Source organism: Ranitomeya variabilis, chromosome 1 (genome assembly GCF_051348905.1).
Source record: "Ranitomeya variabilis isolate aRanVar5 chromosome 1, aRanVar5.hap1, whole genome shotgun sequence".
NCBI lineage: Eukaryota > Metazoa > Chordata > Amphibia > Anura > Dendrobatidae > Ranitomeya > Ranitomeya variabilis.
This window is the reverse complement of record NC_135232.1, coordinates 863,498,784-863,725,601: the sequence shown is the minus strand read 5'-3', so window position 1 is coordinate 863,725,601 and position 226,818 is coordinate 863,498,784. Positions and strand designations below refer to the sequence as shown.

The 226,818-nt window shown below is 43.8% G+C and overlaps 2 protein-coding genes and 3 long non-coding RNA genes across 6 annotated transcripts; 3 read left to right on the top strand and 2 right to left on the bottom strand.

Moving 5' to 3' along the window:
- Positions 1-6,371: 6,371 nt before the first annotated feature.
- Positions 6,372-172,699, bottom strand: SMARCAD1 (SNF2 related chromatin remodeling ATPase with DExD box 1). 2 transcript variants are annotated; one of them, XM_077277264.1, is made up of 24 exons: positions 172,522-172,699; positions 129,648-129,806; positions 125,279-125,441; positions 106,203-106,362; positions 103,846-103,906; positions 90,816-90,910; positions 89,572-89,670; positions 62,745-62,829; positions 50,874-51,232; positions 40,435-40,637; positions 38,651-38,741; positions 38,196-38,295; positions 37,544-37,603; positions 37,375-37,450; positions 36,446-36,581; positions 33,350-33,487; positions 30,395-30,490; positions 28,805-28,922; positions 28,586-28,707; positions 25,796-25,984; positions 22,616-22,734; positions 11,955-12,137; positions 7,549-7,658; positions 6,372-6,878 (listed from the first exon to the last, which is right to left on the bottom strand). In XM_077277264.1, exons 2-24 carry the CDS (start codon positions 129,766-129,768, stop codon positions 6,817-6,819), a joined length of 2,946 nt encoding a protein of 981 aa, XP_077133379.1. In that variant the 5' UTR covers positions 129,769-129,806; positions 172,522-172,699; the 3' UTR covers positions 6,372-6,816. The 2 variants fall into 2 exon arrangements, with proteins under 2 accessions (XP_077133379.1, XP_077133389.1); XM_077277274.1 differs by lacking the exons at positions 50,874-51,232; positions 62,745-62,829; positions 89,572-89,670; ... (4 more) ...; positions 129,648-129,806; positions 172,522-172,699 and adding an exon at positions 50,259-50,598.
- On the top strand, positions 145,527-159,112 carry LOC143787990 (uncharacterized). Its single transcript, XR_013218522.1, has 3 exons — positions 145,527-145,586; positions 147,038-147,124; positions 158,923-159,112. It is a non-coding gene; the product is annotated as an uncharacterized LOC143787990 (long non-coding RNA).
- LOC143774993 (uncharacterized) lies at positions 147,195-149,048 on the top strand. Its single transcript, XR_013215576.1, has 3 exons — positions 147,195-147,418; positions 147,506-147,647; positions 147,762-149,048. It is a non-coding gene; the product is annotated as an uncharacterized LOC143774993 (long non-coding RNA).
- On the bottom strand, positions 159,907-168,497 carry LOC143799323 (uncharacterized). Its single transcript, XM_077281148.1, has 5 exons — positions 168,330-168,497; positions 167,268-168,246; positions 166,404-167,173; positions 165,792-165,938; positions 159,907-159,930 (listed from the first exon to the last, which is right to left on the bottom strand). The coding sequence occupies exons 1-5, from the start codon at positions 168,495-168,497 to the stop codon at positions 159,907-159,909; spliced, it is 2,088 nt and encodes a 695-aa protein (XP_077137263.1).
- A 49-nt stretch (positions 172,700-172,748) lies between the features above and the next one.
- LOC143787992 (uncharacterized) lies at positions 172,749-219,222 on the top strand. The gene is made up of 4 exons (XR_013218525.1): positions 172,749-172,820; positions 199,708-199,881; positions 218,824-219,006; positions 219,098-219,222. It is a non-coding gene; the product is annotated as an uncharacterized LOC143787992 (long non-coding RNA).
- The last annotated feature ends 7,596 nt before the right edge of the window (positions 219,223-226,818 follow it).

Sequence of the window (226,818 nt, the reverse complement as noted above, 5' to 3'; positions counted from 1 at the left end):
TGGACCCATTGGATCCACCTCTCCACTTAGTTCCTCACTATACTGTGATATACAATCACCAGCGTTCTCTGGATAACACAGACCAAGCCACTCCCCGCCAGTGGAACACAAATCACTTCCGCCCTGTGGACAGCATGTGTCCCCTCCTGCCTTCCGTCCCAGGCTGCAGCTCACAGCATGCTGGGCTGCACTCTGCTTTCTATAGATAGCCACCAGCTGTTTTCCCCTCACACCTCTGTGTCTTGTGGTGGACACCCTGACATATGATACTCTGATACTCCGCACATATCTAGTTTGGTCAAGGCTACTTTCACACTAGTCCGTCGGTACGGGCCGTCGCAAACCGTCGGCCCAACAGACAGTGTGTCACTGTAGCACAACGTGGGCAGCGGATGCAGTTTTACAACGCATCCGCTGCCCATTGTGAGTTCCGGGGAGTAGGGGGCGGAGTTTCGGCCGCGCATATGCGGTCGAAAATGGCGGACACGACGCACAAAAAAAAGGTTACATGGAACTTTTTTTGTGCCGTCGCACGACGGATGCGACGTGTGGCAATCCGTTGCTAATGAAAGTCTATGGAGAAAAAACGCATCCTGCTGGCAACTTTTTCAGGATGGGTTTTTTCTCCAAAACGACGCATTGCGACGGACAGCAAACAACGCTAGTGTAAGTAACCTTCGTTAACTCTTCACTGGCTTTGCTGCTCTGCTCTAAGAGCTATCACAGTACTAATTATAACCTATTGTTTAGGTCACAGTATACCTGATTTCAGGTCACTGACCACCCATGCTCTCGGCTACATCGTTAAGCTGGTATGTCACAATAAACTTTGGCTCTTTCATAGTATTATCATGGCCCTGTAATTTACCTCCTCCTCTCTACCCTAGATCTTTGGCTACTGTTTGTGTTCTACTCACAATAGCATCTAAAAATTAACCCTAGGTAGGTGTGCTCTGGCTCCCTTTTATTGATTTTGATCCCTAGGATGTTCTCAAGCATATTGGATTGTTCTCCCTTATGGTTATCTTCATAGATTGCTGCATTTATTTGACCTGTGAATATGTATATACTTTTTTTTATTTTTGTTTATTATTGCACTTTTTCTTGTGTAGTACACTGATGAAGGTCCATCACGACCGAAACGTTTGTAACTAGTGGCTACTGTATGTATTAAATTTTGATCTTTTGGAGTAATGACTTCTTCCTGGCAGAGTGACCTTTCAGGCCATGTAGATACAGTACTCGTTTCACTGTGGATGACACAAGCTTACCAGCTTCCGCCATCATCTTCACAAGGTCTTTTGCTTTTGTCCTTTGGGCTGGTATGCACAGGTCAGACCAAAGTACGTTCGCCTCTGGGACACACAACCCATCTCCCTCCTGAGCGGCCTGATGGCTGGACATTCCCATCTCGCTTGTACTTGCGTATAAATGTTTGTACAGATAAACAAGGCACCTTTAGGTATCTTGAAATTGTACTCAAGGATGAGCCAGACTTGTGCAAATCCACAGTTCTCTTACTGATATCTTGGCTGATTTCTTGACACTTTGCCATGATGTTACACAAAGAAGTAATGTATTTCAGGTGTGCATTAGAATCAGAAGCTTCCAAACACATGACATCATATGGGCAGTCCAGAATGGTTTAAAGGAATTGATATTAGTGTATGTAAACTCTTGACTTTGCAATAATAAAAATGCCTTAAAACTTTCTCTCATTCTGGCATTTGACAAATAATAAGCATGGTAATCCCAATTGACCCAAGATGAGAACGTTTTATTATGATTTCATGTCCGATATTGAGAAAAACATGCATATGTGTCTTTTTATATAGTGTATGTAACCTTCTAGTTTCAAGTGTGTTATATGCGTATTAGAAGCCCCCTTCTCCATCATGTGGTCTCAATTGCCTTAAGAAAAAGAAAGGTCCAGCCAGGTGAACATGTCTAATCAGGATTGGGGGGGGGAATGAACCTTAGCCAGTGGACAGTAAATTGATGACATTATCCCCCACACCTGGGAATGGACACACCTCTTTTCGGCTGAACATAAATCCCAAGATGTATGCTGCTCTGGCTTTCTTTCTCCTGGGACTCCATGATGTGCACTTTGGCTATATATCTGTAACCCCTTATTTACTAGGCCTTAGGGATAGGAAGTGATAGGAGGGTTGGCTGATATTGCATGCATGTTAGGGTAATTTGGGTTTTGTAGGATAATTGTGGGTTTTGACTATTATTATTGTGATATTACTGTATTATTGTAATATCAGTATGTGTATATATTTATAGTCGCCAGCTTGGGTATAAATATATGTATGTTATAGACTGTAGACTTGTGTATGTAATAAGTATCCTTTATTGATATACTATATGCTAACTGAGAAAAACAGTGTACGGAACAGATAACATTAAGGCATTACTTAAGTAGATAATTATTAGCAGTAGAGTTCGACGATAATAGTGAATATCAGACCTCAATAGAGGTGCAGGGAGAGTTCCTCCTTTAATAATTACGGTGCAATATGACTAACTAGATCAGTGTTTCTCAACTCCAGTCCTCTCAAGACCCCACAACAGGTCATGTTTTCAGGATTTCCTTAGTATTGCATTGGCGATGGAATTAATGCTTGAGAAGGTGATGAAATTATCACCTGTACAATACTAAGGAAATCTGAAAACATGACCTGATGTGGGGTCTTGAGGACTGGAGTTGAGAAACACTGAACTAGATTAATCACTGACATGTGGTAATATAACTTATACCAAAAACAAACAATTCACCAATTGGTGCAGTAGAGTCTAAGCAAACCAACACTCTGCATTCATGAGCTGCATGTTTTTTGAGTCTGTGTATTAGAATTGAAAGGTGGTGTGTTCAATATAATAGCAGTGTGGAGTTCCATTAGCAAGGTCAATCATTCTGTGAAGAAACAAGGGCCACCTGATTCACACCTATTTATTGGTGAAGCCAGGACATGTTGTACATGCATTTCTCCTTGAAAGCCTGAGAATGTAAGTCCGCAAGAATAGGGTCCTCTCCCCTCTGTACAGTCTGTCACTGTAAACTTGTTTACTGAAACGATATCTATAACTCTGTATGTAACCCCTTTCTCATGTACAGCACCATGGAATTAATGGTGCTATATAAATAAATAAATAATAATAATAAAATATGGGTCGTTCAAGACATTGTTCAGAATAACAGCATACTTTGAATAAAAAGTTGATTGGAGAGAGTTAAACTTATAAAGAAGTGCAGACCATGATAGGCCATTTAGCTAAAATGATCTATAATGCTTTAAAATATAAAGCCAAACCAGAGAGACGCGGAAGAAAACGGAAGACTACCATTCGAATGGATGGAAGAATTACCAGAATGGCAAAGGCTCAGCTTCAGAATGATCAAAGAAAGTCTCAAGTTACCTGTGAGAAGTTAAGGCTGAGTCACACAACGATATCGTTAACAATATCGTTGCAACGTCACGCTTTTGGTGACGTAGCAACGATCCCGCTAACGATCTCGTTATGTGTGACAGAGACCAACGATCAGGCCCCTGCTGGGAGATCATTGGTCGATGGGAATGATCAGGACCTTTTTTTGGTCACTGATCACCCGCTGTCATTGCTGGATCGGCGTGTGTGATGCCGATCCAGCGATGTGTTCACTTGTAACCAGGGTAAATATCGGGTAACCCTGGTTACCATTGTAAAAGTAAAAAACAAAAAAAAAACCAGTACATACTCACATTCTGATGTCTGTCACGTCCCCCGGCGTCCATAGGGTTAAAACTGCTTTCAGCAGGAGCGCTGCTAAGGCTACGTTCACATTTGCGGTGTGCGCCGCAGCGTCGCCGCCGCAACGCACAGCGCAAATGTGAACACATGCACAACGCTGCTTTTTGCGCCGCATGCGTCCTTTTTTCCATTGATTTTGGACGCAGCAAAAATGCAACTTGCTGCGTCCTCTGCGCCCCGACGCGGGCGCCGCAGGGACGCATGCGGCGCAAAAAGCAAGTGCACCGCATGTCCATGCGCCCCCATGTTAAATATAGGGGCGCATGATGCATGCGGCGCCGCTGCGGTGCCCGACGCTGCGGCGCTAGCCGCGAATGTGAACGTAGCCTTATATGCACGCGCTGCTGCCGAGAGCTTCCCTGTACTGACTGTGTCAGCGCCGGTCGTAAAGCAGAGCACAGCGGTGACGTCACCGCTGTTACTGCCGGCCCTGACACATTCAGTGCAGGGAAGCTCTCGGCAGCAGCGCATGCATATTAGCAGCGCTCTTGCCGAAAGCAATTTTAACCCTGTGGACGCCGGCGGGGGACGTGACAGACATCAGAATGTGAGTATGTAGTGTGTTTTTTTTTTTTTTTTTTTTTTACTTTTACAATGGTAACCAGGGTAAATATCGGGTTACTAAGCGCGGCCCTGCACTTAGTAACCTGATGTTTACCCTGTTTACCCGGGTGCTGCAAGGGGACTTCGGCATCGTTGAAGACAGTGTCAACGATGCCGAAGTCGTTCCCCTGATCGTTGGTCGCTGGAGAGAGCTGTCTGTGTGACAGCTCCCCAGCGACCACACAACGACTTACCAACGATCACGGCCAGGTCGTATCGCTGGTCGTGATCGTTGGTAAGTCGTTTAGTGTAATGGTACCTTTACAGTTAGAAGACACCTTTGTGAAGATAATCTCAGCTTGTGGGGTGACATTAAGGCTGTGTGCACACGTTGCTGATTTTTCGCGATAAAAACGCTATAAAACCACAAAAAAACAGCATACAATATGCATCCCATCATTTAGAATGAATTCCGCATGTTTTGTGCACATGATGCGTTTTTTTTCTGCAAAAAAAAAAATGCATCGCGGTAAAAAAAACGCAGCATGTTCATTAATTTTGCGGGTTTTTTTTGCAGATTTCCCACTATAAAACGCATTGGGAAATGTCCGGAAAAAACTCATCAAAAACGCATCAAAAACGTGGCAAAACACGCATGCAGATTTCTTGCAGAAAATTTCAGGTTTTTCTCAGGAATTTTCTGCAAGAATTCCTGAACGTGTGCACATAGCCTAAATATGCTGTTTCTGAGGGAAAGCTAACAAATGCCAAAAAATTGTGAGGGTTAGTCCAAGCATCCTGGGCTGGAATAACAGTTAACAGGTGCCAGAAATTGGTTGAATCTATACAACACAGATGTGAGGCAGTTCTAACAAACTGTGGGTATTCAATTAAGTTAGTGATTCACAGGAATGCCACAAAAAAGTACATATTGTGAGTTTGTGTAGACAAATGCAGACACGTACATAATTTTTTTACTTAAAAAAAAACAAAACAAAAAACCAGTATTTTTTTGGATTATAAGACGCACTTTTTTCCCCCAAAGTTTTTGGGGAAAATGGGTGTGTGTCTTATAATGCAAATATACCTTATCGGCCGCAGGCTGGGATGAGGGTGTGTTCGGATGTGCGGTGCTGCAGGGGCTCTGCCGACATCTTGTGAAAGCCCAGAGCCCCCGCAGTGACAAGATTTCCTATGCGGTGGACTGGACTCTGGGAAAATGGCTGCCAGCCCTCATCCCAGCCTGCGACCTGCAGCAACGCTCCACTCTTGCCTCCTCCAGCAGCGACCCTGGGACCCCGCTTCACCGCAGCCACCATACCCGGTAAGCAATAAGATGCATGGATTATAAGAAGCACCACCATTTTATGAAAAGTTTTTTTCTCCTCAAAATTTGGGGTGCGTCTTACAGTCCACAAAATACAGTAGCAATTTATTTTTATGTTTTGAATACGAAAACCGTGTGCAATGTTCAACATGCATGGAATAACTAGTATCAAGATTTTGTGATTGACTCATGTTTTAGAACACTTATTTTGAACACTACTGTAAAAATGCCAACTTTATGCATATATAACACCCTTACAAAAATATACATGCATGACAAATTCAGCATAAAAAAAACAGTAGGAATCTCAATGATATGAAAAAAAAAAAATATATAAAACTCAGTAAGATGGGAAAAATCTCAGTATGTTATATCAGTGCTTCAGTCGACTATAAACAAATCTAGGAAGTGATCTAGTTAACTCCCCATGATAGAAACCAAATTGGTAAGTAGGAAAATGTAACAATATGACCAACATATTAAAGTGGGCGTCTTCGTAGTAAGGGAGAGGTCACAAACTGGTGTAAATTATAGTCAAAATCTATGCTAACTCACAGCAGGTATAGATTGGCTTTTCTGGCACAGACAGACAAAGATGCATCACTCATTGCATTTTTTTCTTAAGAAAATGTTGTTCGTAGGAGTTTTCCACAAATATTCTTAGAATTAAACTACAAAAATAAATATACATACAAAAACCTCCTTAAGTAATGCAGAGGACTCTGGAAATATTTTATTTTTTGCAGAGTAAAAAAAAACAAAAAAACATCAAAATTCTGTAAGTAGCATAGAAATTAACTGAAGAAACATGTAACAACGCAACGTAAAACAAAATATACTTATACATTAGAAGACAGCATTAAAGAGGTAGGGAAATTATATTATACAAAAATACTGACATCTAAGGAACCAATGAACTTATTGTTACAAACATCAAATTCATATTAATGTTTTTGTTTTTACTTTTCAATCCTGTTTATCCAACTGCTACAGGTATGACAGTCAATGCGAATTGTATGACAAAATTGAAGCAGCTGCTCTTGTATGAAATTGAGAAAATCTGTACAGGTGTTCAAAGTCCTAAAGACCGTATAAAACCAGTAACTGGAAACTGCATTTTCAGAATTAAGCGCAGAGTACAGATCTGGTTAAAGACCTAATGATGTTTTTAGAAGTGTCGCCATGTCTAGGGGTATGTTTCCTTCATCTCCTAAGGGAAAGAAAAAAAATATATCAGTCATATTTTTTTTAAAATATATATATTTTTTTAAAAAATATATATTTTTTTGCTTTTAAGTGCTTAAATTCTCTCTGGTACCAGATGGTCCAATAATCCAAATAATCATCCAGTGAAAATTTGTGTTTGATTATGTCAAATCCCTGATAAACCTACACTGGGTCAAGTGACTTCTGATGACGCCAATTACTCAGTATATAGGCCATCATAGTCTTTGCTGAAACAGCTTACTATTATTTTTGGCAAGCCTCACGGCTTTGCCAAATCTTTGCGATGTGAAATGTACACAAAGTTAGGATTAGGCTTCGCTTGCCGGTTCCAACAACATCAATACAGTGATGCCCTGGTGACAATAAAACAGTCAAGCGGAGCTGAATCTTAGTGTATATATTTCACACTGCTAGGATTCAGAAAGTTGTAATGCCTACCTTTTAATTCAACTAATGTATGCATCCATAGACTACATGCTAGCATCCAAATCACAAATACACACAGTGGGTTGAGTTGGAGGACAAGTTTATATACATACACACCAACACACACCTCCATCTCTATCTTTATACATACACACAAAAACTGGGGCTATAAACTTGGGGGTACTGCAGGTGTAATAATTCATTTTAGACTGAAGTTTGAGGTATACCTGTATCCGTGGTTGTCATATCTTGTTCCAGTCTCAACTTCTGCTGACTAATTTTTAACATCGACTCCTCAATAGTTCCTTTGCCGATCAGTCGGATAACAGTAACTTCCCTTACAGAGAAAAACAAACAAAACAAAACACAACAACTAAGCATTGTTCTGTCTGGCCATACATATGCTTACTCTACTTCCCCACATAAAATTCTGTACTATAGGCGTATAAGGGCTTGTTTTTTTCAAGAACAAGTTGTAGTTTTGAATGGCACTACTCATTTAAGCAGTCAATACATAGGAAACAGAGTGAAATATAATTCCAGGTCCAAGAAAATTGTAGAAAAAATAATGCAATTCTGCCATTGTTTTTGCGCACTCATTCTGCGGTAAAAAGGATTCTGAATTATGATTCTCTAAGTCAGTACTATTAAGCTGTGTGCACACGTCACTTTTTAGCGGTTTTTCGCTATAAAACCGCGAAAAAAACGCTCACATTAAGCATTCTATTTAATAATTTAATAGAAAGCAATCCGCATTTTTTGTGCACATTCTAAAGCATTTTAAAATGCGCGCTTCTCCAGCCTCCCGGCTTGTGATTGGTTGACCGTGATGCAACCAATCACAAGCCGGGACGTCACGGGAGGCTGGACAAGCGCGCATTTTAAAATGCGCGCGTGTCCAGCCTCCCGGCTTGTGATTGGTTGACCGCGATGCAACCAATCACAAGCCGGGACGTCACGGGAGGCTGGACAAGCGCGCATTTTAAAATGCGCGCGTGTCCAGCCTCCCGTGACGTCACGGCTTGTGATTGGTTGCGTCGCTCATGTGACTGCGACGCAACCAATCACAAAGCCGGGACGTAATTTTAAAATCCTTAAGGGCCTGAAATTACGTCACGGCTTGCTGTGATTGGTTGCGTCGCCCATGTGACTGCGACGCAACCAATCACAAAGCCGGGACGTAATTTTAAAATCCTTAAGGACCTGAAATTACGTCACGGCTTGCGGTGATTGGTTGCGTCGCCCATGTGACTGCGACGCAACCAATCACAAGCCGGGACTTCACGTAAAGGAAAGAAAAGCGCGAATTTTAAACAAAGAACGCTGCCGCTTCCCTCGGTAAGGTGCAGGCTGCGTCGGAGAGGTGAGTATAGCAATATTTTTTATTTTAATTCTCTCTTTTACACATTTTTACATTAATGTTGTTTCGATACCGATACCCGATACCACAAAAGTATCGGATCTCGGTATCGGAATTCCGATACCCGCAAGTATCGGCCGATACCCGATACTTGCGGTATCGGAATGCTCAACACTAATTTTAGCCCATTCCTCACTGCAAAACTTCTACAACTCCGCTATGTTGGCGGGTTTTTGCCCATGAACTGCTTGCTTCAAGTCCGTCCATAAAATTTCTATAGATTAACGTCAGGACATTGATTTAGTCTTTACAAAATTGAAACTTTATTCTTCTTTACCTCATGCAGCATAAGTGATTAGATGACTTTATTCTTCGGGTGGGTGCGATAACAGAGATACCAAATTTACATTGGGTTTTTAGGTTTGGCTACGATATCACACTAAAAAACCCTTTTTATTGCAAAAAGCATCGCCATATTTTGAGAGCTATAATTTCCATTTCTCTGTGAACAGTCATGTGAGACTTTTTTTTGTGGAACGAGAGGACGTATTTACTGGTATCATTTTCGGGCTCATAACATTGTTTGATCGCTTTCTATTCAGATTTTTGGGAGGCAGATTGAACAAAAACCAGCAATTCAGGAATAGTTTTTAATGCAGTTCCGCGTGTGGTCTAATTGATAGACTGATTCATTCCTCAGGTCAGTACGATTACAGAGATACCACATTTATTTTTTATGTTTTGGTGTTTTTATGCGAGAACAATTTCATAGAAAAAAAAGTAATTTTGTGTATCCCTTTATTCAGAGAGCTATAACCTATTTTGCAACTAATGGAGCTGTATGGCAGCTTGTTCTTTTGCGAGACAAGATAACATTTTCTGCTATACTATTTTATTTACATTTGTCTTTTTGATTGCATCTTATTCCACTTTTTTTCTCAGTGGTACAATGAAAAAACAGATTTACGCCGTTCACTGAAAGGGTTAACTAGTTGGACAGTTTTATAGGTCGGGTCGTACTGGACGTCGCGATATCAAATATGTACTTTTTTTTGCTTATTTTTACATAAAAATGTGTATTTATTAGTATAATTATTACTTTTTTTTTTTTTAAAGATTAGGTTATTTTTTACTTTATCCCTCTATGGGACTTTCACTTCACTTTGATCGCTGGTATAAGGCATTGCAACGGGCCCCAGTGAGGACGTGCCGGTCTGAAGGTAGCCCCCTTCCATCTCTCTTCCTCCTAAATGTTGCGATCGCAGCATTTAGGGAGTTAAACAGCCAGGGGCAGTGCTGGCACTATCCCTGGCTGTTACTGCAGGAGCTCAGCCAGTAGCAGTGCTGAGCTCCTGCTGTGATCAATCAGTTAGATTAACTGACCGATCACAGCGCCCTGAGTGCAGGGTCCCATGGCATGGGTCGCCGCACCTCTTCCCATGCCGCTCAGACGTCAGTAACAGCTGTCGACGTGGAACAGTCACTGCGCATTTACACTTAGTGACAGTTTAAATACGGGAACTGATGCCCACTTATGACAGGCCATGTCTGTCATTCATTGTGAAAAGGTTAAATAAAATCTGTCACCATTTGCCATCTAAACGGAGAGCTGCATAATATAGAGACAAAGACTAACTCAAGCAATGTGTGACACAGTGCTGCTTGCTGTAGTTATATATCACTGTTTTATCAGCAGGAAATCACTAGAGGACTAGTAAGCTTACAGCTATGTTATTATTATTATTATACAGTAGCTATGTGGTCTTCCATATTCATGAGTTACGGTATGTATAATCACATCCCCACCACTGAATGGCAGCTTTCTGCCTAAGCAATGTACACAGAATGCTACTAATGAGTGGTATGGGTGGTCTTATACAAAGCTGTGCATTCTGAGAACTGATAGATCTGCAGCAAATAAAATAGTGATTTTAATTAAAACTACAGCAAATAGCCCAGTAAGTGATACACTGCTAGAATTCGGGTTTCTGCCCCTACTTCATGTTACTCTCAGATGGGGAAGTAAAAACACGGTGACTGATTTCCTTTAATTATTCCTTTGTAGAATGACTTGTGATTTGGGATCCATATCTTGATGCACCATCCACATTCTTTTGAGATTGAGCTCATGGACAGACTTCCTGTTATTTTCCTTTAGAATTTGCTGATATATTTCAAAATTCATTGTTCAATAAATGGTGGCAAGCCGTCCTGGCCCAGATGCAGCAAAAAATGCCAAATCAGGATAATAACAAGACTGTTTCACAGATGGTATAAGGTTTTATGTGGTAATGTAGTTTTTTCCTCATTTACGTTACATTGTTCCCATAGCCTTCTGGATTGTCCTTGTGATCTTTAGCAAACTGAAGATGAGCAGTAATGTTCTTCTTGGAGAACAGTGAACAACAATGATGTGCATGACAAGATTGCAAGTAGAAAGACAGTGTACAGCAGATGGAGGACTCATGAACATTAATATAAGCCCAGAGAGGCCTTTAATTGCTTAGAGGTCACATTGGGTTCCTTCGTGATCGGACAGCCTATTATATGCCATACTCTTGGTGTGGTCTTTGTTGGTCAAACACACCCGGAGAAGGTAATAATCTTTAATTTCCTCCATTTGTACACAATCCGTTTGCCTGTGGTTTGTTGGAGCCGAAACTCTTTTGAAAGTTTGTAACCTTTTCAAGCCTGATGAGCATCAGCAACTCTTCTTCCGAGTACCTCAGAAATCTCTTTTGTTTGATATTGATAGAATCCTGTTCTATGACAACCTTTTGTCATCCCAATAATTGACAACACTAGAAAGATTTAATCTTCAGCTCATCTACTAATCCTAACGGTTCACAAAATTATGTCACTCACTGAATTTTGATACTGGATTTTTTTTTTTTTGTTAAAATTCTAAAAAAATTTGACATTGAATATTTTTGGCAGCACAATAAAAACACAACCACCGTGCTATGGAAGACCAAAAAATTGATTACTGCTCAAGCATAATCCAAAAGGTTGCGGCAAACTACTGGCAAAAAGAGTAGAAAAAAAGTGAATCCAATTGTCAAAATAATTGGGACCGCACTCAATAATACTTCAGCAGTAATCAATTTGGTCACCCATAGTGCAGTGGTCCAGTGTTTTATTGTGTTGCCTACTATTTCCAGTACACTACTGACAGGGGTGTAGTCTCCATCTGCTGCTTTTTTCCTGTGACCATAACTTTACAATAATGCATTAAACATTAGACTTGACAGATGACATAAAATAAGTCCTTACTTTGTCTGCCCAACTCTGTGGCACCGATCTTCTGCCTGCTTGTCATTGTAAGGATTGCAGTCAATGTCATGAAGGATAACCATGTTTGCTGAAGTAAGATTAATTCCAAGTCCACCCGCTTTAGTAGATAGAAGGAATATGAATATATCCATGTCACTATTGTACTGATCTATCAGATGTATCCTGTGATGAAAGATAGTCCTTGCGTAAATGTTAATTAAGCACTCCAGTTCAACGAAGTAAAAAAACACTTACCGTAAGGGATTTATACATGCGGCAAAGTGAATATGTCCATACACAGACTACAGTTACTCAAAGTGGAGGATTTCATCCATACTGAACTATGGTTGGGTGAAATTTATTGCCAAACTATAAATATATATATATATATATATATATATATATATATATATATATATATATATACATATATACACACACACACATACTGTATATATCTATATATATCTATTTATTACTTAACTCTACTAAGATGGGTGATGTTGCAACAGCATAATAACGGATGTTCAACCATTAACCTATTCTATGCAATGTGTATGACATGACCACCTTTAGTCGTATGGTACGGCGACTGCACAATCGGGTATATGCGGATTCTAGCTCTTCACCAACCGATAACTGATAAATCCATTATGAACTGGTGCTCGTTCCTGCATTAGGATTACGGCATTTGTTATAAAGACCTTGTAAATCGCCCAAAGTCCCCATGAGATCATGGCAAAAGCACGGCTGCAATACACATGGTGCAAGCAACAGAGAGAGTGTATTAAAAAACAAAACACACCTAGTGAGTAACTGCAGGACCCCTTGGGTTCCACACTTGTGGGATTCTTATACGATATACGAGCAGCATGATGGCTCAGTGGGTAGCACTGCAGCCTTGCAGCGCTGGGGTCCTGGACCAAGGACAACATCTGCAAGGAGTTTGTATGTTCTTCCCGTGTTTGCGTAGGTTTCATCCCCTCTCTAAAGACACACTGATTTTGAACCCCAGTGGGGATAGCAATGATGATGTAAAGCGCTGTACTTGTACTCTAATATCCCACACCAGGATGGATTAAATGTCTGCAAATTCTTCATGGAATACACAGGGACTGATGGGGATTCTGTGGTGAAACTTATAAAATTCATCCTCACCCGCAATTACTTTGAATTTGACAACAAGATCTATCTACAGGAGACTGGCACAGCAATGGGAAGTAAAGTGGCCCCCACAGTATGCAAATCTTTTCATGGCCAAGCTTGAAAGCGACTTTTTGTCCTCACGTCCCATCAGGCCACTGGCCTACTACTGCTACATTGATGATATTTTAATCATCTGGACGGAGTCTGAGCCACAGCTAAAGATGTTCCATGAACAGTTTAATCAATTTCATCCCACCATCAACTTAACACTCACCTACTCATCACTAAAATTAACTTTTTGAACACCATTAACCCCTTCCCGACCTGTGACAGCGTATGCGTCATGAAAGTCGGTGCCAATCTGACCTGTGACGCATATGCTGTGTCACAGAATGATCGCGTTCCTGCAGGCCGGGTGAAAGGGTTAACTCCAATTTCACCCGACCTACAGGAACAGAGGGAGTGGTACTTCAGCCCAGGCAGGGTGGCTTTGCCCCCCTGTGGCTACGATCGCTCTGATTGGCTGTTGAAAGTGAAACAGCCAGAGCAATTTGTAATCTTTCACCAATGAAACTTGGTGAAATATTACAATCCAGCCATGGCCAATACTGCAATATCATCGGCCACGGCTGGAGACCCCGATCTGACCCTGCCACCGACTGACAGCGGCCGCTGTCAGTCTTTCCTACCCCTCCGTTATGTCCTCCGCGCCATCCTCTCCCCTCCAGACCCCCCCCCGCGTCCTTTCCAGCGTCCCCCCCGTACCTCCGTAGTCCCTCCCGGTGTCCGCCCGGCTTGTAGCATGGGCGCCGCCATCTTCCAAAATGGCGGGCACATGCACAGTGCGCCCGCCGAATCATGATGAAGAGACCTGAGTAGTCTTGAAAGCTTGCAATTTGTTACCATCTTTTCAGTTAGCCATTAAAAGGCATCAACCACTGAGGACTCACAATTCTAAATATTTTTCTATCTACTGGCTAAATATTGGAACAGTTAATAGATAAGGAATGTTTTATTGTCCTCTGATTGGGGTCTGGTTCTGTTATGATGCCCCCACATGGTCTGAGGAGCAAATTCCTTAGTAGATGTAAAAAGACATAAATCCATGCAACACATTAATTCCTGCACTGAGTGTGTCAAAGGTCATCATCAGCTTATATTCCCATACTCTTCTGTCTCTCTAGCATTATGGACAAAATTAAATCTCAAGAGAGACAGAAGAGTATGGGAATACAAGCTGATGATGACCTTTGACACACTCAGTGCAGGAATGAATGTGTCGCATGGATTTATGTCTTTTTACATCAACTAAGGAATTTGCTCCTCAGACCATGTGGGGTCATCATAACAGAACCAGACCTGTTGTGAACTCTGTTTTCAGGCTCCCTCTTGTGGTCACTGGTGGTATGGTGTGACTTTTGCTTTGGGCTCCCCCTGGTGGCTTGGTTTGTTATCCTGCTGGTCTCTGGCTATCAGCTGGTTCGTTATCCTCTGGGAGGTTCCTATATAGCTCTGTTTTACTTCCACTTGTTGCCGGCTGTCGATGTAATCAGTGCTACTCAGATTCCTTCTGACTACCTTGCTCCCAGTCCATCCAGGACAAGCTAAGTTTTGTTTGCTCTTTTTTTGATCAGCAGTGTTTATCATGTTTTCTTGTCCAGCTTGCTAAAATGTGATTCCCTCGCTTGCTGGATGCTCTAGTGGACTGAGTTTCTCCCCACACACCATTAGTTGGTGCGTGGGTTCTTGAAATCTCAGGATGGATATTTTGTAAGGGTTTTTTATTGATCGCATAGACCCCTGCTCTATTTTCTGCTTTCTAGTACTAGTGGGCCTCTTTTGCTGAATCTGATTTCATCCCTACGTATGTGCCTTCTTACTTCACCGTTAATATTTGTTGTGGGCTTCCATATGTTTGGGGATTATTTCTCTGGAGGCAAGCGAGGTCTTTCTTTCTCTTTAGGGGTAGCTAGTTCCTCAGGCTGGCTCGAGACGTCTAGGAATTTTTTAGGCACGTTCACTGGTTACCTCTAGTTGTGTTGGATAGGTTCAGATTTGCGATCAGTCCAGTTACCATCTCCCTAGAGCTTGTCCTTAGTTTATTCACTTGCTGGTCTATTCGTGATCCTCAGCCACTAAGGATCATAACACAGACCCCAATCAGAGGACAATAAAACATTCCTTATTTATGAACTGTTCCAATATTTATGGACATAACTGTTTATCATTCAAATAATGGTAATTCTGCTTCATGTCACCTGTCTGTGTCATTTATCTGTACTGTGTTGTGCATAAATATGTGATTCTTCAGAATTTCTATTAGTCTACGCCTGATGAGACCTGAGTAGTCTCGAAAGCTTGTAATTTGTTACCATCTTTTCAGTTAGCTATTAAAAGGTATCAACCACTGAGGACTCTCAATTCTAATTATTTCACAGACTGACAGAGGCATTTATAACAGCTGTGAGCAGAGCTTAGCTCCATCTGCGGATGTTACAGGCAGATGATGGCTGAATATTTCAGCCATTATCTGCCAGGACAGAGGAGGCCTCTGCTTGCGAGCCAGAATCAAAGGCAGGGAGACTACTTATGACACGTCATGTCATAAGTCGTTAAAGGAGGTTTTTAGTTTTCACAAACTCCTCCAGCTACCACTTGATTTACAACAAAAACAAACTGAGGCTTTCTCAACCACCCCGGATCCCTCGCCGAGTCTATGCCGCAGCTCATGGTAACTTATTGTCAACAATGCTGCAGCCAATAATTACGCTCAGCGGCTATGAGCCATTAACTTTGCTACAGCTGCTGAGCTGAGATTTTGGTTGCAGCGCTGCAGTCAGTACCAGATACCATGAACAGTTAGAAACTCAGCGAGTGGCCGGGCAGGGCAAGAAAAGCAGTCCGAAACCAGAATATCACTTTAAACTCACAAGTAGCAGACTTTTTCCTAAAATTTTTGAACAACAACTTATTATTCCATGGTTGTATCTTCCTGGAAGTCTGGAGGCCACATTTAGATGAATTGGATAGTTGCCTAAGTGTCTGCAACGTATCATTTTTCCACCCAAGTCAATGAGCAGATTTCAGACAATCTCAGACTTTTGGATCAAAAAAATGTTAACCAAGTTCTTAATTTTTTTTTTTTTGAGGTGTATAGCAATAGTGTGATTCATGCATTCATTAATCGCACTGTACTGACTTACTGTATTTATTAACCTTGAGTTTGTAAAAGGTGTTTTCCCAAGAGCAAAGTATATTTTAGTCAATAGATCATGGAATAAAAATAACGTCCACAATTGAATGTGTTAAATAAAAATGTTCCTGTGCTGCGAATCTTATAAATGTGCCCCTGCTATGTATTATCAGTGTTCCCCAACTTCGGTCCTCAAGAGCCACCAACAAGTCATGTTTTCAGGATTTCCTTAGTATTGCACAGGTGATCATTGCATCACCTGGACAGGCAAGCATTCAATCACCTGTGCAATACTAAGGAAATTCTGAAAACATGACCTGTTGGTGGCTCTTGAGGACCGGAGTTGGGTAACACTGTATTATATAATGGCTGTGTCTGACTGTACAGCAGGGCTGGGGAATCTTTTTCTGGCAAGGGCCATTTGGATATTTATACCATCCATCGGGGGCCGTACAAACTTCACCCACAAAGTACATCCTGTCTCTGGCACTGGTGTTAGGACGTAATCTTTCATTGCATGCCCTCCAATGTTCAGTAGTGAACACTGCATGTGTGCTAACAGAGCAAGAAGAAATTAATGAGCTGGTGGCAATCAAAATACAGCTCCTTGCCCAAGAATGTGGTCCCTGAGAATCTGCCCGGGGGCCTGATAAAAGGTCTTCGAGTGCCGTAAATGGCCCTGGGGCCTGAAGTTTCCCACCCCTGCCGTACAGGAACATGGTGTGATCATACCACAGCTACTGGGCAGGTGGGAAGCAAAAGAGTAAACAGACATTATAGCAGGGGGGTCATGGCTGATTTTTTTTTGTGAGATAAAACACTTCACTGCCTGTTTTTCAACAATGTTTTACCTCGGAGAGTCAGCCTAGGAGCTGCGGTATGATCAGACCCTGTTCCTGTATGATCAGACACACCCACTGCACAGTACACAGCATTTATAAGATTATCTCAGCACAAGATCTATTGATCAAAATGGACTTTGCTAGTGAGACAACCTCTTTATATAGGATATAAAACAGGACCTTCGGCATTCCACCCTTGCAGAGTCTACATTTCAGTTTATGTAGCTCTTATATGAGAATACTTTTTTTTATTGTGATTTATTAGAAATGTTTTTCGTACTGTAATTGATCGAATAGCTTTGGATAAGTGCTTATTCAAATAGCAGCCTCGGTAACCTGTATGCCTAGAGCGCTCCCGATAATCAGCTGTTCGGTGCCGCAGTCACAACACATGCATGGAGAGCCTGTGTGTTGTGACTGTCACACAGCCGTGACACATGCAGCTGCGGCATCGGACAGCTGATTATCGGAAGCTCTCCAGGTATACAGGTTACTGATGCAACTATTCGCATATCCGAAGCCGCTCAATCAACCCTAGAAATTATACGTTATGTAGTGCCTTCCTATGAAGCCTGTAGTACTTGCAATAGAAGATGACAAACATACAGAGCTGTGGATTAAAGCATAGGTGAATGCTAAACTCTCTTAACCCCTTCACCCCCAAGGGTAGTTTGCACGTTAATGACCAGGCCAATTTTTACAATTCTGACCACTATCCCTTTATGAGGTTATAACTCTGGAACGCTTCAACGGATCTTGGCGATTCTGACACTGTTTTCTCGTGACATATTGTACTTCATGACAGTGGTAAAATTTCTTCGATATAACTTGCGTTTATTTGTGAAAAAAACGAATATTTGGCGATAATTTTGAAAATTTCGCAATTTTCCAACTTTGAATTTTTATGCCCTTAAATCACAGACATATGTCACGCAAAATACTTAATAAGTAACATTTCCCACATGTCTACTTTACATCAGCACAATTTTGGAACCAAAATTTTTTTTTTGTGACGGAGTTATAAGGGTTAAAAGTTGACCAGCAATTTCTCATTTTTACAACACCATTTTTTTTTAGGGACCACATCTCATTTGAAGTCATTTTGAGGGGTCTATATGATAGAAAATACCCAAGTGTGACACCATTCTAAAAACTGCACCCCTCAAGGTACTCAAAACCACTTTCAAGAAGTTTATTAACCCTTCAGGTGTCTCACAGGAATTTTTGGAATGTTTAAATAAAAATAAACATTTAACTTTTTTTCACACAAAATTTATTTCAGCTCCAATTTGTTTTATTTTACCAAGGGTAACAGGAGAAAATAGACCTCAAAATTTGTTGTACAGTTTGTCCTGAGTATGCTGATACCCCATATGTGGGGGTAAACCACTGTTTGGGCGCATGGCAGAGCTCGGAAGGAAAGGAGCGCCATTTGACTTTTCAATGCAAAATTGACTGGAATTAAGATGGGACGCCATGTTGCATTTGGAGAGCCCCTGATGTGCCTAAACATTGAAACCCCCCACAAGTGACACCATTTTGGAAAGTAGACCCCCTAAGGAACTTATCTAGATGTGTGGTGAGCACTTTGACCCAACAAGTGCTTCACAGAAGTTTATAATGCAGAGCCGTAAAAATAAAAAATCATATTTTTTCACAAAAATGATCTTTTCGCCCCCAATTTTTTATTTTCCCAAGGGTAAGAGAAGAAATTGGACCCCAAAAATTGTTGTGCAATTTGTCCTGAGTACGCTGATACCCCACATGTAGGTGTAAACCATTGTTTGGGCGCAGGGCAGAGCTCGGAAGGGAAGGAGCGCCATTTGACTTTTCAATGCAAAATTGACTGGAATTGAGATGGGACGCCATGTTGCGTTTGGAGAGCCCCTGATGTGCCTAAACATTGAAACCCCCCACAAGTGACACCATTTTGGAAAGTAGACCCCTTAAGGAACTTATCTAGATGTGTGTTGAGCACTTTGACCCAACAAGTGCGTCACAGAAGTTTATAATGCAGAGCCGTAAAAATAAAAATCATATTTTTTCACAAAAATGATCTTTTCGCCCCCATTTTTTTATTTCCCCAAGGGTAAGAGAAGAAATTAGACCACAAAAGTTGTTGTGCAATTTGTCCTGAGTACGACGATACCCCATATGTGGGGGTAAACCACTGTTTGGGTGCATAGCAGAGCTCGGAAGGGAAGGAGCGCTATACTTTTTACTTTTCAATGCAAAATTGACTGGAATTAAGATGGGATGCCATGTTGCGTTTGGAGAGCCCTTGATGTGCCTAAACATTAAAAACCCCCACAAGTGACACCATTTTGGAAAGTAGACCCCCTAAGGAACTTATCTAGATGTGTTTTGAGAGCTTTTAACCCCCAAGTGTTTCACTACAGTTTATAACGCAGAGCCGTGAAAATAAAAATTCTTTTTTTTTTTTTTCACAAAAATGATTTTTTAGCCCCCAGTTTTGTATTTTCACAAGGGTATCAGGATAAATTGGACCCCAAAAGTTGTTGTCCAATTTGTCCTGAGTACGCTGATACCCCATATGTTGGGGTAAACCCCTGTTTGGGCACACGGGAGAGCTCTGAAGGGAAGGAGCACTGTTTTTCTTTTTCAACGCAGAATTGGCTGGAATTCAGATCGGATGCCATGTCCCGTTTGGAGAGCCCCTGATGTGCCTAAACAGTGGAAACCCCCCAATTATAACTGAAACCCTAATCCAAACACACCCCTTACCCTAATCCCAACAGTAACCCTAACCACTCCTCTAACCCAGACACACCCAACCCTATTCCCAACCGTAAATGTAATCCAAACCCTAACCCTATCTTTAGCCCCAACCCTAGCCCCAACCCTAGCCTTAACCCTAGCAATAACCCTAGCCCTATCACTAGCCCTAACACTAGCCGTAACCCTAGCCCCAACCCTAGCCCCAACCCTAGCCCCAACCCTAGCCCTAACCCTAGCCCCAACCCTAGCCCCAACCCTAGCCCCAACCCTAGCCCCAACCCTAGCCCCAACCCTAGCCCCAACCCTAGCCCCAACCCTAGCCCTAACCCTAGCCCTAACCCTAGCCCTAACCCTAGCCCTAACCCTAGCCCTAACCCCTGCCCTCACCCTAACCCTAGCCCTAGCCCCAACCCTAGCCCCAACCCTAGCCCTAACCCTAGCCCTAACCCTAGCCCTAACCCTAACCCTAGCCCCTGCCCTCACCCTAACCCTAACCCTAGCCCTAGCCCTAACCCTAGCCCTAACTCTAGTCTTAACTCTAGCCCTAACCCCAACGGGAAAATGGAAATAAATACATTTTTTATTTTTTTTATTTTTCCCTAACTAAGGGGGTGATGAAGGGGGGTTTGATTTACTTTTATAGCGGTTTTTTTAGCGGATTTTTATGATTGGCAGCCGTCACACACTGAAAGACGCTTTTCATTGCAAAAAATATTTTTGGCGTTACCACATTTTGAGAGCTATAATTTTTCCATATTTGAGTCCACAGAGTCATGTGAGATCTTGTTTTTTGCGGGACGAGTTGACGTTTTTATTGGTAACATTTTCGGACACGTGACATTTTTTGATCGCTTTTTATTCCGATTTTTGTGAGGCAGAGTGATCAAAAACCAGCTATTCATGAATTTCTTTTGGGGGAGGCGTTTATACCGTTCCGCATTTGGTAAAATTGATAAAGCAGTTTTATTCGTCGGGTCAGTACGATTACAGCGATATCTCATTTATATCATTTTTTTTATTTTTTGGCGCTTTATACGATAAAAACTATTTTATAGAAAAAATAATTATTTTGGTATGGCTTTATTCTCAGGACTATAACTTTTTTATTTTTTTGCTGATGATGCTGTATGGTTGCTCGTTTTTTACGGGACAAGATGACGTTTTCAGCGGTACCATGGTTATTTATATCAGTCTTTTTGATCGCGTGTTATTCCACTTTTTGTTCGGCGGTATGATAATAAAGCGTTTTTTGCCTCTTTTTTTTTCTTACGGTGTTTACTGAAGGGGTTAACTAGTGGGGCAGTTTTATAGGTTGGGTCGTTACGGACGCGACGATACTAAATATGTGTACTTTTATTGTTTTTTTTTTTTATTTAGCTAAAGAAATGTATTTATGGGAATAATAAATATTTTTTTTTTATTATTGATTTAGGATTTTTTTTTTTTTTTTTACACACGTGAATTTTTTTTAAACTTTTTTACTTTGTCCCAGGGGGGGACATTACAGATCGGTGATCTGACAGTGTGCACAGCACTCTGTCAGATCTGCGATCTGCTGTGCAGGGCTGCAGGCTTTCCAGCGCCTGCTCTGAGCAGGCACTCGGTAAGCCACCTCCCTCCCTGCAGGACCCGGATGCCGCGGCCATCTTGGATCCGGGACCTGCGGCGAGGAGGGAGGTAGGAGACCCTCGGAGCTCCGGGGGTCTCAGGGAAGCCCGCAGGGAGCCCCCTCCCTGCGCGATGCTTCCCTATACCGCCGGTACACCGCGATCATGTTTGATCGCGGTGTGCCGGGGGTTAATGTGCCGGGGGCGGTCCGTGACCGCTCCTGGCACATAGTGCCGGATGTCAGCTGCGATATGCAGCTGACACCCGGCCGCGATCGGCCGCGCTCCCCCCGTGAGCGCGGCCGATCGCGTATGACGTACTATCCCGTCGGTGGTCATACGGGCCCACCCCACCTCGACGGGATAGTACGTCTAATGTCAGAAAGGGGTTAAAGGAGTTTTCTGAATTGTGAAACCCCTGTTCCCCCAGCTGGTTAGCTTTACCAAGGGCTTTGCCGCCAGCTTGAGCAGGGCTACTGATTTCAGTTACTGGCTGCAGCATGTCGACATGACGGCAGCGCTGCAAACACCAACGGAGCAGCGGCAGAGACTCAGCGCTGAACCCAGGGAGGGGGAGCAAAGCACAATTTTTATTTTATTTTTTTAATAAATAACTGTAGCCTCGAGACACTGATTATCTGAAAGCCACACGTACCCTTTAAGGGTAAACAAGTAGCAGACTTGTTACTGAAATTTTAACATGAGGTGGTTTCTGCAGCATGTACATGGCAGTCAGGAGGCCTCGGAGATGAATTGAACAGCTGCAAAAGTTTCTGCAGCATATCTGGGCCGTGTGATTTCATACACGTCCGTGGATGTCAAACAACCTTAGACCGCCTGTAGGCACTGTGGCAGAGCTGCAGACAGATCATAGCTGTGCTGAAATGTAGTGGGGAAAAAAAAAGACAGAGGCAAATACAGAGGGAAAACTACCGTATGTAATCCCTGAACAACGGTACACTCACCACTACATAAGAGTTCCTTCACATGATGAGATCAGTTACACGACATCTATATACAGTGAAGTGACAAAATGCATTACACCCAGACTGTCAGTGTTCAAAATTCTTCCTATTGCATTGTATTTAATAAGGACAAAAGTATAAAATACTAAAATAATACATTTCCTGGTACCTCTCAGAGATTGGGGTTTTTCCATCTAGCCGAATATATCTATGCTGGTGGTGCTTCAGGAAAACTTCTAGGATATCCAGCATCATGGTGAACTGGCTGAACAGTACCACTCTGTCACCCTGCAACAAATAACAGGCACATTAAGCACACATGCTCCGCTGCCTCCAACGGTGCGACCACTGCAGCCAATTAGTCAAGCACTTACCACCATTAGGAGTCTAGGGCATGATTGGTAAAGCCTCAGACTGCGGCATACGGTCATGCACTAGACTCAAGACTGGATGCTGAATCAGATGGTGGGTTTTTGGCATTTTAGAGCACTTGCTGCTCCCATTTTCTTTCCAAAAAACATCCATTCACGCAACATTCAGCTCCACAACAACTGCCCATTTAAATACCACCTGGATGACTAGAAAGACTACTCTATAGAGAACTTGACCAAACTGTACATTGTATTTGTCAAAATAGATCCTCAACCAATCCCTTTGGAGAATATAGCTAATCTTCAGAGGAAGCTTTGGGGTAATACTGGCATCTGGACCTGAGGTTGGCTTATTTTATTAGGTGAATATTCTCCATAGTTTTTATGATTGGGCATCATCTGCTATTTATTCAGGTTTATAAAAAAAACAAAAACACACACAGCTAAGCCCCTTTACCATAGCTTTATTATTTTAAACTGGGTGTCTATAGCACCAGACAAATGACTTCCAGATAACCTTGTTCCTTGGGCGGCTTTTAAATGCTTGTTACAGTGTATATTCTTAATGTAATTAAAATATAATACTGATACATGCTATGTACACAGTGGTCATTTCTTATCCTGCGCAAGAGTAAGGAGATAATGTTTAGCATTTAATGATCAAGGTTTAGTAGCTAGCCAAGTAGTGGTTTGTACACATTAGAGCCAAATGCTTCACACTTGTCCTCACTGAGGTCCCATCTATAGATAAAGAGGTTGTCATTCAATCTACATTTATTAAGAATTTTGTCATTAATATTTATAAAAAATATTTGAAAAAATGGCATGCAGTCTCTTTTTCAGCACATTTCTCCTCGGCACAAATGAGATCATTGGGACATTACAAGGTTAATTAGAAACCAGAAACAGAAGGTGCTCCAGCTCCAATAAAAGAGATTCTTTATTATTATGTATTACAGCAAGGATTTATTATGTCACTGGATTTTAACCATTAATAAAGAATCTCTTTTATTGGAGCTGGAGCACCTTCTGTTTCTACTTTGTAATTATCCCTCGTCTGGATCCGAGACGAAGCTCTGTGCGCCTGCAAGGATCGGTGAGCTGGCCATGGCTTTTTAGCCATCATCTTATTTTGTTTTTGTATATTAATTAGAAACCCCCTATTTTATGTTGGCCACATTTACTAATTAGATGGCTGTTCCATTACACTTGGCACGTACAGCCAAGATTGGGATAGTAGGAAGAGGCAAACATGCACAGCTGACACCATGCTCGAGCTCCATGTAGCCTCCAGCAGAGGTGTGTGGCATTCTGGAGGTTTGCTGAACTTGCAGGAAAATGTAGCCAGAGCGCAGCGGTGTGGCAAGAGCTTGCTGCTGGCGGGAGATGTGTGTTGGGATAAGAAGGGAGCGTTACCACCAGTCGGAAGAAGTGCCTATACTGAAAGGGGGAAATCAGGACAAGCCCATAAATGTCATTACACCAAGGGGGATAATGGATGCGACCATACTAAGGAGGGCGGCACCTGATGGGACTTTATATGTGATTATACAGGGGAGGAGGGGGTTTATACTGAGGGGGCTATATGTTTGACTAATGGATGGGCTATTATACTGAGCAGGCTATGAACGGGACTATGCTGGGTGCAGATGCGGACTATGAACGTGACTATGCTGGGTACGGATGGGGACTATGAACGTGACTGCTGGGTGTGGCTGCGGTCTATGAACGCGCCTATGCTGGGTGTGGATGCGGACTATGAAAATGCCTATGCTGGGTGTGGATGTAGACTATGATCGTGACTATGCTGGGTGCGGATGGGGACTATGAACGTGACTATGCTGGGTGCGGATGCGGACTATGAACGTGACTATGCTGGGTGCGGATGCGGACTATGAACGTGACTATGAACGTGACTATGCTGGGTGCGAATGCGGACTATGAACGTGCCTATGCTGGGTGCGGATGCGGACTATGAACGTGCCTATGCTGGGTGTGGATGCGGACTATGAACGTGCCTATGCTGGGTGCGGATGAAAAATATTTGTATGTTGTGCCAAGCGCTCCACTTTCTATTTGGGCAGGACAGCAGGCAAACATTTTTGCACAATGGGCACATAGGCATCACAGCCAAGTCACAGTAAGGGTACCGTCACACATTGAAATTTTCATCGCTGCGACGGCACGATTCGTGACGTCGCAGCGTCGTATAATCATCGCTCCAGCGTCGTAGACTGCGGTCACACGTTGCAATCACGGCGCTGGAGCGATGCCGAAGTCCCCGGGTAACCAGGGCAAACATTGGGTAACTAAGCGCAGGGCCGCGCTTAGTAACCCGATGTTTACCCTGGTTACCAGCGTAAACGTAAAAAAACAAACAGTACATACTCACCCGTCGATGTCCTTCAGGTCCCTTGCCGTCTGCTTCCTGCTCTGAGTGCAGCCGTACAGTGAGAGCAGAGCGCAGCACCGCTGTGATCTGCTCTCACTTTCCGGCCGGCACTCAGAGCAGGAAACAGACGGCAAGGGACCTGAAGGACACCGACGGGTGAGTATGTACGGTTTGTTTTTTTACGTTTACGCTTGTAACCAGGGTAAACATCGGGTTACTAAGCGCGGCCCTGCGCTTAGTTACCCGATGTTTACCCTGGTTACAAGCGAAGACATCGCTGGATCGCTGTCACACACAACGATCCAGCGATGTCAGCGGGTGATCAAGCGACGAAAGAAAGTTCCAAACGATCTGCTACGACGTACGATTCTCAGCAGGGTGTCTGATCGCAGTAGCGTGTCAGACACAGCGATATCGTAACGATATCGCTAGAACGTCACGAATCGTAACGTCGTAGCGATGGAAATTTCAATGTGTGACGGTACCCTAACAGATCAAGCATTTTGGGTCAATTGATGGAACTTTTTGTCAGTAGGGGTTACTTGGCTTGGAAAAGGGTAAAAAACATTGATAATATTACAAATACCTTTTTCTTGCTGTCAGACAACAGTTTGTGAAGAACCACAAATTTCCCAGAATCCAACATCATTTCCTTTTCAAGCTTATATTCAGAAAGGCTTGAAAATTCAGAGCAAAGTCTGTGCAGTTCAAAGTCTGTCATAACTTCCATGTCCTCAAAGATAAGATCAGCATTGGCTTCACAATGTGTTGGCTCCTATATGAAGAAAATAAAAAAGGAATATAAACCTAGAACAATAAGTAATAAGTTAAGAAAATTGGCCTGGGTGTTTTTTTCTGGGTTGCTTGAAATAATATATGTTCTGCTATAGGGAATCCCATTCTAATAACTCCACACAGTATATGGAAAGGGTTAATTAAAGCAGACAAAGTCAGACTAATGCAATAATTGACTGTAAACCAAGTCGTACCAATCACATCCTTAAAATGAATGTTCCCCCAACAAATGCGGTCTATCCATACAGGAAAATAAAGCATGGGAGATGTTTAAAATTGTTTATCGTGTTTCTTCTCCCTGTCTGTCGCTTTCATCTAAGCAGCCATGCTGTGTGCTATAGCAGAGGACCTTTGCACTCACCTCAATGAATCTCACCAGTGCAGTACAAGGGACAAACAAATTTGAAATATATGGTATATGCATATTTTTTTTTTTTAACTACAGGATGCACCTTGCTATAAACACACACTACAGATTTTGACAGCAGAAAATAGGAAATACATTTCTTACTAATTAAAATTTCCCTGGAGGTGTAGAGACGTGGAGAGGGCAATAGCGCCAATATTAATGCACTAAGGTAGAATAAAGAGAACAGATCTATGGTTCATGTTACTTTGCAAGAGGTTCAACACGCTCTGCAGTCAGCCGCATCCCCAGCACACGCACCGCCGCATCCTCAGTGCACGCTCCGCGCTCTGCCGCATACCCAGCGCACGCTCTGCATCAATACACTATACTGCACACAGTATAGACTTTACCACTTTCTGACGTACCTTCCAGACATATGACTGACCACATAGTCTGAGAGGTCCTTTAGCTAGTCTGGTGGAAGAGCCTTAGCTAGTAAGGACATAGAGCGACCAGCACCTGCATGGATGCTACATGCTGCCCTGCCCCATCTAGACTGATCAGTGTTGAGCGGTAGGAGAGCAGTTCTCTCAGTGATCAGAAAGTATGGGTCTCTCCTCGATCACAGGAAGCTGCCTCCGGACTTTAAGAGATGCACACTTTTTTAGAAACTTTTTTTTTCTGGCTAAAAAGTGTATCTTATAGGCCATAAAAAATACAGTATGTCCAGCCACTGAGCTGCTTGTACTGCACTGGTGGGATTTATTGGAGGTGAACCTAAAGGTCCTTTGCTATAGCACATATGATCCCTACTGAAAGGAACAGGTATGGAGGAGTAATGTCATAGGCATGGAAGAGCCTTTGCCAGATGCATCACTGGAGAATATTCACTTCTCCTCCTCCCTCCTTACTTCTGTGGGATAAATGAAAGCACGTGCTGCCGACCAGCAGCTAACGCACCTCTACAACAGGGGCAACAATATAATTTAATCTCTGCACAGAAACGTTTTATTTTTAAACACATCCATTTGAAAATGTTTAATTTTCCATTATCCGTTGATTCAACAACACTTTTGACGCGAGTGAAGACAAGTTGTCCCATGAACAAAAGTTCAAAAGTTACATTGAAAATACTGCTGGCTCAGTGTGCTCTAAGGCCGCAGGGTCTCTCCTTACAGCCCTCTGCTGGTGGAATGCATGCACAGATCACACACTGCTGCAATGTCCATCAATGTATAATAATGGCTAAAGGGAATCTGTCAGCAGGTTTTTGTTATGTAATCTGAAGACAGCATGCTGTAGGGGTTAACAGATTTCAGCGATGCCTCTTATCAAGTTCTATGCTATTTGCTTGCAATGACTGTTTTAGCACCAATAGCTGATCATTGCTGGACTAAAGTAGCAGCTGCCTGGGAGTCTGACTCTGCCCCCTCCTGTGATAGGCAGCTCACTGTCTACAGACTTTCTACGCTACCCCAGCTTCATCAACTTCAGGACCCTGATTAAAATATAAATAATTTATACTTCCATTCCGGGAAAGCCGATGCCGGTGTTACCGGAGAGTGACTTCTTAGGTCATGTGCCTAATGCAGCCAATGAGCAACCACTCATCAGCTGCAGCGTTTACTATTCGCCAGAGCAAACCCGATGCAATATTGATGAGCGGTTGCTGATTGGCTGCAGCCGGCATGCAACAACAAACCAAGTTATTCTCCAAGAACAGCGGCTCTGGCATCACTGGAACCCCACCACTGCGGGAGGAGAGTACAGATAGTTTCTACTATAATTAGGGTCTTGAACGGATTAATCTGGGGTTGTCCAGTGGTGGATAATCATGTTATCTCAGGTTCAATAGCATTACTTGGTTTTCAGCTCAGTTCCATTAAGACAAAGCTGTGACTAAACTTTGGCTACAGTGCCTATAGGAGTCTAATGTAGTCGGCGAAACGCCCCATATCTCATGATTGGTACAGACAGGCTGTATCTATACTCACCGCTGAGGTCTATGAGGCTCACCAGGAAGCCTGTGCATGAAGAGTATATGTCCCTTTTAGTAAGGGCTGTATGAATAAGTATAGACAAGGTGTATTCACAAGCAGCAATATTGCTGCAGAAATATCATCCACGTGTGTACATACCATTCACTACCACAAGGAGACGTATAAGTCCCATGACCCAGATCTGCTGATCCAATAGTGATCACATCTCACACTTGGCCAGGGATATAGTTACCTTGAGCATCAGCTTGGACATGGAACGTAATTTTTCTGCTGTATAATGCTGTCTGTGTAACAAGGGGTGATTGGCCATTTTTCTTAAGTGCATCATTACATTGCAAAGCTCGGAATTTTTTCCTATAAAGAAAAAAAATATATACTTAAGTCCACAGCTGTTCTTAGTAAAATTGGACACATTTCTTCATAATCATTGGGAAAGGTTTTTTTTTTTTACCTGATCCTTCAATAGACCTCTTCAGTTTAATCATTAACTCATCATATAGTTGCTGCTGATTTTTGGACATTTGGCAAAACTCAACATGATCTTGTTTAGGAGGCAACTGCTTGAGGACCTGACAAGACAGAAATCACAATATGTGGAGCAAATACTCAAAATTCTAAAATCTTCGTGTAGTGCCCCCCAGTAGAAAAAAAAATGTTAAGTGTGTGGAACATAGATCCTTTCAGAGATTACCATCAAGGTTACGTTGGAACTAGTTCACAGGGCTCAAGTCAATCTGGACGCCAGACAAGAACATTGTGAATCTTCTACTACCTGTGGCATTCTGTGTCTCTTCTGATTTGTAGGCCCCTGTGATATCTGTTATAGTTGGAACTTTATATCTGTTATAGTTGGAACTTTATACTATAACAAAGCGAAATAAAATATCACAGACTGTCCGTAGCAATTAGAAGTCTCGTCCTAAAGGTCCTCTTAGAGCCTCCAATTAAAGCGCCACATGCAATCCGAAGTTTGAGGCTAAAGGATGGAAAATATAAAACCGTAAGACTGAGCCCTGCGTACATTGCTTATCATGGAAGGGGATGGGTCTTAGGCTATGTTCACAAGTTCAGTATTTCACATCAGTATATTTGTAAGTCAAAATCAGGAGTTTTGCATTTTTCACCCACTCCTGGTTTTGGCTTACAAATACTGAAGTGTGATTGCAGCCTTGATCAAACTATTCAGTCGGGGTGAGTCTATATTTTAGAGTAAAAATTACACAGCTTTAATATCGCAGCCAGTCTTGGATTGAAGTAGCAGCGTAGTACAGCCAGGATAAATCGCCTGTCAGGTTCCCATTAGTTATTAGGTCAATAAGATAGCAAACATTTTTTGTTTTTATTTTGACTGGTTAATTCTTTTGCTTGGTCAACTAGTCATAGCAAACAGGTGAACATTGCTTTGCAGAATTGCATTTAAGGGTACTGGGCAGCAAGTTTAGCACTAGGGGCAGCAGCAGGATGACATTGTTGGTGAACCAGGATGGGGAGGTTTTATTTTATTTTTTTTTTTTTAGAGAAGGTAGAAGGTTGTGATGCTAGAAAAGTAAAGAGTCAAAGATGTCTAGGCAACAAACTACAGAAATGAGTTGTTACGGAAAAAGCATTCACAGTGGTTTGGGCCAAATGGAAAAAAGGAGGAAAGAACATTTATTATCACACATAATGTCATGGTTTGGTATTTTGCCTGCAACTGTGTATGTTTTGTAGCTAAGAATTTAATTTCGATAGTATTTTTTATTATATATTTTTATATAGCACTAACATGATCATCGCTGTCCCCAATGGGGCTCACAATCTAGAATCCCTATCAGTATGTTTTGGAATGTGGGAGGAAACCCACGCAAACACGGGGGGAACATACAAACTCCTTGCAGATGTTGTCCGTGGTGGGATTTGAACCCAAGACTACAAGGCTGCAGTCCTAACCACTGAGCCACCGTGCTGCTCCCAGATAAGAGTTTTTCCTAAAATTACAAGTTATGTTCAATTTAAATATATCACATTGCAAATATATCACAATCCATCATGCGTCTCTTACCTCACTTTTTACTCTTTTGAGAATAAATGGCTTCATGATTAGTTTTGCATGGGCAATTCTCTCCTTTTCAAAAGTGCTTTGCTCATCAGTAGATTTCTAGATGAAAAGATCATTAGACAAGCAAATACATACTATTAGCAACCACACTGCCAACTTCTGAAAATATGCAGCTGCGCTATCAAATCTGCTTGTTAAAAAAAAACAAAAAAAAAAACGCACGCTACAACTTTTGTCATTTGTCAAATCTAATGAACATTTTCAGTTTTGTGACCAGTATAAAAGCAAAGTGTTTTTATTATGTCATAATTCTATTTGAACACTAAAATTTACAGTAGTAGGTGGAGTTATTGGTGTGAAAAATAAATACGACAGGGAAAAGAAGTTCCAAAAAGCCTATGATTCTAGGGAGCAACAAGAAAACTGAAGTGACCATGTGTGTTATGTTGAGAAACATACAGCTGACTGCACAGTTACAACAGAATTGTATGAGGACACAAGTGCTTTGTAAACTGCTTATTGTAAAGATACATCTCTACCACAAGATGGCAATCATGTCGGTACGTGGAATGTACAACAGGATACTGTGGTATTAAAGGGGTTGTCCACTGCTAGGACAATCCCTTCTTGATCAAAATGTTTGGCCCCTATAAAATAATGAAGCCCATGCTCACCTCCCGTGCTGTCACCGTTCCTGCAGTGTCGGCACTCACGGTCACAAGGCTCCTGTGCGGTTGTTGTGGCATGTGAGGCCGGCGCCAAATCAGCGCTGGCATCAGTGTCTCTGCCTTCAGACAAATCGAACATGAAGAATAAGTCCAGAGCTGCAGCTGCTCTCGGACATCCTCTTCCTGTTCAATTCGACAGGAGGCGGTGACGGTGACCAAGCGCTGATTGTGCACTGGCGTCACAGTAATCGCACAGGAGCCCCAGGGAGAGTGAGTGCCAACACCGCGGAAATGGCGCCAGCTTGGGAGGAGAGTATATACTTTGTTATTTTATGGGGGCGAAGCGAGGGATATGAGATGTCGTCCAAGTAGTGAACAACTTTTTCCAAGGGAACCGGACACAGCTGACACATGCTACCCAGTCCATGGACACCATGTATCAGACACTGGTGGTCAATGCTAGTTTTAAAGCAGCCATTACCGATCCACACGTAAGACTAGTCTGACAGGAGTGACAGGTTTCTCAGGAGCAGGCAGCCATGATTTGTGGTATGTGCAGACCATGTTCTTGTACAGTCAGACACAGCCATTAAACAGTACACAGAAGGGGCACATTTAGAAGATTATCTCAGTACAGCAACTTTTTTTTTTTTTTTTTTCTTAACACAACCAATTATAGAAAGTATTACTATTCCAAGATCCATTGATTAAAAAAGCACTGGAGCTAGGGGATCGCAACTTTACCCTGGAGAGCAGGAGGCAAAAACTGATGAAAACGACGGAAGGGAAGCATCAGACAGGGAGAGAGGACTTGGATTTAAAGCGCCACTCCAGCGTTGCAATAATGAAAAAAATGTTGGTGTTTTGATATTTTGCAATCTAATTATATGGCACTGTGTACTTACAATTGCTCATTTTGCCCTTCTACCAAGTTAAATCTTCTGTTTTCCATTAGGTCTATGACATCACTATTAAAAACTCACTAGCTGAATCCTTCTAAGCTCTGTACAAACAGGAAGTCTTTTCCCTGCATGAGTCATCACTGCAAAAGTCCCTGGCAGGGGGGAGGAACAGAGCAGCTGGGTCAGGAGTTGACAAGGGGAATGATTTTTGCATGGTAAAGAGACTTCCTATTTCTACATAGAGCAAAGAAAACAGAAGAATTAACAAGGTGGAAAAGCAAAATTAGCAATTTTAGGTACAAGTGCTATATAATATAATATGAGGACTGCAATATATTAACAGGATGTAAACTTTGATTGGAGTGCTTCTTTAAAATGTAATTTGTGGGAAAATCTTAACAGTTTATTAACATCCTATCTGGCAACATGTAGTAGGGCAGGGTTATTCAATTGTTTATCTCCCCGAGGTATCTGCCATTATGATCCTACGTTGGTTGAATTTGTCACAGCCCACTTAAAATAAAGAGTTATGCTGCATGTAGACAAGTAGATAATTGCTGAGAGTGTTAGCAGGTATGTTTGTTCCCAATTAACAGAGCAATTATGCCAGTGATCAATTAACAAGCGTGTTTTGATCATATAACAGAAACACATCAACCCAACCTGCGTAAACAGGACATGTGCTGCCAATAAAGATACTATACAGGAACAGATCGATCATATGAGCCATCAATCTGTCGCCATTATTGTTAGTTAGCTAGTATAATCAGGCTGGTAAATGAACGCTGAGCAACTCGTGCATAGTCAATCAGTGCTCGTTAATGGTGCTTGAAAGGCCAAAAAAGGCTTTTCTAAATGCACCATGTTATTATATGTTTTCAGATGAGAGGGGAGAGTAGTAGGAAGTACTGCCATTTTCATTGATTTATTTCAAATCAAAAATCTTTAAAAATAAATATCTTTAATCACATCTTAAATCAGACTTGTAAGCTTGGGAAACTATTCCAGTAACTAGGATGACATCCTCAGCAGCGAGGTATTTATTACCATTAGGGCTCATTCACACGTCAGTTTTTCTAGTACCAGTGCTATCTGTTTTTTATTGTACCCAAGATATTCTATGATGATGTTCACAGGTCTGATTCCCCCAGCCCAACCCTATGTGGTCTGCGGGAAAATATCAGACCGGTCCGGCTTTCATCATAGCATCAGCAATGCAAGTATATGGGTCCATAAAAAAAAAAAAATCAGACCGCACTAGGATGCCATCATGGAAAAAATGCTATACAGGAAAGAAAGGAAATGGTGATGAAGGGAGGGGTGCGGGTGCAGTTGTGTTCAGATGGAGATACTAAATGTTAAGCGTTGTACAGAATTCATCCAATTACCGCTTTGGAGGAGAACATTCTCTTCAGCTCACTGGTACTGCTGCTGAACATGTGTGGCATCACAAAATTCAGGAGAGACATGAGTTCCAGTAGATTATTTTGGACGGGCGTTCCCGTTAGCAGCAAACGATTCTTGGCCTGTTAAGACAATAGGAGGACAAGTTGAGAGCTATATATGGCACCACACAGCCAATGTGACAATGGTGTCCAAGACACACAAAAGCAGTCATAATTGGTTTGTAGCTTCTTTTGTTCCATGGCCATGTATTAGGCTCAGCTGTGCTTCCAAAGAAACTGACCACCACCGAGCACACAATGGTGGAGATCAAGACTGGTATTCTTTATTAATTTGGTGCAATTTGAGATTATCCTAAAGTCAGAAGATTAAATCTAATCCTATATGAATCCCAAAGAACATTCACTGGCTTTTTGAAAACGATGAAGTTTAGTTCTGTGGTTGCTAGGGACATTTGCCATCATTTTTGGTCAACTTAATTATTAGGTACCATCGCCTCATTAAGGCTATGTGCACACTTTGCGGCGTCCTCTGCGGGTTCTCCCGCAGCGGATTTGATAAATTTGCAGGGCAAAACCGCTGCGGTTATCCCTGCAGATTTTATCACGGTTTGTTCCGCAGTTTCCCCTGCGGGTTTACTCCTATACTATTGATGCTGCATATGCAGCAATATGCAGCATCAATAGTAATGGTAAAAATAATAAAACAAGGTTATACTCACCCTCTGATGTCTGGATCTCCTCGGCGCTGCACGCGGCGGTCCGGTTCCAAAGATGCTGTGCCGAGAAGGACCTTCGTGACGTCACGGTCATGTGACCGCGACGTCACGGTCATGTGACCGCGACGTCATCTCAGGCCCTGCTCGCACAGCAACCCAGACCGGACGGCCGCGTGCAGCGCTGAGAGGCGAGTATATCATTATTTTTTATTTTAATTCTTTTTTTTTTTTTACACACAAATATGGTTCCCAGGGCCTGGAGGAGAGTCTCCTCTCCTCCACCCCGGGTACCACCCGCACATTATCCGCTTACTTCCCGCATCGTGGGCACAGCCCCATGTGGGAAGTTAGCGGATCAATGCATTCCTATGTGTGCAGAATCGCAGCGATTCTGCACAAAGAAGTGACATGCTGCGGGTTGTAAACTGCTGCATTTCTGCGCGGTTTTTCCCGTAGCATGTGCACAGCGGTTTGCGGTTTCCATAGGGTTTACATGCAAACGCAATGTAAACTGCTGCGGACCCGCAGCATCAAAATCGCCGCGGCTCCGCGGTAAAACCCGTAAAGTGTGAACATGGCCTAATTGTTTTTTTTTTTTACTTCAAAACCTTGTGTGCTTAAATGTGCCACACAAAAAGTGAGCAAGGACACAATCTATCATAGCCACTCTCAAAACAGGGGACCTTATGGTGGTTCTCAGAGATGTACTCAAAGATGGCAGTCATCACCTTTTTCAGGCTGCAACCCTTCCTAGGCTTCATCTTGAAAAAAACATTTTCCGAGACAGGTGTCCCTCAGCTTCTCTATAGGAGGGCAATTTCCTGACAGGCAGACAAGAAGCATCCTGAACAGTACAGATTGCAAAGTAGACTTTTTCCCCCCTCTCCTGTTACTTTATATCTTCCCTACATGATGGCAATACATCTGATGAAGGTCTGAACTTTAAGACTGAAACGTTACGTTATTTCTGGGATTGCAGAAGAAAGCATTAGTTTCATTTAATACGCCTGTCGTGATGAATTCCCTTTCTTTGCATTTTTTTTTCTACATTGTGTGCACCCTGTTGAAAACCAGTCAAGACGATACATTCATTTAATATGCTGCTCCTTATAATGCGAGTAGCAGCTTGTCAGTCTAAGTGCCTAAGACAGGATGCAGCCTGAAGAAGGTGAAGGCAGCCATCTTGCAGAACCCCTTTCAATGTTCCCCAAGAATATGCAATAAAATGGAATAATGGATCTCTTTAGCCAAGTTTCAGGAGCCATTTCTGTAAACATTTCCAAGCACTTTAAATGTTGATGGTCCCCAGAAAAGGAACCACGAATCCCGGCTTCCTGGATCGCGCTGGCCGATGAGCTGATCGGCACCGCAGCTGCATGTGTCGCGGCTGTGACCGGCACGACACATGCATGGAGAGCTCAACAAACAGGGTCTCCATGCACGTATTGTGACTATCACACAGCCGCGACACATGCAGCTGCAGCGCAGATCAACTGATCGGCCGGCGCGATCCAGGAAGCCGGGTTCCCTCTCTGCAGTTTTTTCGGCAAGCTATTAAAGAGGAATACCCCTAATCCCGAAAATCACCAGTACAGACAGGCATAAGAGCACTACCACCCAATATGTGCAAACACTAAACAGATGCCATACGATGATGGGCTGGATCTCATTCACACTTTTTGGAGACTGTTCCTTCTATGGAGCCATTATATATCGAGGCAAGGAAATGCTGCTTCCACACACATTGCCGTCTCTTCTATAGCTCCAACACACCAGCCAGTGACATAGGCAGCTTTTATCTTGCCTTAATCTTTATGTGCTTTGTAATTCAGGTTTAATTGCTCTTTAATAACCATCATTTTAAATTTCTAAGTAAAATTACCTTCAGCAACTTGAAAATGATCCATTACTTACAAATGGGAGCCAAGAAATGTTAATAAGCAGCCAATGGCATTTTCCAACAGCAGCATGAACATGCAAGTAGATAGGCGCTCTCATATTTCACGGTCTCTTGTAAAAGCCATTACCCCCCCTATCGGAGCCGAGCTAGATTCCAGTGTAAATATGATAATGTTCGCTAATCTTTACAGATTAATGTGTGTAAAACGCTTGCAAGTGTTTCAAGTTTAGGCAGCTTCTTTCCCTGACATTGATGTATTATAGGACAGAATGTGAACCACAGACTGAAAACCACACTTGTCCAAGCAGTGTAATTTATGGCAGACGTGAACACTTAATATGCATTCAAGTTCAGATTTGCTCCTCTGAAGAATGGAAATAAATCAACAGAATGGCCGAACATGTGTAATGGCGAGACTTCGGAGGCTACAAGAGTACTGCACGAACTCTCCTTGACACTTACATTTAGAGTCATGAGGTGCTGATAGCGAACAGAACTCATGTTTTTCAGCATGTGCCCTTCGTCAAACACCGCATAATTGATCTTCAAGCGACGAAACAAACTGCGATCCTCAGCACCGCTGATTGCGCAATTGTACCTGCAAACAAGCATTTTATGGCCTTATAAATGAGAGGCACGGCTTAGTATAAAGTGATTACAGGCATATGCCAAATCTATCGACAGCGTCTAAGCAGCTACTAAACATTTGTACTTTGCACAGAGAGTCACTCTCTGCTCCTAGCATAAAGAAAACCTTTATATAAAAGGAAAATTAGCAGCTATTAAGAATGGTCACATTTACATCTAATTCCTAAGCTCTGAGATTTAAAGCACCAGTCCAGCAGCTGGAGTGGCGACACTAATGTAAGTTCCCTGCCCCTAGCCTTATACTCGCCAGCTGCATCTATGACTGCCGCCGCTCTGGTCCGTCTCCACCAGGTTGTGAACGGACAGATCGCTCCAGTGTTTGTCGGATGATCCGGAAGTCACAACTCAACGTAAGTCTATGAGAAACAGAACAAGGCTGTCATAGGCTTCCATTTAGAGCTTGTGACCGTTACCTTTGACTTCCGGTCAGTCAGTAACTGGGGTCACAAGATGGCGGCACGGGACCGGAGCAGCGCCAGGAAGAGGTGAAGATGGCAGCTGGTAAGTAATATTAGGGGCAGGGACCTTGCATTAATGACACCACTCTAGTGATGAAATAAAAAACAAAACACTGGACTGATGCTGTCATGGTCTCTTGTAGTGCATGTTACATTCTTACAATATACAAATCCATATAATATACAAGTTTACTTCATGCAAGAACAAAGCAATGTGGCATGTTCACCACAAGAGGTCCCCCTATAGCTAGTAATTCCAATTACACAATGTACGGTAAAACTTACGTTGTGACGATAACATTAAATTCTACAACTTTACTCAAGATGTCATATCGTAGGTGCTTTCTTTCTTCCTGAGAACCTACACAAAATAGAGGATGGGAATCAGCACTTAAAATACACACTTATGTTTGTAACCTATTCTGTATGAAAAGGAAAAATAAACTCTATATACCATAATATAGTAAGATATTCAGATTGGGACACCAGTGATTGAACTCTCGGACCCAGTTATCTAGGAAATAAAAACAGAGAAAGTTGAGCACTTTATGGGGATTATAATTGGAATATTGTATAATAGATTACCATTTAGACTACTTGCCGTGGACAAACCACATTCCCCTCTCCCCACACCCAAAACAGAAATATAGTTATATTCAGACTGAATTCGCTTATTTATACTTTGTGAAATCTGCAGCTATAATTCTGTATGCCTCATTCACACATCCGTTTTTTGCATCCGGGAAAACAGACTAAGCTGGATCTGAGTTTCTTCCATTTTTGATCCTTATGTCCGATTTGCCATCAGTTTTTTCCCTTATGGCCCAAAAATAAATAAAAAATTTAAAGATTCTCCTGTTGTGGCCTATTTTGATCCAAGTAACAAGAGATCAGAATAGGACATGCTCTGAGTCTCATGGATCCATGAATTTCACGGATGTAAGAATAGATCCATCAACCGTTTGGGTCAGAGTGAAACGGTCAAATCATGGACATTTCAAAGCGGATGTGTGAATGCAGAGTCAATAATGGCTGTAAGGGCGAGTTAATTCTGCACGTTATAAGGATCAGTGCCAGGAGATTTTCCAGAGGAATTCTCTACTCACCTAATGTGGAAGCTGGAACAACCACAAGATGTGGGCCAGGGTCTCTGTTCATGTTAAGATGTGCAAGGAATGCTATGGCTTGAACGGTTTTTCCCAAACCCTGCAAAGTAATAGACAACAAAATTGTAAATGATCGAGCCAACATTCACCCACAGAAGAACGACAGCTCCTCTACCAGTCGTGGGCTCAGCACTTGTACCCTAATCAGCACTTGTCCTTTGGCACCTTACGGACCTTCACGAAGCTGCGGCCAACTGAAGACATCATAAATAGCTCATAACTGTCTGCAGCTGACCCCTCGTGATGGAGGACAGGTGGGAAATAGCATAAGTGCCAAATGGGAGCCCTTAGCCTAGCGTTTAAGTGCTTTCTTCTAGCAAACCAAAGTTAGAAGATAACGGAAATGACAGTGACCCTGTAATATAGCAATGGACAACAATGAAATAATTACTAACCATCTCATCAGCCAAAATCCCATTCACATTGTGTGTGTGCAGGAGAGCTAGCCAATTCAAACCAATCTTCTGGTAAGGTTTGAGCACCAGGCTGTAAAAAAAAGCCATAAAATGTCAGTAAGTATTGTTAAAAACAAGAAAAAGAAGCGCACATAGAGTAATACCTTCAGGTATCGCAATCACGTGGACCCCCACAAAACAGACTCACCTGGTCTGGTTGTGACAGGTCACAACTCCCTTGGATAAGCACGTATGGTCGCAGCAGGCTCCCGGCAAACAGTATGGATCCACATGGAGAAAAAAGAAGAACCGGAGGATAAAAGCCGCGCAGACCACAATGAAGATAACAGAGTTACACACACACTCTGTTTATTAGCCTACGCGTTTCGTGGCAGACAAGCCACTTCATCACTTGATGCCCTGATGAAGTGGCTTGTCTGCCACGAAACGCGTAGGCTAATAAACAGAGTGTGTGTGTAACTCTGTTATCTTCATTGTGGTCTGCGCGGCTTTTATCCTCCGGTTCTTCTTTTTTCTCCATGTGGATCAGTAAGTATTGTTGGGCTTCTTAGACCATGTTCATACACAGAGGATGCTGTCAGAATGGAGACCATGACGAGCCTGCACATGGCTTGGTGGTTAGCATCAGGACTGTGGAGTCGGTAAGCCAAACCAGCAACTCTGACATTTCACGGACTTCTAACTCTGACCCCACAGCACTGGTCACTACTGAGCATGTACATAAAGTGCAGCACAGATTCAGCCTAAGGACCTCGGTCAGGAACACAACATTTATAGGACATTTTAGAATTATACCAAATTCTTATGAAAACATTTACAGCACATCCTGCATTGTATACTGTACCCAATGTATTATATATTTTAGGAGTCAGTCCATCTCATACCAACTCCACAACCCTGGTTAGCATGATTGCCTTGCAGTAACGGGGTGCAGAAACCAAAGCCAACATCTCACTGTGTTTAGGAGGGTCCAAGTGTAAAATAAAAATCTCAGCTATTCACTGGCAACACCGGCGCCATTCAAGCAATGAAAGCGGAAAATCTCCATGACACTGTCATGCCATTTGAGAACTGCAGCCAATCAACTTGCATTAATCAGCTGCAGCGCTTACATTTCCCTAGGACAAAACGCAGATGTCTGGGGAAGGTGCAAGAAGGGCAGTTCTTATGCAGTCGCTAATTGTCCCACAAGAGCGCTGTAGCCAACGTCACGTGAGCGCCAACATTACGGAAATGGTGCTGTGTGGGAGGTATGAGAAATTTTTTTATTTTACATTGTGGAATACAGTATTTAACAAATAATTGACAGAGTATGAGCGTGAGTGAGAGAACGTGCATAAGCAGGTGTTTGAGTGAAAACAGGTAAAAAGTAGATTGTGAGCGCCAGAATCGCTGTACAGCACTACAAACTATCGTGGTGCTGTATAAAGGACTTTGACAATCTGCAAACATTCTAGCGTTAATACAATTGAATTGAATATTTTAAGCTCCATGTTAAAAAAAAAAAAAAACACCCTAAATTCTGTGCAGAGTGATGGCCATGCCGGGGCAGGTGATGCTCTCCATATAAATAAAAACTGGACTGATCAATCTGCAGCAGAAATGTGTTTCATCCGAGGATTTCTGCTGTGGATTATGTACACCGTGAATTAGCCTAAGCATATCTGCAGCCTTATGATAGTGATTTAGAAGTTAGAAAGATGAGCGAATACATGGCAGCACAGCACGGCTAGTATTCTCCCAGCTCTGATCGGCAAACATACCTCTCTGAGAGAATAGATGGCGGCTGTACGCTCCATCCACTCTCCCCATCCTCAGTGATGTGAGTGACTTGCTTCATCAACTTCTTTGAAATGTCTTCACATTTGTTCATAAGCTTCAGAACCACCTCTCGCTCTTTGATCAATATTTTGCAGTCCCAAATCAAGTCTATTGAAAGTGTATTCACCGCGTTCACTTTATTAAGCTGCAGGGAAAACAACCTTTTATTTATTATCGATTCACATGTTACGGTCCATTTCTTTTATACCACGCCTAACCAGCAGGTGTCACTCTTACACCTAATACCACAAGTTGGAATTCGAGGATCGGGAGCGTATTTTCTATTTCTTACAGAAAAATTAGAAAGAGAAGCCATCATGTCTGTGTGCATTCACGCTTCCATGTTTAGTCTCAACATTTCTATTACCATTATGTAAAAAAACAAACAAAAGGGTTGGTTGACTTGTTAGTATGTACTGTATATAATTATACTTTACATGATGGTTGAGTGGGGTCGTTGTTCTACAATGGCTACCGCAATGACATTACAGTCAGACAAGATAATTTGCATTTAAAAGATATGAAGAAAGTGGCATATGGTTAGAAGCCTCTATCCTACATACTTCATTAGCCTACACCCTTCTTCCCCAGTGATTGTGTATGACGTGTGGGCTGCGCGAGCGGTCATGCTGCCGACAGTGATGGGGAGACCAACGTGCAACCTGGCAGTCTGGATCTGGCTGTCCTGTACATGGACAACGGCACCGTTATCAACAACTTCCTCCCCAGACACAGTAAATGCTCCCTCTGTAGCTACAGGCACCACTACTTTCATTTTCTTCAATCATGCTTTAAAAACAAAAAAACATTTGAAATGATAGGTCACATTGCACAGTTTTCTCAGAAGTGTTACAAGTAGGATGGGCTTTTTAACTACATAATATCAAGTATATAGAAGGCAACGTGCAATCAATGTACAGGGCTGATGTGTTCATGCTCATATCCGGAAACCACCAGTGCAGGTAACAGCTGATTATTGGTCATCAATACGTGGAATTTGCCACTTTCAATATGTATTTGAAGATAGTACACACACACACACACACACACACACACACACACACACAATGTATGCAGGTTCAGCAATCAGAAATTTGATCAAACTGAGTGGGTGAAGAGACTCACATCATCATATTATTATGGAAGGTCAAAGGCCCCTTTAAAGGATGTAAATGGATAAAGATATAATAGGCTGCTAGTGCACAATCCATACTTGCAACTGAATTGTTAAAAGCAGGCTAAATGAGCAAGAGTAAATGGAGTGATGGGCTGGTGCTGGCGATTAGAGGCCAAGCAGCTATAAGCAGAAAACCCTTATAATGGTTACAAGTACTTGTATTAGAGGCCCAGTGTAAAAGTGCCAATCAATCAAGAGAAATGCCAACCGGCTCTTTTCTTCTGCATTGCATTTTGGGAAATAAATGGTGGCAATGTATACAATGGAAGGCGAATTCATCAGATCTGCAGATATATACATAGGAGCTTCCGGAAATCTCTCAGCTTAGAGGTGTTAATAAGCTCTTTAGAGTGATACTATTATTTACTGGTAATTAGGAGGCTCCAACAGTAGCTAGATGTATCTGTAAGCAGCACTATCGTCTACACCTTACGTAGTAGTCATGGCATGCTGGAGTGACAGGACACTTCAGGGCTTAGATCTATATCCAAGGTGTGGAGATAGAGAATCAGTTTGAAGTTCTTAGCTGGAAGGTGTAATTTTCTAGTTTATCCCTTAGGTAATCAGTAGTGGGAGAAAAATCATGTAGCTAATGCCTGAAAAGATTTAACATAAATCCAAATGTTCACAGATCTATGGCTTCTGTATTATTCCTGGGCATCAAGACTAAAATCCAAAGAATTGCAAACCAAAAGTGTGATAAACACAGACACAAACACAAGAACTGAGTAATGATTGACAGCGGTCATTGACCTAATTGCACGAGTGTTAGATCACAATCACTGTCCATGTGAGAGCACATCTGATTACACCCATACGTGGAGACCAGCCTGAGCACGACCACTATGATCCGGAGCCACAGCGTGAATACATGAAGAGGACGTCATTGTAAGAAGATGGGAGGCCCCGGACCGCGATGCCCATCGTACCGGACCACCCCTGGGTGAGTATAATCTAACCTCTTTTTCTCATCTTTCAGGTTACATCGGGGGTTTATCTACTGCATTACAGAATGCTGCAGATAAGCCCCTGATGCTAGTGGGCTTAGCTCATCTTCCATTTTGGGGGTGAGAGATTCCCTTTAATGCTGGGGTCTTAGTAGGTTGTCCCATCTGGGATAGATGCGAGTACCACTGCTTGTCAGTAATGGAGGGGCGCTGCCTGTACAAGTCTACTTTGCGCCAATCATTTCCATAGGAGCTCTAAAAACATTCAGAGACGCTCAGGTACGGACTGGGGCTGAAATTCAGCCCTGGCATTTGAAAACACACAGGCCCGTGCCATTCCCGTCCCTAAGCACCAGATGGGATATATTACTAATATTACCCTGGATGGAGGAAAGCAAGATTTACTGCACGACCAATGTTTCTAATGATACCCGTGGCCTGCTGGGGTAAGTGACGGAGTCAGTGACTTTGTGCTCCGTCACAACACTTAACAGTATAGATGTCTTGAGAACACCGATTCTTTTAACAACATAGCAGACAAGGCAGCCCATGACCAGACAGGCCCTTCTGGCATTTGCCAGAATTGCCAGATGGCCAGTCCGGCCCTGGAGACGCTACAGTACATCAGTAGATGTTAATAATGCAAAAAGAAAGACAAATTGGGTATGTTCACAAGAGACAGACTTCAGTCACCAATCCTTGGATCCAAGTGAGCAAAGAAATCCCAGCACATGCTGGAAAAACTAACCCAGTCAGATGAAGGAAATGGATTTTTCAATTGCAAAAATTTCTGCCATGTGGGAACATAGCCTTTACTGCTCAGTGGCTTTACCCAGTACATTAAAATGAATGGTATACACTTTGTAAACCACCAAAGATGGATTAAAGAGGTCTAATTCTCATCATGCTATCAGCTTTTTTATGGGGCTGGAATGCAACATCTTTTACATTATTTCCCAGGCACAGGTCTATCGTTGTAGTACTGGCTGAGTGGGATTACAATTCACTGCTGCTCCATTTCATTCCTGTGCATGGGACACTAATACCGTGGGAAGCAGAGTAATGAATAGAGAAGCTGTGGTACCAAATGTCCATACAAGCAGTCAGACCACCATCGATTCGATATTGATGGCTTTAAACCCCTTTAAAGTGTTAAATACAAAACTGGTTCAGCTTTCTGTTGTCTTTCTCCTCAAGAGTAATCATGTTCTAAACGTGTAAATGTACGCAATTCACACATAAGTGGATGGCAAACAACCTTAACTTTAATGACTCTTGGACAGGAAAAGATCTGCCCTGTTTCAGCCAGTCTTATGTAACAATGCCGAGACACTGCTCTTATTGTACAATGGGCACACACAATATATGATAGATAACAGAAATGGAGGCAGATCAGAGATGTAGAAGGGTCAACACACTTGTTGAGGTGGGGGTAGTCCTTCCGCTTGCCCACATGGCTCTTGCTGCAGAATAAGCGTCTGTTTTGAAGTACGCGTTAACTAATACTGCTGTACTGACTAGATTTGATACAGTGTAAAAACGGAGACTTTTTGAGGATGATGGTTGCCTTTGTCATGTACTAGGAGTTCTCATACACCGTATTGCAATATACTTGCTCAAAAAATACACCAATGAGAAAAAAAACGGTAAGTGGGTCTGGCCAACATTGCCAGACACAGCCCGTGGGAACGAGAGAAGAAACCTTCCAGAAAAGAAGCAGGAGCTTTTATTCTAAATCTTTAAGGCTTTACAGAGAATCCACCACACGCAGCCACACCATGGCAAACATGACACCCTCACTTAGCGGCATGGCACCTGGGTGCTAGAAGGAAGTGCAGCCTTATGGGGCTTGTTTTAGAATGGTGTTCTCACAAACTTACAGCACCCGCTGAGGCTAAAGCAACATGTGATCAGTGTTTTACAGGTCTATAGCAAAGGGGCTTGTCTGGTAAGAAGTGGTCTTCCAGATCTCACCTGTCTTATATAGACTTAATATATTGCATCAAAATTCTGCCAGACGACATACAAATGATGCATGGTTGCAACTAAGTGGCCACATCTATGCTCCTGCTAGATGTCACTGGTTTCCAAAAAACACATTGGTGTGAAAAATTAGGCTGAAAGCCTGAGAGAAAAAAGGCAACCTGCTGCATGCTCAAGTGCAGTGGTCTTCCACGTGGGGGGGGAAGGAAAGGTCACTCTTTGAATAGCTTTGGTTTTACCCATCACCATCCATCCGATGTACCTGTGACTTCCACTTGAATGAAAAGAGAAAGTTGCACTTCTTCAGAGTCATTAAGCCCCAATCCAATTCTAGACCATTTACTTTAAAGCAGATGTACAACGTTTTATAGCCGGAGGCAAGATTGTCAGAATTATCCAACCATAAAGGTCCATTGACACCAAATTATTGAGATTGAGCGTTCCTGGGAAGTCTCGCTTTTCAATAATGGTGCAGTCTAAACAGGCTGCTGAATACACAAAATTACGTTTTAGTTTGCAAAAAAATTAATATTTTTCAGCAGCACATTGTCTTTTGTAAACAGTATCTGTGCTGCCGAGGAGAATGGCAGGCTACTCTAGTTTACTGCACAGCTGCCTTATTCAGAGGTCAATTTTTCACATATGTGTTCTATCCGTGATATTCAATTCTAGAACATGTCAAACTTATGGTAAAAACTGACGCACTGATGAAACTGGAACCGTAACAGTAAATAGTTCTCAAATCGACAGAAATGTAATAACTGCACCTTGAGCTGCAAAACTTATCGGATGTCCTACCCTCAGATATTGATTGCAGTTCAAGGACCCCAGAATTGGCAGAGAGTGGCACAGACTGGCACTGCAACTACGACTGTCTAGAGCAGTGATTTTCAACCAGTGTTCCGCGGCACACTAGTGTGCCGCGACACATGGTCGGGTGTGCCGCGGGGAAAGTTCCCCAAACTATGGTGCCCCCTCCTTTCTGCCCCGATCTCCTGTCCGCTCCCCTCCTCCCTCCTGTCCGCTCCCCCGATTCCCCCCCCCCCCCCGTGTTCCGATCCCACCCCCCCATACTTACCTAGCTCCGATGTCCCTCCCGGTGTCCGGCCGTCTTCTCCATGGGCGCCGCCATCTTGGAAAATGGCGGGCGCATGCGCAGTGCGCCCGCCGAATCGGCCGGCCGGCAGATTCGTTCCTATATATTTTGGTCGCTGTGATAAGTTCTATCACAGCGATCAAAATTAAAAAAAATAGTAAATAAACCCCCCCTTTATCACCCCCATAGGTAGGGACAATAATAAAATACAGAAAATATAATTATTTTTGTTTTTCCATTAGGGTTAGGGGTAGGGGTAGGGTTAGGGTTGCACTTAGGGTTGCACTTAGGGCTAGGATTGCACTTAGGGCTAGGGTTAGAATTAGGGTTAGGGTTAGAATTAGGGTTGCAATTAGGGTTAGGGTTGGAATTAGGGTTAGAATTAGGCTATGTACACACGGTGCGGATTTGGCTGCGGATCCGCAGCGGATTGGTCGCTGCGGATTCGTATCCGTTTTCCATCACGTTTACAGTACCACGTAAATCTATGGAAAACCAAATCTGCTGTGAACATGGTGCGGAAAATACAGCGCGGAAACGCTGTATATTCACACTGAGTGAGTATAAATACATTTAGAATCTATATTATTAACGATATGTAGAATATGTACTGTTTTAGTGTCATTTTGTGCCATTTTGGTTGGTGGTGTGCCCCGGGATTTTTTAAGTATAAAAAGTGTGCCACGGCTCAAAAAAGGTTGAAAATCACTGGTCTAGAGAACAGAAACAGCACAATCCGTGACACCGAACAATAGGACTCAAAACTGTAGAATAACCATTATGTATTGAAATAAACAAAACAATACGCACCCAAACTACAATTCCCTGTAATGCTACGCACCCTTTGAAATGGACTTTGAGTGACTATATTGGTACTGAATATGGTTTCTGTCCTTTGTCTGTAAATACACGCATTATCTTTCAGAATTCAATCTACAAAAAACAGCATGGGAAACAAAAGTGCCATTTATGAAAGCCTTCTAGGTATCATTCCAAAAGATGAAAAAGAATTAGTATAAGCCCAATGCAAAAAGAAGCCCAGGAAGACTTTATCCATGAGCTTAAACTATGAGACATTAGAAGATTGTGTAGGTAATAATATGGTGACGTCCTAGCGCCTTCCTTCTGCATTATATGGGACACCTGGTAACATTACACAGCTGCGCCAAGCTCCTGGATGACAATGGGATAAGTTCATGGATTTGAAGGTGTCACCACATTACTCGGTTGTAAGATAGCTCCGAGAGTCTTAGGAATATAATATCTGAAAACACCTGGCAGAGAAGCTGTGCTGCACACCTTAACGTGTGCAAATAGAACAATATACTGCTGAATAGACTGATGTTAAGAGACCAGAAATATAGATTATATATAGAGATATATATGTGTATGTATATGTTATATATATATAGAGAGATATATATGTGTATGTATATGTTATATATATAGAGATATATATGTGTATGTATATGTTATATATATATATATATATATATATATATATATATATATATATATATATATATATATATATATATATATATATATATATATATATATATATATATATATATATATAAAAAAGACATCACATAGAGTAAGCGATTACTTAAAGGGCATGACAGACTATATAAGCAGAAGGGAGCACAAACCTACTTTGCATCCCTTACATATCACAATCCTGTAAGGTAAAGTTTATTTACACCTCATCCATGATCGAAGGACATAAACTAATCACCATGTACATACCCCAGGCATGGCTGTGTCAACATAATGCCAACATTCTCCACTCACGATAATACAGATATCCTGCCTACTAAACCTCTGAACCAATTTGTTGTGTAAGGCCGGGATCACACTTGCGAGTTCAATGCGAGAAACTCGCATTAAGTCCCGGCACTGCCGCCGGCACTCGGGATCAGAGTTTGCGGGTGCATGTATTTCTATGCAGCCGCACACTCCAGTCCTTGCTGCCGGGTATTGACGCCAGTTTCTCGCATTGAACTTGCAAGTGTGACTCCAACCTTACACAGAAGCTCTAAAACTATAGAATTTAAAAACTAATTAAGTTCTACCCCCAATCTGCCCATAGCCAGGTTCAGGGACCGGAAATATTAAGCCTTACACGTGTCCTCACACTATATGAGGCCGCTAGGGCCCAGAATGGTTAACAATATAGTTCTAACACAAAGGTACGCCAATAACCTCACAGTGGTGTGGTAGAGGTTGAAAGCAGCACTGTGTGGGTACTAGCCTGTCACTGTAATCGTTAATCGGTCTGGACCTCATCAATCCTAGCAGCCTCAGTTAGTGTGTGGAAACATTATGGGTATGTGCACACGACCAGTAATCGCTGCGGGTTTGATGCTGCGTACTTACACAGCGTCAAACCCACAGTGGTCAGATGTTTCAGCATAGTGGATGGGATGTCAAGAAATCTGATGTCCACAGATCCCTGTGGCTCACCTGCGGAGACTGACATGCGCATCTTTCCAGACTGCAACCTGTCAATTTCTCTTCCGGAGACTCGAGCCTCCGCAAGAAAATTTCACCAATAGAATGTATTGGACACGGTTTAGTCAACACATGCGGATTCTTCTTCTTCAATAGACGGCAGAGCTGTAACATGCACTGCGTCCAAAGTGCTGCCGCTTCTGGATCGTGTGCACCCGGCCTAAAGGACCAATACAATGGCAGGCCAGTATCCAAACAGTGGTGTGGAGAGGTTGAAAGCATTGTCTGGTGCAGCCACAGTCACCACTGTGAGGTTATTAGCCTGCCACTGTACAGGAACTTCAAGACTTCATCACACTTTATGAGGTTGGTAGGATTCATCAGGGGCCCAGAAGGATTTATAATGGAGGTCCAATACAAGGCCAGGCTAGGATCCACAGAGTGGTGTGCACCAGACAATGCTTTCAACCTCTACCACACCATTGTGAGAGATTATTGGTCTCCCTTTGTATTGGACCTTCAAGGTTTCCTCACACTATAGGAGTCTGCTAGGATTCACCAGGGGCCTAGGATTTACAATGGAGGTACAATGCCAGGCTAGTAAATGCACAGTGGTGTGGTAAAGGTTGTAAGCAATGTCTGCCAGAGTCACGTCACACCACACCAAATGCCATTGTATAGGACGTTTGTTAATCCTTCTGACGATTTACAGAAGCCTCAGAGACAGGAAACACATGGGACCATATATTCCAGGAGTCTGGGGCTAACTGGGGACAGAAAGAATCAACCTAGGTCCATTTTGAGATTCTGCACTTTCAGGGCTTCTGCGTTTTACTATTCACCATCATTAGGTACAGGTATTGAATTACATGAGGACTGAGATGTAATGTGCGGCAGCATCTGAGATATAGGGGGCTGCTTCCAAGTCTTGTCCCTACTTCTATGCATTAGACTAGAAATGGGGGGGAAAAAAATAATGTAACTTGTCTAGTCACTAGAACCATTATAGCTTATTAATAAACATAAAAGTACGGTATTACAATTCATATTCCAATAAATCATAGATTAAACAAAAATTCTCCAAAACAAAACCAACAACTAAAGCAATCAGTTACTGGTCTTTTTGATGCTACAGATACAAGCTTCAGATAAAGATGGCAGCTATATATTACATCTGTATAATACAGTGTCCACCCAGACTCTCAGAACTGAACACATGGAATAGAAAGAGTAAAACTTGCCAAAATGTATTTCTAGAGACCCAATAAAAATCTATCCTGTTAATGTATATCTTTGCCATGTTTCATTAACTCCACTAGTATATGCTCATGTCTTGGCAGCCTAACATCTGCTGAAGTCTCATTCTTCTCTGATCTGGGGCATGTCGTTACAGCTACCAAAGAATATTTGGGTGTAGATGCTAAGCGACAAGTTTAATCAAATAAAAAGGGGAGAAAAAAAAAAATCTACAATTCACTGCAGGTCAACACGTCATTATCTATTCGCCAAAGGGGAGAAAGTGAATGAAGACAGACATCTGCGGGAATGGCAGCCCTTCAGCAAATACTTTTACAAAGAATTAGTGAAGGCGAAGCCCAACAAGTTCAGCGGTGAGCTGTCTAATAGACAGATGTTGTCAGAGCAGCCAAAGGCTTCAGGCAAAACGATTCCCGTGTGTGCAGAGAGCAGCGTGTGGCTCCGTGCTGCAGTTTTAGCAATTACTTCTCCCGTGTACCCTCTTTTCTGTCCCCATTTCTAAAACCTAAAAAAAAATGCTCCGATGTTTCAGTGACGGGACTGTAAAATTGGCTTTGTTACCCAGAATGCCTAGTGAGAATGCCCACTTCACTGCTCCATACATACACTGTGTCTCTCCACATACAAGAATACTATATTGAAGGACTATTTCATCAGGTCTGAATGCATTCTACATATACAGCACAACATGTATACAGCAAGGCCCTCACCGCTACAAATTACTAATGGCATTTCATGTAAAGCCAGAGAAGAAAATCCACATAAGCATTTAGGAAAAAAACTAATATTCTCTACAGTCAAAAAAAGGTGAGATTTGGAAAATCATAGGATTTCTAACATGCATGTACTTACCACGTTCATGTAAGATCCATGCCAGAAAAATCAGTTTTCAATGCTCAATGGGGTAAGCAAAAGTCTGACAACAACTGAGAAAATGGCAGCAATGTGTAACCAGAGGAAACGTCAAAAAAAGTCACAGATCACAGCTGAGAAGCAAGCAGTGAAAATGGGGAAAACAACAATTCTTGCTGGCATCTGGAAGCATGGAGCTGCCCTTGCAGCTGCTCCTCCAAGCAGTCACAGTGGAGGCAGAAATCCTGCCACATTCTTGCCTCCTGCTTGACTTTTCTGCTAAAATAGCTCAGGACAGACTGGCAAAGTTCTCCTTCTCATAGGAAAGCTCTAATGTCTGCTTCAGCAGAGCTCTGAACCAAGTTTCTAGGTTGCTGAATGAGTGACAGCATTGCCAGCCAATCAGCTTGGATTTTTCAGGAAAATCACCCCTTAATTTATTCAAAATTAGGTCATATGACACTATATCATCTGCTATTGGCTTAGCATGAATAGTGTTAGCCTGCTGAGGAAAAGGCCACCCATCTATGCCTCCTTACATTGTAGACACCTCTTGCCTATAAGCATAAAAAGAAGTATTAAAAAAAAAAAAGGCAGAGTACAGTGAAAACTTACCAGAGAATCCCAAGAATGGAAGGGCCGGAGCTCAGTGATCCTCTGAGCTTTCTTGAGAGAGCACTGAGGGATGAGAGCGAGCTCATCCAGGGAGGCATCTTGGAGGAAGCTGACTATTTTAGCTTTGTATTCCTCCTCCATTGTTTCATCTCCACTGCTGTAGTCCTCATCCAGCACGCTGCCTGCATCTGAGCCTGACTCCTCGCTTTCTGAGTCTCTTTTAAAGTTGCTCAGGTTATATTTGTCTTTTGATTTTTTCTTTACACCGTTTTGCGCCGGTTCTTGGCTCGGTTTCTTGTTGGGCTTCTCTTTGGCGCTGTTTTTAGCTCCTCTGCCATTAGATGCATTCTCCAAGTCATCTGTTCATGTAACATAAATACAGTTTTTAATACAATGTACACATGCAGCTTCCTGAATTGTGTCACAACTAATAAGTGCGCTTGGGAAAAACGCACTCGGCAGCACAATATTACAATTCATGTAGTGAGCAGCTGTTCTTTCCTGGCCTCTACTGGTATTTACATGGTAAATGAAGATCTAACACTAGGTCTTCAAGAACAATATGGCTGGTCACAAGTGAATACATTATTCCCTCTCTTTTCTGACACAGTGGGTGGAACTATTAAGGATGCTCTAACCTTAGCCCAATCACTGTGGGAGATCACTCCTGTCCTACTGGTCTGTATAGCTGAACCGAGAAATCTGCACCTGAAGATCTGCCATACACATGCCGGAAGGAGGGTGGGATAGCCACGGTTTATTTCTATGCAAAGCTATTTTAACACTTGATTTGCTGAACACATGTAAAATCAGCAGTTTAATTTCAGAAGGCAGAACATTACGGTTAATAAAAGACAATGCAGGCAGAAAATACTGCACTGTGCTTATGTCAATATGAACATATCCATAAAAACTACATACGCTTTAACCAGTAATAAACGTTCAAGTTGCAAAGCATAAAATCGATTCAGGCGACGGAAGGTTCTGCTTTTTGCACAAAATAGCCGTAGAGCAGTATGATAAGGATGTAATCGTCAAATGAAGGGTTAATGATTCATGTAAATGAATTGCAATGACTGGAGAATTAGGCACAGAGAAGAATAGCAGTATTGTATTCGGCGTCAGTAACATGTGCAGAATGAAGTGGTGTGCGCTAGTCCGTATTTAGGGGGCCAGATCCTGGTGCCTGGTTCGTGTGTTTCACCTGGAAGGTGGGTTTTTATTAATAGGTATGATATGTCAATCAGCATGAAGCATTAGGCATCAAAATTGAAATTAACAATTCGGATGTTTCTGCCGTTAAGATACCACTCTTACAATACTTTGGTGTAAAAAAATAAAATAAAATAAGTATCATAGCATCATGTCACCATACAATGAAATTCTCTGAACTTATCTAATACACATGGTCTTTCCACTCCTCACAACTGTCAAGATTTTGGATAAGGTGTTAGCAAACATCTAATGGCTGACACAGAGCCAATACTTTCCACAGCTCAGCATTTGCTTCAACTGTGTCCAGTCTAGGCAATCCTCTAATGGGCCTCTTCTCGGTTTTGCGCACTTCTGCATGTGATGGTGAACAGTGAAGTCACATCTGCAAATACCAACCGGGCTGCATGAGCAGATGTGTCAAACTGCATTCCTCGAGGGCCGCCAACAGGTCATGTTTTCAGGATTTCCTTAGCATTCCACAAGGTGCTGGAATCATTCTGTGCAGGTGATTAAATTATCACCTGTGCAATACAAGGAAATCCTGAAAACATGACCTGTTGGCGGCCCTCGAGGAATGCAGTTTGACACCTCTGTGCATGAGCAAGCAGCGGGTATCGTGCACCCGTCATACTCATGACTAGTTCTACATTCTGTAAAATAGAGAGCAGATTGCGCTATGGAAGAACACCCAATAAAGAGGAGAAGGACTAATTACGTTAAGAAAATGTTATCAGTCTTTTTCCACTAGTGGTAATATTCACATTTACTTGCAATCTGCACTACTGTATATGCCAAGATGCATCATATGGGTCCTACATACAAGCTCACACTGAATACCTGCATGAGGGTGTAATCTATACTGGGAGAACCTGCACTGCACTATGCCCAATAACATTCCATATGCACAAATAAAATGTGCCTGCATGAATCCTATAATTGTCACCTGTTTCTTGTGTCTTTAGAAATACATTAGTACCAAAACCTGACTCCTGCATAAATACCCACAAAGTTAATAAATAACGTGGCTGGAAATATGCAGTTAGTAAAAATCAATTACCACATAGCGGGATAGAGATAGTAAGGCGATTCGGCAGAAAGTGTGACACACCAACTATAGATGCGATTATGCCGGCCAATACAGTCCCGCTACCCCAGCGGCTCAATTGAATAACTGCTCTGAATAGTCAAGGATAGACTGCTAAGTTGAGGAAGAAGTCCAAGAACTCCAAAGTCTACCGTGGACTATTGAGAGCAGGTATTCAATTCAAGACTTGTTTTAACACAAGAAACAGGTGAAAATTATAGGGTCCATGCAGGCACATTTTATGTTATTTCTGCATATGGAATATTATTGGGATACAGGTTCTCATAGTATTGATTACACCCTCATGCTGGTAGTAAGTGTGAGCAATACGTTGGACCCATATGATGCAATCTGCACTACTATACAGTGCCTACAAGTAGTATTCAACCCCCTGCAGATTTAGCAGGTTTAATAAGATGCAAATAAGTTAGAGCCTTCAAACTTCAAACAAGAGCAGGATTTATTAACAGATGCATAAATCTTACAAACCAAAAAGTTTTGTTGCTCAGTTAAATTTTTATAAATTTTAAACATAAAAGTGTGGGTCAATTATTATTCAACCCCTAGGTTTAATATTTTGTGGAATAACCTTTGTTTGCAATTACAGCTAATAATCGTCTTTTATAAGACCTGATCAGGCCGGCACAGGTCTCTGGAGTTATCTTGGCCCACTCCTCCATGCAGATCTTCTCCAAGTTATCTAGGTTCTTTGGGTGTCTCATGTGGACTTTAATCTTGAGCTCCTTCCACAAGTTTTCAATTGGGTTAAGGTCAGGAGACTGACTAGGCCACTGCAACACCTTGATTTTTTGCCTCTTGAACCAGGCCTTGGTTTTCTTGGCTGTGTGCTTTGGGTCGTTGTCTTGTTGGAAGATGAAATGACGACCCATCTTAAGATCCTTGATGGAGGAGCGGAGGGTCTTGGCCAAAATCTCCAGGTAGGCCGTGCTATCCATCTTCCCATGGATGCGGACCAGATGGCCAGGCCCCTTGGCTGAGAAACAGCCCCACAGCATGATGCTGCCACCACCATGCTTGACTGTAGGGATGGTATTCTTGGGGTCAAATGCAGTGCCATCCAGTCTCTAAACGTCACGTGTGTGGTTGGCACCAAAGATCTCGATCTTGGTCTCATCAGACAAGAGAACCTTGAACCAGTCAGTCTCAGAGTCCTCCAAGTGATCATGAGCAAACTGTAGACGAGCCTTGACATGACGCTTTGAAAGTAAAGGTACCTTACGGGCTCGTCTGGAACGGAGACCATTGCGGTGGAGTACGTTACTTATGGTATTGACTGAAACCAATGTCCCCACTGCCATGAGATCTTCCCGGAGCTCCTTCCTTGTTGTCCTTGGGTTAGCCTTGACTCTTCGGACAAGCCTGGCCTCGGCACGGGAGGAAACTTTCAAAGGCTGTCCAGGCCGTGGAAGGCTAACAGTAGTTCCATAAGCCTTCCACTTCCGGATGATGCTCCCAACAGTGGAGACAGGTAGGCCCAACTCCTTGGAAAGGGTTTTGTACCCCTTGCCAGCCTTGTGACCCTCCACGATCTTGTCTCTGATGGCCTTGGAATGCTCCTTTGTCTTTCCCATGTTGACCATGTTTGAGTGCTGTTCCCAAGTTTGGGGAGGGTCTTAAATAGTCAGAAAAGGTTGGAAAAAAGAGATAATTAATCCAAACATGTGAAGCTCATTGTTCTTTGTGCCTGAACTACTTCTTAATACTTTAGGGGAACCAAACAGAATTCTGGTGGGTTGAGGGGTTGAATAATAAATGACCCTATGAAAAAACTTTTCCCAATTTTACAAAAAAATAAACAAAGAAATAACATTCTTTTTTGCTGCAGTGCATTTCACACTTCCAGGCTGATCTGCAGTCCAAATGTCACAATGCCTAGTTAATTCCAAATTTGTAAACCTGCTAAATCTGCAGGGGGTTGAATACTACTTGTAGGCACTGTATATGCCAAGATGTAAGTAAATTCAATGTGAATATTACCACTAGTCAAAAAAGATGTGTACAATTTCCTTAAAGTAATTAGTCCTTCTCATCTTAACTGTGTTGTTCCTACAGCGAATTTGGTCTATATTTTATTAACAACATTATTTTTAGCAAATTGTGGAGTTTGCTTTCCAAACTTGCTGCTGGGGATAGAAATGAATACTTAGCGCCAGTGCATAGTTTAAATTACCATTACGTTCTACATTTTGCCATCCCTGTAATCTATAAACATACAACTGGGTGTTGCCATTCTGTTTGTCAAAGGGGAGTGTCCTCCCACAGTCCGATATTAGCAGCACTGATTGGATAGAATCAAACTGTAGGTAATTCAGTGGTCGATTTATTCATACATATTAAGGAGGAATAATGGAGGAACAACAGTATATAGTTCTAAAGAAAACAAGATGATAAACTTTTTCCTGGGACATAAACTGAGAAATGCGTCAGGAGATAACAACAAGTCCAATTCTGACACAAGGCTTTACATGGATCAAAGTAGTCAACCTTTGTGTAACCGGAGCTGCACCTCATCATAAGATAAATCACTTTACACCTAAACAACAAAAAAAAATAAATATCACCATGTTCAATCTTTGTTAAACATAATATAGAACTTTTCCCACGCATCCACATAAATATGGATTATACTCAAACCCCACTGCATTAGATCACATCCAGGACAATCAGTTCCCTTTGGCACATGGGTGTTAAATACAAGGTCACCCAAGATTCATGCTTTCATTGCCACAGGCAGCACGGACTGAATTCCCCATTACAGAGAACTATGGACCGGGATTCCGAAATTAATGAAAATATAAAAAGGTTTTCTCCTTTCCTCATTAATAAATACAACTGTTTTTCCCAAAAGCTGCAGCAGTTCAGATCAAGGGACTCATTCCGATGTCTGTTTTTCATAATGTGGACAACTGACCACTCTTCATTTAGTGTTTTGTCTCGTCAGTTTTTACCATCAGTGTTTCATCAGCCTTTTCTTAAACAAACAAAAAAAAATCCCTGATGGAGGCTTCAAGCTTCTCTTAGGCTACGTTCACATTTGCGTTGTGCGCCGCAGCGTTGGCGCCGCAACGCACAACGCAAACAAAAACGCAGCAAAACGCATGCACAACGCTGCGTTTTGCGCCGCATGCGTCCTTTTTTTCATTGATTTTTGACGCAGCAAAAATGCAACTTGCTGCGTCCTCTGCGCCCAGACGCGGGCGCCGCAGGGACGCATGCGGCGCAAAACGCAAGTGCGACGCATGTCCATGCGCCCCCATGTTAAATATAGGGGCGCATGACGCGTGCGGCGACGCTGCGGCGCCCGACGCTGCGGCGCACACCGCAAATGTGAACGTAGCCCAAACAGTGGGTGAAAATGGACAGCACCCTGATGCCATCCAATTTTGTATTTAACAGATCTAAAGCCATGCATTGGCAAGTTTGGTCTGTCAGACTGATTTGTGAACAGCCTCGTAGACTATAGTGGGTACGAGTTATTTCCGTGAAAAACATGAATAGAATCCATGCAACATGCAAAATACAGGAGTCTGAATGAGGCCTAAAGCGCATTCTGTTGGCGCTCCTCAACCACAGGCGGCATGAATACAGGTTCTCTTTAAACCCATACCATGTAAAGTTATCAGTCTTTATTATTCTTTGTACAGGCCAAACTTGTTGTCAGTGCAAACGTAGATTCTGCAATAAATTTCAACTCTGCAGGTAGAAGCCGAAGAGGAGAGGCATAAACTGCATGGAAACGTTCATATTAATACATGCAAACTTTGGCAATATAACACAAAGATTCAAATTAATTACTTCACTACTTTGCATCCTCTCCTGATTTTACTGATGAAATGCTGATTAAATCTGTAATTTCTGATTACCTAGGTCTCATTCACACGTCCGTGTTTAAAACACTAAAGGTGAAAAAAAAGCTACTGGTGTCATTAGTGTTTCGGATCAGTGCGTCATCAGTGTTTGGGTCCATGTGTCCAGTGGTTTCATGGATGGATAAATTACAAAGCTTCTGCTATACTCTGCAATGACAAATATGGACAGCACTCGGATGGTACACTGATGCCATCCATGTGCCGAACATGTTCTTCATGGACCTATAGACTTGTATTGGCCCTTTTTGTCAATAATACCTGTAAAAATGTCTATATCTCCCTATGAGTTTTGCATGACCACAAGGTCCGTGAAAAACATGTATCAAGAGCGCCAAAGATTATAATGTGTAGGAGTTGTATCCATGAGAACAACGGATACAATATGTACATGCAACACAGATGTTAGAATGAAGCCTTAAATAAGTAGTCCATTATTTGGACAACTTCTTCTCATACCCCACGCTTGGCACGGATAAAGAGGGAAAAAAAAAAAAAAAAAAAAAAAAAAAGCTTATACTCCCCTCCTGTGCTGGCACCATTCCCTACGGTGTCTACACTCGCTCTCCCTGAGGCTCCCGTGCTGCTGTTGTGACATGTGACCCCGGAGCCCATTCAGCCATGGCGTCACTATCCCCGTTTCCTGTTGAATTGAACATGAAGAGGAAAAGAGCAGCTGCAGCTCGGATTTCCTCTTCGTGTTCGATTTGTTAGAAGGCAGGGACAGCAGCACCAGGGTCACCCGTCACAACTGCACAAGAGCCTCGTGACCACTAGTGCGAAGAGAGTACAAAAGTTTCTTATTTTATGGGGCCACACATTTAGATCAAGAAGGGGTTGTGCAAGTAGTGGACAACCCGTTTAGAGGAGTCTTGCCGTATTTTTCGCTTTGTAAGACGCACTTTTTTTCCCCCAAACTTGGGGGGGAAATGGGGGTGCGTCTTAGAAAGCGAACATGCCTTACCAATACCGTGGGGGTAGGGCGCAGGCTGTGATGAGGGGGTGTCCGGGTGCCCAGCGGTTGCTGGCCGGTGCTGCAGGGGTGTCCGGCGCTGCCAGACATTTTGCGACAGGCCAGAGCCCCGGCACTTCCACGGTTCTATGTGCGGTGGTATCCGGGAATATGGCCGGCGCATGCGCAGATGGCAACCTCGGGACCAAGATTTAGAGAAATGAGATTACCATCTGCGCATGCGCCGACCATATTCCCGCAGACCACCGCACATGGAACCGTGGAAGTGCCGGGGCTCTGGCCTGTCGCAAAATGTTGGCAGAGCCCCGGGTAGCGCCGGACACCCACGCAGCTCTGCTGGCACCGCTGGGCACCGGAGACACCCGCAGCACCGGCCAGCAACCACCGGGCACCCAGATACACCCGGCAGTAACACATCGGAGACTCCCTCATCCCTGCCTGCGGCATCACCCCACTCCTGCCTCCCCCAGCAGCAACCCTGGGACCCCGCTTCGCCTCAGCCACCACCCCCTGGTAAGCAATAAGATGCAAGGATTATAAGTACCACCACCAATTAATTTTTTTTTTTTTTTTCTTATTTTTCTCCTGAAAATTTGGGTGCGTCTTATAATCCGGAGTGTCTTATAATCTGAAAATTACGGTAATTGGCTTCAGCAAAAGAAAAACTAATAAAATGCTATCTATAATGCTGAAGTAACAAAAGGTCCACATACATCCCTGAATAAGTCCCTCAATGCTTCACAGATTGCCACGGTAGGTCAGGCTGAAGCCAGTGAATGGTCGTATCACATGATCAGCCTACCTGGTTTATAAACAGATGAAGATTATTTCAGTACTTCGGGTAAATGTAAAATAGTTTATTTCTCCCAGAAAACTCCTTCACACACAGGCCCTGATTCATCAAACCGTTTAACATCCCTAAAGTGACAACGCTCTGAATAATTGGAGCTGTGCAAAATGTTGCACCTTTTGGCATTTCCATGCCAGTTTTCCCAACTATATCAAAATGGGTGTAGAATGGGAAGGCGCGAGGACACATTTCCTCTAACTGATCACAAGCTGTGGCATTCCCTATGCCAGAAATCTCACTCCAGTCCCAGACTAGAGTAAGATTTCTGGTGTGGTGCACGAAGGCGCACGCCACTTGTCAAACACTTCAGATTCATGAAGGGGTGTGCGCCTGATAGTGAATGAGAAACATCTGACTCCATCACACCTCCTCATCAACCCTGACGAGAAAGTCGCTGGCCTTGATAAATAGGGGCCCTATGTGTTTTTGGTAGCATTTCAGTCAGTGCTGTTTTCTCAATACACAGCAAATTCTGTGACATGGCTTTCTTTGAGAGCTCCCCCCCAACAAGCTTGTCAATAGGACTTAGAAAGTGACAGAAACATGTATGAAGAAAATCAAGCTTTAAAAAAAAAATGAAAAAAATTTGGTTTAGACTATTACTTATAGGAGACACTTGTGTCTGGTTATACAAATCCCTTCAAGTATGAATGCACAACACAGGTTCACTAAAATCAGAGTATGCCCCACGTCATCCATTTTTAACTGGGGCTTCGATTCTGAACTGCAAGACAGATCAAAATGTAAAAAGCATAAAAATTACTGAAAAGAACACATGGATCTGTTTTATATATTTATAATAATGGACATGTGAAAGTTCCATGTTTCTTAAATTTCCATAACAAACCTGCCATATTTGACTAGTGTCTAAAGCTTTTCAGGTACAAAACATGGATACATGCCAAACTTTTAGAAGCTAACAATGATCAGGAAAACTTGCATGTGTCCAAGCTATTCCATTTATATTTGGAATGAACAGTGTGTGTCTGTGCAAAGCCATAGGCTCACTTCATCGGTCAGATGACTCCTGCAAATAACAGGCAGGTGCCTCATGATGCCAGCAAGTGAGATGCGCTACATGGCACTAAACCCAATCCAATAGCATCGCAATCTCTGGTCAAAATCACTGTTAAGCAAGCCGAAGATGAAATGACCTCTACAAGGCCTAAAGTTAAAGACAACAATTCCTTTGTATTTTACATTAAAAAAATAAAAAAGTGTGTGCCATTTTTTACATTTTAAAAATTACAAATAGGAAAATGGGCTCATGCTAAAGTTTTGTGGACATTTGTGTGCTCAGATAACTTGGTTTCAGCCCTTAATTAGCCTGTTAGGGTTACATTAAAGAAGCACTAAACCCATCAACATTTTTATCCTCTTAATATATTGCAATCATTATATTATATGGCTGTGTACTTACAATTGCTCATTTTGAACTTCTATCCAGTTAATTCTTCACTTTTCCATTAGGTCTATGACATCACGTGATTAAAAACTGACTAGCTGAATCCTTCTATGCTCTGTGTAAAAACAGGAGGTCAATTTTCTCTGCACGAGTCATCAGTCACGGCAAAAGTCTATGAGGGGCAAAGCAGCTGGGTCTGGAGATGAAGAGGGGGATGATATATGCAGGAAAATAAACCTCCTATTTCTACATAGAGGAGAGAAAAGAGGGATTTTTGGTACTCACCGTATAATCTATTTATCTCTTCATTGGGGGACACAGGTAACCACGGGTGTATGCTGCTGTCGCTAGGAGGCTGACACTATGCAAAAAAGGAAACTAGCTCTTCCTCTGCAGTATACACCCACTGACGGGCACAAAGTACCTCAGTTTCAGCTTAGTGTCTATAGGATGCAGACCTGGATCTGATCCCAGATCATCTTTTCCTTTTCAGGTCACCTGTTGTTTTTATTAATCTTTTTCCTTCGTCTTTCAGGTTTCTTCATCTTCTGGGTAACAAGATGTAATTTCTCACCCTGTTTTCCCACACTTATGCGACCGAGAGAGCAGTGTGGTGTCACCCGCATCGCCCACTCTTGGACCCGCAGGCAGGACTTTATCCCCGGTCACCCTTACGGGTGTTTCGGGGAGTCAGTCCTTGCCTTTTCCCCTCCTCACCCCTTTCCTCGGAGAGGGCTGAGAGGAAGACTGTGGTCACCAGTGGTGGCCCCCCCCCTTCTTGTAAGGGGTTGATGTCTTCTGCGCCGTCCGGAAAGGAGGACCCTTTTCTACCAGTGACCCTCATCCATCCGAGGGCTCCTGATTATGTCCTCGACAGTGAAAAGGGTTTCGTGACTCACCTTTACAGGTATGTCCTTTTCTCTGTCCCCGGCAGCTACCTGCCTGCCTCACTGTTTACCCGCGACAGAACGCCGCACAGAATATGGTCCCACTGAACGGCTGCGGCCATTTTTTCTTCATCCCGGCTAGTGCTTCGTTAACTCCCCTTTCCTGTAGCATGCGCTACTGTGCCCAATCAGAGGGCCGGTTCCCTCTCCTTCTGTGCTGCCCAGAGCCACGCCCCCCATTTTAAGAGAACGTATTCATCACATGCTTTTCCACCTATCACGGGGCCATCTCTCCCTGCCTGCTGCACACCTCCAATGGCATAGCCAATAGGAGGGGTCCCTGCTCCCTGACACGGCCAGCACAATTCAGCCAACTAAGCTTTCCAATGTACAGAAGCGGCCAATTTTCATGCCCTAACTAGGCCCTTCGTTAATGCCATTTGCCGGTCCTGTCACTGCGGGTACCAAGGCGTCACAGCCAATTCCAGGTCCTCTGATAATTTTAGTCCCTGTCTTTGGGCCTTCTCCCGGACTCTGTGTAGCCACGGCCCCTTACTGGGCAACTGGCCAATCAGAGGTTGCCTTCCGCTTAGCCACGCCCCTTACTGGAACCTCGGCCAATCAGTGCATGCAGAGTAGGTGGAGCTTAAGGGAGGATGAAGGGAGGAAGTACACAGCCATCCGCAGCCCAGCTGAACGCTAATGTGAAACCAGCCTAAGAGAGGATTGGCATTAGGTCCTGGCATAGAGAAACGCTTAGCGTGGCTGCCAGGTACACATGAATTGTCCAATTTATGTGCTAAGCTTTCTCAATTTTTTCATATTTCTAGTGCAGTAATGCAATTTAATTTTCACATTTCAAGTTTACATGTTATAGCACTACAGAGTGCTGCCTTATTTGTTTGACTGTCAGTTGGCTCCCTGCTGCATAAATGCGGGGAGACACCTGTCAATCAACATGACATCAGCAGTTATGCTCCGTAGCCCAGAAATGGAAGAGCTTCAGAATCGCCAGCAGGAGTGATCTGTGATCGCTCAGAGCTGGCGCAGGCAGAACAAACAGGTAATATTTAACTTTTATTCATATGAGCGTTGTGATTCATTTGTCAAGCCCAACACCAGATATTACTGGTATCCAATGGATGTCAATCTATAACCGTTACGGTCACTGTTTCTATTTTTTATTTTTTTTGCATGATTTTCATCACATCTGTGTGAGTGTGAACAGACATTTGTTTGAGTAGTGTCAAGTGTTAGCGTCGGTGCCCAAGAGCTCTTCAGACCCACCTGCTTTCTCTGGACACGACTGAAAGGATTCCTCAGGTAGGTGAAACATATTGCCACAAGATCACAGTAAGTGGCAAGAATGATGAGGCTATATGAGAGGGGAAGATGGGATGTAGTGTGATGATTTGATTGTGTGGGTAACACGTCTTAAAAAACAAGGATTTGTGAATCATCCTCATGATCAGATGGCTCTCGCTTTCCTTGCAGCGAGACCTTGATTACTGACTTCCCCAGTGCCAAAGACTGAAAACTAATAACTCCAGCTTTCTATGACACTTGTTACCTTGTTCATCTTCTGCAAACAACTTTAGTGCCTCAAGTGCTTCATGAAAAGACCAGTCATGCTCCTGAAGTACTTCTCTAAGCTCCTGTCAAAATAAAAGAAACAATGCATCATCATATAAAGCACTTATCCAATTAATTACAGGCCTGGAAAAGACAATTCTCTGTAAGCCCATCAGCTCGCTCATTAAAGGGAATCTGTCAGCAACATCAACACACATTGGTATGCAGGTCTTTGATATGTAAATCCAATGACACCTTTATATGTTTTTTTAACAGTTCCTGCATTCTTGAGGAAAGTGTTTTAATTGATATGCAAATGAGGTGTAAAGTGCCCTGGGCAAGAAATAGCACTTAAGGACTCCTTGTCTCCAGAGCTTGGTTCCCCAACCAGCACCAGTGTCTTTAGCTTGATTTATAGCCCTGTCTGATTTCCTTGCCTGATGTCACACAGACAGTAAGCTGGCCACCAACCTCAGGAGCCAGTTGCTTGTTAAGTGCTGTGATGCCCAGAGCACTTAACACCTCATTTGCATATTAACCAACACTATTTACTAGGGAATGCAGCAACAGATTGCACCACAAAGCCTTCATCTTTTCTAAGCCCTTCATGCCCATATGTGTGGAGCAGGATGGTGGTGAAGGGCTGTTTGATCTTGCTGAAAGATTCCCTTTAATAGACAAGTTTACAGATAGTGAAGTTTTGCCAAGATAGAGGATGATGTAAATGTTTGCTGTTATAGTAGTTTGTCATTTTCAGATACATTGGATTGACAGGCTGACAATTTAATCTTCAGCAAGTGTGGATAGGCTTAATATCCCAGCCATATGGAGGGATTTATATGCAATTCTCATGGCATGCAGTAGAATGGATATCCATTATGTTAACAAATTGCAGCAGATTGTTTATGTGAAATCCACAGCAAAATTGTCCAGTAACAGTTTAGCAGAGGATTATTTGCAGATTTGTAGAAATATTCATAACTTGAACTATCACCTTTGAGCTGGCGGCTTGGTCCAAACAGAATGTTTTTCATTTATTTACATTCGCCAATTTCAGATTTAAAAGTGAAGCAATGAAAAAAAAAATGGCCTACTGTTTCAAATCAGGTTTGTGTGTTAAATGAATTTAAAGAAAAAAAAATTAAACAAATTGGTTATTCCTTTTCCATATCACAATTTGCATTAAAGAGTAACCATCACTTTAATTTTCATTTTTGGTAAATCAGTAGTCCCCATGAAAATGGGCAACCTTATAATATATCTGAACCAAAGAAATGAGCTTCTGATGCACTGCTGAGTCAGCGGTCAGTGCTGGCGCGTGGTTACAGGCGCCGATCACTATGTACTCAGCAGTGACTGACGCTGCGTACCGCTCAATGACTGCCGGGTGGCATAAAGTTCATTTTCTCCCAGTAGCCAGGCTTTCAGTGCAATGGCTGAGAAGCTTTGGAAGGCAATTAACCTGCAGATTAACCCTATATATGCAGATTAATAGCATTTTGGGACAAGTTCCCTTTAAAAATTAAAATCTTGCAATTTTCACTCTGGCCACTAGGGCTTTTTTATAGACTAATTTCCTGTTCTGGAAATGCACATGAACACAACAAGGGTCAGATCCTGACCCTATCTTTTGTACTGAAGCATCTAATGAGTGTTTGCAAAGGCTGGTAGGGAGGGGCAGCTGTCACATGGTCCATTGTGGATGACTTGTCAGTGCTATCAGCTGTGTACAGGGGTGCAAACTCATTGTAATCCTGCCTCTGTAAACTCCCACAATGAGCTTTGTGAGTTTTGGACTTCCCAAATTCTCTGCAGCATTTCTGTGCACATTATGTTAATAAGGCAACTTGTGGTTATTTTTCATTGCATCTCAGTGCGTTTTTTCCATGCATTTTTTTTTATAGTGCTTTGACAATTTTCTTTTTGTCTCTTGTTGGTATGTCATAAACAAAGCTAGGTTGCTGATATTACCTTGTCTTTAGCTTTGACAAAAGTTTACTGACGTAGTCATGTGCAGATTAACATGGTCTTTTTTATCCTCCTCCACCACGTGATGTCTATGGCTTACATTCATTGGCAGATGTATTTTATTTAATGCTATATATACACATATACCTGTGTGTGGTCTCCTGGACGTTCCCTGCATGCCAATGGTTTCCAGCAACCTGACTGCTTGCCTATATATACACACACACACACAATATTATATATACATATACACACACACACACACACACACACACACACACACACACACACACACACACACACCTGTAGAAAGACATACACAGACATATGTAGTGCAAGATCCCTCTATATTATATATGTATACAGTTAGTCCTCGGTTTACGACGGTCTCGGGTTACGTCGTTTCGTGTTTACGACGCTTTATACGACGCCTCATTCCGACTTACGACGTTTTGCGTCGTAAGTCGAACTACGTGCAGGGGCGGAACTAGAGTGTCCAGTACTGTACACTGTACCCGGTTACAGAGGAAACTGAGCCTCCTGCACGCCATAACACGCTTCATTATGGCTCCCAAACGCAAGGTAGACTCATCTGACACCAGCAGTGCATCAAAGAAGAGGAAGGCCATCACCATGGAGGTGAAAGTGGATATCCTAAGGCGATCTGATAAGGGGGAAACACCAACAGAAATTGGCAGGTCATTAGGACTTAAGGCCCCGTCACACATAGCGAGATCGCTAGGGAGATCGCTGCTGAGTCACAAGTTTTGTGACGCAACAGCGACCTCAGTAGCGATCTCGCTATGTGTGACACGTACCAGCGATCAGGCCCCTGCTGTGAGATCGCTGGTCGTGTCGGAATGGCCTGGACCTTTTTTTGGTCGTTGAGGTCCCGCTGACATCGCTGAATCGGTGTGTGTAACACCGATCCAGCAATGTCTTCACTGGTAACCAGGGTAAACATCGGGTTACTAAGTGCAGGGCCGCGCTTAGTAACCCGATGTTTACCCTGGTTACCAGCGTAAATGTAAAAAAAACCAAACAGTACATACTCACCATCTGATGTCCGTCAGGTCCCTTGCCGTCTGCTTCCTGCTCTGACTGAGTGCCGCCGTACAGTGAGAGCACAGCACAGCAGTGACGTCACCGCTGCGCTCTGCTCTCACTGTACGGCGGCACTCAGTCAGAGCAGGAAGCAGACGGCAAGGGACCTGACGGACATCAGATGGTGAGTATGTACTGTTTGTTTTTTTGGTAACCAGGGTAAACATCGGGTTACTAAGCGCGGCCCTGCGCTTAGTAACCCGATGTTTACCCTGGTTACCCGGGTGCTGCAGGGGGACTTCGGCATCGTTGGAAGACAGTTTCAACGATGCCAAAGTCGTTCCCCTGATCGTTGGTCGCTGGAGAGAGCTGTCTGTGTGACAGCTCCCCAGCAACCACACAGCGACTTACCAACGATCACGGCCAGGTCGTATCGCTGGTCGTGATCGTTGGTAAATCGCTATGTGTGACGGGGCCTCAAGTCGTTCGACTGTCGCTACGATTATCAAGGATAAAGATCGTATCCTTGAACATGTGAAAGGATCTGCTCCTATGAAAGCGACAGTGATAAAGCAGCGGAGTGGGCTTATTATTGAGATGGAAAGATTACTGGTGCTTTGGTTGGAAGACCAAAATCAACGCTGTATCCCTGTGAGCCTTATGGTTATTCAGGAGAAGGCTAGGCGACTGTTTGAGGCGTTGAAAACAGATAAGGGGGAAGGAAGTGAAAGTGAAGAATTTGTGGCGAGTAGGGGTTGGTTTATGAGGTTTAAGGATCGTGCCAATTTCCATAACATTAAAGTGCAAGGTGAAGCTGCTAGTGCTGATGAGAAAGCAGCAACTGAGTTTCCTAAAGCATTGGCTGAGATAATTGAGGAGGGTGGTTACTGTGCTCAACAAGTGTTCAACGTGGATGAGACAGGCTTGTTTTGGAAACGTTTGCCTAACCGTACGTACATCGCCAAGGAGGAGAAGTCAGCACCAGGTCATAAAGTCGGCAAGGAGAGACTGACTTTGCTTCTTGGGGGCAATGCTGCTGGCGACTACAAACTGAAGCCCATGCTGGTGTATCAGGCTGAGAATCCAAGGGCACTCAAGGGCATTTCAAAGAGTCAACTACCAGTCATCTGGAAGTCTAATAGGAAGGCATGGGTGACACTTGCAGTGTTTGATGACTGGTTCACCAACCATTTTGTGCCAGGCGTGGAGCGGTATTGTACCTCCAAGGATATCCCCTTTAAGGTGTTGCTAATTCTGGACAATGCCCCTGGACACCCTGCTCGTCTGGATGACTTTAACCATAATGTCAAGGTGGTTTACCTTCCACCTAATACCACTGCCCTAATACAGCCTATGGACCAAGGAGCCATTGCTACATTCAAGGCCTACTACCTCCAAAGGGTCATTGGTAATGCTTTAGCAGCAACTGAAAAGAATAAGGACTTGACTCTAAAGGCCTTTTGGAAAACATACAACATCCTTGATGCTGTGAATAACATTGCTGATTCCTGGGATGAGGTTAAGCAGACCAGTATGAATGGTGTGTGGAAAAAACTGTGTCCCCAGTTTGTGAATGATGTCACAGAGGTCCAAGAGTCAGTGACTAGTGTCATAAAGAACGTTGTTGATATGAGTGAGACAATGAATCTGGAGGTGGAGGAGGATGATGTCACAGAGCTACTGGCATCTCATGGAGAGGAGTTATCTGCTGAGGACCTTATTCAACTGGAGAAGCAGATGATAGAGGAAGAGGAAGACATACCAACCCCAGAACGTAAGAGATTTACAAGGCAGGGCTTGGCAGGAGGTTTTGCCCTGATACAGGAAGGATTGTCAAGGTTTGAGGCTGAGGATCCCAACATGGAAAGGTACACTAGGGTTGCCAGAGGAGTCATGGATTCCCTTAGGTGTTACAAGGAGATCTTGGAGGAGAAGAAGATGGTCTCCTTCCAAACTAACCTGCAGCAGTACTTCAAGAAGGTAGAGAGGCCTGCAACAGATCCTGCAACAGATCCTGTACCTGTACCCTCTACCTCTCCTGCCCCTCTTGACTCACCTGCCCCTCTTGACTCCCCTGCCCCAGTATCTCCAGCACCTTCTGCTGATTCCTCCCAATAAGCCTGTTCTGTCTTTGGAATTGTTATCTTTGTTTATTACAGTACTGTACAGTACTGAACACTGTTTATTACCTGTTATAGCACTTACAGTACAGTAGTACTGTACTTCATTATTAAACGTACTGTACAATATTTTACTGTACCTATCTTTATTGATAATTATGTAGGGTACTGTGTTAGGATAGGTGTTTGGATAGGCTAAGTGTTTGCAGTACTGTACTGTTATTATGGTACAGTACTGTATGAACGTATGGTTCGACTTACGTCGAAATTCGGTTTACGACAACGCGTAAGAACGGATCAACGTCGTAAGTCGAGGACTACCTGTACTGAAATATTTATACTGTGAAATTTCAGAAAGAGGAAAAGATTAGAAGACTTTATCCCTATGGTTGTGCAGTGCTTGAGACCTCTCCCCAGCAGTAGTTGGTGCTTGCACTGTCACAATGAGAAGTAGCAGATTGAAGATAAAGGAAGGAGGGCAGGGAGGCGTTTGGGTGGGGTTTCGAGTGGGTGTGATAGGTGCTGGCTTACAGGCCACTGCAATGAATTATGGAACTTGTAGTAATAGAACACGAAGTCAAGAGAGCGGAAATTGCAGATTAACCCCGTCAGAGCTGGAGCCAACAACAATGTAACTGAAATGAAATGCCCTGTTCTGACAATTGGGGTAAGACCAGCAGTGGAACTCCCACTGATCTGTAAGTGACCACCTATCCTATATATAGGTGATAACTTTTCGTTACTGGAGAATCCCTTTAAGGAGGGGGGCCTGTAAGGATGTTATGCAGTAACCTTACTCACCCACCTGCCTGCAGTTTTCAGTATAGATACCTTGTTGTCTGCAATTTCCACTATCACAACCTGCCTGCAGTTTTGTCTTCCAGGCTGCCTGCAGCTTCCAAGGTATTCAGAATTTCTGGTTTCTCCGGAGTTCTGTCTGCTACATGTCTCCAGTCTTCAACATGTCCACCTGCAATTTTCCAAACATATTCCTGGCTGTGCGGAGCTTCCATGGTCTTAGAATTTAGAGTTACTATGGACTGCTACCTGTGTGTGGTCTCCTGGACGTTCCCTGCATGCCAATGGTTTCCAGCAACCTGGCTGCTTGCCTGTGGTCTTCTGGATGTCTCCTGCCTGCCAGTGGTTTCCAGTATCTCACCTGCTTGTCTGTGGTTTCCAGGACTTTATTAAAACTTTTACTTTGCCTCTACCTGTGGCTTCTAGTGACTCTGCTTTCTGCTTTCCCAATTGCCTGTGATAGAAATATATATATCGTGTAGATCTCACTTGTATGTATACTCCTCTATAATCATATGTACTCATATATCCACAGCTAATATATTACTCAGCTAGTTTATAATCAATGGTTTAAAATGGCTGACATAAACTGATATAAGCCAGACAGATTGTATGGGGTTTTCCATGCAAAAGCGGAACAACGCCAGATGTACTAAGTGCTGATCAGATGTCTCAACTCTGTCCTAGATGCAGAAAGATGCAGAGAGCTCAATTTTAGTTGCTTAATCAGCATTCATATGTGCATTAATCACAATATTCCATATATGTTTAGATAACCAATGACAGAGGAGCTAGACAATATGGTAATTAACTAACAACCCCTAACCACTCCTTTCTATATGCAATTATAAAACTATGTATGTACAATAAAGTATCAGTATTGATGGAATGTTACTGACACAACAATGGTGTGCAGTCTCATTCCTTGAGCGCTCAAAATACTCAGTCTTATTGGGAACAGCCGCAGCACACACACAGGGATAAATTTATCCAAACCCAAATTTCCATATCAGCCCACCCAGACTTTTGGCTTACAAGATTCATCGCACGATGTGAGCCCACTATAAGTAGCATGGGTTGTCAGATGAAAATAAGTTCACTGTATTCCTTCTTCGAACATTGACACACAGTTTTCCCTCAGAAATAGTGAGATTTAACATTTTCCCCGAGAGGCTGGGACTGTTGTAGAGGGACAAACAAATGACCAAAATTCATTTTGCTCAAAGTTAATGTTAACATTATTTGATAGTAATTGGATCACTTAATACTGAGCAGAATTAATTCCACTGACTCTCTGCTACATGTTTCAATAGAGCTTATCAAAGCCCTATAGTTTTCTTCTTTTCATTAAGTGCATAAATCATATGCTCCAGTTATTCAGCCATTGTACCTTGATAAACAGCTCCCCCTATACAGTATGAGGTCCTCACCGCTCCTCAAAATAATTTGATGACCCCAACACATAGTAAGATGGCCCCATAGTCCCCCCCCAAAAAAAAAAAATATATGATGGATCTCTCAGCCCTCACACATGACTTGATGGAAATCACAGCCCACCACAAGGTGTGATGGTCCCCATATCCCCCTACAGACAGAAAAATGATAATTACTTACGGGTAATTTGATTTTCCAGAACCATAACAGCACCGCACATGAGAGATGGCATCCGCCCCCAGGAACAGGAAACCTGCAGCAGAGATAAAAGAATGCGGCAGCCACTCTCTCCTCAGTTTGTTTCAGAGTATGGAAGATGACCGCTTTGTTAGTACACATTCATGTATCATATTTACATTGTATAGCTGTATATTAGCTCTTATCTATATGTTCAAAAGTGTATATATATATATATATATATATATATATATATATATATATATATATATATATATATATATATATATATATATATATATGTATATATATTTTTTTTTTATCTATTCATATACATTATTTATTTCTTATTATTTTTTTTTTTTTTGTGAATCATACAACCATCACCAAGATAGGGCGGGAATTAATGCGGTGCTGTCATGGTTCTGGAAAATCAAATTACCCGTAAGTAATTATCATTTTTTCCCTTCACCATGACAGCACCGCACATGAGAGGAGAAAATAGAAGACTCCTTAGGGTGGGACAACGGCAGATAACACCTTTCTCCCGAAAGACAAGTTTGATAGACCTAAGTCTAGCCTATAATGTCGGAAGAAGGTAGAGGGTGAGGACCATACTGCCGCCCTACAAATCTGTTCCACCGAGGCGTTTGCCCTTTCCGCCCAGGATGCGGCAATAGCACGCGTGGAGTGGGCCGTAACACCCTGTGGGGGGATTTGGCCAGAAGAGGAAAACGAAAGTGAAATAGCCGTACGCAACCACCGTGCAATAGTTGCCTTTGAGGCCTTTTTTCCCCTGTTTGTCCCCTGGAAGGTGACAAAAAGGGCTGATGACTGACGCCAAGATTTTGTGGCTTCTATGTATTGAAGCAGGCAGCGTCTGACATCAAGACAATGGAAGGTTTGCTCTCCCCGGGATTTTGGTTGAGGACAAAATGAGGGTAAGATAATTTCCTGGTCCCTATGAAATTTAGAATTGACCTTTGGTAGGAAGGCCGGGTCAGTTTTGATAATTACCCTGTCATCCTGGAAAGTAGTGTAAGGGGGGTTTACTGAAATAGCCTGCAGCTCGCAAGTACGGCGGGCTGAGGTTAGAGCAACCAGGAGGACAGTTTTGAGTGTCAATGATTTTATTGAAATAGAATCAAGAGGCTCAAAGGGGGAAACAGTTAGAGCATTTAAAACTAAATTTAGATCCCAGGGAGTCACCTTGGGAGATAATTTTGAGGGTCTAGATGTAAAGGAGGCTCGGATGAACCTATAGACCCAAGGGTGGTCAGCAAGTTTGTGATCAAACAGCGCACCCAGGGCGGAGACATGCACCTTCAGGGTGCTAGTAGATAGCCCTCTCTCCAACCCTTTTTGGAGAAATTCTAAAATTTCTTTTACTGGGACTTCTTGGCTTGTCTGGGACAACTGTCGCCCCGAGAATTCCAAGAATTTTTGCCAAATTTTTTGATATTTTTCTGAGGTGACTTTTTTCCTGCTAGCGAGCAATGTGGTCACTAAAGGGTTCGAGAATCCTTTTGCCAGTAGAAGTCCCCTCTCAAGTTCCAGGCGGTGAGATGTAACCTGTGTACTTCAGGGTGTTGAACTGGTCCCTGGTGTAGGGATGTATCTGGAAGGATCCACGGGTCCGAGATAGACATGCGTCTGAGCCATGTGAACCATGCCCTTCTCGGCCAAAAGGGAGCTATGAGTATTACTCGTGCCTTGTCTTCCCGAATTTTCCTGAGGACTGTCGGGATTAACGGTATTGGGGGAAATGCGTATGCTAGATGGAAGTTCCACTGGTATAGAAACGCGTCCACCCCTTCCGGTTGTTCTCTTGGGTTTAGAGAATAGAACTTCTTCACTTTCCGATTTTGTTTTGTGGCGAATAAGTCTATTTCTGGAACGCCCCAGTTGGCACATATTTCCCCAAAGACTTCCTGGCTCAGGGCCCATTCCCCTTGATGTAACGGATGACGGCTTAGGAAGTCGGCAACCTGATTCTCTGATCCTCTTAAGTATGTTCCGGTTAGAGAGAGAAGGTTGCTTTCGGCCCACAAGAAAAGTTCTTTGGCTTCTGCCATCAGGGATGGTGATCTTGTACCCCCTTGGCGATTTATATAAGCTATTGTTGTGTTGTTGTCGGATAACACCACCACATGCCTTCCTTGTATTCTTTCTCCCATTTGAAGAAACGCTTGTCTCACCGCTGACAGTTCTTTTAGATTGGAAGACGCTGTTGTCATTGAGGGCTCCCATTGACCTTGTAGGACCTGATCCTCCACATGAACTCCCCATCCCCATGGGCTCGCATCGGCGATGAGGACTACTGGATTTTGTAATGACCATGGTACCGCTTTGCTCAGATTTTCTGGTTTTAACCACCATTTTAGTGAGTCTTGGACCCTTGGAGACAGGAGAATCTTCCGATTCAGATTGCAAGGATTTCTTGCTTACTCGGCTAGTACCTGCCATTGCAACTCTCTCGTGTGGCTTTGGGCCCACCGTGTTGCTGGAATGGTCGCCGTTAGAACTCCCAGGAGCGACATTGCATTCCGTAGAAAGATAGACCGTTGCTGCTGAAAAAGTTGTACTTTCTGTTGGATAGACTGTATTTTCCTCTGTGGGAGGATACACTCCTGTTTGATGGAATCTAGTAGGATCCCGAGGAATTCTTGAGACTGTGTTGGGACAAGTCTTGATTTCTTCAGATTTATCATCCACCCTAATTTCGTTAACACGTCTAGAACTGTTGTGACTGCTTTCTCGCAATCTTCTTTGCTGTTTGCTATCACCAAGAAATCGTCCAAATAAGGCACCAGTAATATGTCTTCTTTTCTGATGAAGGACGCCACTTCGGAAATAATTTTGGTAAATACACGGGGTGCTATGGCTACCCCAAATGGAAGACATTGATACTGTAGGTGGGTAGGAGTTTTTCCGAGGTTTACTAGCAGTCTGAGATATTGCTGATGTTGGATTGCGATTGGCACATGGTAGTAAGCGTCTGTAAGATCGATTACTGCCATATAACAGTTTGGGCTGAGCACTTTTATCGCCGTCCTTAAAGTCTCCATCTTGAATTTCTCTATTTGAATGCAACGATTTAAGGCCCTCAAGTTGAATATCACTCTCAACGAGCAGTCTGGTTTTGGCGTTAGGAACAGGGTGCTGTAGAACCCCTTCCCTATTTCCTGATGAGGAACCTTTACTAATACCTCTTTTTGTATGAGGAGATGAACTTCTCTTTCCAGCGTGGCCTGATTTTTTTCCGCCACTTGGGTCATCGTCACACGATTTGGTGGGAGGTTGGAGAATTTGAGTTTCAGACCTTCTGATAATAGGTTGGTTATCCACTGGGAAGCTGGCAGTGCCGCCCAGTGGTGGACAAACCATCGGAGTCTTCCCCCCACCGGAATTCTGGCATCATTGGTGTTTGGGATCAGACTTAGGGGGAGGCTTGTTGAAAAGGAATCCCTTTTCTTTTCGATCTCTCCAAGGTCTGCCCCGGCCAGACCTGTCATCTGAACGGCCGCGGGTCCCCCTGTATCCAGATCCCCAAAAGGACGAACGGGAAGTCTCCCATCTGAGTCTAGGAAAGGAAGGAGGTGGAAATCGTTTCTTTTTGTCAGACGCTTTTTCAAGAATCTCGTCCAGAGCTTTACCGAAAAGATATTGCCCTTCACAGGGTACTCCACAGAGTTTGACTTTTGACTGGAAGTCAGCCGCCCAATTCTTCAGCCATAATGCTCTACGCCCAGAGTTGGATAAAGCACAAGCACGTGCGGCCCCTCTGACAGAATCAATTGATGCATCTGCCAGGAATTTTGCGGCACCTTGCAGGGAGTGCAATGCCTCCAGTAGTCTTTCTTGTGGGCACTTATTTTTGATTTGGTCACTTAATTCATCCAGCCACTTGACCATAGCACGTGCCGTGCAAGTGGCCGCAACCCCGGGTTTAAATGACCATGTTGATGCCTCCCAAGCTGATTTTAGAAAGGCATCTGCCTTCTTGTCAAGGGGGTCTTTTAGGGCACCCATATCCTCAAAAGGCAATGCTACCCCTTTAGAGGTGCTGGCTATGGCGGCGTCTAATTTAGGAGCCTTTTCCCATTTTTCACATACCGCTTCATCAAAGGGGTACTTGCGTTTTAAGGCTTGAGGAATGGAGATCTTCTTATTGGGATTTTTCCATTCTTTCTTAATTAGATTAAGTATATTATCATGGAAGGGAAAGACCTTTCGCTTATTCCCCTCCAAGTTACAGAACATGCCATCCTGAACTGACCGCGGCTCCTTTGGGGTTTCCACCCCCATAGTTGCTCTGACTAGTTTGAGCAATTTTCCAATATCCTCTGACTGGAAATACGGGTGGCCATACTCCTCATCCGAGGAGTCTAAGTCTGAGGCATCAGAGGGAGTTAACACTCCCGGCTCATCCCCTGAATCTATGTCCGACCTCTGTTCACTTGCTGGGGGAGGGGGGTTTTCTTTAGCCGCCTGATGTTTCAGCTGCTCTTTGACTGTGGGTTTAACCTCTTCCTGTATTATTGTCCTAATGTTCTGTAATAAGGAAGGTGAGTCTTTTGCCACTGTTTTATCTATACAGGCCCGGCAGATTCTTTTGGTATATAGTTTAGGGAGTGTCACCTTACATAGTGGACAAGCCCTATTCTTTTGTTTGGAGGTGGCTTTCCTTCCCTAAAAAGACACAGTATATAGTGTATCAGTGTGTGTGATCTTGCCTTACAAAGGCACTCACCCCTCCAGGACCCCGGATACCGCGGTAGCTTGCGCCTCCTCAGACATTCTGGGTGCAGGCATCTCCGGATCCATCGCTGGTTCGGTCATTGTAGCAGGCAAACTGCGTGCTGTAGAGGACCAGCCAGTATTTTGAAGGAGCGGTGTGCGCGCCTCTGGAGCAGCTTCCGCCCGGAAGTGTCCAGCACACCGGCTCCTTCGGCGTGTGACGTCACTTCCGGCGCGACCGGAAGTCGTCATCCTTCACTTCGGCGGCCGGCGGCAGTGAAGGACACGCCCCATGCCCCGGACCTGCCTCCTGCCCAGAGCGGTCGCCGGAGAGTCCAGCGAGGGGAAAAAGGCGCGGTACAGCAGCTCCTTCACCCGGACAGCACCGCACGCAGTGCCGCCGAGCATGGCTGGTCCCCCCCGCGGACCTCGGCCTCCGGACCGGAATCATCAGAGGGTATCCCTCCGGAGGTATGAGCTCTGCCACAGGCGTCCACCTGCAGGAACAGGAAACCAAACTGAGGAGAGAGTGGCCGCCCCATTCTTTTATCTCTGCTGCAGGTTTCCTGTTCCTGGGGGCGGATGCCATCTCTCATGTGCGGTGCTGTCATGGTGAAGGGAAAATGATGGTCCTAAAAGCCATCCCCACACATGGTATAAAAGGTTCTCAGGCCCCCTACACACAGTATGATAGTTACCACAGCCCCTTATATGCAGTACAAGCTCATACACCCTTCTATACAGCATGAAGCCCCACACATTCATACATTTAAAAAACAAAAACACCAAAAAAAAAAAAAAACGGACCTCGCACCCATTCCCCTTGCGCTCTGCTCTTGCATCTGCTGTGTGCACATCAGACATGATGTATTGACTTCATCGAGTGTTGTCAGAATCACTCACATTGAATGGTGGCAGAAGGAGACAGCGGTTCACTCCTCCTCCACTATATTCTCTTTTATCTGTATCCTGATGATGCAGATAGCAGTGATATGATGCTTGCAGGGTTGCCAAATTGACTTCTTTTCCTGGACTGCTTATCAAAAACATCACTGACAGGCAAACATTTATAGGGTATGTGCACACGTTGCAGATTTTGCCTGAGGAATTTTCTGCGCAGATTCTGCATCTCTTGGCAGAAACGCAGGTAAAAATCCGCGCAGATTTGATACGTTTTTGACACGGATTTTCATGAGTTTTTTTTTTCATGCGGATTTGTATGCATTTTTGAAGGCTAAATAAAGATATATTATTGAACAAAAAAAAAAAATTGTGAGGTCATTTCTTGTCCAACCTCTTCATTTACATACTCCATTGAAGAATGTTTGCACACACAGAAAGATAGATAGATCTATCGATCTATCTATCGAGCGATTCTATCTATCTATCTATCTATCGACAGATAATACGAAGCCCGATGTTTAGTAATAAACATAAAATGGTACATAAAGAGTTAGGCCGGGGTCACACTTGTTAGAAACTCGCACGAGTCTCGCACCTCAATACCCGGCACGGACGCCGGCACTCGGGACCGAAGCGTCGGCTGCATGTATTTCTATGCAGCTGAACGCTCCAGCCCCGAATGCCAGTGCCGGGTATTGAGGTGCGAGACGCGAGCGAGTTTCTGACAAGTGTGACCTCGGCCTTAAAACGCAATATCTGTTTAATTTATTTAAAAAAAAATGACGTGGGGTCCCCCTATAATTAATAGCCAGAAAAGGCTATGCAGACAGCTGCGGGCTGATATTCATTGCCTAGGAAGGGACCATGGATATTGCCCTCCCCACCCCCACAGCTACAAACACCAGCACCCAGCCGCCTCAGATATGGCGCATCTGTAAGATGCGCCAACTCTGGTACTTCGCCTCTTCCCACTGCCATGTAGGGGTGGCATATGGGTAATAGGGGGTCAATGTCACCTTTGAATTGTAAGGTGACATCAAGCCGACTTAGTAGTGGAGAGGCGTCAATAAGACACCTATCCATTACTAATCCTATAATTGTTAATGGGTTAGATAAACACACACACACACACACGCGTAGAATAAAGTATCTTAATGACAAAACACCACACAGTTTTGCCATCTTTATTGTTCTGCCAATCCATGCAAAGCCATCGATCTCCTGGAAAAAAAGAAAAAATAATAAACCAACACAAATATTCCCTGGTCTGACGCAGTCCATGTAATAAGTGTCCCACGACGATCTCCCCTAAAGAGCTGTCACATCAGGAGATGTGACCACTCTCTACAGGGTCTCCTGTGACACACTGACAGGAGCCAATGGCTCCCACAGTGTTATCACTAAGGGTTCAATGGCCTCTCACTTTACGGCACAGCTGTGTGAGAATTTTCCCACACAGCGGTGCCGCAAGTGACAGTATGAACTGTACTGTACTCACAGCGGAAGAGGGATACAGTGCGGAAGGATACCTTCCCTCACTGTATCCTTGGAGCCCCTGGAGAGCGGTCGCATCTGCCAATGTGACAGCTCTCCACGGGAGATCGTTGTGGGACACTCGTTAATAAATGAATTACATCGAATCAGGGAGTATACCGTTTTTTTTTTTTGTTTTTTGTTTTTTTTTTACACAGGTTATCGAGGGCTTTAGGTGATTGGTGAGTATGTACTGTATGTTGCATGTACTGTATGACTATATGTGACTTTATTTTTTTTACAATTGAACACCGTAGTCGGATGATAGGACTACTACTGTCCTATCATCCGGCTAGCTGTCACTGTAGCAACCAGAGCTGGATGAGACTAGTAGTCCCTTCGGACGATGCTTGCCTACACACAAACACAGCCCCGCAGACACGCACACACAGACACAAACAGCCCCGCACACACACACAGACACGCACAACTTCTCTGCACACACACACAGTCTCCGCTCACACACTCTTTCTCCTCCCGATCTGCAGCGTTTCTAGCAGGTACATCTGCAGCAAAACCGCAGATCTCTTTTTAAACCTGTGGCTTTGCTGCGGATTGGCCTGACGCAATGGAAGTCAATGGGTGCAGAAACGCTGCAGATCTGCAAAAAGAACTGACATGCTGTGGAAAATAAAACGCTGCAAATCCGCACGTTTTTTTCAGCAGCATGTGCACAAAAATTCTCAATTTCCCATTGACCAACATTGCTTGCGCACTACAATGCGGATTTGATGCAATTGGGCGCATCCAAAAACACTGCGGATCCACAGCTAAATCCGCAACCTGTGTACATAGCCTTAAGGAGAAATTAGAAAACCACAATAACTCTTTTTGGTTATAAATGATACAGGTCTACAGCCCATAATACGGATATGAACACATCAGCTGAATTAAATGTTAACTAAGTTAACTGTAAAATGATGATAATTCCAGAAGGAAATTTTATAAGTTTCTTCAGCAAAAAAAAAAAAAAAAAAAAATCAGACTCTTCAAAATTTTCTTATGACCACGCAAGAAAAGGGTAATTATGGACTGTTCTGCAATTTCTAGACAGTTGGTAAGCTTTGACACTGGGCGGGGGGAGGGCCGCCACATTGCGCAGCCCTTGGGCCACTGCTTTCAGTCCGCAGAGGAGTAGCCAGAGAGACGTGGTCCGTTGGCCAAACTTTGCCCAGGTCTGTTGGATGTATGTATGCATGCATGCATACCCATCTATGTACTATAGATTTGAGTTACTGCAAATTATGAACTCATCCTTAGCTAAAAGTACACCTTAAAATTGCTAAGAGGAGTATTTTTACCCCTCTGGCATGGTCACCTCTGGCAGAGCCTGTGCTATGGAAGAGTTGTGGCATCCGCAGTCAAAACGCTAATAACTTATGTCCCTTTATAAAAAAAAAACAAAAAAAAAAACTATCGCCCCATATGACCTATATTTATACAGCAACAAGTAAGGGTACATTTCCACAGTCTGTATCGGCAGCGCTTTGGACACAGCTCCGTCCAAAGAGCTGCCGGCTTTTGTACGCACGGTGATTGCGCATGCACCAGGAAAGGTCAGAGAGGCCCGGACCCGGCACAATGCAGTACTTTGCTCTGCCCTCAACAGGGAAGAGAAGTACGCTTGCGCAGGAGCAATGAAGCAAGCAGGAGGGTGGCATCGCACGAAGATGGGAGGCGCCAGACCAGGACCTGCGACACCCATCGGACCGGACCGCCACTAAAAATACAACTTTCCAGGAAAGGAGAGTCAAGGAAAAATCTTGAAGAGGCTCAAAAGGAGCTTCCTGTAAAAGCCCTTAAGACTAGGGTTGAGTGAAACGGGTCGTGCATTTCCATAAGTCGCCGACTTTTGGCAAAGTCGGCATCTCATGAAACCCGACCCGATCCCTGTGCGTGGTCGGCCATGCGGTACGCGATCTTGGCGCTAAAGTCGCGTTTCGCATGACGCGTTCAGCGCCATTTTTTCAGCCAATGAATGAGCGTGGGCAGAGTGATGACATAGGGGTTAGGGGAGTGAACGCCTATAGTCATGTTATCGCTTGTTCGCAGTAGGGATTTGGAATGTGCAATACGAAATTTTCTTGGGGGGGGGGGGGGGGGGAGAGAGAGAGAGAGAGAGAGAAATAAATAAATAAAAAATAAATAAATTCCTTCATTGGGTTTCGTGTTTCGGCCGAAACCCGACTTTTCACGGTGGTCGGCCGCTTTCACTCGACTTTTAAGACAGTCGGGTTTCACAAAACCCGACTCGACCCAAAAAAACTAAAGGTCGCTTAACCCCACTTAAGACCAAATTAAGGTCCCACGCTTCCAAAGGAGTCTTCTAAGAAGGGACCTTATGAGTGACTCCCTGAAAAAAAGTCCTGACCTGTCGGTTAGTAGCAATCCTGCGCTGAAAAAGGCCCGACAAGGCTGAAATCTGTCTTTTAAGAGTACTTGGAGCAAGCCCTGAATCCAGGCCTACCTGGAGGAAAGCTAGAATATTTGGGATGGAAAAACGAAGAGGAGGCAGCCCGCGCCCTCTACACCAAGAAAGAAAAACTTTCCAAGTGTGATAGTAAATTCTGTCCGAAACGGTTTTACGTGCACTGATCATGGTATCTGCAAACTCTTGGGAGAACCATGCCTGAGTTAAAACCCAAGATTCAACGGCCAGGCCATCAAACGTAGGACCCCTAAGTTCTGGTGGCAAATCGGCCCTTGAGATAGAAGATCCGGACTATCGGGGAGTCGCCATGGAACTCCGGCGAGAAGCTGTACTAGGTCCGCACACCAGGTCTGCCTTGGCCAATCTGGGGCGATCAGAATAGCAGGCACTCTTTCTGACTTCAGCTTCTTGATTACCCTCGGGAGCAGTGCCAGAGGAGGGAACAGATAAAAGAGATGAAACTGGTTCCAAGTTAGCACTAGCGCATCCACGGCGATTGCCTGTGGATCTCGGTACCGGGCGACAAATCTGGGTACCTTGGCATTCCTCCTGGACGCCATTAGATCCACGTCCGGAGTCCCCCATAGATGGCATATTTGCTGAAATACTTCGGGATGGAGAGACCATTCCCCAGACGCTAGACCCTGACGGCTGAGGAAATCTGCCGCCCAGTTCTCTTCGCCAGGAATGTGGACCGCTGAAATCACCGAGTGATTCCTCTTGGCCCAGAACAGTATTTGTTTTACCTCCTGTATGGCTGCCTTGCTGCGGGTGCCCCCCTGATGATTTATGTAGGCCACGGCTGTGGCATTCTCCGATTGAATCCGGACAGGACGACCCGCTAGAAGATGGTGGAAATACTGCAAAGCTAGTCGCACTGCCCGAATCTCTAAGAGATTGATAGGGAGATCTGATTCCCGAGGAGACAAGCGCCCCTGAGCTGTGTGGTGAAAGAACACCGCTCCCCAACCCAGGAGACTGGCATCTGTTGTTACCACCAGCCAATTGGTTAGGGGAAAGGGTTTCCCCTCCAGTAGGGACAAACTGTTTAACCACCATGAAAGAGCCTGCCTGACCTGGGGAGGCAACCGACATCTGCGGTTGAGGGAGAGTGGATTCCTGTTCCATACTGCTAAGATTGCCTGTTGGAGAGGTCGGAGGTGAAGCTGTGCAAATGGTACTGCCTCTATAGTTGCAACCATCCTTCCTAAAACCCTCATGCAGGACCGGATCGTATGAGGGTACGGTTGCTGAAGATTCCTTACTTCCTACCGCAGGGCTAAGACCTTGTCTTGGGGAAGGATTGATAGGGCTTGAGAGGAGTCGAAGATCATGCCTACAAATGAGATCCTCCGAGATGGTTGTAGGGATGACTTCCTTAAATTTACTAGCCACCCTAGACGAGAAAGGGTGTCCAGAGTGATGCCGACATTCTCCCTGCAAGATTGAAAGGTTGGTCCCTTGATCAGCAGATCGTCTAGGTATGGCAAGAAAACTATGCCCCGGGAGTGCAGAATGGCCACCACAGTTGACATGACTTTTGTGAACACCCTGGGAGCGGAGGCCAGCCCGAAGGGTAAAGCCGTGAACTGGAAATGCAGATTGTTTAAGGCAAACCGGAGAAATCTTTGATGAGGCGGAAAAATGGGAATATGTAAGTAGGCGTCCTGAATGTCTATTGAAGCTAAGAACTCTCCCTTTTCCAGTGAGGCGATGACTGACAGGAGTAATTCCATCCGAAAATGACGAACACAGACAAACCCGTTTAAGAGTTTTAGATCTAAAACTGTACCGTCCTTTTTGGGTACTACAAAAAGATTGGAATAAAATCCCTGAAACCTTTCCTCCCTTGGAACAGGAGAAATGACTCCGCTGAGACGAAGAGACTATGGAATTGTAGAGGTCTTGTCGGCGGGACTTGGACCTGGGAAGACGGGATGGAAAGAACCGGGGAGGAGGCTGACAGACCAGCTCTATCTTGTAACCTGAAGATACGAGCTCTCCTACCCACCGGTCATGGATTACTTGAAGCCAGACCTGGTGAAACAAAAGTAGACGTCCGCCTACTCTGCTGGATGAACTTCGAGGAGGCCTCCAGTCACTTGGCTGAAAACCTCTGAGTCCTAGATCCTCTGGATCTAGTTGACTGGGAACGCATTCTTCCCCCTGGTTAGCCGTATAGGAGCTCCGATTGTCTCGGTCCTGATTGGGTCGACCCTGCGCAGCAGAGCCTGGTGCTGGAGCCCATCTAGCATTAAGAAAGGGCCTGAAGCAGGCCTGGAATTGACGATGAAAAGGCTGTCTAATCCTCTGCTGAGGAATAAACTTACTCTTTCTTCCTGGGGAGTCTGAAATAAGCTGATCTAGCTTCTCTCCGAATAAGCGACCCCCCTGATACGGTAGAGTTGTAAGAGATTTTTTAGAGGTAGAGTCTGCCCGCCATGTTCTTAACCAGAGTGCCCTTCTAATGGCAATTGCATTTGCCGCAGCAGAAGAGGCACAGTCTGCAGCATCTAAGGATGCATTGATCAGATAGCTTCCAGCAAGCGCTATCTGAGTTGACATTTCTCCCAGCTCTGCTGGCAAATCCCTTTCTTGAAGAGCCTTTGTTAAAGACTCTGACCAAGACATCACAGCTTTAGAAAACCAAGTTGCCGCAAAAGAGGGAAAAAGAGCTGAACTCGAAGCCTCAAAAACTGAACGAGTCAAGCTCTCTATAAGACGATCCGTGTGATCCTTAATAGACGAGCCATTAGGAAGGGATAACAACGTGTTAGAAGCTAAACGAGACACCGGAGGATCTACTGAAGGATTTTCTGCCCATTTACTACATAGCTCAGTAGAAAAGGGATACCTAGCCTTTAAGGCTTTTGCCCCTAAAAAAGTTTGTCCGGGTGCTCCCTGTTACGCCGAATCAGGTCCTCAAACTCGGGGTGAGAGGAAAAAAACCTTGTGGGCCCGTTTGGCCCGCTTAAATGAAACCTTGTGATCTGAGGATGAGGCGAGTTCATTTTCTATCCCCAGGGACTGATTGACAGCCGCAATCAGGCTATCTACAGACTCCTGAAACCCAGGAGTCTCCAAATTAAGGGACCCTTCTGACTCAGTCTGTCTCAACTTCCCCGCTCTCTGCTGGGGAAGGAGAGCGTGATACGGAGCTCCAGGATGCCGAAGCACCTGGGGGCCCAGGTGACGCTGTGCGGATTCGCTTTCCATGCGTCTGTCTAGTTTGAGCGCGGCCCCTGCATGCCGAAGGCTCCTGAGACCCAGAGTCCCTCTCCGAGACAGATGGACTGCTGGCCCTGGCCGCCAGGGTCTGAAGGGACTTGATTGCTTCAGTTAGGGACACCATGGATTGCGACAAGGACATGACCCATTCCGGTGGAACCGCCCCAGCATCCGCTTGAGGGGCGGGGGAAATTGCCGAAGAGATTGCTGGGGAGCTCGCAGCGGGGCTCCTGGGTGCGTTCAGAATCGCAGGCCTCACAGAGACGATTGCTCTGAGCATGCAGGAATGCAGCACGACAAGCTACACAAACGGTATATAGGACCGTGTGAGATTTGACCCTTCTAGACATAGTGATCCGTAAATGCTATACCCAGGGCCTTAGACTGGGGATGCTGTCAGGCTGGAGGGAGAAGCACTTACCCCAGTCCTGTGTCCCCACAAGTACAGTGTGGACCGAACACCAGACGTTGGTCAAATGCGCTACCTTTATCCCCATCAGTCCTCAGGGGGAGGAACCGCCATGATGGTGATGCGGCCTGTAGTAGGCCGAAGCCGGGGCCTCGATTTTCCCTAGGAGAGGAAAGGAGGGGGCGGATCCGGAAGACGCGCCGGAGGGGGCGGGGCCTAACCGCGCGGTTTGCTGGGCGGAAACCAGGCCAGATCGACCCGGAAATGCATGCTGGAAGCTAGGCAGGAGCCTGAAGCCTCCGGAAAAACTGCGGTGCCGGCCGCACTGTACTGCCGCGGCGCCGACCAGCGCCGGAGAAATAGCAGCGCCGACGGAGCTCTGGACTGCGGCGTCGCTCATTACCCGACGCCAGATAGTTGCAGACGCCCGGAGTGCCTTCAAGGTAAACTGCGCCTGTGTCAGGAGCCCCCATTCCTGCCCTTCCCCCTTTCTTTGCAAACTGAACCCTACTGAAAGAAAAAGGGTCAGCGTGGAGTAAAACATCCAGCTGGGGGAAGCAGAGTAAAAGACGGTGCAGGAACCCTAGCTTCATTTCCTGCACTGGATAAGGAGAGGAACCGTCCACCACCCCATCTATCACCGCAGCAGAACAGCGGTGTAGAAATAAGGGGGGACACACAGACATCTAAGGGCAGCTGTACAGCCTGTGGTCTAAATACCTCAGGGTGGTCAGTGCCAAGTCCGGTGAGAAATCCCACGTCGCGGGAAAGGATACGTGGAGAATACTAGCACGTGCTTGCCCGTTGTTGGTTTGGGGAGATCGGACCCTCAAAAGGATCAGTCGCCCCCTCAATCCATATAATGTAGAGATGAAAAAAAAAAAGGGTCCAAAGGATCCAGGACCCACAGGTGTGCCTCCTTCAGACACTAAGCAAGAACTGGATTCTCTGGTAGCCGGTGTCAGGGTGTATACGGCGGAGGAGGAGCTAAATGTTTTTTTGTTTACTTAGTGTCAGCCTCCTGGTGGCAGAAGAATACACCCCACAGTCCTGTGTCCCCCAATGAGGCGAAGGAGAAAAAAACCCTTGAGGAGATGATGCTAAGGGGATGAGGGAGAGTGAAGAACACATACAACAAGGTTGCGGTCGCAAGGTTCCACCAGATGGCTGTAAGGTGGGGCACAATAAGTCCCTTTGGGGGAAGGTTTTTAATTTGTTTACAAAAAGTGAGCGTATGCTGAAAGAAGGAAAGGACCGGCTGAGAACTGCTTTCAAACTGGACAGAGAAAAGGAAAGTCTTTGGAATTGAGAAAAATCAATCATGGCAAGTAAATCCCTCTGTTCGCAACAGCAAAAGTAGACCAATCAAGCATGGTGAAAAACTATGGCAGATTTAGGCTTGAGATCCTTCAGCTTGGTCTGGACAATAGTCAGCAAGGATCGTGGATTTGAGAACCTTGGCTTCTGAAAGACTCTCTCAAATAAAGCCGTTTAAAGTGGGGTGAAACAGACCTTATGAAAGAAAATTGTGGTAAGAAGGAAGAGGCCAAGGAGTGTCTGCTACTGACTGGATAACGTCACAGTACCATGCCAAGCAAGGCCACTCTGCAGCTATCAGGGTCACCTTGTGCCTTGACCCTGCTTGATTACACAGTAGAGAATGAAGGGAGAGTGCAAGGAGCGACTAGTCTTCTGCAAACCCACTCTGATCTCTTGACCTGACAAAATAAATTAGGACCTGGTGATTGAGATGGAATGTTAAGATTTCTACATTGAAGTGTCTGCACCAGTATTGTGTGCCTCAAAAAGTGCAGGAAAGTGATGCTCCACCCATTTGGGAAACCTGCTGGTTTCAAGCCATGGTCAAGGGGCTTCCGCTGCTTCCCTGATGGTTCAGATTACCTACTGCAGTCGAGTAGTCTATTGGCACTTAAATTGGGTGGCCCTTAGGAAGAGAAAGACAGTGGAAAAGATCCAGAAAAATGTCAGTTCGAGAAGGTTTATTTGGAAGCCAGATTTCAACAGAGACCATAAGTAATGTGTTGGTAGAACACCACTCATCAAAGAGGCTAGCAAAGGTCTACCATTCAACAGGAAGGAAAGATGCTACTGCAAATGAGACACGACCACTTGAACGCAGACCAGACCCACCCAGGTGTTGGCATATTATAAATGACTTCGGTCAGTTAATGATTCAACTGTAATAGTCCAAGAAATTTAAGGCAATTTAGAGTGGACAAGTTATCTTCCATGGATGGAGTCGCTCACCAAAAAAATTATCCAGATCAGGGACTTTTGCCACTCTTTGGCATAAAGGAGTGCAAGAACCTTTGTGAAAACCGGGAAGCGATCAGAAAGTGAAGTTTAAGGTGATTGTTGGTGGGACATGGCGATGGGGATGTGAAGATAAGAATTTTGTTGTTTTTCCATCAAAGAAAAATATTTTCCTGGCTCAATTGAAGCGATCATATATCACAGGGATTCCATACAAAATCTCCAGACTCACACAAATTATCAAATGTCTTAAAAGTTCAGAAAAGGCAGACCAAGCTGTCCATTACAGGACTTTTAAGCAGGAAGGTGTAGTATCCCTGTAATTTTTCCGTTTCTGGAATGAGAACTATGACTTCATGGAGGTAAAGGTAGCATAATAGAGTCTTCTGATGAGACAAAGGAAAAACACCTGTTTGAGGGTTGGGAGAAGAATTTGTTTTAAAAACAAATATACAACCATCTAAATCTCTGTGAAGGCGTAAAGTCCCTCCAGAGACTATGAAATGAGTGGGTTGTGGGGGAAAACCTTCAATCCTGTGGATAGACTCCTCAATCAACATTGGGGACTGACAATTCTGATTAAGCAAGGGCTGGGACTATAGGAGACGCTGACCAGGTTACTTATGAAATGGTTAAAAGAATATTACAGCTAAAACTAATGAAATAGGCAACCGATGAGACGAAGAGCTACCTGGGGATTTATTCCAGAAAAGTGCATGAGATGTACCATTTGGCGAGTCAATTAGCACATCTCACTAAGTAGCAGCATCAGAAGCATTGAGGGCCAAAATGCTTCTCATACATCCCTTTAACAAGACTTATTTGCATCCACTGCATTTTCTGTTTTGTGGTGTGGGGGGCAGAAGGCTAACCCAGCTTTTAGACAAGCATTGCTGGTATTGAGGGCAAAAAAAGACTTTTCAAGATAGTTGGGATTCAAGGACATTCTTCTCTCTGGAACAATGTTGGAATCCCAGAACTGCTGTCCCTCTCATGACCCGAGATGGGAGAAACAACTAAAAATAGGAGAAAAAAAAATAAAAAAAAATTGGCCCATAAGGGCACATGATCTGTAAGTGGCAGCGTTTTAGACACAGCGCATGTTCACTGCATCCAAAGTGCTGCCGTCTATTTAATGCAAGTGAATCCGCATGTGTTCACTGAACCAAGTGGAATCAAGGCGTCCAATACCTTCTATTGGTGAAATTTTGATTGCGGAGTCTAGCGTCTTCACAAGAAAAATGGACATGCTGTGGTCTGGAGAAACACATAGTGGGCGCATGGACGCATAGTGGGCATGGGATTTCTTAGAATCCAATCCACTATGCTGCGACTTCAGTGTACATAACTATTCAAGCCCCTAAAGTCAGTGCTTTGTAGAGTCTCCATTTGCAGCAATGACAGCTGCATGTCACTTTGGATAAGTCTCTATGAGCTTCGAACATCTTGCCAATGAGATCTCTATGGAGAGTACGGCTTATTGTGGTCATATGGACAGATGCGCCAGTCTCAGCTTGGGAACTATGCAGCTTCTTCAGGGTTACCTGTGGTCTCTCTGCTGTCTCTCTGATTAATGCCCTCCCTTCCTGAGCTGAGAGCTTTGGTGGTCAGCCCTCTGTTGCCAGGTTTGTTGTTGCACCATGTTCTTCCCATTTGAGGATAATGGATTTGATGGGGCAGATTTTTTGTTTGGTTTGTGGAGCCTCTTGCTTAATGGTGTTGTAGCCTCTGTGACCTTTCTGAAAAGGTGTGTATATACTGACATACCATGTGACACTTAGTGAAGGGAAATCCACCTTGTGCAATCTAAGCATGTGACTTATGAAGACAATTGCTTGCACCAGAAATGGTTAGGGGCTTCATAGCAAAAGGAGTGAATGCATATGTGAATGCCAGTTTTTAGTTATTTCATAAATTTTTGCCTATATTTTTTTCCTCACTTCACCAACTTTTAGTGTTGATGCACCACACACACGCACCACACACACACACACACACACACACAATTCGGATTACAATAATTTTTTTCAACCTAGTGTCAGGCCTCCTAATGGCAGGGTGTATATTCATGGGTACTGTGTCCCACATTACTATTAACAAGAAATCAGCTGTCTTATGTACAGTGTTTTCAATTGGAGGAGGAGGATGATGATGAGGACGATGGACAGGTCGGATCACATGCTCCTTCATCAGCAACCATCCTGACACAAGACGTTCACAGCAGTCTGTGAGGAAGGCAGATGGATTCCGTTTCACAACAGTGCGGTCATTAGCCGGCAAAGGTCTGCTGCATATGGTCGCACAATAAACTTCAGATGCAAGTTTCAATGTAGGATAATGGCATTTCATGTCCAGAAAGCAGTCTACCTGCTTACACATTTGAGAATTGATAGCTCAGTACTTCCCTTAATACAAACCATTATACTGAATCCAATGCCATATTTTAAAGTTCTGTTACAGAGCAGCAGAAGTGGAGCAGGTAAATGTACAGTTAAATAGGTGTGTGCATACCGAAAAAGTTTTCAATCCCATATAGAGCCCCTCACTGGAACAAGCCTGAGGTGAGCAGTGATAATATATAAACAAAAATAAAATCTTAAATGAAAAACAAAAACAAAAAAAAACAAACACATTTTATTGGATGGTTATATCCATGTTATAAAGAATTGGCATATTTGTAAAAAAAAAAAAAAAAATTGAGATCATTTTATTGATAGCCCATTTAAAAATAGCCATAGCAGAACAGCGATACATGTTGACAGGTTTTGACTTAATCACTTGGCTATGGTTAAGACTAAAGGTACCGTCACATTAAGCGACGCTGCAGCGATATTGACAACGATGCCGATCGCTGCAGCGTCCCTGTGTGGTCGCTGGAGAGCTGTCACACAGACAGCTCTCCAGCGACCAACGATGCCGAAGTCCCCGGGTAACCAGGGTAAACATCGGGTTACTAAGCGCAGGACCGCGCTTAGTAACCCGATGTTTACCCTGGTTACCATTGTAAAACATTGCTGGCATCGTTGCTTTTGCTGTCAAACACGACGATACACGCCGATCTGACGACCAAATAAAGTTCTGGACTTTCAGCAACGACCAGCGATATCACAGCAGAATCCAGATCGCTGCTGCGTATCAAACAACGAGATCGCTATCCAGGACGCTGCAACGTCACGGATCGCTATCGTTATCGTTGTAAAGTCGCTTAGTGTGAAGGTACCTTAAGTTGTAACACGTCAACATGTAACTCTGTCCTGCTATGATGATTTTTATATGGATTAATAAAATTATCTAAAAAAATTTAAGGGAGATATTTTTTTTTTTTTGTATTCTTGAAGTATATTTGCCTGCACTGGCAGTAACTTTGCAAGCGGTGGTGGAGACATCTACCTGGTGAATTATAATCTTTTGAATTATATATTTGTGATCAATCAGTAGGTGTCCGACTACCGGTATCTCTGCCAATCTTGAAAACGAAGCGGGTGCAATGCCGATTCAGCATTTCGTTCACAGTATAGTATCGCTTGCAGCCAACAGCTGGGCAAACAACTGCAGCTGGCCACATGCTCCTAAGTGGGGCCAAGCTGCATTTTCCTGCACAATGTGTGACAAGAGCAGACAATGTTTTAAAGCAAATGGAAAAGAAACAAAAACAAACAAAAAAAAAAACTACTTGTATTTTCTGGAGTCCAAAAAGAAAAGCATAACAAAATGAAAAAAAAAAACAAAAAAACAAAAGTCACAAACATTGTGCAGTTACACTCACCTCCTTATCCAAATCTGGAAAATGTTTCTGCAGCTTTTTTACACTGGATTCTTGTTTTTCAAATTCATCATCAGAATCAGAACTGTCATCTACAGCAAACTGCAAGGATAAAGGGAAGAGAAGTCATTTCTATATCCCAAGGAAGCACAAACCCTGAACTCCAGAGTCATCTCAATCATTTGTCATGGTGAATGGCACAGATGAAGATAGCTAAAAGATTACCGAGAGTAGAAATAAATGGCAATATTAACATCACTTTCCAGAATATGTTATACAGCAGTACACAAAATGGTTGTTACATGAATTAATTAGTTCTATATTATAAGTTATATTACTAAATACTTTATTACTGTCTACATTTTGACACTTTACACTATTCAAGATTGGAGTTCTGAAGAAAAACTGGAATTTGTTATTTATCAGATAAGCACAATTTGTATCCCATCAAGAGGTGGGCCGTATACTATGATGCTATAGTGCAGAGGTCCCCAACATTTGTGACCTTGAGAGCCACATCCAGCCTTGAGAAAAGGTCGCGAGCCACATTCAGCTCCCACCCCCTCACAGCAGTGGCAACTAAAGCCCCCATTACAGGCATAATGGTAACCAAAGCTTTTCCACAAATATCAATCACCTTAAAGCAGTATACAAAGATCCAGGGGTTCCTACAATACCTCCCATTCAGTATTCTCCTATAAAGCTCTCCCAAGACACTGTCGCATCCAGCTTCAAACATCTCCTCTGACAGGTGCTGTCATCTTGTCTCCAGCATACTATACTTAAATCATCTCAAAACCCCTAAGATCTGCTCTTCTGTGCAGGGCTGCTCACATTCACCATTTTCAGATTTGCTCTTCATACCTGTTTGCTAGAACTGGAGCTAATGCACCAAGCTGCCAGACAGCCACGAGCCACAATTCATGGGACCGCGAGACACATGTGGCTCCCGAGCTACAGGTTGGGGACCCCTGCTATAGTGCAACAATACAAAATACTGGAACTTTCCAAAGCCGCAGCATATTCTAGTGGGTTGTTGCAGACTGGTCACAAATTTTGACTGCGGTTTTCACCCCCTTGAATGGAAAGTATAGGGGTGACGTGGACTTCGTCCAAGGTGCCAACACAGTGCTGTTACTGTGGAGGACACAATGATTGTTGTCTGTTTTATTTTATTTTTACTTATAATTACGCTACACATGTCTATCATTAGTCTGAACAAGGTCATGTCACTGACCACTGCTTACCGAATCAGATTTTTTTTTCTTTGCTACTTGTCTTTCACTGTTATCGTGCTCATTAGCCATTCCTTTGGGACTATCTTCTAGTTTCCTTTTGCGAGCTTAAACAATAACAATGTTAGTAGCAATAATAACAATAACAGCTACACCTTAGGTCTTTAAAAATGATATAACACGGATATACATTAACCCCTTAATGACTGAGCCAATTTTGACATTAATGCCCAGGAAAAAAAAATTAAATTCAGACCACAGTCCCTTGATGAGGTTATAACTCTGAAACTCTTCAACAGATCCCACTGATTCTGAGAATGTTTTGTCGCGACATATTGTACTTCATGACAGTCCTAAAATGTCTTCGATATGACTTGCGCTTGTGAAAAAAATGTAAATTTGGCTAAAATGTTGAAAATTTCACAATTTTAAAGCTTAATTCATATGCCCTTAAAATTAGAGAGTCATGTCACACAAAATACTTCATAAATAACATTTCCCCCATGTCTACTTTATATCAGCACAATTTTTGATTATTTTTTGTTAGGAAGTTAGAAGGGTTAAAAGTTGACCAGCGACTTCTCATTTTTCCAACAAAATTTACAAGAATGTTCTCTTTTTTTTTCTTTTTTTTTTAAAGGAACCACATCACATTTGAAGTGACTTCGAAGGGTCTATATGACAAAGTACCTCAAAGTGTCACCATTCTAAAAACTGCACCCCTCAGGGTGCTCAAAACCACAATCAAGAAGTTTATTAACCCTTCAGGTGCTTCACAGGAACTGAAGCAATGTGGATGAAAAAAAAGTAACATTTAAATTATTTTTCACAAGCACAGTTTATTTCAGACCCAAAATGTTTTTATTTTCACAAGGGTCACAGTAGAAAATGGACCCCAAAATTTGTTGTGCAATTTCTCCTGAGTACGCCACTACCCCATATGTGGGGAAAATCTACTGTTACGGTGCATGGCAGAGCTTGGAAGGGAAAGAGTGCCATTTGACTTTTTGAATGTAAAATTTGATGGAATAATTAGCGGACGTCATGTTGAGTTTGGAGAGTCCCTGATGTGCCTAAACAGTGGAAACACCCACTAACAACTGACCCCATTTTGGAAACCACACCCCGGAAGGATTCTATCTAGGGGTACATGAGCATTTTGAACCCACAGGTACGACACCGAATTTGATTACATTAGGTCGCCATATTGAATATGTCATAGTCATGTAGTGTTGAGCACAAGCGCTCGCTACTCTACTTTGCATCGGGTGCGCACAGAATATCTCAGGTGCTCGAGTGACATGCTTGACAACCTGCCTTACATGTTTTGTGGCTGTTAGACACCCAAAAAAACCAGAAACAACATGCAGGGAATACATGATACTCTGTGCATATCCGAACACCCAATGCAAATTTCAAGTAGCGAGCACTTGCGCTCACACTAACCATCATATCGGGTTTTTTTTTGGTTTTTTTTACTTTTGAATTAAAAAACAATTCCAACCCTAACTGCAATGAATGGGGATTTTTTTTTTCTTCATTTTTATAAAGGGGGATTTGATTTACTCTCTTTTCTTTAATCACGGTGAAAGACCCAAAGAAACCAATAAGAAAAATTCCCTATTGTTGCAGGGTAGCGGCCAGCAGATCTCGGCAGGCGCACTGCGCATGTGATGCGCCCACCAATTTATTTTTCCGAGGAAGAGTAAAAAGGATGGATGGAACAGGAGGGTCCGGGGTGGCGGAGGTAACGGGCAGCCTCGGGGCATCATGTCGCTCTCCTCTGACATGTTTTTTATGTCAAAAGAGAGAGAAATCATTGAAACAGTGAGCACAATTTTTTTTTTTTGGGATCGCATTCGCTGAATATCGGAAAATCCAGCCATGGTCATGTTCTCAGATTTTCAGATTCATTTTCAGCGATGAGGGAATAAGTACCCTTAGCGGCCACCATTTTAATGCATATTGAAGGTCGCGAAGGAGTTAAAGGAAATCTATCAGCAGGCTTTTGCTTTGTAATCTGAGTGACCATAATGCAAGATCAGAGACCCCGTTTCCAGAAATATATCACTTACTAGGCTGTTTTGCCATTTCAATACAACCAGTGTTTCTTTACTGCTGAGAAATCACTACCGGACAACTGGCCTGGTGCATCCTAGTCCAACCCCTCCTCCAGCACTGATTAGCAGCTCGGTCACTATACAATGCACGCAGAAAGCTGCGGTGTTGGCGGACTCAACAACGGAGCTCTGCTAGATCAGTAGCAGAGAAAATGAACCATCGTAACTGCTGCATCCAGTAAACTAAGTGATACATCGCTGAAATCAAGGTCTCTGTCTACTTCATGGTGCTGTCAGATTCCCTTTAATTCGACTACAATATATATTCACATCTAAAGACCATTCCTAGAGTAAATCATCTACATTAACCACCTATGGCTTGCAGTGAGGCATTTTAGCAATCCAGGGAATGGCTGGTCTTTAATCCGTGACACCAGCGCTAACCTGAAGTGCTTATACTCGACTACTTGAAAAACTACCACCTATTAGTAAACAGCAGTCACAAAAGGCGGTATTAAAAAAAGAAAAAAAAACACATTTTTTTCACTGTCCACTGACTTGGCAACTTGACCCGATTAGCTGTTATAGGAAAATTACAAGTCACAGACAGAATTAGTAGCAATTAGTAATTTACTTTAATAGAGCAGACAATGCCATGTGGCTCTATATCAGGGCATTCATATCTTATTCAAGAAATCAACACATAGGAAAAGGATAAAAAAAGCCATTTGAGGGGATAGTCCCCAGAGGTACTTTTGCTGCATACATTTGTGACTATCACATTCATATATAAAGCATTTGCCAAAATGCATGTGCTTGCTACCCAGTCAGTCTGGCTGTACCACAATACCATGCACTGAACATCTACAGCTGATGCTGAAATGGCTCCTAGGACCATGTAAATAAGGAACCAGGTATATTGTTCCCATCAAACAGGTTATGTGAGGAATGAAAACACCACAAGGGACTGGACAAATATCAAACCACAAGTCAGTGCTTCTCCAAGAAAAAGGATTCCACAACAGACCTACTATAAGCCAAACCTGGAGTCCAAAATTGTTACGGATTATCTTGGCAGCATTTTCATAGGAAAATGTCGCAGAGCTGTAGGAGAGATCAGCGCATCCAAGGAGTATGGCAGGCGATAAAATCAAATTTACACTCACCTTGTATGAGTATCTATAAAGCATGTAATAAAGCACATCAGCTGGAACAGATCCACGGGTCAGTCAATGACCAAACCATATCCAGGTAAGAAAGGAGAGGTTTGTGGATGATTTCCGCTCTTGCTGATCAATGATAAGACGTATATCCCAGACTGTCACAGTACAAAAGACTTCTTCATCAGGAAAGACTACAAGTATCATCGGAAAATGTGGCATTAATGGCCTGTTTCTCCACAAGTATATGTCTAGATTTCCAAATCTGCCCCTATGTTGGAAGGATATGATGTAGATGTATTAAAAGGGAATCTGTCAGCAGTTTTTGCTACCTCATCTGAGAGCAGAATGATGTAGGGGCAGATACTGTATTTCGATTCCAGTGATGTATCACTTATTAGGCTGCTCGCTGCATTTTTGCTAAAAATCACATTTTTATCTGCTGCAGCTCTACCAGTTCCCTGAATATTGAGCTCTGTATAACCCTGGCCACACCATTAATTGGTAACGTTCTGTGTACACTGGGCAGAAATCAGGAGTGGGCAGAATTATATAGAGCTCATGATTATGAAGCCCTTAAGTAATAACCCTCTGCAGATAAAAGCAATTTTTATAAAACTACAGCTAGTAATAGAGTAAAGGTACCGTCACATTAAGCGACGCTGCAGCGATATCGACAACGATGCCGATCGCTGCAGCGTCGCTGTGTGGTCGCTGGAGAGCTGTCACACAGACAGCTCTCCAGCGACCAAAGATGCCGAAGTCCCCGGGTAACCAGGGTAAACATCGGGTTACTAAGCGCAGGGTCACGCTTAGTAACCCGATGTTTACCCTGGTTACCATTGTAAATGTAAAAAAAAAAACAAACACTACATACTCACCTTCTGATGTCCGTCAGGTCCCTGGCCGTCTGCTTCCCGCACTGACTGTGAGCGCCGGCCGTAAAGTAAAAGCAGAGCACAGCGGTGACATCACCGCTGTGCTGTGCTTTACGGCCGGCCGGCGCTCACAGTCAGTGCGGGAAGCAGACGGCCAGGGACCTGACGGACATCAGAAGGTGAGTATGTACTGTTTGTTTTTTTTTACATTTACAATGGTAACCAGGGTAAACATCGGGTTACTAAGCGCGGCCCTGCGCTTAGTAACCCGATATTTACCCTGGTTACCATTGGAAAACATTGCTGGCATCGTTGCTTTTGCTGTCAAACACGACGATACACGCCGATCTGACGACCAAATAAAGTTCTGGACTTTCAGCAACGACCAGCGATATCACAGCGGGATCCAGATCGCTGCTGCGTGTCAAACACAACGATATCACTATCCAGGACGCTGCAAAGTCACGGATCGCTATCGTTATCGTTGCAAAGTCGTTTAGTGTGAAGGTACCTTAAGTGACATTGCTGTTCTCAAGGTCTCTGCCCCTACATTATGTGTCAAAATCCGTGTGATTGGTTTGTTTTTTTGTTTGTTTCTTTAAATCTATGAAAGCCAAAAAGGCTTGCTACGCTCTCTTAGGGCTCTTTCACAAGTCAGTGTTTTCAGTACGTGGCGACAGTTTTTACACACACACTTACACACGTAGACCCATTCAAGTGAAGGTGTCTAGTTTCTATGGACCATGTGCAAGATACGCTGACATATCCGGTTTTTTTGTTGTTTTTTTTTTTTTTTAACAGCAGCACGGGACGCAAATTTGTTTCGCACATGTGCACTCTGATGACATCCGTATGTCATCTGTGTGACACACAGCGGCAAATGGAAATCAGCGGTACTGTTCGCGCTGTTCCCGGGCGCCAAGTGCCGAAGACGGCTCACATCACTGTCCTCTGCTCGTGCTGTAATCAGCGCTAGCAGGGGAAAATGTTGGGAGTTGTATTCAACTGTTAACAGCGAAAGAAGGCGGCGGCTGATAGGAGTATTCATCAGACGCCACCTGCGTTGTAAATGAATAAAATTATTAAGAAAAAACATGACGTGGGGTTCCCCTGTATTTTTGATAACCAGGCAGGCAAAAAATGCAGAAGTTATACCAAAGAAATCAGACACAGCAGACCATGAACGTAAGACATGTCAAATCAACTCCCGTCCGAGGGATTTTTCATGTGACAAGATAATGATGCAGATTGGAGAAAATGCTGAGCTATATTTTACGATCTGAAGGGTAAATTCCTCAATTGCTTTGATCATCAACTGAACTTTAGGACATACCTGGGGCACAATAGTGCAAGAGCTAACAAACACAAAATTGTTTTTGCATATTCGTTTGCTGAGGTCTAACCACTGTATGGCAGACAGAAGAAAATATTGATCAAGAAAGAAAATTAAAAAATGAAAAAGGTGGCCATGTGAGCAACCTTCTGCTAGTTTCAGCACATTAGTGATACATTAGTGTTCATTTTTTATGTTTTATCCCACCAAGACGGCTGTAATAAAGTATAGTGTTTATGATGCAAATGATCTAATAACAGATGTTAAATAAGGTCTCTTGCCTTTCAGAACTGAAGTGCCTGAAGTGAAATCCCTCGCTATTACACGTGAACATGCCTTCTCCTGTCTAACATCTTTTAAATGTGGGCAACAGCTGTGAGATGGAATGGCAGAGAGCCCCACAGGTTTGTGTGGAGACTCGCTCTCTGGCATAAAGCACTGGGAGTAACATTTATAGAAATCAGGTACAGATCAAGTATCTGGAGTCAATATTTGGTATATCAGTGTCATCGGGAAGTTAAAGGATTAAGTGTTTATTCACATAGAAATCTACATCATTATCACCACTCAAAAACAAGTGTAAACACTTTTTTACACGCAGCCTTGAAGTGCAAACATTCTTGTCTAAGGGGAATCTGAACCACAAAACTCAGACTGGCATCCAAAAGGCAAGCGGCATAAATGTAAAGTGTCCTAAAAACACCATTCCAGCTTTTAGTTACAGTTTGTGAATGGGATTTCATAAATGCATTAAGGTACCTTCACACACACGAAACGACTTTGTAACGATATCGCTAGCGATCCGTGACGTTGCAGCGTCCTCGCTAGCGATATCGTTTAGTTTGACACGCAGCAGCGATCAGGATCCTGCTGTGATGTCGCTGGTCGCTGAATAAAGTCCAGAACTTTATTTGGTCGTCCGATCGCCGTGTATCGTTGTGTTTGAAAGCAAAAGCAACGATACCAGCGATGTTTTACACTGGTAACCAGGGTAAACATCGGGTTACCAAGCGCAGGGCCGCGCTTAGTAACCCGATGTTTACCCTGGTTACCAGCGTAAAAGTAAAAAAAACAAACAGTACATACTCACCTGCGCGTCCCCTGCCGTCTGCTTCCTGACACTTACAGAGCGCCGGCCCTAAAGTGAAAGTGAAAGCACAGCGGTGACGTCACCGCTGTGCTGTTAGGGCCGGAGCTCAGTCAGTGTCAGGAAGCAGACGCTGGGGGACGCGCAGGTGAGTATGTACTGTTTGTTTTTTTTACTTTTACGCTGGTAACCAGGGTAAACATCGGGTTACTAAGCGCGGCCCTGCGCTTAGCAACCCGATGTTTACCCTGGTTACCCGGGGACCTCGGCATCGTTGGTCGCTGGAGAGCTGTCTGTGTGACAGCTCTCCAGCGACCAAACAGCGACGCTGCAGCGATCGGCATCGTTGTCGCTATCGCTGTAGCGTCGCTTCGTGTGAAGGTACCTTTAGGCTCCAACATTTGTCGGGTGCCATGTGTGAATAGAGCCCTAAGAATATTACTGAAAATTCTCCCAACCGAATATATATTATATATTTGTATATAGAAAAAAGAAAGCACAGCAGCACTATGTATAAGTTTAGACCTCTAGGTGGCCGTAATCAGCTCTACTTGCCCATAAATTGTAGGCTAAACCCAGGAGCAAACACGAGTGTCCAAAATTGTAAGTTGATAGTCCAAGAGAATGCATGTACCGTATAACAGGGACCCATCAGAGGGAGGACATGGTTGATGGGCATACATGAATTGGCCAATTTATGCGCTAAGAACCTTCATTGTCATTCATTTCTGTAAGTTTGAAAAAAAAAATTCTTTTGAGTAGTAAAATCTAGATTACCTTTTGTTTCGCTTTATAAGATGCACCTGATTATAAGACGCACCCCCAAATTTAGTGGAGAAAAAGAGAATTTTTTTTTTTTTTATTTTAAATGGGGGTCTGTCTTATAATGCCAGTGTCCGTCTTACAAATTAAATGTCCCTCATCCTGGTATCTATATAACACCCATCCTTGTGCCGGCACATGCCCCCCTGTGCTGCTGTCAGGCACATGCCCCCCGGTCACTATATGCCCCCCTGTGCTACTAGCAGACATGCCCCCCTGGTCACTATATGCCCCCGTGCTGCTGGCAGACACATGCCCCCCTGGGTCACTATATTCCCCCCTGTGCTGCTGGCAGGCACATGCCCCCCTGGGTCATTATATGCCCCCTGTGCTGCTGGCAGACACATGCCCCCCCTGGTCACAATATGCGCCCCTGTGCTGGCAGGGACATGCCCCCTGTGCTGCTCGCAGGCACCTGCCCCCCTGGTCACAATATGCCCCCCTGTGCTGCTGACAGGTACAGCCACCCCGGTCACTATATGCCCCCTGTGCTGCTGGCAGACACATGCCCCCCCCCCGTGCTGCTGGCAGACACATGCCCCTCCCGTAAGTGCTGGCAGACACATGCCCCCCCCTGTACTGCTGGCACGCACATGCCCCTCCCATACTGCTGGCAGACACATGCCCCCCCTGTGCTGCTGGCACGCACATGCCCCTCCTGTACTGCTGGCAGACAAATGCCTCCCCCTGTGCTGCTGGCAGGCACATGATAAAATAACAAACACTTAACTCACCTTCTGATGATGGCTCCATGCTCCCAGCTCCTCGGTTGTGCTTCCTGTTTCCCAGGCATCGGATCATGTGACCTGGGCACACAGTGATGTCATCACTGTGCTGTGCCGATCACATGATCGGATGTTAGCACAGACACAGGAAGCACAACCGAGGAGCTGTGAGCACGGAGCCATCATCAGAAGGTGAGTTAAGTGTTTGTTATTTCATCATGTGTCTGCCAGCAGCACAGGGGGGGGCATGTGTCTGCCAGCAGTACGGGAGGGGCATATAAGAGTGACGGGGGGCCATATCTATGATGGGAGGGGGGGGGGGGGTGGGAGAGATGCAGGCACATGTTAATATTCGCTGCTGTCCTGTCAATCAACTCTTGCAGTTTCAGCACCGAGGTGATGGACAGCAGGTGCGGGGAATATTACATGAGGCTAATGAGCGGGAGCACAGGACCTCCTTCTGTCTCTGCAGCCCACCCCAGTCCCCTGACACCACTTCAGAGCTGCTCCCCCTCCTCTACAGCACAGCACAGATTCGGATTATAAGACGCACCCCCCACTTTCCCCCAAAATTTGGGGGGACAAAAGTGCGTCTTATAATCCGAAAAATACGTTATATTAATATTTTTAAATGTTTTTCTGTGTTTTCACAAGGCCTAAACTTATACATAGTGCTGCCGTGCTTTCTTTTATCTATATAATGCAGTCTGGCAGCTTGCACATGTTCACATTTAGGGTATGTGCACACGATGCGGATGTTGCTGCGGATCCGCATCGTTTCTGCAGCTGCGGGTCCGCAGCAGTTTCCCATGAGTTTACAGTTCAATGTAAACCTATGGGAAACCAAAAACGCTGTGCACATGCTGAGGAAAAAAAACGCGTGGTTTATATTCCGCAGCATGTCACTTCTTTCTGCAGATTCCACAGCGGTTTTACAGCTGCCCCTATGGAAAACCGCAGAAAAAACGCGGTAAATCCGCGATAAATCAGCAGCAAACACGCAGCGTTTTTGCCCTGCAGATTTATCAAATCTGCTGCAGATTTACCAAATCTGCTGCAGATTTATCAAATCTGCTGCAGAAAAATCCACAGTGGCCAAGAATACGTGAGCTCATACCCTAAGGAGGTGCTGAATATATATATAAATAAATATATATGTATATATCTCAATGAAAAACACTCCCCAAGAAGGTCTGACTTACTACGGTAAGGCTAGTGTGTCTACCCAAGTTCTACACATGTGCAGGACGAGCGCAGAGCTGTGTGTCATTACATACAGTACACTGCTCTATATTCATATATTCAGAACTAGAGTGGTGTATGTGACAATGCAGTGCTAAAAGTGTGCAGGGAAATGCAGAGTTGTGTCACTACATTCACCGCTCTGCGGTATTACCCTATGCCTGGCATAAATGCAGAGCTTCATACAAAATGACAAATTCTGCCCTCCTCTTGCACTCATAATTAAATCACAGAAGGTGCCAGCAGTGAGGTGTGTTTTCTGGGCCGACAAGTCAATCTTACTACATCGCACAGTGAAAGCCGCTTTGGACCTTCGTTGGGGTTTTTCTTACCCCCTGCATGATGCTGTCTGCTCGTGATCAGGTACCATTATGCAGGAGAAAAAGTAAAATGCTCTCAGAGAAGGATCTTTGCCCATGCTCCCATGGCTGTAGTGGAAAATAACATATTAGGTGCCATTAACTTTACTAGCCAATATCTCCGGAAAGAAAAACCAAAACACTCAATTCAGATGAATGGAACAAATTTTTGACTTGTATAAATCTCTGTGTCATCTAAATAGGCAAACGCTCTAAAAAGGATCTTCCTCCGCCAATATTGCAGTATGAAGGCTTGTTTTTTGTGGAATTAGTTGTATTTTTGAATAACCATGTGAGATGTGTCAGCTCACCAGGGCGGTACAATTGAAGATGAATGTAATTCTACTCACTCCTGAATAATAGGTGTACTTATTGTCAATAGATTGGCTCACAGATTGTAAACTTGTGAGCAGGGCCCTCACTCCTCTTGGTGTCTGTTGATTTATGTGATTATTGTTATGCTGTAATGTCTTTTATTGTCTGTACAAGTCCCCTCTAAAATGTAAAGTGCTGTGGAATGTTGGCAGTATAGAAATAAAATTATTATTATTGTTTCTTTATAATTAATGGTGTTTTGTGCTACTAGATGGCAGCGGGTTGCAGATTCATACAACTGTCACCTGTATGTCAGTTGGCACACAGGGATAAAAACCAATTTGAGCCGCCCCCAGTGTCAGTTGGAAATCTGACGTGCGACAGTTGCAGGCGGCCATCTTGAGCAGGGTCTGCAAGAATAAGGAGTGGATAACGTTGTGCTAGAGAGGGATGTGGTGAAATTCCCTCGTGACAGCACGCGTCTGAGGAAAGAGCAGCGGCAGATTGAGGCTGAAGCGGTATCTGAACCGGTCCAGATGCGAGGGCATTCCTGCGGGAAAAGCTGCTAAAGAACAGAAAGGACCCGCGACCTGTGAAATGAAAGGTACTGCATTGAGCAAGAGTCTTCTCGGTGTTGCTCACCGGCTGGAAGAGCTCTGCGTGTCCTGTGTGTCGTTCAGAATAGACCCGGAGGTAAGAAACGCTAAAAGCCCACTGCGACGCCGCAGTAAGTAAACGTGCACACAACACAATATATTTTGGCGCCAAGAGACACAGAGCCGCAACTAAGTCTTTAGTTAGTTAGGTATATTGACTCTACGGACGACATTTTCCTGCCAGAATCAATGGTCAGAAACCCTAAATTCTCACTACGTTTTCGCGCTGTTCAGTAACTAAGGATGCTATGCTACATATAGGTGCTGACAGCACACAGTGAACTCCAGGAAGGACTTGTGTTTTCCTCTCTGTTCTTCTGGAAGAGGAGGCTGTGGGACATTGTAAGATGCAGCAGTGATTCAGCTCCAATGGACTTTGTCCACAGCATATTTGTCTAAGGGTCACTTCCGTCTGTCTGTCACGAAAATCCCGGGTCGCCGCGACCAATCAGCGACGGGCACAGTCCGGCCGCGAATTGGCCCCCAACTACTCCCCTCCAGTCAGCGGCCACATAGGGTTTTAGCAGTACGTTACACGGACTGCTAAACACCGCGGCATAACGCGGTGTAACGCAGTCCGTTAACGCTGCTATTAACCCTGTGTGACCAACTTTTTACTATTGATGCTGCCTATGTTTTTGGTTTTGTCGTTATTTTTTGAGGCATAACGATCTCATTTTCAATAATTTACATAATGACACACATGGGCGTCTTCAGCAAACCACCCAGTACCTCCCGCTATACCCCGGTCCCTCCTGTTCCACCCCTCGGCCTGGCATCTTCTTCCTGGGGGAAAAAAATGGCAGGCAAACTGCGCATCCCGGCAACAATAGGAAATGTTTCCTATTGGTTTCTTTTGCGCACTGTGATGGGGTCTATCACAGTGATCAAAATAATAAAAACAAATAGTAAATCAAACCCCCCTTTGGCACCACCTTGGTTAGATAAGAATCATAAAACATTTATTTTATTTTTTCAATTCCTTTGCAGTTGAGGTTGGTGTGTGTTAGGGTTAAAATTGGTTTTTTTTCAAAAGTAGAGAAAAAAAGAACTAAAAACGATATGATGGCTAGTGTTTAGCACAAGTGCTCGCTACTTGAGTTTTCATTGGGTGATTAGGTATGCACAGAGTATTGCAAATCTCCACTAACAGCTGTGAAACATGTGGGCCAGGGACTCGGGAATGTCACGTGAACACTTGCGATACTCTGTGTATACCCGAGCACCCGATGCAAACTGGAGTAGCGAGCTTTTGCGCTCAACATTAATGATGACATATTCAATATGACAACCTAATGTAAATCAAATTCTGTGTCATATCTGTGGGCTCAAAATGCTCACTATACCTCTAGGTAAAATCCTTGAGGGGTGTGGTTTTGAAAATGGGGGTTCCACGGTTTAGGCACATCAGTGGTTTTCCAAATGCGACATGGCAGTAGTTAATTGTTCCATCAAATTTTGCATTCAAATAGTCACATGGCGCTCTTCCCTTCTGCTATGCGCTCAAACTGTCATTTTCCCCCCACATATGGGGTATTGGCATGCTCAGGAGAAATTGTGCAACACATTTTGGGTTCGATTACCCTTGTGAAAATAAAAAAAAATTACATTTTTTTGTGAAAAAAAAAAGTTAAATGTTCATTTTTTTCCCACATTCCAAAAATTCCTGTGGAGCACCTGAAGGGTTAATAAACTTCTTGAATGTGGTTTTGAGCATCTTGAGGGGTGGTTTTTAGAATTGTTACTTTTGGGAATTTTCTGTTATATAGACCCCACAAAGTCATTTCAAATGAGAGATGGACACACACAAAAAAAAAAAGGTTTTGTAAAGAATAAGAAATCGTTGGTCAACTTTTAACCCTTATAACAACTTCCTAACAAAAAAAGTTTGTTTCAAAAATTGTGCTGATTTAAAGTAGACATGTGGGAAATGTTAACTATTTTGTGTGACAAGACTCTCTGACTTAAGGGCATGAGAGTTAAAAGTTTGAAAATTGCAAAAAAAATTTAAATATTTCGCCAAATTTCTGTTGCCGTCACAAAGAAAACGCAAGTCATATCGAAGAAATTTTACCACTCATGAAAAAAAAAAAATCAGTGGGATACATTGAAACTTTGCAGAGTTATAACCTCATAAAGTGACACTGGTAGGAATTGAAAAATTTGGCTTGGTCATGAAGGGGTTACACCAGCACAGCTACAAATGGCTGTGCCTGGCACCATAGCTCAAATACAATCCATGTGAATATAAGTTGCAGCCACATTTCTATGGTCAGCCCATGAATGTTTAATTGCCAGGTAATGCCCTTTACATTCCATCATAAGGATTGTAGAATGTGACTTTTCCAAAGGACTTTCAGGGGTTCTCATAATAGAAATGGTCTCAAATTTATACTAAAACTAACCTTTATCTTCAACTTGACCTGCACCAGCTCCATCTCTCAATGCATCAGTGGAATCAATAAGCTAAAAAAGGTAGAAAAAATAAATTAGTTTATAGAATGAGCACCGTAGCACAAAGGTAACAATTGTACCACACAAAAAGCAATCAAGTTACAGCAGAGTTACTGACAGTTGTGAAAGACAAGCGACACCCATTGGACCGGACCGCCCCGCAGTGAGTATAATAAGTTATTTTTCTTCTCTCCCAGGTCGGGGACTTATATACAGCATTATAGAATGCTATACATAAGCCCTGAAAGGTGACGGCCGTATCTCTTATCGGCCAAACCTGGTGACAGGTTCCCTTAAATTTGCTTTTTTTTGTTCTTTCATCTGTGGCGATTTAGTAAAACTATCCAAAGTAGACAGTACATTTCTGTGTGACTCAAGACTCTTAAAGGGAACCTATCACCCCGTTTTTTAAAAATTAGATAAAAATAGTGTGAAATAGGGGCAGAGCTGGGCTTTACATTACTGCCTTTTTGGTGCCTTTACACCCCCGTTAGGCTGCCGAAATACCTTTGTGAAGTGGCCGTTTTCTGCTGTCACTCAAGTTGGTCAGGTCGGATGGGCGTGGTCACAGCGCTGTTTCTCCCCCAGATCAGGCTCATCATTACGTTGGTGGCGTAGTGGTGTGCGCATGTCAAAAGAGAAGATCCACTGCCCAGGAGATTCAAAACAGCGCGGTCTTCGCTATTCGCCGTTTACCGGTGGGCGCGGCCATCTTTCCTGTGGCCGCGCGTGCGCAGATGGAGCGCTCTGCTGCCCGGGGCTTCAGGAAAATGGCCGCCGCGATCTCCATCTGCGCACGCGCGGAATCCCGCGGCCATTTTCCTGAAGCCCCGGGTAGCAGAGCGCTCCATCTGCGCACGCGCGGCCACAGGAAAGATGGCCGCGCCCACCGGTAAACGGCGAATAGCGAAGACCGCGCTGTTTTGAATCTCCTGGGCAGTGGATCTTCTCTTTTGACATGCGCACACCACTACGCCACCAACGTAATGATGAGCCTGATCTGGGGGAGAAACAGCGCTGTGACCACGCCCATCCGACCTGACCAACTTGAGTGACAGCAGAAAACGGCCACTTCACAAAGGTATTTCGGCAGCCTAACGGGGGTGTAAAGGCACCAAAAAGGCAGTAATGTAAAGCCCAGCTCTGCCCCTATTTCACACTATTTTTATCTAATCTTTAAAAAACGGGGTGATAGGTTCCCTTTAATCACAAACTTTTATGCATTTTGACTCAGGCAAAATTGCATGAACAAGCCTATATCTATCAAGAGACAACAGGGGTTCAGCATTAATTTTGTAATTCTTATTTTATTTGTACATGTAGAAAAAAAAAAAGTCCTGCGTACAGAATGCGCAAAATTTTTCAAAATACCTGATAGTGAAAGGGTTGGAGACATCCTACGCTTTCCTCCTGTTGGGGTCTGATGTGAGGATTAGGTTAGGAGAACATTAGCATACTGTAAGTTTCTGAGACTGAAAATCAGCTCCGTACATATTGGGGCTTTTCTGTGACATGTGCAAGAATTTTTTCAAACCCAATTCAGGTTAAAAGGGACAATATCTGAAAAGCTCTATAGACATAGCCTAATGGTGCTGTAGCTATTTAAATGCATAAAAAAGGGTTCACACGATTTGTACCTGCTCTGAGAACTGAGGAAACATTATGACTGTAAAAACATAAGACCGATTGTTGTATTTCTTGCCTAGATTTGGGTCTTTTAGCCTGTTTTTTTATTAGTTAAACTCTCTTTTTAAATTTGTGCATTTTTTAAGTCCATTTTATGTGTTCTCCTGTTTTTTCTTCTTCTTATTATGTTTGTTTATGTTTCTTATGTTTGTTATTTTGGGTGGGGTTAGGGGTCTCTACATGTTTTAAAAAGGCATTTTTTGGGAGAACAAATATACTCTTATCTCCCTAGAGTGATTATGCGAGCCTAGATTTTTATAATGCAAATTTTAATGTTTTGGTGGAACGTGACTTTTCGAACAAAAAAAAAAAAACATATTGAAAAGAATAAAAATAATTTCTCTCAAAATTCATGAACCATGTATGATATTTTGAAGAAAAATAAGAAAAAAAAAAGAAAAAAAAAAATTGACAAAAAAAAATGCAAATAATGAATTGGGCCCATGGTCTGTATCCTTCCGGAAACTGAACTCATTGGTGCATTGTTCTTTGTGGTTTTACAGCTCAGCGCCATTCACTTCAATGCCGAAGCTCTTATAACCACACAGCCTAAGGACAACTGGTTCTGGAAGAAAACAGCCACCGTGTATTTAGGCCAATTATGCATGTGGATACTCATTACTTGTAATGACTCTTCATTGGTCCTTGGAGGGAAGGTTTCTTGAAGCCTTTGCATTTTTTCATCTTTGGTTTCACTCTTATGAGGTACATTTATTGCGGTGGTCTTCACTGTAGGGGATTCGTCTGCACAGCTGTCATTGGGAGATTCAGAAAAACCATTTCTATAAAGAGAAAGCAGCAGTTCAGACAGATTGAACAAACAGTTTTGTAAGAATTATGGAGTAAAACGTTGTGAATTGTCGTATTGTTTTTGCACAGCCTCCTAGCTGTGCAAAAATTTAGGAACCTTTGATGGTTGTACATCAGTTTCAGGCCAGCGACATCATATTTTTTGCATTTTTTTATTTAAGTGGGCAAAGCTTAGCCAGAAGATAGCACAGCCAATTGTGGCCGTCAAATTATGTGTACATTATTAAAAGTGGCACACAACCCTTCGGGAATTTGGTATGTCTTACTCTAGCACACTCCCCATCTACACTGGCCACAAACCATCAGTCTTGATTAAAAGGGGTCTTTTTACACTACTTGTTTTCACAGTATCTACAGTTTCATTTACACCAGTGCTTTCTAAACTGTGAGGGTGGTCTCACCGGTGAGCCGTCTCCTGGTTGTTGGTGAGGCTCTGCTGAATCTACACAGTCCTGTTTCTAGCTGCAATAAACTCTAGTTTGGAAACAGAACGGACTTGCTCTGTCATTATTTTAAAAGGAATCTGTCAGCAGGATTTAATCTCCCAAATTATTCATAAGACCAAAGCTTTTCCAAACACAAGTCCAGCAATACCTTTACATGATTAGTTAGCTCCTTCACTACAGAGAGATCTTCATTTGAATATCCAAATGAAGCTGTAGATCTGAAGCCTGTTACTCCAGCTTTAGGGCTCATACTCACACATATGAGGAACTCTAATGAGTCTCGCACGTCAATACCCGGCACTCAGATCGGAGCGTGCGGCCCCATAGCAATACATGCAGCCGAACGCTCCGCTCCTGAGTGCCGGGTGCAGTGCAGGGTATTGACGTGCGAGACTCATCAGAGTTTCTCGCATGCGAGTATGAGCCCTTACTCCCAGTGCCCAGCACCGTCACCCTCTGCCAAACTGATGGACCTCTATGCTGTGCGATTTCAGGCAAAGGCTTCATATCAACCAGCTTATTTGGACATTAACCCCTTGGTGACAGCCAATTTGGTACTTCATAACCAAGCCAATTTTTACAATTCGACCACTGCCACTTAATGAGGTTATAGCTCTAGAACGCTTCAACAAATCCCACTGATTCTAAGACAGTCTTTTGTGACATATTGTACTTCATGTCAGTGGTAACATGACTTCAATATGACTTGCGTTTATTTATGAAAAACACATATTTGGCAAAAATTTTACAATTTTCAAACTTTTAATTTTTGCACCCTTAGATCAGAGAGTGGTGTCACAAAATAGTTAATAAATAACATATCCCACATGTCAACTTTACATCTGCACAATTTGGGCAAAATTTTTTCGTTAGGACGTTATAAGGGTTAAAAGTTGACCAGCGATTTCTCTTTTAGCAAACTATTTATTTTATTTTTTTTTTTTTATTTTTTTTTTTTTGGGGGGGGGGGGGGGGGGGGGGAGGAAGGAGAGAAGAGTTCAATATAACAGACAGTACCCAAAAGTTACACCACTCTAAAAACTGCACCCCTCAAGGTGCGCAGTACCATATTCAAGAAGTTTATTAATCCTTCAGGTGCTTCACGAGAACTGAACCAATGTGGAAGGAAAAAATGAACATTTTACTTTTTTCACAAAAAATTACTTTGGAACCAATTCTTTTTTTTATTTTCACAAGGCTATCAGGAGAAAATTTGTTGTGCAAGTTCTCCTGAGTACGCCAATAACCCGTATGTGGGGGAAAGCGACTGTTTGGGCGCATGGTAGGACTTTTTGAACGCAAAATTGGCTGGAATCAATGGTGGCGCCATATCGCGTTTGGACACCCCCTGATGTACCTAAACAGTGAACCCCCGAATTCCAACTCCAACCCTAACCCCAACACATCTTTAACGGTAATCCCAACCCTAACCCCAAACACCCCTAACAGTAATCCCAACCCTAACTTTAGCCCAACCCTAACGGAAAGAAGGAAATAAATAAAAAAAATTTTTACATTATTATTTTTACCCAAGGGGTTTGATTTTTTGATACACCCTATTGTTGCCGGGTGCCGGCTGGCCGATCTCGGCGGGCAGACCGTGCATGTGCCCGCCATTTTCTTTCCAGAAGAAGACGCCGGCAGCAAGGGGACTTCATGGGGAAATGCAGGCGAATGCAACACTGGGGTCGATAAAAAGCAACCCGAATCATGTTCTCTGGGGTCTCAGCTACCCCCTGGTAACAGAGACCCCGGAAAAATGCCGTTAAAAAGCATAGCTGAGGCATAAGTACCCTTAATTGCTGCCATTAAAAGGCGTAGCGGCAGTCGTTAAGGGGTTAAAGAGGTTGTCCACTACTTTTAAATTGATGACCTATCTATCTGTGTAATAGGTCATCAAGGTCTGATCAGTGGGGGTGAACCCACTCTAGGTACCCCTGCTCTAGGTGCGGGCAGAGTCTGGAACTGCTCAGTCTCCGGATAGTGGCTGCAGCCGTGTTCTGCACATCCGCCCCTTATTAATTTGAACAGAGGGCAGATGTGCAGTACCTGGCCACAGCCACTATCAGGAGATGCAACAGCTCTGTAATTGAGCCGCTGCTTGCACTTATAACTGCTGATCAGCTGGGATGCAGGGTGACGCACATTAAAGGGAACCTGCCACCCACTGGCATCAGGGGCTTATCTACAGCATTCTGTGATGCTGTAGATAAGCCCCCGATGTATCCTGAAAGATGAGAAAAAGAGGTTAGATTATACTCACCCGGGGCGGTCCCGCTGCGGTTCTGGTCCGATGGGCGTCGCGGTCCGGGGCCTCCCATCTTCTTATGAGGACGTCCTCTTCTTGTCTTCACGCTGCGGCACCGGCGCACTTTGCCTGCCCTGTTGAGCAAAGTATTGCAGTGCGCATGCGTCGGGCCTCTCTGACCTTTCCTGGCGCCCAGTATTGGTAAAAAGGTATGGACTTTAGGCAGCCAATTCATCCCCTAAACTCTTCTGTGAAACTATGAGGTGGTGATAGATGCTGTATATGGTCTTTGCAGAAATAGGCAAGATCTGTCCTGAAATAGTTAGGAATAAATTTTCTAAAAACTTTATATAATGCTCAGCATTGATAGATGTGCAAGTTCTATGCCTTAACCCCTTAACGACCTTTGACGCAGCGTATGCGTCATGAAAACCTGTGCCAATCCGACCTGTGACGCAGCATATGCGTCATGGTCGGATCGCGCTCCTGCAGGCCGGGTGAAAGGGTTAACTGTAATTTCACCTGACTTGCAGGGACAGGGGGAGTGGTACTTGAGCCCATGGGGGGAGGCTTCCCCCCCCGTGGCTACGATCGCTCTGATTGGCTGTTGAAAGTGATGTTTCACTTTCAATCAGAGCGATAATATTTCACCAATGAAAATTGGGGAAATATTACAATCCAGACATGGCCGATGCTGCAATAGCATCATGCATGTAGAAAAGCCGCGGAGACACCATCACGTGTTTCTCAACGCAAGCAATGAATAGCCAGGTCTTTCACCAGGAAGGAACAACCACGGGAAGGGCAGCATCCAATAAAGGAAAACCACCTATGCCAAAACATGGTATCCATCAACAGACAGCGGTTTCGGGGTATTTGCCCCTCATCAGTGTGGAGTAGGAAACTGGCTATTAGGAGCAGTGCCTAGTGAAAAGGCTATAAACATAAGGATGAATGACCTCGGGGAGATCAAAACATCCAACACTGCGGAGACACCATCACGTGTTTCTCATCTCTGTGGATGGATACCATGTTTTGGCATAGGTGGTTTTCCTTTATTGGATGCTGCCCTTCCCGTGGTTGTTCCTTCCCGGTGAAAGACCTGGCTATTCATTGCTTGCGTTGAGAAACACGTGATGGTGTCTCCGTGGCTTTTCTACATGCATTTGCATATTTCCCATAAGGGATGGGAGCAGTGTTCTGGATCACTGCGTTGAGAAACACGTGATGGTGTCTCCGCGGTGTTGGATGTTTTGATCTCCCCGAGGTCATTCATCCTTATGTTTAGCATCAGCCATGGCTGGAGATTACGATCTGCCCCCCGCCACCAATCTCCTACCCACCGTCCTGTCATCTGCTGTCCTCCACTCCCCCCGCAGTCCGGGATCCCCCTCATACTTACCGACCTCCGGTGTCCCTCCCGGTGTCCGTCAGTCTGCTCCATGGGCGCCCGCCGGCAGATTCGTTCCAGGTACATTTTGATCGCTGTGATAGGTTCTATCACAGCGATCAAAATAAAAAAAATAATAAATAGACCCCCCTTTATCACCCCCATATGTAGGGACAATAATAAAATAAAGAAAAAATATTTACTTTTATTTTTCCACTAGGGTTAGGGTTAGAACTAGGGTTAGGGCTAGGGTTAGCGCTAGGGTTAGGGCTAGGGTTAGGGCTAGGGTTAGAATTAGGCTATGTGCACACTGTGTGGATTTGGCTGCGGATCCGCAGCGGATTGGCCGCTGCGGATTCGTAGCAGTTTTCCATCACATTTACAGTACCATGTAAACCTATGGAAAACCAAATCCGCTGTGCCCATGGTGCGGAAAAATATAGTTCTTACCGATAACGGTATTTCTGAGCCCACGACGGCACCACGGAGAGAGGGGATCCGCCCACCAAGGACAGGAAACCTACAGATAAAGGCGGTACCTCTCTCCTGCATCAGTTGTTTACTAGAGAACGATGGGAGACTATGAACAGAGACTTGCTTTTAACATTACCTAAATACTTAACATGAGATACCGCGTGACTATTATACCATTAGCATAAGGCACTATATTCATGTGCACACCCAGGAAGTGAAGGGAGGGAATGTACGGGTGCCGTCGTGGGCTCAGACAAATACCGTTATCTGTAAGAACTGTATTTTTCTCTGACGCCCACGACGGCACCACGGAGAGATTTGCAGAGATTTGTACATTAGGGAGGGACCACTGCTTCCAGAACCCTTTTACCGAAGGTAAGGTCTGAAGAGGAGGTAAGGTCCAATCTATAGTGCCTATAGAAAGTGGACGGTGAAGACCAGGTAGCAGCTTTACATATCCGCTCAATAGAAGCTCCGGCCTTCTCCGCCCAAGAGGTTGCCACTGCTCTTGTTGAGTGTGCCTTGATATTTCCCGGAACGGGTACGCCACTCGCCGAGTATGACAGGCTGATGGCTTCTGTAATCCATCTTGCCAGGGTGCCTTTAGATGCTTTCTTCCCCTTCCGGGGACCCTGGAAACACACAAAGAGAGAGGAATCCTCCCTACTCTCCCTAGTGGCTTCTATGTAATGTATCAGGCATCTCCTTACATCTAATGCATGTAACGCCTCTTCCTCTTTGTTTTTGGGATTAGGACAGAAGGAGGGCAGAGATATTTCTTGTGTCCTATGAAAACGGGATGCCACCTTTGGGAGATACGCAGGGTCAGTTTTTAGGATGACCCTATCATCCAGGATTTGCGTGAAAGGGGGGTTGGCGGATAGGGCCTGGATATCACTGACCCTACGTGCGGAAGTGAGTGCGACTAGCAGGGAAGTTTTTAGGGATAAGATTTTGACTGAAGCATCCGTTAAGGGTTCGAAGGGAGGTTTAGATAATGCTCTAAGAACTAAATTTAAATCCCACTGAGGGGTAGATTTCACGGGTAGAGGCCTTGATCTACCGGCTGCTTTGATGAATCTAGATATCCATCTATTTCCTGCTAAATCATAGTTGAACAGAGCTCCTAGAGCCGCTACATGAACCTTCAAGGTGTTTGTGGCCAGACCCAACTCTAACCCATTCTGCAGAAACTCCAGAATGGCATTAAGAGGGACGCCCTCCCCCATTTTGAAGCCTGAAGATGAAAGGAATTTTTTCCATACTTTCCCATATTGTCTGGTTGTAACGGGTTTTCTACTTTGCAACAGTGTAGATACTAGCCCTGGAGAAAACCCCCTGCTTTCTAGTAGCTCCCTTTCAAATGCCAAGCTGTCAAGTGCAAACTTGCCACCTGTGGATGATGAACTGGGCCTTGGGAGAGAAGGTTCGGGAGATCCGGAAGTACCCATGGATCGGAGATGGACATTCTCATCATCCAGGAAAACCAAGGCCTTTTCGGCCAGAATGGGGCGATCAAGATTATGTGAGCCCTGTCCTCCCGAATCTTCCTCAGCACCGCTGGAATGAGAGCAATAAGGGGAAACGCATATGCTAGTTGATGGTTCCAGGGTATCAGGAACGCATCTAGGGAAACAGGGTTCCCCCCCCCGGTGTTATTGAGCAAAAGGTGTTCACTTTTTTGTTTAGATGGTTTGCGAAGAGGTCTATGTTTGGTGTGCCCCATTTTACCGAGATTTGACTGAACACCGACTGATTCAGCTCCCATTCCCCCTGCTTCAAGCGAGAGCGACTTAGGTAGTCTGCTCTGAAATTGTCTACCCCCTTTATATGCAGGCCCGATAGGGATTGAAGGTTGGATTCGGCTATGTGGAAGATTGAGCTGGTTATCTCCATCAGACTCCGAGAACGGGTACCCCCTTGGTGATTCAGATATGCTATCACCACTTTGTTGTCTGACATGATTCTGACATGGTGAGACCGAAGGGGCCCCAGGAACTCTAATAGTGCAAATTTGACTGCCAATAGTTCTTTCATATTGGAGGACGCTATTTTCAGATATGGAGGCCAATTCCCCTGAGCTAACAGGTCGTTCAGGTGAGCCCCCCACCCGCTGGGACTCGCGTCTGTTGTTACTACCTGGGATACTGGAGTCACCCACGGGATTCCTTGAGAAAGATTGCCTAGCGATGTCCACCAGCCTAGAGACTGAATTGTGTTTGGAGATAAAATGAGCTGACCTTCTAAATTCCCTTTTAGAGAGACTTCTTCTGACAAGATTTGCCAATGAAGTTCCCTTGAGTGTAATTGAGCCCATTGGACTGCCGGGATGCAGGCCGTCATGGATCCCAGGAGGGACATCACTTGGCGCAGTGTTATGGAGGGGGTGTCTCGCCTTCTGGATACCAGATTTATGATGTTTTGGATGTTTTCCCCTGGAAGGCGACATTCTTGTTTTATAGAGTCCAGAGTGAGACCCAGGTACTCCTGGATCTGGCATGGTAATCTGGATTTCTTTAAGTTCACTAGCCAGCCCAGTTTTTCCAGAGAATGTCTGATTGTTTTCAGCTGTTCCTCGCAGTGTTGTGGAGAGGAACCTATTATCAAAAAATCGTCGAGGTATGGTACTATCAGGGTATCTTGCTCCCTCAGGTGAGCCATTACCTCCGCAACTATTTTCGTGAAGACCCGCGGGGCTATAGCCAGCCCGAAAGGTAGGGCCAAGAATTGAAAATGGTATACCACCCCCCTTATATAGACTGCTATTCTTAGGAATTTTTGGTGATCTTTGTGGATAGGGACGTGATAGTAGGCGTCCCTTAGATCCAGGACTACCATGAAACACAGTGGAAACAGCATTTTTATTGAGGTTTTTATTGTTTCCATCTTGAACGGCTGGATTTCTAGGAATTTGTTTAACTCTTTCAGATTTATGATAGTCCTGAATGAACCGTCCGGCTTCTTTCTCAGGAACAGAGGGGAGTAACACCCTTGACCTCTTTCTTGAAGGGGAACTTCCATGAGAACCCCTTTGTTTACCAGTCCCATGACTTCTTTCTCTAATGCTAGCTGCTCTTCCTCCAAAGATCTTAGTGAAGTCGTCCTGAACGAGGGGTGAGGGGGTTTTTGAAATTTCAATTTCAGTCCGGATCTTATTATGTTCAATACCCAAGGACTGTTGGTAATATTCTCCCAGGCTGAGAGGAAAAGGGCCAGTCTTCCCCCCACCTGGGGCAAGCATTCATTGTGCGGGTTTTTTGTTATCGTTAGGGTTTTTGTTGAAGATGAAACCCTTGTTTTTGTTTCGCTTGTCCTCCCATCTATCCTAGTTTTTTCCGGGCTTCCTTCGGAAGAACCTCTTGCTCCGAAAGGGCCTTCTGTATGAAGGGAAACCCAGGGAGGGAAAAGATTTCTTTTTATCCCCCGCTTTCTCTAGTATATCATCTAGAGTGGGCCCGAATAGGAACTCTCCTTCACAGGGGATGGTGCATAATTTAGACTTGGTCTCGAGGTCTCCTGGCCAACATTTTAGCCAGAGGGCCCGTCTTGTGGCATTAGAAAACACTGCTGACCTAGCGGATAATTTGATTGAGTCCGCCGAGGCATCTGCCATGAAGGCGGCAGCTCCACGCATAACGGGCAACATATTTAAAATTGAGTCTCGGGATGCCCTGTTTTTGAGCTGGCTTTCCAATTGGTCTAGCCATACCATCAGGGAGCGGGATGTACATGCGGCAGCGACTGCTGGTTTAAGGCCTCCACCAGCCGCTTCCCATGAACCTCTGAGGAAGCCATCTGCTTTCTTGTCCATTGGGTCTTTTAAGACCCCCATATCCTCAAATGGAAGGGCATATTTTTTGGATGCCTTAGCAATTGCCACATCCAGTTTAGGTGCCTTATCCCAGAAGGAACAGGATTGGTCATCGAACGGGTACTTCTTTTTCGGAGTCAGTAGCGACTTTCTTATAGACTTTTTCCACTCTTTTTTAATCAAAGACTGAATTTTTTCATTAAGGGGAAAGGCCCTTCTCTTTTTCTGGTCAAGCCCCCCGAACATTATGTCTTGAACGGATATTTTGGGGTGAGGATCTGCCAGCCCCATAGTGTTTCTAACGGCCTTAACTAGACTATCAGTTTCTTCTATAGGAAAGCAACTACGGACTCCCGAGGAAGATGAAGATGAAGATGATGATGAGGAGGAAGAATTAGATGAGTCTGAATCCATATCTTCCCCCGAATCACCCGATTCAGGAGATGGAGATCTGTGCTCAGTCTTCCTTCTCTTTTTTCCTCCTTTGAGGGATTTAAAGGTTTCCTCTACCTGGACTTTAATCAGGTTTTTGAGATCTGCTGCAAACCCGGGAAGGCCTTCTGACACGGTCTGCTGAATACAAATACTGCAAAGTCTTTTGTCCCATGAAGATGGAAGATCTTCTTTACATAGGGCACATATGTTATGTTTAGTTTTACTTGCGCTTTTCTTCCCCTACGGTAAAAGACACAAAGTTAGACTCTCACTATCGCTAACATTCACGAAGATCACTCACCACCTTATGGTCCCATAAATACCGGTTGGGCACGATTCATGTTCGCTTTATCCCTTGAGCCGGACGCTATGCTGGACTCTTTGCTGCGCAGAGATCCAGAACGCCCTCCGGTAGAGTCCTGGTGTCCTTTCTAGTTTCGTCGCTTCTGCTGCGGCGTCGGTTGTGGAGATGCCCTGGGCAGGGGAGATACCTGCTCCACATCGCTCACAGGTGAGCACTGGCCGGTCTCCATCTTGGAAGCGTTTTTGCCCCTAGATGCACCTGCTAAAATAGCGGTGGAAGGCGCCATTTTTAATTTTTTTTATTTTTTTTGCGCATGCGCAGTTCGCCTTGCGCCTGGAATCCCGCGCCTGCGCAGATCGGGCCCGAGCACAAAATCCCGCGCCTGCGCAGTTCTCCAACGGCCGCGAAGGCGCACTAGGCGAGGATCGCAGCGCTCGTGCGCGCAAGCCCCTGCCGCTTGAAATCTCGTCTCCTCCCGCCCGTGCGCAGACGGGGCAACATGGCGCAGCGCACTTACTGCACGCTGACTCCACTGAACTCCCGGGAGCTCAGGCTGCAGACTGACGCCAGGGAGCCACATCGCTCCTATCCATAGATAAATCTTGGACACGGCTGCTGCTGGTGAGTCTTCCTAGAGAGGTGGCCTGGTCCTGCCACCTCTCTCCGCACACCCTAAAAAGGCCTACCAGCCCCTAGCGGTGGCGCTTCGGGTCACCACATCTAGCCGAGGCAGGGGGACCCCCGCTGCCTGGATTGGCTGATTGGCCCCGGAATTCCCACGGAGAATCTTTCCTTCTGACGGAGGTGGATCTGTAGGTCTCCCATCAAGGACAGGAAACCAACTGATGCAGGAGAGAGGTACCGCCTTTTTTATCTGTAGGTTTCCTGTCCTTGGTGGGCGGATCCCCTCTCTCCGTGGTGCCGTCGTGGGCGTCAGAGAAAATACCACGCAGAAATGCTGTGTTATATTTTCTGCACTCAATTCTTTGTGCGGATTCCGCAGCGTTTTACACCTGTTCCTCAATAGGAATCCGCAGGTGAAATCCGCACAAAAAACACTGGAAATCCGTGGTAAATCTGCAGGTAAAACTCAGTGCGCTTTACCTGCAGATTTTTCAAAAACTGTGCGGAAAAATCCTCACATGAATCCACAACGTGGGCACATAGCCTTAGGATTAGGGTTGGAATTAGAGTTAGGGTAGGAATTAGGGTTAGGGTTGGAATTAGGGTTAGGGTTGGAATTAGGGTTCGGAGTGTGTTGGGGTTAGGGTTATGGTTAGGGGTATGTTGGGGCTAGTGTTCGAGTTAGAATTGAGGGGTTTCCACTGTTTAGGCACATCAGGGGTCTCCAAACGCGACATGGTGCCACCACTGATTTTCAGCCAATCTTGCGTTCAAAAAGTCAAATGGCGCTCCCTCCCTTCCGAGCCCCAACGTGCGCCCAAACAGTGGTTTACCCAAACATATGGGTTATCGCCGTACTCAGGAAAAATTGCACAACAACTTTGGGGGTCTAATTTCTCCTGTTACCCTTGGTAAAAAAAAAAAAATAGGGGGCTAAATACTTATTTTTGTGGAAAAAAAAAGTTTATTTTCACGGCTCTGCTTTATAATCTTCTGTGAAGCACTTGGGGGATCAAAGTGCTCACCACACATCTAGATAAGTTCCTTGGGGGGGGGGTCTAGTTTCCAAAATGGGGTCACTTGTGGGGGGTTTCTACAATTTAGGCACATCAGGGGCTCTGCAAACGCAACGTGACGCCCGCAGACCATTCCATCAAAGTCTGCATTTCAAAACGTCACTACTCCCCTTCCGAGCCCTGACGTGTGCCCAAACAGTGGTTACCCCCCACATATGGGGTATCAGCGTACTCAGAACAAACTGGACAACAACTTTTGGGGTCCAATTTCTCCTGTTACCCTTGTGAAAATATAAAAATTCTTGCTAAAACATAATTTTTGAGGAAAGAAAAATGATTTTTTATTTGCACGGCTCTGCTTTATAAACTTCTGTGAAGCACTTGGGGGTTCAAAGTGCTCACCACACATCAAGATTAGTTCCATGGGAGGTATAGTTTCAAAAATGGGGTCACTTGTGGGGGAGCTCCAATGTTTAGGCACACAGGGGCTGTCCAAACGCGACATGGTGTCCGCTAATGATTGGAGCTAATTTTTCATTCAAAAAGTCAAATGGAGCTCCTTCCCTTCCGAGCCCTGCCGTGTGCACAAACAGTGGTTTGTGACCACATATGATGTATCGGTGTACTCAGAAGAAATTGCTCACAGTGCTCACTATGCATCTAGATAAGCTCCTTGGGGGGTTTAGTTTCCAACATGGGGTCACTTGTGGGGGTGCTCCAATGTTTAGGCACACGGGGGTTCTCCAAACGCGACATAGTGTCCCCTAAAGATTAGAGCAAATTTTTAATTGAAAAATTCAAATGGCGCTCCTTCCCTTCCGAGACCTGTCGTGCGCCCAAACAGTGGTTCCCCCCCACATATGGGGTATCGGCGTACTCAGGACAAATTGTACAATAACTTTTGGGGTCCAGTTTCTCCTTTTACCCTTGGGAAAATAAAAAAAATTGTTGCTAAAAGATCATTTTTGTGACTAAAAAGTTAAATGTTCATTTTTTCCTTCCATGTTGCTTCTGCTGCTGTGAAGCACGTGAAGAGTTAATTAACTTCTTGAATGTGGTTTTGAGCACCTTGAGGGGTGCAGTTTTTAGAATGGTGTCACTTTTGGGTATTTTCAGCCATATAGACCCCTCAAACTGACTTCAAATGTGAGGTGGTCCCTAAAAAAAATGGTTTTGTAAATTTCGTTGTAATGAGAAATCGCTGGTCAAATTTTAACCCTTATAACTTCCTAGCAAAAATAAATTTTGTTTCCAAAATTGTGCTGATGTAAAGTAAACATGTGGTAAATGTTAATTATTAACTATTTTGTGTCACATAACACTCTCGTTTAACAGAATAAAAATTCAAAATTTGAAAATTGCGAAATTTTAAAAATTTTCGCCAAAATTTCCATTTTTTTCACAAACGCAAAAATTATTGACCTAAATTTACCACTAACATGAAGCCCAATATGTCACGAAAAAACTATCTCAGAACCGCTAGGATCCGTTGAAGAGTTCCTGAGTTATTACCTCATAAAGGGACACTGGTCAGAATTGCAAAAAACGGCCAGGTCATTAAGGTCAAAATAGGCTGGGTCATGAAGGGGTTAATGCATCCCCAACAGTGAGCTGATGGCATGCTGGATGGTCCCTCTCCTTGAGTCAGTAGGACATGGCTACCAAGGATTTCAGGATTGTGTAGATATAGACTTATTTGCGGGAAAGAATTTTAACTTGCATTTGTTTATTGCACGACGAACTGTTCTCACAGACTAAGATTTGTGGAAGTGTTCCTGAGGCCAAAGAGTGATTAGCACAATATGAATCTTTCAATATTACGTATTGTACATGAGGAGATATTCAAAGTCTTTGAAATTTTACATTGGGGAAATATTTTCAGTTGTTCCTAGATTGGTCACCAATTTTGCTTCTGAGAGAATCTGCTTCTCCAACATGCTTTTTTTATACAGTCATGTAACTTATTTGAAAATTGATCCCACAGCTGCTTTTCCTTAGAACCAAATTATTTTTGGTCCTTTTGTTAACCCAATGGCAACTTTTGAGATGTGCTTCTGCCATCATTTTCTAAAGGAGCTAATTTTTTTTCACACACAATGGAAAAATGTCTAATGTTCAGCTTCTGACATGTGTTCTATGTTCTGTTGTGGATAAAATATGGCTATAACATCAAAACATTGCATTTTCATTTTCTTTACATGTTACACAGTATACCAGTTTTACTGTAACGGGCTGTAAATAATTAAAAAATTATAAAATGAATGCCGTTAATTAGCACGGGGCAGCACGGTGGCTCAGTGGATAGCACTGCAGCCTTGCAGTGCTGAAGTCCTGGGTTCAAATCCCACGAAGAACAACATCTGCAAGGAGTTTTCATGTTCTCTCCGTGTTTGCGTGGGTTTCCTCCGGGTTCTCCGATTTCCTCCCACACACCAAAGACATACTGATAGGGAATTTAGAATGTGGGCCCCAATGGGAACAGGGATGATAATGTGTACAAATTGTAAAGCGCTGCAGAATATGTTGGCGCTATATAAGAATAAAGATTATTATTAGCAAATCACAATAATTTTTTCACTATAGAATTAAAATGTGAAGGCGCACTTCTCTCTGCCTTGTCGATGGAAGAGCAAAGTAATATATAAACACACACATATGCGGGGAAAGGCCAAACCACACCAGCATGCGCACTAATACTTTGCTTTACCCTTGACAGGGCAAAAAAAGTGCGCCTGCGCAGGAGCTCAATGCCAAGGACACTGAGGATGACCTAGAACGCATCACCCACACAAATCTAAAAAAGAGTAGACAGCGGATTAAGACCAGCGACACCCGTAATTAAGTGTACAAAAACCCTTTTTTTGTTTTATGGAGAGCACATTGGAGACAGAGACAACATTCCAGATGCTGTCACATAGGGCCTTACAGGTGCTGGTCCTACTTTATATGGGAAAAACCTGGTGGCTTTGCAGACATCAGCATGGCTGTCCCCATGAAGGCTCACAATCTAAATTTCCTATCAGTATGCCTTTGGAGTGTGGGAGGAAACCAGAGTACAAAGGGAAACCCTCGCAAACATGGGGAGAACAAACTCCATGCAAATGTGTTTGAGAGATTTGATCCCAGGACCGCAGTCCTACAAAGCAACAGTGCTAACCACTGAGCCACCATGGTGACAACAGAAGTGCTTTCTACTGCTCATGCTCACAAGCACCTGTCCCACTAACATACTAGAACAGGATTCTGCGAATTTGAAAAGGAGGCAGACATTTGTATCCTAGAACGATTACCTCCCTAGACAAAATGTGATTATGAATTTATGTAATTTCCTCATATTCCCAGAGAACACCCCCTTAAGTCCTGAAAAAAGGGGACTGTTAGAAGAAATGTTTACATTGTTGTCAAGCTTCCTTTCTAAAATGAGAGATATATATATATATATATATATATATATATATATATATATATATATATATATATATATATATATATATATATATATATATACACACACACACACACATATATATATATACATACTCGAGTATAAGCCGACCCCTCTAATTTTGCAACAAAAAGCTGGAAGAACTTGTTGACTCGAGTATAAGCCTAGGGTGGAAAATGCAGCAGCTACCGGTAAATGTCAAAAATAAAAATAGATACCAATGAAAGTAAAATTAATTGAGACATCAGTAGGTTAAGTGTTTTTGAACATCCATATTGAATCAGGAGCCCCATATAATGCTCCATAAAATTTATGATGGGGCCCCCCCATAAGATGCTCCATATTAAAATATGCCCCATATAATGCTGCACAAATGCGGATTATGGCCTCATAAGATGCTCCATACAGATATTTGGCCCATATAATGCTGCACAAATGCCAATTATGGCTCCATAAGATGCTCAATATAACAATGTGCCACATGTAATGCTCCATACAGTTCATTATGGCCCCATAAGATGATCCATATAACAATGTGCCACATATAATGCTCCATACAGTTCATTATGGCCCCATAAGATGCTCCATATAATAATGTGCCACATGTAATGCTCCATACAGTTCATTATGGCCCCATAAGATGCTCCATATAACAATGTGCCACATATAATGCTCCATACAGTTCATTATGGCCCCATAAGATGCTCCATATAATAATGTGCCACATGTAATGCTCCATACAGTTCATTATGGCCCCATAAGATGCTCCATATAATAATGTGCCACATGTAATGCTCCATACAGTTCATTATGGCCCCATAAGATGCTCCATATAACAATGTGCCACATATAATGCTCCATACAGTTCATTATGGCCCCATAAGATGCTCCATATAACAATGTGCCACATATAATGCTGCTGCAATTAAAAAAAAAAATAAAATATGACATACTCACCTCTCGTTGCTGGCCGCTGCTCCTCAGCGTCCAGTCTCTCCGCAGTGACTGTTCAGGCAGAAGGCCGCGCGCACACTAACACGTCATCGTGCCCTCTGACCTGAACAGTCACTGCAGAGGACGCGGAACAGGGGAAGAAGCTGCCGGCGCCGGAGACCGTGGAACATGCAGGGACAGCGTCAGGAGCAGGTGAGTATGTGACAGTCGTCGCTCCCCCTCACCCGCCGACCATGACTCTAGTATAAGCCAAGAGGGGCACTTTTAGCCCATTTTTTGGGGCTGAAAATCTCGGCTTATACTAGAGTATATTATATATTTAACCCCTTTCTGTCATTAGACGTACTATTCCGTCCATGTGGGGTGGGCCCTACTTCCCAAGGACGGAATAGTACGTCCAGCACGATCGGCCGCGCTCACGGGGGAAGCGCGGCCGATCGCGGCCGGGTGTCAGCTGACTATCGCAGCTGACATCCGGCACTATGTGCCAGGAGCGGTCACGGACCGCTCCCGGCACATTAACCCCCGGCACACCGCGATCAAACATGATCGCGATGTGCCGGCGGTGCAGGGAAGAATTGCGCAGGGAGGGGGCTCCCTGCGGGCTTCCCTGAGCCCCCCGCAGCAACGCGATGTGATCGCGTTGCTGCGAGGGTCTTACCTCCCTCCCTGCCTGCTCCAGACCCGGATCCAAGATGGCCGCGGATCCGGGTCCTGCAGGGAGGGAGGTGGCTTCACAGAAGCCTGCTCAGAGCAGGCACTGTGAAGCAGCCTGCACTTCTCTCAGATCGGTGATCTGTCAGAGTGCTATGCAAACTGGCAGATCACCGATCTGTATTGTCCCCCCCTGGGGCAAAGTAAAAAAGTAAAAAAAAAATTTTCCAAATGTGTAAAAAAAAAAATAAAAAAAAATATTCCAAAATAATGAAAAAAAAATATATATATATTATTCCCATAAATTATTTCTTTATCTAAATAATAAAAAAAAACAATAAAAGTACACATATTTAGTATCGCCGCGTCCGTAACGACCCGACCTATAAAACTGGCCCACTAGTTAACCCCTTCAGTAAACACCGTAAGAAAAAAAAAAAACACGAGGCAAAAAACAACGCTTTATTATCATACCGCCGAACAAAAAGTGGAATAACACGCGATCAAAAAGACAGATATAAATAACCATGGTACCGCTGAAAGCGTCATCTTGTCCCGCAAATAACGAGCCACCATACAGCATGATCAGCAAAAAAATAAAAAAGTTATAGTCCTGAGAATAAAGCGATGCAAAAATAATTATTTTTTCCATAAAATAGTTTTTATCGTATAAAAGCGCCAAAACATTAAAAAATAATATAAATGAGGTATCGCTGTAATCGTACTGACCCGAAGAATAAAACTGCTTTATCAATTTTACCAAACGCGGAACGGTATAAACGCCTCCCCCAAAAGAAATTTATGAATAGCTGTTTTTTGGTCATTCTGCCTCACAAAAATCGGAATAAAAAGCGATCAAAAAATGTGACGTGCCCAAAAATGTTACCAATAAAAACGTCAACTCGTCCCGCAAAAAACAAGACCTCACATGACTCGGTGGACCAAAATATGGAAAATTTATAGCTCTCAAAATGTGGTAACGCAAAAAATATTTTTTGCAATAAAAAGCGTCTTTCAGTGTGTGACGGCTGGCAATCATAAAAATCCGCTAAAAAACTCGCTATAAAAGTAAATCAAACCCCCCTTCATCACCCCCTTAGTTAGGGAAAAATAAAAAAAATGTATTTATTTCCATTTTCCCATTAGGGCTAGGGTTAGGGCAAGGGTTGGGGCTAGGGTTAAGGCTACAGTTAGGGTTGGGGCTAAAGTTAGGGTTTAGATTACATTTACGGTTGGGAATAGGGTTGGGATTAGGGTTAGGGGTGTGTCAAGGTTAGAGGTGTGGTTAAGGTTACTGTTGGGATTAGGGTTAGGGGTGTGTTTGGATTAGGGTTTCAGTTATAATTGGGGGTTTTCCACTGTTTCGGCACATCAGGGGCTCTCCAAACGCGACATGGCGTGCGATCTCAATTCCAGCCAATTCTGCGTTGAAAAAGTAAAACAGTGCTCCTTCCCTTCCGAGCTCTCCCGTGTGCCCAAACAGGGGTTTACCCCAACATATGGGGTATCAGCGTACTCAGGACAAATAGGACAACAACCTTTGTGGTCCAATTTCTCCTGTTACCCCTGGAAAAATACAAAACGGGGCTAAAAAATAATTTTTGTGGGGGAAAAAAAAAAGATTTTTTATTTTCACGGCTCTGCGTTATAAACTGTAGTGAAACACTTGGGGGTTCAAAGCTCTTACAACACATCTAGATAAGTTCCTTGGGGGGTCTAGTTTCCAAAATGGGGTCACTTGTGCGGGGCTTCTACTGTTTAGGTACATTAGGGGCTCTGCAAACGCAATGTGACGCCTGCAGACCATTCCATCTAAGTCTGCATTCCAAACGGCGCTCCTTCCCTTCCGAGCCCTTCCATGCGTCCAAACGGTGGTTCCCCCCCACAGATGGGGTATCAGCGCACTCAGGACAAATTGGACAACAACTTTTGGGGTCCAATTTCTCCTGTTACCCTCGGGAAAATACAAAACTGGGGGCTAAAAAATAATTTTTGTGGGAAAAAATTTTTGTTTTATTTTTACGGCTCTGCATTATAAACTTCTGTGAAGCCCTTGGTGGGTCAAAGCGCTCACCACACATATAGATAAGTTCCTTAGGGGGTCTACTTTCCAAAATGGTGTCACTTGTGGGGGGTTTCAATGTTTAGGCACATCAGTGGCTCTCCAAACGCAACATGGCGTCCCATCTCAATTCCTGTCAATTTTGCATTGAAAAGTCAAACGGCGCTCCTTCCCTTCCGAGGTCTCCCATGCGCCCAAACAGTGGTTTACCCCCACATATGGGGTATCAGCGTACTCAGGACAAATTGTACAACAACTTTTGGGGTCCAATTTCTTCTCTTACCCTTGGGAAAATAAAACAAATTGGAGCTGAAGTAAATTTTTTGTGAAAAAAAGTTAAATGTTCATTTTTATTTAAACATTCCAAAAATTCCTGTGAAGCACCAGAAGGGTTAATAAACTTCTTGAATGTGGTTTTGAGCACCTTGAGGGGTGCAGTTTTTAGAATGGTGTCACACTTGGGTATTTTCTATCATATAGACCCCTCAAAATGACTTCAAATGAGATGTGGTCCCTAAAAAAAAAATGGTGTTGTAAAAATGAGAAATTGCTGGTCAACTTTTAACCCTTATAACTCCCTAACAAAAAAAAAATTTTGGTTCCAAAATTGTGCTGATGTAAAGTAGACATGTGGGAAATGTTACTTATTAAGTATTTTGTGTGACATATCTCTGTGATTTAATTGCATAAAAATTCAAAGTTGGAAAATTGCGAAATTTTCAAAATTTTCGCCAAATTTCTGTTTTTTTCACAAATAAACGCAGGTACTATCACAGAATTTTTACCACTATCATGAAGTACAATATGTCACGAGAAAACAATGTCAGAATCACCAGGATCCGTTGAAGCGTTCCAGAGTTATAACCTCATAAAGGGACAGTGGTCAGAATTGTAAAAATTGGCCCGGTCCATAACATGCAAACCACCCTTGGGGGTGAAGGGGTTAAAAAGTTGAAAATGTCATTGTTTCCTTAAAAGTTGAATTTCATAAAAAAGCAAGGATTAAGCAGCCAGTGGTTACTCACTCTTGTCGTGGGTGGTCTTTTCTGTGCGTTAAACTGAAACCTGGCTTATTTTTACAGTCTTCAGCTTCAGAATCTGACTCAAGAAAGTTAACACCTTTATCCTTCTTAAACAAGGACACATTGTTTAGTCGCTTATATTCGGGTGTCTCGGGAATGCTGGTAACTGTGGAAAAATAAATACGTTACCGTTCTCAAAATAACAAAACAAGAAATGGCTACATACACATTCATTTTATGCAACTAAATTCTTAAAATATATACTGTAAAAATAAAAAAAAAGTGAGGGGCTGCAGCCACTTGCTTATATTCATGTAACACCTTTAAAGGGAAGGTACCATGCAGGGCTGTGGAGTCGGAGTTAGTTTTGGTTGGAGTCGGAGTCAGTAGAAATGTACCGACTCCAGCTTTAAAAAAAATGTATTAATATTTAATAATTGAACTTTCATATGAATTTTATAAATGTTACTCAAATATATATGTTCTATCAAACTATGAACAACAGTGATAAGCAGTTCTGCTGGAGATAGAGACATTTCTTACTTCATGTGTGTCACTGTTCTCCATTGCCCTTATCTAATCTTATACTTGGTTAACCTCATGGTGCCCCTACTTACAATGTATGAAACTGAAAGTCAAAATGTGTTGCAAATTCTTAGTAGTAAAGCTCCTCCTCTAGACTAGATGTTTACTAGGTGTGCGTCTTCCAAGCATCTCACAGCTGCTACTCAGAAGAGGAAGACTGTAAGAAGTATTATCCTTTCAATAAACTTTGCATCAGTTAACTGTGCGTACATGAGGAATAACAGTATTACTGACCAATCTATCAGTTGTACGACCTGGCAATAATTTTGTACAATTGTTTTTAGGAAAAACAATTGTCATTTGGATTGTGAATGCAGAATTAAAAACCTGAGAATGTCAAAGAAGCGTCACATTAAATCAGCTGTATTTGAACATTTCACCATCACTCAAGATAGAAAACATTATGTCTGTCAATGTATGACAAATGATCCAGAAGAAAACAAATGCTGTGAAGCCAAGATCAGTGCATATTCAGGCAAAGATAAAAATGCTCCTACCAGAGCTTCTAATCTAAAGAGACATTTACAGCGCTTTCATCCAGAAGTACTGAAAGCAGTGGATGAGAAAGACTGCATCCAAACCAATGAACCAGTGCCCAGCTCTTCCAGCCAAACTAAGGAGCAGAGAACTTTGCAGCCATCAGTTGCAAGATATTTTGTCAGTGACAAAGTTACTGTGACAATGACAGTAGATTCATTTAAAAAACAGATCATAGAGCTTGTTGTAGCTTTTATGTGTATGAATGGGGAAATGGCCCGCAAGCTTGGTGTTTCTCTGGAGAGAGAGAGTATTAGAAAATTAGTAATCGAAGAAGCTTTTAAACAAAAGGAAGAACTTAAAAAAACTCTCAAGGGACGCTTTCTATGTCTTAAAATGGATGCCTGCACACGTCACAGAATGAACTATTTTGCCATCAATGTCCGATTTGTTTGTGACAAAAATGAAAGTTACCAAGACATTGGCAGTAAAAGACACCAAAGCTCATCACACCAGTGAGTTTCTCCAGGTCTTGGTGGAAAAGGTTCTGCAAGACTATGAACTTAAAAAAGAGCAAGTTCTTTCTGTCGTAACTGACAATGCTTCAAATATGCTAAGTACTATTAAGCTAATGAATGAGAGTAATGATGGTGACCAGCAGCTAGAAGAACATTCTGGGTCCACAGACACAGAAATGTTTGAAATAGAGGAACACAGTATTGTAACTGAGGAGCAAACTGAAGTTGTTTCAGATGAACAGCAACATGATAGTTTAGATGATCTTGTTGAAACTGTGTCAATACGTTCTTTCATTCATCACATGCGCTGTGTTGTGCATACGCTACAGCTGGCTATAAGAGACAGTCTGCAAGAAGGACATGCTGCTGCACTGATTGGCAAGGTGAGAAAATTGGCTACTGTTGCCAGAACCCCTAAAGTTGACTCAATTTTGAAGAGACGTGCTGGAAAAGGGGCAATTATTGATCAAGCCACACGATGGGGCAGTACTTAATGATTCAGCGCTTGGTTGAACTGAAAACCTTTCTTGTAGACATGACTAAACCCTCAACTGACGCTAAATGAAAGTCAGTGGAATCAGGTGACTGAGCTGGAAAAATTGCTTGAGCACCCATTTACAGTGACTAAAAAATTACAAGCAGAGGACTTAACTCCAGGTATTTTCTTAAAGGAGTGGAAGAACCTGATGTTTCGCCTGTCCCAAAGAGGAGGCTTAATTGCAAGTGGCATTGCTACATCAATGAAACGGAGAGAGGAGCTACTATTACAAAATAACATTCTTTTGGCAGCTGTTTATGTAGACCCAATGCATCGGATTCTTCTAGATGATCAACAGCTTAAAGGAAAACAAGCTCTGTTTGAAATAGCAGTAAGGATGAAAGGGTTGCAGAACAGTCAGGAGGAACAAGAAGAATTTGGTCGTCCTGCCACATCTTCACCCTCATCAACTGATGAAGAATTTAATTTCGAAAAATATTTGGATCACAAGGACCGTGCAAAGCGTTCCCGCACAGAAGAAGAGTCATCCCCATCAAAGAACACAGCCAGTACATTTCAGCAGAATTTTTCATGTGCACTAAAAGAAATTGAGAAATTTGACCGTTCATCAAAAATAACAGTGCAACAAGCCATTCCTCTGTATCCTGACATTGTCAGAGATGTTGCCCGAGTGGTTACTGCTTTGCCACCAACCCAAGTTAGTGTAGAGAGGTTGTTCTCTGCTCTCAAAATAATTAGATCAGATTTGAGGGCATCCATGAAGGAGGATCTGACAGAGGCAATACTTTTTCTGAGGACAAATTTATAGATTTCTTCTTATTAACTGCATAAGTGTTTATTGCATATTTACTTACAAGAGTTTAGAAAAGTTTATAAAAGTTATTTGCTATATTCTAATTGTATTCTAATAAATATTGTTTTTGCTCTAAGTGGTCTGATTACTTATATGATGGTGAGAAACTGAATAAGCACAATGTTAATATTTTACAACAGTAAATTTATTGTTACGAATTGGCCATTTATGAAGGAGTCGGAGTCGGAACCTGATAAAATCCAAGAGTCGGAGTCGCAACTGTGGCTTACCGACTCCACAGCCCTGGTACCACCACGTTTGTAGATCATTAATAAATCAATGTAATGTAGCACAAGATGCTGTTATAACCAAGATTTGATTGCATTTGAAAGATATTTTGTGTGTTATAGGCGTTTAAGGGTATGTGCACACGTCAGGATTTTGTCAGGATTTTGTCAGGCTTTTTCCTCAGGTTTTGGAGCCAAAACCAGGAGTGGGTGATAAATGCAGAAGTGGTGCATATGTTTCTATTATACTTTTCCTCTAATTGTTCCACTCCTGGTTTTGGCTACAAAACCTGAGGAAAAAGCCTGACAAAATCCTGACAAAATCCTGACGTGTGCACATAGCCTAAAGGCGGCACTGGGGGATGACATCTTGCTTTCACAGCAGCAGCAGGACACTATCAGTGTCATAGTATGGCACCCCATGGTCATAGGGAGATAAACACCACTGACCCCATCTATTGTAATGGAGCAGTCACTGCTGTGAACTGGGCACTCCTCTGTGGGCTGCACAACTCACAGTAGTGGGAGTGTTCTTCTGCCATTTTCATGGTGCCCTCGGCTGTCATTAGGATATGCTAACAGAAGCAGTACTGCTTCAGAACAGATACTAGATTGAGAGGAGTAAAATGTGGGAGAAAAGCTGGGGCAGAGTATCAGAGACTGCAAAGACATCAAGGAGGAACAGTGTATGATCAGCATTATCCCGGCAGGAGCTGTGACTCATCCCTCAGATAGGATAAGGAGCTGAGGGTCTGCAGTGAACTTGTGGAGGGGGGTGAGATACATGTAGTCTGGGCGAGAGAGACATGTGAAGACTGATGGGAGAGAGACAGTAACTGCTGGTGAAAGCAGATCACAGGGCTGACACCCACAAAATGGCGCTGCCCTGTGATGCTACTCTTCATTCTGCCCCAGGGATACTAGACCACCCAAAAGGGGAGGGAAATGATGATGTCAGCAGTTACTGCCCCAATTTTCCAGCTAACATTATTGCTGGTAAGTCTTACTATAGCTGCTTGAGGTCTAAAACGGAAAATGCTCCCCCTAGTGGTAATTAAATATACTTGTAAGAAAATATATACGGTAATATTTTTTATAAAGGAATGTTTGCAAACATTGCATTAATACAATTTAATTTCTATTTTAAGCTTAATTTCACAAAAAAGCAAACTACAAGAAAACTGGTGGCATCTTCCCTTTAAGAACATCTTACCTGCTTTGCCATCTAATGCCGATATTGGAGTGCTAGGTCGGCTTGAGCCTTCATTTTCAGTTGAGAATTGGTCACTTTTTTTATTATCAAAACGGAAGCGGTCAAGGTTAAAGGAGCTCATAGCTTCACAGTAGACACAAATGGGCAATCTAGAAGAAACTGAAATGTAAAGAGATATTTGGAGTCAACATAAAGCACTTTTTTTGGAATGCATTTAAAGGGAACCGGTCAAGTGAAAAAAACTAAATTAACCTGAACATGCCTGGTGCCCACATTTTAAGCCCCGCTGCCAGGAGGAAACTAGCTTTATGCCTCCTGGTAGCATTCAGTGTGCGGTCATGGAGGTAGCGCCGGCAAAGGTTCACTCACTACTGTGTATAGAGAGCGGCGGATGTTAGACTACATGCACACGTCCGGAATTGCAGCGGAAAATTCTGTGGCAATTCCGCAACTCCCTGCGTATTCCCGCTAAACACTAGCTTCGCTCTTCTTATCTGCATCTCAAAAACATTTCCAGAATTCGCCCTTTTCTTACTTTCGACTCTGCAAAAACTCTTACTGTCTCACTTATTCATTCTCGTCTGGACTATTGTAACTCTCTACTAATTGGCCTACCTTTTACCAGACTCTCCCCGCTCCAATCTGTCCTGAATGCTGCTGCCAGGATCATATTCCTCGCCAACCGTTACACCGATGCCTCTACCTTGTGCCAGTCATTACACTGGCTACCCATCCAATCCAGAATCCAGTACAAAACTACTACCCTCATCCACAAAGCACTCCATGGCTCAGCACCACCCTACATCTCCTCTCTGGTCTCAGTCTACCAACCTACCCGTGCCCTCCGCTCTGCTAATGACCTCAGGTTAGCATCCTCAATAATCAGAACCTCCCACTCCCGTCTCCAAGACTTTACACGTGCGGCGCCGATTCTTTGGAATGCACTACCTAGGTTAATACGATTAATCCCCAATCCCCACAGTTTTAAGCGTGCACTAAAAACTCATTTGTTCAGATTGGCCTACCGCCTCAACGCATTAACCTAATTATCCCTGTGTGGCCTATTAATAAAAAAACAACAACATAATCACGTTCCTTCATCATGTTCTCATACACTTTATGCAGTTAATAGCCCTCTGTGTCTGTACTGTTACATACTTAGGCAGTTAACTGGTTCATGCAGCTTTACATGAACACCCGAGCCTTACACTATGGCTGGTCCAAATAACTAAAGCAATTGTTACCATCCACCTCTTGTGTCTCCCCTTTTCCTCATAGATTGTAAGCTTGCGAGCAGCAGGGCCCTCATTCCTCCTGGTATCTGTTTTGAACTGTGATTTCTGTTATGCTGTAATGTCTGTTGTCTGTATAAGTCCCCTCTATAAGTTGTAAAGCGCTGCGGAATATGTTGGCGCTATATAAATAAAATTATTATTATTATTATTATTATAGCTTGCAAAATGCTAGTGTTTTCCAAGCGATCTGTAGCATCGCTTGGAAAACTGATTGACAGGTTGGTTACACTTGTCAAACATAGGTGTTTGACAAGTGTGACCAATTTTTTTTACCATTAATGCTGCCTATGCAGCATCAATAGTTAAAAAGATCTAATGCTAAAAATAAAAAAAATTGTCATATTTTCACCTTCCGACAGCCCCCGCAGCCTTCCCGCTCCTCGCGATGCTCCCGGCAGCTCCCGTTCCCAGTAATGCCTAGCGACAATGACCTCAGATGACGTAGCATCACGCGAGACCGCTACGTCATCACAGGTCATTGCCACAAGGCATTACTGGGAACAGGAGCAACGCGAGGAGCAAGAAGGCTGCGGGGGCTGCCGGAAGGTGAGAATATCACGATATTTTAATTTATTTTTTTTAATTTTTTTACAGGTATATGGTTTCCAGGGCCTGAAGGAGAGTTTCCCTTCCTCCACACCCAGGTACCATCCGCACACGATCCGCTAACTTCCCGCATGGTGGTCATAGCCCCATGCGGGAAGTAAGCAGATCAATGCATTCCTATGTGTGCGGAATTCCTCACAAGGAATGAACATGCTGCGTTTTTTTTTCCAGAATGCAATTCTGCCACGGAAAAAAATGCAGAATGTGCACAAAATATGCGGAATGCATTAAAAATGATGGGATGCTTATGTAAGCGTTTTTTTTTTTTCCGGCGGAAAACGGCCAAAAAAAAAAACCGCTAAAAATCCTGAACGTGTGCACATAGCCTTACAGTGTCCACCCCGCAATGACTTGACAGCATGATCAGCATTATGGTCGGCTGTCAGTCATTGTCGCTTGCTATACAGAGAATGATGACAAACCTGAATGGTGAAGGGGAAAATCATTTCCTCCTGGAAGCAGTGCTCAAAGTGCTGGCACCGGGCAGGTTCAGAGCTCTATTAACCTGCAGATTAACCCCATATCTGCAGGTTAATAGCGTTTGGTTCACTTGACAGGTTCCCTTTAAAGAGGATTGCAAAAGGTATAACTAAAGTATATGTATGACCTTTTAAAAGGGTTGTCAACAAAAAAAGTATTTGAGAAACAAACAGTTCCCATTTGTCTAGTATACCCTCATTTTTTTTCCGAATATAAGACCGGGAGGTGACAAGAACCCAGCTTCCCTATGGCACCCTATAGCCTTTAGTCACCAGGTCTGTTGGAAGCCGTGACACACGAATTTGATTTTTTTCTTTTCAAAATTCCATACCACAAAACTTTTTCCCCCCAATATGTTAAATTTAAGGGAACTTGACACTTTGTACATGCAGTTCAATGTGAGGCCAGCATACTACAGAGGAGAAGCTTAGCAGAATGATATATATAGGTTTGTCAGAAAAATTCAGTGTAAGTTGTATTTATACAGGGAAATCCCTGGTGTGTATACGCATGCAAGTCCAGTGGGTGTTCTACTCTGTAACAGCTCTCTGCATAGGGCTGTCCAATGGACTCATACTACAAATACCAGTGAATAAAATACAAGTTATACAAAAATTTTCCACAAAAAGAAATCTGCTCATCTCCTTTTGCTCTCTAACAAGGGTGGGGAACCTCAGGCCCCAGGCCTCGATGACCTTTTATCAGGCCCTCGAGCAGATTCTCAGGGACCACATTCTTGGGCAGGGAGGTGTATTTTGATTGTCACAAGCTCATTAATTTCTTCATGCAGTGTTCACTACTGAACACTGTAGAGCATGCAATGAAAGATTACGTCCTAACACCAGTGCCAGAGTCAAGATATACTTTGTGGGCGGAGTTTGTACGGTCCAAATGGCCCTTCACAGAAAAAAAAAAAAGATTCCCCACCCCTGCTCTGTAACAACCACATGCAGATTAGATACAATTTTCAACATTACAGCTTCCATTTAAAGGATATCTGATAGGAGATTTATGCTGTCCGAATCAAGGACAGCATGAATCAGGCACTGAAGCCGTGTGTTTACCATGAAACAATGTACTGTAGGTCTTAGGGTACCGTCTCACATTGGCACTTTGATCGCTACGACGGTACGATCCGTGACGTTCTAGCGATATCCATACGATATCGCTGTGTCTGACACGCTACTGCGATCAGGGACCCTGCTGAGAATCGTACGTCGTAGCAGATCGTTTGAAACTTTATTTCGTCGCTGGATCTCCCGCTGTCATCGCTGCATCGGTGTGTGTGACACCGATCCAGCGATGCGTTCGCTTGTAACCAGAGTAAACATCGGGTTACTAAGTGCAGGGCTGCGCTTAGTAACCCGATGTTTACCCTGGTTACCATCGTAAATGTAAAAAAAAAACAAACAGTACATACTTACATTCCGGTGTCCGTCAGCTCCCCCGCCGTCTGCTTCCCTGCACTGACTGTGAGCGCCGGCCGGAAAGTGAAAGCAGAGCACAGCTGTGACGTCACCGCTCTGCTTTGGCCGGCGCTTACACAGGATGCAGGAGGAATGCAGGGAAGCAGACGCTGGGCACCGGAATGTGAGTATGTGTTTTTTTTTATTTTACGTTTACGCTGGTAACCAGGGTAAACATCGGGTTACTAAGTAACCCGATGTTTACCCTGGTTACCCGGGGACTTCGGCATCGTTGGTCGCTGGAGAGCTGTCTGTGTGACAGCTCCCCAGCGACCACACAACGACTTACCAACGATCACGGCCAGGTCGTATCGCTGGTCGTGATCGTTGGTAAATCGTTTTGTGTAACAGTACCCTTACTCAGAGAAAACACTTTTAGAAGCTGCCCAGGGACTAAGTCTTGGATGACTAGATGAAGTTGCTGGTCCACAGCAATATCCACATGTCCTGCTCCCGGAGACTCAGGTATCTTCTCATACATATGTGGCACCCCAGGAGTCCGGTTGCCACAGTGGCACTGCCTCCCTCACAGGGGGTGATGTCATGTTTGGAAGCAGAGGGATCCCCTTTCCAGGTACATCAGCATGCAACACCTTTACAGACTCCAGACCGGAAGGGAGAGCTATAACACCTGTTTAAGGGGATTCCCTGTCAGTCAGTCTCAGGCTAGTTTCACACTAGCGCTTGTAGCATCTGCGGAGGGCTACGGACTTCCTCCGTCAAGCCCCGCCCTCGGCCGCACCTCCGCCACTAGCTCCGCCTATTTCTGCATGCGGCCGGCATGCGGCCTGTGTACCTATCTTTAACATTAGGTACGCAGGTCGTGCGGCTGTATGCGGATGCTTCCGCATGCGTCGTTTTGACGATGCGGAAAAAAAATGAAATTGCTACAAGCTGCGTTCTACGCTGGTCGCCGCATTGTCAAAACGACGCATGCGGAAGCATCCGCATACTGCAGCACGACCTGCGTACCTAATGTTAAAGATAATCGTACAAAAAAGGGAACAGCACAACACTTTTAAACTTATCTTCTGGGTGCAAAGCCTTCAGGAAGCCCGTCCACTAGCTACCCAAAGTCCATAGATTCAAACAAAAACCAGGCAGCACTCCATTGTTTCTTCATTCATCGTGCAGTGTTTAATTACACCCACATGTCTGTCCGACGTTTCAGCTCTAAATGAGCCTTTCTCAAGCAGTGGGTAAGCTTTTACAGTGCATATATATAGGTTTAAAACCATAACAAACCTTATTGCCATTGGTGGTTAATACAGTCCATGTGTAGCGATATATATATATTAGTTGTGCTCATTAGTATAATAAAGTGCTTTAGTGCATTATAAAGTGCCTCATTGTGTATCTATCTATACATATATTAAAAATCTTTAACAGATTATCTTATTGCGTGTGTCTTACCCCCGGAGCTGCATGGTAGTAATGGAGGACATTCTCATGTATCTCAGCGTTCTCTGAGGTCTATTGCGCATGTCCGCAACGTCAGATCACTGTGTTGGACCAAGGACCAATCAATCACATCCGCGCGTGCGCAGAAACACAGTGTTACGCCATCTTTGTAGTGGCATTCTACATCGGCCATATTATGTGAGGTAATTCCTCATTAGAGTGGGACGGCACTTGCGCACACAGCGCTATATGTCCTCTTACAGAGTCCCTTAATTAACCATATGACTGCACACTATTTGGCTATGGCATTATTATGTTTCTTAGTTTATTCATTTGACAACTCCTCATATATTTAACCACGATGTTATATCTCATATATTATCTATGTATATTCTATGGATATTTATAGTGCATCATTCCACCCTGACATTCCGGGCTTAGCTTACTACAAGCCAAAGTCCGGAAGTCATACAGCTAACTAGCTGGTATCAGCTCAACCCTCTCAGGTCGAGCCGCTCACAGCCCCAGCTGTACAGAGAGGTAGCACCCTTATCCTGGTATATAATCACTATTAGAGCTTAATTAATGAGGAGACAATGTAACATTTTCACTGCTTTTTATTGATCAAAACCACGGTCCAACACAGTAGCGTACTACGGAATATCAATAATTGAACATTTGAAAAAAATTTTTTGGGAATTTTTTGTCCTCCATTTTAGCAAACTCCACTCCGGCGGTATTCCACTCTTGATAGAGCACCAGTCACATTCTACGCAGAAAATACAAAATACAATAAAATTTGGAAAAAATGGCATTGTTGTTACAGCACAGCATTTCCTAAGTTAAAAACTAGTAATCACATTACTGTATCTTGGTGACCAATAATATTATACAACAGACTATCAAATAACTGTATGCATCTTAAAGTCAGCGTTCAAACCCTCAGGTCTTAATGTGTTTAATTCATATATCCACCTAAGTTCTCTATTTTTGAGTATCAATTCCCTATCCTATCCCTAAAGCAGTGAAAATGTTACATTGTCTCCTCATTAATTAAGCTCTAATAGTGATTATATACCAGGATAAGGGTGCTACCTCTCTGTACAGCTGGGGCTGTGAGCGGCTCGACCTGAGAGGGTTGAGCTGATACCAGCTAGTTAGCTGTATGACTTCCGGACTTTGGCTTGTAGTAAGCTAAGCCCGGAATGTCAGGGTGGAATTATGCACTATAAATATCCATAGAATATACATAGATAATATATGAGATATAACATCGTGGTTAAATATATGAGGAGTTGTCAAATGAATAAACTAAGAAACATAATAATGCCATAGCCAAATAGTGTGCAGTCATATGGTTAATTAAGGGACTCTGTAAGAGGACATATAGCGCTGTGTGCGCGCAAGTGCCGTCCCACTCTAATGAGGAATTACCTCACATAATATGGCCGATGTAGAATGCCACTACAAAGATGGCGTAACACTGTGTTTCTGCGCACGCGCGGATGTGATTGATTGCTCCAACACAGTGATCTGACGTTGCGGACATGCGCAATAGACCTCAGAGAACGCTGAGATACATGAGAATGTCCTCCATTACTACCATGCAGCTCCGGGGGTAAGACACACGCAATAAGATAATCTGTTAAAGATTTTTAATATATGTATAGATAGATACACAATGAGGCACTTTATAATGCACTAAAGCACTTTATTATACTAATGAGCACAACTAATATATATATATATATCGCTACACATGGACTGTATTAACCACCAATGGCAATAAGGTTTGTTATGGTTTTAAACCTATATATACGCACTGTAAAAGCTTACCCACTGCTTGAGAAAGGCTCATTTAGAGCCGAAACGTCGGACAGACATGTGGGTGTAATTAAACACTGCACGATGAATGAAGAAACAATGGAGTGCTGCCTGGTTTTTGTTTGAATCTAATGTTAAAGATAGGTACACAGGCTGCATGCAGAAATAGGCGGAGCTAGCGGCGGAGGTGCGGCCGAGGGCGGGGCTTGACGGAGGAAGTCCGCAGCCCTCTGCAGCTGCTACAAACGCTAATGTGAAACTAGCCTTAGTGTGTGTGAGTCTGGGAGGAAGGAAGAGGAGGCAAGTGAGGAGAATCTGAGGGCTTTGGAGTTGCAACTGAGCTCACCCCAGGACTGAGCGCCAAAGACCAGACACCAGAGTCCGTGGTTGTGTGGGAACTGCAGGCCCAGCAACTAAAACCGGAGCTGACACCCTGAGGCACAGCAGCATATGAGAGCCCGGAGTCACCACGAGGGAGTGACACCTGGAACAGGCTCAAGCTGCCTGCCATGTGGGGAAATGTTCCATTTAATGGACAGACAGAGGGACTTGAGTAGAGCATAAGGCTATGTGCACACGTTGCGGATTTTGCTGCGAGTCCGCAGCAGTTTCCCATGAGTTTACAGTACAATGTAAACCTATGGGAAACAGAAAACGCTGTGCCCATGCTGCTGAAAAAACACGCGGAAACGCAGCGGTTTACATTCCACAGCATGTCAATTCTTTGTGCGGATTCCGCAGTGGTTTACACCTGCTCCACAACAGGAATCCGCAGGTGTTAAACCGCAGTGGAATCCGCACAAAATCCACATAAAAGCCGCGGTAAATCCACTGGTAAAACGCAGTGCCTTTTACCTGCAGATTTCTAAAATCCGCTGCGGAAAAATCCGCAGAGGTCCATTCTACGTGTGCACATACCATAAAGCATCAAGAACCCAGAGAACAGCGCAGTAGGGAGGCCTCCAACCCCACCTGGCTAGGTCGATTCAGAATTGCTTCCAGGCTGCCCAGATCTCCATTACCACCTGTTACCTGTGCTCCGGACTGCACCTTCAACCAGGAATTAAAGGTAAAGAAAAGTGTAGCCCTTGTGTCCTCTAGTCTTTTCCCACACCCTCATTCCTGCACTCCAACGTCCACCATCCCTCAAACTGTTCTGGTAGCCCTGGGGCCCCGCTCCACCTGTGGGGAGCCGAACCATCTCAGCTGCAACACCACCGGCCCCAGCGGTCCCCTTAAGCATCATGGACCATCTATAGCTGAACACCACAGGTGGCGTTACGTGAAGTCCCCTACAAACATTCCCTCATCACTTTTATTGCACGCCAAGGGCCACTGACCGGGTCACTGCTGCTGTGACCACCCCTTTAAGAATCATCCGACCCGTTTCAGAGTACCCCACGGCCCTAGCAGGAATCGCACATACACAAGAAGGGACCTGTCAGTCTTGAGTGGAGGGGGAGAAGCTGCACATAACCTACCTTGGACCATTCAAGACGCAAAAGGTCCAAATTCATTAATTCGGTGATGTAGATGTCAATCTTAATAAAAGGGGTGTGAAAGTGCTTAATTCATTTACACAACTTGATAAGTTGGGCACATATCACTGAAATGCGCTTGGGCAGCAATGTCACTCACTGGAGTACATTTATGCTGTAAGTTACGCCACGAAAACAACTTAACTTTTCAAGAATGTGTCAGGCGGGCATCACTTTGGAGAATCTGGCAAGAACTTATGAAAACACCAAAAGTTGCAACATTTTTGTTAAACGTCGAATTACATAAGTTTTCAATGTGTTTTACACCAGAAATCTGGCAAAAATACTTGCAAATTGGGTCAATAGTCCCTAGACAGCTTTAAACATATGTTTTTCTTCTGAAACACCAGAGCGCTTCAGTATAAAATGCATGCAGATGTAAAAACACAGCTAGTATGGGATTCATGGTGTCCATTGGTTGGATAGCATGAATCTACTTTCAGGTTCTCTTTAAACCGTGCCTCTAAGAATTAAAGAAAGCCCTGCAAAATATTAGACCTCATTAGGCCATAAAAAAAAGGTTAAAAACATCTGCAGTAGACAGGGCTTAATAAAATGTTTGTCATCTAAGCACTGTTTTGTAAACCTGGATTACTCCTCAAAAAGGTTGTCTGTGGCTGTGATGCATGTCTGCGCATAAAGATCACTGGCACTTAAGTGATCTGATTGTAATGACCCTTTTTCAGTAATCTGTATATGATGACAGTAGAGAACATGTACATTGCATGCACAAGAATAGGAACACCTCTACCTCATTGTATTCAGGTTTTTCCCATTCAGTCCCATTGTCACAGGTGTATAACACCCAGCCCCCAGCCATGCAGTGGCCCCTACAGACATTTAGGACAAAATGCAATGACAAGACGCTGCCAGTCAATGTTAGGGGCAGAATTATACAGAGCTCATGCATATGGAGGACATGGCAGCAAGTTCACTAGTCCTCAAGTGATAAAATCAGTTTTATCAGCAGATTATCATCAAAATGTCTGCAAACACCACAGTAAGGGTACCGTCACACAGTGCCATTTTCATCGCTACGACGGCACGATTCGTGACGTTGCAGCGTCGTATAAGTATCGCTCCAGCGTCGTATACTGCGGTCACACGTTGCAATACACGGCGCTGGAGCGATAATTTCATGACGTATTTGCGATGTAGAAGCCGTTGGTTACTGTGCGCACATCGTATACAACCTGTGTCACACAATGCAATCATGCCGCCACAGCGGGACACTAGACGACGAAAGAAAGTTTCAAACGATCTGCTACGACGTACGATTCTCAGCGGGGATCCGGATCGCAGTAGCGTGTCAGACACAGCGATATCGTAAATGCATCGCTGGAACGTCACGAATCGTGCCGTTGTAGCGATCAAAATTGCACTGTGTGACGGTACCCTTAGGGTATGTGCACACGTTGCGGATTCTGCTGCGGATTTGGAAAATCCGCAGTGCAAAACCACTGCAGTTTTCACTGCGGATTTTCTCGCGGTTTCTTCTGCGGATTCCTCTGCGGTTTTTCAACTGCACTTTCCTATTGGTGCAGGTTGAAAACTGCTGCAGAATCCGCACAAAGAATTGACATGCTGCGGAAAATAATCCGCTGCGTTTCCGCGTGGATTTTTCCGCAGCATGTGCACAGCGTTTTTTTTTTCCCCATAGGTTTACATGGTACTGTAAACTTTGGGAAAACTGCTGCGGATCCGCAGCATCAAATCCACTGCGGATCCGCAGCACAATCTGCAGCGTGTGCACATACCCTAAGGGTATGTGTCCACGTTCAGGCTTTGGTCAGGATTTTATGCAAGTAAAATCCTGACCAAAACTGCACCTGAGGTCACTGGCAGGTCACCTGCGGTGTGCCTGTGTGTTTTGCTCATTGTAGCAACATGCTGCGTTTTGAAAAAACGCACCGCGCATGCGTTTTCGCGGCAAAAACTCATGCGTTTTTTAACGCATAGTGGAGTCGGGATTTCATGAAATCCCCTCCACTATGCTGTAACATCTGGAAACTGTGTTTTTGACGCTGCGGAAAAACGCAGCGTCAAAAACGCAGCGTTTCCTGAACGTGGAAACATACCCTAAGTGAGACATAGCTGTATAGGGTCTTTGAACCCCAATTTATGCTGACTCCGATTAGGAGGCAAAAACTTGATGAAGGATTTGGTTTAACTGCATCTCAATGTGACTAATGGACTGTAGGTCTCAGATTTAAGGCTCTGCTCACACTTGTAATTTCTGACAAAGCCATGACAGCTATCACTAATCTATTTTGAAACAAATACATCGCAGTAGGCCTCATTCAGACATCAGTGATTTCTCTCACATGCAAAAAATACAGTTGTATTCAACCCTGCTGTACCATTCGGGTCTATCTGACCTGAAAAAAAAGTCTGTGAAGCTGCAGATGATTATAAGGAACTGCAAATTGTGAATAAGCGACCGGGTTTATGGATAGAGGTTAGGTTTTTTTTTTTATTTTTTTTTTTATATGAAATGATTGTTACATACCGTATTTTTCAGACTATAAGATGTGCTTTTTCCCTAAAAAATTTGGGAAGAAAATGGGGGAGATCGGAGATCTCAATCTGCGCACGCACGGCCTCCAGCCCACAGATTCAGCAAGACGGCCGTAAGGAAACCGGTGATGCAGTCTGCTCACCGTGGACACTGGGCAGCGGCGCCACATTTCTGCCACCGGCATACTGAAGGAGGGACCCTGCTCAGGTGCACTCCGCACCGCCCACCGCCGACACCGGACCCGCAGCATTGCACCCCAGGACTGCAGCATTGCCTAACTTCTGCTGCCGCCGGCTTCCTGAGGAGGGGACCCTGCTAAGGGGCACTCCCCACAGCCCGCACCGAACAGCAGCACCACCGACACCGGACCGGACTTATCCTGAGGAAGGGACCATGCCTTCTGTGACCCTGCTGTACCACCGCCGGCTCTCAGGAAAGATAACTTAAATTCAGACAATAAGATGGACCCCCATCATATTTAAAAAAAAAAAAATTCTGCTATTTATCACCCCAAAATTTGGGGTGTGTCTTATAGTCTACAAAATACGGAGTGTACCATTCGATTGTGCTTTATACAGATATCCCACCATATTTTCAGTCACATAAATGAGTAAGAATCTCATTGTGGATTATGCATTGCATGTACTGTTTATCGATTTCTCCAATTCCTGCAGGTCTGTGCTCGAGATACATTAGCAAATCACTGTAGATGGATTGGTTTTGATTGCATATCTGTGCAGGTCTGTTTTGCTGTAATATAAGAACTTATGGTTGCTACACTGCTTAGTGTTGGCTGCAATTTTATTATTATTGTTTATTTATATAATGCCATTTTACTCCATGCGGATTTTAACCTGTGAAAGTCGTGAGTGTACATTATTTGGAAAGTTGGATAAAAATGTGGCAAAGTCATCCATTAAGTGAAGTTGAATTGTGAAAGGTTGCCTCCGATTGTGAAGAAGATATCCAACTGGAGAAAGTGTCCGAAGATAAGGACCATATAAAATGGAGGGGAATGCGATTACTAGAATTCTGAGTCTGATTAGACACTATACCCAGACAACTAGTCCGATGCAAACAACTCAGTCTAAAAACAAAAATGTCATTTGGAACTTGCAGCCTTCTGCCCAGGCAGGAAAATGGTCCTCTGCTAAGATCAGATTATCTATTAACTAGCCGCTATTAGAGAAGTCTGGGATACCGTATATACTCGAGTATAAGCCGACCCGAGCATAAGCCGAGACCCCTAACTTTGCCACAAAAAACTGGGAAAACTTAATGACTCTAGTATAAGCCTAGGGTGGAAAATGCAGCAGCTACTGGTAAATTTCAAAAATAAAAATAGGTACCAATAAAAGTAAAATTAATTTAGATATCAGTATGTTGTGTTTTTGAATATCCATATTGAATCAGGAGCCCCATATAATGCTCCCTACAGTTCATGATGGGCCCCATAAGATGCTCCATACAAAATACACCCCATATAATGCTCCATAAAGTTTATGATGGACCCCATAAGATGTACCATATTAAAATATGCCCCATATAATGCTGCACAAATAATGTTAATAATGGCCCCATAAGATGCTCCATAGACACATTTGCCCCATACAGTGCTGTATAAAAGGTTAATAAGACCCCCATTTGCCCCATATAATGCTGCACAAATGTTGATTATAGCCCCATAAGATGCTCCATAGAGATATTTGCCCCATATGCTGTTGCTGCGATTAAAAAGAAAAAAAAAAAAAAACACATTCGCCTCTCGTCGCTCAGGCACCCGGAACTTGCAATATTCACTTGTCCTCGTTCCACCGCCGGACGCCGCTCCGTCTTCCGCATCCTCTGCACTGACGTTCAGGCAGAGGGTGCGCACTAACGTCGTCATCGTGCCCCTCTGACCTGAACGTCACAGCAGAGGATGTGGAAGACGGAGCGGCGCCCGGCGGTGGAACGAAGACAGGTGAATATCGCGCAATGCTGCTCACCGTCCCCACTATACTCACCTGCTCCCGGCGCAGTCCCTGGCAGCTTTGCTGATGGTCTTCTCCGGGGGCTGACAGCTTTTTCAAGCATTGAGTGGTCACCGGTACCGCTCATTACAGTAATGAATATGCGGCTCCACCCCATATTCATTACTGTAATGATTGGTACCACGTGACCGCTCAACGCTGAAAGAAGCTGTCAGCGCCCGGAGACCATAGGAGATACAGGGACCACGTCAAAAGCAGGTGAGTATGTCACAGCCGCCGCTCCCCCTCCCCCGCTGTCCCTCTTGGGACAATGACTCGATGATAAGCAGAGAGGGGCACTTTCAGGCTGAAAATCTCGGCTTATACACAAGTATATAAGGTAAATAGAGAACGATTCTTCCAAAATGATACAATACTGGTGAAAATGTCATGGTGGATGAACAACTTGTGGCATTCCGAGGTAGGGGCCCGTTCAAGCAATATATACCGAGTAAGCTAGCAAAGTCCGGCAACAAGATATGGACACTGACAGCAGCAGTTCATACGGTCAGCTATATACAGGAAGCCTGGAGAAAAACTGGGAAAGAATCAGGGTAGGAGACTTTCAGATTTGACATATGGACTAAGGCCTCTTTCACAGTTCCGTCTTCTTATTTCCATCAAAATGCGTCGTTTTGTGAAAAAAAAAAAAAAAAAACACAGATCCTGCAAATTTGCCCGCAGGATCCTTCTTTTTCTCATAGACTTGTATTAGCGATGTATCGCGACGCATTGCCACATGTTTCGTCCGTCGTGCACTGGATCTGTCGGAATTAGTTGATACGTCGTCTGGAAAAAACGTACAAAGAAACGTTTTTGTCTGCGTCAGAAAAATGTGCCACGACGGATCATGCGGCATACGTCGTTGGCTAGAATGGAAGCCTATGGACGCAAGATCCGTCATGGTACGTCACATGACGGAATCCAGCGCTGGAATCCGTTTTTTTACACGGAGCATGCTCAAAAATCAGCATTTAGTAGCCAATTGGCCACACAGCTCCAAATCTATATAAACCTGCCATGTGGCTTCATTCCTCAATGTGCTAGCAAGAAGCCTACATGCCATCAAGACTCCTGCCAGCCAGCGGACTACCAGCCAGCCAGCCAGCAAGAGGCCTGCCTGCCAGCCAGGGGCCCGCCAGCCAGCGTGAGTCGTGCGTGTCCAGACGTGTTTTATTTTTTTTTATTACTGTCATGTATTTCCAAATTAGTGGTGTGTGTGTGTGTGGTGTGTGTGGCGTGTGTGTGTGTGGCCGGCCGTGGTTTATTTATTTTATTACGGTTATGTATTTCCAAAGTAGTGTTGCGTGTGTGTGAGTGCGACATGTGTGTGTAAAGGCGGTGTGTGTGCGCGCGTGTCCATGCGTGTTTTTTTTTTTTTTTAATTTACATGTATTGGTTACAAAATTTGCATTTAATGTACTTGCATTTAAAATAAAGAGCATTGTAGCTCCTATTTGTGATGTTAAAAAAAAAAAGAAAAATAAAATTTATCTTCAAACTATGTAGTATCATTTCACAAAGGTAATATTCAGTGTGGTGTATGTAAAACTGGAACACACAACATGCAATACAGAGTTGGTTGAGAGTATATATATATATATTTTATTTTTTTTTAAATAAAAAGGTCTATGAAACTTTGGATAGCACAATTAAATTTTTAAAATTTTTTAAATGGATGTTTAAGAATAGCATATGTGGTCAATAGTTTTTCGCTTGCGCATTGCGCATATTATGGAAGGAGGATATGAAGCTCAGACTTGTGTGCCTTTGGTATATTTTGGGGGTTACAGAAGAGTGTTTTTTTGCCTGCTTGCACATTGCTCAAATATAAAATTTGAGCGGGGTGGTTTATAAACCTATTAAACCTATTAAATAACTTAGCATTTTTTGGGGGGGTTGTGGGTCCTATGGGGATTATTTTAGGGGGGAGGTTTTTAAATCCTACTAGCTGTGGAGCAACTTTTTATGTTTTAATTCAGCTGCCTACACATAATTTTATAATTGTATTTATACTTGCAGTACCAGGCAGGGTGGATTGATTTAAATCACGCCGATTTAAATCATGATTTAAATCACGATTTAAATCAAAAGATTTTTTTCTATTTAAATCGGATCGATTTAAATCATGATTTTAATCATGATTTAAATCACTGATTTAAATCAAAAGGTTTTTTTTAATATAAATCACGATTAAAATGAGAAGTGAGAGCAGTGCGCATGTGCGCCCATAGTTACACGGACGAAACTAGGGGCAACGATCTAACGCCAGGGTGAGGGGGGGGACCCCAAAGTAAGTAAAAATCTTTTTTGTTTTACTATATGGCAATAGGTAGGTGTTTAAAAGCAGCATGTCTTAATTGTATAAACTATTAATAGCCTCCACATTTTGTTCATACTGCCCCTTTAATTCCACACTTCTAGCTTGGTTTCACTTTTGGTTTAGTTTCTTTTTCCATTCAGTTGACATGCCCAAACTTGTTGGATAGTCAGCATCCTACAGAAACCTCTGGAAGAGCATGGCATTGTGAATGTTACACATATACAGCCTTTATTCTACTGAGTTAACCAACTCAGCTTTATCTCATGATGGAAGAACCTTTGGATGGTAAAATATTTTCCTCAAAAAGCAGTTTATTGAAAAAAATCCGATTTAAATCAAAAAAATCCGATTTAAATCAAAAAAATCCGATTTTTTTTTTTTTTTTTTTTAAAAAACATTGATTTTTATCCACCCTGGTACCAGGCCATACCAGGCAAAAGAAGGGACCAACCGGGACAGAACTCGGAACTCTTGATGTAAGTATTAAAGAACACACAGCTTGGCATATAATTTGTATAGCAGCTAACAAGTGTCTTTATACTTGCTGATTAAAAAAAAAAAAAAATACATTTCTTCTGGGAGACCTCCTTCACAGCATAGGCGTATTGAGGTAATTTAAAAAAAAAAAATTTTCTTTTTGGTCTTGTTAAAATTTTGGGTTAACACTATATGCATTAATTACCCTATATACTCGAGTATAAGCCGAGACCAATTTTGCCACAAAAAAAACCTGGGAAAATTTAATGACTTGAGTATAAGCCTAGGGTGGAAAATGCAGCAGCTACCGGTAAATGTCAAAAATAAAAATAGATACCAACAAAAGTAAAATTAATTGAGACATCAGTAGGTTAAGCGTTTTTGAATATCCATATTGAATCAGGAGCCCTATATAATGCTGCATACAGTTCATGATGGGCCCATAAGATGCTCCATACACAATACGCCCCATGTAATGCTGCACAAAGGTTAATAATGGCCCCATAAGATGCTCCATATTAAAATATGCCCTATACAATGCTGCACAAATGCTGATTATGGCCCCATAAGATGCTCCATAGAGATATTTCCCCCGTATGCTGTTTGCTGCGATAAAAACTAAATAAATAAAAATCACATACTCACCTCTCGTCGCTCAGGCCCCCGACACTTGCTGTACTCACCTGTCCTCCGTTCCACCGTCGAGCGTCGCTGTGTCTTCCCCATCCTCCGCACTGATGCTCAGGGCGACTAATCCCATCATCGCACCCTCAGACCTGAGCGTCACTGCAGAGGACGCAGAAGACACAGCGGTGCCGACGGTGGAATGAGGAACAGGTGAATATAGCGCACTGCCCCCGCCATACTCACCTGCTCCCGGCACGGTCCCTGGACATCCCTGGTTCTCCAGGCGCCGGCAGCTTCTTCCTGTATTGAGCGGTCACATGGTACAGCTCAATACAGTAATGAATATGCAGCTCCACCCCATGGGAGTGGAGTGGGGTCCATATTCATTACTGTAATGAGAGGTACCATGTGACCGCTCAATACAGGAAGAAGCTGTCAGCGCCTGGAGAACGAGGGACCGCGCCAGGAGCAGGTGAGTATTATTAGACAGCTGCCGCTCCCCCTCCCCTGCCGACCCCTGGGAATGACTCGAGTATAAGCCGAGAGGGGCAATTTCAGCCTAAAAAAATGGGCCGAAATTCTCGGCTTATACTCGAGTATATACGGTAGGTTTTCACATTAAGCTGAAGCAGCAGAGGGCCTCCTAGAAGGAGACCGGGTGGGTGGAGAAATGCCTGGAGCGGCCACGCAGAGTGTAAGTTGTGCAGAAACAGTTCCTACAGACATCACAGTGAACCCAACACATAAAAAACAGATCATCATACATCACAGTACACACAAAACATATGCCTACATTCAACATAATTAATTTACTTCTTTCTAGGCTGCTGCACTTTCTGGCCAACGCAGTCAAGGTCCTCCCAGCAGCTCCCACGGTCAGTGTAATGATCGCCGCAGCGGTCAGCCTCCAGTAAGTACAATTTATTTATTTTACTTTTTTTTTTTTTTTATTTATTAGATGTGTATTTCAGTTAAAAAAAAAAGTTATTACAGTCTTCACAGCGTGCTCCCGACTCGGATGGTGAGGAGGGTGGCATCGATGTGGACCGCCTCATCGAAGAGGTATGTGAGCGGGAGCCGCTGTGGAACATGGCTGACCGCAGCCATGCTGATCAGTTCATCACCCGTCGGCTCTGGGAGCAAGCATGCTTCACCATTGTGGACAATTGGGAGGACCTCGAACCTCGGCAGCAGACTCAAGGGCGTAAGTATTCACATTTCAGTAATTTCGGTTGCAGGACAGAATGTGTTGTAACCCAATTTTTTTTTTTTTTCACTTTACGGGTGAAAGGGTAATGAAGCGGTGGCGGTCACTCAGATCACTTCAAGAGGGAGTTCAACAAGGAGATGCAGGCCCCGAGTGGATCAGGACGACACAGGAGCCAATACAAGTACGGCAGGGCCCTGTCGTTCCTCCAGTCGGCGATGGTTAGGTATTCCACAGCTTATTTATGAAGTCACAATGTTTACCTATCTAACCTTACTTTTTAGTTTCAGCCAGGGCTATGTAATACCAATATATTAATTTTTGTTTTTTCCGTTCACAGCACCATCTGCAGCACTAGGAACTGCTGCTGCCTTGGACCCCTCTGGAGCGATCCCACAGGAGTCCGCGTGTGGGCCACGTCGATAGACCCCACCTCTCTGACCCTTCGTCTGACCCTTCCCTCACTTCTGGTCCCTCGGCCCCATCCACCAGCGCTGGAGCATCATCGCAGACTTCATCACTTGTAGCTGTTGGCGACGAGTTAGCGTTCCCTTTACCACACCCCTCTGATGCTGCCACCTCTAAAACACCTTTAGGTTCTGGGCGGCAGTGCCAGAGGGGTCAGGAAAGGAGCTAATAATAAAAAAAAAAAAAAAAAAAAAAAAATCGTTATATACTCACCGTCCGTCGGCCCCTCGGATCCAGAACCGGCCTATCCCGGTCCTCGCGACGCTCCGGTGACCGCTCCATGTATTGCGGTCTCACGAGACAGCTACGTCATCATCTCGCGAGACCGCAATGCACTCTTGGGACCAAAGCGTGCGAGGAGCTTCGGTAACCGCTTCGCCTGGATCCGGGGCCAACGGAAGGTGAGTATATAACTTTTATTTTAATTCTTTTTTTTTTTTTTTTTTTTTAACAGGGACATGATGCCCACATTGCTATACACTGCGTGGCCTGTGCTATACACTGCGTGGCCTGTGCTATACACTGCGTGGCCTGTGCTATACACTGCGTGGCCTGTGCTATACACTGCGTGCGTGGGCTGTTATATACTACGTGGCTGTGTTATATGCTATGTGGGCTGTTATACACCCCGTGGGCTGTGCTATATACCAGGGCTGTGGAGTCGGTAAGCCACAGTTGCAACTCCGACTCCTGGATTTTATCAGGTTCCGACTCCGGCTCCAACTCCTTCATAAATGGCCAATTCGTAACAATAAATTTACTGTTGTAAAATATTAACATTGTGCTTATTCAGTTTCTCACCATCATATAAGTAATCAGACCACTTAGAGCAAAAACAATATTTATTAGAATACAATTAGAATATAGCAAATAACTTTTATAAACTTTTCTAAACTCTTGTAAGTAAATATGCAATAAACACTTATGCAGTTAATAAGAAGAAATCTATAAATTTGTCCTCAGAAAAAAGTATTGCCTCTGTCAGATCCTCCTTCATGGATGCCCTCAAATCTGATCTAATTATTTTGAGAGCAGAGAACAACCTCTCTACACTAACTTGAGTTGGTGGCAAAGCAGTAACCACTCGGGCAACATCTCTGACAATGTCAGGATACAGAGGAATCGCTTGTTGCACTGTTATTTTTGATGAACGGTCAAATTTCTCAATTTCTTTTAGTGCACATGAAAAATTCTGCTGAAATGTACTGGCTGTGTTCTTTGATGGGGATGACTCTTCTGTGCGGGAACGCTTTGCACGGTCCTTGTGATCCAAATATTTTTCGAAATTAAATTCTTCATCAGTTGATGAGGGTGAAGATGTGGCAGGACGACCAAATTCTTCTTGTTCCTCCTGACTGTTCTGCAACCCTTTCATCCTTACTGCTATTCCAAACAGAGCTTCTTTTCCTTTAGTTAGCTGTTGATCATCTAGAAGAATCCGATGCATTGGGTCTACATAAACAGCTGCCAAAAGAATGTTATTTTGTAATAGTAGCTCCTCTCTCCGTTTCATTGATGTAGCAATGCCATTTGCAATTAAGCCTCATCTTTGGGACAGGCGAAACATCAGGTTCTTCCACTCCTTTAAGAAAATACCTGGAGTTAAGTCCTCTGCTTGTAATTTTTTAGTCACTGTAAATGGGTGCTCTAGCAATTTTTCCAGCTCAGTCACTGATTCCACTGACTTTCATTTAGCGTCAGTTGAGGGCTAGCCATGTCTACAAGAAAGGTTTTCAGTTCAACCAAGCGCTGAATCATTAAGGCTGGAGTCACACTAGCTAGTTTTACGGACGTAAGAGCGCAGAAAATACGTCCGTAAAACTCGCCAAACAAAAGGCACAATTATTCTCAATGGGTCTGGTCCTATCAGCCGTATATTACGGTTCAGTATTATACGGCTTTCTACAGCCGTAGTAAATCGCAGCATGCTGCGTTTGTCAGCGTATTGCGCAAATAATACGCCAATGAAAGTCTATGGTGGCGAGAAAAATACGGATTACACACGGACCAGCAGCGTGACTTGCGAGAAATACGCAGCGGTGTTAGTGACAAGCCGGTAATTCAATTGCCGGCTTTTCATTTCTCCTTCCCAAACCAGACATGGTATGAGACATGATTACATACAGTAAACCATCTCATATCCCCTTTTTTTTTTGCATATTCCACACTACTGTTAGTAGTGTGTATGTGCAAAATTTGGGCGCTGTAGCTGCTAAAATAAAGGGTTAAATGGCGGAAAAAATTGGCGTGGGCTCCCGCGCAATTTTCTCCGCCAGAGTGGTAAAGCCAGTGACTGAGGGCAGATATTAATAGCCAGGAGAGGGTCCATGGTTATTGGCCCCCCCGTGGCTACAAACATCTGCCCCCAGCCACCCCAGAAAAGGCACATCTGGAAGATGCGCCTATTCTGGCACTTGGCCACTCTCTTCCCACTCCCGTGTAGCGGTGGGATATGGGGTAATGAAGGGTTAATGCCACCTTGCTATTGTAAGGTGACATTAAGCCAGATTAATAATGGAGAGGCGTCAATTATGTCACCTATCCATTATTAATCCAATTGTCTGAAAGGGTTAAAAAAAACACACACACACACACACACACACACACGTTATTAAAAAGTATTTTAATGAAATAAACAAACAGGTTGTTTTAGTATTTTATTGCTCTCTCAATCCATCCGGAACACCCTCGCTTGACAAAATAATAAACCCACATTATACATACCTTCGGATGAACTGTCAGGTCCCACGAAGTAAATCCATCTGAAGGGGTTAAATCATTTTACAGCCAGGAGCTGCGCTAAAGCACTCGCTCGTGGTTGTAAAAACCTCGGGTGCTGAAAGGAAATCAGGGTGATCTGTACTTACATTGAGTTGCGGTGAGGCGCCCTCTGGTGGATGTTCTCATGAACTGCAGCCTTGGAAAAGTTCCCACGCTCGAGTTCATATGAGTTCATCCAGTTATGTATGTAAACCATGTCTCATATCCTGTCGGGTTTGGGAAGGAGAAATGAAAAGCCGGCAATTGAATTACCAGCTTGTCACAAATAACGCGCTTAATTAAATCTAAATACAGAATATATATATATGTGTCTCAATGAGATATATATATATATATATATATACATACATATATATATATATATATATATATATATATATATATATATATATATATATATATATATATATATATATATATATATATATACACACACACATACTGTATATGTTTTACCGAACATTTGAGCCGACATTAATGGATTTATGTGTTTTGCAAGCCTGCGAGAAAATATCGCCGTACGGATGCCATACGGATTACATACGGAGGATGCCATGCGCTAAATACGCTGACACACCCTGCCTACGGATCACTATTTTGGGAACATTTCTCCGTATTACGGCCGTAAAAAACGGACCGTATTGTCTTACGCTGAGTGTGACTCCAGCCTAAGTAAGTACTGCCCCATCGTGTGGCTTGATCAATAATTGCCCCTTTTCCAGCACGTCTCTTCAAAATTGAGTTAACTTTAGGGGTTCTGGCAACAGTAGCCAATTTTCTCACCTTGCCAATCAGTGCAGCAGCATGTCCTTCTTGCAAGACTGTCTCTTACAGCCAGCTGTAGCGTATGCACAACACAGCGCATGTGATGAAAGAACGTATTGACAGTTTCAACAAGATCATCTAAACTCATGTTGCGGTTCATCTGAAGCAACTTTTGCAACAGTTTGCTCCTTAGTTACAATACTGTGTTCCTCTATTTCAAACATTTCTGTGTCTGTGGACCCAGAATGTTCTTCTAGCTGCTGGTCACCATCATTACTCTCATTCATTAGCTTAATAGTACTTATCATAATTGAAGCATTGTCAGTTACGACAGAAAGAACTTGCTCTTTTTTAAGTTCATAGTCTTGCAGAACCTTTTCCACCAAGACCTGGAGAAACTCACTGGTGTGATGTAGGGTTGAGCGAAACGGGTCAGCCATTTTCAGAAGTCGCCGACTTTTGGCAAAGTCGGGTTTCATGAAACCCGACCCCTGTGTGGGGTCGGCCATGAGGTCGGCGATCTTCTGAATCTGGTATCGGAATTCCGATACCGAGTTCGATATGTTTGCGATATCGGGAATCGGTATCGGAATCCATATTTAAGTGTAAAATAAAGAATCAAAATAAAAAATATTGATATACTCACCCTCGGACGCGCCCTGGTACTAACCGGCAGCCTTCCTTCCTAAGAATGAGCGCGTGAATGACCTGCGGTGACGTCGCGGCTTGTGATTGGTCGGTGAGCGGTCACGTGACCGCTCACGTGACCAATCACAGGCTGCGACGTCATCTAAGGTCTTTCAAGCGCTCATTGAGGAGTTTAGGACCTGCGATGACGTCGCGGCTGACGTCGCGGATTGTGATTGGTCGGTGAGCAGTCACATGACCGCTCACGCGACCAATCACAGGCCACGACGTCATCTAAGGTCTTTCAAGCGCTCATTCTGAGCAACGGAAGCTGCCGGTTACATCGGGCTGCGTCGGAGAGGTGAGTATATCAATATTTTTTATTTTGATTCTTTATTTTACACATTAATATGGATCCCAGGGCCTGAAGGAGAGTTTCCTCTCCTTCAGACCCTGGGAACCATAGTATCCTATTGCACTGCATTGGGTTTCGTGTTTCGGCCGACCCCGACTTTTTTATAGGATCGGCCGATTTCACTCGACCCGACTTTTGAGAAAGTCGGGTTTCGTGAAACCCGACCCGATCCTATAAAAATAAAAGTCGCTCAACCCTAGTGTGATGATCTTTGGTGTCTTTTACTGCCAACGTCTTGGTAACTATTTCATTTTTGTCACAAACAAATCGGACATTGATGGCAAAATAGTTCACTCTGACGTGTGCAGGCATCCATTTTAGGCTACGTTCACATTTGCGTTGCGTCGGGCGCAGCCGCGGCGACGCATGCGTCATGCGCCCCTATATTTAACATGGGGGGCGCATGGACATGCGTTGTGTTGCGATTTGTGACGCATGCGTTTTTTTGGCGCAAGCGTCAGAGAGCAGAGGACGCAGCATGTTGCATTTTTTTGCGCTAAAAAAATGAACGCATGCGTCACAAAACGCTGCGTTTTGCATGCGTTTTGCGTTGCCGACGCAACGCCCAACAACGCAAATGTGAACGTAGCCTTAAGAAACAGAAGGCGTCCCTTGAGAGTTTCTTTTAAGTTCTTCCTTTTGTTTAAAAGCTTCTTCGATTACTAATTTTCTAATACTCTCTCTCTACAGAGAAACACCAAGCTTGCGGGCCATTTCCCCATTCAGACACATAAAAGCTGGTTGTGAAAATAATGAAATAGGCACACTATCCATTACAACAAGCTCTATGATCTGTTTTTTAAATGTATCTACTGTCATTGTCACAGTAACTTTGTCACTGACAAAATATCTTGCAACTGATGGCTGCAAAGTTCTCTGCTCCTTTGTTTGGCTGGAAGAGCTGGGCACTGGTTCATTGGTTTGGATGCAATCTTTCTCATCCACTGCTTTCAGTACTTCTGGATGAAAGCGCTGTAAATGTCTCTTTAGATTAGAAGCTCTGGTAGGAGCATTTTTATCTTTGCCTGAATATGCACTGATCTTGGCTTCACAGCATTTGTTTTCTTCTGGATCATTTGTCATACACAGACAGACATAATGTTTTCTATCTTGAGTGATGGTGAAATGTTCAAATACAGCTGATTTAATGTGATGCTTCTTTGACATTCTCAGATATTTAATTCTGCATTCACAATCCAAATGACAATTGTTTTTCCTAAAAACAATTGTACAAAACTATTGCCAGGTCATACAACTGATATAGTGGTCAGTAATACTGTTATTCCTCATATACTCACAGTTAACTGATGCAAAGTTTGTTGAAAGGATAATACTTCTTACAGTCTTCCTCTGAGTAGCAGCTGTGAGATGCTTGGAAGAGGCACACCTAGTAAACATCTAGTCTAGAGGAGGAGCTTTACTACTCTCGTCCCCCGACGTCCACAGGGTTAAAACTGCTTTCGGCAGGAGAGCAGGTAATGCACGCGCTCCGGCCGAGAGCTTCCCTGCACTGAATGTGTCAGCGCAGGGAAGCTCTCGGCAGCAGCGCGTGCATTACCAGCGCTCCTGCCCGAAAGCAGTTTTAACTCTGTGGACGTCGGGGGACGAGACAGACATCAGAATGTGAGTATGTACTGTTTTTTTTTTTTTTTAAACTTTTACAATGGTAACCAGGGTAAATATCGGGTTACTAAGCGCGGCCCTGCCCTTAGTAACCCGATATTTACCCTGGTTACAAGTGAACACATCGCTGGATCGGCGTCACACACGCCGATCCAGCGGGTGACAGCGGGTGATCAGCGACCAAAAAATGGTCCTGATCATTCCCATCGACCAACGATCTCCCAGCAGGGGCCTGATCGTTGGTCGCTGTCACACATAACGAGATCGTTAGCGGGATCGTTGCTACGTCACCAAAAAGCGTGACGTTGCAACGATATCGTTAACGATATCGTTATGTGTGACTCAGCCTTAAGAAATGTATCTCCAGCAGAACTGCTTATCACTGTTGTTCATAGTTTGATAGAACATATATATTTGAGTAACATTTATAATATTCATATGAAAGTCCAATTATGAAATATTAATACATTTTTTTTTTTTAAAGCTGGAGTCGGAGTCTGTACATTTCTACCGACTCCGACCAAAACTAACTGACTCCACAGCCCTGCTATATACTCCGTGAGCTGTGCTATATACTCCGTGGGCTGTGCTATATACTCAGTGGGCTGTGCTATATACTACATGGCCGGCCGTGAACAATCAGCGACAGGCGCAGTCCGGCCGAATCCTGTGTATTCAATGTATTATTCTAAAATCTTCATAAATAAACTATATACATACTCTAGAATACCCGATGCGTTAGAATCGGGCTACCATCTAGTATATTAATAGTTTAATGCTTTTCTTATTAAAAGGGAACCTGTCACCCCCCCCCCCAGGCGTTTGAAACTAAAAGAGCCACCTTGTGCAGCAATAATGCTGCATTCTGACAAGATTAGGGCAATCACATGGCAGTGACGTCATCGCAGGTCCTACAGCTATTTGCTGTGCAGCAGATCCATCCTGGTGTTCTGTGGATGTCTTTTGTTCTCTGCCATTACATCAGACGGCCAGAGCTTACTGCGTCTGCGCAGGACACCAGTACACAGCGCAGGCGCCGGATTTGAAACGATAACAGCGCTGAGGGAGCGGCGCCGAAAGCGCAGGAAGATGTGAGTGACGGCAGAGGAGCTGGCCAAGCTGGGGAGTGAGGACCTGGCTAGAGACAGGAATTGTGGCTAAGTATAAAAACATTTTATTTGGGGTATGCTTGAACCTAAAACTAAAAGAGCCACCTTGTTAGAATGCAGCATTACTGCTGCACAAGGTGGCTCTTTTAGTTTATAACGGCTGGAGGGGGGTGACAGTGGCCCTTTAAATCAAATCCACCCTGCTGTGAATCCTCGCCCCGCAGTGTCTTCTGATTTATTCTCTTATTCTCACTGCGGGGCTGGGATTCACAGGCAGGGCGGCCGCACAGGCGCAGTCAGCTAGACTGCATATGAGGACAGAACGGGCAGCGCTCACTGCGCCTGCCCATGGCAGGAGAAAAGAGCGCAGGCGCCGGCTCATTTCAAAACAGCGCTGAGGTAGCGGCGCCAAGAAGATTTGAGTGACGGCTGTGTGGCGTCTGCAGCAGGGGGGGAAAAGGCCTGCCTCCAGGACTGAAGAAAGGTATTTAGGACAAATTACAAAACGGATTATTTCTGCAGTTACAGCACCAATAACTAAAAGAGCCACCTTGTCAGAATACCGCATTACTGCTGCACAAGGTGGCTCTTTTAGTTTCAAACGCCTGGGGGGGTGACAGGTTCCCTTTAAGGGCTAAAACACACACAGCGCTATTCTGAGTGATCATTGTTCAGAAAAATGCCCCCACTTTGATTTCAATGGGGTTAAACACATGCAGTGTTTTTTGAAACACAGAGTGAGTAAATCACTGCTTGCACTACTTTTTGATCTGCAATAAACACATTTATCACTATTTATATAAAAAGCTGTCATCGTTTTCACTAGCGATTAAAAAGGCTAATGCAGATATAGTGAAAACTCGGTAGAAAAATGTGCTAAAAACTGCAGCGTTTATCCGCAGACAGAAAAAGCTGTGTGAGCATTAACCCTAATACTCACTTTATAGTAACAGTTATATCTCAAGTATACTTGTAAATGTTTATTTTTATTACCCATCTTCCTTACATAATATTAACTGTATTTCTCTTACACAGCAATGGCTGTTACTTCTCAAAGAACAGCATTTTGTAATAAATGCTGTTGCAATCCTTTTGAAAAAACTGGACACAACAAGAAAAAAATCTTAGGCCGGTACAAGATTGGATGTTTAATATAAATCCATCAATCAATGCAGGCATGAAAATTTCTAACAGTTGTAGAAAGCAACTTGCAAAAGAGAAAGGCAGAAAATTTTGAAGAACCTGTAACTTCCAACACAGAGGATTTTATAAATCCTGATTTGACAGTAGATTATTTGAATAAATCACTAAGGCCTGTTTCACACGTCAGTGGCTCCGGAACGTGTGGTGACAGTTTTCTCACGTACCGGAGACACTGACTCACGTAGACACATTAAAATAAATGTGTCTCTGCACATGTCAGCGTGTTTTCACGGACCGCATGTCCGTTTGAAAAACACGGAGACATGTCAGTGTTCGTGGAAGCGCACGGATCACACAGACCCATTAAAGTCAATGGGTCCGTGTAAACGTACCACACACGGATGCTGTCTGTGTGCCGCCCGTGTGCCGACTGAGTACCACACGGACTGTGCAGGAGACAGCGCTACAGTAAGCGCTGTCCCCCCAGAGTGTGGTGCTGAAGCCGCCATTCATTCCTTCTCTCCAGCAGTGTTCCCTGGAGAGAAGGAATGAAAAATCAATTTTTTGTTATTTTTGTGTTTAAAATAAAGATCCTTGTCACCTGCCGCCTCCCACCCCGTGTGCCCGCCCGCTGGCATTAAAATACTCACCCAGCTCCCTCGATGCTTCCTCTCAGCGCCGCAGCTGGTCCTGTATGAGCGGTCACGTGGTGCCGCTCATTACAGTGATGAATATGCGGCTCCACCTCCCATAGGGGTGTGCAATGCGTATTTTATGGACGTATTTTCTGCGCTCATACGTCCGTAAAACTCGTTAGTGTGATGCCGGCCTTATTGTTACATATAAATGTTGAGTTCAATACGTTGTAATTTGAAAAGAAAAAAGGAATACACTCACACAAACATAAAATCAGATTATTCAAGTCTTAAGAAAAAAAAAATACAAATTTGATAGTTCCCAAGTTGAATCCCTGTACAAATATAAATAAGAACACAAATAACGCACATGCATTTTTTCACCATTTTAAAACATACTTTTTTTCACAATTCGCATCAAAACTATGAATTTGATTTCTCAAAAACAAAATGTAAAGAAACATAGTCTTGTGACATATCAAATGAAACCCGTTACCGTTCTGAGAAAAATGATGCCTCTCCTATCTTTGTATCTTAATTCTAGCTCAAGATATGCTAAAAAATGTAAAGCCATATCATGCCAAAATTGGCTCTTTCACAACTTTAGAAGTCTGTAAAAAATTAACTGATGAAGAAAAAAATAAATTATAAACTTTTAATTTGTAATTAACTAAAGTTGTACTTCATAAAAACAAAAAATAAAAAAAAATCTAAAGACATCAGGTAAAAAAAATATACATTTTTGGATCACTTGATATGGAATGACCTAGAGATGGATGCAACGGATCCAGTTTTGAGACGGAACAGCCTAGCGGATCCGTCGAAACACTGGATCTGTTGCATCCGTTTAACACTATTTCTGACTGATCCGTCGCTAGGTCGCGACGACGGATTGTGACGGCCGCCAGACGACGGATGTGTGAAAGATCCGTTGAACGTAAAAAAAAAAAAAAAAAAAAACGGATCCGATGCGAAAAACTGATGAGACGGCTCCGTTTTTTTTTTTTTTTGCTGGATCCGTTTTTGTGTTTTATTTTTTTTTTTTAAACCGGAGATAGAGTTTGGATTTCCTTTTCTTGGAGGAGAGAGAGAGGGAGGGAGAGAGGGAGAGATTCCAGGATTCCAGACTGGAAAATGCATGATTTGTGTAAAAAACTAGATACGGTTGCCGGATTTGATCATTTCACCTCACGTTTCATACGTTTTTCGCCGGATCAGTCGCTGTGCGGTTTTCATCCGGACAGAAAAAAAAAGTTCCTCTGGATGTTTTCTCCGGCCGCCGGAAAGCTAATTTTTGACGGATCCGGCAAAAAAACGGATGAAACGTTAGGCCATCAGGTGCAATCCGGCGCTAATACAACTCTGAGAAAAAACGGATCCGGGAAAATTTCGCCGGATTGTGTCTGATGGCAAAAACCTGATGTGTGAAAGTAGCCGAAGAGAACAAAATGTGACAGCTTTTTTTACATCGCTCCAACTGGGGCAGCTGTTGTCAAAAAGAAACCTTACAATGCTGGGCAGTGAAAGAAAAAGCAAGCCTGAACTGCTGCAATACATCTTTGGTAAACGATGTTGATAGTTCAATGTTTTAGATACGACAGTGGTTTCTTACATTCCCAAAAATAAACAGGTCATGATTCTGATGAGCACAATGCACCATGACAATGCAGTAAGTAGTCGAGATGAAAAAAATGCCACAAATGATATTAGATTATAATGCCAAAAGGGGCAGTTGCTACACGAGATCAGCTAATAGCTACATACACAAGCAAACGCAAAATAATCAGTTTATATTTATAACATTGTTGATGTATCGGCCTACAACGCATTTGTTTTATGGCATGAAATAAACCCAGATTCAAACGCCAAAAAAGAGCATAAACAAAGACTTTCTGGAGGAATTAGGAAAGTCACTTGCTATGCCATCTATTCTAGGAAGAAAAGTAAAACCCCGAAGAGAAGGAGCAGCAGCCATAGTTAACCATATCCAGCAGCTCAACAAGGCGAACCCACGGCCTCCACCAGCACCGGAAAAAGCCTAAACAAAAGGCAAAGATGCAGCATTTTTCCATCTTTGTGTGATAACAAAATATTACATGTTCTAGTCGTAGTAAATATTTATGTAAAGCACGTGAGCTATTTTTGTTTTCTAAAGAAAATAATGCAAACTGAAGTTTTGATTTTCATTTGTTTTTGACCAACCATGTTCACATACAGTTAAATAATTCAACTGGTATTCAAATAATACACTTAGAATAATAGCCACATTTCAAAATCAGACTTTAATAGGTCATATTGACCCAGACAGTACAACTGCATAGTCAATACGAACAGAACAGCAGAGTTAAAGAGAATCGCACATGGTTCCTAGCAATGACTGTGTAGGGAGGAAGTGGGGAGGGCATATTATCGGCGCGCACACCGAAGGTCACAGTGACTCCCCGCGCAGAAGATCCCCGAGTGCACTGCCCACAGAAGGGAGGAGGAGGAGGTATGTTTTTCTGAGGGAATGCAGGGAGCAGGATTCCAGGGCCCTAAGGCTAGGTTCCCATTGCGTTAGGGCAATCAGTTTAGCGCTAAGCGCTAGCGGATTGCGCTAACGCAATGTCTTTTAAGGGGTCGCGTTAAACGTCCCCGCTAGTGCAGATCCCCGATCTGCGAGAGCGGGGAATGGACCTCGGGCGCGCCGCGGACGCTGCAAGCAGCGTCCGAGGCGCGCTACAAAAGAACGGCACATCGCTAGCAATGCGCTTAAACATTGCCGGCAATGGGAGCGCTAACGGACGCGGTGCACGGCGTTAATTTCGCCGTGCAACGCTGTCCGTTAGCGCTCACCCATTAACGCAATGGGAACCTAGCCTAACTGACCCTGATGGGAGGGTGTAAGTATTACAATGAAAAACAGGAAGCAAGGATTTCTTACAGCACCGCACGTCCTGGAGCCTGGAAGAAATCATTAAGAAAGAATAACATCTCAGCATCAAGACTAGTAATATGAGGCATACAAGTAGGACTAGTGTAGCATTTCTATTACCTGTATGCCCATATTAGTAGGTCATATACATCCGGGGGGGCGGTGACAGATTCCCTTTAAAACAGTGTTTCAGTTTTTACAAGCGTTTCATCGGTGTTTGTTATTGTATGTAATTTTTTTTTCTCTGACCCAAAGACTTGACTCGCCAAGTTCGATCCTTGACTCAGTTCAAAATTGTACTTTTCTCTGGAATTTGGTGCAAAAGACTCAGTCCATAAAAATACAGCCACGTGAACAGTTTTAATGGGGTTGTCCGGTCCAAAATGATAAGTCAGCAGTCAGTCACTCTGACCGCAGACTTATGAATCCCTCCCTCAGTGCACGCACTGTGCGCTGCAGGGATTCGCTGGATTCTGAACAGAGAGCGGAGGTGATGTGTGCGTTATGCATAATCCTGACCAGAACCCGGCTAGTAGGCACAGCGTCATTAGAAGGGGTGCAGCCTCCTCAATACAAGTCTATGGAGCATGGTCGCTTCCACTAGCCAGGCTCGTTCCAGGAGTATGCATAACCCATACATACCCACTGATCCCTGCTCAGAAACCAGCGAATCCCCCAGCACACGTCTGAATGAGGATTAAGTCTCTGCTCACATTTATAATATGCTCTACATTTAATCACTCACACTGTGGTTATACATCTTAATCTCTGAAAACTATGATTTAGACAGAATTAGTCAATATAATGAGGCAGATAGTCACTTTAGATTTCATCCAGCCTTATCAGTGGTGTACCATCTGTTTAGAAATGTCCAAAAAGCACAGATTACTACCCTTTCGGCACACCTCAAATATGTATACCCCTGGAACAGAGGCCACACAGAGTCTTAAGTGTCTCCATCTGCCTCATTTCAATGAATGGTTCTATTTCAAACACATACAGTACTTTGTAGACTTAGATGGAAACCCGGGTGCAAGTGATAAAACGTGAAGCTCTGGAAAAGTGACAAGGCTCCCCAACCAAAGAAAATAAGTGTGTGTGTGTGTGTGTGTGTGTGTGTGTGTGTGTGTGTGTGTGTGTGTGTGTGTGTGTGTGTGTGTGTGTGTGTGTGTATACATACAAATTTACACACACACACACACTACTGTTCAAAAGTTTAGGGTCACCCAGACAATTGTGTTTTCCATGAAAACTCATACTTTTATTAATCAAATGAGTTGCCAAATCAGTTGAAAATCTAGTCCAGACATTGACAAGGTTCAAAAAAAAGATTTTTATTTGGAAAAAATAATTTTCTCCTCCAAACTTTGCCTTCGTCAGAGAATGCTCCCTTTGCAGCAATTACAGCATTTCAGACTAATAATAATATTATTATTATTAATAATCTTTATTTACATAAGCGCTGTGGAATATGTTGGCGCTAACAGTTTAAGGCTGGGGTCACACTTGGCGTAAGACAATACACCACGTATTATACGTCCGTACTACGGCCGTAATACGGAGAAATGTTCCCAAAATATTGATCTGTAGTCAGGGTGTGTCAGCGTATTTTGCGCATGGCATCCTCCGTATGTAATCCGTATGGCATCCGTACTGCGAGATTTTCGCGCAGGCTTGCAAAACCGACATCTAATGGATTTATGTGCTCAAATGTTCGGGAAAACACATAATATATATATATATATATATATATATATATCATTGAGACACATATATCGCGCTGAATGAAATCTAAATACAGAATATATATATATCTGTGAACAGCCGGTAATTCAATTGCCGGCTTTTCATTTCTCCTGCACAAACCCGACAGGATATGAGACATGGTTTACATATAGTAAACCATCTCATATCCCCATTTTTTTTGCATATTCCACACTACTAATGTTAGTAGTGTGTATGTGCAAAATTTCAGCGCTGTAGCTGCTAAAATAAAGGGTTAAATGGCGGAAAAAATTGGCGTGGGCTCCCGCGCAATTTTCTCCACCAGAATGGTAAAGCCAGTGACTGAGGGCAGATATTAATAGCCAGGAGAGGGTCCATGGTTATTGGCCCCCCCGTGGCTAAAAACATCTGCCCCCAGCCACCCCAGAAAAGGCACATCTGGAAGATGCGCCTATTCTGGCACTTGGCCACTCTCTTCCCACTCCCTGTAGCGGTGGGATATGGGGTAATGAAGGGTTAATGCCACCTTGCTATTGTAAGGTGACATTAAGCCAGATTAATAATGGAGAAGCGTCAATTATGACACCTATCCATTATTAACCCAATTGTTTGAAAGGGTTAAAAAACACACACACACATGATTTAAAAGTATTTTAATGAAATAAACAGCGGTTGTTTTAATAATTTATTGCTCTCTCAATCCATTTGCAGGCCCTCGCTTGGCAAAATAATAAACGCACAAGATACATACCCTCAGCTGAACCGTCACGTCCCACGAGGTAATCCATCTGAAGGGGTTAAAATATTTTACAGGCAGGAGCCCTGCTAATGCAGCTGTGTGCTCGTGCTTGTAATTCCCCAGCGAATGAAGGAAATGTAGGTCATTGACCTACATTTCCTTCAGTCGCAGTGATGCGCCCCCTGGTGGATGTCCTCATATGTCCTGGAGCGTGGGAAAAAGTTCCCAGGCTGCAGTTCATGAGAACATCCAGCAGGGGCGCATCACCGAGACTCAATGTAAGTACAGATCCTGCTTTCCTTTCAGCACCCGGGGATTACAGGCACGAGCGAGTGGTTTATCGCAGCTCGTGCCTGTAATATTAGTTAACCCCTTCAGATGGATTACCTCGTGGGACGTGACGGTTCAGCTGAGGGTATGTATCTTGTGCGTTTATTATTTTGCCAAGCGAGGGCCTGCAAATGGATTGAGAGCAATAAATTATTAAAACAACCGCTGTGTTTATTTAATTAAAATACTTTTAAATCATGTGTGTGTGTGTTTTTTAACCCTTTCAAACAATTGGATTAATAATGGATAGGTGTCATAATTGACGCTTCTCCATTATTAATCTGGCTTAATGTCACCTTACAATAGCAAGGTGGCATTAACCCTTCATTACCCCATATCCCACCGCTACACGGGAGTGGGAAGAGAGTGGCCAAGTGCCAGAACAGGCGCATCTTCCAGATGTGCCTTTTCTGGGGTGGCTGGGGGCAGATGTTTTTAGCCACGGGGGGGCCAATAGCCATGGACCCTCTCCTGGCTATTAATATCTGCCCTCAGTCACTGGCTTTTCCATTCTGGCGGAGAAAATAGCGTGGGAGCCCACGCCAATTTTTTCCGCCATTTAACCCTTTATTTTAGCAGCTACAGCGCTGAAGTTTTGCACATACACACTACTAACATTAGTAGTGTGGAATATGGAAAAAAAAAAACGGTTTTTACTTACCGGTAATAGGATTTTACAGAGTCCACGACAGCACCCTTACGAGAGAGGGGATCCGCCCACCATCTGGACAGGAACCTACAGGATTTAAAGGGGCGGTCCCCCTCACCACTCCAGTTTGTGTTTCAGAGTATAAGGGACACCGCCCATTGAGTTAGTACATAATCATATATACTTAAACATTACTAAATACCATCACCTCTAAAAGAGTGATAACTAATGGCACACTACCCAAAGAGTGCAGAAACCAGTGATTTAACTACGGGGGGGAATGTGCGGGTACTGTCGTGGACTCTGTAAAATCCTATTACCGGTAAGTAAAAACCGGTTTTCCTATCGCCACGACAGCACCCTTACGAGAGACTTTCAAAGACTAATCACCTGGGAGGGACCACAGCACTGAGTACTGAACGGCCAAAGTCTAAATTGGCCTTACATGATAGATCAAGACGGTAATGATTATAAAAGGTGGAAGGAGATGACCACGTTGCCGCCTTAAATATCACGTCTATGGAGACGTCCGTTTTCTCCGCCCAGGATGAGGCCATGGCTCTAGTGGAGTGGGCCTTGATGCCTTCTGGAGGAGTTTGACCTTTGGCAGTATAGGCAAGACATATTGCATCTCTGATCCATCTGGCAATAGAACCTTTAGTAACACTCGTCCCCTTCCTTGGATTCTGAAAGGAGACAAACAGAGCCCTACTCTGCCTCCAGGGTTCTGTTTTGTGTAGGTACTCTAATACAGTTCTTCTAACGTCTAACATATGACATTTTTGTTCTTCTGCTGAAACTGGGTTATCACAAAAAGAAGGCAAATATATTTCCTGACTCCTATGGAATTTAGAGGCTACCTTCGGTAGGTATGCTGGGTCAGGTTTCAAGACTAGCCTATCCTGGAAGATCATTAGATAAGGAGGGTCTACTGACAACGCTTGCATATCACTCACTCTTCTAGCAGAAGTCAAAGCTACTAGCAGGGCCGTCTTTAAAATTAAATTTTTTATGGAGACAGAATCTAACGGTTCAAAGGGGGGTTCTGTTAAAGCGTCTAAAACCAAATTTAGATCCCATGGTGGTAATCTAACAATATGAACGGGGTTACTCCGATCCATAGCTTTCATAAACCTAGATACCCATCTATTTCCTGCTACATTGCTGTTATACAATGCCCCCAGAGCAGATACCTGGACCCTAAGGGTATTTACCGCCAAACCCAACTCACGGCCTTTCTGTAAAAACTCCAGAATAGCCGGAATTGGAATTTTATCCGTAAAGGGCTGTTGGTGAAAGGCAAGAAATTTTTTCCAGACCTTACAGTAAATTTTAGTAGTAATTTCCTTTCGGCTACTTAAAAGGGTGGATATTAAAGCATCAGAAAATCCCCTCCTTTTCAATAATTCCCTCTCAAATTCCACGCCGTGAGATGCAGAGATTCCACATTGGGATAACGGAATGGACCCTGAGAAAGAAGATCTGGAATTACGGGCAACACCCAGGGGTCGGTCACTGACATTGCCCTGAGTAAGGAGAACCATGCCCTTCTGGGCCAGAAGGGGGCAATCAGTATTACCCTCGCCCTCTCCTTCCTGATCTTCCTGAGAACTAGCGGAATCAGACATAGTGGGGGAAATGCATAGGCTAGAGGGAACCCCCAATGAATCTGAAGGGAGTCCACTACGGAAGGGTTGTCCGCTACCCGAAGGGATGCAAACTTCCTGGTCTGTCTGTTTTCCCTCGTAGCAAACAGATCTATGACTGGTGATCCCCACAGACCCACTATCTGTTTGAAAACTAGCCGATTTAGAACCCACTCTCCCTGACGTAGAGAATGACGGCTGAGGTAGTCTGCCTGTATGTTGTGTTCTCCTTGTATGTGAACCGCTGAAAGAGCGAAAATGAGTCTCGGCCATATTGAAAATGTCTGTGGTGCTGATCATCAGAGACTTCGACCTTGTCCCTCCCTGATGATTGAGGTATGCCACAACTGTCGTGTTGTCCGACTGGACTCTTACATGGGAGTCCTGAAGCAACGGTAGCCATCTGAGCAGGGTATTTTTTACTGCCGTGAGCTCCTTCCAATTGGAGGACTCTTGGGCTTCTAAGGGAGACCATTGCCCTTGAGTCCAAACATCTCCTGTGTGAGCTCCCCATCCTATTGGACTGGCGTCGGTAGTGATCGTGTTGTCTGGTACTATTTCCCAACAAACCCCGTTTGACAAATGTTCTATGTTTAGCCACCATTTTAGACTGTTTAGAGTGGTGGTAGATAGCCTGAGATTTCCGCTTAACCGACCTTGAAGGCTCTTCTCTGTATCCAGGACCTGGGCTTGTAGTACCAGAGTGTGGAATTGAGCCCACTGAACAGCCGGTATACACGCTGTTAACGATCCCAACAGGGACATTGCATCTCTCAAGGTCAGATTTGGTCTTTTTATCACCGTGCTGACTTTGTGTATGACCTTCTGCTTCTTTTCTTCGGGAAGAAAACACAGCTGTTTCTCTGAATTTAGCAGAATACCCAAGAAGGTTTGAATAGTCGATGGCCTTAGTTTTGACTTCTCTAGGTTGACCAACCAACCTAGGTCCTGTAGAGAAGATATTATACAGTTTAGGCGATCTTTACACTGGACAAATGAATTACCCATGTGAAGAGCGGAACAAAAATGGTTACCTCAATGAACCAAAAAGAATTTGTGATCAATATTGACCTGTCCATTCAAGGACATTTTAGCTATAGTGTGAAATCCTATTTTTTGTTTGTGAAACTGCCACTTAGGCGAAACTGTACTGTTTTGTTTGTTGTGAAACTATCACATAGCCGAAACTGTTTTTTTTGTCTTCTCTTTTCTCTCTTTGTTTAAACAAGCAAAACTTGTATAACCACTGAAACTACCTGTACAACTATATAAAGAGGGGATAGCACCTTGAAGGGAGGCGTGCTTCAGAGGCTTATCCCAGTGATATACTATACGAGACGTGTCTTGTGTATTATTTCTGGTGATTCCCCACTTCCAAAGGCTGCTCCGACTGAGTGTGGTCTCGACACCCACTACTAGGAAGTCATCCAAGTAGGGTATAACTAAAGTATCTTGCTCTCTGACATAGGCCATTACTTCCGCAATGACCTTAGTAAACACCCTTGGTGCCATAGATAATCCAAATGGCATTGCCGTAAACTGAAAGTGCCTGACCTGATTGTTTAGGCGCACCGCCATTCTGAGGCACCGTTGGTGATCTTTGTGAATGGGCAGATGGTAGTATGCATCTTTTAAATCCAGGACTGTCATATAACACCTGGGAAAAAGAAGTTTAGTTGCCGATTTAATTGATTCCATTTTAAAGGCATGGTATTGTAAAAATTTGTTCAGTTTTCGTAAATTTATGATGGTTCGAAAGGAACCATCAGGTTTGGGGATTAAGAATAAGGGGGAATAGAACCCTTCTCCCTCCTGATCTTTTGGAACCTCTACAATAACTTCCTTTTGTCTCAACATTTGAATCTCTTTTTCCAGGGCCTTCTGTTGGTTTAAGGAACCAGGGGCAGTCAATATAAAATAATCTGAAGGTCTTTCCCGGAACTCTAGCTTTAATCCCGACCTAACTATACCTAGGATCCAATTACTGGAAGTTACTCTGCTCCATTGAGCATAAAAATGCTTTAATCTGCCCCCTACTGGAAGGTCCGATTTATCGGTAATTTCGCCTACGTCTTGAAGAAGATGAGGTGTTGAAGTCTGAACTTCTCTTCTTCGGCTCCGCCGGCTCCCAATTCCGGGCTGGGTAAGGTCTCCGGTATGGGAAACGTCTCTTGAAGGTATTCCTAAAGGTAGGATTGAACACTTTAGGAAAACCTTTCTTCCTATCATCAGCCTTAGCTAGGATGTCATCTAGCACTGGCCCAAACAAGTACTCACCCCTACACGGAATAGTACATAATTTAGCTCTAGCCTGCGCGTCCCCCTTCCAGGTTTTAAGCCATAAGGCTCGCCGGGCAGCGTTTGAGAGTCCTGCTGATCTGGCTGCAAGTTTTAGGGAGTCCACCGAGGCGTCCGCCAAGTATGCTACACCTTCCCGAATCTGGGATAGTGAATCCAGTAGCTTGTCACGAGGCACCTTAGTTTTTAGCTGCTCCTCCAGCTGGGCTACCCAGACCATAACTGATCTGGCAGTGCAAGTGCCGGCAACTGCCGGTTTGAAAGCCCCCGACGATGCTTCCCACACTTTTTTAAGGAACATGTCCGCTTTTCTATCCGCAGGGTCTTTTAGAAGGCCTACATCCTCTAGCGGTAAGGTGGTTGATTTAGACGTGGAAGCTACCGCCGCATCCACTTTAGGAATTTTAACCCATTCCGCCAGGACTTTGTCATCAAAGGGGTACCTTCTCTTAGCTGATGATGGCAGGAAACCCTTATCCTGCTTCTCCCACTCTCGCTTAACAAGATCTTTCACCGTATCCTCTCCCGGAAACGATTTACGGCTCCTTTGGCACAACCCTGCAAACATTAGATCTTGGGTTGACCTTGGCTCCTTGTTCTCTACGACCCCCATGGTGGTACGAACCGCTTTAACTAGTGCGTCCATTCCATCCACAGAAAAGCAGGGTCTCCCCTCTTCATCCGAAGAGGATGGTGATGAGGAACGTGAGCATTCACCCTCTTGCATAGACGGGCTCGATCCTGGCGATACCTCCCTGGATCTCTCATGCTGACTGCTTTTCAGGGAACTGCTAATCTCCTCCCTTATAACAGCCCTGAGGTCTGATGCACGAAGGGGAGCCTCCTCTTCCAAGGTCTGACAAATACAAGTTTGGCAGAGCCTTTTCTGATAACTATCAGGCAGGGGAACCGCACATAAGGCACATTGCTTGTGCTTGGATTTAGCCGATTTTTTGGCCTAAAACAAAGCACAAGGACAGACAAGCTATATCAGCTACTTGGTTTTTTTTAAAACACTCACCAAGGCTGACTGTATAGTACCGGTCTCTGAGGAGGGGAATCCATACGTGACGTTGAGGCACCTGCCTGCTCCTGCCCCCGTACCACGCTGCTGCTGCTCCTGGAGCGGCTGCTGTCCTTCTTACGCTGGTCAGGCACCTCCACCTGAAGGTGCTCTGTATCCGCAACCGAAGACACAATGCCGCACATTCTTCTGCAGACACCGCTGCTTAATACAGGCAGCCGCGCCTCCTCCCCCAGCATACCCCGGAAGTCTTACCATCCACTTCCGGGTCCTCTGTATGAAGGACGCTGAGCCGGCGCCGCGCGCTTACAGACAGCGCTGCAGTATTCACGCGACCCAGGGCGGCGTGCCCGGCCCCTGGGAACGCGTACCCACGACCAGACGAGGAGGGGTCTGAAAAAGAACACCCCCAACGCTGCTTCCAGAGTCAGATTCTGCTGTTCTCAGGGAAACCGCTCAGAGGCATGGTGGACCCGGGTAAGAGAATCTTCCTGCAGGCTCCCGCCATCCGGACAGGAACCCAAACTGGAGTGGTGAGGGGGACCGCCCCTTTAAATCCTGTAGGTTCCTGTCCAGATGGTGGGCGGATCCCCTCTCTCGTAAGGGTGCTGTCATGGCGATAGGAAAATGGGGATATGAGATGGTTTACTATATGTAAACCATGTCTCATATCCTGTCGGGTTTGTGCAGGAGAAATGAAAAGCCGGCAATTGAATTACCGACTTTTCACTAACACCGCTGCGTATTTCTCGCAAGTCACACTGCTGGTCCGTGTGGAATCCGTATTTTTCTCGCCCCCATAGACTTTCATTGGCGATTTTTTTGCGCAATACGCTGACAAACGCAGCATGCTGCGATTTTCTACGCCCGTACAACGCCGTATATTACGGATCCGTAATATACGCCTGATAGGACTAGACCCATTGAGAATCATTGTGCCGTATGTAATGCGAGTTTTACGGACGTAGTTTCTGCGCTCTTACGTCCGTAATACACGCATGTGTGACCCCGGCCTAACAGTTTCAAACACAACAGTCATAAGTAACAATGTTAATAATGCAATAATTAAAGCAAAATAAGACGACCCTGCTCGTGAGAGCTTACAATCTACAATGAGGTGGGGGAGATACAAAGTACAGATGTGTATTTACAATGATATACACTCTACACTGAGCACTTACATCGGAGTTTACATATAAATCTCAGAATGACGTGATTCAGATGCAACCCCTGAGGGGGGGCACTTAGTATAATGAGGCATCAGAGTTAGGCCGGCGTCACACTAGCGAGTTTTACGGACGTATGAGCGCAGAAAATACGTCCAGAAAATACTCATTGCACACGGCACCATGATTCTCTATGGCCCAGCTCCTATCTGCCGTATATTACGCATCCGTAATATACGGTATGTTACGGCCGTAGAAAATCGCAGCATGCTGCGTTTGTCAGCGTATTGCGCAAAAATATGCCAATGAAAGTCTATGGGGGCGAGAAAATTACGGATTACACACGGACCATGCGTGTGACTTGCGAGACATAAGCACCGATGTTCTAAAGAAAAGCCGGCAATTCACCGCGGTGTACAGTAAAATCGCACTGACAGAATAGAATAGGTAGATGTGTACACACACACATATATATATATATACACATATACATACACACACATACACTGTATATATGTTTTTAAGAATATTTGAGCCGATGGATCCATGGTATGTCCATTTTGCAAGCCTGCGCAAAAAAAAACAAAAAAAAAACCGCCGTACGGATGCCATACGGATAAATTTGTGCATAAAAATCGCATCCTCGCATTGAACACAGAACAGTGTTTTGGGACAATTACTGCGTATTACGGCCGTAAAAAACGGACCGTATTGTCCTACGCCTAGTGTGACTTACTCTAACCTGTCTGGCCTCTGTGCAGCCGTGTACTTTTCAGAAGTGCTAAAAACTGTGGAGGACTGCGCTGCTATGCACGCCTAAAAAGACAGTCACCGCCGCAACACAGGTCAGATGGCATGGTGGGGGCGGAGTTCTGGCTGCAAAAAACGTTACATGTAACGTTTTTTGCAGCCGGCGGTCCGCCACAACATGGCGCAACCGTCTCACGACGGTTGCGACGTGTGGCAAAGCGTCGCAATGCGACGCTAATGCTAATCAATGGTGAAAAAACGCATCTTGCAAGCACTTTTGCAGGATGCGTTTTTTCAACCAAACGACGCATAGCGACGTGCAGTGCACGACCCTAGTGTGAAAGAGGCCTAAAAAACACTATTACAAAACTAGTTTTTGCATTTTTGCATCCCCATATTTAGATAGCTGCCGATTCCCCTCCCCCCAAGTAAGCTGAATTCGGACTGTAAGACGGACCCCCATTTGACACATTAATTATTTTCCTTCTGAAAATTTGGGGTGTGTCTTTGGTCCGATGCCCCTTATAGTCCGAAAAATACGGCATATCTTTTACATTTTGCCAGGATGGGACATCAGCTCCACAGCTGCATGTGTCTCGGCTGCATGAGGCACGACACATGCATGGAGAGCCCAACAAACAGGCTGTCCATGCATGTATTGTGACTGTCACACAGCCGTGACGTATGCAGTTGCGGCATCGAACAGCTGATCAGCCGGAGAAATCCAGGAAGCCGGGTTCCCTCTGCAGCTTATTTGGTAAGCGCTATAGCTTGCCGAATAAGCCCTGTCCCTATCAAATTCACTCACCTCTAGTTATGCGTGACCAAATCAACAGTTTGGTACATTCTGCAAAAAAAAAAAAAAAGAAAGCGCACTGATGAGCTTGTGAACTCAAAAAGGCCTGGACGTCCATAGACAAACAACAGTGGTGTATGATTTCAGAATCCTTTCCATGGTGTATTAAAGAAAACCTCTTCACAACAACCCAAGCACCAGGAAGTAGGTGTTTCAGTATCAAGAGAAGACTTCATTAGAGCAAATACAGCAGAAGGTGAAAATACAGCTCAGTTCTGGAAACGCTTTCTTTGGACAGATGAAACTAAGATCAAACTGTACAAGAATGATGGGATGAAGTATGAAGAAGGCTTGGAACGGCTCATAATTAGGATTGATCGAATACGTCATCATCTCGCGAGACCGCAATGCACTCTTCAGACCGGAGCGCGCGAGGAGCATCGGTAACCGCTTCGATCCGGGGGCATAATTTTGTACATATTGTGGAACAATCTCCCATAAGAAATATCTACTCATTTCTAATTACTTTGGCCTTGGTCACAGTCATGTTGAGGAATAACCTCCCTCGTATATAAGGTTTGCACATTCCCATATGGCAGCAGAAAACCACCCTGGGGTGGCCGTGTAGCCCGGCGGCGGTGGCCTTGTAGCCCGGCGGCGGTGGCCGTGTAGCCCGGCGGTTAGTTCGGGTTTCACCTGCTTTTTCTAGGCATCTAATCAATGTGCGCAGTTTAGTAATGAGATTCTAACAAGGTTCCTATTAACACAAGAGCCGGCAATATTTTTTTAGGACTGATAATATATATTTTCAGTTCTGCAAAAGAATTCTATATTTTGTAAACTGCAAAACCTATTGTAAAGAGAACAGAATAATAACTAAGAGTGACATTCACTTGCTATACAAATGAGGCTGTAGAATTGCATTGCTCAATGCTGCCATCAATATTATAATGTATGGGGGTGGGAGGAGAGACCAACCACCACCACAACAAAGGTTACTCCTCCTATGGACCCTCATCCGTACATAATGGTGTCAGCCGTCCTCCTGCACTGTCGGGTACAAGCTGCCTCTGGATAGTCAGTGATCAGGAGACAATCCCATAGGAGAACACTACGGTCAGCCACACATCTGGCTGCTAACAGAGAACAATAGATTAGCTCCGGATAGAGGAGGAAATCATCATGGCCGATACATGCGCTTCTAGTGACGTCATTAGCAGTGCAGCCGGAATGGCTGCTCGCTGACACCTGCCAGACAATGGCCCCAGCCGAGGGCTGCTCACGCCACACGGGTGTGGGGAAGGGGCAGACACGCAGCGCCCCCTCACAGCACACGGTGCGCGCACACGTCCACGCAAAGACACCGGCCGGCTTCCCCTCACACACATCCTGTGCCAGAAGCAGGCCGGCGGCTGTACACCGTAACCAGCGGCTCCCCCACTCCCCGGAGCGCTGCTCCTGTCTCAGCACGTCCAGCCCTCCCTGCGCGCTCCTCACCTCTTCCTCCTCCGCTTCCCGCGGCTTCTCTCTCAGGGCTCCTGTCGGACGCACTATGATGACGACACCACGCAGGCCGGGAATAGCGGGACGCAGAGCTGACGTCGGCAGCAACGGTGTACGCGGCAACCTGTCACGTCACTGCGCTCAGCTCTGTGGTTACTATAGCAACCATAGAACGCCTGCGCATCCAGGTAGTAAGAACTAATAGAAGTGTTCAGTAAAGAAAGACGTGGAAAAGTGGCGGGAACAGCAGTACCACAGAACGCTGGGACTGAGCGTTATGGTACAGCCGTAATGTATGTTGTTACTGAGGGGGCACAAGGGGAGAGCAGAGCTCAGCTGGGTGACCATTTGTTCCAGTGCCGTCACAAAAGTGATAAATCACAGCGCTCAGCAGTCCTGTCAGACACTGTGCACATACCTTGTTACCGGGCCTGTCCACTACTGGACAACTCCATAGCGCCCCTAGTGTGTACACTGACCTGGACGCCGGTGTCACACCGCTCTGACGGAATATGTCAGCTGCAGGCGGTCCGCGGCGGCTGACATCACAGTCTCCCATGACCCCACATCGCAGGGATGGCGCTAGACCGGGAGGTAAGGCTAGGTTCACATTGCGCTGAGTCCATCTAACGGACACGTTTTTAAGTAGTGAAAACGCAATATAACGCACATACTAATGCGCCCATAGACTTGCATTGTCTGACACATCGTGACGCATGCCAAAATTGGCATGCGTTTGTCACATAACGTTTTTTTCTGACGGACCTTGGAACGCGGCTTGCAGCGTTTTCGGAACCGGCCAAGCTAACGCAATACTAACGAAAGCGTTAATTCTGCCATTGATGGCTATGGCAAACGCAGCCAGACGCAAATCGTGAAAAATTTCCAAATAGAACCATGCGTTTTAATAGCGTTTGAGGGTGGTCCATGTGGTCATGTGACAGGAAACATGATTTCGGCCATTAATGTCCCTAGCACACATTTTTCCTGAGGCCTGCTGCACGTGAGAAAGTGTCTTGCAAGAGATTACAGGAAATGTAAGTACATTTGTATATATATATATATCTCTGTATACATCATGGGAGTCTGTATTGTCCGTCGGATGTGTGTGTACTAAAAATGTATTGCTTTGTTGCAGATGTCGGATAGTGAGGGAAGCAGCAGCGTGTCTGCGGTTTTTTCTTCTCAATCGGTAGGCTTGCACTTTAAAAAACCACTAAATATTGTGTGAAACTCCAGTGTATTGAGCTAAGCACGTGTATAATCATGTTTTTATTGCAAATAGGAGTCTTCGGAGCCCGAGGCTGCTAGGACCCCCAAAAAAAACAGGCAAAACCCACAAAGGTACATGGCAGACATTTTTAGTTTTGCAGGCATAAATTTATTGATCCAAGAAATGTAATTTTATTTTTTTCCATTTAAATACACAATAGGTTGTGGCACACGGAGGACACAAGAGAAAGAAGGTTCCTCGCCGTCTGTGGTCGCCACAACTGCCAGTGGTAAATATAAAACTAGAAATTTTCTATCCAATATTTATCTACAATCTATTCACTTTCTATCTACTATATAAACTATCTATCCACTATCTCGCTCTCTCTATCTTTCGCTCTATCTATGTATCTATCTATGTATCTATCAGTCTACCAATAAAGTGAAATTGAACCTTTCAACATAACGTTTTGTGTTTACATAGTCCAAGTCAGCGAGCCAAAAAAAAAAGGATTGTGGTTGACGAAGAGCCGTTGACCATTCACAACGAGACACTGATCAACCTTGTGGAAGCCAACCCCTCAATATGGGACCAAAGCGACAGCTCCCACCATGACATCGTGAAGAACCGCAAGTTGTGGGATAAAATGATCTGTCACTTCGATCTCCGATACATGGAGAAGTCGTCAACCTCAAAGAAAATAATTGATAAATATTGGTGATGTTAAATTGTCTACTATCTATCTCTCAACTTTCAACTATCTATACACTATTTCTTAAACTATTTCTCTATCATCTATCTAATAACTACTATCTATCAACTATCTATCTACTATCTATATCAACTATCTTAACTAACTACACACAATTTTAAAACTATCAACATAAGAACTATCTATCTACTATTTATATATCTTTTTTTAAATTTTTTTTTACATTTAAAGCCGATGCGGTCCATACCCGTTGGAAATCAATAAGGGATCGCTTTGTCCGTGACTACCGGAACAGTCAAAATGCACCAAGCGGATCAGGTGTCAAACGGGTGACCCTGTATGTGCATTACGAGCAATTGCTCTTTCTGCAAAAAACAGTGTCTCAGCGCTCGTAAGTACAAATAGGTCTGTGTGCGAGACAAAATTGTTTAATTATAGAAAAATAATTTATTTTTTGGGGGGGGTTTCAGCACGATATGCAGTACCGCCACGCCTAGACAGGCAGAGAAACTGGAGCCATCTCCACTGGAACCAAGCCAGCAGACGGGCGCTGAAGATGTGTCTGGCATCAGCGAGCCACGATCTGGGGAGAGAAGCACTGTTGCTTCTGGTGTGAGTGCCCGGTTGCAATCACAGCGTGGACGCAAGCGAGCATCACAAAAAGATGAAGCTGATGCCATTATTATCGATGGACTCCAAAGGGTAGAGGACATGTGTCGTAGTGAACTCAAAGACCTGAGGCGGGAAATTACCGACTTGCAATCCCGCGAGTCTGTATATTCTGCAAATGAGTGGAAGCTACTTTTTTTGTCCTGTGTGCCTGTAGCACAAAATATCCCGGCACACAGAAACCTTTTGTTTTAGGCAAAGACTGAATGCCCTTCTTGAGGAATTTGTGGGCCCCCAGGTACCCGCTCCATCGAGAAAAAGAAGCATAGACATGCCGGCCTACAACCCTCAATATAGCGTCCGGGGTGAAACGAGCATGGAACATCAGAGACAAAGTAGCAGTCCATCATTCAGTTGGGCGGACAATACGCCCGTGCAATACCAGAGTCTATAGTACTGCTCACTGTCCCCAGCCAGGTGCAATTACTGCGTTTCACGTTTTGTTGGTTAATTATTTTTTTTGCACCCAATTTCGTGTGTGTTTTTTTACATCCCTATGGGATATCATATGTTAAACATGTCTAGCAACAGTTTTTTCATACAAATTCCGAAACTTTAGTAAACAGTTTAAAATTTAAGATTCTTGTATGACTTTAACTTTGAGCACAACATAATAACATGAATGTAACTTTTTACAAGACATAAAGGTTGTGGGAAATAAAACAAAAAAAACCCCTCACATTTCAGCAAAACATCAGGACACAACTTCAGACTTTAAATAATTTTCACACGTGTCTGTCTTGCCATGGAACATGGCCTTCATGTGTGAAGTACTGTGCAAATTGATCACAAATCCTCATTATTTGAGCTGTAGACCGAACAGCAGTAGATTCAATGCTAATGAGGTTCGACTCAAATTCATCGGGGTCAACCACCTGGGGTTCATGTCTGGCAACAAAATTATGCAGACAGATGCATGCCTTCACAACACGGTCCACATTTTCTGGTTGCAGTTGCATGCAAGTTAGTAAAATTCGCCATTTTAATGTCAAAATACCAAAGGCACACTCCACATAACGTCTTGCCCGGCTCAAGCGATAATTAAAAATGCGCCTGGTGGAGTTCAGACTACGGCTTGAGTACGGCTTGAGGAGATTTTGTCCAAGTTGGAACGCCTCATCACCAACTAAAACAAAGGGCAAACTTGGGTCTTCTGTCCCCGGCAGAGGTCGTGATAAGGGTATGTTGAAATTGTTGCTGTACAAACATCTCCCCATGTTGGAGTCTCTGAAGACTCTGGAATCGTTAGTCCGGCCATACGCACCAATATCCACAGCTACGAAACAGTATCTTGCATCCGCAATAGCCATCAATATAATCGAAAAGTATTTCTTATAGTTATAGTAGAGGGATCCACTATGCGCTGGTTTCTGAATCCGAATGTGCTTGCCGTCCACGGCACCAATACAATTGGGGAAATTAGCCACATCCTCGAACTGTTGGGAAATCGCTAGCCACATTTCTGATGTCGGGGTTGGTAGCACAAGTGGTTGCAAGTTGTTCCAAATGGCATCACAAGTTTCCCGAACCAGTTGGCAAATTGTTGACTTCCCAGGTCTAAATTGATAATGCAGTGAAGAAAAAGATTCTCCGGTAGCCAGATATCTGTCGGCATTCAAAAAAAAAAAAAATTGTTTAGGATTTTAAAGGACAACTAAAAGGCTACATACAATAGAATATACAATTGCCTTAAATGAACATAATTATGCCCCACGATACCTACATCTAGTGTTTGTCAATAGAATGATAAAAAAAATTATAATTACCTCACAGTCACTACTAAACGTTCCTCCGCACAGATGCTTTCACGGAAAGTGCTGCGAAGTTGATGTATCTCATCCTTCACATGTGAGAGCAGAACATCAAAGGTCTCAATGGACATCCGTAGATAGCGTTGGAATTTGGAGGGATGATCCCGAAGCTGAACATACAGGGTGTGAAAGGCACCATATGTATTCCACAAGAAATTCACTTCGTGGATCCAATATCTCCTTTGCGAACTACGCTTTCTCTGCCGAAGTCGCAACCGCATCAAGCGAAATCTAACGAGCTCAGACACAAACATCTTGCTAGCAGAAGTTCACTCAATGCTTTCAAAATGGAGAATGAGTCTACACCCACACCCCGACGATGACAAAAGGAGAAAAAAAAAAAAAACTTTATTGACAGTGACAAACGCAGACAAACGGATACTTCGCGAACAGACATCCAAATGAGAAAAACGCGGTCACGTGCGTTAACGCAAGCGTTAACGTGATGCCGATTTTTCGAAAAATTGGATCCTTTTCTGTACATGCGTTAAACGGATCCGTTTAACGCCATGTACTTGACGCAATGTGAACCTAGCCTAAGTATGGATTGTTTTTAAGCAGACCACACATTTAAAATGAAAGTTGTGACCTAGAAGTGACAATAGAATCCATAGCTTCCAACCTCCACGGGGGCAGTCCCAGATCCAGAGACCAATCCCAGGCGGTCCCCCGCCCTGCTTTCATCACCTGACGCTGAGTGTCCCCCGGGAAGGCAGAAGTGGTTTATCATCGCTATGTGTCTTCTCTCCTGGTGCTGGATAGAAGCTTCTCCACAGCGGAGGCTCCAGTAATGCCACATTCAGTATTTGTAAGGGTGATACATGCAGAAGTGCTGCATATGTTGCTATTATACTGTTCCTCTCCTGGTTTTGACTTACAAATTCTGAGGTAAAATACTGACCAATTTCTGAACGAGTGAACATGGCCTTCCAGTGGTCATCACATGATCACTGGGACGCTGCCTGACACACAGCTGCTGGTTCCCAGCTCTGCTAGTGACATCTCTAGATGTTTTCCCTGTGGCTGAGGCTCCTAGAGATGCCTGCACGGTCACTCAGTGGTTGGTTAACAATAATTAAACGCATCTATTTTTCTATTTCTCCAGAGCCTCTCACCTAGCCAAATCAGCCAAATCAGTTCTCATGCTTCGCACTGACGAGGGCCAACAGCCCGAAACACCGTGTCTGCGAATTGAGATACTGATTTGGCTTTAATCCTAAGTCATATTGCACAACTCGTTAAAGGGTTGATTGTGACTTGTAGGATCGCTACTTCCAATATGTGGCGCTATAGAGTTAAGTCCTCTTTTTCTCAGAAGAGGCAATTTGCATATTCTATTTCTCTTAGCACATACAGTATCTATCTAAAAACAAAATAATCTAGCATAATCAATATTTCTTTTTATATGTTAAGAGAATCTGTAAGGTTTGATAACGCTATTAACCTGCAGGTATAACCTGGAGGTTAATAGTGCTATGAATTCACCCTGCTCCGTCACTGAAAGCACTGCTCCCTGGAGAAAATGAGCGTTATTCCAGAATCTTCCGACTTTAAGTCATGCAGCACAACTGCAGTAAGCATTCTCCTGCACTTTGACAGCTGACTCATCAGTGGAGAGCCAGCTGTTAGTTCCGTGGCATGCCTACAGCCGTCACTCTGTGCTGGGAGCAGGGACCGTAGCCGCACCAGCACACCTGTATGACTGAAAGCCGACGGCTCCTTGGAGGAATAAAGTTAATTTCCTCCTAGGTGCTGCACTTTAAGTACAGCAGCCATGCACCTTCATAACACTATTCCCTGCAAATTAACCCTGTATCTGCAGGTAAATAACATCCATTCTGTCACATTTAACCCCTTAGTGACAGAGCCAATTTGGTACTTAATGACCAAGCCAATTTTTACAATTCTGACCACTGTCAATTTATGAGGTTATAACTCGGGAACGCTTCAACGGATTCCGCTGATTCTGAGACTGTTTTTTCGTGACATACTGTACTTCATGTTAGTGGTAAAATTTATTCGATATTACTTGCGTTTATTAAAAAAACGGAAATATGGTGAAAATTTTGCAATTTTCAAACTTTGAATTTTTATGCCTTTACATCAGAGAGATATGTCACACAAAATGGTCAATAAATAACATTTCCCATATGTCTACTTTACATCAGCACAATTTTGAAAACAAAATTTTTTTTAATACGGAGTTATGAGGGTTAAAATTTGACCAGCAATTTCTTATTTTTACAACAAAATTTACAAAACCATTTTTTTTAGGGACCACCTCACATTTGAAGTCATTTTTAGGGGTCTATATGGCAGGAAATACCCAAAAGTGACACCATTCTAAAAACTGCACCCCTCAAGGTGCACAAAACCACATTCAAGAACTTTATTAACCCTTCAATTGCTTCATAGGAACTGAAGCAATGTGGAAGAAAAAAATGAACATTTAACTTTTTTTCACAAAGATTTTACTTCAGAACCAATTTTTTTTATTTTCACAAGTGTAAAAAGAGAAAATGAACCACAAAATTTGTTGTGCAATTTGTCCGGAGTATGCCGATACCCCATATGTGGGAGTGAACCACTGTTTGGGTGCACAGCAGAGCGCAGAAGGGTAGGAGCGCCATTTGACTTTTTCAACACAATTCCCTGGAATTGAGATCGGACACCATGTCGCGTTCGGAGAGCCACTAATGTGCCTAAACAATGGAAACCCCCCACAAGTGACATCATTTTGGAAACTAGACCCCTAAGGAACTTATCTAGGTGTGTAGTCAACACTTTGAACCCCCAAGTGCTTCACACAAGTTTATAGCGTAGAGTCGAAAAAATTAAAAATCATATTTTTTTCACAAAAATGATCTTTTCGCCCCCAATTTTTTATTTTCCCAAGGGTAGCAAGAGAAATTGGACCCCAAAAGTTGTTGTGCAATTAGTCCTGAGTATGTCGATACCCTGTATGTGGGGGTGAACCACTGTTTGAATGCACAGTAGAGCTCAGAAGGGAAGGAGCGCCACTTGACTTTTTCAACGAAGAATTGGCTGGAATTGAGATCGGATGCCATGTCACGTTTGGAGAACCCCCGATGTGCCTAAACAGTGGAAACCCCCCCACAAGTGACACCATTTTGGAAACTAGACCCCCCTAAGGAACTTATCTAGGTGTGTAGTCAACACTTTGAACCCCCAAGTGCTTCACACAAGTTTATAACGTAGAGCCGAAAAAATTAGAAATCATTTTTTTCACAAAAATGATCTTTTCGACACAATTTTTTATTTCCCCAAGGGTAGCGAGAGAAATTGGACCCAAAAAGTTGTTGTGCAATTTGTCCTGAGTATGTCGATACCCCATATGTGGGGATAAACCTCTGTTTGGGCGCACTGCAGAGCTCGGAAGGGAAGGAGCGCCGTTTGACTTTTTAATCTCTTAATTGTGAGAGCGGATGCCATTTTGGGTTTGTAGATGTGCCTAACAGCAGAAACCCCCCACAACTGACTCCATTTTGGAAACTACACCCCTCAAAGATTTTAATCGGGTATATTGAGCAATTTGAACCCACATGTACGACACAGAGTTTGATTAGGTCGTCATATTAAAAAAAATCATTTTTTTCACGAAAATCTTGTTTTAGACCTGAATTTCTCACTTTTTTCAGAAATAACACCAAAAAGTGGACCCCACAATTCGTTACCCACTTTATTATGAGCGCAGCGATATCCCATATGTAGTCAAAACGTTCTGTTTGGACAAATGGCAGGGCTCGGACAGAAAGGGGCACAATGTGACAAATTTTGCTTTATTTGAAATAGATTGTTATACTGGCAGAGCCTGTATGGTTCAAGAGCAACAGAAATGCCCCATAAATGTCTTTTTATAAATTGTACCCTCTAATCTATTTGTCTAGGGAGGTAATGAGTAGTTTGATGCCACCATTTTTTATGCAGTTGATGCAACACAAGCTTGAAAATTTACAATTTGCGTTTTTTTCACTGTCTGTTTTATGATTCTTTTTTGTAAGTTCTGAGGAACAATCCTCAAATTTTATTTCACTAGTTTTTAAGTGTTCAGAAATATATCCAACATGGCACCAATGTGAGTACTGGTGACAAAGCAGTGTCTATAATAGATGGCATACCATTTGGTCTTTAGGGTGAAATTGAAGATCCAGGACCCATTCAAAGCTTCTAGAGACATTGAGCAAACAAGAAAATCCTTCCAGGAATTATTACTCACAGAGGGAGGCATGCTCCTAAAAACACATTGGCTGATTATAAAATTGGTCTTGCTAACAAAACAGTTGTCCCGCATTTGCGTATATTGTAGCAGGAAGAATAAAGTGTACTGGAATGAAGGGCAAAATGTGGAGGAAAATGCAGCCAATTATGTGGCAAAGCTGAGTTTGTTCCAAAGATGAAAGAACACCATCAGGGCTAGAATGGCAGACACTTTCAGAGACTGGTCGTACAACGTCCGTTTAGCTCCATCAATCCCTATATGAGAGAAGAATGTGCCAATAGACGTGGTACACCATAGCAAGCTCCCACCCGCCAAGGTCAGAACCGCTATATGCACAAAACAACCAGTTCTCTATAGAAAGTATTGTCTGGTACCAGAGGTTCGGCAAGAACCATAAAGTAAAGCCTATAGTGTATAAGTACGGAATTTCCTCATTTTTAGAAATCCTCCAATAAAATGATCATGCCCGTATCATCAACATAAATATAAGTAATATAAATGGAAGCCAAAGTTTTGTGTAGCAAGACAGTCGTAAAAACAGTCAAAGTTAGATAAATGGTCAAAAATGTTTGTGAGTAATCAAGTCCTTGAATTCATTTTCAGATGATCTGACTATTTAAGATCATTTGTGGGGTCCACATTCTAACACGTTTTGATGTGGGTACGTGGCCGAGAATTTCTTGGGATAGTACTTTGGTATGGGATTGATCAAGTCCTAGAATTTTCTGATGACCTGACTTTGCAAGAACATTTGTGGGGTCCACACTCTAGAGCGTACAGACGTGGGTACGTGGATGAGAATTTGTTGGGATAGTAGTTTGGTATGGGATTGATCAAGTTCTGGAATTAATTGTGAAATGGGGTAAAATGGGATCTACTAATTAAAATATTCTTTATCAATTGTTCCAAATTGTTCTACTGGGGCCACTAAGCAGAAAATAAAAATTATTGAAAAAAAAAACAAACTAATATTTGTAGGTGGTGTGGTAGGACTCAAAACGGGGAGATACAAAGGCCTGGTTGAGATGGGCATGTGAGGCAATAGAATCAGGAATCACTCCGTCTGCCATGCTTTCTGCAAACTCGGCATCTTTTTTGAGGATACCTTTGGGTGGGAGTGGCAGGGACAGGGTGAGGAAAATGGCGTTCTGCAAGTCTCTGGGAATCCTCAGAGTCGAAGGCTTCCCCCTGTGCCATTGACTCAAATATAAGGCTCTCTACAATCTTTTCCTGAAAGTGCAGGAACGTAAGTGGTCCTTGGGACTTTTTATACAGGACAAAGCTGTTACAGTATATGTGGCAGTTTGAATAAGGTAGATTGCCACCTTTTTGTACCAGGCCCTGGTCTTCCTCTTGACCAGGTATGGTTGCAGAACCTGGTCTGACTAGTCTACGCCACCCATATATTTGTTATAGTCTGTGACGCAGACTGGTTTTTCCTTGTCCCTGGTGGCACCCCTCTCTCTGATCGTCACAGTGGTGTCCGCATGCAGTGTGGTAAGCATGTAGGCGTCCTTCCTGTCTTTCCACTTCACTGCAAGAAGTTGGTCACTTGCGAGTGAGAATGACGCCCCCCTCTCCAAACGTCTGGACACCAACTGTGATGGAAATCCCACTCTGTTTTTCCTGACTGCCCAGAGGGCCCTGTATTTGCAGCATGGAGGGATTTATATAGGGGGATGCTCGTGAGTAGTGTATCAACGGGTGGTTTCGTCAAACTCAATCTGACAGGTGCCCCGCCCCTATCAAAATGTATCAAAAGGGTGTAACCCCTCCCCTCCCTGTCAGCCAGCTGTCCCTGGCTGATTTTCCCTTTTGATATAGTTGGATATTGTTAATTTGCTCCAGTGATTATTATCCCAGTATTTGTTTTTATATTAGATTTTCATATGTAGTTGTTGTGTGACTGCATTCTGTAATCAAGGGGCAGTGTGTTTTATTACCAGTGGTATGTCTCTATCAAAAAGACTACTTGGGTCATTATATGTTGTATTAAGTTTGCTCTTATTTGCCAGTGCTGCGAGATTAACACAAACAGTTGTTTGTGGCTTCTGTAATCGCTGACCGCTACATATTTAGAATGAAAGCCCCGGCAGCATAATTTTTCAGCGTGTCCTGGGCTGTGTTAGGTGTGATAACGCCCCTACCCTGTACAGATAAAGGGTTGTGTTAGGTGTGATAACGCCCCACCCTGTACAGATAATGTCCAAGCAAAGCGCGGGCGGCTAACCACAGTCACAAGATAAAATAGATAGCCACAAGGACAGAGACGCCCCACCCTGTACAAGTAATGTCCACGGTATAATTCTCAATATGAAAAGATGACAATCATTGTATGGGTTTTAAAAAGGCTTTATTAAATTGATACGATTCTGCAATGTTCGCTAAATCTCAATAGAGTTTCTGTAACAGAAACTAGTGACCATTAACTAGATGCTAGCAGATGTTAGCGAGCAGTGTGAAGCTGATAGACAAGAACATTTTTTATTAAATTGATAAAGCGATAATGTCAGGTGTTGGACATGCATTTATCAGTCTTTCATACGTATCACTGTGTTGATCTTTTTCAGCTCATCACCCTGGCCTCGGTGTGTATGGCAATGTACCTGGTTTATAACACATTCTCACGGGTATATTATGTATATTTTGTGTTTTGCACCATTATTTGATACTGTAATTCTCATTTTATATGAGATTTATAACACATTCTCATTTTTATATGAGTTTTATAACACATTCTCACGGGTATATTATGTATATTTTGTGTTTTGCACCATTATTTGATACTGTAATTCTCATTTATATGAGATTTATAACACATTCTCATTTTTATATTAGTTTTATAACACATTCTCATGGGTATATTATGTATATTTTGTGTTTTGCATCATTTGATACTGTAATTCTCATTTTATATGAGATTTATAACACATTCTCATTTTTATATGAGATTTATAACACATTCTCACGGGTATATTATGTATATTTTGTGTTTTGCACCATTATTTGATACTGTAATTCTCATTTTATATGAGATTTATAACACATTCTCATTTTTATATGAGTTTTATAACACATCCTCACGGGTATATTATGGATATTTTGTGTTTTACATCATTATTTGATACTGTAATTCTCATTTATATGAGATTTATAACACATTCTCATTTTTATATGAGTTTTATAACACATTCTCACGGGTATATTATGTATATTTTGTGTTTTGCACCATTATTTGATACTGTAATTCTCATTTATATGAGATTTATAACACATTCTCATTTTTATATTAGTTTTATAACACATTCTCACTGGTATATTATGTATATTTTGTGTTTTGCATCATTATTTGATACTGTAATTCTCATTTTATATGAGATTTATAACACATTCTCATTTTTATATGAGTTTTATAACACATTCTCACAGGCATATTATGTATATTCTGTGTTTTTGCAGCATTATTTGATACTGTAATTCTCATTTTATATGAGATTTATAACACATTCTCATTTTTATATGAGTTTTATAACACATCACACGCATTTTACGGGCATATTATGTTTATTCTGTGTTTTTGCAGCATTATTTGTTTCAAATTTACAAATCTAAAATGGTCTGTATGTATATGCGCGTTGAAATTGCGGGACGGCCTTTGATGATGATAAAAATGCTGTAAAACGTCTGAACGATCTACGACATTTCATTATTAGTTAATTTTCAACCAATAGCCAACCAGGCTTAGTCATGTGGATTTAGATTTATTTAAATTCACAGGTGGGGTGTATGTACACATGCATGATTTAGTTTAAAAGCATATAGTTCAGCGATAATGTCAAGAGTTGGACAGGCATTTATCAGTCTTTCATACGTATCACAGAAAGATTTTAGTTTGATCTGTGCGAGTTTGATATGGACGTACTGAGCAGACATGGCAATAAAGATTTTGATGTGTTCATCATTCCACACAGGGCTCCCCGTGTAAGATGAATGTTCAGCAACAGGCTGTTTTTAACTTGCGCGGCGCCGCGACACTGAGCGTTTCTTTAGAGGTAGTACATTGTCAAAATCTCTGTAAGATCCTGCAAGAGCAGAATCTGCAGATTGTACAGCTTGACACACCCGTATATTGAACGGAACTGTGGGTGACCACATACCCGCGGAGAGCTGTTCAATTTCTCTGTTTTCAGAAGTAACTTGTGGGGTGCTGACTGTGCTATTGGCCTCCGGAGTTATACAGGGACTGGCGATCTGCGATGCAAATCGCTTTCTTGAAACATTCTTAGATTTTTGACGTGAAATCTTGGGGCTTGGATTCCCTGAGTGTTTGGGTGCCGCGTAGCTTTCCTCACGATCTACAACACAGATGGGCGAAAGAGGCGTTGTTCTCACAGACGCATTAGCTTTGTGGCTGATTCTGCGCAGATCTGTAATTACACCGCTGCAAAACCCCACAAGTTACTTCTGAAAACAGAAATTGAACAGCTCTCCGCGGGTATGTGGTCACCCACAGTTCCGTTCAATATATGGGTGTGTCAAGCTGTACAATCTGCAGATTCTGCTCTTGCAGGATCTTCCAGCGATTTTGACAATGTACTACCTCTAAAGAAACGCTCAGTGTCGCGGCGCCGCGTAAGTAAAAACAGCCTGTTGCTGAACATTCATCTTACATGGGGAGCCCTGTGTGGAATGATGAACACATCAAAATCTTTATTGCCATGTCTGCTCAGTACGTCCATATCAAACTCGCACAGATCAAACTAAAATCTTTCTGTGATACGTATGAAAGACTGATAAATGCCTGTCCAACTCCTGACATTATCGCTGAACTATATGCTTTTAAACTAAATCATGCATGTGTACATACAATTGTAAGAAAAAAAAAAGGGTTGTAAGCCAGCTCACCTGTTGTGAATTTGGATTCTGGGCTCCCCCGGTGGCCGTTTGTGGAATTGGACTTGTCATCCTCTTTCCTGTTTCACCTGGTTCCATCAGTAGTGGGTGTCGCTATTTAAGCTCATTTCTCTGGTGGTTTCTTGCCGGTCAACAATGTTATCTGATGCCTCTCAGTGCTTGTTCCTGCTTCTAGACAACTACTAGATAAGTTGGACTTTTGTCCATGTTTTGTTTTGCCTATTTGTTCCAGTTCACAGCTGAAGTTTTGTTACTGTGTCTGGAAAGCTCTCGTTGATCAGGGATTGCTACTCTGGCGTTATGAGTTAATGCCAGAGTTTAAGGTAATCTCTGGATGGTGTTTTGTTAGTGTTTTTCTGCTGACCATGAAAGTATACTATCTGTCTTCTGCTATCTAGTAAGCGGACCTCAAATTTGCTAAAACTATTTTCCTGCTGCGTTTGTTGTTTCATCTGAACTCACCGTCATTATATGTGGGGGGCTACTGTCTTCTTTGGAATATTTCTCTAGAGGTGAGCCAGGTCTTATATTTCCCTCTGCTAGCTATTTAGGTCTTAGGCCAGAGCTGGGCATCTAGCGATAAATAGGAAATGCTACCTGGCTATTTCTAGTTGCGCGGCAGGCTTAGTTCATGGTCAGTATAGTTCCATCTTCCGAGAGCTTGTCCCTCTATAGGCTTGCTATGATCTCTGCCTGCAGAGATCATGACAGTTTGACCGGCCAATAAAGTGTTAAAGACCCAGGTTGAGAAAGGAGAGTTATAAGAAGTCTGCTGGAATTTTTTTTTTTTTTTTTTTTTTTTTTTTTTCCAGTCTGCCTTGCTGCAGTCTTTTTTCTCTCTCTCCTCCTAATCTCTGTATGGCTCTGTGTGCACCTGACAATAATGGATCTCCAGAGTGTAACTGCGGGTTTGAATAATCTCATCACGAAAGTACAAAATTTACAAGATTTTGTGGTACATGCTCCGGTATCTGAGCCGAGAATTCCTTTGCCGGAGTTCTTCACAGGGAATAGAGCTAGCTTCCAGAATTTCCGAAATAATTGTAAGCTTTATTTGTCCCTGAAGTCTCGTTCAGCTGGAGACCCTGCTCAGCAGGTTAGGATTGTGATTTCCTTGCTCAGGGGTGACCCTCAAGATTGGGCCTTCTCATTGCCAGCAGGGGATCCTGCGTTACGCGATGTGGATGCGTTTTTTCTGGCCTTGGGCTTGCTTTATGAGGAACCTCATTTGAAACTTCAGGCAGAAAAAACTTTGATGGCACTATCTCAGGGGCAAGACGAAGCTGAAGTTTTCTGCCAAAAATTCCGTAAATGGTCTGTGCTTACTCAGTGGAATGAGTGCGCCTTGGCGGCAACTTTCAGAGAAGGTCTCTCTGATGCCGTTAAGGATGTTATGGTGGGGTTCCCTGTGCCTGCAGGTCTGAATGAGTCCATGACAATGGCTATTCAGATTGATAGGCGTCTGCGGGAGCGCAAACCGGTGCACCATCTGGCGGTGTCTATGGAAAAGACGCCAGAAAGTATGCAGTGTGATAGAATTCTGTCCAAGAGCGAGCGACAGAATTTTAGACGGAAGAATGGATTGTGTTTCTATTGTGGGGATTCTACTCATGTTATATCAGCATGCTCTAGGCGTACAAAGAAGCTTGATAAGTCTGTTTCCATTGGCACCATTCAGTCTAAGTTTATTTTGTCTGTAACCCTGATTTGCTCTTTGTCATCCATTGCCACGGACGCCTATGTTGACTCTGGCGCCGCTCTGAGTCTTATGGATTGGTCCTTTGCCAATCGTTGTGGTTTTGATTTAGAGCCTTTGGAGACTCTTATTCCTCTGAAGGGGATTGACTCCACCCCATTGGCTAATAATAAACCACAATACTGGACACAAGTAACCATGCGTATCAATCCGGATCACCAGGAGATTATTCGTTTCCTGGTGCTGTATAATTTACATGACGATTTGGTACTGGGATTGCCATGGTTGCAGTCTCACAACCCAGTCTTGGACTGGAGAGCAATGTCTGTGTTGAGCTGGGGATGTAAGGGTATTCATGGGGACTTACCTTTGGTTTCTATTTCGTCGTCCATTCCCTCTGAAGTCCCTGAGTTCCTCTCTGATTATCAAGACGTCTTTGACGAACCCAAGCTTGGGTCGTTACCTCCGCACCGTGAGTGCGATTGTGCCATAGATTTGATACCGGGTTGTAAATATCCAAAGGGTCGTTTGTTTAATCTGTCTGTGCCGGAACATGCTGCTATGCGGGAATATATAAAGGAGTCTTTGGAAAAGGGACATATTCGTCCATCTTCTTCTCCCTTGGGAGCTGGGTTTTTCTTTGTCTCAAAAAAAGACGGCTCTTTGAGACCATGTATTGATTATCGGCTTCTGAATAAGATCACTGTTAAGTATCAATACCCATTGCCATTGCTTACTGATTTGTTTGCTCGTATAGAGGGTGCTAAGTGGTTCTCTAAAATTGATCTTCGTGGGGCGTATAATTTGGTGCGGATCAGGCAGGGGGATGAGTGGAAGACCGCATTTAATACGCCCGAGGGCCACTTTGAGTATTTGGTCATGCCTTTTGGTCTTTCTAATGCCCCTTCAGTTTTCCAGTCTTTTATGCATGATATTTTCCGCGATTTTCTGGATAAATTTGTGATAATATATCTGGATGATATTCTGATTTTTTCTGATGACTGGGACTCTCATGTCCAGCAGGTCAGGAGAGTTTTTCAGGTTCTGCGGTCTAATTCTTTATGTGTGAAGGGGTCTAAGTGCGTTTTTGGGGTCCAGAAAATTTCCTTTTTGGGGTATATTTTTTCTCCCTCTTCCATTGAGATGGATCCCGTCAAGGTGCAAGCTATTTGTGACTGGACCCAGCCCTCCTCTCTTAAGGGTCTTCAGAGATTTTTGGGCTTTGCCAACTTTTACCGCCGATTTATTGCTGGTTTTTCGGATGTCGTTAAACCACTGACTGATTTGACCAGACAAGGCGCTGATGTGGCTAATTGGTCCCCTCATGCTGTAGAGGCCTTTCAGGAGCTTAAGCACCGTTTTGCCTCTGCCCCTGTGTTGCGTCAGCCTGATGTGAATCTGCCTTTTCAGGTTGAGGTTGACGCTTCGGAGATCGGAGCTGGGGCAGTGTTGTCGCAGAAAGGTTCCGACTGCTCCGTCATTAGGCCTTGTGCCTTCTTTTCTCGCAAATTTTCGCCCGCAGAGCGGAATTATGATGTTGGGAATCGGGAGCTTTTGGCCATGAAGTGGGCGTTTGAGGAGTGGCGCCATTGGCTCGAGGGGGCTAGGCATCAGGTGGTGGTATTGACTGACCACAAAAATTTGATTTATCTTGAGACTGCCAGACGCCTGAATCCTAGACAGGCGCGCTGGTCTTTATTTTTTTCTCGCTTTAATTTTGTGGTGTCATACCTACCGGGTTCTAAGAATGTTAAGGCAGATGCCCTTTCTAGGAGTTTTGACCCGGACTCTCCTGGTAATTCTGAACCCACAGGTATCCTTAGGGAGGGAGTAATTTTGTCGGCCGTTTCTCCTGATCTGCGGCGGTCCTTGCAAGAGTTTCAGGCGGATAGACCGGATCGTTGTCCGCCTGATAGACTGTTTGTTCCGGATGATTGGACCAGCAGAGTCATCTCTGAGGTACATTCTTCTGCATTGGCAGGTCATCCCGGAATTTTTGGTACCAGGAATTTGGTGGCAAGATCCTTCTGGTGGCCTTCCCTGTCACGAGATGTGCGAGTCTTTGTGCAGTCATGTGACGTTTGTGCTCGGGCCAAGTCTTGTAGTTCTCGGGCTAGCGGACTGCTGTTGCCCTTGCCTATTCCTAAGAGGCCTTGGACACACATCTCGATGGATTTTATTTCAGATCTGCCTGTTTCCCAGAAGATGTCTGTCATCTGGGTGGTCTGTGACCGTTTCTCTAAAATGGTCCATTTGGTTCCTCTGCCCAAGTTGCCTTCTTCTTCTGAGTTGGTTCCTCTGTTTTTTCAGAATGTTGTCCGATTGCACGGTATTCCTGAGAATATTGTTTCTGACAGAGGTACCCAATTTGTGTCTAGATTTTGGCGGGCATTCTGTGCTAGGATGGGCATAGATTTGTCTTTTTCATCTGCTTTTCACCCTCAGACTAATGGCCAGACCGAGCGGACTAATCAGACCCTGGAGACATATCTGAGGTGTTTTGTCTCTGCTGACCAGGATGATTGGGTTGCTTTTTTGCCATTGGCAGAGTTCGCCCTCAATAATCGGGCCAGCTCTTCCACCTTGGTGTCCCCGTTTTTCTGTAATTCGGGGTTTCACCCTCGATTTTCCTCCGGTCAGGTGGAATCCTCGGATTGTCCTGGAGTGGATGCGGTGGTGGAGAGATTGCATCACATCTGGGGGCAGGTTATGGACAATTTGAAGTTGTCCCAGGAGAAGACTCAGCGTTTTGCCAACCGTCATCGTCGTGTTGGTTCTCGGCTTTGTGTTGGAGATTTGGTGTGGTTGTCTTCTCGTTTTGTCCCTATGAGGGTCTCTTCTCCTAAGTTTAAACCTCGGTTCATCGGCCCTTATAGAATATTGGAGATTCTTAATCCTGTTTCTTTCCGTTTGGACCTCCCTGCGTCCTTTTCCATTCATAACGTTTTTCATCGGTCGTTATTGCGCAGGTATGAGGTACCTGTTGTACCTTCAGTTGAGCCTCCTGCTCCGGTGTTGGTTGAGGGTGAGTTGGAGTACGTTGTGGAGAAAATTTTGGACTCTCGTGTTTCCAGACGGAGACTCCAGTATCTGGTCAACTGGAAGGGTTACGGCCAGGAGGATAATTCTTGGGTCAATGCATCTGATGTTCATGCTTCTGATCTTGTTCGTGCCTTCCATAGGGCTCATCCTGGTCGCCCTGGTGGATCTGGTGAGGGTTCGGTGCCCCCTCCTTGAGGGGGGGGTACTGTTGTGAATTTGGATTCTGGGCTCCCCCGGTGGCCGTTTGTGGAATTGGACTTGTCATCCTCTTTCCTGTTTCACCTGGTTCCATCAGTAGTGGGTGTCGCTATTTAAGCTCATTTCTCTGGTGGTTTCTTGCCGGTCAACAATGTTATCTGATGCCTCTCAGTGCTTGTTCCTGCTTCTAGACAACTACTAGATAAGTTGGACTTTTGTCCATGTTTTGTTTTGCCTATTTGTTCCAGTTCACAGCTGAAGTTTTGTTACTGTGTCTGGAAAGCTCTCGTTGATCAGGGATTGCTACTCTGGCGTTATGAGTTAATGCCAGAGTTTAAGGTAATCTCTGGATGGTGTTTTGTTAGTGTTTTTCTGCTGACCATGAAAGTATACTATCTGTCTTCTGCTATCTAGTAAGCGGACCTCAAATTTGCTAAGACTATTTTCCTGCTGCGTTTGTTGTTTCATCTGAACTCACCGTCATTATATGTGGGGGGCTACTGTCTTCTTTGGAATATTTCTCTAGAGGTGAGCCAGGTCTTATATTTCCCTCTGCTAGCTATTTAGGTCTTAGGCCAGAGCTGGGCATCTAGCGATAAATAGGAAATGCTACCTGGCTATTTCTAGTTGCGCGGCAGGCTTAGTTCATGGTCAGTATAGTTCCATCTTCCGAGAGCTTGTCCCTCTATAGGCTTGCTATGATCTCTGCCTGCAGAGATCATGACACTCACCATTGATGAACGCAGGTGCACGGAACTCCGTTGCGGGAAGTCGAGTAGAATCCAAAAAAAAAATAAATATACGTATACGTATGAAAGACTGATAAATGCATGTCCAACACCTGACATTATCGCTTTATCAATTTAATCAAAAATGTTCTTGTCTATCAGCTTTACACTGCTCGCTAACATCTGCTAGCATCTAGTTAATGGTCACTAGTTTCTGTTACAGAAACTCTAGCATTTAGTTAATGTATAGTATTAAAATGTCTTTGAGCTGTATTTATTTTACAGCAATAAATTCTCAATTTAATAAAAAATGTTCTTGTCTATCAGCTTCACACTGCTCGCTAACATCTGCTAGCATCTAGTTAATGGTCACTAGTTTCTGTTACAGAAACTCTATTAAGATTTAGCTAACATTGCAGAATCGTATCAATTTAATAAAGCCTTTTTAAAACCATACAATGATTGTCATCTTTTCATAATATTGAGAATTATACCGTGGACATTACCTGTACAGGGTGGGGCGTCTCTGTCCTTGTGGCTATCTATTTTATCTTGTGACTGTGGTTAGCCGCCCGCGCTTTGCTTGGACATTATCTGTACAGGGTGGGGCGTTATCACACCTAACACAACCCTTTATCTGTACAGGGTAGGGGCGTTATCACACCTAACACAGCCCAGGACACTCTGAAAAATTATGCTGCCGGGGCTTTCATTCTAAATATGTAGCGGTCAGCGATTACAGAAGCCACAAACAACTGTTTGTGTTAATTTCGCAGCACTTGCAAATAAGAGCAAACTTAATACAACATATAATGACCCAAGTAGTCTTTTTGATAGAGACATACCACTGGTAATAAAACACACTGCCCCCTGATTACAGAATGCAGTCACACAACAACTACATATGAAAATCTAATATAAAAACAAATACTGGGATAATAATCACTGGAGCAAATTAACAATATCCAACTATATCAAAAGGGAAAATCAGCCAGGGACAGCTGGCTGACAGGGAGGGGAGGAGGGGTTACACCCTTTTGATACATTTTGATAGTGGCGGGGCACCTGTCAGATTGAATTTGACGAAACCACCCGATGGTACACTACTCTCGTGTAGTAGTTGTCAGTATACACGTGGTACCCTTGATGGAGAAAGGGCGTCATTAGCTCCCAGACAATTTTGTCTGGGGGCAGTTTGTGGGGTTTATTTGGCGGTCCCTACCTTCATAAATAAGGAAGGTGGAAGTGTACCATGATGAGCTCTCGTAAGTTTTGTATAATTTTATGCCGTATTTGTTTCTCATGGAGGGAATAAATTGGCGGAATGACAGACGGCCCTTGTAGCTCATCAAGGACTCGTCGACTGCCACATTTTGCTTTGGAGTATAGGAATTAAGAAATTAAGTTTTTAGGAAGGAAATTAGGGGTCTCAATTTATTTAGCCGATCGTAGTTGGGGTCAGTTCTTGTTGGGGCTTGGGAATTGTCACTGAAGTGGAGGAATCTCATCAGGGCTTCGTAACGGACTCGGGACATGACAGCTGCAAATACAAGGGTGCTGTGGACACCTTTTGTTGCCCAGTAAGAGCGGAGTGTGTTTTTTTTTTACTAAACCCATATTCAGGGTGAGGCCTAAGAATTTTTTTTATTTCGGGGACATTTGTGGGTATCCAGGAACCGGAATGAAAGGCAGTGGGTTTTTGGGAAATATATTGTTGGGCATATAGTTTTGTTTGGTGGACGATTGCAGGACTTCCGGGCTAATGAAAATTTGAAAAAAATCAATGGGGGTAAAATTGGCGACATCTTCTCTTATTCCAGGGACTGCAGACAAAGGGGGAATTTGAGGGGAAAATGAGGTGTCATTATACCACAGTGGCGGGGGACTGCGGTACTTGGTCCTGCCTCTGAAGCTTCAGCAGTGACGACCGACTCCGCTACCATCGGGCTGGGGGATCCTGTGGAGGAAGCATCATCATCACTGACAGCTGCTCAGCTTCAGAGGCAGATTCTGTTTCACTGCCAGAGCAAAGCAGGCTGTAAGGCTATGTGCACATGTTGCAGATTTCCTGCAGAACTGCAGCGGATTTTTCTGCGCAGAAAAGGTGCAGTTCCGCACTGTGAGTTACAGTACAATGTAAATCAATGGTAAAAAAAAAGCTGTGCAGATGGTGCAGAACAATCAGTGCGGAATTGCTGCAGATTTAAACGAAGTTCATGACACTTCTTTTGTGCAGTTTTGCAGCGTTTCTGCACCCCTCCATGATAAAAATCCGCACTGGTAAAATCTGCACAAAATCCGCAACAAAAAAGCAGGAGATGCAGATTTAGTGCAGAAAATTCTGCACCACATTTCCTACGTGTGCACATAACCTAAGCTTGCTCCGCGCTGAAAGTTCTGCGGGCCATTTTATTTCCTCTGCTAACCCTAATATGTGTAACCCTAATATGCATAACCCTAACTCTAATATGCATAACCCTAACCCTAATATGCATAACCCTAACCCTAAAGAATTATAAAAAAAAGTTATTAGAAAAAAAATTATATAAAAAAAGGTTTTTTGTCACTGACAGGGCAGCACTTCAACTGTAGTCTCTCTTTTCTCCCGGAACAACTACAAGGAGAGATGAGAGAGGTACAGCCCAAGTGCTGCCATGTTTATCAAACATTAGGGGTTTTGATCACTGTGATAGGACATATTACAGTAATCAAAACCCAGCAGCCAATGAGAAAATTCTCACTGGTTGCCGGGTGTCCGCTGGCAGATCTTGGCGGGCGCACTCTCCATGCGCCCGCCATTTTCTTCCAGCCGAGGAGAAGGGGGGCTGTGGGCCGGGGCCCAGGGGGGCCCGGGGGACAGCGTCTACGGGGACATAGCTACCGTGAGGGGCTCGGGTAACCCTATTTCTCTCCCCTCTGATGTGCGATCAATCACATCAGAGGGGAGAGAAAATGCAAAACAAACTTTTTTTCATATATATATATATATATGTTATATGGGGCGATCGCAACCCCGGGGGTCTGAAAAGATCCCTGGGATTGCGATCGCCCCTGGGGTCAGTAAAAACCGACCCCAATCTACTCCCACATCCTGCGGAAGATAGATTTTGGTGGGCGCATCTACACATGTGCCTGCCGTTTTCTTACTGCCGGAGGAGACGGAGGGGGACCGGGGTACAGTTTTTCCGGTACATAAGGTACCGTGAGGGGCTCAAGGAACCCTATTTCTCTCCCCTCTGATGTGCGATCAGAGGGGAGAGAAATTAAATGCGCAAAACCGCTGGTAAACGGTTAATTACCGGCGATCAAAAAAGCGAGGTCGATAAAAACCGACCCAAATCATGTTCTCTGGGGTCTTGGCTAACCCCGGCAGCTGAGACCCTGGAGAAAATTGGACTCTGGGGGGACGCTATACACTTAACGGCACTGTGGTTTAAGTACCCTTAATGACAGCTGTTAAAAGGCGTATCGGCGGTCGTTAAGGGGTTAAATAACAAAAAACATATTAACATGTATCTACATAACCATAAATAACCTACAGGTACCCGTGTTAAGACTCTCCTCTCTGCCCTTAGTCCAGGACACATTGTCACAAAGTTCCAACGTGCCTTGTTCTGAGGGCAGAGAGAAAAGCTGTGAAGACAGCCTGAGGGCAGAAAGGAGCGCCGAGGAAACGGTCTGAGAGCAGATAGGAATGCTGAGTAGTTGGCATGAGAATAAAGAAGAACACTGAGGAAATAGCCTAAGAGAGCAGAAAGGAATTCTGAGGAAATGGCCTGAGATCAGATAAGAATGCTAAAGAGGCAGCCTGAGGACAAAGAAACGCTGAGGAGGCAGCCTGAGGACTAAGAGGAACTCTGAGGAAGCAGCCTGAAGACAAAGAGGAACGCTGAGGAGGTATCCTGAGGACAAAGAGGAGCGCTAAGTAGATGCTTGAGAGCAGCTCTGAGGTGTTAGCCTGAATATGGACTGATGGGAACAAGATCTTAGGTTTGAAATGTGATAAACACCAGGACTGAAAGTTGATGGAGCTCATTATAGTCGGACTCTGCTTTGCATTCGACGACAAATCCATACCCAGCTGCTTGCCATTGTTCTCCTATAACGGACGGGACAACAAATAGGTTTAGTAGTAGTGTGAACACAGCCTTTAAGGGTTTATCCACCACTTTATAAACATTTTTTAAAGTGACCAGGTGAGAATGAAATGATAAGTGGGTGTGATGAAGGACGTAATCTAAAAATGTTGGAGTGGCGCGCCTCAATTCCTGTCCCTTTGTCTTTTCAAAAGTTGGGCTATGTACATCACCCATAGACTTTAAAGAGATATTCCCATCCCATACATGTTCATTTCCAGTAGTTTGAGGTGATAGGGCTTTGTTTCCCTTTTTTGCTACATAACAATAATTTGGAGTTGCAAAAACATTCAGAACCTGAAACATAAAACTTTTTTTAACCCCTTAGTGACGGGCCAAATTTTAGAAATTTGACCAATGTCACTTTATGTGTTAATAACTTTGGAATACTTCAACAAATCCCAGTGATTTTGAGACTGTTTTTTGGTGGCACATTATAATTTATGATAATGATAAATTTAGGTTGATATGTTTTCTGTTTATTTCTAAAAAAAAATTAGAAATTTTGCAAAAATGTAAAAAAAATTGCAATTTTCAAACTTTGAATGAGTATCCCTTTAATCCAGATAGTCATACCACAGAAGAACATTAATAAATAAAATTTCCCACATGTCTACTTTCATCAGGACCATTTGTAAAATGTTATATTATTTTGTTAGCTTTTTAGGAAGTTTAAGAATGTAGCAGTAATTTTTCATTTTTTCAAAGAAATTTACGAAATATATTTTTTTGAGGGACCTATCCAGGTTTGAAGTGACGTTGAGGGTCCTATATGTTGGAAAACCTCCAGAAGTGATACCATTATAAAAACAGCTCCCCCTGTCATATTGAAAACTTCTGTCAGGTAGTTTATTAACCCTCCAGGTGATTTTCAGGAATTAATGCAAAATGACATGACAGGAATGAAAAAGTGTATTTTTACCACCTAAAATGTCGCTAATTTCTGAACAGGCTGCTATAGCCGGCAGACTCTAAGGCCGTTATTTGGCCATTAATTGCCATGGCAAACATCAGGACCACACAATCAAGATATCAGGGTGCAGATGTAGTTAAAAAGGGAGCCCCCACACTCTGTTAAACATTCATATGATGTAGTAATTATTGACAGCAGCTTATAAGGGGTTAAACGACCATAGTGGGTGCCAACACTGATGGTGGCTGATACAGCAAGTTGTCAGCTATAGTGGACAGCTGCTGGACTGTCACCTGTATGGGGATGCTGATCTCTTATATCTCAGGTCAGTAAAAAGAAGTATTGGCGGTCATTAAGGGATTAAATTGCTTCTCTCACTTGTGTTGATACTGGGCACTGAAATTACTGTCCCCTAATGTGTTAACTTATTTATCATTCATCTGAGTGTTTTATTTCATTCAGCAGTCTTGAAATTGCCAAACTTTTGAAGCGTGATCACCAATCCAGTGTTTCATGGTAAATAGCCAACAGGGTCGCAAGAAGCGTGTTGGGCAAAAAAGGCGCAAAATAACTGCCCATGAATTGAGGAAAATCAAGCGTGAAACTGCCAAGATGCAATTTGCCACCAGTTTTGTCATATTTCAGAGCTGCAACATTACTGGTGTAACAAAAAGCACAAGGTGTGCGATACTCAGGGACATGGCCAAGGTAAGGAAGGCTAAAAAACAACCACCTTTGAACAAGAATAAATAAAGCGTCAAGACTGGGCCAAGAAATATCTGAAGACTGACTTTTCAAAGGTTTTATGGACTGATGAAATGAGAGTGACTCTTGATGGGCCAGAGGGCGGATCAGTAAAAGGCTGAGAGCTCCACTCCAACACCAGCAAGGTGGAGGTGGGGTACTGGTATGGGCTGGTATCATCAAAGATGAACTTGTGGGACCTTTTCGGGTTGAGGATGGAGTGAAGCTCAACTACTAGACCTACTGCCAGTTTCTGGAAGACAACTTCTTCAAGCAGTGGTACAGGAAGAAGTCGGTATCGTTCAAGAAAAACATGATTTTCATGCAGGACAATGCTCCATCACATGCCTCCAACTACTCCACAGTGTGGCTTGCCAGTAAAGGTCTCAGAGAAGAGAAAATAATGACATAGCCCCTTTGTTCACCAGATCTGAACTCCATAGAGAACTTGTGGTCCCTCATAAAATGTGAGATCTACAGGGAGGGAAAACAGTACACCTTTTGGAACAGTGTCTGGGAGGCTGTGGTGGCTGCTGCACGCAATGTTGATCGTAAACAGATCAAGCAACTGACAGAATCTATGGATGGAAGGCTGTTGAGTGTCATAAAGATAGGTGGCTATACTGGTCACTATTTTGGGGGGGTTTGTTTTTGCATGTCAGAAATGTTTATTTCTAAATTTTGTGCAGTGATATTGGTTTACCTGGTGAAAATAAACAAGTGAGATGGGAATATATTTGGTTTTTATTAAGTTGCCTAATAATTCTGCACAGTAATAGTTAGAACATCCATGAGACCTATTGTCTCTGGAATAGGGGCTGCAAATGAACATTTATGTGAATGGCTGGATTCATTGCTCCAACCATTAGTTCAACGTACACTGGGACATATCAAGGATTCCAGAGACATTTGTAATGCCTTATCAAACAGAAACTGGTCAGCAACTTATACCTGGTTAAGTCTAGATGTTATATCGCTATATACATGTATACCACATGATGTAGCATTTAAATCATTAAATTTTCACTTGACCAGATATAGCAATTATTCCCAAGATTTAATTAATTACATTCTACAGGTTACATTTTTCTTATTAACTCAATTTTTTTCCTTTGATCAACGTTTTTATTTACAATGCACTGGGGTGGCCATGGGTGCCAAATTTTCACCTTCGTTGGCAAACTTGGTCATGGCTTTTTGGGAATATCAATTTTTGTTTTCTGATTCTAATCCTTTTATTTCTGCTATTGTCTGGTATGGCAGATACATTGATGACACACTCATTATATGGAGTGCTGATGTATCTGCCATTCCAGATTTTGTTCATTACATTAATTCCATTGATTTGAATCTAAAGTTTAGTCATGTTTCTGATAAACATCAAATTTCATTTCTTGATTTAAAGCTATGTGGTGTTCATAACTGCAAGATTTCTAAGCTAACTTATTCCAAACCTATGAGTGGCAATACAATTCTCCATGCCAAAAGTAGTCCCCCCATACTTACCATCAGGTCCATACTTGTTGGTGAGTTCACCAGAATCAAGCGTAATTGTAATGATTTGCAAAATCTAACCACAGAATTAAAGCAGTCTTGCAAAAAGTTTAAAAAAGGGAGTATCCAAATTGGATGGTAAATAGAGCTTTAAATAGAGTGGCAACTAAAAATCATGAAGATTTAATAATTTCTTTTCATAATTCTTATATTTCAACTAAGAATTCTGTTGCTCATAGGCCCTTTTTATGTCTACAATATAGTTCCCAATTATATTCAATCAGGAACATTATCAAAAAATTTCTTCCAATCTTATATGAAGATCCTACACTTGCATTGATATTGCAAGGAAGGCACTGACCATAGGCAATGTTTTATCTCCCTGCATGTTTATATCTCGTACCTCTCAGGAGACATGGTTGAGTACGAAAGGTAGTTATAAATGCCATTAAGGCTAACTTGTTTTATAATCATGATAAAACCAAAAAATTTTACATTAAGCGTTATATTAATTGCAACACCAAATCGGTTGTATATAAAATTGATTGCACTATTTGTAAATTAGCCTATGTAGGCTGTACAACTAAAAAATTAAAAACTCATATTGCTGAACATTTAAATGTTATTTCTAAAAGTACTAACATTAATTTCTCTCGCAATATATCTTCAGTAGCTAAACATTTCGTTCAGCGGCATGCCTATAACATTTGTTCCTTGCAAGTTTGTGGATTGGAAAAAGTGAATAATTCATTACGTGGTGGAGATGTCAGACGTCGGCTACTAAACAGTGAAGCGTACTGGATTTATTACCTTGGCACCAGATTTCCAGATGGACTGAATAGACGTAATGAAATCATGTTTCATTATCAATGAATATGTTGTGTTTTATTGTGCACATTTCTTTGTATTTTAATTGTCTATTTATTGTTTGTTCTTAGACATTGTTAGAGGACCTTGCATGTCATGTGATTTCAAGTCAGAGACTGATTGGTTTAGTTCATATTTAAATATTGGTCATTTGTATTGAGTAGCAGCTTTGATAAAGATCGTTCTTGTGATCGAAACGCGTTGCTTGCTGTCCCTGTGCACACATGGTGCAGTCTTGGAGCATGTCTATTGTCATGTTTTAATTATTGGAATCAAATTATGTAGATTTTTACCCAAGGAGATGGAACAAAGAACTCTTTTTTTCCACAGTAATAATTACCTGCACAAACAGATATCCTCCTAAGATAACTAAATCTAAAAAAAAACACTCCAACTTCCAAAAATGCTAAATCTAAAAAAAAAAAAAACACTCCAACTTCCAAAAATATTAAGCTTTGATATTTATGTCCCTCCTGACAGCACCAATCATATCCTTGATAGGGACAGGAAACAGAGAAGAGGTAAAATAGCCCCTCCCCACCTCCACCCTTCAGTGTTTTTCCTGTCCCTATGAGGGACAGACACAGGAAGAGGAGCACAGACGTGCGAAGATTCGGTTTACCTGGGCTCCGGCTCCAGTGGGGTTGGGGCAGCGGGCGAGATGGTATGCCCTTAATACCACTGATACTGCGAGAGGTCCCTCAGCATTTAGTAGAGTAGAGGCTCCCGTGTTCAGCCACATTCCCTCCGTGGACCCTGGGCTGCAGCTGCTGTGCAGCGCCCTCTCGGCAGGCATCCGCGATGCTCATCCCGGCGGTGCGGCGCCACTGCAGATTGCTGAGAAATTGCCACTCGCCGGCTCGGTGTCTCCCTCCAGTATGGCACCATGACACCGGAAGTAGCGTGGTGACAACTTCCAGGGGCGGCACTGAATGGGCCGGCAGGTGCTCCTGGAGGGGGCGTGGCTTCTGAGCAAAGATCCAGGGTGTGTTCCACGGAGTGCATGCGCTGTCAGAAACAACAGCAGGATCTAAACAAGCAGCAGCTAATTGGAAGGAAGACTATTCAGATGTCTTGAAGGCTGGTAAGACTGACTATTTAAAGACAGACAGCTGACAGCACACTCTGACCCAGTAAAATGGAGAGTGCTAGCCGTCCTGATGTCCAGTCCGAATCTCCCTTGGACCACGTGAGTGAGCTATGATAGCATCTTCCAAGGCAGACTATATACATTAGCTATAGAACCTTCCTTTACGTATTTTTTAGGATAAGGAAACGTCTAAGCGCTCCACAACAGCGGTCAAAAGAACATTAATAAAAGCCCATTATGTGCCACGAGACTGCCAGATGCATACGATAAAAAGCTGTGCGAGTCATGCATCACCAAGCTGCTCAAACAGCAGCAATCATGGCAACTGATTTTATGGCAGATGCCTCGGCGGAGTCAGTCCGCTTTGCGGCCAGAGGCAATGCATTGTCTAATGCCGCAAGGCGTGCGGTATGGTTAAGATCATGGTCTGGAGACATTCAATCCAAAATAAACTGTGTTCAATCCCATTTTCTGGTCTCCACGTATTTGGCCCGGAATTGGATGATTTACTGGACAAAGCGTCCGATAAGAAGAGTTTCCCAGAACAGAAACAAAAGAAAATGCCACTGTTTCGTAAGTCCCGATTCAATCCAAGGCAGGATTATAGTGGCAAGGGTAAAACCGGAAGGTGGAGCTGCCCTAAAGGAGGCAGGGGTAGAGGCTCCTTTCGTGAACAAGGAACTGGGTCAGGTAAACGACGTCAAGCTCATTGGAGGAAGGCTTCAACGGTTCAGGAAAGGATGGCAGGGTATTACCCAAAACCATTGGATACTTCAAACAGTCTCTCAGGGATACAAAATAAAATTTACTCAAATACCCCCCAGAAGATATTGTCTGACCCGCAGCCATTCTCCAGAGGTCCATCAAAGACTTTTAGAAGACATACGAGAACTCAAACAGATAAAAGCCATTGTGCCGGTACCTTTGTCCGAACAATTCTAGGGCCACTATTCCAGTCTCTTTTCTATAAAAAAGCCAGGAGGCGAATACCGGACCATAATAAACTTAAAACCACTGAACCAGTGGGTCCTTTACAAGCGCTTCAAAATGGAGACCATCAGATCTTTCATACCATTAATAAAGAAAGATTCGGTAATGTGCACAATAGATCTCAAAAGCGCATATTATCAAGTGCCCATTATGTGCCACGAGACTTCCAGACGCATACGATAAAAAGCTGTGCAAGTCATTCATCGCCAAGCTGCTCAAACAGGAGCAATCATCCTTATTGGACAATATACGCACCATGATCAGAGAGGAAGTGCACGCCACTATAGCTACTACTGAACCGGCCCAGGTCCCCTCCCCTAAAAGACCCAGATGGTGCATGGATCTGAGCTCTGAGGAGGGAGAGGTATCTGGCTACTCTGATCTAGATTCAGTAGAAGGCGAATCTTCCTCTGTACTCTCCGGTGATCGGAAGAGATATCTATTTTCTTCTGAAGACGCAGACCCTCTACTACAGGTGGTCTGAAATACCATGAAAGTGGAAGAAGCCACAGAGCCAATGACAGTCCAGGACGAAATGTTCGGAGGACTAAGGGCTCGGAGAGATAGGGTCTTCCCCATGAATAGTCACATATCAGCAATGATATTAGAGGAATGGGAGGATGTGGGGAAGAAACTTATAGTCCCAAAAGACTTCAAATTTTGAATTCCCTTTAATCCGGAGGATATTAAAACGTGGGAAACAGTTCTGAAGATTGACATACCAGTAGCCAGAATGTCGAAAAAAACAGCCATCCCATTCGAGGATTCCTCAGGCCTTAAAGATCTGATGGATAGGAGAGTGGAGGAGCTCCTTAAAAAAATCATGGGAAGCCTCTGCAGCAATCATAAAGGCCAATGTAGCTGCGACCTCAGTAACAAGGTCAATGTGTATATGGGTTGAAGAATTGGAAACCCAAATAAAAAATAAAATTCCTCGAGAAAAAATATTAAAATCCTTACCACTGCTTAAGATGAACTCAGACAGATAAAAGCCATAGTGCCCGTACCCTTGTCGGAACAATTCCAGGGCCACTATTCCAGTCTCTTTTCAATAAAAAAGCAAGGAGGCGAATACAGGACCATAATAAACTTAAAACCACTGAACCAGTTGGTCCTTTACAAGCACTTCAAAATGGAGACCATCAGATCTGTCATATCATTAATAAAGAAAGATTCGGTAATATGCACAATAGATCTCAAAAGCGCATATTATCAAGTGCCCATTCATCCCATACACCAAAAATACCTCAGGTTCGCTATAAAAGACCGAGGGAAAATTCTTCATTTCCAGTTCCAGTGTCTGCCATTCGGACTATTAGCTCCAAGAATCTTAACAAAACTCATGGCAGAGGTGATGGCCTTTCTACGGACAAAAAATGTCCTTTATAGTGCCGTATTTGGACGACTTGTTATTGGTGGCAGACTCAAGTCAGCAGATGGAACAATGTCTAAAAGACACTATGTCGCTTCTGGAAACCCTAGGATGGGTAATAAATCTAAAAAAGTCAAGTCTAGAAGCAGAAAGGAAGAAAACCTTCTTGGGGGTCCTTCTGGATTCAGAAAAGGAGTATTCATTTCTTCCAGCTCACAAACAACTAGCTGTCTCATGAGAGGCTCAGATATTGGGAAAAAAGCAGTACACTACTGTCGGGGTCGTAACGACAATAAATCCTCATTCACCAGTCATTCCAAATTAGACTATAAGCATGTGGTACCGGGTAAGAATGAGTCAGACAGGTAGCTGGTTCAATCTCAGTGCATGCTCGTGTGACTATATGTGTCAGCCACGGTCACAGCAACTGAACTTTATTTTTAAAATACACAGTACTATTGTTTAGGAAAAAGGAATGCATTAGGCGGGGTTTAAGCAGTATACATCTAGTGCTCAGTCTCTCTCTCTGATTCGTCAGAATGTCTCCCGGTGGTTACTTCTTTCTTCACATTCCTGAGTTATCTTTTCAGGAGAAATGATACTTAACTCTTTAGACACTGAACTAAAGTGAAAGTGAACACTGGCAGCCATCTTTAGATACAATTACATTTGCATTAGCTAGCAGATAGGAAAAACTTATTGTTTCACAGTATAAGATATAAAAGTACAAAAAGTATATAAGGAAATATATTTTCACCTTGACACTACTGTCAGGAAAGCCATGAGACTACTGAGTCTGATGACCTCATGTATTCCGTGCGTCCAGTGAAGCCAGTTCCACTCAAGTCCATTACAGCAAGACATACTCGCTAGATGGGATGGAAAACAGACATCATTGGTGTTGTGAATTCTGCTCTTGGGTTCCCTCCGGTGGTTGTTGGTAGTAATGCAGTTGTCCCTGGGTTGCAATCCTGGGCAGGTGTCCCTGCTGATTGCAGCTCTGACTAGGATATTTAGGTGTGCAGGATTCATTAGCCCTTGCCAGTTGTCCATTGTTCTTGGAGGTTTTCCATCTCTGTCTGGTTCCTCCTGCCCTGCTGCCAAATCAGCAAAGATAAGTGTCTGGTTTTGTTTCTACAGCACACATGCTGTGTGCTTTACAATTCAGTACTATTCAATGTTTTTTCTTGTCCAGCTTAGACTGTGTTTGGATATTTCAGTCAAGTTGGATTCTCAGGAGATGCAGATATACATTCCATGTCTTTAGTTAGATGGTGGAATTTTTGTATTATATGCTGTGGATATTTTTAGAGTTTTAATACTGACCGCTTAGTATTCTGTCCTATCCTTTCCTATTTAGCTAGCGTGGCCTCTTTTGCTAAATCCTGATTTCTGCCTGCGTGTTTCTTTCCTCTAATACTCACAGTCAATATTTGTGGGGGGCTGCCTATCCTTTGGGGTTCTGCTCTGAGGCAAGATAGAATTCCCATTTCCATCTATAGGGGTATTTAGTCCTCCGGCTGTGTCGAGGTGTCTAGGATGTGTTAGGTACACCCCACGGCTACTTCTAGTTGCGGTGACAGTTTAGGGTTTGCGGTCAGTACAGGTTCCACCTACTCCTGAGAAAGTCTTATGCGGCTCTAAGGTCACCGGATCATAAGAGTACAACTGGCCAACAATGAGTTAAATGCATCTCAGAAGAAGGGAAGAAAGAGCCATTTTTTTTTCTGTGGCCTGCTTTGTCTTTTCTTCCCTCTTTTTCTCTGGGTGGCTGAGGAGTCTTGTGCTAGCATGGATGTTCAGGGACTAGCTTCTCTTGTAGACCAGCTTGCTGCTAGGGTACAGGGTATTTCTGATTATATTGTTCAGACTTCCAGTTTTAGAGCCTAAGATTCCTACCCCTGATTTGTTTTTTGGGGACAGGTCCAAATTTTTGAGTTTTAAAAACAACTGTAAACTGTTTTTTGCTCTGAGACCTCGATCCTCTGGTGATTCCATTCAGCAGGTTAAAATTGTCATCTCCCTGCTGCGTGGTGATCCTCAGGATTGGGCATTTTCCCTGGAATCTGGGAATCCGGCCTTGCTTAATGTAGACGCCTTTTTTCAGGCTTTAGGATTATTATATGATGAACCAAATTCTGTGGATCAAGCGGAGAAGACCTTGTTGGTCCTGTCTCAGGGTCAAGAAGTGGCAGAATTGTATTGTCAGAAATTTAGAAAATGGTCTGTGTTGACTAAATGGAATGATGATGCTTTGGCGGCAATTTTCAGAAAGGGTCTTTCTGAATCCGTTAAAGATGTTATGGTGGGGTTTCCCACGCCTTTCGGTCTGAGTGATTCTATGTCTCTGGCCATTCAGATTGATCGGCGTTTGTGGGAGCGCAGAACTGTGCGCGCTGTGGCGTTGTCCTCTGAGCAGATGCCTGAGTCAATGCAGTGTGATAGGATTCTGTCTAGAACGGAACAACAGGGATTCAGACGTCAGAATGGGTTGTGTTTTTATTGTGGCGATGCTTCTCATGTCATTTCAGTCTGCCCTAGGCGTACAAAGAGGATCGCTAGTTCATTTACCATCAGTACTGTACAACCTAAATTTTTATTATGTGTCCTTGATCTGCTCATTATCATCATTTTCTGTCATGGCGTTTGTGGATTCAGGCGCCACCTTGAACTTAATGGACTTTGAGTTTGCCAGGCGTTGTGGTTTTCCCTTGCAGTCTTTGCAGAACCCTATTCCTTTAAGGGGCATTGATGCTACACCTTTGGCTAAAAATAAGCCCCAGTTCTGGACACAGGTGACCATGTGCATGGCGCCAGCCCATCAGGAAGATTGTCGATTTCTGGTGTTGCATAATTTACATGATGCTATCGTGCTGGGTTTTCCGTGGTTGCAGGCACATAATCCTGTGTTGGATTGGAAGTCTATGTCTGTGACTAGTTGGGGATGTCAGGGGGTTCATAATGATGTTCCTTTGATGTCAATCTCTTCTTCCACTTCTGAAATTCCAGAGTTTTTGTCTGATTTTCAGGATGTATTCGCTGAGCCCAAGTCCAGTTCCCTTCCACCGCATGGGGACTGTGATTGTGCGATTGACTTGATTCCAGGCTGTAAGTTTCCTAAGGGCCGACTTTTCAACCTGTCTGTGCCTGAACATACCGCCATGCAGAGTTCTGTTAAGGAGTCTTTGGAGAAAGGACATATTCGGCCATCTTCTTCACCGTTGGGAGCAGGATTTTTTTTTGTTGCTAGGAAGGATGGCTCCTTGAGACCCTGTATTATCGCCTCTTGAATAAGATCACGGTCAAATTTCAATACCCTTTACCTCTGCTTTCCGATTTGTTTGCTAGGATTAAGGGGGCTAGTTGGTTTACTAAGATTGACCTTCGGGGGGCATATAATCTTGTTCGTATTAAGCAGGGTGATGAATGGAAAACTGCGTTTAATATGCCCAAAGGCCATTTTGAATACCTTGTGATGCCATTCGGGCTCTCTAATGCTCCATCTGTTTTTCAGTCCTTCATGCACGATATCTTCCGGACTTATCTTGATAAATTCATGGTTGTATATTTGGATGACATTTTAATTTTTTCCGATGATTGGGAGTCTCATGTGAAACAGGTCAGGATGGTATTTCAGATCCTTCGTGATAATGCTTTGTTTGTGAAGGGGTCTAAGTCTCTTTGGAGTGCAGAAGGTTTCTTTTTTGGGCTTTATTTTTTCTCCCTCATCTATAGAGATGGATCCGGTTAAGGTTCAGGCCATTCATGATTGGATTCAACCCACATCTGTGAAGAGCCTTCAGAAATTTTTGGGCTTTGCTAATTTTTATCGCCATTTCATTGCTAACTTCTCCAGTGTGGTTAAACCCTTGACCGATTTGACGAAGAAAGGCGCTGATGTGACAAATTGGTCCTCTGCGGCTGTCTCTGCCTTTCAGGAGCTTAAACGCCGATTTACTTCTGCCCCGGTGTTCCGTCAACCAGATGTTTCTCTTCTGTTTCAGGTTGAGGTTGACGCTTCTGAGATTGGGGCAGGGGCCGTTTTGTCTCAGAGTGATCCTGTTGGTTCCTTGATGAAACCGTGTGCCTTCTTTTCCCGTAAGTTTTCGCCCGCTGAACGCAATTATGATGTCGGCAATCGGGAGTTGTTGGCTATGAAGTGGGCGTTTGAGGAGTGGCAACATTGGCTCGAGGGAGCTAAGCACCGTATTGTGGTCTTGACCGATCATAAAAATCTGATTTACCTCGAGTCTGCCAGGCGGCTGAATCCTAGACAGGCTCGATGGTCCTTGTTTTTTTCCCGTTTTGATTTCGTGGTCTCGTATCTTCCGGGTTCTAAGAATATTAAGGCTGATGCCCTCTCTAGGAGTTTTTTTGCCTGATTCTCCTGAGGTCCTTGAACCGGTCGGCATTCTGAAAGAAGGGGTGGTCCTTTCTGCCATTTCCCCTGATTTACGACGGGTTCTTCAGGAATTTCAGGCTGACAAACCTGACCGCTGTCCAGTGGGGAAACTGTTTGTTCCTGATAGATGGACTAGTAGAGTGATTTCTGAGGTTCATTGTTCTATGTTGGCTGGCCATCCTGGTATTATTGGTACCAGATATTTGGTTGGTAGGTCCTTTTGGTGGCCTTCTTTGTCACGTGATGTGCGTTCTTTTGTGCAGTCCTGTGGGACTTGTGCGCGGGCCAAGCCTTGTTGTTCCCGTGCTAGTGGGTTGCTTTTGCCTTTGCCGGTCCCTGAGAGGCCCTGGACGCATATTTCTATGGATTTTATTTCTGATCTTCTGGTTTCTCAGAAGATGTCTGTCATCTGGGTTGTTTGTGACCAGTTCTCTAAGATGGTCCATTTGGTGCCTTTGCCTAAATTGCCTTCCTCTTCTGATTTGGTTCCGTTGTTTTTTCAGCATGTGGTTCGTTTGCATGGTATTCTGGAGAATATTGTGTCCGACAGAGGGTCCCAGTTTGTTTCTCGGTTTTGGCGGGCCTTTTGTGCTAAGCTGTGCATTGATTTGTCTTTTTCTTCCGCATTTCATCCTCAGACAAATGGCCAGACCGAGCGAACTAATCAGACTTTAGAAACTTATCTGAGATGCTTTGTGTCTGCTGATCAGGATGATTGGGTGGCTTTCTTGCCATTGGTCGAGTTTACCCTTAATAATCGGGCTAGTTCGGCTACCTTGGTTTCGCCCTTCTTTTGTAATTTTGATTTTCATCCTCGTTTTTCTTCGGCAGGTTGAGCCTTCTGACTGTCCTGGTGTGGATTCTGTGGTTGACAGGTTGCAACAGATTTGGGCTCATGTGGTGGACAATATGGTATTGTCTCAGGAGGAGGCTCAACGTTTTGCTAACCATCGTCGGTGTGTTGGTTCCCGGCTTCGGGTTGGGGATCTGGTCTGGTTGTCTTCCCGTCATGTTCCTATGAAGGTTTCTTCCCCTAAGTTTAAGCCTCGCTTTATTGGTCCTTATAGGATTTCTGAGATTATTAATCCGGTGTCTTTTCAATTGGCCCTTCCGGCTTCTTTTGCTATCCATAATGTCTTCTGTCATGATCTCTGCAGGCAGAGATCATAGCAAGCCTATAGAGGGACAAGCTCTCGGAAGATGGAACTATACTGACCATGAACTAAGCCTGCCGCGCAACTAGAAATAGCCAGGTAGCATTTCCTATTTATCGCTAGATGCCCAGCTCTGGCCTAAGACCTAAATAGCTAGCAGAGGGAAATATAAGACCTGGCTCACCTCTAGAGAAATATTCCAAAGAAGACAGTAGCCCCCCACATATAATGACGGTGAGTTCAGATGAAACAACAAACGCAGCAGGAAAATAGTCTTAGCAAATTTGAGGTCCGCTTACTAGATAGCAGAAGACAGATAGTATACTTTCATGGTCAGCAGAAAAACACTAACAAAACACCATCCAGAGATTACCTTAAACTCTGGCATTAACTCATAACGCCAGAGTAGCAATCCCTGATCAACGAGAGCTTTCCAGACACAGTAACAAAACTTCAGCTGTGAACTGGAACAAATAGGCAAAACAAAACATGGACAAAAGTCCAACTTATCTAGTAGTTGTCTAGAAGCAGGAACAAGCACTGAGAGGCATCAGATAACATTGTTGACCGGCAAGAAACCACCAGAGAAATGAGCTTAAATAGCGACACCCACTACTGATGGAATCAGGTGAAACAGGAAAGAGGATGACAAGTCCAATTCCACAAGCGGCCACCGGGGGAGCCCAGAATCCAAATTCACAACAGTACCCCCCCCCTCAAGGAGGGGGCACCGAACCCTCACCAGATCCACCAGGGCGACCAGGATGAGCCCTATGGAAGGCACGAACAAGATCAGAAGCATGAACATCAGATGCATTGACCCAAGAATTATCCTCCTGGCCGTAACCCTTCCAGTTGACCAGATACTGGAGTTTCCGTCTGGAAACACGAGAGTCCAAAATTTTCTCCACAACGTACTCCAACTCACCCTCAACCAACACCGGAGCAGGAGGCTCAACTGAAGGTACAACAGGTACCTCATACCTGCGCAATAACGACCGATGAAAAACGTTATGAATGGAAAAGGACGCAGGGAGGTCCAAACGGAAAGAAACAGGATTAAGAATCTCCAATATTCTATAAGGGCCGATAAACCGAGGTTTAAACTTAGGAGAAGAGACCCTCATAGGGACAAAACGAGAAGACAACCACACTAAATCTCCAACACAAAGCCGAGAACCAACACGACGATGACGGTTGGCAAAACGCTGAGTCTTCTCCTGGGACAACTTCAAATTGTCCATAACCTGCCCCCAGATGTGATGCAATCTCTCCACCACCGCATCCACTCCAGGACAATCCGAGGATTCCACCTGACCGGAGGAAAATCGAGGGTGAAACCCCGAATTACAGAAAAACGGGGACACCAAGGTGGAAGAACTGGCCCGATTATTGAGGGCGAACTCTGCCAATGGCAAAAAAGCAACCCAATCATCCTGGTCAGCAGAGACAAAACACCTCAGATATGTCTCAAGGGTCTGATTAGTCCGCTCGGTCTGGCCATTAGTCTGAGGGTGAAAAGCAGATGAAAAAGACAAATCTATGCCCATCCTAGCACAGAATGCCCGCCAAAATCTAGACACAAATTGGGTACCTCTGTCAGAAACAATATTCTCAGGAATACCGTGCAATCGGACAACATTCTGAAAAAACAGAGGAACCAACTCAGAAGAAGAAGGCAACTTGGGCAGAGGAACCAAATGGACCATTTTAGAGAAACGGTCACAGACCACCCAGATGACAGACATCTTCTGGGAAACAGGCAGATCTGAAATAAAATCCATCGAGATGTGTGTCCAAGGCCTCTTAGGAATAGGCAAGGGCAACAGCAGTCCGCTAGCCCGAGAACTACAAGACTTGGCCCGAGCACAAACGTCACATGACTGCACAAAGACTCGCACATCTCGTGACAGAGAAGGCCACCAGAAGGATCTTGCCACCAAATCCCTGGTACCAAAAATTCCGGGATGACCTGCCAATGCAGAAGAATGTACCTCAGAGATGACTCTGCTGGTCCAATCATCCGGAACAAACAGTCTATCAGGCGGACAACGATCCGGTCTATCCGCCTGAAACTCTTGCAAGGACCGCCGCAGATCAGGAGAAACGGCCGACAAAATTACTCCCTCCCTAAGGATACCTGTGGGTTCAGAATTACCAGGAGAGTCCGGGTCAAAACTCCTAGAAAGGGCATCTGCCTTAACATTCTTAGAACCCGGTAGGTATGACACCACAAAATTAAAGCGAGAAAAAAATAAAGACCAGCGCGCCTGTCTAGGATTCAGGCGTCTGGCAGTCTCAAGATAAATCAAATTTTTGTGGTCAGTCAATACCACCACCTGATGCCTAGCCCCCTCGAGCCAATGGCGCCACTCCTCAAACGCCCACTTCATGGCCAAAAGCTCCCTATTCCCAACATCATAATTCCGCTCTGCGGGCGAAAATTTGCGAGAAAAGAAGGCACAAGGCCTAATGACGGAGCAGTCGGAACCTTTCTGCGACAACACTGCCCCAGCTCCGATCTCCGAAGCGTCAACCTCAACCTGAAAAGGCAGATTCACATCAGGCTGACGCAACACAGGGGCAGAGGCAAAACGGCGCTTAAGCTCCTGAAAGGCCTCTACAGCATGAGGGGACCAATTAGCAACATCAGCGCCTTGTCTGGTCAAATCAGTCAGTGGTTTAACGACATCCGAAAAACCAGCAATAAATCGGCGGTAAAAGTTGGCAAAGCCCAAAAATCTCTGAAGACCCTTAAGAGAGGAGGGCTGAGTCCAGTCACAAATAGCTTGCACCTTGACGGGATCCATCTCAATGGAAGAGGGAGAAAAAATATACCCCAAAAAGGAAATTTTCTGGACCCCAAAAACGCACTTAGACCCCTTCACACATAAAGAATTAGACCGCAGAACCTGAAAAACTCTCCTGACCTGCTGGACATGAGAGTCCCAGTCATCAGAAAAAATCAGAATATCATCCAGATATATTATCATAAATTTATCCAGAAAATCGCGGAAAATATCATGCATAAAAGACTGGAAAACTGAAGGGGCATTAGAAAGACCAAAAGGCATGACCAAATACTCAAAGTGGCCCTCGGGCGTATTAAATGCGGTCTTCCACTCATCCCCCTGCCTGATCCGCACCAAATTATACGCCCCACGAAGATCAATTTTAGAGAACCACTTAGCACCCTCTATACGAGCAAACAAATCAGTAAGCAATGGCAATGGGTATTGATACTTAACAGTGATCTTATTCAGAAGCCGATAATCAATACATGGTCTCAAAGAGCCGTCTTTTTTTGAGACAAAGAAAAACCCAGCTCCCAAGGGAGAAGAAGATGGACGAATATGTCCCTTTTCCAAAGACTCCTTTATATATTCCCGCATAGCAGCATGTTCCGGCACAGACAAATTAAACAAACGACCCTTTGGATATTTACAACCCGGTATCAAATCTATGGCACAATCGCACTCACGGTGCGGAGGTAACGACCCAAGCTTGGGTTCGTCAAAGACGTCTTGATAATCAGAGAGGAACTCAGGGACTTCAGAGGGAATGGACGACGAAATAGAAACCAAAGGTACGTCCCCATGAATACCCTTACATCCCCAGCTCAACACAGACATTGCTCTCCAGTCCAAGACTGGGTTGTGAGACTGCAACCATGGCAATCCCAGTACCAAATCGTCATGTAAATTATACAGCACCAGGAAACGAATAATCTCCTGGTGATCCGGATTGATACGCATGGTTACTTGTGTCCAGTATTGTGGTTTATTATTAGCCAATGGGGTGGAGTCAATCCCCTTCAGAGGAATAAGAGTCTCCAAAGGCTCTAAATCAAAACCACAACGATTGGCAAAGGACCAATCCATAAGACTCAGAGCGGCGCCAGAGTCAACATAGGCGTCCGTGGCAATGGATGACAAAGAGCACATCAGGGTTACAGACAAAATAAACTTAGACTGAATGGTGCCAATGGAAACAGACTTATCAAGCTTCTTTGTACGCCTAGAGCATGCCGATATAACATGAGTAGAATCCCCACAATAGAAACACAATCCATTCTTCCGTCTAAAATTCTGTCGCTCGCTCCTGGACAGAATTCTATCACACTGCATACTTTCTGGCGTCTTTTCCATAGACACCGCCAGATGGTGCACCGGTTTGCGCTCCCGCAGACGCCTATCAATCTGAATAGCCATTGTCATGGACTCATTCAGACCTGCAGGCAAAGGGAACCCCACCATAACATCCTTAACGGCATCAGAGAGACCTTCTCTGAAAGTTGCCGCCAAGGCGCACTCATTCCACTGAGTAAGCACAGACCATTTACGGAATTTTTGGCAGAAAACTTCAGCTTCGTCTTGCCCCTGAGATAGTGCCATCAAAGTTTTTTCTGCCTGAAGTTCCAAATGAGGTTCCTCATAAAGCAAGCCCAAGGCCAGAAAAAACGCATCCACATCGCGTAACGCAGGATCCCCTGCTGGCAATGAGAAGGCCCAATCTTGAGGGTCACCCCTGAGCAAGGAAATCACAATCCTAACCTGCTGAGCAGGGTCTCCAGCTGAACGAGACTTCAGGGACAAATAAAGCTTACAATTATTTCGGAAATTCTGGAAGCTAGCTCTATTCCCTGTGAAGAACTCCGGCAAAGGAATTCTCGGCTCAGATACCGGAGCATGTACCACAAAATCTTGTAAATTTTGTACTTTCGTGATGAGATTATTCAAACCCGCAGTTACACTCTGGAGATCCATTATTGTCAGGTGCACACAGAGCATACAGAGATTAGGAGGAGAGAGAGAAAAAAGACTGCAGCAAGGCAGACTGGAGGAAAAAAAAAAAAAAATTCCAGCAGACTTCTTATAACTCTCCTTTCTCAACCTGGGTCTTTAACACTTTATTGGCCGGTCAAACTGTCATGATCTCTGCAGGCAGAGATCATAGCAAGCCTATAGAGGGACAAGCTCTCGGAAGATGGAACTATACTGACCATGAACTAAGCCTGCCGCGCAACTAGAAATAGCCAGGTAGCATTTCCTATTTATCGCTAGATGCCCAGCTCTGGCCTAAGACCTAAATAGCTAGCAGAGGGAAATATAAGACCTGGCTCACCTCTAGAGAAATATTCCAAAGAAGACAGTAGCCCCCCACATATAATGACGGTGAGTTCAGATGAAACAACAAACGCAGCAGGAAAATAGTCTTAGCAAATTTGAGGTCCGCTTACTAGATAGCAGAAGACAGATAGTATACTTTCATGGTCAGCAGAAAAACACTAACAAAACACCATCCAGAGATTACCTTAAACTCTGGCATTAACTCATAACGCCAGAGTAGCAATCCCTGATCAACGAGAGCTTTCCAGACACAGTAACAAAACTTCAGCTGTGAACTGGAACAAATAGGCAAAACAAAACATGGACAAAAGTCCAACTTATCTAGTAGTTGTCTAGAAGCAGGAACAAGCACTGAGAGGCATCAGATAACATTGTTGACCGGCAAGAAACCACCAGAGAAATGAGCTTAAATAGCGACACCCACTACTGATGGAATCAGGTGAAACAGGAAAGAGGATGACAAGTCCAATTCCACAAGCGGCCACCGGGGGAGCCCAGAATCCAAATTCACAACAGTCTTCCATAGATCTTTATTGCGGAAATATATGGTGCCCGTTGTTCCCTCTGTTGATCCTCCGGCTCCTGTGTTGGTTGATGGGGAGTTGGAGTATGTGGTTGAGAAGATTTTGGATTCTCGCTTTTCGAGGCGGAGGCTTCAGTACCTTGTTAAATGGAAGGGTTATGGCCAGGAGGATAATTCTTGGGTTTTTGCCTCTGATGTCCATGCTGCTGATTTGGTCCGTGCCTTTCATCTGGCTCGTCCTGATCGGCCTGGGGGCTCTGGTGAGGGTTCGGTGACCCCTCTTCAAGGGGGGGTACTGTTGTGAATTCTGCTCTTGGGTTCCCTCCGGTGGTTGCTGGTAGTAATGCAGTTGTCCCTGGGTTGCAATCCTGGGCAGGTGTCCCTGCTGATTGCAGCTCTGACTGGGATATTTAGGTGTGCAGGATTCATTAGCCCTTGCCAGTTGTCCATTGTTCTTGGAGGTTTTGCATCTCTGTCTGGTTCCTCCTGCCCTGCTGCCAAATCAGCAAAGATAAGTGTCTGGTTTTGTTTCTGCAGCACACATGCTGTGTGCTTTACAATTCAGTACTATTCAATGTTTTTTCTTGTCCAGCTTAGACTGTGTTTGGATATTTCAGTCAAGTTGGATTCTCAGGAGATGCAGATATACATTCCATGTCTTTAGTTAGATGGGGGAATTTTTGTATTATCTGCTGTGGATATTTTTAGAGTTTTAATACTGACCACTTAGTATTCTGTCCTATCCTTTCCTATTTAGCTAGCGTGGACTCTTTTGCTAAATCCTGATTTCTGCCTGCGTGTGTCTTTCCTCTAATACTCACAGTCAATATTTGTGGGGGGCTGCCTATCGTTTGGGGTTCTGCTCTGAGGCAAGATAGAATTCCCATTTCCATCTATAGGGGTATTTAGTCCTCCGGCTGTGTCGAGGTGTCTAGGATGTGTTAGGTACACCCCATGGCTACTTCTAGTTGCGGTGACAGTTTAGGGTTTGCGGTCAGTACAGGTTCCACCTACTCCTGAGAAAGTCTCATGCGGCTCCAAGGTCACCGGATCATAACACATTGGACAACAAGATATCCTTATCCATAGAAGGAAGACGCTCCTTGTCCTGGTGGGTCAACATCCCAAATCTGCAGCAAGGCAAACCTTAGTGGGTGTCTCCATGCATAAATATAACGACGGACGCAAGTCTCAGCGGCTGGGGAGCCCACATAAACAGTCGTTATCTTCAGGGAACATGGCCCTCATGGATACGCATCAGCTCCTCAAACTTCAGAGAACTCAAAGCAGTTTGGGAAGCTCTGAGCAGGTCTCAGCAACAGCTCAATGACCTTCACGTCAGAATATTCTCCGACAACCACGGTCTCTTTCATCCTACATCAGGGAGGTCCAAGACACCATCATCTTCAGGACCTAACAAACATCATATTCTCTTAGGCAGAGCTCAACGTAAAATCCCTAACGGAGGTACATCTGAAAGGCAAAAAAAATCAGATCCTGGAGACAACCCGGCAGTAATGGACGCCTTAGCCCAGAATTGGGATATGGAACTGGCTTATGCCTTCCCTCCACTGCCCTTAATTCCGAGAGTTCTATGGTAGATTCAGGAAAGTCTGACGACAGTTATCCTAATAGTGCCTTATTGGCCCAGGAGAAGCTGGTTTCCAGTACTGAAGCAGATGGCAGTAGAAGATCCAATCATTCTACCACTACAGCGAGATCTAACGCAGGGCCCTCTTGTCCATCACAATCTCCGGATCAGCCTGGATCCTATGCTAATTGCTAAAATCGAGAGGTCTCTCAGAATTGGTCATATTTGCCTTACAAAAGAGTAGAAAGCCAGTCACTTCAGCTATATATCTTAAAATCTGGAAAAAATTCTGCTCATATCGTACAGGCCCAATTTCCCTTAAACAGGGACCTGATATTCCTCAAATCTTAGATTTTCTTCATGCCGGCTTTGACAAAGGTCTAAAGCCCAGTACTCTAAAAGTACAAATCTTGGCTCTGAGCTCCTTCTTGGATTACCCACTGGCAGAACAACCTTGGGTGGTAAGGTTTATCAGAGCCACTCAACAGATTAGACCTACAATATGTAGCTCCGTCCCTCCTTGGAACCTAAATTTAGTTCTAAATAACTTACGGGAAAATCCTTACGAACCCCTAAACCAGGCAGATCTCAGAGCGGTAACACTTAAAAGTGTTTCTGGTGGCAATAACCTCAGCCAGACGCATAGGGGAGATTCAGGCCCTTTCCATAAAAGACCCATATCTAAAGATACAAGTTGACTGTATCATTCTCAAGCTAAATCTGGCCTTCCTTCCAAAAGTAGTAAGTGACTTTCATTGGAGCCAGGAAATAATATTGCCCACCTTCTGACAGGACTATAAAAATGAAAAAGAACGTACACTCCATTCGTTGGATGTTAAGAGAACAGTCCTACAATACCTGAAACTCACAGAAGGGTGGAGACTAGAATCAAATCTCTTTTGTACAGATGGCAGGGAAAAATAAAGGAAGGAAGGCATCAAAAGCCAACTTAGCTAGGTGGATAAAACTAGCCATTTCCACAGCATATACCTCAGCAGGAAAAATTCCGCCGGAAGGCCTTAAGGCTCATTCACTGAGAGCAGTCTCGGCTTCTTGGGCAGAGAATGCAGGGGCTTCTATGGATCAGATTTGCAGGGCCGCAACTTGGTCCAAAATAGATACCTTCTGTAAACATTACAAACTGGACCTTTGGGAGGAAAGTCCTCCAAGCAGTAATCCCGCCCTAATAGGAGTTATTTGGTACTTCTCCTGGTGGTGCTGTCAGGAGGGACATGCTGGGAAAGTAGGAATTAGTCCTACTGGTAATGTAATTTCCAGGAGTCCATCCTGACAGCACCCCTTATATTCCCTTCCGTATATTTCCTATCTGATGTGATATAAATATTTGTAATGGAAATTTAATAAAATAGCGTTGAATCCATCCTGGTGTGGTACTTGGAAAACACACTGAAGGGTGGAGGTGGGGAGGGGCTATTTAACCTCTTCTGTGTTTCCTGTCCCTATCAAGGATATGAAGGACAACCTCTTGGTGGTGCTATCAGGATGGACTCCTGGAAATTACATTACCAGTAGGACTAATTCCTACTATTTCTGTGAGGCAGGTGGTGTCAAACTTGATTCCTGATTCTGCCACAAAATCAGGAATCAGTGGCTCGTAATTTTCAGGGGGCGAGGGCCACACAGGGTCCGCAATGGGGTGCGCTGGTTCAGGTTCTGGAATGGCGGGCGCTGCCTCATCTTCTGTCCTGGGGCTTCTGCGTGGCGGTTCCGCAGGATCCGAGGAGGAATATGAGGGGCAGTACTCCAAAACAGTGTCTGCAAACTGAGATTCTGGTTTGGCTTTTATCCTAAGTCATGTGACAAGGCTCGTTAAAGGGTCGACATTGACTGTTAGGATTGCTACCTCCAATAGGTGGCACTAGAGTTCTAGTGCTCTTCCTCTCTGAAGAGACAATTTGCATATTTCCCAGAGGAGCATTGCGGCTTTAAGTCTCCTCACCTCGACATGCTTAACATGTCACTCTGCGCAAGGAGAAATGATACTTCTTGAATACTTTTTTCGAAATGTTTAAATAATTTTTTTTTAATTTTTTTACATAATGCCTCTTTGGGACTTTCATTTTTTTCACATTGATCGCACTTTAACCCCTTCATGACCTTGGGATTTTCTGTTTTTCCGTGTTCGTTTTTCGCTCCCCTCTTTCCCAGAGCCATAACTTTTTTATTTTTCCATCAATATGGCCATGTGAGGGCTTATTTTTTGTGAAACAAGTTGTACTTTTGAACGACATCATTGGTTTTAGCATGTTGTGTACTAGAAAACGGGAAAAAAATTTCAAGTGCGGTAAAATTGCAAAAAAAGTGCAATCCCACACTTGTTTTTTGTTTGGCTTTTTTTGCTACATTTATATGCTAAAACTGAACTGCCATTATGATTATCCAGGTCATTATGAGTTCATGGACACCTAACATGACTAGGTTATTTTTTATCTAAGTAGTGAAAAAAAATTCCAAAGTTTCCTTTAAAAAAAAAAAAAAAAAGCGCCATTTTCCGATACCCGTAGCGTCTCCATTTTTCATGATCTGGGGTCGGTTGAGGGCTTATTTTTTGCGTGCCAAGCTGGCATTTTTACTTATACCATTTCGGTGCAGATACATTCTTTTGATCGCCCGTTATTGCATTTTAATGATTAATTTGTGTTATCAGGTTCACCCCTCTGATCCAACCACCATATTCAAGAACAAATTGGATAGAATGCTTGTATCTGATTGAAACCATCATATATTGACATAAAAAGGAATTGGACTTTATCACCATTCAGCATCCAGTTGTACCCACATTATATATGCTTCCGAAGGTTCACAAGCCTTTACAACAACCGCCAGCCAGGTAGGCTCATCGTTTTAGGCATTGGCAGACGCTATGAATGCCCTTGCATTTATCTTGATCATTACCTGAAAACCCCTAGTTCATTCCTTAGATTCACACATGAAGGACTCATCACATCTCATTCGGTGTTTGGATGAATTGGAGGATCCATTGAACACTCTAATTGTTACAATAGATGTTGAATCCCTATACACCTGCATTAACCATGACTTAGGAATTGGAATGGTCTCATATTTCTTGGATCTTCAAAAGTCAGGTGATAGAAGACAAGACTCTTTTGCCTTGAATCTCCTTAGTTTGGTTTTGGAAAACCGTTATTTTGCTTTTGACCGCATTGTTTACAAACAAATTTCGGGAACTGCAATGAATGCACATTGTGCTCCCTCCTACACCAACCATTTCTTAGGTTGGTGGGAGGAGACACGGTGCACCCACTGAGTGTTTTCATTGAAATGTTCACCGATGGTATCGGTATATTGATGATATCCTGTTTTCTAGATTGGATCTGAATTGGAATGTGAGTTGTTTGTTGTTGAATTGAATAACAACCCTTTTACTCTATCATTAACTGCAAGTAGGAATTGTAGTTCTACAGACAATTTTCTGATCCAGGCCCGGAACCTCACATCAAGATTTCTTGCAAGAAGTTACTCATGAAAAGTAGTCTCTCAAGCATTACACCATGCCAAATAGAGCAACAGAAAAGACATCTTGCAGTCACAGAACAGACCAACCACCAGTAAGATAGGGGTTCCCATCTATTCGGTTCCTATCCTTGTTGGGGGTGCACTGTCTGTCCTTTTATGATTGCAGATGTGGGTGTTGACATGTTCCTCCTCAGATTTGACCTGGGCTTTATTGTAATTGTTGCTTCAGTAACGTCAGTTATGTCATTATTTGTGGATGTCCAAAAATATATGTGGGGCAAAGAAACCAGGAGCTGCGACAAAGGATCCAGCAACATATTTCGAACATATCTACAGCTAGAAATGACAAATTAAAAGATAAAACCATTTCTTCTGTTGCTGCTCATTTTTTGGATCACCACTATGAGAAGCAAAATGGATTTAGGGTAATGGGGGTCGATTGTGTCCATACCAACATCAGGAGAGGCAATTTAACCAAGAAACTCTTACAGAAAGAGTCTAAATGGATATATAATTTACGTAGTTGGCTCCTAATGGACTCAATGACGACCTTCTTTTCATTTTTAATTACAAATAATCTCTTACTCACTTGGGGCATTGTCATTATGTTTTTTTTTTTACTAATTGACATGTTTATCTTTTAGTTCACCTTGTTCAGCCTTACCATCGGGACTTGGCGGCTCGTCTTCCACACCAGCACATGCACATATTTGGACGCTTTGGGATTCCCCTTGTTTTTGCCTAAACGTTTCACATTACTATATTTTCTTTTGGATCTAACCGTGATTTTGTCTTCCATGTTGATATTTTTGCACATGTCACTTTTATTGTATATATGCTAACAGCATTATTGGTATTCAGACATGGATATACTTTTGTATTGATTTTTACGCTGTTGCTGACACACATGCACCCTCATGGATCACTGTCATCATGCAGCTTTTTCTTCTTATCACAACACGCCTCTTTTAATGTTTCTTAGCCCCCTCGCTTGTATTGGGTTGATATCTATTTCCCTCAGTATCTAGTTTTTTCCTCCATAATATTCTATGTAGGCTGGTTGTTCATCTGCCTCCATCATGGTTTATGTCATATTTATCACCACGTCTATGGTACTTTAGGGTGCATTGATTTGTGGTAAACCATTTTTTTGCTTAACGTCTATATTGAAGGCATTCGATGTTTAACAGCCTTCTAGTAACATATGCATGTATCACATTTATTTGTCCACTACACGGTCCATTTTATATACCAAATTGGCTATTGCCCATATTAATCACGTGTACATATATTAATTTATGTATATATTTTTGATATATTATCTGTAAGGACCTTGCGCATGTTGCCTTGGGGGCTGCATACACGTGTGCCATCTTAATCCATTTCCTAATCCATTGGTGTTGTGAATTCGCTTTTTGCTCCCTCTAGTGGTTACTAGTTTTTTGACTCTGGTTTTTCTGTCATTCCTGTTATCCGCACCTGGGTCGTTAGTTAGGGGTGTAGCTATATAAGCTCCCTGGACCTTCAGTTCAATGCCTGGCAACGTAGTTATCAGAGCTAGTCTGCTGTGCTCTTGTCTACTGATCCTGGTTCCAGTTATATCAGCTAAGTCTGCCTTTTTGCTTTTTGCTATTTGTTTTGGTTTTGTATTTTTGTCCAGCTTGTTCCAAATCTATATCCTGATCTTTGCTGGAAGCTCTAGGGGGGCTGGTGTTCTCCCCCCGGACCGTTAGACGGTTCGGGGGTTCTTGAATTTCCAGTGTGGATTTTGATAGGGTTTTTGTTGACCATATAAGTTACCTTTCTTTATTCTGCTATCAGTAAGCGGGCCTCTCTGTGCTAAACCTGGTTCATTTCTGTGTTTGTCATTTCCTCTTACCTCAGCGTTATTATTTGTGGGGGGCTTCTATCCAGCTTTGGGGTCCCCTTCTCTGGAGGCAAGAAAGGTCTTTGTTTTTCCTCTTCTAGGGGTAGTTAGATTCTCCGGCTGGAGCGTGTCATCTAGAATCATCGTAGGAATGATCCCCGGCTACTTCTAGTGTTGGCGTTAGGAGTAGATATATGGTCAACCCAGTTACCACTGCCCTATGAGCTGGTTTTTTGTATTCTGCAGACTTCCACGTTCCTCTGAGACCCTCGCCATTGGGGTCATAACAGTTTGCCAGGCCAGTATTAAGTGTTTAATGCATTGCAGAAGAGGGATTATAAGAAAGAAGATTCTGAGTTTTTTTTTTTTTTTTTTCTTCTTCCCCTTTACCTCAGAGTGGCTATGCTTGCTGCAGACATGAATGTCCAGACCTTGATTACAAGTGTGGACCAGCTGGCTACTCGTGTGCAGGGCATACAAGACTATGTTATCAGAAATCCTAGGTCAGAACCTAAAATACCGATTCCTGAACTGTTTTCCGGAGACAGGTTTAAGTTTAGGAATTTCGTGAATAATTGTAAATTGTTTTTGTCCCTGAGACCCTGTTCATCTGGAGACTCTGCTCAGCAAGTAAAAATTATTATTTCGTTCTTACGGGGCGACCCTCAGGATTGGGCTTTTTCGCTGGCGCCAGGAGATCCGGCATTGGCTGATATTGATGCGTTTTTTTCTGGCGCTCGGTTTACTCTATGAGGAACCCAATCTTGAGATTCAGGCAGAAAAGGCCTTGCTGGCTATGTCTCAGGGACAGGACGAGGCTGAAGTGTATTGCCAAAAATTTCGGAAATGGTCCGTGCTGACACATTGGAACGAGTGTGCTCTGGCCGCTAATTTTAGAAATGGCCTTTCTGAAGCCATTAAGAATGTTATGGTGGGTTTTCCCATTCCCACAGGTCTGAATGATACTATGGCACTGGCTATTCAAATTGACCGGCGGTTGCGGGAGCGCAAAACCGCAAATTCCCTCATGGTGTTGTCTGAACAGACACCTAATTCGGTGCAATGTGATAGAAAAACCGCAAATTCCCTCATGGTGTTGTCTGAACAGACACCTGATTTAATGCAATGTGATAGAATCCTGACTAGAAATGAGCGGAAAATTCATAGACGCCAGAATGGCTTGTGCTACTACTGTGGTGATTCTACACATGTTATCTCAGCATGCTCTAAACGTATAGCTAAGGTTGTTAGTCCTGTCACCGTTGGTAATTTGCAACCTAAATTTATTCTGTCTGTAACTTTGATTTGCTCACTGTCGTCTTATCCTGTCATGGCGTTTGTAGATTCAGGTGCTGCCCTGAGTCTTATGGATCTGTCATTTGCTAAGCGCTGTGGTTTTACTCTTGAACCATTGGAAAATCCTATTCCTCTTAGGGGTATTGATGCTACGCCATTGGCAGCAAATAAACCGCAGTATTGGACACAAGTTACCATGTGCATGACTCCTGAACACCGCGAGGTGATACGTTTCCTGGTTTTACATAAAATGCATGATTTGGTTGTTTTAGGGCTGCCATGGTTACAGACCCATAATCCAGTCCTGGACTGGAAGGCTATGTCAGTCTCAAGTTGGGGCTGTCGTGGTATTCATGGGGATTCCCTGCCTGTGTCTATTGCTTCTTCTACGCCTTCGGAAGTTCCGGAGTATTTGATTATCAGGATGTCTTCAGTGAGTCTGAGTCCAGTGCTCTGCCTCCTCATAGGGACTGTGACTGTGCTATAGATTTGATCCCTGGCAGTAAATTTCCTAAGGGAAGACTGTTTAATCTGTCGGTACCCGAACATACCGCTATGCGTTCATATATCAAGGAGTCTCTGGAGAAAGGACATATTCGTCCGTCTTCTTCCCCTCTTGGTGCGGGATTCTTTTTTGTGGCAAAAAAGGACGGATCTTTGAGGCCTTGTATTGATTATCGGCTTTTAAATAAGATCACTGTCAAATTTCAGTATCCTTTACCGCTGTTGTCTGACTTGTTTGCCCGGATTAAGGGTGCCAAGTGGTTCACCAAGATAGACCTTCGTGGTGCGTACAACCTTGTGCGCATTAAGCAAGGTGATGAATGGAAAACTGCATTCAATACGCCCGAAGGTCATTTTGAGTACTTGGTGATGCCTTTTGGGCTCTCCAATGCGCCTTCAGTTTTTCAGTCCTTTATGCATGACATCTTCCGGAAGTATCTGGATAAATTTTTGATTGTTTATCTGGATGATATTTTGGTTTTTTCTGATAATTGGGATTCACATGTGGAGCAGGTCAGGTTGGTCTTTAAAATTTTGCGTGAAAATTCTTTGTTTGTCAAGGGCTCAAAGTGTCTCTTTGGTGTACAGAAGGTTCCCTTTTTGGGGTTCATTTTTTCCCCTTCTGCTGTGGAGATGGACCCAGTCAAGGTCCGAGCTATTCTTGATTGGACTCAGCCCTCGTCAGTTAAGAGTCTTCAGAAATTCTTGGGTTTCGCTAACTTCTACCGTCGTTTTATCGCTAATTTTTCTAGCATTGTGAAACCTTTGACGGATATGACCAAGAAGGGCTCCGATGTAGCCAACTGGGCTCCTGCTGCCGTGGAGGCTTTCCAGGAGTTGAAACGCCGGTTTACTTCGGCGCCTGTTTTGTGCCAGCCCGATGTCTCACTTCCCTTTCAGGTTGAGGTGGATGCTTCAGAGATTGGAGCGGGGGCCGTTTTGTCGCAGAGAGGCCCTGGTTGCTCTGTTATGAAACCTTGTGCCTTTTTCTCTAGGAAGTTTTCGCCTGCCGAGCGAAATTATGATGTGGGCAATCGGGAGTTGTTGGCCATGAAATGGGCATTTGAGGAGTGGCGTCATTGGCTCGAGGGTGCTAAGCATCGTGTGGTGGTCTTGACTGATCACAAAAATCTGATGTATCTCGAGTCTGCTAAACGCCTTAATCCGAGACAGGCCCGCTGGTCATTGTTTTTCTCCCGCTTTGATTTTGTTGTCTCGTATTTACCAGGTTCAAAGAATGTGAAGGCCGATGCTCTTTCTAGGAGCTTTGTGCCTGATGCTCCTGAAGTCGCTGATCCTGTTGGTATTCTTAAAGATGGAGTTATCTTGTCAGCTATTTCTCCGGATCTGCGACGTGTGTTGCAGAGATTTCAGGCGGATAGGCCTGAGTCTTGTCCACCTGACAGACTGTTTGTCCCGGATAAGTGGACCAGCAGAGTCATTTCCGAGGTTCATTCCTCGGTGTTGGCAGGTCACCCGGGAATTTTTGGCACCAGAGATCTGGTGGCCAGGTCCTTTTGGTGGCCTTCTTTGTCAAGGGATGTGCGGTCATTTGTGCAGTCCTGTGGGACTTGTGCTCGAGCTAAGCCTTGCTGTTCTCGTGCCAGCGGTTTGCTCTTGCCCTTGCCTGTCCCGAAGAGACCTTGGACACATATCTCCATGGATTTCATTTCTGATCTTCCGCTATCTCAGGGCATGTCCGTTATCTGGGTGATATGTGATCGCTTCTCCAAGATGGTCCATTTGGTTCCTTTGCCTAAGCTGCCTTCCTCTTCCGATCTGGTTCCTGTGTTTTTCCAGAACGTGGTTCGTTTGCACGGCATCCCTGAGAATATTGTGTCAGACAGAGGATCCCAGTTCGTTTCCAGGTTCTGGCGATCCTTTTGTAGTAGGATGGGCATTGATTTGTCGTTTTCGTCTGCTTTCCATCCTCAGACTAATGGACAGACGGAGCGAACCAATCAGACCTTGGAGGCTTATTTGAGGTGTTTTGTCTCTGCTGATCAGGACGATTGGGTGACATTCTTGCCGTTGGCTGAGTTTGCCCTTAATAATCGGGCTAGTTCCGCCACCTTGGTTTTGCCTTTTTTCTGCAACTCTGGTTTCCATCCTCGCTTTTCTTCAGGTCATGTGGAGCCTTCTGACTGTCCTGGGGTGGATTCTGTGGTGGATAGGTTGCAGCGGATCTGGAATCATGTGGTGGACAACTTGAAGTTGTCACAGGAGAGGGCTCAGCGCTTTGCCAACCGCCGCCGCGGTGTGGGTCCCCGACTACGCGTTGGGGATTTGGTATGGCTTTCTTCCCGCTTTGTTCCTATGAAGGTCTCCTCTCCCAAATTTAAACCTCGTTTTATTGGGCCTTACAAGATATTGGAAATCCTTAATCCTGTATCTTTTCGTCTGGATCTTCCTGTGTCGTTTGCTATTCACAATGTATTTCATAGGTCCTTGTTGCGGCGGTACATTGTGCCTGTAGTTCCTTCTGCTGAGCCTCCTGCTCCTGTGTTGGTTGAGGGCGAGTTGGAGTACGTGGTGGAGAAGATCTTGGATTCTCGCCTCTCCAGGCGGAGGCTTCAGTACCTGGTCAAGTGGAAGGGCTATGGTCAGGAGGATAATTCCTGGGTGGTCGCCTCTGATGTTCATGCGGCCGATTTAGTTCGTGCCTTTCATGCCGCTCATCCTGATCGCCCTGGTGGTCGTGGTGAGGGTTCGGTGACCCCTCACTAAGGGGGGGGTACTGTTGTGAATTCGCTTTTTGCTCCCTCTAGTGGTTACTAGTTTTTTGACTCTGGTTTTTCTGTCATTCCTGTTATCCGCACCTGGGTCGTTAGTTAGGGGTGTAGCTATATAAGCTCCCTGGACCTTCAGTTCAATGCCTGGCAACGTAGTTATCAGAGCTAGTCTGCTGTGCTCTTGTCTACTGATCCTGGTTCCAGTTATATCAGCTAAGTCTGCCTTTTTGCTTTTTGCTATTTGTTTTGGTTTTGTATTTTTGTCCAGCTTGTTCCAAATCTATATCCTGATCTTTGCTGGAAGCTCTAGGGGGGCTGGTGTTCTCCCCCCGGACCGTTAGACGGTTCGGGGGTTCTTGAATTTCCAGTGTGGATTTTGATAGGGTTTTTGTTGACCATATAAGTTACCTTTCTTTATTCTGCTATCAGTAAGCGGGCCTCTCTGTGCTAAACCTGGTTCATTTCTGTGTTTGTCATTTCCTCTTACCTCACCGTTATTATTTGTGGGGGGCTTCTATCCAGCTTTGGGGTCCCCTTCTCTGGAGGCAAGAAAGGTCTTTGTTTTTCCTCTTCTAGGGGTAGTTAGATTCTCCGGCTGGAGCGTGTCATCTAGAATCATCGTAGGAATGATCCCCGGCTACTTCTAGTGTTGGCGTTAGGAGTAGATATATGGTCAACCCAGTTACCACTGCCCTATGAGCTGGTTTTTTGTATTCTGCAGACTTCCACGTTCCTCTGAGACCCTCGCCATTGGGGTCATAACAAT

What these genes read in the sequence shown, in the direction of transcription:
- SMARCAD1 (XM_077277264.1), bottom strand. Translation starts at nt 129,768, where the DNA reads ATGAGCTCCTTTAACCTTGACCGCTTCCGTTTTGATAATAAAAAAAGT. An exon ending in AGAAAAAAAAATCTGATTCG is followed by an intron (nt 89,671 to 90,815) that starts GTAAGCAGTGGT and finishes TTATCCTTGCAG; the next exon opens with TTTGCTGTAGATGACAGTTC. An exon ending in TATGACAACCACGGATACAG is followed by an intron (nt 6,879 to 7,548) that starts GTATACCTCAAA and finishes TCTTTCCCTTAG; the next exon opens with GAGATGAAGGAAACATACCC.
- LOC143799323 (XM_077281148.1), bottom strand. Translation starts at nt 168,497, where the DNA reads ATGTGCGGCATTGTGTCTTCGGTTGCGGATACAGAGCACCTTCAGGTG. An exon ending in ACTTGGATGACTTCCTAGTA is followed by an intron (nt 165,939 to 166,403) that starts GTGGGTGTCGAG and finishes TCTTCTCTACAG; the next exon opens with GACCTAGGTTGGTTGGTCAA. An exon ending in TCATACACAAAGTCAGCACG is followed by an intron (nt 159,931 to 165,791) that starts GTGATAAAAAGA and finishes GATTTCTTCCAG; the next exon opens with GCTCCAGGACGTGCGGTGCT.